This window comes from Aquila chrysaetos, chromosome 16, assembly GCF_900496995.4.
Source record: "Aquila chrysaetos chrysaetos chromosome 16, bAquChr1.4, whole genome shotgun sequence".
Classification (NCBI taxonomy): Eukaryota; Metazoa; Chordata; class Aves; order Accipitriformes; family Accipitridae; genus Aquila; species Aquila chrysaetos.
Window position 1 is genome coordinate 29,069,874 of NC_044019.1, and position 257,838 is coordinate 29,327,711.

Below are 257,838 nucleotides of genomic sequence, written 5' to 3' on the forward strand. Positions count from 1 at the left end.
GGGGACTCTTGGGTCCGGAGGGGGGGCAACTGGCGGGCCTTACCACTGCGCCGAGCTGCTCGATCCGTCTGTCCTCAGCACCAGCCCCTGCGTCCCCCGGGGTCACCGGGGCCGCTCTCCCAGCTGCCAAATCTCCTGCCTAATGCGCGTATGTGTGTCAGCCCCGGCTCTTCGCACGCCCCGTCGCCTCCGCGCCTCCCCCCGCGCCTTTCACAGCCGCGTGTGCACCCAAGGGGACATATTCGTGTGCACCCAAGGGTGTCTTTGATGTTATAGAGCGTTTGCTACCAGCTGCGTCGGACGCGCGGCTTGTGGGAATAATTTGCTGGGTGCCCCCTCTGATTTTGGTGCGGTTTTCCCCTTTTTTCCTGCTTGAGGGGGGCTCCCACCCGCCCGCGTCCCCTCGCCGAGCGCTGCAGGGTGACGAGCGCCGTTCCCCCCCGCAGACACCATCGACATCGTGCGTGACCCCATCTCCCCCGGGGAATACAAGCCCGAGGAGGACCCCAAGCTCTACCACTCGGCCAAGACGGGCCGGGGCCCGCTGGGGGACGACTGGCTGGAGGCGGCCGCCGGCGGGCCCCTGATGTGCGCCTACAAGCTCTGCAAGGTGGAGTTTCGCTACTGGGGGATGCAGTCTAAAATCGAGCAGTTCATCCACGACGTGGGTGAGTGCGGGGCAGCAACAGCGAGCCCTCGACCACCGGCACCTTGGCATTGCTGGAGGGGGGCAGGTTTGGGGAGCCCCGGGGCCATGCCGGGCTCGCTCCCCCCCGCACCCTCCCCGTCGCAGGTTTGCGGAAGGTGATGCTGCGCGCCCACCGCCAGGCTTGGTGCTGGCAGGACGAGTGGACGGACCTGACGATGGAGGATATCCGGCAGCTGGAGGAGGAGACGGCGCGGATGCTGGCGCAGAAGATGGCCAAGTGCGGGGAGGTCGAGGAGCCCCCCATCGCCGGGCCCAGCCCCGAGGGGCGGCCGGAGCCGGGGGGTCCCAGCGGGCAGGAGGGGGCCGAGGTGCAGGGGGTGGCCGATGCCTCCCCTGACGATACCTTTGCCAAGCAGTGGTCCACCTCTTCTCGGTCCTCCTACTCTTCCCAGCATGGAGGTGAGAGACCAGGTCCTGCGCGGGTGGGATGGGGACCCCCAGCCCCCCAGCTCCTGCTGTTCTCTATAGATGTGGGGGGGGGACCCTTTCTTCCCTGGCCTGGGGGGGGGTCTGGGTGAAGGAACGAGGGGGAACTGTGGAGCAGGAGTGGGGTCTCGCTGCGGGGGGGGGGGGTCTGGGTGCTGACCCCGTGCTGGTGGCAGGGGGGGGTGTCTCCTCAGAGCCTGTCCGAGTGGCGGATGCAGAACATTGCCCGTGACTCCGAGAACAGCTCCGAAGAGGAGTTTTTTGATGCTCACGGTACGTCGGGGCAGCCCCGCGGCCACGGCACAGCATTTCAGTGGCAGGGACCAGGCACCAGCTTGGGGAGGGCTGGGTGTGCCTGGCAGGGGGGCCTTTGTGGGCTCCCCCCCCATGGCCCCCTCCCTGCCGCCGCAGAGGACCTGTCCGACAGCGATGAGGTCTTTGCGAAGGAGATGACAAAGTGGAGCTCCAACGACTTCTTGGACACGCTGGAGCGGCCGGCGGAGCTGGACGAGGCGCTGGGTGAGTGGCAGGGGGGGGGCCCTGGCCCCAAACCCCAGCATGGGTGTCCTGGGAGGGGGCCAATCTCCGCCTGGACACCCCGGCCGGGCTCACCGGGGCCATGCGCTCGCAGGGGACGGAGCCGGCGCCGTCAAGGCTGATGGCGAAGGATTGGGGGCATCCGGCTTCCCCGAGGTGCGTGCCCTGCCTCGTCCCTTCCCTCGGTCCGTGCCCCCCCCCCCCGCCCCGGCACGGGTGCCGACTGCAGCGCTCTCCTTCCCGCAGGGGGGCTCGGCGGAGAGCGCGGGGCAAGCGTGCCGGATCCACGCCCTCTTCCTCATCCTCCACAGCGGTAACATCCTGGACCAGGGATCGGGCGAGCCGGGCTCCAAGCAGGCGGACGTGCAGACGCTGGCGGCCACCTTCGACGCCGTCACCCGCGTCCACTTCCCCGAGGCGCTGGGGCACGTGGCGCTGCGCCTGGTGCCCTGTCCGCCCATCTGCGCCGCTGCCTACGCCCTCGTCTCCAAGTATGGATGGCGGGGCCGTGTTCCCCGGGGCCGTGTAGCGTGCCGCGGGGGCGAGGAGGGGGGCTGTTCTCCTGGAAAACCACCCTAGAGCTGTGGGAGGGGACCGGGGAGGTGGTGGCCTCAGAGATGGGACTTTCCTTCTCTCGGTGTGGCATCCAGGGCAAGCGATGGGATGGGGATAACTCCCGGTGCAGCATCCCGGGGCAAGCGTCGTGCGGTGGGATGGGGATATTGGGGCAGCCCTCTTCATCCTCTCCCCTGTTTCCATCTCAGGCTCAGCCCCTACAGCCATGACAGGGACAGCCTGTCCAGCAGCCAGGACCACATCCCGCTGGCGGCCCTCCCGCTGCTGGCCACCTCCTCGGGGAGTTACCAACACGCCGTCGGTGCCGTCATCGCCCGCGCCAACCAGGCGTACAGCACCTTCCTGCACTCCGGGGAAGGGGCCGGCTTCTGCGGCCAGGTGAGAGGGGAATTTGGGGGATTCGGGGCAAGCTTTGCTCTGGGTTCCAGCTGGGGCTCGCCTCCGCTGGGAACCGCTTTGCCCCTGTGCGGTAGGGCTTGGGGGCTCTGTCCTTCGTCGCCCTCGGCACGGGTGCGTGCCGTCCGCAGGTGGTGTTGCTGGGGGACTGTGTGGGCGGCATCCTGGGCTTCGACGCGCTCTGCCAGAGCCGGACGGGATCAGGGGGCAGCCGCAGCAGCAGCCGCCGCGGCAGCCTGGTGAGTGCCGGCACCCTGCCACCGTCCGGGATCGGGGAGGGTGGGAAGGCGGTTTGCCCCCCTGGGTGCTGGGGTGCAGGGTCGGCAGGGGTGCCGGTGGCGGCTAAGCCGGGCACTCGCTGCCTCTCCCCCCGCAGAGCACGGAGCCCATCTCCCCCGAGCTGTGTGGCGGCAGGGACCCGCTGGCCGATGGGGCGGACGGAGCAACAGGATTGGGCCAGGCCAGTCCTGAACTGGGGGCACAGCCGCCCTGCCGGGAGCAGGGGGACAGCCACCATCACAGCTCCTCGTGCAGGTGAGAGCAAGGGGGACGGTCGGCTGTGCCGTGGCCCATCCCCACGGGAGCTCTGCTGATCTCCCAATTAATTTTGTGCTTTATGGAAAGCGTGAATTTCCCACCTGCACCAGCCTGGGAAGGAGCATTGCATGGGGGCAGCCTGCCCTGGGGGTGTCTTGCTGGAGTTCCCCTGCTTCCAGCAGCTCTTCCAGGCTAACGGGGCCATGCCAGGCACAGCTTTGCCTCCGGGCTGGTGGGAGCGGGATGGCACTGTCCCTCCCCATGCCCACCGGCCCCACTGTCCCAGCCTGCAGGCCAGCGAGGCCCCGCTGGAGGCAGAGGCACCGCGGAGCGGCACCGCGGCGCTGGACGGGACGGAGGGCACCGGCACTCGCCTCGACTTTAAGGTATCCGGCTTCTTCCTCTTTGGCTCCCCGCTGGGGCTGGTGCTCGCGCTGCGCAAGACCGTCATGCCCGCTCTGGATGGTGAGGACCCCCGCCAGCCGTGGTGCCAGCCCCCGACCCTCCCTGCGGGGCTCGAGCCCTCATCCCCGAGTCGTGCTCCCCCTGCCCCCTGCAAGCCTGAGCCCCCCCAGGACCTCCCCAATGAGCCCTGCTTGGGTTTGAGCCCCTTGCGCACCCAGCCCTGGCTGCCTGGGTGTTGGCGTTGGTGTGTGCCCGAGCATCCCCTTCCCCGCTCTGTGCCTGGGGCCCTGGGTTTGCGTCCCCAGCCTTTCCTCTCACTGGGTCTTGCTTCCTCCCCTCTGGGTGTTGAGCTCCTGGCTGTGCTGCCCCGTGCCCGCCAGCCCTCGGGCTCCTTGCCGTGCAGGCTGGGCAGCCCTGAAACCCCCCCCCCCATCTCCGCCCCAGTGGCCCAGCTGCGTCCTGCTTGCGAGCAGATCTACAACCTCTTCCACGCGGCCGACCCCTGCGCTTCTCGCCTGGAGCCCCTCTTGGCCAAAGCCTTCCACGCCGTCCCGCCGCTCAGCGTGCCCCGCTACCAGAAGTACCCCCTGGGTGACGGCACCTCCTCCCTGCTGGGTGAGCAGCCCCCGTGCCGGGCTGGTCCCTGGCACCCCGGGGCACGTTGCGGGCTCCGGTGTCGTGCCGGGGTGCCCAGAGCACTCACAGCGCTGCAGGACCCCAGCTGGGTTGGGGGGAAGGTGATGTGCAAGCCCTGTCCATCCCTTTGGGGCTGTGCTGGAGGGGGGGGTCCCAGGGTGGTTGGTGTCCTCAGGGGGCTCTGGGTGTCCTCACTCGTGTCTTTCCACAGCGGAGGCCTTGCAGATGCACTCTGCCCTGTTCCTGCCCGAGGTGGATGTGGCCGCCCCCCCTACCCCCACCGGCAGTTTCGGGGGCTTCTGGAGGGGCAGCGAGCCGGGAGACCCCCCCCACTCCCGCCAGCACCAGCGAAGTCGTCAAGAGTAAGTGCCGTCCCTGCCCATCCCATCCCATCCCATCCCATCCCGTGCCAGTACCACGGGATGCGTGATGCAGAATAAGGTCCGGGGACGGATTCATTCCAGCTCTCCCCGCAGTCCTGGAGCGCTGGTGGGGCCCGAAGCGCATCGACTACTCGCTGTACTGCCCCGATGCCCTGACCGCCTTCCCCACCATCACCCTGCCTCACCTCTTCCACGCCAGCTACTGGGAGTCCTCCGACGTGGTGGCCTTCATCCTGCGCCAGGTACGGCGGGACGGGCGGCACGGCTTGCCGGGGCTGGCGGAGGCTGAGCCGGGGTTGTGTCGCTCGGCAGGTGATGGAGAAGGAGGGGCCGCAGCCGGCAGAGAGCGAGGAGACCTCTATCTACAGCCCCGCTATACCCCGGGAGAAGTGGCAGCGCAAGCGCACCCAAGTGAAAATCAGGGTATGTGCTCCATGGCCATCAGAGGCCCGACCCTTTGCCGGGGCAGTGCCGGGCTCCGTCCATCCCCAGTTGCCCGGGCAGACCCTGGCCGTGGGCCGACGCAGCCGGGAGGGTTTGTTCCCATCTGCCAGAAGGATGCTGGGATGGTCCTACAGCACGGTGGGGCCCGTGAGCCCCCGTGGGGGCTTCCTCGGGTGCCACCCACGGCCCCGGCGTAAGCTGCTGAACCCCTGGTGTCCCTGCAGAACGTGACAGCCAACCACCGGGCCAGCGACGTGATCGTGTGTGAGGGCAAAGCGCAGGTCCTCAGCGGGCGCTTCATGTACGGACCCCTGGACGTGGTGACGCTGACCGGGGAGAAGGTACTGCTGGGATGACGGGTGCTGCCAGGACCCCATCGAACAGGGTGGGGATGCCCAGGAGGGGGCACGGGGCTGGTGTCACCAGCGGCAGGGGAAGGGATGCGGACCCTACATGGTATGGTAGGAGAGGGTCTTAAGGACTTGTAGGTTGGGGACGCGGCAGGATCTGGAGGTTCAGTCCATGCTCAGCCCTTTTTCCTCTCCCAGGTGGACATCTACATCATGACACAGCCGCTCTCGGGGAAGTGGCTGTACTATGGCACTGAGGTGACGAGCGGCAGCGGGCGCCTGACCTTCACCATCCCTCCGGACAAGGCTCTGGCCATCGGCATCTACCCCGTGCGCATGGTGGTCAGGTGAGATGTGGGGGTGCGGTGCCATCTCGGTTCCTCCTCCAGCCCTTTCGGCAGAGCTAGACCTGCCCGCTCTGTGGCAGAGCCTCCTCTGAGCCTCCCCGCTCTCCCGCCCCAGGGGGGACCACAGCTACGCCGAGGCGTACCTGACGGTGGTGGCCCGGGGCACCGAGTCAGTCGTGTTCAGCATCGACGGCTCCTTCACCGCCAGCGTATCCATCATGGGCAGCGACCCCAAAGTACGGGCAGGGGCTGTTGATGTCGTACGGTAGGTGCCCTTAAAGTAAGGGGGACAATCTCCTCCTCCTTTCACGGTGCGGCCACAACCCAACCGGGGTAGTGGGGTCATGGGAGCAGGCTGCCTTCCCGTGGATGAGCTGGGGGATCTCCTGCCACCCCCTCACCCAGAGAGTTTTCACAGCATTTCTGTGCTGGTGCCTTCTCATGGGGGAAATACTCTACTGCTGAAGCCTGCCGTGATACCCCTATAGCTCTGCTGTGCCTTCAGCCTTGATAAAATCTCTGGGAGGAGGAAGGTTTTGGAGGCAGCACCCATGCGTGATGTGTTGGGAGATGCTTGGCGGCTTCCTGCCGGCAGGATTGTCCCCGCACGGGCTCCTGGCAGCAACCCGTGTCCCCTCCTAGGCACTGGCAGGACTCGGGCTACATGATCATCTACGTGACGGGACGCCCCGACATGCAGAAGCATCGCGTGGTGGCCTGGCTCTCCCAGCACAACTTCCCCCACGGCGCTGTCTCCTTCTGCGACGGGCTCACCCACGACCCCCTGCGCCAGAAAGCCGCCTTCCTGCAGAGCCTGCGCACCGAGGTGGGGACGGGGACGCCGGCAAGGTGGGGGGACGGGGCTGATGGTGGTGGAGGGATAGCGTGAGCTGTGCCCCTCTCCACCCCAGGGGTCGGGGGAGCCATGTGCAGAGACGTTTGGAGCTGGACCACGCTGTGCTGGTGGAGCTGGCACCCTCTCCCACGACTGTGTTCAGGGCACAGAGGGGCAGCTCCCAGCCCGTGGCGTTGCAACCATCCCTCGTAAAACGAGGGTGTCCGTGTCCCCTGGGGGTAGCTGTCCCTGCGGGAAGGGTCGCTCCCTGCCCTAACGCTCCTGTCCACGGGCAGGCGGAGATCACCATCGTCGCCGGCTACGGCTCCACCAAGGACGTCTCCGTCTACAGCTCGCTGGGGCTCGCGCCGGCGCACATCTACATCGTCGGCCGGGCCGTCAAGAAGTTCCACAACCAGTGCCAGGTAACGGTGGCGGGGCTGGGGACACGTTGGGGCTGCAGGGGACAATTGCTGACCCCACCAGGGCGCAGGGAACATGCGATGGCCGAGGCTGCCGGCTCAGGCTGTCCGTGCGTCCCCACAGTTCCTGTCCGAGGGCTACGTAGCCCACCTGGCCCAACTGGAGGCAGCGGCCCTGGCCCACTCCCCCAAGGGACCCCCGCGGCCCGTGCTGGGCAAAGGCACCTACGGCTGCCCGGCGCCCGTCGACTTCCTACGCAAGCAGAGCCAGCTCCTGCGGTCTCGGGGCTCCAGCCAGGCAGAGCGGGATGGGGGACCCCCACCGGCACCCCCAGGGCTGCCCCGGGCCAAACCCCGCAGCGTCAGCCTCAAGCTGGAGGGTGAGGAGTGAGGGTGGCACGGTTACCGTCCCGCCGCTGCAGCCTTCGTTTCTGAGCCAGGAGCACCTGGGGCCAGAGCCTGCGATGGACCCTGAGCCGATAGGAAGGAGATGAGTTGCTGGGTCCTCTGAGACTGAGGGGCCCTGGGAGATGGCACTCCAAGACCCCCCCCCCGAGGGCCAGAGCTAGCCCCTTGGAGCTGAGCCACCCCGGGTTCCCCCTGATGCCCCCCAACTCTGCCTCCTCCCTTGCTGCCCCGTCCCCCTGGTCCTTTGGGGCTGCAGAGCTGCTGCTGGGCAGTGCCCGGTGGGGTTTGCCCCCTGGGAACTGGTGTGTTCCCCCCCCGGGGTCATCTGTCCCTGGGCAGCGTTGGGGGGGCTACACCCCAGGGCAAGCAGCACCTCACTGCTCCCCACCTATTTATTTCCGTTCGGTGTTGCCAGCCGTGGGGCAGGGGAAGGGCCGGGATTCAAAAGCGGTTCCTCTGTTCTCTTCGTTTCGGTGTGAAATAAAGCGATGTAAAGACGAGGTGCCGGGGCCCGCGTGTCTGCTCTATACGCGCTCGGCCACAGATGCCAGCGGCTTCCCCTGCCAGCAAAGCCCTGGCGAGCCTCGGACCCAGGGCCACGGTGTCACGCAGGGAGGCGGCCTTGGGGGACAGCGGTTGGGTCACGAGCAATTTAGGACACATCGTGGGGCGGGTAAAGCTAAGAAATACAGCCTGGGGTGGCTCTGGGCTGCACCGCGGCTCTCGAGTACGCGTTGATGCCGACATCAAGCTGTATGTTGTGTGAGCGGCTAAACCTCTTCCACAAGGGAACAGCCGTGGTGTTAGGGCAGGGATGGAGGGACCACGGAGGCTGGAGGAGGAAAGCTGCTGGCTTCAGCGAGCAGAGCAGGGCTGGGGCGGCTCAGCCACCCTGCTGTCACCTCCGGGCTGGGCATGGGGCGAGGGTCGTGGATTTTGGGGGGCTGCAGCGGCACGGGCTCAGCTTTGAGCTCCTGCAGCGCAGGGCCATGAGGGGCATGCACTGACACAGCCTGTGTGTGCATTAGAGCTGCTTTCACACGCTGAGCCCAGCTGGAGAGTTTTCTTGGCTCTGCACCTTACAACAGTCACTTAGCTGCTGTAACACATCCATGACAGGGGGAGCGCTTACCACAGCAAGTAGGGGCTCAGTTTTGCAGTGAGTTTGCAAGGCCTCAGGGCCAGGGCTTGCCATGCTCCCTCCCCCTGACCTGTTCCTGGCCTGCCTGCAACTTTGCTTTACCTCATGTATCCGTAACAGCAGTTTTTCTAAGTCACCAAGTGCCTGTGACTATTTTTACTTCTGTTTATCTTGGCATAGCACGACCAGAGTTTTATATAGATAGTAGTTACAAGCAGTTATTCTATATAAAATATTTACGACGCTGACATGACAATGTAGTATAGAGGAAACACCGGCTTGGGATGATAGCAGCAGCCTTGAGACGTGACGATGCAGGACGTGGTGTGGCATACAGGGGTAAGAGCTGGGGCTGAGGCTTGGCATGGGAGCCCCTGTGGCCGTAAACAGCTTGGCCAGGCCCAGGGGCTCAGCCCAACATAAAGTATAAAAACATCAAACAATGAATAAAAGAACTCGGCAGAGAGCAGCAGGCTTGAGCTTGTGTCACCTCACGCGTCCCTTCCCGGCGTGACGATGAGCATAGTCTAAAGCCCAGCAAGGAGCTTTGCCTTTAGATTGCGCTTCAACTGTGCGCTGCGATTGCTATATGCTGCTTAATACTGCGACTTCAGTGCACTGCTGTGTCACCGGGCCGTGGCGAGCTCCCGGGCCACTTCAAATGACTTCAAATAAGTAAAATTTGTATTAAACATTAATAAACATCAATGAACATTCCACATGTGGAATATCTAAAAGAACCTGTTCAGAGAGCGTTGGGCTCTCCACTGCGGCCATGGACTCTACTGCGAGAAGATGCCCTTGAAGCGAATCTTGTCCTCGGCGTCCTTCTCGCGCAGGCGGGCTTCCAGGCTCCGCAGCTCCTTGGAGACGACGGGGCGCAGCGAGGGGTCGAGGGCCAGCACTTTGGCAAAGTCAGCCTGCGCCTCCGCCACGTTCCACACCGCCGCGTGGGCCTTCCCCCGCTTGAAGTAGGCCTTGACGTTGTCTGCGGGGAGAGAGCTGGTGGGCCGGGGGAGCGCGGCGGGGGCCTCCCCGGTAGCCGCTCACCCCACCAGCACCCACCGCGGCCGGCCGGGCCGGCCCGCGGCTCCTTACCCTCATATTTGTTGAGAATGGAGGAGCAGTGATCCAGCACCTCGTAGTATTCCTCGCACTGCAGCTTGCACTGGCAGTAATTTAACAGCAGGGGTGTGATCTTCTGGTCGAGCTCGATCCAGTCTGGAGAGCCGGGCTGCTCCTGCAGGATCAGACGGAGGGAAGAGCGTGAGGGGAAGCTCCCAAGCCCTGCACTCCAGGAGGGATGCGGGGAGACCTACGTGCACCCCAGAGAGGGGCCAGGGAGCCCCACCTTCATCTGCAGGTTCTTGAGACAGGCAATGGCATCGTAGTATTTGGCAGCTGCCTCCTGCACCTTGCCCTGCCGGTACAGCTCGTTGCCCTCCTTGTGAATCAGGGGTACGGCCTGCAGCTTCTCCTCATCCGTCATGGCCCACGGGTCCTGCTGGTAGGAGCCGGGTGCTTCCACCTGCCGGCACCCCGTCATGAGGGCAGAGCCTTCTTCCAGGCGGGGGCAGAGCCCCAGCCCCCTCCTGCCCGCAGCCTCCACCCAGAGTGGGTGCTTGCAGCCCCCAGCTGCCCCTCCCCGCGCCGGCACGAGCAGGTGCCTCACCTTGAGCACCTCGATGTCGAAGATGAGGGGCTGGGGGTTCTTCTGGAGCTCGTCGAGGTCGGGGTAGCCCAGGGAGTAGTGCTCGTGCAGCTGGGCGATGCTGCAGCAGTGCCGCTGCCCCTCCAGCGGGTCCTTCCCCGCCGCGATGTTGCGCAGGCTCTTGGACACCAGTGGGTAGAGCACCACGTGCTGTGGGGTGGAGATGGCGGTGATGGGCCGGGACCGCACCGGGGGGACCGGGACGCTGCCGGCCTCGCACCCCGGTGAGGGGCTGCGCCACGTGTGGGTGCGGCGCAGGCCCCGCCCCCTGAACCAACACGCCACGCCCCCTAGGAGCAGACCCCGCCCCTGGAACCCACACACCACGCCCCCCGGCGCAGACCACGCCTCCCGAGCGCGCACACCACGCCCCCGGGCGCAAACCACGCCTCCCGAACCCGCACGCCACGCCCCCGGAGTAGCAAAACCCCGCCCCACTCTGGCCCGGCCCCGCCCCACCTTGGCGTCGCAGCGGAAGCGGGCGCGCTCCCCCGGCCTCATGGTCCGCAGCGCCGCTTCCCACACCGGCAACTTGAACTTCTTGCCGGCGATCAGCTCCATGGGCTTCCCCCGCGCCCGGCTGTCATCCAGCGGCGTCTCCTCATCCCCGCACCGCAGCGTCCGGTAGTGGAAAGTGGCCTGAGGGGGAGAAGTAGGCCGCGGCGTCACCATAGCGACCGGGGGGGGGGGGAGGACGACATGGCGCATGCGCGCCTCACTCGTCTCTCCCTCCCCCCCCCCCAAGCCCCCCCCCCCCTCCAAGCCCCGGAGGCGGCGGTGCGTCCCTGACCTTGGTGCCGTCGCGGAAGTCGGGCAGCGGCCCGGTGCCCTCCCGCAGCACCTCCTTGTACACGCCGTCCGCCCGCAGCTGCTCGACCTGCTGCGCCATCGTCGCCCCGCCGCTCCCCGCCCCGCCCCGCCTCGTCTCTCCTCGGCCGCCTCCGCCGCCGTTCGGCTCTTTCCGGAGAGGAGGCGGCCGCGCGGCGGCGCCCCCTACCGGCGGGGAGTGGGACTCGGCGCTAGGGCGGGGACTACGGGGAGGAGTGGGCGGTGACTACGGGGGAGTGGGCGGGGCCAGGCCCGGCGGCGGCGGGAAACGGTTCCCGCCCTGCCCCGACCCCCCCAGTTCAGGAGACCGGGGCGGGGGGGGGGGATTCCGGGATTAAAACCGGCCCTGAGGCTCGACCACGTCCATGGAAGGGCCGCGGGGTGGGGTGGGGGACGCCCCCGGTGTCCCCGGCGAAGGTCACCTCCTGCTCGGGGGGGGGGGCACTGAAGCCGTGTCGTCCCCCAGCTCTTGCCAGTCGCGGCGGGGTTTGCATCCCCAACAGCTCCCCGGGGAGGGCCACGAGGGTCAGGCAGCCGTGGCGGGTCCATGCTACACCATCCCGGATAACGCCGGCGTTGGGGGTCGGCCCCACGCGCCGTCCCGGGGCGAAATGGGGGGACGTTTGCAGGTAGAGGGTCCCCGGTCCCACACGGAGGCCGGTGGCACGTGCCGGTGGCACGTGGCGGTGCCGCCCGTGCTGCCTGCAGGTGTGCCCCCGCGGGGAGACGGCGGTTCCCACCAACGGCCGTCACCGTGTGCCTGCGGCCCCTCGGCCACCTGCGTTTCCTGGCTGCCGCCGCGCCGCCCTCCCGCAGGTCGCTGGGCCCTTGCACCGCCATCACGATTTGGGGCTGTTATCGTGCTTTTGGTGGTTTTGCCTGGGCTCGCGCAGCTGCAGCCGTCCAATGCGAACCCGCTTGCCGCATCGCCGCCTTCTCCTCTGTGTCTCGCCGGCCAGGCCATGGTCACCGGCACCGCTCGGCACCGATGGAGCCTGCCAGGTCCCGCGGCCGTGAGTGGCTTAGCCCAGTCCTTGTCCTCACACGCAACCGAGACCTCGAGGGATCTCCTATTCCCTTCCACCTCCTGTGCCCATCGGTCTTTGCTGGTGCTCGATCCCGGCTTAACCAGGCGGTTGTCACCCCCCCGTGGCACCGGGTTGGTTCCATGCCCCCCCCCCAAGCAGCGTCACCGCGGGCAGATGCCGGTGTGCAGAAGCACGGCGTTATCGGTAACGCTGCAGGTGGCCGGGGAGCCGCATGCGGTCGATGCCGACGCCGCGTCCCCGCCTGGGGGGAAAACGGTCTCCTTCCTGCCCGCGCTGCGAAGGCGAGCGCGGGCGCACACCTGCAGGCAGCACCGCCATGTGCTGCCGGCCTCCGCGAGGGGCCGGGGATGTGCCAACTGCAAACACCGCGGTGAGCCTGGGGGTTGCTGTCACCTTGGTGCCCCCCCCGGGGTCTCCAGGTACCCCGGGGAGCGGAGCACCCCGAGGATGGGTGCCGACGTGCTGGGGTCTCCGGGCTTTGCACCGCGCCGGTGCTGAGGGAGGTCCTTTAGAGGCTTTGGTAGGTTTTGGGGTGAATCCTGTCACTATCAGGACTGGGCTCTTGCCAAGCTCGGGCTGCAGGGTCGGCCCCACCAGGCGACACGGGTGGGAAGGGTCCACGCGCCCCGTGCCGGCCGCAGGTGCCCTGAGAGGGGGCTGGCTCCCCCCCAGGGACATCCGGGTGCCGACCCACCGTGGTGAGGTGTGTGACGCCAGAAGCGGAGCCGAGCCTCATATTTGGGCACGGAGCAGGTTATTGGAGGCCGGGCCCCCGTCAGCCGGGAGATAACCCACCTGATAACGGCTCTAAAGGTGCTGCCGTCTCCATTGGCTCCCGGCTGCGGCACTGCCTTATATATCACCCACCCCGCACCGGGGTGGGGGGGGTCCGGGACGGTAGGATGGTGCCCATCGGGGTGCTGGGGCTGCTCCTGTGTGTGCAGCTCTGCGGGGGTGAGCGCCGGGGCAAAGGGCAGCCACGGGGCAGGGACCCCCCCCCCCCGAGTGCCGGGCCGGGCTCAGCACCTTCTTTGCCGCAGGCACCGGGGAGCTGCGGCTGGTGGACGGCGGCGGGCGCTGCGCCGGTCGGGTGGAGGTGAAGCACGATGGCGAGTGGGGCTCCGTCTGCAACTACGACTACGACTGGGATGCCGTTTGGGCCACCGTGGTGTGCCGGCAGCTGGGCTGTGGTCTGGTGGCCAGGGCGTCCGTCTACGCCCCGTTCGGGCAGGGCACCGGCAGGATCTGGCTCCAGCCCTCCTTCTGCGGGGGTGACGAGATGATGTTGCAGAACTGTCCCCACTTCGGCTGGGGACAGCACTTCTGCGGCCACGATCGGGACGTGGGGGTGACCTGCACAGGTGAGGGTGGGGGTGGCTGTGCCGGGACACCCGCCGTGTGCCGGGACATCCCTGGGCAGGGCTGAGGCCGTGCCGGTGCCCCGGTGCAGACGCGGTGGAGCTGAGGCTGGCGGCCGGCGGGGGTCCCTGCGCCGGGAGGGTGGAGGTGAAGCTGCAGGGCCGCTGGGGCTCGGTGGCGGATGGCAACTGGGACATGGAGGACGCCGAGGTGGTGTGCCAGCAGCTGGGCTGCGGCTCGGCCACCGGCGCCTACACCGCCAGCAGACCCTTCGGCAAAGGGGACGGCCCCATCAGCCTGATTGCGATCAACTGCCGTGGGGACGAGGCCGCCCTCTGGAACTGCGAGGTCCGTGGCTGGGGACCCTACGTGGGCGCTCACGACTTCGACACCTCCGTCGTCTGCCAAGGTAGGAGCCGGCCGGCAGCCGGGGGGGACGACACACGCACCGGTCCCGGCACATCCCTCACCACCGACCCCCGTGTTTCTCCCGGCAGGGTTCGCCCGGCTGGTCGGCGGTGACAGCTCCTGCGCTGGGCGGCTGGAGGTGCGGCGGGGCCGAGCCTGGACCAGCGTCTGCGAGGACCACGTGGACATCAACGCCGCCCGGGTGGTCTGCCGGGAGCTGGGCTGCGGCGCGGTGCTGGCCATCCCCGGCTCCGGACAGTTTGAGGCGGGAAAGGGGCCGCTCTGGGACGAGGGGTTTAATTGCACCGGCACCGAGCGCCTCCTCGCCGCCTGTGCCCGTCGGCCAGCCCACGGCCGGGGCTGCACCGGCCACGCCAGCATCATCTGCTCCTGTAAGCGCTGGGGGTGCCAGGGAGGGGGGTCCCCGCGCTGTCGTGTGTCCCCCCCCGTCCCAACACCGTTCCTGCCGCAGCCTACACAGGTTTCCGGCTGGCGGGCAACAACTCGAGCTGCGCCGGGAGAGTGGAGGCAGAGGTGGGGGGGACGTGGGGGTCCCTCTGTGCCGCCGGCTGGGACCTGCCTGACGCCCACGTCCTCTGCCACCACCTCGGCTGCGGTCCCGCCGCTGCCGTGCCCCCGGGAGGCTTCTTCGGCGGGGGGGACGGGCCGCTGCGGCGGGACACCTTCGACTGCGCCGGGAGCGAGCGGCACCCGGGTGAGTGCCCCGTGGTGGTGCTGGGGGAGCCCGCCTGCCCCCCCGGCCACGCCGCCGCCGTCAACTGCTCAGGTCTGTATGGCACCCGCTGGGAAAAGCCTTAAGGGGCTTTCGGGACACCCCAAAAATAGGGAGCGAAGGATGCGGGGCCATCTTGGGGCAAGGGGAGGGCTGAGTCGGGGCCCCGCCGTCCGCTCGGGAGCCGTACGCTGCTGGTGCCGCAGCCACACGGCACCGCCGGGGATTTTGCAGGCGTTGCCGAGCCCCTGCGGCTGGCGGAGGGCGAGAGCCGGTGCGACGGGCGGCTGGAGGTTGCGGCAAGCCCCGGGGCCTGGGCCCGCGTGCCGACGGGGCTGTGGGACGCCCGGGGTGCCGGCGTGGTGTGCCGGCAGCTGGGCTGTGGCGTGCCGGAGAAGGTCTACGGCGTGCCAGGCTCGGGCACCGCGGGGCTGCGGGGGCTGCGGTGTGCTGGCACCGAGGAGAACCTGGCCCAGTGCAACGTCTCGGGGACGGCCGCCATGCCGACCGGCAGCCCCGAGGAGGTGGCCGTCGTCTGCTCGGGTGAGTATCCCGGGAAGGGCTGGGGGGTGCCGGCACACCGATCGGCCGCCCCAGCCCGGTCCCCTCCGTGCCCCGCAGGCAGCCGGCGGGTGAGGTTGGCGGATGGCCCCGGTCGCTGTGCCGGGCGAGTGGAGGTCCACATCAACGGCACCTGGGGCAGCGTCTGCCGGGAAACCTGGGGCATGTCGGATGCCGCCGTCGTCTGCCGCCAGCTGGGCTGCGGAACGGCGCTGGCGGCAACCGGCTCGGCTCGCTTCGGTCCCGGCACGGGGCCGCTGTGGCCAGGTACCGGTGGCTGCGCCGGGACCGAGGCGTCTCTCTGGGACTGCCCGGCCTCGGCACGGCACGGCTGCCGGCGCGGCGGCGGGGCGGCTGCCGCCGTCTGCTCAGGTCGGTGCCGTGCGCCCCGGGATCGGGGGGGTGTGGGGGGGGGGTGTGTGCCTGGCCGTGCCGTGCCGTGACCCCCCCCCCCCATCCCCGCGCCCCCCCCCCTTGCAGAGCAGCTCTCGCTGCGGCTGGCGGGCGGCAGCGGCCGCTGCAGCGGGCACCTGGAGGTGTTCTACAACGGCACCTGGGGCCGCGTGTGCGCCAACGGCACCGGCCCCGCCACGGCCGCCGCCGCCTGCCGGCAGCTGGGCTGCGGGGACGGGGGGAAGCTGGTGGTCAAGCCCACCCAGGATCCGGTCCCTGCCTGGTTGGCCTGGGTGGGCTGCGAGGAGGGGGCACGTTCGCTCTGGCGCTGCCCCTCGGCACCCTGGCACCTGCAGCCCTGCAGCTCCGGCGGGGACGCCTACGTCGCTTGCGATAAGGACAGCGACGGCACGAGCGGGACGCCCACCCCGTCCCCGGGCAGCCGCTGCCCGGACGGTGCCGCTTGCGCAGGTAGTTTTGCCCGTCCCGGCAGCCCCCCCCGCGCCGGGTTGGCCGGGGTCCCCCTCCTCATGCCGCCTGGCGATGTCCCCGCAGTTGTCCCCACCGGCAGCGCGGCGGCGGCGAGGGCCGTGACGGTGCCGACGATCCTGTGCGTGGTCCTGGGGTCGCTGCTGTGCGCGGCCCTGGGCGCCCTGGCCGTGCAGGCGTACCGCGGCTGGGTTCGGCGCAGAGGTGGGTCCCCGGTGGGTGGGTGCCGGGGCAGAGCCGCTTTGGGGGGGGGGGGGGGGGTCCCGGGGTTCCTCTGCCGTGGGGTGGGTCAGGGGGTGGGCAGCGGGTGACCCCACGGCCCCGGGTGAGCGCTGCCTGTGGTTTCAGGTCGCGGCAGAGCCGCGGACACCGTCTCTGACGCCATCTACGAGGAGCTAGACTATCCCCTGACGCCGGAGTACCAGGAGGTGCCCAGTCGCTCAGGTCGGTGCAGCCCCCCCCCCCCCAGTGCCTGGCAGCTCTCCCCAAAGCGGGGGGGGGGGGGGGCTCTGCCCCACCGCAGCACCAGGTCCCGGTGGTGCAGCACAGGCTCACGCCTGCGGCATGGGGGTGTCCCCCGGTCCCACCGCGGCCCCGCTCTGCGGCGAGGGGCCGTGCTGCCCACGGTGCCGGATCCAGCCACCCCTGTCCTCCCCCCCCCACCAGGCTCCCTGTTGGAGGGGTCGGGGACGAAGCTGCCGTATTACACCGAGGACAGCATGGAGGAGGGTGACCTCAAGGCGGCCCCAGGTAGGGGCACGGGGGCAGGAACCCGGTGGGGACCCCCAGGGAGAGGGGACGTAGCCAGGCTGGGGAGCCAAGGGGACACGGCCCCCCCGCCATTGCATGGCAAGCCCAGCTCAACTCATTAGCGTGCAGCAAAGAGCACCTTTCCATGATGATTAATCCTTGCCGTGGCTCTGGCTGAGGGCTGGCAGCCCCAGTGCCACCAGGACATCCCCGGTGCCATGGCCGGAGTGGGGGGGTGGCACAGCCAGGCTCCTGCCACGGCCTCCAGCTCACTCCCGTCCACCCCCGTGCCTGCCCCAGACACCCCTGCCCTGCCCAAGCACGGCCCCCCAGATGGCTACGACGATGCCGTGGCCGTGACGGAAGAGTCCCCTGCTCCCGACACTGGGGACATCTCCGAGGGGGTGGCACAGGGGAGCTGGAACTGTGACCAACCCACAGGTAAGAGGGGCCACAGCTGCCCTGTCCCCTGGAGACCCACCTCCGGGGGGGGGGCTCGGCTGCGGTGGCGGGCAGGGAGCAGGCAGCAAATCCATGGGGGCTGCGGCAAGACCCCAGCCAGGGTCTGGCAGGAGGGACACGAAGCAGACCACCCCCCCCCCAAAGGCACTGGCCTTTGCTGTCCCCTAAGGTGGGAGTTACCCCCCGCCAAGTCCCCCAGGAGCCACAGGGGACTCCCCGACACAGCCCCCGGGGAGCACAGACTATGACGATGCTGGCGTCAGCACGCTGGGGACATCGCTGTGAGGATGCCTGGGTCTCACCGCGGGAGTCCCTGGGGACACGCGTGCAGGGTGGTGGAGCTCTGTCCCCAAGAAAGGGTGGCCATGGCCATGGAGGTCACCTCTCCCTGCCCAGGACCGCAGCAAAGCAGCAAAACAGCTCCTGCGTCCCTCCCACGAGCAGCACTGCAGGGATTTCTTTTTTTTATTTCACTGTGAATTTATCTTTTTTTTTTTTTTTTTTTTCTATTAAAACCCATAACTGGCTGGAGACTCGCTTCCAGGGCTGGCATCTTGCTCCCAGGTACATCAGCCATCCCTCGGGGGTGTGGGGCAGGAGCTGGACGTGTCCCCGGGCATGGTGGGGACAAGACGGGGGAGGACGAGGAAGAGCACGGCGGGGGGGGGGACACACGTGGATTCCTGGGACTGGCCCCAGGGCCTTTATTTGGCATCAGCAAACACCCACACAACAATTTCCACTGACACATGTGGGGAAACGGGAGAGGGAAGAACCTGGACCAGCTCTGCCCCGACCCCCAGCAGATGCAGGCAGGACCTCTTCCCTGTGCCCCCACTCACGGGACAGGCTCAAACCCAGGGAGGCTTCCCCCCGCCCCGGCGTCAGCAGCACCAAGAACTGGGCTAGAAACGGCTCCGGTTGTTGCAAGGACCTCTCCTACAAGAGGGGAGCGCCTTCCTGCCCCCCGGCCCCCCCGTGCCCGGCAGGACCCCACGGTTGAAGGGCAGCCGGGCCATGGCCCCCGGTTGCGGCGCGTCCTGCTCGAGGAGGTACCCGATCTTCAGGTCAGGCTTCAGTGCCCGCAGGGCGGCCAGCTCCTGCAGCACATCTTCGTTTAACCCGGAGGTGCTCAGTCTTTAAATGGAGGAGGAAAAGGAGAAGAGCTGTTGAAAGCCACCCTCGGCTCTCCTGGGTACCAGAGCATCCCCTCCCTGTCCCAGAGCATCCGACCCTGGGATGCCGGGGATGGAAGGGGGACGTGCCAGGCACCTTACCCCAGGGCCTGCAGCGGGCAGGCGGGATGCCGGAGCTGCTGGCAGAGCTGCAGGACGCCGTCGGCTCCCAGCTCGTTGTCGCTCAGGTCCAGGCAGGTGAGACGAGGGCTCTCCACCAGCCGAGCGGCCAGGGTTCGGCAGCAGGCACCGGTCAGCCGGCAGCTCCCCAGCCTGCGGGACCAAGGCAAACATGGACGTGGGGTTCGACCGGCTGGTTGGTGACCTGCTTTGGGTGGGAAGGAGGGAGCGCCGGCCGGCCCCCCCGCCCCCGGCACCTTACCGCAGCGTCTGCAGCCGGCAGGCGCGGTTCTGGAGCCCCTCGCACAGCAGCTGCACGCCGGCATCGCGCAGCCCCTCGCTGAAGGACAAATCCAGCTCCTCCAGGCGCGGGCTGGCGCCCAGCATGCCGGCGAGATCCTCGCAGCAGGCGCTGGTGAGGCGGGAGTACCGCAGCCTGCCGGGGACCCGCGGGAAAGACCCTCAGAACCGGCCCGAGGGCCCCCCCCTGGTGCCACCCCACCTCGGTGACGATCCCCACGCCCGTGCTCCTGCTTTCGACCTCCTCGCCCTGGGAGAGTGGGACGATGCCACCCCAGAGGGTGTCTTTTGGGGTACCTCCCCGTGGGTTTGGCCGCCTGGGAGATGCCCGCGGGGTGCTGGGGAGGGGGGGGATGCCCGGGGGTACCGAGGCCGCTCACCGCAGGACGCGCAGGCGGCAGCCGGGCTGCCGCAGCCCCTCGCAGAGCAGCCGCACGCCGCCGTCGCCCAGCGTGCCGTCGCCCAGCTCCAGCCGGTCGAGGCTGGGGTGTTCGGCCAGCAGCGCCGACAGCTCCGCGCAGCAGCGCTCCGACAGCCCGCACCACTGCAGCCTGGGAGCAGGGGGGAGAGACGCAGAGAACGGACCAGCTCGTCACACCTGCCCCGCCTGCCCACCCCTCTGCCACCCAGCCAATCAGCATGGAGGGACCACACCCACCCACCACATGGCCAATCAGCGTGGAGGGACCACACCTACCCTTAGCATGGCCAATCAGCATGGAGGGACCACACCCCCACCCACCACGCAGCCAATCAGCATGGAGGGACCACACCCACCCCACTGCCAATCAGCATGGAGGGACCACACCAACCTACCCCATAGCCAATCAGCATGGAGGGACCACACCTAACCAGGGCCAATCAGCATGGAGGGACCACACCCACCCACCCCATAGCCAATCAGCATGGAGGGACCACACCTAACCAGGGCCAATCAGCATGGAGGGACCACACCCCCACCCACCATGCAGCCAATTAGCATGGAAGGACCACACCCACCCACCCCATAGCCAGTCAGCATGGGGGGATGACACCCAACCAGGGCCAATTAGCATGGAAGGACCACACCCACCCACCCCATAGCCAATCAGCATGGGGGGACCACACCCAACCAGGGCCAATTAGCATGGAAGGACCACACCCACCCCATAGCCAATCAGCATGGGGGGACCACACCCAACCAGGGCCAATCAGCATGGGGGGACCACACCCACCCACCCACCCATTGGAGGGCCAATCAGCATGGGGGGACCACACCCACCCACGGCAGATGGGGTCCCGCCCTCGACCCCCAGCCGGGTGCCGGTGGTCCCCAGGGAGCAGCAGGACACGGCAGGGAGGTGACCGTGTCCCCCCCCCCCCACCGCGCCCGGGGCAGCACCCGCCCACCCCCCTCCGGTTCGGGTGCCCCCCACCCGCACCCCAGAGCCAGCCGGGGCGGCCAGGCCCCGGCCAGCGCACCCACCCCGTGCCGGCGGCAGCACCGCGGCCGCGGTTTCGGCTCAGCGCCGGGCGCGGGTCTCTTACCGCAGAACCCGCAGGTCGCTGCCCGGGTCCCGCAGCGCCCGGCAGAGCGGGTGGATGGGGGAGTCCGGTTCCTCCTCGGCGAGGGGACGGGGACGTCCTCCGGCTCCCGAGGCACCGGAGCTGCAGGGGGACAGAGCCCCGGGGGGGGCACGGGCAGCCCTCACCGGCACCGGGAGCTCCCGGCTTCGGCGCCGGCACACCCTCACCACCCCCCCCCCCCCCAAGCAGAGCTCGCCGCCAGCTCACGGGCGGTCTCCTCTGGACGGACCCCCGTGGCTTTGGAGAGGCAAAGGATCACGAGCGTTACTGCTGGCGTCACCTCCTCCCAAGCAAAGCTCGGGGCGCACTTAAAATTTCGGCACGGGGGATGTCCCCTCCCTCCGCAAGCGGGAAGGAGGACGCGAAGCCAGACCGAGAGCCCGGCACAGATGGGGCTGTTCAGGCCGGGGAAGTTGAGCCGAGGAGATGGAAGGACTCCATCTCCATCAGTCCCACCGCACGCTGCAGACAGAGGAGCCTGCACGATCCTTAATCTCCCACAGTTCTCCCCAAGAATAAGTAAAATCCTTCGCTGAGGAACTAAACCCCCAGGGAAAGGACAAGCTGGTGTTTGGGTGGAAGGACCTGAAATGCCCTTAAAACCATCCTTTGGGGTGGAGAAGGAGAAACCTTTGTGATTTTGGGTCGCTAGAGGAGAGAGGGACAGTCCTTACCAAGGCACCGACGTGGCCAGCTCTTCCCCGGGATCCTGCTGGTCGAAGGAGCATCCCCGGAGGGTGACGCAGCCCAGCCCAACCCACTGCCTGATGCAGAAGGAGAGCGCCATTTGGTCGTACAGGGTCAACTTGATGTCCTGCAAGTCTATCTCAGTGAAATGACCCAACGCGCTTTGCACGAAGCTTTTCTCGTTCATCTCAAACAAAAAGTGGAAAGTGTCCAACTCTGAAACCTTCAGCGCTTGGCCGGGATGGGAGATGCCTCTGGGCCTCCCCTGAAGCCACCTCAGCATATCTTCCCTGGCTCGTGGTGATATTCTGCACCCAATGATTTCGTTTGCGTACTCTATCGATTTTTGACTTACCAGACCAAACAGGAACCGCACCGTTAAGTTCAAATCCTTCCTGGACTTGCTATAGCTTTCTAATAACATATTTACATCCTTCGCGAGAGCCCCCGCGTCGTCGACCATTTCCTTATCATCCTCCAGAACATAAAACATTGCCGCAAAAAACTCCTGGAGGTGCAGGTGGGTGAAGCTGTAGACGTTCCCATGGTCTACGCCTTTCTTTGAGATCTTCTCGTTGAGGAAGAGGGGGAGAAGGTCTGGCTGGTCCAAGCTATGGTCCTTGATTTCCTTCTCCTCAAAGAGGACCTTGTGCTTCCAGATGCCGTCGGCAGCCAAGGAGCAAAGCTTGCGTAGGAACTGCTCGAGGTCCTGTGGGTTGTCCCTGTCTCTGCACTTCATTAACCGGGAAAGGTAAAACACACTCATCTGTGTGGTGGCTTTAGAGCACTCAATGAGGTTTTTCTTCTTGTTAAGCTCTTGTTCAAGGATGGTGCAGATGGTCCAGCTCATGACAGGGATGACGCACAAGCTGTAGAGGATCTTGTTGCCTCTGGCAAAGCTGAAGGCCACATTGGCTTTATTGTCATTCTCAAAATACCTGTGGAAATATTCCTCTCTCATGCCTGCTGAAAATCCTAGTATTTCCGCGTAATACTCACCCTCCAGGCACTGCCCCAGGCTTTGAAGAGCCGTCGGCCTCGTGGTGATGAGCAAGGAGGACTGGGGGAGAACAGTCTTCTTCAACAAGCTCATCAGGGTGGTTTCCAGAGGCTTCACTTCCCTGGGGTCAGAGCTCAGCTCATCTTCGGGCTGAACCAAGGAAAATCCCAGGGCCTCAAAGCCATCAAAAATGAACAGGATCTTCTTCTGGTCATCCAGGATCTTCCCAGCCGGTGTTTGCCTGTGAGGGCAGCACTTTGAAACCAGGTCTGCCACACTCGCTTCCTTGGTAAAGGCAATGTCTTTACAGTCTATGCAGAAGATGTAGTCAAACTGCGCGTAGGCGGTCCCTTCCACCCACTCCACCATCACCTTCCTGACCGTCATCGTCTTCCCCATCCCCGGGGCCCCCACCAGCACCACGACCTGTGGCATTTGCCCACCTTCGTCGGCTTTAAACAGCGTCTGTGCGGTGACGGTGATGGTGGCTGGTCCGTTGCTGGCGTCGGCACATCCATGGCTGGTGCCCACAGCTTCATGCTCGCCTCCGTGCTTGCTCCGAGGCTTCCTGGCGATGGTCAGGGCAGTGTAGCGGCTCTTGACGGACAGGTTCTTCCCGAGACAGGAGTTCACTTCTTTGTATCGGAGGAACTCCCGGACCACGTGCTCTCTGTATTTCCGCTTGTACTCTGCACCGGAAAGAAGCAGAATTAGTCCCAAGTACAGCTGGATTCCCGAGGAGCTCCTAACCCATCGTGCTCCTGACACACCGACAGGACACTTCTTTCAATGCTCAGGGCTTTCCTAAGCCTGGCAGAGACAATAAGGACACCGTCTGTGAGAAATTAGGGCCTCTGGTCAGTTGGGGGGGGGGGGTCCTTCTCCTCTCCCGGGTCCGCCCATCCTCCTGATCCATCAACCCCTGTTTTAACCACCCTGCAATCCTCATCCACCCTGGGAGCAAATGCAATTGCCTGGACCCACCTGCAGCCTCCGTCCCCCTCTGCTTGTACCCCTGGGGCCAAAGGCACCGTCCCTGGGCTCCCGGGATGCCTCCGGCTCCAAAGCATTGCCAAATGTGAGCTCTGCAGAGATGTCCTTAATCCCCATCCCAGGAGGAAAGGATCTGCCCAGCTGCCTGCCAGGAGGTGCTGAGAGCTGAAGGCTCTTCTCCAGGAGAAGAGGGAGCCCGGCAGAAAGTGGGGACGGCAAGAGGATTGTTCACTACAGCCCCCCACACTAATAAGATCACAGCGGGACATCTTCGTGTTTGCAGCCTCCCTGGGGAGCCGAAACCTGCTCTTACTGACTCTGCCTGTCTCTGGGGTCACTCAAGGGAAAAAGAGACAAAAAGAAAAGCAAAATGCACGCTGGCTTCCTACCTTTCACCTTCCCATCCAGGAGTTTCTCCGCAAGGTCTCTCTGGTTCATCTCTTCGAACAATCCAATCGCTATGTCCATCGCAGCATCTTCGCTGTAGTTCTTGCCCACGCAGCTGACAAGTGCGGAAGGGTGGGCAGCCTTTGCCAGCGAATCCTTGGGGATCTTCCATCCTCCTTCCACGTGAACCTCCGATAACTTTGTCTTAAACTCCTGAAAGTCTTTAGGTGTGAGATCTTGCAGTGCTTGTAAGAGGACAGCTAACGCACGCTCTTCCCCTGCCATCGCAGGATGTCGCCTGCGAATACCAACAGTCAGAAATCACGGCTGCACCGTGGCAAGAGCTTTTGGAGCTGGGCACCGAGTTTGTCCCATACAGCCCGGTTCTTCCTGCGCCGAAAAGGCTGGGGACAGTCAGCCCAGCGTGACAAGGTCACCAGGGCTGTGGGTGCTGCAGGATCCGGCACCCTGGGGATGCCCCCCCCAGGGTGGGGCACAGGAGAGAGAAAAACACCCGAAAAACCATCCTGGGGGTTTGTAACCCGACCGGGAGCCGCAGCCCCTCCGGGCAGAGTCCCCCTGGCCGCGGGGACAGCCGGGTCCCCTCGGCGCAGCGTGGCCGGCCGTGCCGCGATGCCCTCACCGCGACGTCCGCGCGGCGGGATGGCGAGGCCCTGCCGGAAGGGCTCAGGCGCTGCCTGAAATCCCCGTCCCGCGTACAACAGGCAGGGTTTTTGCTTTTCGACAGCAGCCAGACATCCGGCACACCCTTTCCTCTTTCCCTGCCACGGGGCGACTCGCCAGCCGGCCTCCATAAAACCACCCGGATAGGCAATTTAATACCCGAAGGATTCCTGGCAATAAGCCCCACGAGGAAGATGCTGTTTTGGGGGGAGAAAAGGCAGCTTTAGGAAAGCGCACCGATGCTCGCAGGCGCCACAGCCCCTCTCCTGCCTCTCGCCTCCCCGCTGATGGCAGCTCACCCTCCTCCTAACAACTTGTTGTGGGTTCGACTGAAAAGCCACGGAGCTGCTGAATTTCTAACCCTTCCGGAGTAACCGCGCTTTGCTCGGGGTCCCCGAGCCTTTTACTAGGCTTGTCTTGGTAAGAAAAGTCACGGCACCTTCTCCTCCTCCCTCTTTGGGACTCCTTATTTCTGGTATCGCTCTTCTCCTCCCCATTTCCAGCCTCCCGTGTCTTTAGGACACAAGTAGCATCCCGCAGCTCTCCGGGAGCAGATGCGACTGGAATTAGTTTCCTGTAAATTCAGGAAATCGGAGGGAAGCTGCGGTTTCCTGCAGGGATTACTGCCTGCTGCAGCTTTCACCCGGGAGCAAAGTGGGACCTCCAAGGGAGCCTGTCACAGGCAGCGTGAAGCTAAATTTAGATGCTTGCAAAAGCAGAGTAGGATAGAGAAATTAAAAATAGCTGCGGGAAACAGAGAATTAGACTGGGAGCTGTCAGAGGAAGAGGATTATCGAGGTGTTATGTATGAAAGGGAAAGGAAAAAGGAGCTGGGAACAACAGTTGCTGTCCCAGTGTAACAGCTATCCCGGGGCTGCACAAATAAAGTACAGTTGTGGATTGGAGCGTGGCACTTCTAGAAAGGTCTTCAAGCTTTGGATCGAATGGAAATGAAATAGCTCAATGCTTAGAGCTTGTGCTACACCAACCTTCGCTCTGACATGCACTAAGGGACCCGTAAATGCCCTTCTTGCTGAGAGAGTTAAGTCAGATTGCCCAGCAGACAGGTAAGAAACCAGCAGCACAAAGATGGATCCAGAAACTGGGAGAAGATAGAGAAGATTTTTCTGAACCAGTGCAGAATTGCTAAGATGCCAGCGGGATGTGATATCCTATCTCACCAGCCCTTTGCTGGCGAGGCACAGGTGGCTCTGGCGACGAGTCGCTGGAACTCACTGCCCAAGTTCAAGGAAGCCTCAGCGGAGGGGTGCTAGGAATGATGGCCTGGATTCAGGAGAAAAGGGGAAAATTTAACATGGGCTGAGCAGGACCTGTGGCTTTCAGTAATGGGGGGGGGGGGGTGGGGTGGACACCAAAGCACAGGAGTATGGGATGTTTGGGAAATGGTGGTGGCAGGCATAGTACATCAGGAAAAAAATGGATCAAAGACGTTAAGGGCTCTGGAGAGCATTAAAGGATTTAAGAGAAGATATGACAAAATGGGATGGGAAGGAAAGATGGGATTTGCTGGAAGGAGTGATACCGCAGCTGAAAGGAGCAGTAGCAGGACACCGTGATGCTCCGGCATCTCTGCCAACTCCCAGCTGGCCAAAGTCATCCGTAAGGAGGTCGGCTTCGACCCGGCACTGCCCACACAGATGGGTGCCTGTGTGCCAAACGCACCGGGACCCCGGGGGGCTGCCCTGAGGTTGTACCCAGGAGATCTGAAGGTACCAGCGGGCTTTTGATGCAGTACTGAAGATCCCTTTATTTTAGAAAGTGATCGGAAGATGGAGCATGGACTCTTATTGGATTTTTATGGTGGGATTTTTGTCGGCAATACAAAAACCAGGTGAAGGTTGTTATAAAGGGTGAAAGGAGAGATACAAGCTTTAATGGAGACAGATAAAGAATGATGGAAAGAGCCACCCAGGAGGATGGCAGAAAACCCCGCTGGGTAAAACCCACTGCCCAAGCTGACCTGGTGGGACCTTCCAGTTCCCTGTGCAAATACTCATACTCTAAGGAAGCTGAGATTTCTCCGAGTGAAATCATTAAGGATTACTTTAAACAAAGCATTTCTTCAGAAATTACAAGCCCATATAATTTCCACTGCGGCCCATTAGAAAGGCTGATGGAAAACCCTTGGCAAATGCTGGTGGAGTACTGCCAAAGAAATGCATTACCCATGAGAACAGCTCCTACTTTAGCAAACATGGCAGTGATTACTGTTAAGTTACCAGAAAACAAGAAGTGGGTTTCAGTTATAGATCCAACTATTTCGTCGCCATCCTACTTACTGAAGAATCAATTTTCAGATTTGCTTTTGCATTTGGAGAGAGGGAATAAACCCTTGCAGGGGTACCACCAGGGCTTCACAACACATCAGGCTCATGTCAGAAACCTGTTCAAACTATTGTCTCCAGAGGATAAAGAAAAAACATCTTATGTGGATGATATTCCAGTGACTGGAGCTACTGAAGAGGTGAGAGGTACCAGAGTTTTAAAATTAGTAGACCAAACAGAATTTGAAGTCAATTTGAAGCAGGCACCATTAGTGCGAGCTGAGGTTAACTACTGGGAGTTACAACCGGCAAGCCAACAGCTACAAGAGTGGTTAAAGCTTTGCATGAAATACAGGCTTCTCCTGGTCGAGCCCAACTGAGAACACCACTAGGAGGATTTAATTTCTGACAGCAGCACATCCATAGCTTTGCTGGTATCTGCAGACCATTGTGGGAATCACTAATTGAGACTCTGGAGTGGAAGTGGAGCTCAGGACACAATGATGCCCTAACTCAGGTGGAAAGAAACTGCTCTAAAAACCCCTGCACTAAAACGCCCAGCACTGGGAAAGCACTTTTCAACAGGAATTTCCCAATCTGCTGATTCTAGGGGAGCAGAAAAATAGTTACAGCGGGTACCAGCAGCACGTGAACTGTGCCTGCTTCAGGGTCTGGACCCAAAACTCCCCAGCAGCCTGGGCTGCTGCTCTCACCCTCGCAGTCCCATCTACTCCTACCCCTCCCAGGTTTTAGGGAAATTCGGCAGCAGAGTGCCGGCTACGTGCATGCCAGCAGGCATCGATATGAATGGGTAGGAGAGATACGGTACAGACCTTACAAGGACCAGATCGTCTCACTCCTGCCCTAAATGAACAAGGTGCAGACTGCAGTGGTGAGAACAAATCCAATTGCAGGTACCAGGTATGGATGCAAGTGTCCTTTTTAAAGAACCCAGCAATAAACCAAATGTATGCTTCGTCAATGAGAGCCAGATATGAGCAACCTAAAAATAGTCCTCTATGCTGCTATTAATAGAGCAGGAGAGCAAGTAGCAGGGAAACTATTTAAAAAAATACAGTACAGGCTATTTTAGACATTATTAAGAGACAAACTCTCTAAGCAGAAGCCATTGCATGTCTTTGTGGACAGTGATTATGTCAATAAAGAAATAAAATACTGGAGGTATGGCTGGAGAAGGGGATAGAAAACACGATGGGAGATGAAGAAACTGAGATTTCTCTTACAAGCTCAGAAAGACAATGGGAAGAAAATATATGTAATGCACGGCAAAGTACATGGGAAGCCTGAAAAACATACTGAGAAACAGTGTAATAAGCCAGGAGATCAGCTGACTCAGTTTAGCTGTTGCAGTCTTGAGCCACGGGAAGGTCTGCAGCATCCTTGCTGGACTCATGAAGATGACCTGCTGTTTGTGGATGACCAACAGAGATGGGGAACAGCTATCTGCAGGGCAGAAGCTGTGTATTAAGGCAACTCCCCAGGCCTTGGCTGTTAGATTTTTGCCCATCTGGAGCTTTATTTTCTTTCAGTGTAACCAGAGTAGCCAGTTATTCCTGCAATAGGATTTTTCATGATTAAATATCTAACCTGAGCTCTGTTGTGGTCTTGCTTAGCTTGGTCTAACAACTTAAAGCCATAATAATAACTTGGGATCCAAGAATAAAAACTGTTACAGCTCTCGAGGGTTACAGCTCTGGAGAGTTACAGCTCTTGAGATCTGGATCCACCCAGGCTGGGGACTCACAGTTAAAGCATTGCAAAAATGCTCCAAAATTATAATAACCTAATGACCTTGGTGGGTTTATTGGCTTACAGGATCAGCCTTGCGGGACAACAATTTGCAGAGAAGCAGCTAGACCTAGTGAGAGATACTGAATCCTTTAACAGTCCCTTAAGCAAGCATGTAAATAGAGGAGAATATTGCAAAGGGGGTAGGGGAGGAAATGAAACAAGAAAGTAACAACGTGTTTGAAACAGATGGAAAATTAAGCACTAGCGGTACTTGATTAGTTAAAGGCTGAAAGAAGCATGTGTTAAGCGTATAAAGAAGGTATATAAATAGAGTAAGTATAATCTTGCTTATGCTAAAGGCAAATGTATTGGCTAACTGGAAATTATATTGGGAGGGGAAAATATCCCATCAGTGTCAGATTATGGGGAGGTACTTGGGAACTTTCAAAGGACAGAGGCTTGTAGAAATACTGCACCCTGCTGTACAGTTCATTGCATTTACATTTTTGCAAAATTGTATTGGTTATGATAATTGCAATATACTATAGATCTAGAATGCTTGTAAGTAAACATTATTATTGCAGACCTAGCTAATTATTATGTGAACTATGAATGAAAGTTAACAATACCATAAATAAACTCAGCACCGCCAGGAGGAGAGCATCAGAAAAGCCTGGGCTGGGTGAGGCGGTGGGATCAGGCCGTGCAGGTGGGGATGGAGGGCTGAGCCTCGCGGGGGCTGCGCTGGGTGGGCACTGCTGGCACAGGGTGGGGGGGATTCACCGGACCTGGGGAGCTGAGTCAGGAGATGGAGCCAGAGACAGGACTAGGAACAAAGCCACAGCAAGGTTGCAAGGTCCATGGAGGAGACAGGACCGGAATCAAGGCTACGATACAGACCTAAGGTCCTTCCTAGGGTCCAGACCAGAGAAGGGCTACCTACAGCGTGGGTGCAAGGTCCATCCCAGGGACAGGCTGAAGGCAAGCTAAAATGTACCTCTGAGGGACTCGATGAAAAGATGAGCTGCCTCCAGCACTGAGCTGAAGCCCACGCAGGAGACAGACTCCCCCCCCGCCCCAGCACTGCTCAAACAGGGGGGGAATGCGCAGGGCTGAGCTTAGAGCCCAGGGGCCCGCGGCAGTGGGTGGGGAGGGGGTCCAGGTGAGGCTGGTCAGGGCTTTGAGGCTATTTAAAGCCCCTCGGGGGCAGGCAGGCTTGTATTTTTACCGTGAGGACTTTCTGTGCAGGGTGCCAGCAAACACTTTAGCTGCTGCAATGACTGCAAACCCACGTTGGCTGCTGCAGCGAGCTGCTCCACCATGAGAAACGTCCTTCATCCTGCTTCCCTGGGAGTGCAGAGGTAAGGAGAAATGGCTGCTGCCCAAATGGCTGCAGGTTTTTGCTGCTGTGTAGCCTTTTCCTCCCTCTCCAGCCATGGGTGGGCTGCGACTGGGGCTCTAGGAAAGGAGAGAGGCTGCCTTGGGGGTTTCTGATGCCCAGGGATGAAACAAGTCTAAGTCCGTTCTGTGACCTGCTGTCCTGCTTTTCATGCTCTAGTTTATGAGCAGGGTACCTGTGCCTTCGTTAGGAGGGGTAAACCCATCCTGTGGAGGAGACAGGGACTGAGGAACTGGGGATTTTGCAGCTGAAGCTGTTGACTGCCTGCAGCTTGCATGGGGCTGGCCTTTCAACCAGGTGTGATGGAAAGGAAAATGCTTCAGGGGGATGCGTTTAGCACAGCTGGCTCAGAGGGATGCTGGGAAAGGGAGAAAGGATGTTTTAAGGCCCATTGGGAGTTTAAGGAGGTGGGAAAAATAGACTCTTTATTGACAACATCTTGGCAGCCAATTGCAAATGGTGCAGCTACTGTGGCAAGGCTTTGGGGGATCCCTGCTGGGTGGCTCCTGCGGCAAATGAATAGGACATGGAGCCCAGCAGGCTTTGCCAGGGCAGGGCATTGCTAACGGGGAGATGGTTCAACCCAAACCATGTCCATTCAGGGTTTCACAGATCCCAAAATGAGCCTGGCTCTGTGGCACCATGGGCTGAGCTGTATCCATCTAGCTCAGTTTCCCTGCTCAGAGCCTGAGCAGCATCACCCTGTCCCTCCTGCTTACAGGATGTCGAGTAAGTCTGGGGACAACTGTGTCTCTCTGAAAGTGCAGGGCATGCCATGCTCCTTCCCAAGGATGCTGCTGCCACAAAGGCCCCCCCAGCAGGGCTTGCAGGGGAGCTTCCCAGGAGCCAGGGCTGTTCTTATTCCTGCTAACTCATCCTGGGGTATGCTGTGAGCCGAGGGGGAGGAGGCAAAAACAGCAGCACAGTTTCTAAAGGTTTCCCTCTCCACCTGACCTTGAAGAAGCTGTTTTCACCTTGCTGTGTCTTGATCTGAATTGCTGCTTGCTGTGCCGGTGCCGGTGCTCGGCTCTCTCCCATGCTGCGTTAGGGGTGATGTGACCCACTTGCCGCAGGGGACCCTTCCCGTGCTTGGTGCCAGGGGATTTCTGAGTGCTGCCTAGCTCTGGAGCTCTGCTCCTTTCCTTTGCTTCCCTTTTTTCTGCATCGGTAAAAATATCTTTTAAATTCAAAAGTTTAAGGCATACGAATGCATCGCGTGGGGCTCTTTATCTCCTAAGGCAGAGGCAGCATGCGTGAATGCAAGGAAATCGCAGCTGGAACCCCCAGGACTCAGCTCATCCAAGCTCTGGGGACTGGAGCCGGCAATTTCCATTTGCAGGAGGCTCCCTCCTTCCTCCTGCTGTGTTGAGGGGAGGCACAGAGGCCAAGGATATTTCTGCCTGATGTAGAAGTGGCAAGAAGGTTTTATGAGTCCTGTGCCCAGCTCCTAGGAGCAGCAATTTGGGTGTTTCTCCTGCATTAAATCACAGATTTTCACAAGTTTTGCAGAAACTTAGCCCCTCTCTGCTGCTGTCAATAGATCAGCAGATTTGGGAGGTGTCAGAAAGGGGAAGCAGCTGTTTGCAGCCACTGAATGGTCTTGGCTGTGCCTGGCACAAGTCCCTAAAAGAGTGGGGAGGGCTGGCACTGCTAAGCGTGGGACCAGACAGGCAGCAGAGGGGACATCAGCATCAGCCACAGCTAATCCTGTCTGTGCCAGCTTGTCTGAGCCAAGCAGGCTCTGAAGCCAAGGACTACATCAAGATAACCTTGCTCATCCCTGTTCCAAGGGAGTGTTGTTAGCTGCATCCAAAACCAGCCCCTCAAAGCACAGCCTTTCCTGGGAGATTGGGGTTCCCGCATCCAGCTCCTGTGTCTTCTGCAGTCACCTTCAAACATGGGCAGATTTTTTTTCTTTACAGTGGACTTTAAGCAGCCTACGTATTTTTAAGCATGTTTACATAGGTGAGACACACTGCCTTAGCTCTTGTGGGCAGTTTGGCAGAGCCAGAGAGGGTCAGGGAAGAAAATACTGATTTTTCTCTGGAGTTTCTGCCCTATTGCACTGACGATGTTTGTGGCTGAGCTGTTGCTTGGCTGCTGTTTATGGGAGGGAGAAAAACACAGTGGCCACAGAAGTAAAGTGAGTTATTCTGTGAGTGGCTGAGCTGACAAAGTTGTTTCTCATGGATTTCTGAACATAATCTCTGTAGTGTGTCTATACTACACAGTGTACACTGCACTACAAAGATTCTACAAAATCACATGAGGCTGGTCAATGGGTGCCAAGTAACTGTATGGAGGAAGGTGGGCAAGCATCACATAGCCCTTATTTCCTGAGAAAACTGGGCTAAAAGAGCCCTAGACAGTCCCAGGACCTGGCCGCGCTTTGGGGTACAAGCAAGATTTGACCTGAGTGGTGTGAATTTGAGACCTGTGCCTGGCCGGAGGAGGTGAGGCTGGGACAGGGAGGGCTGTTTGCTTTTAACCAAGGTGCTGCAAAGCACCGGTGTGGCTAAAGAGGAGGCTGTGTGTCTGGCACAGCCTGGCTGGATGTCTGACAGCGCTCCGCAGCGGGACCTGGGCTGTGTGCCCAGCTCTGAGCCGGCCTTGGGCTGCCTGCAGCCCCTCACGGACCTTGCAGGACTTTTGTAAGGGGGGTCAGACCCCGGCCTGCTGGGACAAGGGAGGGTCTGGGGAGAAGGGAAGCAGAGCTGGCACAAAACTACCTGAAGGCGCATCACTTTAGCTTCTTCCCTCTGCTGTGCAGAGCTTCTCCTTGGCAAGACAGGTTGCCGCTCCTTAACTCACTGCTGGGGGATTGTCATGCTCAGAAATCCCTTATCCTGGGGTGGGGGGGCATACTCCTTTTTTCCTCTTGTCTACACACAAGCATCCCAATTTATCAGGCTGGCCCCCCTCCCATTTTCCCCAGTGTGTTTCCCCCCACCTCCTTTGTGGCTATATTCACTATAATTGCTGCAAACCTGGGCAGGGTTTGGAGGAGCAGGCAGAGGGCTCAGTGCTGCAGGGACAGCCCCGAATCGCAGAGCCAGCAAGCCATGGCTCAACCCCAAATAACAGGGGATATGGAGATGCAGCTGGCCTGCCTTAACCACCCTGCTGGCCCCCCCGGGCATCCTGTGCAACCCCCCCCCCCCCCCCCAAAGTCCCAGCCCTTCCCTCCGGATTGGAGCGCTGTCAGCCCCCCCTTCCCCTGCTCTCCATCTTCATGCGGTCTGCAGAGGTGCATTGTGGGAAACTCCCAAGTTCCCCCCCCCCCGCCGCCTCCCTCCCTCCTCTCTGCGCAAGAGCCAGCTCCCAAGGTGTAACTCGTTCAGCCGGCCGGAGGACAGAAGGTAAGGGCTGCTGCTTTCCTCCGTGCATGCCGGGGGGACGAGGGGGCAGAGCTGCCGGGGGTCCCTAGCTATCGGCGGAGAGACGTGCAGCGTTCCTGCTCAAGGTGACATGGCGAAATAGAGACGCAGATCTACCTGGTCAAGGTGAGTGTCTGCCTCCTCACAGCTGCCTGGGATGGAGACCGGGGGCTGCCACGCCGGCCGGCTCGGGAGCACGTACCCACGCAGCTCTCCCTGTTAATAGGCGACAGTGCTTTTTCTTTAACCCAAAACAACGAGCGCAGTGAGGATGGCTGGCCCTGAGCAGCTCCCTTCCCACCCCAGATCCCCTCTTCTGCTCCCTGAAGGTCAGGCAGCCAGAGAAGGCATTTTCGCAAATGCAAGTGCGTGGGAGTCTGCCTGCCTGCCCACTGCCTCCCCGTACCTGCGATCTCCTCTGCTGCCTTTGCGGGATGCGCTGTGCTTGCCTGATCCGAGCTGGGCTGGCCACTGCCAACTGCTACTGGGCTTCAGCGAGGGGGAAGCAGCAGCCCTGGGATCGAGAGCTGGGTTTGATATTTTTTTTTTTTTTTTTTTTTTTTTTTTTTTAGAAGGGCTCTGGAGGCAAAACGTCTCTGAGCATGGAGAAGCGGAGCCGGCCATGTGCCGGAAACGGGGCGGCCGGGAGGGCGGAGGGGAAGCAGCATTCCCAGCTGAAACCTTCCAGCCTCGGCAGGAAAGCCTGTACACCTCCCTGAAAGGTTTTGATCAGGTTTCCAGCTGCGTTTCCTCTCCCGTCTGCACGAGCGGTGGTATTTGTTTACCCTTCGCTCTGGATGGGTTTAATGCCTCTGTTTAATTGCTGTCAATCCTGAGGCGGGAGGCAAGCACAGCTAGGAACAGCCAGCAGCCCTGGCTATGAGCCTTCACCAAGGAAGGAGCTGGGGGTTGTTCTGTGAAGCAGGGGGGGCTTTGATATCAAAGGGATATCCTTTGATATGACCCCTGCCTTGTGCTGGAAAGGAGCTCGCAAAGGGAAATCTGCCTCCAAAAAATTCAAAATGGAGAGAGATGACAGAGGCAATAGTGCCTATTTTAAGCTATAGGGAGAAGATAGCACCAAATAAATGGGAGGGAGGAGGACACCAAACCAGGGCTCTTCTTTCAAGATGTGTGCTCCCAGGGATGAAATGCATGGGGGGGGATGTCTTGGGCTTTTCAGTCTGATGTCCCTGCCTCTCTGCACATCTATGTTCATCCGTGCCCTGTATGTTTGCAGAGACCTGTTGATTTGGTCCCTGCTCCTGCTTAGTTCTCTGACCATCTGGTAGCTTCTGATGGGCTTGGGTGGGGGAGGAATAGGATTTTTATTCCTGAATCGAGGTCAGCCTGGCAAAACTTTGGCATTGGGGCAAGAGGAGGAAGCCCTCCGTGTTGCAGCCCCGTTTTCCTGGGTGGGGCTTGGGCAGGATGCTGTCGGGAGAGGGAGGATGGACTATGCTGGATTGAGTTTCCTGCTCCATCTCGGGACTGACCTCCAAAAGTCTGACCTTCACGGGTTTGACCTTCAGCGTTTTCCATCTTTCCTTTCTCAGCCACGGTGCCCAACACCAGCCTCTAACCCTGTGATATTGTGGCAGGACAGGGGAAGAAAATCTAGAATTCCCCTAAATGCGGATATTCATCCCTCTGCATCCGTCCCCTCCGCTGGCAGGCTGCCAGGACTGGGGGCTGGTGAAAACCCTGGCACACTCTCCCCATCCTTGGTCGGGCACGGGGGCAGGCAGATGGGAGGGATGGAGCTCTGAGCAAGCATTTCTGTGCTGGAGGTGCGTTGGCCATCCTTCCCCCAGATCCTCTCCAGCTTTCTGCAGGGAGGGGGAACAAGCACCCTGGTTTTGCTGTACAAAGTAAGTGAGGGGCTTTACCCCAGAGCATGCCAGGAGCCTCCCTGGAAGGTCACCGCCTTGTGCTGAATTGGTCCCTTGTCTGCCTGCAGTGGCTTCTTACATTTCAGCTGCAAAGCAACAGTTTTCAGGCGGGTGCCTGCAGATCTGTGGGCTGTCAGATTCGGGACCTGGCTCTGCACATGCAGAATTGCCTCTGTAATCTTTTTGCCAGCCACAGCTGAGCCACGAGGGAGGGTGATGCCACGAGAGCCTGGTGCAGTCCTGCATCGGTCGGAAGGGATGGATTAGTCGGGCTGCCCATAAGCTGAAGAGGGCTGTTAAATCTGCTGCTGCTTACTGCAGTGGTTGGGGCTATTTTACTGTGTCAGAGATGATCCTCCCTCATCTTTTTTGCTTGTGGCTATTGCATTTGAGAGATACAGAACTCGCTGACTGTCAGGAAGGGGCCCTAAAAGCATTGATCTGTTAGAAAGGAAATCAACCTTCTGCATCTGGGTACTAGCTCCTAGCTTCCTGGGGAGCAGCACCCCAAATTGGAAGCATCTGCCTTCTTGGCTAAGGCAGTTTCCCAAGTGCTGGCAGGCTCAGTGTAAAGAGTAAGGCTTTGTGGTGGAAAGGAATGAGTTGTATACCCTTCTCTAAGAGGCAGAAAGGAGGCATGAAACGCTTTCTGACCCTGCCACAACATTATTCCTGAGATGGCATTGCAGACCCGATGCTGAGCAGAGAACTGAGACCTGCTCTGTGGCCCCAGCCTGGGTGTTAGGCTGGGTGTTGTGGGGAATGATTTATCTGTTCCCTGGGGAGACCTGAGCATTTTGGGGTGGCAGTAACCTCGCTCCTGGAGCAAGCAGCTCCCTGGGAGAATGGCTGAGCAGAGCCGAAAGTGGTGCAGACCTCCACGTGATGGAGGAGGGGGTGTCGTGGATGCTGAGCTATGAAGCTGTGGTTGGAAGGGTGATAATTACCTTTTCAGTAGCAGGGCTGCAACAGGAGGCTGCTGGGCCAGCTTCTGCTGGGGCTTTTGGGCTCTGGTGCCCTGCTTTCTGATCTCACAGGAGGTGCCAGCCTGTCCCCAGGAAGGGATGTGCCACCTTTCGGTGCAGCAACTTGTCCCCAGTGCCACAGAGCTGCTGGTATTGAATCACTGGCTCTGGGAGGGCTGGAAAAGCATTATAAAGAAATAAAATGAGTGTGTTTGCAAAATGCTGAGTGTAGCAAAAGCCAAGAAGTGAGGAGGTGTCCAGGGTAGGATGCAGTGGTGGCACAGCAGTCTGGGACGCAGGGTACACCAGATATCTGCCCATGCCTGCCTGTGAGTGTCACGCTTGTGGGTTAAGGCTCTGTGGTTCATATTGCTGCCTGTGCACACCTTCCGCTGCATCTCCTGAATCACCCCCCGTTGAAACTACTCCAGTGCTTCAGTCTGGTGTCCGGCCAAATAGCTGCCATGGAAAAAAGTCATCCTGGTTGAAAACCCTTTCCTTTGTTCCCATAAATTTCTGTCTTGGGGTGAGTGATGCTCAGTCCTGTCAGGGAGAGGCTTAAGATCTAACACCTCATGATTCTTGAAGGGTAAAAGCTACAGTCTTGTTCCACTACAAAAAATGGAACTATCAAGTGGAAAAAAGAGTATTTGATTCTGTGTCTGAGGGGGGGCTCAAACCCAGGATTAAAGCTAGGACAGCACAGCAAAGTGAGGTGCTCTGAAATTGTTTTAGTTATGACAGCCCCCCTTTGGGGGACCCTGCACTGTGTTACGATCCTGAGAAGCCAGGCTTTGCAGCAGAAAGATACTTCCAACCTAATTTCAGCACAGTATTTTCAGATTCTTTTTAATTCTAGAAACGGTTTTGCTGTAAACTGTGGCTGAGAGCGCAGCTGGTCCAGCTGCATGGCGAGGGCTGGTGGCACCTGAGCAGGTGACCAGGCAGGTTGTACAGCCTTGCCAGGCGTGACTTCTCTTGCTGATGGGTCCATGCTGGTGTAACTCAGTGCCCACCCCTACGGACGTCAGTCAGGGCATGTGATTGGCACCACTAGAGAGTTTGAGATAAAATCTTCTATTTCCCCAGGCTGTTGTGGTAACGCTTTGCTGATTTCTGCTATGTTTTGGGGCAGCAGTAAGCCAAGGCATGAGAAGAAGGTTTGTGTTGGTTTTGTGTCCGTACGTACTAGCGCAGGGTGCCAGGCAACGCTGAGTTTGGGTGATGAGTTGCCCCTTTGGGACTGCCTGTGGTGAGCACTCTGATGCAGGAGGGAAGGAGTGGGCTTGGCTGGGGTTTTTTGGCAGCAGCCTGTCTATTTTTAATAGAGCTGTGGGCAGGAAGCTGAAGTGAACTGCAAGTGCTTTTCAGCCTGTGTTGCTGCAGAGGTGGCCGGGTTTGTGCCCGTGAGGTGCCCTGGAAGGAGCTTTTGGGGACAGTGCAGCAGGAAACGTGCAACGGGAGCTCACTGTGGGTCTGCTGAAGGGCAGGGTGAAATAGCAGCAAGCTGTCCTTCCTTCGATGCTGCGGGCTTAAGGGCAGAGTCAGTCAGGTTTACCTTTTCGCATGGTTCTTATTGCTTTATTTTCACACAGGGTGAGAGAAGATAACAGAACAAAAATGTGGAGTATGTTCTTGCTATGTACATGGCTGTGTACAGGCAGAGTGCTTGAACAGTGTAGGTTAGAGCTGTGTTTTGGGGCTAAAAAAAGAAAAGAACAAAAGTAAAGCCCCTGGCAGGAGTATGGCGTGTGTCTCTGCAATGTCGCCTCCATCTCTCTGAGAATAAAATGTCTGCCACGTCCATCCCAGCGAGATCTTTGGGGTCAGGACAGGCGTGGCTCGCAGATGTGACACTTGGCTCAGATGTCATCTTCTGCAGAAGTCATGATGTAGAAAAAGGCTATTTAGCCTTTTTCTGGGCTTGTGCTGGTGGGGGGTGTATTGGGGCTGGCTGCGGGGCTCCGAAATGCTGTGTCACCTGTATGGGGAGCGTGGCTGGGCTGTGGCAGGGCAGCCTCTGGAGAGGACACTGGCACCTGTGTTGCAAGCTGGGACTTTGCCCCATCTCTGTGCAGTTGGTGGCCCACCAGGGTGCCCAGGGTCTGCATCCCACAGCCGTTCCCTTTGCATATGCAAGACAAAGCCTATTTTGCTGGGCTACAGCAGCCTGTCCTGTTCCCACACCTTGCCTTGGTGCCAGGTATAACCCAACTTCTGAACACTGATGCATCACCCAGGCTAGGAGAGAGGTGACCTGTCTCGGTGGCACAGAGAATGAGGGGTAGGGTCCCGCAAGGCTGGCCACATTCTGGGGGCTGTGTGGGGGGCACTTCTGGTCCTTGGCAGCACCAGCTGGACAGGCAATGAGAGCGTTGGGTCTCGGTGCAGCCGCAGGACTGACGCAACCGTGGAGCGGAGGCTTTGCTGGCAAATGTCCCCCTGTGGCAGCAATCTGAAGCTGCTGCTGCTGCCTGTTAAAATACTTTCAGCATCTGACTCTCTCCACGTCAAGATTCAAAGGGCTTGTTTGAGAGGGAAATGTTTAATCCAGGGCCGGGGGGAGGGATGTGGGAAGTAGCAAACAACAGATTGGGAAAAGGATTCATAAATATCTCATCAGAGTGAAGTGGGTCAACAGTGGTTGCTGTAACTTGGTGCTGCTGTCTCCAAGGCTTGGCTTTGGGAGGGCTGGCAAACACAGCAGTCTCCCTGCACAGCCTGATCCTGGTGCACAGCCTGATCCTGGTGCACTGAGGCTGTTTAAAGGCATCTACCACAAGCAACTCCTGCTTGCGTTGTGTTTTATCACATTTACTGGGCGTTGCGTGGGGGGGGGGGGGGCAAAATAGACTGTAAGGGAGCTAAAATCCTCCTTGGGGAGCTGCCCACAGCAGCTGAACGAACACAAGCTCCTTATGTAAAGCTGTTTTAATATTTATGGTAATACTGAGAGGCACTGCATTACCTCATCTGTCTTCACAGCACTTCTTGGAGATGGGGGGGGAAAAGGCTTAGTCACGCTACTCTGCTGTCACTTACCTTAGGTGCTTGCCTGGCATCTCACTGCCTTTAACATGTTTATTCCCCCAGCAGCTCAGAAAGGGGGAGAACTGCTATTTGTCCCCATTGGAAATGGGGAGTTGAAGCACTGGGAAACAAAATACGCTGCTCAGTTGCAGAAGGAGACTGGGTTGGGGCAGGGTACTGAACACAAATCCTTACAGCCGTGATGGAACATTCGCCATACGGCAGAGGAAACAGGCACAGACCTCTGAGGACACTTTCCAAAGGACAGTGTCTGGTCCTCCAAGCTGCATTACTTAGGGGTTAGACAGAAGGTCGAGAGCCCAAGCATTGACCCCCTTGGAGCCATCAGCAGCTCCCCACTTCGGGGGGGGGGGGGGGGGGGGGGCGGGGCGGAAATTAGGCTTTGCCTACCATTGATCTCTTTTCACTAATGCCATATGCAAGAGGCCTCTCCAGCATGAATAGCCTGACCAGCTGTAATGACCACTGTTGGCCGGCACCCGTGGGATGGGCAGAGTGCAGGGGAAGGATCTCCCTCTGCTGTGCCAGAGAAAAACAGTTCAGCCACCTTTGGCACAGACCGGTATTTCTTTATGGAGAGCAAAGGTCTATTTGTTGCGTGCACAAGTTAATAAGCAAGGTGGAAAATGAGGCCTCGTCATTTCCCACTGAGCACAGCTGCTGCATGAGCTCAGCCTCCCACAAATCAGTCGCTGTTTATTCCTTCCCTATGCTGCACCAGCCATCCGGCTTGGTTGCAGGCTAAGGATGAGCTGTCTGCATGGAAGAGGTGAATGGGATCCTAGGATCTCGGGCAAGGTGTTTCCAGAAGAGATAGGGGGATGTTCAATCTAAACTGTTGGGTCTGAGTCTGGCCAGGCACTTGAAGAGTTCAGCCTGGAGCAGGGGGCAAGGCTGTAGGAGCAACTGCAGAAATGGAAGAGTGCATCTCAGGAGATCAGACTGGTGAAACTGGGCTTCTGTGGCCAAATGGAAGGAAGGCAGAGACAGAAGATACCGAACACCTTGGGTGAACAGATACTAAAAGGAAGCAGAGCTACATAAATGAAAAGACATGACTGACTGATGATTCTCCTTGGGTTTCCAGAAGTGGTGGGATGCCCTGGTGACTGATACAAACTCTTTGATGGGCAGGTCTCCTCAAAGGACAGTGGAGGTGCTCCATTTGAGCCACTGACTTTTTTTTTAAGGTGAATCCCATAGGGGAAAAGTAGGGCTAGCCTGGCTGTGAGTCAGCAAGTTGATTCTCATTTCCACCCTAAAATAACTCAGAAGTGTGATTCCAGCCCTGCCTTCAGCTAGCAGCTGTGGAGGGACAAATCCTGATTTTTTTTTTTTTTTTTTTTATGGGTTTTTATGGTTTCTTACATGATGTTCAGTTCAGCTAGCCAGGACTTGCACTCCCTCCTGCAGTCTGCTCATTTCAGCCCATGCTCACAGTCCCTCCTTTTCTTATCTCTCTTCCAAGCCACTTTGGTGCATGGAGAGATTTGCTAATCTTTGGGAGAAGAAAGGGAGGCGAGAATGGTCTTAAGCATCAGGATCTTAGGAGGGACACCCCAAACCCTATGCCCGCGGCTCTCTGAAATTATCAATTCTCCAGGGCAATGTGCTTGATTGCAGCCTATTTCTTCTTTTGCCATAAAATGACAAGTCTCAATGAACTGGCATTGCCCTGTGGCCAGTAACCTCAGGCCTCTTTGGAGAAGCCTAAATCTGTCAGAACAAGCTACCTTTTACTTGGCACTTTCCTCAGCACATCATGAACTCACCTTAGCCATGTGCTCCAGCTGATTTTCCTCTGACCACTTCAGTTAAGACTTATCTGGTGATGGTAATACTCCATATGACCATGCTGTCTTGCATCTGAGGGTCTCGCATTGGCGAGTTCAGCCCCCTGTATCGTACTGATTTCCACTCAAGGGGAGAGTTTTTGACATGCAAAGGTCATGTAGGAAGCCTGTGGCAGCACTCGATACCCCCAGTAACACCCCCAGTTTCTAACAGCCTGGTCCCAGTCACTTCAGCTCATAGCTGGCTTACCTTTTGTAGTCAGAACACTGCTTCTTTTTTGTTTTTTCTTTTTCCCTTTTTCAGGAAGTTATTATTTTCAGGTGCCTCTCTGAAGTGGCCAAATTCTAATTTTCTGTTTGTGTGCACAGACTGCCACAGGAACAAAATCTGCAGACTTAAGTCTAAAATTACCTGCTCTTCACCTACCAGCTGGTGCCAGCGCCTGAATCTGTGATGGTAATTCAATCCTGTGAGCCAGTTTTGGCAGGTGCAAATTGCATTCACCAAAGGGAAGCTGTCTGAGAAGAGGGCCATTTTCTGTCCCTTAGAAAGCTAGTTTGGTCTTAAATGACCAAATGCAAGTGTGCCAGCTGAGACAGAACCTGCTGAAGGGACCTGAAATTAATTGGTATTCAGTGTATGTTCTTCCTCCGTGACACTGAAAACCTTTCACTGTGGTGGTGTAAGAGCAATTGACTGAAGAATATGAGGATGACTCTGTTGGGTGTTGTGTTGTCAGGTTCAAAGTCCTCCCTTAGCTTCAGGAAGGAGGGGCCTGGTCCTGAGAGGCACAAGCCATCTCCTCCAGCACCTCTGAGTGCTTTCAACTCTCACTGACTTCCAGCTATGTCCTTTCAAAGGGAATTGAGAGCAGGCTTTGTCGTGTACCTTGTCTCCTTGCAGATGACCTCTGTCCCCAACCCGTGGGAATTAAGCAGACTGCTACCATGCCTGGCTCAAGCAGTGTGGAGTTGTGGGATGGTCTTTGCCATGGTTCAGCTGCTTCAGTCTAAGGGGTTTGGGGGCTGATAGTGGAGTTGAGACAGGAAGAAGCATTAATGCTTGCCTAGTAATAGGGACCCATTTAATTCTTTGCCCAAAAGCCAACATAGGCCATGCTACTGAAGTGAATGGGGCTTTGGTGCTTATAACTCTCCTCTTTGCCTCCAAAAGGAAAACCTTCATGCCTTTTTTTCCAGACAGGTGGGAATGACAAAGAAGTGAAGGGGAGATTAGGGGGTAAGGAAGATGATTTGAGGATATACAAGGTCTTTTCTGCCATCTCTGGCTCTTTCTGCATGGCATTGCTATAGGTCAGACATGGTCAGTAGCTATTCTGGAGACTGCTGTTTTCAGCTGGAGGACACCTGGAGTGTATGGATGGACCTTTGTTGCAAGTATAAATTCAGATACATAACCCCGCTGTGTTGGTTGAATTCTTTCTTGCTATCAGTGTGGCAGTTGAGGACCCAATGGAAATGGTCTGCTTTTCATGAAGGAGGGGAAAACCCTACGTATGAGCCCCGTGCTCAGCACTGCTGTGACCCTACGCACATCTGTGGGGTGCAGCTTCTTGCTGCACCCCAGACCCCAAAATGCTGTAGCAGCTGCTCAGTTTAGCAAAGCTGCTGGCTTTTCCTTCCAACTTGAAACAGTGAGGAGGAGATTATAGGGCTGGGGGATGGGGCTGGTCTCTGCAGAAGGAAGAGGACCTTCTAACAGTGATATGTTACGATAAAGCAATGACTCATCTGCTCCATTCAGCACAGGATTGATGCAGCTTTCATCTGCGCACACAGGAGACAGATGAATAGATGTATTTGCTAATTTGCTGGGGGGGTGAGGCAGAAAAGGTGCCCTTCAAGGAGCCAAGGAAAGCTGTTCCTTACGTCCGTCCTGTTGCTTTGGCTGGGGCCAGCTTGTTGCACTGGTGAGTCTGCACTGACCTTGAGAGCTGCAACAACCAGAAGCATCCCAGGAGGGCTGTGGTGCTTGTGTGCCGCTTTTTGCAGCAGCAGGAATTTGGAGGGCTTTTCTTTTCCTTTTTCTCTTTGATCACTGGTTTCATGATCTCTGCTCCCTCTTCCCAGCCTGGGAGAGAGCTGGTTAGCTGCTGGCAAGTGAAAACCTCCCTGAAAAGGCACAGATTGTTAAACAAAGAAAATAGCATGGGGGGGGAAGGAGGGAGGGAAGGAAGCCTTTTTCTCGCAAAACCTTATTCTCAAGTGCTGCCGTCTGTGTGGGAGGCAGAGAGGGAGCTGGAAGGGGGAGGAATGGGTAGACAGGCAGAGACAGCAGCTGAGGAGGAAAGAGAAGGGAGGAATAAATAGATGTGAGGACCTATAAAGAAGAAAGCAAAGGTGGAGAAACAGGCCATTAGAAAAAAAACTTTGTGTGATGGAATGAGGGAAGAGGAGGAGACAAAGGGCTGGGGAAAAAACCATCACATCTGTATGTGCAGGCTTAGTTTTTGAAAATGAGGAAAGCATCTTTCTTTGCAGTCTGTGGGACACAGGGGTGCTTAAAGATGAGCACATGCTCATGCCCTTGAAAGCACAGGACTGGAAAGGGGAAGGAGAGCAAAAGGAAAGAGGGGATGATACCCAAGGTAGGGAGTCTGACTGGGATGTAGCTAATAACATACAGAAGAAGGTTAAGTACTATGATGGAAGAGGATGCTGCTAAGAGTACCCTGGGTCAAGAGGAGGAGGAAGAGGGCAGCACAGATGGGTGCAAGCCAGCATGATGCAAACCCAGCCAGTGTCTCTGGTAGCTGTGCTGCAGCCGTTGGGGGCAGAAAGGGTGCTTGAGCTTCTCGGATGCAGTGTTTGACAGCATCAGCTCAACCAAGCCAAAGGGCCTGGAGAGATGCTGGGCAATTCTGTGGCTAGTTCCAGTGATGGAAAGCCACTGACAGAAAGCCCTTTCATGTGGATGCTTAAGAACTGCTGATACTGATTTTTGGCTTAGCTTGGTTTCTACATCTTTTAAAACCTTCTCTAATCTGCATGAGGGGCTTGCATTGCTTTTAGTGGAAACACACTTAGAAATCAAGAAATTCTTTAATGAGCTGTTTGTAGCAGTGCAGGGCATGGATGTGGGACAAGGCTCAAAGGCACAGTGTAGGCTCTGAGCAAAAACAGCTTTCCTGCTTCCAGGAATCTGGAAACCAGATCTGATCAATGAGGGGTGTGGATAATCTGTGAGGTACTTGAGCTGCACAGAGTCCCCATTTCTCAGCAAAGGGGCCAGTTTGCTCCCTCTGTGATTTACCCCTACCATCTCCGTAGGCTGCACATAGCTTTCCTAGGGAAAGCAGCAGCAGTTTAATGCTTGGTTCATACAGTAAAACTGCACAAATACTAGAGAGTGTGTGAGTAGCCCAGCTAATTGATATCAAAGTGACTAAGCAGGTAATTTAATATTTATGACATGATGAATCTGACTCTTCCTGCTTTAACCTCTAAGCCTGTTTCAGTCTTGGGCTCCACTTACTATTTCTTTGTCGTCATTGCGCCAGATGTAAAATGAGGATAAATTGCTCCCAAGCCAGAAGAGCAGAGTCCTGTGAGTGACTGTGTGCAGCCTCCACCCTGGATCTACATAGGATTTCTACTGAGCAGAGCAGTACGAATATTCTTTGGAGGCAGTAGGAAGGAAAAGGTGAGGCAGGTGGTATCTACAGAAATATTACAAAATGAGCAAGGAGAGGAAAATATTCTTGCACTAGGCCAGGACCTTATGTTTATCTACCAAGTCCCAAGCCACAGAGAAGGTCTGAAGCTTGGTGAGTATCTGGGACTGTGTGGTACTAGATGCCCAAGTGTATGATACATCCTCAGTGAAGCATGAGGGGACAGTGGTGGTGGTTTGGGTTTCCAAAATGGTTTAATATCACAAACTCAGAAATGTAAGTATTGTTTAGCTGCAGTCAAAGAGAGTATGCTTTTTTTACACCCAAAGTAGTTCTGTCCCACATAGAGCTGCTAGGGAAATTTGATTGCTGTTTTTTAAACAAGTGAAGGGCTGGTTTGATTTTTTTTTTTTTTTTTTTTTTTTTTTTTTCCCCTCCATGGGAAGAGCTTGGAGTTAGGCTGAATTGAAAATCTAAGGGAAGATTAGCAACTATTCTGCTTAACACTGGCTATGAAACCCTGGGGGCAGATTATCTGCCTCTCGCCTTTCAATGTTTTATTTCAAAACTGGCCAACTTGGATCATCTTTTGGAGACTTCAGGCTCTATCTCAGCAAATACTACCCAGCTAAAATTTATCCTCTCTAAGGGAGGTGTGTAAGGTAGGTCCTGTGAAAAGCCTTCTGGAAGTGCTTGTCCCATCTCCATGCTACAGGAAAAGCTGAGACTATTCTCCTAGGATAACTGCCAACCTTTCAGACAGCCTTTTCAGTATATGGCATATCACGGTCACCATGCCTGGTGAGCATAGCATGAGAGCTATGGACTTCCATGATTTTGGTGCTGCAGTTCCCTCAGTCAACTCCAGTTGACTTGCATTGGAGAAGATGGTGGCCATCAAACAACGGCTTACAAGGGAGAGCAGGAGCAGGGGCAGTTTCTATCTTATACCAAGCTGTAATATGTTGGCCAGCTTTGCTCTGGACCCAAAACTGGCATTTCTGTGAGTAGGTTTCCTCCAGGCCAGCGTTTCCTCCTAGATGGAGGTTAAACCACCACATTTGTTAGCCTGTTTCCCAGAAGAGTCAGCAGCACAGACCATTGCTGCAACCCTGGGACCTTCTTCCTGTCTGTCATTAAAGGAGTGATCTGCACTCTGAGCCAGTTTGGAAGAAACATCTATCTGTAGAGGTTTTTGAGGAGCCTCTTTATTTCTAAATCCAGACAGCTAATAAGCTCATATTTCACTTAGCAGGCAGAAAGCTCTCGGCAGGCTCCTGGCAGTGCTGAAGGTCAGCAGGGAGGTAATAAAGCAGGCGACTCGGATCTGACTGCCGCCTCCTGTTTACTCATTATTTCCCAAGCTCAAAGTTGACATGGTACTGCGCCATTGGAGGCCTGATGGCAAGCTGCCCAGCAGCTGTCTCCTCTCCTCCCATTGTGCAGAGGTGTAGCCATGGGAGCCCCATCTCCCGGCTCACCCTGCCTAGATTGCTGCCTAGCGAGGCTTGCTGGGGTGATGGTTTTGGTTTTTTTTTTATACCCCTTTGAAGCCCACTTTGTCTATTTGCTGAATTCTCTGGGTGTGGCTATGCTGTTCACTGCTTTCATCAGTTCCCTGGGGAAAATGGCTCCAGCTAATCACCTGCAGTACATCTGACATCCTGCTCAGCTCTGTAGGCAAGCCCAGCTAATGTACTGCAAAGAGACAGGAGTGAGATCTCTCAATCGCTGTGAGATCCAGCTTTACAGTAAATTCATGCAGTTGCACTGGAGTCAATACGTTGGTTCACACCAGCTGAGGATCTGGCACTTGCCTTATTTTGCTGTAGCTCCACCAGAAATGCTGACAGCAATAATCCTTGTAGCTCTGATACCTGTGATAACTGAGGAACTAATCCTGTTTTTTCTGCAATGCCTGTCTGGATGGGGAGTATCACACAAGATCACATATTAACCGCTTCCTAAACTTAACTTGGGATAATGCTGCAAAAAGATGGGTAGAGAGTGAGATACAAGCAGGGAGGAGCTATTGATCTGCTTTCCCATTGATCAAAATGTTCTCTCCTTACCCAGGAGGAAAGGAGCTGTGGTGAGCAATTTATTTGCTCGGACATGAGTATATCTTGTCACTGACAAATGGCTTCACATACATGGCCAGGATGGACTTGTCTTCATTACACGCAGAGCCTAGATGTGGCAGCCATAGATGGTAGTCAGTCTGACTTGTTTGATGTTTTTGCAGGTACAGGCACTGTAGTAGATGCTTTGAATACAACTCACGGTTTCTAAAGAGCCAACAGTTTTCCAGTTTTGTCTTCTGTCCTCCTCTATTGCCTCCAGGTAGTATGGCACTGGCTTGCTCTGTCCTTTCACTGACCTCTCATTGCTCTGCTTCCTCTTCCAGGTGCTATATCATGTCCAGATAGGACACCACCAGTGTGAGAATCATCCCAAGACAACTGCTCCAAGGGGTTGAGCTCAGGTGGCTCCTCTGCTTTCTCCAGCAGCCGGGCAAAGGAGAAGAGCTGGGATAGCCCCACGCGCGTGGCGTCCAGTCGCTACCTGCAGCACTCGTAGGGATGGATTCCAAAGGCAACGTCCGAAGTGCAAACAAACCTGATGCCAAGGCCCCCAGCTCTGGAAAGCCAGAAAAGCCCAACCCTGGGCCTGCCACGAATGCAGACAAGAAGGAGATCCCCAAAGAGCAGCCTGCTCCTGCCACTGCCACCAAGAAGGCAGGTGGTGATGCTGCCGTCGTGAACAACCACAGCAACCTGAAACCCAGCCCCGCCGCCACGGAGACACAAGAGGCCACCGGCCAGTCCCCTGACTCTGACCACAAGGGAAACAGCTCTGAGGAGTCACCAGGCAGCATCTTCGACAACATGAAGCCCTTGATCATCGTTGGAGGAGTGGCAGTGGCTGCGCTTGCTGTGATTGTGGGAGTGGCGTTCCTAGCCCGGAAAAAATGAAGACCGAGATAGGGTGGGGATGAGAAACCCAACCCAGCTGTACAGCTCCTTTTGAGACAAATGCATGCAGAAAAATTCTATACATATCTATATATATATAAAGCGAGCTAGATAGGTCAACAACAAACACCAACTGCAACTCCAAGAGTCTTGTTCAAGACAACTGTGCCAGTTTGACCCAGTGTGGGTAACTCCATGCACTCAGTGTGTTCTTTCATGTAATATATCTTGGCTTATACCACTGTGTATAGATTACTGCTTCTCCTGATCGGTGTAAATGACGGTGTCCCCTCCCCTCCCCTGCTGTCCTCCCTGGGAGACACCCCCACCTCTCTTGCAGTCCCCTGTTTTCAAGTCCAAAGTGTTCTGCATCCCATCCAGAGTCCCTGCTTTGTGTTTTGGTTTCTGCTTGGTTTGTTTTTAAGTTGGGTTGTGGTAAAGAAGATGTAAAGGGAGATGGAGCCTAGTGCTAAGACCCAGTTTGCCTGTCACTGTGTGTTGGGCTGGTGTTTATCCAGCACCCCTGGGGCAGGGGAAGCACTGGGCAATTGCAGGCAAAAGGCAGCTCCTTGACCCAAACAGCAAAGAGTGATCTCTAATAGGCGTCTTTTGTACCTGCTGCTCATCAACCCACTTTTAAAAACCCAACTCGAAAGTGCCCCAGAGAAAACAGGTTGGCTGCAGGTGGAGGCTGAGACTGCAGCATGGTAGAGCTGAGTATGCAACTTGGGATGTTGCATCAAGTCATTTCTCTGGCTGAGCTGTCAGCGGGGGAGTGAGCAGAGGGGCTGTACTGTGACCAACAGTGCAGTTAGCGCATGGAGATACCTGGCGAAGTCCCATGCCAACCTTGGGCAGGCAGCAGCTGCCATCTGCTTGGTTTCTTGCATGTTGGCAGGCAGCCTTCAGGATCCCATGGCTCACCAAGGTCATATGGGCAGCGTTTGGGGATAGAGAGACTTTGTTTTGGATCTAGTATTTCCTAAAGTTAGGCTGGGCTTTGCAGGATTCTATGGCCTCAGTCCAAACTCTCTCGAGGTCAGCTGGACTCTTTCTGTTCATTTCTTTGGGCTTTGGATCAGGCCTTTCACCTGATTTTTTTCCCACTGAAGGCTATGGTCTTTCAGTACATGAGAAAGTAGAAAAAAGGGAGACATCAGCTGGTTTTAGGGGCAGAGAGGACCTGGGACCCCATGAGAATAACACTGACCTGCTTTATACCAGGGAAACCCTGTTCAAGGGCACTGGAAGTCCGTCTGTCCTAGGGGGATTTGTTACCTCTCTCCTATGTCGGCAGCAGGGATTTGTGACTCCTTCACACTTTGGAAATGGAAACAAATTCCCAGCCCTCAGGAACAGCCTGGTTTCGTTGGTGAGTACCTTGGCTTTAAAGCCAGACCTTGTGAGGGGGAGAAGGAAGGTAGGCAACAAGAGATGGTGTTTAGTGCATTGGCTGATGCCCTTCCCCTAACACCGAGGGGTGGGCAGATCTTATTCTGAAAGTTTCCATTAGATTACTCTTGGCCGCTGCCCTGCTGCAAAAAAGAGTCTTACAAAAAAGACCTTGCATTTTCTTTTTAAATTGGGTCAGGGATTAGATGGGGTCAGAACTGCAGAGCCTGGAGCTCAGCAGCAGTTGCAGCCAATGGGCAGGATTTTGGAGCGACAATTAGCAAGAGGTTGTGACAAAGTGGAGTGAGTTCAGTTAAAGAGCCTTAGTCATACATCTTTAACTAACCTCGATGTATAAATTCAGTGGGTACAGGGCCAAAGAAGGGTGTACGTTCCTCAGGTACTGCCTTTGCAGTATCTGCTTCTGGCAAGATTACTGCATAAGATGGTGGGTGTGTATAACCTGATCTGGCAATTCTTCTCTTGGCTCATGTCTGTCTTATTTACCTCTAAATTTGGTCTGCTGAATGCACGTGGCTTCCCCAAAGAAAAGGTCTTTTGATGCAGCCTGGCCATTCCTATGGTGAGCTTTGTCATCCTCTTTTCCCCAAGGCTCATAAAATATTCCCAAAGGTGCACAGACTTTGGGAATATCAGATGCTGTCTTCTGATGAACAACAGGCTGCATGCAGCTGAAGTTTAATGTCTACCTCTAACTTTACCAGTACAGAGACAGGGGGTGGGCATGCTGGGTTCACAGTGGTTTTTGGAACGAGTGCTACAGCCCCAGGTGAAATCCTGGTAGCTTAAAGCACTCTTTGCATATATTGTGGATGTGTCTCCTAGTAGCAGTATGTCACTTGCAGCCTGGAGAATTTATTTGGTTTGAAGCAGAAGGGGCCATGGTGGGGTGTTTCTGTAATGCCATTTTTGTCTAGAGAACTGATTTCCCCTCATCCTGTTTTGCAAATGTTCAGAGGTTATTTTTGGGGGGGCAGACGGAAGGGCAAACAATAGCAAAGGAATATGAAAGGTATTTGGAAAGCAGAGATGTGAGAGAGAATACAGCTCAGAAGCAGTCCCAGCACAGCTCCCTTGCAGCGACTGTGGCAGGGCTTTGCAAGAGGACGCGGTGAGGCTGCTGCATCTACACTAAGAATCTGGGAGTGCTGCAAAGTCCCCAGACCCTGACAGTGCCCTGGGCACATCCTTTTGCCACACTGGGGAGAGATCCCATTGCATACCAGCTCCCCCTGCTCTTGCTTGCACCCTGAACCATGCATTCTGGTTCCCTACAAGAGAAATCTGGGTGCATAAGCCAGAAGCAAACTGCAGTGCGGTCCTGCCAGGAACCTGATGTCCGTGACTGGGAGACCTGTGCCCACTGGGTACAGAGTAACGTATCCAAAGTACTGGGGTTTGGATGTGGGGACGGCTATTGCTGAGCTCCTCTTCCCTCAGATCTCTGAAGCACAAAGCTCTTGGCTGTAGAGAAATTTTGCTTATGTTGCTCATGAGGAAGGAAAATTGGTCACTCCTGCTCTGATTCATGTTTTGGCAAAGTAGGGTGGTGATTTTCAGACAGTGACTTTGGTTTTCAAGTGGGAGGACTGTCTTCAAGAGATGCTTCTACCTGTCTTGTCTGTTCCCTCCCTCTCAGCCCTGGCATATGATTATTTTTTTTTTAGCAGTGTGTGACAACATTACAGATATAGCGTCTATCTATTCTGCCCTGACCAGGATAGATACAGGGGGAGGAAAAAGAAACACCTGCTTCATTTGAATCTCCTATTTTACTCTCTAAAGTGTTTTTATTTCTGTGACTTAACCTTTGTCAACAAAAGAGGGGAAAAACAGTTCTCAGCCAACATGGGCCTTAACCATTTCTGTCCCCCTTCAACCCCCCCTGCCCTTAGAGCACTCAAATCCAAGGCCAGTAATTTCATCCAGAAACACACCACAGAGGTGGTGATGGGACTGCAGCTCATCATCTGGGTATGTAACCACATGCGAATCCTCCCTAGGCAGTGAATGTGCTATGTCCTGTTCATAAGGGTTTTTCTACTTGCTGTGATCACTTAACATTGCCATCTGCTGTCCAGATTCACTACCTGGATCCCACCTCTTTGGCAGTTTGGTTTGGAAAACACCTGAGTGTGTGTGTATGTGTATATACACCACCCTGCCTTGAAGAATATTCTGCATATGTATGTATACATACATATATGTTTATATTACTGCAGTCTGGGGAGGGAAAAAACAAGCCGACCTGGAGATGACCCTTCATTTGTTCCCCTGCATTCACACAAAGTGTCCGTGATGTCTCTTTTGTGCCATTTGCATCATGCCATGCAGCACCTGAATTCCTTTTCGGTCCTTGTTTCTTCTCAGTGCAAAGAATGTATGGCTAGTGAACTGCTGAATGTACGATGTGCCCGTTTGTGCTAGAAGCTCAAAATTACTGTTCCCCTCCCTGGATAGTCGTGTGGGCTACTTGCTTTAAAATAAGGCACTTTTAAACTATACTGGATTGTGTTGTAGCGCTTTTCAAAGTGTGGGTCTAGTGTTGATTTGAGTCAGGTAGACCAAGCATAGATGCCATACAAGCTCCTAAGCACGCAGCTGGGGCAACGCACTTCAGTCCTGACTTGCAAATGACATCCTCTTAGCAAACACCTCCTGTTCTGCCTTAATGTGCCAGGCTGTGCAGTGGTTTCATTTTGAGGAAAAAAAAAAAAAAAAAAAATGTCCAGCGAGAACTAGGCTGAGAAGGGCAAATTCACCTCTCAGAATTGAAGCGAGATTGAAACCAAATTTGTCAAAGGAGAAGGCTTAAATGACTGAACTCGCTGTGCTAAATAAATAGTTGTCTTTTCTTGTACTGAGCACATGCCGTTATTTGCTTGATGTTATTCTTTGTGTGGTGTTTGTGATATGAAGTCCTTCTAGTGATATCTCCATGGGGAGAATGAACTAATGCTTAAAACTAATCAGATTCTGTGCTTGGGATTTGAAGAGATCTAGATTGCTAGTTTACTCTTTTGATAAGGTCTACAACTTACAAATTTGCAAAACTGACTTCAGACATGGTAGCTTATCACTAAAACTATAGATTCAATTACTACACCTGATCTCAGTCTGTTTTTAAGGAGCCATAAGTTTTAGTTGAATATAAAGATGTCATTATGCTCTCTTGGACAACTTAGTAGAAGGTTTTTGAAGCTTCTAGCTTTAAGAAAGATGAAATGGATTACACTTCTGCTTCTTCTTTCTACTGATTTAATATGCTATGGATAAGTCCCTTTATTCCTAAGAGTTCTGCAGTAGGATGCAAACAAATCTGGAAGCCAAAGGATAATGCAGCAGCATTTTCAGGAGGGTAAGAATGCATTCTTGCAGGTGCTGTTCACCTCTTGGGCTCACGCTTAAAGCGGTTGAACAGTCGCGTGCCCTGAAGCACTTCTTAGTTCCCTTAGGTTGTGTGATAAATTAAAAATGGGTTTATGTCTCTGCTGAATCAAAGTTTAGGGGTTGATCCATAGGCTACTGAAAACAAGGGAGATTTTTCCATTGGCTTTACCATGCTCTGCTCAGGCCTTTGAGATCTTATTGGCACCAGGGATACGATTGCAGGTCATCATAAAATGTAAAATCATTTCAATGGCATGTTTTTTTAAAACTGACATAAACATTCCTTAGCCCTTCTGCTGGGTATAAGGGAAGTCTCTGGTATTAACTGAGGCAGCCATGCTCACAACCGTGCTTATAGCTACATCAGTATTTGCATATAAACGACAACAGTGTAACTAAAAAAAATAGAGTTGGTGAGATGACTTCTGCCTTAAAAATTCCCTTCCTTTTCTGGAAATGCCAGTGCGCTTTAGAAATCAGCTTCCTTCTAACTGTTCTTAGAATTGGTTGAAACTAACAGTCCTGAAGATTTGAGAGAAAAAACTGTTCTTCAGGAAACAAACCAAAAAAGGAAGGCAACGAAAAAATGTATTTGAAATGTGAAATTCTTGGAATTTCAATCAGCTCTACAGAAAGCTTCAGGTCAGTGATTCTGAGGGGGTACAAGAAACAGTATAGAGAAATGCAGAGAGAAAAAGCACGATTTCATTATCTTGACAGTTTTGGTAAAGACACGTTACTTTTTATATCTTATCTACTTCTGTTTGTTTTGGTTTTTTTTTTCTTGGACAAAAGCAAAGATGACCAACTCTGCCATGAAAATTAACTTTTGCTAACAGACTTTTCCAAATTAATTTTTGCTGGCTCTGTTCAATGTTAAAGGGTTAGTGAAGCGAGAAGACGACCTGAAGTTTTCTACAACCAACTTTGTGTGATTAAGGGAAATGGCAAGTTTACAATTTCGGCATTTTGAAAGGCTGTGTTCTCTTTTTGCATGCTTTGCTATGAAAAGGACTGAAAATCCAACATACTTGCACTTCAGTCCTCTTAGTCTGTGACTTCATGCTAAGCAGGGATGCTGGTTTCCTTCTCAAGCCGTGTAGCATCTTACTGTGGTCTCATTCCCTTCACCACAGAGACAGGAGAAATCTCCCAAGCCAGGAAGAGCTGTCTTCTGTAGGGGTAAGCAACTGCATCATGTAGTCTTTTTCATAAACTGACTGCAGCTTTGCTTTACAGGTTGGGCACCTCCCTTCATGAAGAGAATTGGCTTTGACCTGGATAATAAAAATTCTATATCTAAGTTAGTTAAATTTTCAGCACAGGAGGCTGGAATCAGGATGTTTCCTGTTATTTACACCAGAGGTAATTGGTCCTTTACTCTTTCCGGGAGAAATCAGCTCATGCTGAAGATCTGACCTGGGCTGCCTCCACATTTTAGGTGTTATGAGGGGTACTCGATTGACAACTCCACCGTTGAAAGCAATGAAGCCTGCGCAGCGATCTGGGCCAAAAGATGGGGTACCACCCAGGTACTTCAGGATTTACACTCTGAGGGTTACGAAGAAGCCAGGAGAGGGCGATGTGAGCAGTGCCTGCCTCGTACTGTGGATTAAATATTGCTGCTGTTTTCAGCCCATCATCGCTCTGTAAATGCTTCTCCTGCAGTGACTGTTTTTGGCCTATTGTTCTTTTTAAAACCTCTCCTGTCCTCATTCAATTGGAGATTAGTTCCCTCCTGAAGTTCATCTATTTGAAGTATTACTTAACCACTAACAAGAAGTTATTTTTTTAAGTGGCATTAAGGGCAAAGACCACAGAATAAGATGTCTTGGCTGTCATGGTGAATATGTGGCAAAAATGAGAGGCTACTTAATCTAAAGGCAAACTAAAGGCAGCGATACAGAAAGCTGATCTCTTTGAGCTAGATTATCTTGAATTCAGCAGCCCAGATGATGATGCAAGGTGCTCTTGAGGGTACTGCAATGTAACTGAGACATTGGCTTGGAACATGCCCCATGTGCCATTCAGCTGGACTTGGCTGGGTGTGTTCATCACCATTTTTCTTAGTCTTTTATTGCATCTTGCTGTGGTTAGCTCAGATCACATTACCTTGATTGACTGGCCCTGGGGAGTTTAATCTGTTGAGCAAAGGGGGTTTATGGTGGCTTTTTCTTCTTTTTCAGATCATCAGTCCAGCCCTGCGACCTGTTTTCTTTTTTAATGCCCAGATTCCTAGGCTATATGTTCATGCCAGATCTTCAACTGCTACACACTATGTGGCTCTGTTGGTTTCTGGAGATCTGATTCATTGCTTGCACTTTACTGGTTCTTTGGCTATTGCATGCATTCCTGTTCCTTTTCCTTACTTTCTTCTCAGGCAACTCTGCAGATGTGGCCTTTCCACAGCTAGGTAGAAACCCTGCCCCAAGGCAGAGGCAGATTTTGGGTAGCCCCACTCAAAAGATACAGCCAACGCTCAGCCACCGAGCACCTAAGGGCAATGCAGGGACTGTGTGGCACAGCAGGGAATGTACGAAGTTTTCAACTGCCCTAATTGCTAAGGCTTGAGGGTCTGAGTCTGCAAGAGGCTGAGTGCTCTTGTCTGCCACAGGAGTTCAGCAGATGAGAAAACCACAGCCGGAAGGTCCCTTTCTTGTCCTTGCTCTTCCATGTCAGTAAGTCACTGCGTGGCCACAAGCTCTGCTCAGGATTGAAGCCTGCCTGCCAGTCAGGTGTGAGGTATTCTAGATGCTCAAGAGATGATGACACGACGTGACCATACACTACACTTGGCTAAAGCTAGTGCTTCTGCAGTCCTCTGGTTACCGGGGCACCAAAAATACAGGCAGAGAAGAGGTTCTCAAGCACTCAAGAGCTGGCTCTCGGCTGAAGTCAATGACCTGCATTTCTGCTGGCCTTGAGGAATCAGCTCATGTGCCAGGGGTATCCTGCCGCGCTCGCTCTCCCTCATCCTCCATTAGCTGCAGGATTGAGGACACCGAAGACTGCAAGGATTCTTCCATTTGAATGGGCTGCTTGGGTGTTACCATTTGAAACAGTAGTGCAAGACTGCTGGGCCTTGAAAATTCACATCTCATTCCACTAACCATGCTAATAAGCTGATACTCGAAGCCTGCAAGTTGTGTGACAGATCATAGCTGTTGGCTTTCTAAATGCAGGGGTTTGGCTCTACCCTGAGCTATAGTTCCGCTCACTGCTTTGGACAGTGTGTGCTCTGTTCGGATGCTCTGACATGCGGTACTTGGGGACTCATGTTCTCTGCTCTTTGATGCTATGCTCTTCAAATTAAATAGATTTTTTGTTGTTGTTTTTTCCTGAAAAATGTAACTTGCCTTAAATAGGATTTGGACCAACATGTTACTCCTGCTCCTGTTTCTCTTTCAGTTGCTCACAGCTTGAAATTCACAGACAATTCCATTATTTTTTTCATTTCTCATAATGCAAAGCCCCAGTGCAGCATACCAAGACTAAAGTTACAGGTTCTTTCTGTCTGGGCATGATGGTGCTACAGTACCAAAACTCCTGGCAGGAAGAGAGGAATCTTTAATCATCTTTGCAATGGTAAAGACCTGCATTGTATCCCTGGTTTTGCCACAGCAGCTTCAAGCAGTCAAGTTTCTGGGGCAATTTGATAAGAACAAGGGTGCTATACAATTTTAAGAAACATGTTAAGAAAACAAAACAAAACCAACAAACAAACCAACAAGTGAATAATTTGGCTTTACTAAGTTTTGAGCAGCCCTTCTTAAGCCTGGTGCCTTTTCCTGAGTCACTGGTTAGGACCGTTTCAGTTGAAATCTTTAAAAGGTGCAATCTCAACTCCCCAGTGAAAACCAACTCTCTTCTAGTGGTAGGTGCAGGTTGTTTACAAATTTGTGGAGAAAATAAAATTGCAGAAAGGGAACTCGAAGGTCAGATTACAGGGGATTTTTTTTTCTTTAGGTTTGCTTGGATTCTGTTACTTTTCCAGGGACTGATCCAAAGCCCTCAGAAGTCAGATGGAAAGCTCAAAATGGTAGTGGGGAAATGCCTGCTGCTACCTTGGAAGCCACAGGCATCTTTCCAGCGACATCGGTGGGTTTTGAGTCAGCCCCTGAACATGTTTTCCAAATGACAGTAATTTTCAGAGTGACACCTTGATTTCTTCCCTGTATAAACGGACCTGCTTGTCACTTACACATATTTACCTGTGTTCAACATACAGGTTTGGTTTTTTTGCTTTCAGAAACAATATGCTGCTAGACACGTTTCCTGGAGGGAAATGGACACCTACCTACACACAAAGCTATACAGCTAATTTATACCTTGTTGAATTTATAATCTTGTCTATGCTTCTATGGACACTTTGTATGGGCTGCAGCTCAAATCCTAAAATAGTCAAGAATTTTTCCTTTCCCATATAGTATTCTATTTACTTTGACTTAAAAAAAAAAAAGCGTATAAATGCAATAATGCAGGTAGACTAGAAATACTAGATTGAAAATTAAAGTAGTTTAGCTTGTCCCATTGTGACTGACAGTGTTGTACAACACCCAACGCTGTACCCTAACATTTTCCAGGCTTTCTACGTAGCTGAATCTAGTATTAGCTTTGAAAACCCATTGTATGAGTGGTGGGTGGATGGGTTGGAAATGTGTGCTCTCTACACACTGTATGTTACTCACATCAGAAGCTGTATGGCCACTCCATATGCTGTGAAACTGTAAATGATTCCCAATACACCTGTAACTCTTACCAGGATTGTGAGAAATAAACTATATATAGAGATATATATACACACATAGATATATTGTATAATTCCTCATGTGAGCATCTTTGTGTATGTGGGGGTGTGAGTGAAAATGGTTGTTCTCCCTCTCACTCCTTATTCATGACTGTTTCCTGCAGGCTCAATATTTGCTAGGATTAACAATCCCGGTGAGAACTGTAAGAAAAGGCAGTCCCTGCCCCCAGTAAACTCCTGCCTGCCCAAGGAAAGCAGGCAAAGGAGGATTATTGTTATTCCCACATAGGGACTAAGGTGTAGAACAATTAAAGACTTATCCAGAGCTCCAGAGGAAACCCTTTCTGATGATCCCCTGCCCTGCAGGCTGGTCTCCAGACTTTGCTGCACCATTGTTTGCTGTGACCTCTCCCCTGCCAAATTACTGTGCTCTAATTTGCTTGGTTTTTAAGTTGGCCTGGGAGCATCCGTCCTCACAAGTAAACCATCCCCTGAGCACCTGGCTGATGTGCGTGGAGGTCCCTGCACATCAGTGTGAGCCAGGGATTCCCTCCAATCTGTCAGAAGGGAGGAGGGTTTTGGCAGTACATGTCACTACAAATAGTTGCTGTCGCCTTACACCAGCTCCAAACAGGGTCTCTGCAGAAGTCTGCAGGCTTTTGGAAATGAATCTCTTAAGAACTGGGAAGACAAATATTCTAAACTCCTTGGGGTCAGGAAAAAGGAGCAGTCTTTAGTTGTTTCAAAGGAGTTGAGGCTTTTCTTCAGTTCCTAGACTGAGGGAAATGCACCCTCTTCCAGTGAGAGCCTGGCCCATCTCTTCTTAACAGAGGAGGGTGTGCAGCCGTGACTGGGAAAGTGGCAGGGGTGGTACGGCAGCAGGCGATGCTGCAACTTGGAAGGTTTCCCCATAATCTGGAATCAGTGGAGGTACCTGCACAAACTGTCCTCCTCGGTCTGAGATGAAACAGTGCTGCTCGCTCAATAGAGAGGAGGGGGAATGGGCTGGAGAATCTTCCTCATGTCTCCTTCAAACAAAAAAAGTGTCTCGTTTCTCACTGCCAAGGAAGTCAGCAGCACAGACGCATCAGTGCAGTTGTGGTCTCAACTGAGAGAGCAAAGCTAGCGTCAGCTCGGTGCTTTCAAACGCTGGTTTGGTTGTCTTCCACCCATCCATTCTGTGTTTCGTCTACTTCTTTGTCTCCACATATTTATAGAAATTTTAAAAGTATGAAAAGCAGAGGCTATGTTTACAATTATCTTAAACTATGCATTGCTTTTCCCTGCTCCCTTCTACTCCAGCCATCCTTTAGCCACAGAAACTGACACAGTGCCAAATCAGCATTTTAAGTGAGAAACGCAGCAGTTATGTTTTACCAGACCAGATTTGAAGAGGAAGCACTCAGCTGACTTAACATAACAGTAATGTCCAGGTTCTATCAAAAAGAACAGTCTGCATGAAGTAGCAATTTATATTTTCCTCGTGATCTTGTCACAGCAGTAGTTACTACTCACGTTTGTTAATCTCCCCAGTTAAGCAGAGAGGGGCTGCAAAGTGTATCTAGTGCTTTCTGGAAGAGAATTCAACAGAAGACCATTTGCAAAATGGTGCTTTGGTAAAACTGAGGCATTGGCACGTACTGAGCAGTGGAAGATCAAGTATTAAGACATTGCTGTACAGTTTAATCTCCCAGCAACTGGGGTGCTCTCACATGCATTTCTTCTATGTCTTCACCTTAAATCATTGTCAAGTCCTCTAATGCTTTGTATTTTGGGCAGTCTAGGGAGGATGGGAAGAGCTGATGGAGCAGCATTTGAGACTGCAGTTTTCCTTCTGCTCTTGGATTTAGAAAAAAGCGGTGGATTCACAAACAAGGAATAAGGAGCATAAATGCGAGGCTCTGTGCCATAAAGGCTTAGGCTGCTGGACTGGCACTGAGTCCCCTGCACAGTAGCTAAACTGAATAGTGAAAGATATGCTTTGGGTTTGTTTGGTTTTTTTAAATCATTTCTGGCAGCTAAGCTGGAGCAAAGAGAGAGAAACATCCAGGTAACTCCATGGTTAACCAGCCTACTGTTTCAGAACACACTTTTGGAGAGAAAAGGAGACTGACGGACAGATGATTGAAGAGACAGACAACCAGACAGCCTGATGGCATAAGCTACATTTCCTTTAGGAAACCAGGCTAGAAATTAGGTCCTTTCAAATAAATAAACAAAAATAATGGCAGAATTGTATTGTCTTCATTTTATATCCATCATTTTATAATGGCATTGTCTTTTTTGTAATACACTAGCAACCATCAGGAGATAAACCTATTAAATTAACACAGAGATGAAAAATGCAAAATCCAGAAACTGAACAAGGTTTACAAAAGTTACTTTTCCTCCGGTGAGCCACAGAACCGAAAGCAATGACACCTGCAATAAGCAGGTCAAGCACGCGCTTGACTATGAAGGGGAAATAAAGCACGGCGGCGGCCGCCGCACGGTAGCAGGGCGGGAGGCAGGTGGGACGTACCACCAGGTGATCCGCATCATCCGCCGTGGTGATTCCCCCCACCCCGAGGGGTTAAAAAAGCACCGCGACCCCACGGGCCGCTCATCGCCGCCATTCCGCCTTCCCGCCGCTCCCCTCAGCGCTCCCCTCTCCTCAGGCGCCGCCGCGCGCTTCGCCCAACGGCCGGCGCGCGCCCGCGTCCCCCCTTCTCCCCGCACTGCGCATGCGCGGCGCGTCCGAATGAGGAGACGGCCCCCTCCGCCGCCGCCGGGCTTCGCCGCGCCCCGCGCCATGTCGGACCGGCTCGGCAAGCCCACCTGCCTTATCGTCGCCAGCGCCGCTGCCGCGGGTGAGACGCTGTCGGTGGGAGCAAACCCCCGATCCCACCGGGCCCCGCTTCTCCCTTCAGCGCACCGGTCTCGCCCGGACGTGTGGGCTTCTCCGGCCTGCGGGTCCCCGGCGGCCGCCGTCCCCCCGCCATCCCCTCCGTCCCCCGGGGTGCAACGGCCGCGCTGTGTGGCCGTTCCCCTACCCGCGGGGCCCCTTTGCCCGCTCCTCGGTGGTGTGCCCCGCGTTTTGCACGTTTTTTTTTGCACGCGTGTGCCCGCGCCACAGCTTGCACGGCCGTGCCGTGCGTTTGCAGGCGTGGATCTCGGCTGCGTGTGTGCGTGACGAGTCGCTGCAGCTGAGGCCTGGGGGCAGGCGTGCGCGCTCTCCCCTCGGCCTCGCTCTGCGCGGGTGGTTACACACGCTGCCCCTGCTTGTGCAGCTGTGTTGTGCACAGATGCGCTTGCTTTCCACAGCTGCTCCTCTGCGATGCACACCTGCCTGCGCGTCCCTCTGTGCACAGCTGTGCTGCTGAATACCTCCTGGTTTTGCCCCTCTGCGCCTACCTGGTTCGGAGCACGCATGCTGCTGAGCTGCGCTTGCGTGTATACCTGGAGGAAGCCAAATTCCCTTCCCTTCTGCCCTCCCTGTAACCTTCCCAACCCGGACAAGCAGAATACCTTCATCATGTATTTCTCAATACGTAGCTCCCCTATAGTGAAGGCTGTGCGTTTCTTGCGTCTTAAAATAACCCTCTGAAATTATTGAGAGCTTTTAAGATGAGCAAAAAACCAAGCTCGTGTGCTTTTCTAGATACAATGAGCTAGTGTGGCTGGGATTAAAATATAACTGTTGTTTGCTTAAGTTGCTGGACTCTGTTTTTCAGGTGTGTCAGCCCAGTCCTTCCTTCACTGCTTTACACTGACTAGCTCTGCTTTTAATCTGCAAGTTGCGACTCCTGGGGTAAGTAAAAAAGGGCAGTTACTGTGATTTCAGTCTGAAACCAATTAACATCTCAATTGATGAGAGAGAATTGTCCTAAATATTTTTGAGAAGTGTTTTGTTGTTCTTTACAGATTAAGGGACTTTTTTTTTTAAATTCTGTTTTCTTAATCTTGAAGTGAATGCATGCTTCCTATACTATGGTTCTGAAATTCTCTGTCCAATATCTGCTACCCACGAAGAGTGGAGGGAGAACTATTAGAAGAACTAATTCAGTGGGAAAAATGGCAGACTTCAGGTTTTTGAGAGCTGAAGTATCTCAAAATCCCACATGGTTATGCTTCAAGAAATGTAGTGGATGTTTGTGTGGTGATACTAACCACAGTCTTTGAACCATGTTTCCCCTAGGGGAAGTCAATTGATTTTGTGGATGTGAACGAGAGCAACATGCGCTGGATACAGGATTTTCGTATGAAATCGTATGCAAACCCTGCTAAGTTGGAGTCGATTGATGGTAAGGGTTTTACTGTTGGCCAGTGTGTCATCTCCATTTATCAGGAAAACAGATGCTTCTTAGAGTTAGGTCTTTAGGGAAGAATGACACAAAAAAGGCATAAAACTTGTGTTTTAAGAGGAAGCCCTGGCAACTACAGTTGTTATTTTCTTATTTATCTTGGGTTGGTAATTCTCTTTTATTATATAGATATACACACTATATATATTCTCTCTTGTGTCTGTATATATATATATATATACATGTGCTATATATATTGTGGTTTTTTTTTAAATAAATATTTTGCTAAAGTAGAAGCTAGCAGACATAGTGGTTTTAAGCTTTGCCTGGGTAAGAAGGTCTCACTAAAAAATGTATGTTCTTTGTCCTAAAAAGGACTTTTTTCTCTACTCCAGATAGATCTGTTAATTTCTTTAGTTCATTCAGTTTATACAGTTTTTGACTGACTTATGTGGTATTAATTTTGTCAAATCTGAAATGGATTTATTATGTATGGTTAAGCTGTTTTGTTTGTTGCTCGTATTAAAATTAGTTCATCTTTTTCTCCTTACTAGGTGCTAGATACCATGCGTTGCTGATTCCAAACTGTCCCGGGGCTATGACTGACCTTGCAAACAGTGGGTACCTGGCTAAGATATTGCAGCACTTCAGCACTGAGAACAGTAGGTGAACATCGTTAGATATTTTGTTAAATAAAATAGTACTACTGTACTGGTCATGTAAGACTGTTACCTTCCAAGGACTTAAAAATGTTTACATAGTTGAAGAGCATTCTGTACTGGAAAGAGCTGCTTTAGAGAAATGTATCTTCTCTTAAAAGTATCCTCTTTATGTAAATGTATATAAAAATATGGAAGTAGCTTTTCAATGCTTTTGTCAGAAGAGGGTTCTCTGCCTTACAGTGGTACAGAAATTGTTCTCTCCAAGTCAGTAGGATTCAAGGTTCAGAGCCAAATGTGGAATGTACCAGGATCATTATTAAGGCTGTAGTTAATCACGACTTGTGTGTGTGCTTCTCATTTACCATTCCAGTATGTGTTTTTGACTGGTGCTGTCTCTGGACTTGGAGTTAACAGCTAGTAACTCTTTGCAAGACTGGGGCAATTCTTACTGTAGTGTGCAGGAAAAACCTTACAGCCTAAGAGAGTATAAACAGTGCAGTATAATTTTATTGCAGGAAGGCAACATGCTTTAACATGAAGAATCTCATGAACGCTCATCTGTGTTTTGGCTGTTTGAAGATTCTCTCAACTTCTCAAATATGCTTTGGTTTTTCTCTAGAGCCTATCTGTGCGATTGGACATGGAGTTGCAGCTTTGTGTTGTGCCACCAATGAGGATAAATCCTGGGTATTTCAGGGATACAGCCTGACGGGGGTAGGTTGAGCTTTCACCGGGCTTTTGCTGTTTGGGGGATTTTTTTGGTGTGTGGGGGCCTGTGATTTCAGGTGCTGGCATTTCTGGCCTTATCCTAGAAATTCCTACAAATATAAGTCATCAGTTTGGTACCCTTGGTTTATGTGCGAGATGTGGAGAGTTGTCATTGGCAAGGGGGCCCAACACTGAGTGCATGAAGGGATTGTCTCACTTAGCTGTCATGTGGATGCTGTTTTCCTTCCAATTGTTCAGTGCACTTTAAACTGAACCAATAAAATGCTGGAAATGACTGCTGCAGCTCTTCAGATTCATAGTTGAGGGCTTTTAAGAATTACTTTTTTTGGTTTCATGAATGCTTGGGGGTAAGTTATATTTCTCCAGGTGCCCTTTCATTTTAAAAGGTAGAGGAAGTTTTAGGAAAAAAGGCTATTTGAACAAACTGGCTTGTAATTCAAAAAGTAGCCAGATACTGTTGATGCTTTATTTAATGTACAACCATATCTCTGACCTCACAGACCATTTATATGGCAGTTGTACCTGTGTGCCAAGATGCTGCAAACCTCTATAGTACGACTTCTAGGGTTGAAAATTTACATGCACGGTTAAGAAATTAAGTTTATGGGACTCACAAAAGCTATCAATGTCCTGATGTGCTTGTATTTGGTGTTACAATCCATGATAAAGTATTTTAAATAAGGCATGATGTGGCCTAGTTATAGTTGCTATGGAAACCATAAAATTCAGTTTCCTCCTGTGCATATAAAAACTGAACTAAGTACTCTTAATTTTTCTCTTCTTCATTTAAGCTGTTTCCCATATTCATTCCAAAGCAGAGTACTGTTATTTGGACTCTGCAAGTGGCACAGCACTTGTGTCCAAATGTTTGTGTCCAACAGCCAAACAGGTCTGTGCTTTCATGAAGCTAATCGCATGCACGCTGTTCAGTGTCCAGCTGATGTGTAGAAATTGCTTGGTGTCATTCTTTCTTTGTCTCACTTAAGAATTTTCAGTTTGCTCCCTACAGAAAATCCGTAGAAGCTGCTTGTGGTCATTTGGTTTTATGGTTCATTTCTGTTTCATTTCCTGTTGGGAGAATCGTAGGGGGAACAGAAAAACAAATTGCAGGGGGAAGTACGTGTTGGTGTTGCTTGCCTTTTTTTTTTGTTTTTTTTATAAGAAGCAAGACAGACTTATTTCCTTTTGATCTTTTTCAGCCCTCTGTGTACGAACTAGTAAGGCAGCCTAATTTTGCCAGTTTGTCCATTATTGTGGAAGATTTTGTGAAAGATTCTGGAGCTACGTTTAGTGGTATGTCACTCTCTTGTTGTCCAGGACTTCATGTTTCGTGGCTGTGTTTTGAAAATGAATGTTTGTGTGCCAATTTTATACAGATGAACAGGACTCTGACAGGATATCTCATCTTGCATTCCCATTTTGTGGATATAAACAAATATCTTAGTGGATTAGAAACTGAGTGTTTTAAGAGTAAGTGCCACAAAATACTGTGTGTGGAGAAGTAGGGCAGTACAGCATAGCACTCTGATCTCCGTCGTTGTCCATGCATACTCTTTGACCCCATGGTAAACATGAGGTTGCTTGTCCTGCTGTGAAGGAAGAACAGGTACTGCAGGGAAGGGTGTGTGCAGGAGAGTTGCTGTCCATGGGCAGATGCACAGTCCATACCTGCAGGGGAATGTCTGTACATAAGTAGTATGCTGCAGCTGCTTCCTTGCTGCATGGCAGGGAGCATGTGCTCTGCTGGGTTTTGGGGTTGTTTTTTATTCAAGCGAATGCTTCATTATTTAAAGCTGGAGGTACTATACTGAATGCTTTTTGGTTGCTGTGACTAGTGGTCTTTTACCATCAAGTATTTCACTCGTAGCTAGATCTGGTTTTGTACTATTTCTTGTTTCGTTACTAGTAATTTCATTAGTTATTATTAGTCAAAATGTAGAAGTTTGACTTTGAACTGCAAAATCTGAAGTTTTGTCCTGTGAGAGATTAAATCCATTAAAGTGTGGAAATGTCACTTTTTTCCTAGTCTATTTCTGAATGTGCAGGGAAAAGTGTTGTTTTTCTTTGTGCTGCATTCTTGCAATACTGAAGAGCTACAGGGAGAATTAAATAATGAGCTGTAAATGGCCCAGTTCTTCAGTTGCAGCTGTTGTTCAGTCTCCTATTTTGTTAGGTAATTTTTTAGAATCTGTCCTTAAAGAGAATGAGATGCCTGTGGTATTTAAGTCATCTTTTATTTAACAGAATAGTGTCACCCATTGAATTGACACAATTTGAAGTGTCTAGATTAGAGACTATGCACATGGCATGGATAGGAAACAGAACCAGGCTCCTAATGCCATGCATCTCTTTTTTTACTAAGAAGAAATGCCACTGTCTTATCAAATTGCTGTATATTCTTTGCTTAATCCTCTTCCATCCATGCTGCTGTCAGCCTGTTTGTGTGTTTGAATGGCATCTTTATGCTTTTCAAATGAGCTGCTGCCACCACCTTCTGTATAGTGGCTTCAGTACTGACAATTTAAAAGCTGGTGTCTCAGTGGTACCTGTTATGTTAACATATGCTTGGTTGCAGTGGTACTGACAAATTAAGCAAGAGGAAAAGCATGTGGGGTTTGAAGGCACTTAGCCTGTGTTTAGACAGTCACTGGCTGGGAGAAGGAGAAGAAAATAGGAGTTGTTCATTACTGACAAAATAATGGTTCTATCTGGAATGAGGTAACTTAAAAATACTAGTTGGAGTACTGAACAATTGCTGGTAGATAATAACACATTGGGGTATTATAATTGGCCAGAAAATAAGTATCTTCCTGCAGGCTCTTTGTAGCATGGTGATTACAACTTTGATGTCTTACATAAGAAGAGTTCATATTGTATTGCAGGGTAATTACAACTTTAAAATACATACTTTGAGGTTTTTATTACCAAAATCTCTTGATATATGCACTTTACCCATCTGGTGTTAATTGAATCAAGGGACCAGTCCTGCTGTCCTTTCAGAGAAGGACTTTCTAGTGAAATTGTTTCAGAATTAGGGGCTCGAGATTGTCCCTGTCTGTTGGGATTATAGATTAGCATGTCAGTCACCCAGCAAATCTATCTGGTCAAAATAGTTATCTTTTGTGTTAGTTCTATCAGAGATGTGATATTGACACTGAAGCAGTGTCCACTAACACAATGTGTGTTGCTTTTTCTCCTGTATTTAGCCAGCAGTCCAGATGCTGTACATGTCGTGCTGGACAGGCACCTGGTGACTGGACAGAATGAGAATTCCACTCTTCCTGCGGTCCAGAATCTTCTTATTCTTTGCAATGTCAGGTGAGGCAATATGGGAAATAAGAACTAGGAGCAGACAGTGGTGAGCATCTTTTAGTTTCAGGAATATTGTCCCCCAAAAGAATTTTTTTGCCTAGGTTAACGGCTGAAGTGTGTGTTGTCTTTGTTTGACCTAGTTATTCAGTTGGTTATCTTTTTAGTAAAAAGCATTTGTGATTATTAAAAAAAAAAAAAAAAGGTAAAATGGGTTGGGAAATGCACATCTATCTATCAGGACTGGTAAAGTAAAATGCAGAATAGGCCTAACAACATTTCTGTTAAGAGAACCATCTCTTGTGTGGTGTTCTTTGTGCTTTGGCAAAAAGCTAACTAATCCAGTAACTAGTGTTGGCAAGTTAGCATTTAGTCAGCTATGTTTTAGGATTCTGGGAATGAATGGATTTAATTTCTTTGGTAATGTCTTGGCTGTTTGACTGTCTTTCATCTTGTCAGATAGAAGAACACATATAAATAACCACAAAAATCTTCTTTTGTTCAGGTGAATGTGTGTTAGAAGTCCTTTCCTGGCCGTGGACTAACAGGTCGTGTCATGTTTGGATGTGTTTCAGCAGGAAATGAAGGAGCAGGTCTCTTTGCAAATAGGATGGATGAAGAGCCAGCAGGCTAAGGATTTTCTTGTCTGTTCACTGGATAAAACATCCCTCTTAATTTCTGTCCTGGACTATGAAGCAACTGTGACAGTGAAGTGGCAATGTCAGGTTTTGCATATATAGAATGCATGAAGGTTGTGAATAAGAAAACTTTGAAGTGCATCACACTTCAGAAGCAATTATGAAACCACCTTGCATTTTTGTTGCTACATCTTTTTTCACTGCTTCTCTCTAGACCCTTAATTTACAGATGTAGGAACTGTGTCTTGTTCAAAAAAAAGAAGTTGGTGCTGTGAATACAAATTGCTGAAGCTGAAGACCCTGCTCTAGGCTGACATTATACTGATTGTTAATGACTATGCCCCAAAGAGTACTTGGAACTCTGTGAACCATCTGGTGTTTGTGTTTCAAATATCAAAATCTACACCTAGAGCTTCAACGAAATGCAATTTCAGATGTGTTCTCACTCTTTTTTTTGGTAGGTCACAAAGTTATTGTCTGAACTCTGATTGTGTCTGGGACACTTGGATATACTTGGAATAGGATGGAAAATGTTTAGCTAAACTGAATAAAGCAGAACCAGTTGTTTGAAGGCAGCTCACTGTGGTGATACTGTTGGCATAATGTGCCCTTGTTTTCTTCCTTGCCTGTTCATGTTATTGGGCTTCTGTTTAAAAAGTTTGCTCAGCTGTTTTTAAATGGTCTTCTAACTGGTTATCTGTTCTCCTTTGTGGTGCTTATGTTATGAGTTTTGTTCTCTTTGAAATGTTTGAAATATTTCTCTCTGGCAAGTACATTGTGGTTGTCTCTTGCTGCAATTTTATGGACAAAGGAAGAAAAAAATGTAGGCAGCTAGTGTGGATCACATCTTTTGAGGAACCAACTGTAAGATGAAATCTGGCCTTGTCTTTCCTTTTGAGCAGCAGATGTGGCTAAAGTTGAGCATGGAAAGGAGTAATCAGACCAAGAATATTTTTTAGTGTTGCAGGCTCAAAGATACTAAATCTATGGGAAAGTAGACAGATTAACATTTTTCTTTCACTCTTGGAACTGAGGGCAACATTTCTGCAGTGATCTGTGAGGGAAAGGACCTTTGTGGTTGGCTGTTTTTTCTTAACAGGATAATATTATATATTGGTTATAACCAGTCATCAAGCAGGGTAATTTTATGCCTTTTCTGTAGAAATTCAATTTTTTAGTTCTGTATCAAGAATTTGGTGTAATTTTAAAAGACAAATCTGCTATGAGATTTGTTGAGTCTTCTACTGTTATTTTGGAGCCCAGCTTACAGATTTTTGGCTTTGATAGAAATTAGAATTGGCATTTGAAATTAAAATTGGGCTTTGATAGAAATTAAACTACCAAATAGCTTTGATAGCTTAAATCCTCATTCCTGACAAGTCGTCTTAGAGATTTGTTGACCTCTGTCACCATCATGGCATACTTTCTGTCTGGATTTCTGGTAGGCTGTCTACTGAAATGATGTGGAAAGTTTCTGTATTTGTACTGCAGTAGTATTTGGAGTTGGGATCATTTTGTCTTGAACACTGTACCTACAGCAAGGAGACACTCTGCCACCAAAAACTTTATTTAAATAGAAGAGGTGAAGCTTCATGTCCTAGACTCCAGTGATTGCCTGAGCAAGGAACTTATTGATAAAACAACCCTCTCATGTAGATGGTGGGCTAGCATTGTGTTATCTTTAGAAATTATGCTGACAAATTATGAGCAATTAGTGATGATAGCTCTTCTAAGTTCTCATATAGTATGACCAATTTTAGCTAAGGATTGGAAAAAATTATTCTAAAACTGTGGGAAAAGGAGGTAAAATTAAAGTAGAAAACATGTGAAGCTGTTTAATGTCATGCCAGATACATTCAGAAAAGTTTTATTGTGTTTATTTTGGAGGAGGTGTTATGTCAGTGGATTAAAATGTGAAGGCTGTATCCATAATATTTGCTTATTATCATTTGACTACTTTTCTTTACTGTATGCATACAGAATTAATTGCACTCTTAGGAATGATACATAGAGTTGATGGCCTTTCATAAGTTTTCATTTATTTCGTCATTTTGGAAGATCTTTCAATGCAGCAGTAAGTCTCGTGACTCCACAAAAATTTTCAACAGTGCATCAGGCTATTTCTGTAACTCGTATTTATTTTGAAACTAAAAGTAGCAGGGTTGAAGTACAGGCTTTGAAGGCAACAGCATGTCTATAGCTTGGGTTATTGTAGCATACTTCCCTGCTTTAGTTCCATGTTAATTTTGTTCTACAAATGTAACACTTGATATTTTGTTATTTTCTACCTTTTGCTTAAAAGGTATTTACATCAACTAAAATCATGAAGTGACATTACAGAAAGGGTAATGACTTTTGGATAAGTCTTGAATTTTAAACTTCCTGTGTGAAGAATTTAAATACCTCATTTTGTATCTTCTCTACCATGTGTGCTGTGCTTCCTTCCTGGTCACATGGAGAAGCAGGCCAGTGAAATATCACATCCCAGGCATCTGAGCAGCGGTATTTATCCTGAGTTTGTCTTCTAGCACTTGACTAAAACTTCATGCCTTAAATTGACATGTATTCTCCTTTCCCTAGCTGTAAGAATACAGTGTGCTCAAACTGCTCAGCGGCCCAATTTTAAATGCTTTTCTTACCCAATTATGCATAGCAAGGCTGTGACAAATAACAGCATCTGGGTTTTGGGAGGGGGGGCATTAGCATAGATGAGATGCTGCTGCTTCTTACTGCCTTGTGCCTGTTGACCTTTATCAATGTCTTAGCTTGTGGTGTAGTTAGTGTTGTCTCTGCTTCACTACCATGTGCTAATCTTTACCTTAAAATTAATTCAAATGTAAAAATACGTGTTCATGATCCATCCAGTGATTTGGCTTAGAAATCATGTGTAACTGACTTGAACTGGTGAGAAATCAGCTAGAGGCAGAATCAGGAGATGTCCAAATGTGCCAGCTCTTGACATACTCATTTAGCAGGTGTTCTGCAGTGTGATGGTTTTCCCTTCTACCTGGTTTGAGTGTTGCAGTTGGAACACTGCAGGGAGGATGAGCTTTTGGCAATGTTTGCAAATGTTTGGTGTTTCACTGTGTTTGGGATCAGTTGTTTATAGAGGATTCTGGCATTTAAACCACATGATGGGCCCTTTTGTCCCGAAGCCAGAAACTGCTTCTCAAACAGATTGAAAGCTTCAAATTCCTGAGATTTTCAACCCACACAAATCCTGATTTGTTTCAGTGTTGTGCTCTGGAGTGCTTGGTGCTTTGGTCCTAGGGATGTTAACAGCCAGGCTTATTTCCTTAGAAATCTGTCTGTTCCTGGTAACATCCAACTGCTGATTTTTTTTTTTATTTAGGGAACCACATATGTGAAGAGTGTTACATCTTGTTTGGGCTTAATGCATGGGAGCATATTTTATGTTTTCCTCTGATGTTCTTATGGGCAGACATTGATGCTTCTAGCAGATACTTCAGAGTGCCTCTGCAATACATGGAGCAGAAACATTTGTTGGATGAATCCAAAGGGACAAGGGGCTTTCTCAGATGATTTAACCCTAGGATAATCTTTACAGCAGCTGGCTCGCAGCTGTAAAGAAACATTCCTGTATTGCACCCCCACAAAAGATTTCTTCGCCAACAAGAAGACAACACATATCACTGTGCATGCCAGCATCACACTCACCACTAAAGCTGTGTATTGGTCCCTGCAGGGAATAAAGGAAAGTTAGAGAACACCTTTAAGGTAATAGGAGCCTTTACTGGCAGTTTTACACATAAGTTGTGATGAGGGATGCTCAAAACAGTTGAACACAAAATATTTGCAAACTGATTTGCAGCAGTTGGAGTGAGCCCCGAGCCCTGCTTGTGGGTGTGATCTCTGTTTTGATACTTTTTACATTTTAATTCAATTTAAGTTTTGGCTGTAACAATAATGGAAAGGTCGTCTTTCTAGTTTGACTAACCTAATGTTTACAGGGCAAAAGAGATTGAGTGACACAAAAGCTGATGAGGAATGGCCAAATCCCCAGCAACTTGGGCTTTGATGTTGAGTCCTCTGTGCTACCATACCTCTCCTATAGCTTGATACCGTAGCTGCAGTCAGTGGAGGTAGCTTAGATCCTCTGAAGCTGGAGAAGGTGTCAGAGACAACTTAGGCAGATTCAGCTTTTCTGATGAGGGGAAGTGTTGTCTCTTCAGAACACTTAAAGCATTTGCTTGCTTTAAGGGATCCCTTACAGGATGTTTGAACTCAGTCCTTGTTGCCATCTGCAGCTAATAGTTTTTAGTCATACTAGCATTCCATTAGTGTATTAAAATGTTTAAATAAGATTCTTTTCCTGGAGCTTCCACAGTATAATTTTTTAAAAAATAAAAAAAAAATTGAACCTTCTGCTTTATTTGTCTTAGGTCCTGTGTGATAAGCTCTGCCATTTGATTCTGGGTATCAGAGTGCTTTTCTGTTTAAACTGACTTCTGTTCCATTGCTGATGGAACAGCCCTTTTGGCTTTGTACAGGGTTGTCCACTTTCCTTAGTGTGGACTACTGTCACCTTTGAGTTCCCATGTAGGCTGTTGCTGCCACAGCAGTGACAATTAACTGAGAATCATTGGGCTTTGCTTGTGTGCTTGCCCTAAACAACAGCAGTGAGCCAAATGGGGTAACATAGTAGGACTGAGTCCCACAACTCTGTAAGAAATTATCTGGCTGCTGTACCTGTCACACCACTGTCCTAAAAGGCTACACCTGGTGTCTTGTGTCCTCTGTAGTGCTAGAGTGTTTAATACTAGCGAGAGATAAAAGGAGCCTTTTGTCAAATGCAGACTTCTAGGTCTTTAGAGCATTTCATTTCAGCTCGAGGGTCAGTGTTCTCCCTCAGTTCCCCTGTCTGGGATCTCCATGTTGTCCCCTAGGATGCAGAAGACTGTCAAAAGCTGACCTGTCATCCTGCTGGGACTAGGCAGCTGGGAACACTGGGGCACTAATTTCTCCTCTGTAATGCCAATGCATCAAAACAAGTACCAGAATAAATGGAAATGACTCTTTGATCCTGATTTGCTTTAAAATTTCAAATGGTACATATCAGATACTGTCTGGCTTGTTTAATGTAGTCTGTAATAGCCTATGATGGCTGTATTTGATGGTCCTTATAAATTAATTTCTAAGGACTAATTTTAAAGTGAAATTCTGCATTGGGAGGCTGAAAATAAATGAATGTACTTACTATGTCAGTGCTGTGGACCCTAGTGGCTGTTCTTCCCAACAGCTCTGCTCTCTTGTACCTCTCCCCTCACACCCTCGTTTCAGGAATACAGAAGGTACTGAGAGCAACTATTGGGAGCAGCAGCATGTCTCCCTTAGCACATTGCATCACAGAATGCAAGAGGGAGCTGAAAGAGGAAGGAAAAGCTTTTCTAACCTCCCTGCCCCAAGCTTTGCCTGTTTGCATAGAGCTGGATGTTGAAATTAGAGAGCTGCCACGACAAGGGAAGGTTGATAATTTTGTATTTGTGCTCATCGGTTAGTTGCTGCTCTGTGACTCTTGGAAAGGCAGAGGTGCCGTGGGATGTTGCAGCCTCCCCACGAGGTGGTGGTACTGCTCTATACAGACCTTTGCGTTCCTCCTCGGCCACCAGCAAACTCCATCCCCAAACACCAAGTGTGAAGATGTTGCTTTCCTCTTGTGAATTCTTGAGGAAGGGCCTGCCATTTCTCTGTACCTGTGCTGGGCAGGTGAGCTGCAGCTGAAAGAGGGAAAAATTTGGGACACCACCCAGGGCTGCAGTAGCTCAAAATGCATATTAACACAAGGTTATATACACTAAGCTGTGCTGTAAGCAACAAGCTACTCCTGGGGCTTCCCAGTAATCTGTGACCATGGGGTCTGCTCTCCCATGCTCCTCCTTTTCTTAGGAGGATGAGGGCAGCATAGTTAGAAATCTTGTCATGAAAGCCTCAATCCTTTGTCATCTCCTAAAACATCATGTGCTAATGCTACCCTGCATGCTTCCCTTAGAAATTATCCCTTCTCAGCATCACCTATTACTAAACCCTCTTTCTCCCCAAAGTTCTCCACTTTGCAGTTTTTCTTTGTGTAAAGCCAAGGCCAACCCTGAATTGTAGCAGATTGTTTTAAGTTGTTCATTTCTAATCTTGAACAACTGAGTGAAATGTAAATAGGTGTGCTACCATTGAAAATGAGTTTGAGCCCATGGAGTTGCTCTGGTCTCTTCATCTCCGAGATCAAACACCAGCAATATAAACTGGACTCACATATCCCTGGAATAAGAAATGGAACTTGTACTGCTCAGGTGCTGCAGAGGTGAAGCCAAATTCCTAGCTTAGGCATGACGTCCCTAGCCATTAATGCAATGTAATGCCAGTCTAAGTATCAGAGTGCATCTGAGTGATGTGGACTGTAGCAAGGTAAGAATCTCTCTGCTTTCTAGAAATGCTACATTTCCTTAGACACAACTGTGCCTGGAGGGTGCTGTGATTGTGTGGATTTCACAGGACGAATGGGAGAACCCTTTGCAAATACTTACTTTGCATGAGCCAAATAAATCTGAGCACAGATTGTAACCTAGATCCCAGTGGAAAAGCAAAAACAAAGTAAAAAAAACCCAAAGGTCAAATTGTAAGCTTCCTTCAGTTTTACTGAAATCAAAATTAAGCAGCAGAGCCCACAGTGGCCTCTAACAATCCTCACCCTAACAGCATAGGGGCCATTAAACACACAGAAGCCCAACAGGGCCTCCTGCTGTTGCTGTTTTCCCAGATGTTCACAGATGCTGTGCAGACATCCTCTGTGAGGCCCATGTGTGCAACCCTGAGGGACTCAGGACCTGCAAGTCACCCTGCAGGAGGGCAAGAAAAGAGTGTTGGATGCTGAGGGTCACGGTGTGCTCACATCAGAGCTGGACCCCTACATGGACCACAAAAGCAAACCAGCCCTGCTGTTGGGTTAGAGTCATGAATTGCTTGCCCTTTCTTTGCTTTCTGGATGGTGGAGGGGTTTTACTTATTCTCCCAGCAGAAGAGAAATTTTCTCTTCAAATACAAATGTTGGATCATACAATTTCTGTATAAAGTTTCCAAGACTTCCAAGCTAAAGCCATGAAGCCCAGCAGCCCTGTAGAGAGCAGCTAGAAAAGAGGGAGCCTGGCCCTGCCTCCTTTCCAGGCAGCAGACATGACTGTTGTCACCTCAGCCCTGTCTGGATGAGCCATCAAGTCCCCAGGGTGGGAAACACAATCAAACTTAAACCTGGTGATCATTACTGATGATGTGTTTGAAAGAACAAAAGAGGAGACCAAGCAGCAGTTGCCAACCAGATGAAGGGTTGACAGCATGGCTAACGCGCAATATAATAGCAGTTACAGGCTGTTAGGCCAATGGATATTTGGGGAGACTCCTATTGCTTTTTGAAGACATTTGGTGCTGATTCCTGCGTTTTATGATAGCTGTTTCGTGGTATTATTGCAGCTTAGGTCCTGACACTATGCAGGTGGTGAGTGGTGCATGCTTAGTGCCTTTCTGGGCTTAGTCCAAGCCTGCTGGGGGAGCTGGTTTGGTCGCCCTTCTCTTGTGTTGGCTGATACCACCGTAAAGGAAGACTTTTCATATGGCAGGATGCTGATCCTTTCCCCGTTGTCTGGGGCTGGGCTGAGAAATGCAGGTCTTCTGATCCCCAAAAAGCAGTTCTCCACTGGCTTTTCCACTGGAAAGTAAACCAGAAAGGGTGTTTTCTTAGGGCTGTTTCCTTTGCTCTGTGGAGATCCTCCTTAACAGCTGCTGGCCATGGTTGGAGGTAGGATGCTATGCTAAATGGATCTACAGTCTGACCGGTTTGGCTGTTCTTAAGAAGGAGCAAAAGAGATGTGTATCGCTTAGGCTATATTGAAGCCTGAGCTGTTATTCATAGTTATTAACGATAATAACAAGGAGATTTGTATTTCAGCTATTTTAGTAAGTAACTTTCTCAGGATCCTGTAGTTGACCTAGCAGAGGCCGATTTCTGCCCCTCCCCACCCCAAGCCATGGCCCTGTTTTCTTATACAAAAGCAGACTTTTGTGATTTTGCTCCATTTTGTTCCTGGAGTATTGTATGGATGGATGTCCAGCATCCAAGACTCAGCTGTCAGGGTCACTGTTTGCCTTGGGAAATCCTCAGCTGTTAGTTCCATGGGATATGTCCCTTCCAAGCCCATCCCATTGTATGTCAGAGCACAGCCTTCCTGAACCAGAAGGGAGACAGAGCTGAAGCACAGCCTCGGCCTCTGGACATCAGCTGGGAAATCGTGAGAGTCTAAGCACCCTGCCTGAAAGAGACTTAGCTTTCACAATAACAGATGAAAAGGATTTTACTTGCCAACGAAGGTGTGCAATATGGAAAACAAACAATAATGCAGTACAGATACAGCAAATTCATGAGCTATGTGAAATTAAATTTATGCAAAATGTACAAACAGAGAATGATAAGAAAAACAAAAATAAAAATGAGAGTATTAGTGTTCTTTCAGACAAGCGTTAGTGTTGATCTAAGGAGAAATTATCCAAGACAAAACCTATCTGGTATGCCTCAGTTTCAAGATGGGTTTGGGTATCCTTGGGGAAAACCTCTACATGTATGTTGATTCAAGGAAAGGAATGGCTGTGCTGCCAAATCTCTGTTCTGTTTTCCAGTATAAAAGTAGTTAAATCCATATAAAATAATTGGGCAGAATCATAAGGTAAAAATTACATTCCATGGCTTCTCAAAGCTCAGCGGTTTCTTTACGCCTTTTGCTCTTGGACTGGCTGCTTTACTTGGCTTGTCCCTCCAAAACTTCCTGATCCTTTTACTTCTACATAAGCTACAGTAAAGCTAAGTTGATCTGAGCTGTCAATGAATTAATACTTAGTTGTATAGAATTTAAGTACTAATTGTATTCTAATCCTATTCTAACTGTTATCACATGCTATTTCCTATATTATTTCATAGTAAATATTATTTATAGGTCTATTCAGACTGCATGGTAGATCTGAAACTGTGAACCATGTGCTTTGATTTTAATTCCTGATGCCTCAAGCCATGCCATAGGCTGGAGCAGTGGTTCATGGGGCTCAGCCTCATTGCAGAGGCATGAGAGCAGGAGACCCCAGGCCTGGCCAGTTCGTGGCAAGGGACAGCCCCAACATAGTGCTGAAGTGTTGGGTGCCTGTAGTTGGGTGTCTCTTCAGTGCAAGGACTGTATTTTTTTTATACATCTGTGTGTCAGGAGCCCGTACAACGAGGATCTTACCTATGTACCCTAAGGAATGAATAATAAAATAGAAGACTAAAGCTGAGCTTGGGATTATCTATCTTCTATTTTTTTTTAATTAAATTGCTACAAATTGTACTTTTGTGTTGAACACATTTTCTACAATTTTGTACTGACTATGACAAACTTTTTTTAGCCAAGAAGCAGCAAAATCACTGATAGTGGTTATTTCACATTTTCTCTTTGAAATATACCTAATATATATTTTTAAGGCTGCAGAAAAAGCCCAGAGACAAAATGTTGCATTTTACCCCAAGTAAAAGGTATTTCAGCTTTTTACTTCCATTTATCCTGCTTCTTGTAAGTCCCAAATGTATTTGTTTCATGATTTGCATGTTTGTGCGGGGTTTTTTCAATTCTGTGAGCAAACCAGAAATCATTTACTTGCTAGCTGTATTCTGTGCTCCCAAGCTAAACCGTCTGCACAGTCTATTAAACAAAATTTGCTTTCTCCTGGGGGTTTTTCTTAATATTTCTGCCACTTATTTCCCTGCCTGAGAATTATAATGAAAATAAGGGTTGAAAATGTCCATTCAGATCACTTGCTGAGCTTTGAATACAGTCTGCTGTTGTTGGAGACTCTAATATTTTAATGAATGTTTTTCTCTTGCAGGAATACTCCAGGACTCTGATATGTGCCAAGATCTCTGGTGGCAGGCACTACTTGCACCGAAACTTACTGGATCCTGCTGCATAGGCAAGACCCACACATACGGGGAGATACAGCACTGTTTCCTCTTGGAATTTTGGAATGGAGGATAGAACGAACGTCCTTTTCCAGCCTGGTATGCCAGCAGACTCGTGGGGTATATTTGCATTTTCCCTGCAGTGGCAGCAGGTGTCCATGAGCTCAGATGTGGGCTTGCCCAAGGGTGGCCTCCCCACCGTTGCTTGCCCGTGCTTTATTGGCATGGTTGCTCAGCCAGTCCCCCCTCAATTCACACCTGGCCCTGCTCAGCCCAACCCACAGAAATTCCTGCTTTGTTCAAAGTGTGGCGTCTCTCTCTCTGACCACCTCAGAGGGCAAACTACAACCTTACACGTACGCGCAGTTTGTAGCACTCTGTGGCCTTAACCTAGGCTCTGGTGCTTAGACTACCAACACCTGAAGGAAGCACACTGCAGAAGTTTGCCTGGTGAGAAAGGGGGTTGATGGCAGCCCTCTGTGCTGGCTCTTGTCCTGGTGTGGGTCTGGGGAAGCCCAGGTGAAGCCCGTCTCATGGGGAGGGCCAGGTAATTGGGCTCAGGTGTAGATCAGGTAGTAAAGGGAGACTTCCTGGCCGAAGAGGCTGGAAAGGTTTAGCGTTTGAGGTGGGGAAGTATTATTGGCTCTGGGGGTGTTTAATAAAGGGCAAGGGCATTATTAAACCAAGCTTTAAAGTGTATGTATTGGTTCTTTGGGATTTCTCCATATACATGTATTTTATTTCCCCCTACTTGCTGAGTCTAAGCTTGTCCTTGTGGCCGTGATAGCTAAAAACCTTTCTGGGAGACAGCAGACATCTCCTGCTCCTGATTTCTTAATCTGAGGTGGTATGGAGATCTGGGAAGCCACTATAAGCTGGGCTCAGACAGGATCCTGGGAGAGATCTCTTCATCTCCTGAAGAGAGATGAAGTTGAGGAAGAGTTATGGAGTAAAGGTGCTTTGTGAGATTGGATAAACAGATATATAGGCTGAAGGTTTATGTGGTTGTTGGGGTTTTGCTCCATTTCATAATGAATGTGGACTTTGTGACTTAGCCACGTACATCAGTCACCTCACAACATATAGACTGTGCTGAAGAGAAAAAGCCCCAGTGCTGAAGTGGGAAACTGCAGCTGCTACCAGAGCAGGTAAGCGATCCTGTGACAGTGAACATTTTAAGCATAACTTGTGCATCTCCTGCCCCCTCAGCTCTTGAGGGGACCATGTGTCTGTAGGTATGCGGAGTAAGGTTTGACTGTTACTGAGGCACCCTTTCGGGCCTCCTCTTCCCCTTTCACTGCAGTATTTTGTTGTCTCTTGAGCTACTTCTGGATTTGACCCTTTGTTAGTAGCAGCTAAAGCCTGGGCGTGAGATGCAGAGAAATGATTGTACATCAGATGCAGATGCATAGCTGAGTTGTTTCAAGAAACTGGCATGTAGCTCTCCATGTTCTTCTGCAGAAAAGATGTGCTGGTGCCCCAGGGCTACCTGATAGCACTGCATTGCCTTGGAATGTTTGTTGTTTTTTTTTTTTCTTTAATGCCAAATAGGTACAAATCTCAGGAGAATGACTCAGCTAAAGAAATCAACAAAAAGATTCCTGTTGACACCAGTGGACTGGTAAATGCAAAGTTCAGACAGATAGTCCTTCAGTGTTGCATCACGAATGAAGCTGGTCTGAGGACTGATCAGCTGGGGTCAGTGCTAACTCAGGTAGCTTGGCTTCATGCAGCTTCTCTGCAGTATAATCGTGCCTGAACCCTTCCACCTGTAAGAATGCAGTAGTGGCCTAAAATACCTCCTAATTCCTTTGCTAAGAAGTCAGGCATTAGGACATGCTTGCCTTGGTGTAAGACAAGCTATGGCAGGCTGAGAATCATCCAGCTATCCAGGTGAAGTTATAGCCTGTAGAGAGGCTTATCACCTGTCAGTGAATGTGAGTAAGAAAGATCCATTTTTCAAGGAGACCAGCAACAACAGCAACAGGTCTCTCTATACAGCAGTTTTGTATTTGTCACTTCTACAGCCCCAGATCTTCCTCTTCAGAATATGAGAAATACTTGGGCTCTTCATCACTGACATTGTGTTTAATGTGCACAGTTTGCTAGATTAAGTAGGCTTGTTGTTGTGGGGAAATATTTTTGTCTGGCTGAGGATCCCCATCCTATCCTGTCATTTGTTCTGATTATGGTAATAGCAGTTTTTGGAAAACATGTTGAAGTGCCTGCTCATGAGTTGTTACCTTTCAGAAGTCATCTCTGGTTGCTCTGGCTTGCCATGGGTCTCACTGGTCTATCATCTCTGCAGCTCTCACAATGGTGCTGTGCAGCTTTATTAAAGCTATCCCAGGGAATTGTAATTCTGGACTGGCTGCAAGTCTCATTCTCTTGCCTGAGGAAGTCATGACTTCATACTTCTGTAACTGTTAACAGTTGGAGCTAAACTTTTTTGCCTGTTTTGAAAATTGTTGTCTGCTGAGAAGCTACACCTCCCCTCATCTCATATTCTGGAGCAGAATACAGATGTTGAGAAAGCTAGAGCCAAAGCAGAGAGCCTACAGACTTGTACTTGGCACCTCTGCTGTACTTGAAGTTGTTTCCTTTTCAGCAGGGTACAAATACTCTGTTAACAGTTTGTAATGAGTATAGCGATCTAAATCGCAGTGGTAGGTCAGATGGCTGTGTGGCACAGTGTAGGGAGGTGGGGGCAGGGTAAAGCTTTTAATGCTAGCTTGACCTTTGAAAGGAAGGGAGAAAGGTCACCTCCCTCTGGACAGCTTGCTTTCTACTGTTGCCTGCTTCTCACCGTTACCTACACCTGTAGAGCAGAGGGGTCTAGATCAGTCCCCTGAGGCAGATTCATCTCCCTCTGGTAGACTGGCACTATTCCCAACCCTGTGTGGGGCAGGTCCAGGGCAAGGCTGAGAGGATGCAACACCACGTAGATGTCTGATATGGTTCTGTTATCAGACCTGCATCTGGTTTGTGAGCATACAGCCAGCTGTCACTGTGGCTGAAACAACAGTTCCCAGGTTGTTATGGCAATGTCCTGACAATAGTGCTGTTGTGTCACACTGATGCTACTGATCCAGTTGTTCCCTTGGCTTGTTTTTATTGTATTATTCAAGCTGGATATTGCATGTGTATATAAGTATTGTAGCTTCAGTATTGCCTTTTTTTCTTTTAAGAGGTTAAGTTCAGGCAGCTTTATCAGGAAACAGTTAATATAAACAAGGAACCTGTTAGAATCATAGAATCATTTAGGTTGGAAAGGAGCTTTAAGATCATTGAGTCCAACTGTAAGCCTGGCACTGCCAAGTCCACCACTAAACCATGTCCTTAACCATGTCCTTAAGTGCCACATCTACACATCCTTTAAATACCTCCAAGGATGATGACTCCACCACTTCCCTGGGCATCCTGTTCCAATGCTCAATAACCCTTTCAGTGAAAAAAAAATTCCTAATATCCAATCTAAACCTCCCCTGGCACAACTTGAGGCCATTTCCTCTTGTCCTATCACTTGTTCTTGTCTACTCTTGATGGAACTGGACCAGTATGAACTAATAAGATATATTTAATTAGTCTTAAGGAAATACACAGCATAAAATGTAATCACATGCATCCCAATTTAATAGAAAGCCCTGTAATTGGTAAGTGCTGCATTAGGATTAGGTCATTCCTGAGGAAGGCTGCCACATGGCTCTTCCTCTTTGTCCGTAAGCCACTGCTTTTGCAAATGAGGAAAGGAGGGGTGTGCTAGAACTTAAAAAAAAAAAAAACCCAAACCAAACAAAACCACAAAAAACCCAAACACAACCCCCCCTCATTTTTGGGGTACGGTTGGCAGCAATTCCATGACTATTGCATAAAGAAAAGCAGTAACTCCTCCAAAGACAATATACAAAGCTCTAACAGACAGTCTTCAGTTGTATCCACATGTTCACTCTGTCAGTTCAGATTAACCAATTATCAAGTTATTTATTAACTGCTTGAGACACGTTATTGAAGGCTACACTTTCAAAATTAACTGCATCAGGGTACTTGTAGTTTATGCCTGTGTTGTAATCGCAGTGGCATTTTCAGCTTCAATCAATTCCATCTTCTTGCTGTTACCTTGCTTTGGATTCTTAGGCAAGTCACAAACAAAACTGGTATTTGACAAAACTCCTAAAAATTGCTTATGATACAGCTTCCCCCCTCCCCGCCCTGTTAAAAAGCCTTGAAATATTAATTATGATGGCTTTCACCAGGTTTGCCAACCAGTAAGTCACTACTGGTGCTACCTTGGCTGCAGAATGAAGAAAGGAAGGGACTAAACTATATTGATTTAGTGTGTATACATACATACATACATGTCTTATAAGAGTGCTTGTGGGTTTTGTACCAAGGAGGGCTTTTGAAACCTGTGTCTTGTCTTTAATCACAGTAAAACAGCATGAAAGACAAAACTGCTTTCTTAATGTATTAGGACTGTAGACTTAATTAGGAATTTAATACAAAAAGTTAAAAAATTAAAATACTATGTCAGGTGTTTCCTGCAGCAGTGAAATGAACACATTACAAGGGAAGTCTCTGTTAATTTGCATGTATTGACAAAAGTGCCACAAAAATTTGAAATTCTATTTGTCCCTTTGCAAATTGATAAAAAAGCATGATACAGAAATCTATCCATACATAGCATAAGACTTTTACAGGTAAGACATTTGTACATCCATTTAACCTCAGGTGATCCACTCATTCAGCCTTGACCACTCAGGAAGATTCTGATTTTTCTACTTTCCATTTTCAGCACTGAACATTCGCTCCTAGAAAGAGAGAAGTAAACAAACAGCAGCTGAGTAAGTTTAGGAATTGTGCTTTAGCAGTGCAGGCTTAAGTCACTACTAAATAGTTGTTAGTCAACAAGAGTAAGTGCCTAGATCAGCTATACGTGGTGTGTATTTCTGCCCTCTCCCCCGCAAACCACACAGTTCAATTAATCCCAGTTGAAAGACTCTCCACAAACTGACAGAAGACTTTCATATGGCCTGGCTATACTCAGCATACCTGTTCTTGGTGCTTCCTAGTGCCAAGTACAAGCATGATTTATTTCCAGCTCACTATCTGAAGATTATGTGTCTTGTACCACTGCTGACAGCTAACAAGTTTAGAATTAGACTTAAGGGACTTTTCACTTTGACAGTAGTGTTATCTTGATTAGCTGCCAGTCTAAACACTGCCTTGGGCCTCAAACAGCAGGTGTGGCTGTAGACATCTGGCATGATTCTTTCATGAGATGCAGTGAAGTTTACCAATTTCACTTAATTTAGGTGGCCAGTTTGCTAGCTGCCTGTCCTACATAACATGTACTGCCTGTATAAATACCTGATCAGACTTGCTTACAGGCTCCTAATCCTTAGCCATACCACAAGGAACTGCGGGTTAGCTGCAGTACTTGGGAGGAACATGAGAGATGGCAAGAGGCAGCATGATAAAACATCTACCTTTAACATCCTCTCCAGCTTAATTGCATCTGCAGCAAATTTTCTGATCCCATCAGATAATTTCTCCACAGCCATTTGGTCTTCGTTATGGTGCCAGCGGAATGCCTTCTCATCCAGGTGGATCTTCTCAAGCTCACATGCCTGAGCTGTGCAAGGAGAATTGAAAAAGAGACAAACCATATTATCAGATTATTATCAAATACCACAGGCTTCCTAAAACAGTCTCAAGATTCTGACCATCTCTATCTGTTGAAAAATTTCAAACACCACTTTCAACATGACTTGCTAAAGAAGCATGCTTTGGGTTGCAAGATTGAAAATGCTCCTGATCTGGTTTTTTTGGGGGAAAAAAAATGTAGCCTAGATTATCAGTTTTTCTTAAAATACAATGTTTGTGTATGCTGTTATCTTGTATCTGCTTCTGAATGGTACGCTACTTTCAGGCCCATTAGAAAGAATTATGCAACAGTCCTACCACAGCGAGACATTCTAAGCAAATATGCTGAACAATTAGGTCTTTGATTATTTGGCACTACCTAACAAAAGCTGAATTGATAACAGGCCTACAAGCCAGCTAGCAGCCTGTGAGCAGCAACCCATGACTACAGCTGTGCACAAATCTCATCTTTTGAGTTGTAAAATAGCATTTTAATAAGTCTACACAAAAGGAAGAGTAGTGCTATGGGAACATACATTCAAAGCCATTGTGGCACAGTATCACTAGATCAATGCATATGATTCATTTCTAGAGTTTCTGGAGGGAAAACACACCTTTTGGCATGTCTAGAGCTAATTGCATCACCGATGTAATATTAACATAAGATTAAACGAGGTTTGGCATCTTTGCTAATATTCAGTATTTTTTCCCAAGTATATGAAGTATAAAGTACCTTCTCCTACTCTCCCTGTCCTCTCAGGAGAGGGTGCACAGTATTTAGGCACACTCAAAACCCATCATAATTCCAGTTAGTGTGCTCAGTGGGACCCAAGACCCTAAAGAAGCAACTATGTGCGTCAGCAACTGTAGCACTACTGTTGTAGTGAGGCTACAGTATTTCCTTTAGAGAGGGGTCAAGACTTACCCTTAAAGCAGAGTGGAAGCAAGCACCACAAAGCCGAATGAAAACACAGACTTGAAACAGTCGAGAAGAAAGGGAGACTGAGCAAGTCCATGTTACATAGAAGTGGACTTACCCTCTTTTACACTGAGTGTGGGAGTTAACTTGACATACTCTTTGCTGAGCTCTGCCAAAAGCTTGGGTGAAATAGTGAGATAGTCACAGCCTGTAAGCGCTTTTATTTCTCCCGTATTTCGAAATGAAGCACCCATCACAATAGTTTTGTAGCCAAACTTTTTGTAGTAGTTGTAGATCTTAGTGACACTCTTCACTCCTAAAGAGGAGAAATCAGCAACTTTCAGAAATACTCATTTGAAGTATAAATGATTATTTAGAGCATCAAAAGCTCAAACCCAACACTTTTTCATAAGAGGATTTGTATGAGTAAACTGCAGTTTGAATGAGTATTTTTAACAACATGTCAAAAGGAAAGCTTACCTGGGTCCTCTGAAGGCTCATAGGTTTTTTTATCTCCATTTGCAACATACCAATCCAGGATACGTCCTACGAATGGGGAAATCAGAGTAACTCCAGCTTCAGCACAGGCAACTGCCTGAGCAAAGGAGAACAGCAAGGTCATGTTGCAGTGAATCCCATACTCTGCTTCCAGAACCCTGCAGACACAGGCTGGCTTAAAACAGCTACTGAATTTATATTCTAGTACCAAGCTAGTGGATTAAAACTACTGAATTTCTTGAGTTAAATTAGGAATGTGGTACAGTTTATAAGCTTTAAAGTTTTAAGCTAACAGCAAATGTTTTGCGCTGCCAGACTCTGCTTTATTTAATGCTGTTTCTTGAACCAAATGCAGACAACTTAGCATGATATTTCAGGAAACTCTGTGGCCTGGCCCTTGTATGAACAAACTTTTCCTATCTCAACAGAAAGCTGTACCAGAGCACCTTGCTTGCTAGCTGTAGCCCTAGTAACAGATTTCCTGGTGCCGTGCTTTCAAAACAATTCCTTAAGTGCAGAATGCGTTTGTCAGGTGCCTGTGAACAGGCAGAAGCATGCTATGAATCAGCATACCAAGTACAGAAATACTTACTTGCCAGCCTGGATTCCTTCCCATGTTGAAGAGAGCTTTATGAGAATACGATCTTTACCAATTCCTGCTTCCTTATAAAGGTCAATGAGGCGCCTGGCCCTTTGAATCATTCCTTCCTTATCAAAGGACAACCTTTGAAACAAGAGCAGGACTGCTTAAAACTATTTTTTTTTTAAAATGCTGTCCCCTGCAAACCCCACTGAAAAACATTGTCCGTTTTATCAGCATTTATATGCCAATAGCAGGTTTTTGTTTTCAGAGATACTTCTTGGATTGTGACCCAATCAAGTAGGTATATGCCAGCACTGATACTCTTTGATTCAGAGGATCCAGAGCTCAAGATAGCTTTCCTTGAGAAAGTTATAGACTCAAGTTTTCCTCAAGTTTTTCACAATGAATGCAGAAGCTGAGCATTAGAAGTGAATTGGCAAGGAGCAGGTTAACAGAAAAATCCGGTTTGAAAAAAACCATTAAAACAGATCTCTTGGTAAATTGAGAAGACTTTATCACACAGAAGAGAATAAGCAAAACTAAGTGTACTGGAAGCATGAGGTTTCCCTTGCTTAAGAACCAACAGGAAGATTACAAAAATCCAAGCTCAGCATTACTTGTTTTCATAAAGTTTTGTCACAGAGTTATAATCCAGCAAACTAAGGTAAATCCATGCTCTAATTAAACAAATATTAGCAATATAAAGTCTTGCTAGTCTTATAACAGTGAGCTGTCTAGTGAAGAACATCTTTCTCCAACTCACATCATGTCTCTTTTTGCATGTACAAATATCCAGGATAACCCAGAGGAAAAAGAGCCAACCTTGCATCTACTTCTGTGGACACACGGCCAGGTATCCTCTTCAATATTTCAGCTCCAAATAATACAAAGAGTTTGTCACAAGCATTTTTGATCTGTTCCTCTTCTGACCTGAAAACCACAAAGAGCAAAATCATTTCTATGGGGGGGAAGAGGGGGAAAAAAGTGCATTCACACCTTGCCACAGATTTGAAGATCAAATTTCACAGCCCATTTAACATTAAATTCCAGAATTCAAATAGCCACTTCTGCTCTGCTCCATGTTTATGTTCTGCCCTCTGTGCACCACCAGCAGTATTAGCCTTTGGACATTATTTCCTATAATGCTGTCAACTCACTCAAGAGTGTTTTCCTGAGCGGTCCTAGAAGGCCATGTGTGAACTGGTAAATGGAGATGCACTTCTTCAAAGCACATCTGAAACCTGCATAAGAAATTTTTCTTTAAGGGTTGAGGCTTTTTAGGGCAGGAGATATGCCCATGAGTACATGACAGGAAAACCCCAGTACACTGCTAACAGTACTAAACGCTATTTGTATAAATAAGGTATCTTAAATATAGACCTACAGAGATAAAAAAAATATCTCTACTTACCCGCCAAGTTTTTTCCCATAGGCAACAGCATCATCCACAAGTTCCTGGTAGGCTGGCATCTGAGCAGCAGCTAGTATCAGAGATGGGTTTGTGGTGGCATCCAGGGGCTTGTACTCATCAATTGCTAGGGAAATAAAACCAGCCTGTTTAAAACAATCAGCAAGCCCGAGCAATTAAAAGGATTTTGCTCAAATGTGTGAGAATGTAAACACAGCTGTAGGATAGTAGCGTTCCTAATAGAGCAGACTAGTGCACAGTGATGTTTAAACACCACTGCCTGAAAGCTGGCTTGTGCCAGAAGTACCAGAACAAGGTTAACAGAGCTACAGTAGTAAGATACAGCAAAGTTTACTCACTACTATAGACATTGCCCAAAAGAAATAAACTTGTAGAAGTGACAGATGAAGTGGTACTAATTTTCAGTTTCTCACATCTGTCCATATCATATTCACCAGCATGGCTGTGTTCCAGGAATCACTGTGGGGAAGTAAAGATGAGAGGATCTTTCTTCCCTTCTAGCAGTTAGGCTTTTGGGTTTTTGTTTGTCTACAACTGTTAGAACCAGAACAGGAGCAAAACTCATCTTTTTGAAGTTGCTAGAGTCTTAGTGCATTTTAAAACTTTTTCAAATAGTTGCAGACAGTTTCTTAGTGTCTGTTCTTGTAATTTCCCTGTACTGCCAGGCTTCCTTCCTTACAGAAGTATTTGACCCTTTGGCTTACCTTAACCCCTGGACTACACCTATTTCAGGTGATACCCGTTGTTTACCAGAGTAGGCTGTGACCATGCATTGTCTGGCCCTAAGCTGCCTGGCATGCAGAGCCTGACTCAGCAAATGGGGGAGAGCCTCTGCAGGCCCTTCAGTGATTTCTGCTTACAAGCTCCCTTGTTAACACAGCTAAATGTCAAAAATAACAAAATATTTATTACTAGCTCATTTTCCTCAGCGTTTTTGCACAGGGATGGAAACCCAAGTTAGAGAGTGCAACTTTATTTTTTCAGTCATAGAAGAAAAGAAGAACTGTTTTTCCATAGCTCCCTCCTAGGCAATGATCATGATCCTGGAGCAAGTCCACTCCATACAAACAGGTCCTTCAAAACACACTTCAATTCACATGGATACTGCTTAAAATAAAGCCGTACACCAACAAAACTCAGTTCTGAAGCATACACACAATTTTAGAGAACTCAGTTTTGACAGAGCATATTACTCCTCTCCAGCCTTGCAGCATTTGAAGACTCTGGCAATGTGCATAAATTAATCTCATTAAGTCTGTCACCCAGTTTTCCTTTAGGTCTTTCGGAAAGCAGTTAGCAGCCTGTGTTTTAGCTGTTCAGTAGAAGCTTTCAGCAGGCAATCCGTGACCATTGTGCCACCTTTCCTCATTGTGAGCACAAAGAAAGCTGAGCAAAAGAGTAAGCGTATATTGGTCCTGCTTAGTTAAAAAGCCAAACTAGTGCAGCTACTAAAGAGGCCACCACCACTTACTGCAGGTGCTTGCTTCAGGAGCCATTCAAACCGGCATCCTTTCCTACACAGCACTGTACCAACACGTTTATCTATAAACAAAACTGGGAACCAGTATTAGCAACAATGGCACTTTAACCAGCATCAGTGTGTAACTTTTACAGGGAGGGAGTCAGATGTTGACTGTAGCCTTCTTTGGACTGTAGGACAGACCCACAGGTGACAACAGGCAGCCAGAGATCAACAGCAAAACTGTTTCAAGAAGCTTGTTAAAACTTCCCAGTGGACAGCACTCGGCCTCCTTACTGCTGCCCGTACGCAAACACCCCCTCGGCCACCGCAAGGATTTTTTCTTTTTATTATGCTTTTCTGAAACCAGGGTAGACAGCATAATGTTTTGAATTCACACCATTTCAGCACACACTGGGCTTTAGCCAGGTTTGTTGCTACTCGAAGGTACACAAACCTGACAAGGCTAAAGTTATCTCATCACTTAGTGTTTCCAACTCTTTTGATGCAATGTTTGATAAAGCTGCATCAATACTCCGAACCTTTCATGGTACTGTGGTTGTCTCTCATGTCAGATGGACTCTTAAATGCAAGTAACAGTTTTTCCGTACTGTTTCATTCAGCCTGACACTTGAAATCAAGCAATCTGAAGTATTTAACAGATGTGTGTTACCTAGAGCCAGTGCAAGTATGTAAATACACACACACAGCATTACGAGGCAGGTGTCCGAGCTGTTGCTACCCCTGTGCACTCTTCATCTTAGGTTTACTGATATAAGACATTTGACGGTTGCCATTTAGGATCGTTTATTCATCACCTATAGGATTAGGTAAGCAGCAGATGGGATTACTGCAGGCCTCAGTGACGGCAGAACGGGATTTGAGAAGCATTGCTCCACGCAACCCAGAGACGTTCAGGGGAGGGATTTTTCAGTTCTGATGTACCGAGAAAGTTGCGTGCCTGTGCGGGCGCTTAGGCAGCGACAGCTTCGGAACAAGCGGCTTTATCATCGGACACCGCCACCTCCCTTCCTCGGAAAGGGGAGTGCTTGCTCATTCTCATGAGATACGGAGAACAAAAGCACTCTCGCATTATTTTCTTTGCTTCCGCCATTTGAAAACAAAAACAAACCCCAGATCTACGCTGGTTATTGGAAAAAACCAACTGTGTTAGCCCCACGGGGCTTATCTTGTCGAGCCTGGCACTTATTAGTGACAGCAGGTGGAGCTGACCGTCGGGGTTTGCGCACACCGTTAAGTCAAACTGGGGGAAAAAAAAAAAAAAATATAATGATAATCACTGGAGGGTCTGACAGCGGTCCTGCACGGACTGGGCCAAGCCTACAAGCTGCCAAGGCCGGGGCTCCCGCGAAGCGTGTGGCAGAAGGGGAAGCGGTAACGGGCAGGCTCGGCTGGCCGGGGCTCGCCTGGGGCTCGGTGGAGCGGGACCCCCTCAGGCTGCAGCCGCCGCGGGGGCGTTAATTAGCGGGCGGTCCGGACCCACGGAAGCCGCTGAAGGACACCGGCTGGGCTCGACGCTTCCCGCCGGGACTCCGCAACCCGGACAGCGGATCCCGGGAGAAGCCATCGGCACCGGGCAGTAACCGGAGACCTCCCTCCGGGCTGCCCTTCCCGACCCCCCCCCCCGCCCCGCGTTAGGTAACGGCGCGTTTCCCAACGCCGGCCTTGCGCAACGAGCCGCGACCGGCAACCGAGCGGCCGCGGCTCCGCCACCTCCCGGGCGCACGGCGACACTTCCCCCCCCCCCCCCCGCGCCGCCAGGGTGGTTCGCTCCCCTTCGGGCGCTCGCCTATTCAGCCGGGCGCGCCCACTCTTCACGGAGGGGGTGGGGGGGTGCGATGACGGGGGGGGCCCCCCCCGCCGCCTCTCACCGTTGAAGTCGCCGGTGTCGGCCACCACGGTGGTGTGGTGCTTGAGCTGGTCCAGCACCGACTCCATCTTCTGCCGCTTCACGGGGGACACCGACATAATCCACGGGGTGGGAGGGGGGCTCGCGCCTCCTATAAGGAATCCTGCCTGCCCGGAGGGGAGCCGGCCTGCGCGCGCACCCGCCCTTCGCTCGCTCCCGCCGCCCGCCGCCCGCGGGGAGGGGGCGCACCGCCCGCCCGCAGCCAATCCCATCCCAGAAAGGAGGAGGCGAACCAATCAAAAGAGCGGGGGGCATGACGGACGCGGCCGGGAGGAGCTGGGGTAGGGCGGGAGGAGGAAAAGAAAGTTTCTGATTGGGTGGTTTGGCGGCTCGTGAGGGCCGGAGGGGTGGTGGTTACCTTGGCGACGGGAGATGCGGCTGCCCCTGCCCGCCATGGCCCCGAGCGGGGCGAGGGCTGCCCGGCCCTCGGGGGAGCCGCTGTCCGTGTGGGCTGGGGGCGAGGGGAGGTCCCCAGGGAGGCCTCCTCACGGCCGGGCACGGCGCCCGAGCCGCCCCTCAGACGTCCGTCCCTCTTGGGCCCGCGGGGCCTCTCCGGGACAGGGCTCCGCCGGTGACACAAGATGGCGGCGGGAGGGTTGGTGAGGGTGAGGCGTTCGCCCCGTTTAGCAGCCTTGAGGGAAGACTCGCAGCCATGCCACGCCTGTGTTAACCCGTTGCAGGAGCCGAACGGTGCGTTTCCTCCCTCGCTGTCGGGGCGAGGCTCAACAGAGCTGGTCAGCCAGGGCTGCAGCCTGCACCGCCATGCCAGAGAGAGCCCCATAACCCAGCAAGGCACACGTTCTTGGGCACCTACGGATGTTCATTTGCCTCAGCTTCATTTAAACTCTGGAGAAGGCGATCCTGTTAACGTGGTTGCCCTTCTGAAATAGGGAATGGGACTTGGCTGGAAATGTTGCAGAATCTGCCCCTTGGCCTTTAAACAGAGGCTCTTTGGATCGTGCTGTTCCCCTCATTTTGTCTTGTATTGTTCCAATTGTGGAAGCTGCCACAGTGATTTCCCTTCCTGATACACAAGGATATGCTTTTGTACAACCTTCTCATGCTTTGTCCAGCCCAAAGAGAGGATAATGGAAAAAGGAGTTAGGTTTAAGTCCTGTTTGAATTCTGTGACTGTGTAGGAAACATGTTCTCATTGTCACCAGAGTCCTTTGCCAAGGAATAAGGGAGCCTCCTTGTATATCCCTTCCCGGCCAGCATTAGCTGGCATTGACCAGGGTTAGGTGTTTTTAGCTTGCCAGTGCACAATGTAGTCTTGGACAGTATCTGTGTGTGTAAACACTGGCGTGTTGTCTCAGTTGCATGTTGCAGAGGTAAGAGAAATTTGTTCTTCAAGACGATGCGCAAGGGGATGTTTGGGATTCAGCTGGTAGCTTTCCCGGCATTTGATTGCTATTGTATGTGGGATTTTCACTTACCCCTGTTTCTAGACGTGAATGATTATCAAGGCCATGACATCCTTCCTTTTGAACGGCAGTCCCCCAGAAACAAAAGGAAACGCGCGGTTTCAGATACTCTGCTGTGCATCTTAGAGCGACAAGTCGTTATGAAAAGCAGCCCTTATCGACTGTTTTTGTGTCCTGTTGCTTTCATTTACATCCAAGTGAGACAGAGATGGAGTTATAAGTATAACTTAACTATTTTAATAAATCTTATACAGTGCATGGTTATATCATTTTATCCTTCGTTCAATTACATTAATGTACAGTACATTATAGCATTATCTGCAGGCAGTACAAATATAACAGATGCACAGCTCAGTCATATGGAAATTTTTAAAAGTGACTTCTGCAATAAGGTCTACTGATATATTTATTTTACGAAATGCTCCCATGGCTCCCAGCTTTACAGAACTGTTGTGTACGCTTCTATTATAATCCCAAGTAACTATAATTCTGTGTGATTTGTTTTCCTTTATACCTGAAGACAAGAATGGTGTGTTTCCTAGCTCATCATTTGTTTTTATTTTCATTTTAGAAATTATTTAGCCTCCTGTGCTTCTAACACCAATGGTTTACCAGTGTTCACACCTGCTTCCCATCTCCACCCTAATCCAGAGCCTGGGCTTCTTGGGAGCATTGTTGTCTTCATCCTTCCCTGACAAGGTGAGTGCCCTTTCCAAATTCCAGCCACTGTGGCAAGCCAGCAGGGTTGCGACTAAAAACATGATCCTCCTCTGTAAGTTCCCTGCCTGCACCCTAATACTGCTGGTCCTATTTCAACATTTAAGAAAATACATCATCCAGTAGAAACATTTTTGGATGAACAAAGCCAAAATTGAGAGGTGCATCAGTATTCTCAGATTTAGACACGGGTTCCCCAGCCACTGCTTTAGAGCTGTACAGCTTTTTCCATTAAATGTGCAAGGACAGGCTCAAACTGTGCTAAGACTTAGGCACGTGCTTAACCTTTAAAGAAGGTGGGACCATTCACAGCACGTAAAGGAAAGCATATGTGTAAGTCTTTGTGGAGTCTGGGCCTGAATTCCCATTCAACCAAAGTTAGGGTGTGTGAATGGGAGAGAAAGACAAAGTCTTCCTAGTCTGTGAGCAGTTCCTGTAGATGTGTGTGCTTTACTGCAATCTTATCAAGTTGGTCTGTAAGTAAAATGTAGCTACAAATACAGTGTGTGCCAAACTTGCTGTGGACAGGAAATCTACTATATGCTTGCTTCAGCTTTTAAAACTTTGGCTGAATTATTGATGCATAATCACTTAATTATGTCTCTAGGGAAAGGGATTTTTTCCTCCTCCCCATTTATAGATTGTAAGAGTGAGGGGGTATTTCACTAGAGATATATATATGTATACATATGCACATAGAATTATTAGGAAAAACAGGAATTGAAGAACAACAGCCTCTACTAAATTAGATATTGGGTTTTTTTTTTCTTGTGGCCATTTGTTTTGTGTTAAAACAACCTTTCCAAGTGCGTTTTTGTTTCTTAGGTATTTAGGAAGCATTTCAGATTACTCTTTGCAATGAAAATGTGAAGGTGGGGATGAGTGATGAACACCCTGGGAACGGCTTTGGGTGTGACTGGGTTGGGAGCAAACGTTATGGGCTTATTGTCTCCTTGTTTGAGGCCTGGCTTTGGCAATACTGCAACTTTCCGATACAGGATCAGTGCCAAGGTGAAGGGCTGCACAGCTGCCCTGAGCCTCAGCCTTTGCGTAAGCAGGCGTGATCAGGCTGAGCTCACCTATTTGCAGATTCAAATCTCGGATCCTGCTCGTTATTACGCAGTGAAAGCCCATTTCCACTGTTCAAAGACAGCACTAACTGGTACAGGTATTTAAGGAAGCAGCCAGTCTTGGGTCATGTGTGTTGCAATTCCAGCCTCGTCCAACGAGGGGGCATGGAGGGGACAGGAGGAGGACTGTGAATTGTCACAGGGCCTTTGCTAGGGGGCTGCGGGGGATATCTGCCACAGAGAAGGAAATGAAAAGTGGGGGAAAAGACGTATTTCTGTGGTCTAGACTCTAAACATTCAGGCTGGCTTGTTCTGCGCTCTGTGCCATGCCCTCTCTTCCTGAGCCACGCAGGCAAGGAGGGTGGGAGCAGGTACAGCCCTATGAGAAAAGCTTTGCGAGGTCTTTTTTGCTTGAATCCAGCCATTGTCATACATTCAGACACGTGTGAATTCTGATCTGCTCTGATCGCATGCACATAAAATTTCAGTATAAAATATATAGTTATAAAAAAAAAATACTTCATGCAATATTAAAACACCTTTCCCAATGGGACATGGTCTTATTGTCTACCCTTATCAACAGTGTTCAAGAAATTGTCACTTTGATGGCTATTACGTCTCTAAGTGGAGCACTGCTGTCTCTTGTCTGGACTGGGGGTCATTGCTTTCGTTCCCTTTTTCTGCACTACTATGACTAATAGCTGAAATAAAGCAGATAGATTTTAATTAGCAGAATCAATCCTTTCCTGGCGACGCTTCATGATTTCTTGGAGCTCTGACTCCCCTCTGCTTTTCTAGAATGGAAACAAAAGAGGCAGTTTGAATTTTAACGTCAAGCTATGGTTAAATTATAGTATTTAACTAATGCTTTAAGAGTAGAGCTAGTTTCAAAGGGATGAGTGATACCGGTAAGGAGGCAGATTCATTAGTGGAGACAGGGTGATCTGCCTTACAGATTTGGGGCATTTTTCCTTAAAAGACTTCTCATGATTTTTAGGTGGTGTGGTTTTTTGGTTGTGTGGGTTTTGGTTGGGGGTTTTGGGTTTTTTTTTTAAATTAAGTTTCTTAACATGTCTGTTTAAGGGGATATCTGACACTGCTGGTACAGGCACCCATTCAGGTAGGAGTTGTCCAGAAAGCTACTTACCTCCAGCTGGTTTTTCTCCACTGTGATTTTACTGTATACTCTGTTTCCCTCATCACCACACACTTTCTTCAGCTCCTCTCTGTTGAGGGAGAAGAGCTGAGCTCCAGTAAGGATACCAAGGTGTTCCACTGTCCTGGGAAGACACAAAGCGAGGAGATGATAATTGTGCTACACGTGGCCTCTTGCTGAAGGTGAGGGGAGTCAGAGATAAAAGGGCTAGGAGCAGCTGATGTGCAGCCCCTGCACCAGGATCATATCACATGCAAGGCCCTGGGGCTGTGCCGAGGTGGCAGCTGTTGGGTAACCCAAGCTCTTGGTGGGAATGACAGCAAGCCATGAGAAGCGGGTGAAGCCAGAGTCACCCTGGCGTCCACTGTATACCCAGCCCCACGGGTATTGCAGTGGTTTCACTCTGGTTGCATCGCATTTGGGGAGCAATCCTGGAGCTCCTCTTAGCTCGCTGTGCAGAGTGTGAGTTGTAACTTGTAATCCTTGACCACGTGCAGCTTTTTGGTCCTTCCCTAGCGGCTGGGAAGATTTGCTAGTCCCGGCTGAGGGTCTGGCTCTTACTCAGAGATACTTTAGGACAGCTTCTCCAGAGACAGGCAGTCATCTGGAATTTTCCCACAGGCCATGTGTTTAGTTAGTTAATTAGTTATTTTTCTCTAAGTTCAGCACTCTGAACTGGCTAACTGGGGCCAGACAAGCACCAGCGCTAGGAGGTGGTGCAGTATTTGGCTGTGAGTTGTGGGAGTAAGCAAGACCATTCGTTTATTTGCAGCTACTCATTAGGTCTTTTGCTGCGCTGTAAGACAAGGTTTATTTGATAGTGTATAAGAAAGAAAAGGAGTAAGTTTGGGCTCTGAATATACTGGTTATATAGCCTGGTTTTAATATGATTGAAATCTAATTTGCAACACAGGCTCTGTAAGTAAATACAAGTGACTTGTAATCCAGTTGAAAAGTTGCAAGCTGCCTCCCCCACTCCTTTTTAAATGAAGGAGCAGCATTTCATATGGTAGTAAAGCAGATCTTACTCTTTGCTGAATGACTTTGCCTCCAGCCAAGCTTTGACTTCTTCAGTGCTGGATTCAAAGGTGAGGGGCACAAAAACTTGCTGAGGCTTTTCCACTTTGAAATTCCTCTGGGGAGGCTGAATTTTATTGTTTGTGATCTTCTTTAGCAACTCATCATTCAGCTCGTCCATTTGATGAATAAGTTCTGGGGAAACAAGGCACAAGGTAGAGAGCAGGGAATGAAATTAAGTCTTCAGTCACAAATCCTATTAAATTAATGCGTTTGCAGGGAAAGTGTAAGGAGGATCAAAATGTGGCTCAGCATTTTTATTGTCTGTAAATACACCAAAGTGCTTACTTTTGTTGTTTAGTTTTAAAGAACAACCTTAAGTGCTTTTAGAGCGAGAGGTTGAGCAACAACATTTTGACCTTCAAACTTCCATCAGGAACAAACGTGTAAAGGGAGACCGCCACAGTTTTGGAGGCTGGTAGACTGCTGGAGCAGACTTTGGGAATCTCCCCTTTTCTCCCAACCAAATACTCTGAACTTCCTTCAGCTTTTGAAACCTTGCTTGTTGTTTGGGAGAAACCTAGATTTCTGCAGTTCTTCTCCAGAATGATGGAGAGGAGGAATCACAAAGTAACAGCCAAATACTCATCGTCCACAGTGATCACTGAACCTAAAAAGCTGCTTAAAGGTTTCTTGCAGTGTGACTGTCCCCCAGGACAAGGGCAAGGTTTGGGACAGGCACTACGTGTCTGAGATTTTGGCCTCATTGCTTCATGTCCTGGTTTCGGCTGGGATAGAGTTAATTTTCTTTCTAGTAGCTTGGTCCTGGTAAAGACCTATATTTTCCCCTATTTTATATATAAATTTATACTGGGATCAATCTTGTTTCTCATGTTACTAACCTATCCTGTTCATCACACCTCATTCAAAGGACATAAAACCCTGCAACACCAACAAGCAGAAGCTTGCTGAAGGGTGTAAAACCTGATCTGGCAGTGTCTTTGCTCCCACCAATGCTGTCAAGCAGCGTCAAGGGACAGGGTCCTTTTTCCCTGATGTCTGGTGTTACTGTTGTGTTTTTGCCTTAGTTTGTCATCTTCCTGTTTTTGAGTTACTTAGTTCCCTTCAGGCTATTGAAATAAGGAAATTGCCCTGCAAACTTAGCAGCAGGGAGGGGAAAAAACCCAGACCACATGAGACAGCAGAGGTCAGGGAGACTGACCTCTGACTATCTGTTTCTGAGAACGAGGTTCCCATTTTTCTGTGCCTCTGTGTTACCATTTATTTTCTTCCCATTGCCCTTTTGCTGTTGCCTGATGTGGAAGGCCAGTTCTGTGAGTACCTAAAACTAGAGTCTTGTTTTTGAGCTGTAGCCCTGCTCCCTCTACTTTTCAGTCCTCGTTTTGCTGTGCAGCTAAATAGAAGTGGCAGGAAGCATGAACTGGGAGTGAGCAGCACACTCATAAAACTCCAGCGACACATCATCTAGTATCACTTTTTCCATGAAACTCCTGAAGACTGTGGAGAATAACTCGGTGTTATTAATAGATACATGTCCATGATGCTCGTATTATGAGGCTTTCCGTCGTCCCAAAAGGGCTCCTGCTTCCAGGAGTCCACAGTAGCTGAACAGGGGATGAACACTGGTTGTGGCCTTTGGGAGACAGCTTGCTACAGGTGTATGCAGGGTGTGATAAGGGGGTGAGGTGAGCAGGGCTCCTGGTCTTTCTCATGCTCTGTGACCCCGCATAGCACACGCAGGGTGAGGGAGTGATGTGAATCTCATATTGGCAGATCTGCTGGCTGGAATTCTCTGAAACCACATGAAGGAACAGGCCAGGCAGGCACTGCATGTGTGGCAGGAGACAGGAGCAAAGGAAGCGAGCGAAAGGGATTGACCTGAATGTGTGTGATTGCTTAGACACACTTAAATGTTTTGGTGGGGAAAGGAAACTCTCTCCTTGGGAGTAGGAGGAGGGTCAAGCTGGAAGGAGGGTTAAGGTGATCACCTTTTTGCCCCGCTTGTCCCAGGCTGCCTGAGAGTCCTGACGTGAGTCAGCGAGCTCCTCAGGGCTGCTCTGTTGGTTGTTGCACTACCTGGAACCTCCTCCAAAACCACTGCTGGTCTATTGCTTATCACTAACAGGTGCAGTCACTCCTTGTGCAGAGCCTTATGAGAGGGAAAGCCCTTGGGTAGGTCTGGTTACATGCACACAACAACCAAAAACAGTGGACAGACCATTATGGTAAAAGTAAAGAAAGAAAGAAAACCACCAGGACAGAGAGTGAGCAAAAACATGTGTTCACAGAAACTTTTCAATTAAGTCCTGAAATGCAAAGCCGCGGTGCCAAGCTCTCTGGCTGCCTGAGGCTGCTATGTGTGGTGTAAAAGGTGTCTGCACGCTGGGAGCTTGGTTTGGGACACATACGTTCTTTGGCGTCCTGGGGAGAGTTGCGCGATAACATTTCACTTCCCCATTTATCCCCAGCATAGCTGGCAGGTAGCTTGTGAGTTGGGCTGGATGGTCCATAGCCCCTGGGGCTCAGGTCTCCTTTGTACCTCTGGTTAGACTAGATGATAAGAAAGAAAAAAAAAAAAAGTGTAAGAATTTTTTTTGCCATTTTTCATTTTCTTAAACTTTTTGCTTCCCACCCATGATAGCAAATTGAGGGACAAATTGCCATGTTCTCTCTGTGCTGATCTGGGGCCACTCAGCCGAGGCTGACGAGACCTCAGTTGGAGCTGCATGGAAGAACTTAATTTCTGGGGTCTTATGGGAAAGAACAGAACCCAAACCAAAGGCTGAAGACTGCGTGAAGGCATTTACATGGCATTTACACACCTGGAAAATATGTCACACTCACCACACAGTGAGGAGTGCTATTGTATGCTTGCTTACTACTGCTGTGGATGACTGCTCTCACATGCATGACTCGGCCCTTTAGCCTTTTGCTATGCAGAAATTACTGCTCATAGGGCTTCCTTGGAGATGGAGAGCAAGGGAAGCAAAAGGATTTTTATATGAAGAGAAAACGAACAGAAATCCCATTTGAAGCTAAAGCATCACTGCTCTAGTAATGGGATGTTAAGTGGGACCACTGCCAAGTGCCTGGAGCAGTCTGGAAAGAGTTTTTTGACATTTTGATTAAACTAACAGGGCTTTTATCCAGAAGCCTGCTGGGGCACCTTATGCTTTGCCCAAGCTGTGAAATACCAAAGCGGGTAACCAATTCCATGCTTCCTTAGGGCATTTAGAGCTCTCCAGCTCCACATTTTTGCAATGCAAGGTGCTTGAGAGCAATATTCACTTAGTACTCACTTAGATGGTATTTCCATCTGCAACCACTCCAGTAACTTATTCCTGCTGCTGAACTAAACTAGATGAGGGAACTGTCTGTGTTTAATTTAACCCCCAACAAAAATCTCAGCATTTTCATTGCTTTTATGGGTGCATTAGCTCTTTCATCCTGTTCACAGCACAGCCCTGAAAGCAGCAGGGTTTTGCAACAGAGGAGGTGGTAAACCATAGGCTGAGAAGCATGTGGGTTTGGGGGGTAAGGCACTGGCAAAGGGTGGAACTCTTTCAAGCCAATGTAGCCAGCAGCTGTTTGGTGACACCTCAACGCAAGACCTTTTCTGTTGGGATGAACAAGTCATGCTGCTAGGCTCAGGGTGGGCATCCCTTCAAGCTAGGGACTCACTTCATAGCAGGCTGCTGCCTACAGCACAGGACTCAGCCTTCGCCTGTCCCATAACCCTGCCTGCCAGGCACCGTTGGCAGCAGGCAATGTGCTTGGCATCTCAGAGTGGGAGGAAAGCATGAGGCTGCTGCACAGATGGCAAGGACAGGCATTGTTTGGGGAGGGGAAAGGTAACGGTGGCAAAATGTGAGAATTTTATCATAGGAGACTCAGGAATCCCCAGGATCCTTGTTCGTCTGCATGTGAGGGTTCATCCCGACTTGTGCACAGCATCCTAAGAAATCCGGGGAGGTCTAATTACAATATTATTCTCAGAGGCTAATTATGCCCTGCAGCTGGCTACCAGTTAAGTATCACCTGACTACAGACCTGTTCGAGCTCTTCCAGTTTCACCACATCCAGGATATTATAAGGGACGTAACCAGCCTGCCCACTCCGGTTGAGCAACTTCCACCACTGCTTGTTATCTTCCAACACCTGAGAGAGGGAAAAAAATAAATTTGCTAGTGAGAACATCAGATTTCTGGCAAACATAAATGGCATATAGTGGAAATAAACCACGCAGTAACATGAAGTTGTCAGAATAACATCCTTGAGGCCAGGAGCTCGCAAACAGATCTGTTGTGCACATTTGCAATTCAGGACTGAAGCCTTTCCTGAAAAGCATCAGAACTTATCCTAATGATGAACAGGAGAGCATCTCTGGGGGAAAACGGAACTGGAGTGCTGAAGAACTCATAGTTCCTACTTAATTTGCCTGTTTCTCCTTTTTTTTTTTTTCCAGTGACTGAATTTGTGTTGTCTTTTTGCATTAAAAAAAAATAAATCAAGAGTGACTCCTGCCAAAAATGCCAGTGTTCTCATATAACTTGATCATGTGTTACATCATAGTACATAACACCATCACATCATAACCATGATGTGGCAAGGAGATTGCCCATTGCTGAGATATCTCCTATTGTACCTGTCCCCTTGGTCCTTTCAGCAGGCTTGTTTTAACACAGAACTGTGATTTTTTTTATTTAGTTTTTTTTAAAGTAATCTTTCCAGAATGGATGAGCTTTGCCGGCAAGGCCCACACACATTTCTCATTCTAGCTACATTTTTGAACAGAAGTGTTTCTTTCAAGTCATAGTTCTGTTACAGTTAACGTGTAGACCAAGTCGTGTCCTACATTCTCCAGCTGCCAACAGTATTGCAGTAAGAGAAAGGTTATGAAAAAGGATGTTTTCACAGAAAATAATTCCTTTGGGGGGGACTAGTAATAATGAACATAGGCCCAGCAAGGGGGTGAGCAGTGTAATACAGTGACTTGTTTTCCTTCCTCATCATTGCTAATTAAGATGTGACTGATGTGTTTCAGCTGAGCAAATGACCCAATGCATACAGTCAGCCTCCTCCAGCTCAGAGGTAGAGCTTTAGGTTTGAGCAAAGCTTTGTGTTACTGCTCAGAAAACACCAAGCAAAAATGAGTTGGCACTTGCCAGTGTCTCTAGATCTCTCTGCTGTTCCTGGAAAGGGGAGGAGGGCACACCTCCCCGAGCATGTTCACGTACCTCCAGGATTTCATCCTTAAGCACTGAGAGTTCATTGGCATTTCGCGCAGTGAAATCGTAGCGGATTTTGGCATATCTCTTCGGCAGAGCCATTCCCTGTGCCTCAAAATTCCTGCAGGAGGTAAAAAAAAAAAAGCAGTTTTAACGGAGTCCTATCTAATAACTAGGGCAATATAGGTTCACTGGCAAAAGAAGAGTGGTGAAGACTGTGCTGGTGCAGGTAGAGAGACAACTGTGTTTGTATTAGGAGGGGCAGTACCTCTTTGCTACTCTTTTTTTGAGGAAGATTTTCACCCCTCATTCTAGTGAAAGACCCTATGTTTGGAAGAAAAAAAAAAAAGGCTGTAGGGCTGTTTGGTTAGCGGCCTTATTGGGGGACTGTGAGGCTGCTGCTTTCAGGGTGGAAGAAAAGACTTCTTCCCCTGTCTGTTGCTGCTTTGCTGCCGCAAGGACTGGGGAGACTGACAAAGCACAAACAAAATGCTCTGATTGCACCTCCTGTGAAAAATAAGTGTGAAACTCTCATGTCCTGATAAGTGGAAACAACTGCCCCATATGCCACAGTAGGGGAGAAGCAGGCACTAGTGAGTGTAGGTAGAAGTGACTGGAAATCTATGTTTTTTTCATCAGGCGACAAATGCTGATCTACTGAATCAGGATTCTGCAGGTTCCCAGGAAAAGTGAGTTTGAGCGTTTCTATTCTAAGATATGTTTGGGGGGAAAAGGAATGTGTTTAAGTATTTTGCTTGGGAATTTCTGATACAAGAATGTACAGCTTTCAATGTTGAATGACTTATCATTTGGAGAGAGAGAGAAAATAAATGTGGTAGATTGTAAAAAATGGAAAATGGTGGAAAAAGTGCAATGAAAGATTTCCTTTGACCCAAACTGAAATGGCTTATTTTTTCATAGGTTTTTTTTTGCCTAGCTTAGGGAAATTTCGCAGATCTAATCTTTTTCTTCTCTGGTTGGGATGGGTGTAGTGTTATTTTTTAATTCCAAAATTGTTTGCAGTATGGAAAAACTGTCTTGCCTTGTTGTGTCAGGGCAGGTGGAAACTACTTTAATGCACCTTCTTTGGATCTTTCTGCTTATGACTTGCAACCTGCACAGCTACCCAATGCAGAAGACTCCCAGGTGCCATATTCACAGTGGGCATGCCAGCAGGGGGTCAGGTTCTCCAGTTTATGTCAGGTTCTGTGTAGCTGAGTGAAGCCAGTGCTTCCAGCACTGCTAGCAACTGTAGTTTTTAGCCTGATGTATTTCCACTGCTAAGTTCTTGGGTTTGGTCAGTGATTTTAAATCTATGATCTGTGGAAACTTGGCTCTTTGTGGACTGCTTCTGAGGCATCTGTAAAACCTGTCTTTGAAAAGCAAGCCCATTATGCTTAGTTTCAGTTCGGTTTACTGTCTTCATTAGGTAGCTTTTGATGGCCTGAAAAAGGTTGAAACCACTGGTTTAGTGGTTTGATATCATGCCTGTGGCTGTAGTGTTGTCTTTAGCTTGCTTGATTTGGGACAACTCCTGGTGTAGTTCTGGCCGTGTGCAATACAGAAGTTGTAAGTCTGTAGTCGGGGAGAGCTTGGAGCAGGCTTTCAGACAGATTGAATCCACCAGTCAAGAAAGGGAGTGGTGGCCTTATCCAGCAGTACCCTGAAGGCAGGGAGGGGGAGGAAAGCCCAAGTTAGGGAGTTAGGTAGAATTTACTTCTTTTGTAGCATTCCAGAAGGTAAATGAGTCATGAGGAAAGAGGTGATGGCTGGAGGAGTTTGAAGCTAATGTGTAATTTGCATGCAACTAGGTTTTACACAAGTGACCTTCACTGATTATTGTAATGCTGCGTGGGGCTTCCATGACACTTCTCTGCAGCCAAAAGCCCTGGTGTAAATAATAATACTGATGCATGGGTATATTTGTTAATATGGGGTCTCTTGGTTAGAAAACTAGTTCAAACTACCCTGAAAAAAGCATGAGTACAGCAGGAAATATGTCTGTGCCAGGACTGTGATCTTGGCAAACATCCGGGCAGGCTTGGCTGAGGTCTGCTCTGGACTGAAGAAGACATCTAAGCACATTCTCAAATTTAGCATCTGCTTCAGTGCTGTTAACTTTGATTTTCTTTTTTTCTTAAATGTTATGCATAAGGAAAACTTGCTGTTGACAGTCTGAAAGGTAGGTAAAAAGATGCAACACCTACCCCAGGAGAACAGAGATCCTCATCTATGCTCACACTGTAGTTAAAACGGGTGGTGTCTCAGGGAAATAGTCACCTTGGTAAAAAGGCACGCTGTTAATTTGTATTCCAGGGCTCGACACTACTATTTATAGTTTGTCTGCTGACACTAACAGACGAAAATGTTTCCTTACGTGCATTGTCTACTAGTCACTAAAGATAGACTTAAATGTTCTCATGTAAACTAAGCTCTCCTTACTTTTCATAACCTCACTGAGAAATATGGAATTGGAGAAGAGAATTTGTTATCATAATTCTTTCTGTACTCAACACTGCATCTGTACCATTTTACGGTCCCACCAGGACCTCTGATGGGGTGAATGAGAGGAATAAGTTATTTTGCTGATCTAATTGGATTTAATGTATTTTGCTGTGAATTTGAACTTCTATTGTAGTAGTAGAGCTTATAAATCTTCTAGATTAGAACATAAAACCATGAAAAAACAGTCTGGCTTGAAGGTTTTTTTCCAGCCTAGAGCTGGCTACAGAAAAGTGCATGGTTAAGTGCTTTGCTGGGTCTGGACTTCCAGTCTTTGAAGATCTGAAGTTGATAACTTCATGTCAAATCACCACAAAGCAGACTATGGCAGAGAATTTGTTTGCAATTTGGGAAGAGTTTGTTGAAACTCGGAGACCTTGTGAAAATTTCAAAGGCGTAAGCCTGTGTAAACAAGCAAGCAGATGAAAAGCCTCTAAACTTTGAACCAAAAGTTCTTTCATAAAGATTTTATACCACTGAGTTACTGGTAATAGAAAACTAGCAGTGGGGCAGAGTGTTTGGTTAAATTGTGAGAGCCATCTTTCCCTTGGAAAAAAGCCTGAGGCAAAGGGGTGGCCTTGTTGGTTCTGGGTTGGGAACTGAACTTTCCAAGACTTCCAAAGAAAGGGGAGTGTTTTTCCCCATTTTCTGGATTTATCTCATTAAGAAGAGTTGTCTGAAATCAATGCCCTGTCAATTCCTGATGGAGAGATGGGCAAGACTGAAAACACATTCTCATTTTATTCAGCCTCTAATAAATCTTATTCCCTTTGGTTGTGACTGAAAGCAAAAGGAGGAGCTGCTGCCTCCAGTGAAATAAATGGCACTGCCTTAGTTAAAATGTTTTCCATGCGGTCCTGCTGAGGTTAGGCTGCTCTTTCCCAGCACTGCATTTTTCAGCAGCAGAAAGCTTGCATGCGCTTATACCTTCATACAGATTCCTCCTATAAGAAGGTTCTTTCTATGCAACGTGTTGTGGCTTTAGGATGAATGGAGAGATGCTAGCTTCTCTAAACGTACGGAGAACAAAAATGCAGCGCAGTATCTTTGGCACGGGATCCTTAATATCACTTTGGTGGGCTGATGTTATGAAACAAGACCTACTGATTGACTAATGAAGTCAGTATTTTTGCCTCTTGTGGTGGAAAACACATGTAACCCATTTCCTTGTAGACCTGATGGTGATTAAAAAGCAGACAGTGTTTACATGAATAATCCCTCATCTGATCTTTGAGTTCTCTTGATCTTGTTACCAAGTCTGAATTAATAATGGCAGAGAGTTATCTACTAAGATGCCAAAACATCCTGGTGTCATGATCTGTTGCAGTGGGTGTTTATGAGGTTACAAGGTGGGAGCTGAGGTGCCGTTGTCCAGCGTGGTGCTGATACATTACCTATTTACATGCTGAGTGACGTTCTGTTTAAAGGCATCCACAGCTTGTGTCTGATCAGAGGTCTGGCCACGCTTGAGTGAGGAGTTACGGTAAGGATATCCATTGGCTGATGATAGCTGGAAAGGGAAAAATGGAGTCAGTGTTACCAGGAAAGGGGAAAGCTGTATCAGAGGAAAGGAGAGTGATAGTGGTAGATGAATCATGGCGTGAAAGCTTTTGGTCACGATGAGGTGCACATCAGAGAAATGTTCTTCAGGCAAACCTGTATCCGTGGGGCTCAGCTACAGTATAGTATCCTATTTCCTGTTGATCAGGAGGTGAGGCTGATTATCGCTGCCCTTTTCTGGCCTTATTTTCTTTCCATATTTAACTGGAATGACCAGATCCATCTGAGTTTTGAGCCGACTGCTTGTTACACACCACTGCAAACTCCACAGATCCATCTCTCACTCTGAAAAAGGGGGAGGAAGGGGAAAAGAAGAGAGGGTGGCTAGGGACACAAGACTAACCTCTTCTTGCAAGTGTCCAATGTCTATTTCCCAGGGAGCTCCACGGAAGATTTCCACGGGCGGTTCCCAGCCATTGCGGAATTTGGGGATGTAGGTGGGGATGTTTGCTTCTCGGGGCCATTCAGCTCTAGGATATGAAGCGGGGAATATGCAGTGAGATTCACAAGGAACATGTCTCTGAAAGCGTGTCAGGGAGAAGCAGGGGCATCGGGGCATCCTTGACCCTCTGACATGGCTATACAATCAAGCATCCCCTCTGCCTTTCTCAAGAGCTCGGGGAACCTGGTGAGGTGGCAGCTCTGTCCTCACCTGGATCTGGTCCATGTCTCTCCGAGGGAGTCCCAGAGGTTTATCTCTTTTGGTGTCAGGTGTCCTCTAAGGAAATCTGTGGCGTCTTTAGAAAGAAGTGGGCTGACGACAGACTTGGCAAGCTCAGGGCCACCACAGCTACTGATGATCTGGATTACACACAAATATAAGAGATTTTCCAGGAAATGTTCAGAATATCAAACCAGCACACACACAGAGGAACAGAAATCGAAGAGAAAAATCAGTGGCTCTGATCCTTTGGAGTCTCTATGACTGCCCACTCCAAAGGAAGCCAATGTACCCTTCATGGTGAGTACCTCTAAAACCAGGCTAATTCACATTAGGCTTGCACTTCCAAAGTTCTCGTCTATGCCTTCATAGGTAAGGGTGAGGTTTCACAACACAGATGAACTAAATTAATGATTTGCTGCTACCTAAAAGGGGTCCTGTATTCCCTCAGCATCCCCTTAGTATCCTTGGACTGCACTGATAGTACTTGATTGGCAGATTTTATTAAGAAAAAGCAAATAGACAAATAAGGCAAATAGTTCCTAAGTTCTCCAAGGTATAAAATGAAAGCCAGAGGGCAAGCCTTCATGCCAAGGGATGGCCTGACTCCTGTTGGCAGCAGCTAATCCTTAGGTCAGCTCAGTTGTCTCAAGAAACATCAACCTAAATCTTTGAAGAAGAATGGACAGTTCAGAGGAACACAAGAATTTTTCTATTGGAGTCAAAGCAAGGTCTGATCTAAAAATTAGCCATTGTTAGAGACAGGCTACACTGCAAGCTGGCACTTTAAAAAATGCAAAATCACTTAGTATTTGCGTCCCTTCTGACTTCTTTTTCAAACTGGGATTTCTGCTTCCTACTTTCAGTGCAAATACTGAGCCATGTTTGCTTGAAGGTGAGATCAGTCAGATTCCCAATGGGAACCAGAGCTGGCTTGCACTTTTTTTCACAATAAGTCTTTATTAGTGGGGTGGAAAGATTCATATTTGCTAGGGTTTGTGTATTTACTTCAAGCTGGAAATCGGATCAGAGGCCAGAAACACTGGCATTGTTGCTTCTAGGCTTTACTGAGAAAGCTTTAGCCATTTGTGAGCAGCCTTCTAACTCTTCTGCAAAATCTAGCTGCCTGTAAGTCCAAAAGCAACATTAGAAATAAAAAGTATGTTCACAGTGAAACCTGTGAATAAGGTTTACCAGTTCCAGTGGCCCAAATAGGAAATGCACCAACTCTGAAGCGCTGGGGTTCTGGATGTGCTTTCTCAGTTTGGCCTGAAAAGAGAAAGGAAACCCAGTTTAACCCTAACCTGATTTTGCCTTCTCTTTTCTGTCACATGGAGGGATTGTTGCTGACTGATATTTGCTACAGTTAATAACACCGCCTAAAAAGTAAGGAGATTCTCAACAGTGCACCTGAAATTGGGGAAGAAGATAGGGCAGTAGGAATCATTCAGTTTTATATCATTTCTATTTTCTATCCATTCCTAAGGGTGTTGAATTTCAGGAGGGGTGGAGTACCTATTCTGTTAAAATCAGTCCCTTCGAAGCTATTTTGAACAGCAGCAGAAAACCTTAGCTTATTTTGAAAGTCTTATGAGGAAGGGCCAGGCCTATTGCTTCCGACTTTTGCAAAGTTGAAAATCCCACTAGTTCCTATGAATGAAAACAACAGAGCAAGTGTTTTGCAGGGTCCCTTGGAAAATTGCTGACAAGCAAAAATCTCCACCAAGGTCTTGCCTGCAGCACCTAGAGCTGCCCTGGCCACCGAAATGGTTGGTATTTGGAGTAGATGGTGATGGAATGGAGGACCAAATGTTTAGGATTACTATAAGAATTGCATTTCATTAACAGCAATCAGCTAGGCTGTGGTGAGAAACCACTTCAGTTTGTGCCTCCTTTCAGCTCTTTCTTGTGTCCTGTGCTACTGGCATTGCTGCAATGGAAAAGAGACTCCCTCCTCCCTACTGAAATGCAAGGCATTTTAAATGCTGGTGATTAAACATTAATGTAGAGTGGGAAGTGTGAAACAACGGATGGCAACAAGGTGACTAAATGAAATGGCACTTCACAAGGACTTCGCAGCCATGTGGCATGTGACAGCAGTGCTGGGGCAGACATGGCAGTGCTCCACCACTGATTCCCCACTCTCCTTAGTTGCCCCCCCGCCTCTCGCCAGGAGATCAGCTGCTCTTTGTGGGTTTGTGAATACGTGGGCAGCAAAGTTCAGGGCCTGAGTGGAGGGAGAACTTGGGTACATGAATGAATTTCCTGTATGTTAGCTCCCACGCTGCTGACAGGGGAGCAGCAGTGGAGCTGAGCTCGGGGGCTGTGTGCCAGAGCATTTGCATAGATCCACACTTGCAGGACTGGCAGTGTCCAGGGAAGGACACTGACTCCAGTGCAGGCTGTGCTGTGACTAAGGGCTTGGCTGACCGCACTGACTCCACTGTATTTATCACAGCTGCGTCAGTGGTCAGAAAGGGCTGGGATGCAACAGGCCAGCTGGGATTTCTTTACGCTTGGAGAATCCTCAGCTGCTTCTTCAGGGAAGCTAACATCCCGCTATGGATGGGTGGCATAGCCTTAGCAGGGCGCTTGATCGGTTTGTGCGAGCAGTGATTGCTGGTCCAGAGCTGCCACTTCCAAGACTCAGTTCTGGTCCTGAGCAGGCAAAAATGTATGCATATTTGCTTCTAAAAGAAGCAGCTGGAGCTTGGTGTCCTGCATTAAGGTTGTTTACAATCTCTGTGGTTTCCTTACTGATAACTTCGCAGGAAGGATCTTGTTTGGCTGTGTTCAGTGGACAAGTTTGGTCAGAACTGGCAGAATTTCCTTCTGGCTCGTTATCCTCCTGGTCTCTCACACTTCACTAAGCGGAGCTGGCAGCACTGGGAACATCTTTATGCTCCTGCATCCCCTTCTTAACGCAGCAGGTCCTCCAGGGGAGAAAGAGAGGAGGAGCCAGGAATCTCAGGGCAATGGGGGACATCAGTTATTGTTAACAAGAGACTTTCCAGGCCTCTGGCTGAGGCAGCTTTACAGCTGCCCTGTAGACAGACTCGGATAGAACAATTGAAAGTAGATAAGACTTTTTTTTTTTCCTATTTTAATATTTACAGTCCTCTGTTTTATGCTTGTAAGGGTAGCAAGGATTAAAGCTGTCACAAAACTACCCAGATATTTAAAGGCCACAAGCAGAAGCAATTATCTAGAATGGGGATGTCTGTATAAGCCTTTGCACAGCTATCAGCAAGGTGGGCATGGCAGTTCTTGGCTCTCTAAGCTCACAGCTTCACAAGTGCTTTAAGTCAGGACTGTATCTGAAGAGAGATCCAGGCATTGCAAGGCCCCTGGCTGCTCAGTTCCATCCTGGACTTTATACTTCTAGTTTCGGTTTTACAACTTGCCCCAAGAAACCTGTGCGAGCCTGACACAATGTTTGTTCTGGATTATGAAGAATCTGGAATTCACACCTTTGTTCCTTGATAATGTTTTCAGTTCAAATTTCACTTTAAATGCTTACTACTGTGATATATGGGAAAAAGCCCTGTCACTGCATGGGACGAAAACACCCTCAGTGTCTTACCAAGAGGTTAAAAGCCAGTTTGGTTTTCTGGAAGCAGTCGATGAACTCGGCCTCACTTGGGGGTCTTGCTCGAAGAGTCAGCATGCCCTCTTTCATGAGAAGGTGGAGAGAAAGACACTTTAATTAAAGCATCCCTTTTCAGGCAAGTTTCATCTTGCTGGCATGCAGAAGACACAGCAATAATGGGTGCTGAGACTAGAACTAGTAAAAATCAAGGGTTCAAGAAAAGCCAAAAGTCTTTCGCTGTGTTGGAGGCTTCACTAGGCTCTCTGTGCTCTACAAGAGGTCCCCACAGACCAGCAGCACCTTCCAAACTGGTGTAGCTGCTGTCGGGTCCATAGCCGTGCTGCTGCATCAATCTGGCCTTGCTAGGATGTGAGTTGAGGTCTCCTCCCAACCTTCATCCATGCCCCCGTGTTCCCTTTTTGTTTTCAGTGCTGCACTGTACCTGCTGGCCCTTTCTTCTTGTTCTTCTTCCCTTTCTTCCTTTGATTGAGCTGTCTGAACGCCTCTGCAGCCTTCTGAAGCCTGGCGACAAACACTTCAATGTCATCCAGAGTGCAGTTCAGGATTTGCTGTGAGGAGAGAAATGCAACAAACCAAGGTGAAAGAGAGCCCAAACTGCACGCAGCTGGGAAGCCTGAATCCCAGAGCGTGCCGCTCTGCCTGTTTCATTTCCTGAAGAATGCACAGAAATGGGGAATCCAGGCATGAAATTAAGCTGAATTCATCACTTTCCAAACACAAAGCTGTGCCTGGTTGTGTGTTGTACTTACTGATGTGACAAGTGACCCCTGCTAATGGATGTCTGGAAAATAACCCCAAGGCTGGACTGTGGGCTGGGGAGGAGCAGACCTTCTGAAATCAGCAGAGCTACCTCAGGTCAAAGGAGATTGTAACTGACCCAGTGATGGAGCTTTGCTTTTGTTCACTGTATCTTTATGCACAGTAGGTATCAGTTTAACCATGACTAGATTATGCATAAAATGTCTGCTTGTGGAGGAGCCCTTGCTTCCTTCCTCTCTTCTCCCTCTCCTTCTGCCTATTGACTGTGCACTGTTCTTGTTACCAACCGTTTCTTTTTCAATCTTCTGTGCCAAGATGGCTCGGGACTCTTCGTGGTCATGAGAGCTGGAGCCTCGTCGTTCATAGTCTGCAAACAAGGGAGGGAGAGAAAAATATGTTTACTATCAGAGGATGAAAACAGGCTGCATTAAATGCAAGGACCCATGTGTTACGGCTGCACCATGGGATGGTAACTCCCAACTTAGTTGTTTATTCTGGGTTATGAGAGCACCTCAGGAGATTACAAAGAGCAGGAGGTGATCAAAGTTGCTGATTAAATCTTCCAAGGTCACAGCACCTGCCCACCAGCCCTCTGTGTCGATACGCTGTCAGTTTTCAAGTATAAGCAGTGAATGAATCATGAAGAGTGGCCAACTATGGGTAGAGACCTGCAAGTGCTGGTCTCCAGCTGCTGTGAGTCACTAACTCCTCTGCCTTTGATGCATCTAAGCTGACTTAACACCTGCAGAGGAGCTGAAGAGCCACCACTTGCATGGTGGAGCACTCTGCATCTATGTAAAGTGCAATTAGAGCAGCTCCCACCCTCTCTTCTAACCCCCGGCTTTCTGCAGGAGCCTTCCTTGTCCCAGAGGTACCAGTTTAACTAAGTAGTAGTTGAGAAGGAAGAAATAAGACCGGGAAGTGAATGCAACTGTCGCTTGCTAGAAAGCAGCATGCCAGGAATTCTGCATGACTGATATTTAGGCAGGCCTATGCACAAATCAGCATTTTTGTACAAATGCATGTGCAGTCTCTCAAGTGTGTTTAATGTGTATTAAAAAATCTTCTTGCAATAAAAAACCAGGCACCTCCCAGCTTCCAGAAGACAGACACTCAGTGAGGGGGTGATATTTCAGTGTGAACAATTGCTCGGGTGGCCTCTTGTGAAAAGAATAATGTGTCAGCTCAGTGAAATGGAGTTTGAAAGGACCAGCACACCAGGTGTTTGGACAGCAGGATATATAAAGTGGGAGAACAGGGGAGGCAGTTTTGGCAAAGGACCATGAAAAATGTGCGTCATCTTTAAGTGTTAAGATGAAGTGATTAGTTTTGACAGGTTTTGTAGAAAAAGTAATAAGGCATGTTTCAAAGGAGAAGCGATCTCAGCAAACAGGCATCATTCAAGGCTTTCTTCTGTCACCTGCTTTTGTGCCAGGCTCTGTGTTCTCAGATCCAGAAATCCTGCCTGGGTAAATGCCCAGCTCTGCTGATGTAAGCAACGGACTTAAAGCTTTATGCTAAGCATCCTGGGAAGGGCAGAGTTAAGGGTGGCCATTTCATTAAAAACTGCTGTGCATCAGAATATAGATGTTTCTACACGGTCCAGCTCTGAAGTACAGATCTTATTTTCATTATGCAAAGCTGGACCTGAAACAGGCTGCCAGATCAGCTGCTTGGCTTCAGATCCCATCCCAGGGAAATGAGTGTTTTCTCTCTTCAGCTGATGTTTGGAGTTTCTTATAGTATCCTGATTACGTGTTTTCCTTGAACCTAGAAATTAATCCTAATAAGATTTTAGATTAGCACATGGGCAAGGTGAGGTCAGATCTGCATTTCTACACTCAACTCTAGGAGAATTCATGCAAACCACTTGATTTCTGAGAGTGAAATCTTGGCTTCTGTGAAGTCAGTACAGCTAGGAATTTGCCTTTCTGACCAGGTCTGTCTTGTCTGTACGTTTTGAGATCACCAGTGCCTGGTCCAAGCTTCACATCATTGCTCAGTTTTATGAGGGGCTTTCACCTCTTTTGGGAATTTCAGTATCCCCAAAATACAGGTGTCATCACAAGGAGTTTCTAGGTGCTTTGATTTATTGAGCTGCCATTGAGAAGATGCGGCCCAATTTTTAGGCATTTATAAAGCACAGCCAGAGATCCAACAAAATGTTATGCCTTTGGTATGTGTCTGTGTTAACTTTATAACACAGTGAAAAGACACTGGGCTTCCCTGTGCTCCAGCAACACAGGGCCTGAAATGACCACAGGCCATTTCAGGAGGGCCGGCTGTCCAGGCTAACGAGTTCCTTGTCCCCAGGACAGACTCACTGAGTGCTGCCAGTACCTGCATTGTGCTGGGAGGGAGGTGCCACCCGGTTCCTGTTCATCCCTGAGCCTCGCATGTCGTGCTGGATCGGGATGGGAGCCGGCCCTTGCGGCGGTGGGAGGATGGATTGTCTCTGCCTGATCTTTTCTTGGTTTGCTCTGCAAGGGAAACAACGCAGAACAACCCTCTCAGTGGCTGCCGATCCTGTTTCTGAGAGACTGGTGTGTGAATGCACCATTGTAAATGGGGCTGCTTCTTTCTTTATTTTTTTTTTTGTTTATTTTTACTCCTAGCTATACCCTGTAGTACTTACTTGAGTGTCTGTGGCCGTATCTTCTTCCCATGCTTGTGGTCTGCCAGGGCACTTTCTATGTCCTCGTGAACCATCTCCGCCTCAAAGATAAAATGGGGATGTTTTTAAGGGCTTTGCTTTGGAAAGGATTGAGGCCTCTAAGTAGGCAAAGAAAGAAGGGGATGGCAGACAGCTAGGAGCATATTTTGTTCTCTGTTTCACACCAGCAAGGAGGGCTCTGCTCACCTCCACCTCGTCGCAGTTGAAGAAGTGGATGTCAGGTTTGTGCTGCTCTGAATCCTGACACACCAGGAGGAGGATGGAGGAATAGCGCATCTGATTCAGCACTGTTTGGCAGTGCTGGACTGTTGGCAGGGGAAAGTCCTCCAGCTCCTCCTGGAAGAGAAAGAGGAAGGGGTGAGACAATGGGGAACTATCGAACTGATGGGGAATGGTCCTGTGTATGAACTCCTGGGATCCCTGTTTGAGGAGAGAGACCTAGCAGAGTTTGTGCTTCTCAGCAGTGTTTTGCTGGGCTCTTTGAAGATACGTGTTAAGGTTTGCAGAGGGGCAGTGGCTTGGGACTGAGCAATAGGAGAGAAGTGGATGGCAAACAGAAGTGGCCTCTTCTTCTCCTCAGAGTCCTGAATATGGGGCCCAGCGTGAGAGCTCAATAACTTGAGCTTTGTTGCTCACCATCATCATGTTGCTGTGCTCTACCTGCACCAGTACACTTGTCATGCATCCCAGCAGAGCACTGGGAGAAAAGATGCTTTCTGTGAGGGGCTTACCCTCCCACTGTCTCCTTGGATGATCTTGGGCTAATATTCTTTGGTTTCTCATTGCTAAAATCAGGGCAGCACCATCCCTCTCCCACTATGTGGCTGCTCTTTCCCCTCAGATTAAGTGTCCTGTGTGTATGTATGTGTGTCACCTGTCAAAATGGGGCACTGTTCTCAGGCAGGTGATACTGCGTGTTATTTTAATGCAAGTAATATGTTCTTCCCTCTCTGCTTATGCTTTATGCAGCTCTCTGTGGACCTGTAAGTCTGCATCACTCCCACAGAAAGCAGTTTTACTGTTGGCCTGGAGCACAGCTCAAGGTATCTTTCACCTGGAGTATGTGTGCTCTGGAGCCGTGAATAAATCATCCCACACCTACCTGCCCTTTGAATTAGAGTCAGCCAACCCCTGCACACCCAGGAGTGGATTTTGGTAGTGATTTGCCCTTCTTTGGGTTCTTTAGAAATGGCCCTGTCCTGCAGAACGGGAAGGGCACACACTGCACCCCGTGCATCAGTCTGTGGGTAGCTCTCGCAGAGTGCTGGGTACCTGCGACTCGCAGTCCAGCAGGCGGATGGACTTGTCATTCACTTGTAGCAGCATCTCCTGTGTCCAGATCTTCTCTTTTGAGTTGAGCAAGATGAGTTTTCGGATAGCATCATCCACCGTCACAATGGACTCGCTCTTGTCCATGATGAAGGTGGCCAAGTGCTGAAGTTGGAGGGAAAGGAGGAAAAAGGTGAAAAAGATTTGATGGTGTGTGTACTGTAAATCAATGCTGAAAACATCTCCAAAGGCTTGAACTACTGTTTGTCTGCTCTTCTGAGCACAGGCATGAAAGAGTAGCTGCAGAAAGTGCACATTCTGGTTGTTAGTACCAGCCTGGCCACAGTGGTGAAAGATCAGGGTTTCGTAACGCAGCAAGGGTTTTCATAACGAGTTTTACCACTTGCATATTTATCTCATCATATGTCAATTCTAGCAGCTCTGGCCTCCGTCCAGCAGTGCAAATGCTTTGTACGCACAGCTTAGTCCCCTGGCTTTTCTGAAACTGGCTTGGAAGTTTAAATATGGTAGTTAAGCTTCACTTATCAAGCACTTGCATTTTGCTCATCTTGCATAGCAGATTTCCCTGTGTGGAATCTGTCCCAGGCAAAGAGCTCACGCAAGCCATGGGCAAATGTTAGTCCTCTGTGCCAAGGTGGGATCCACATGATGCTTGGGCTTTGGCCAGGTCCCCTGCTCCGGGTAATTTGACAGGCAGCACAGCTGCACCAGAGAGCTTCTGAGCTGCGCTGCAAAACTACCTGGTCTGCAAGACAGCTTCAAACCCGACAGCTCACTCTGTACAAGCCCTTCAATCCCCTCATGTTACCTTCCCCCCAAAAAGTACCTAAATCAGCCCTCATGGTAGTGAAAATAGGCGTCACTGACTGTAAGAAGGAATTTTTTGCTACTTGCCTCTGTCCTGCAGTGTGGCTTTGCTAGATTACCCTGGTTTTCCTCCCTCCCTCCCTCCCTCCCCCTGTCCTGTAAACCCAGCCTAGTGCTCTGCCCGCTGCCAGCCTGGTTTCCATGCTGTCCTCCCCTCTTGCGCTGCCTTGTGTGTGCACTTGGGCCAGGAGCAGCTCAGGTAAGGTGGTAACATCCCAGACGTGACTGCACTCGCGTGCTTTTCCATCCCTGCTCTACCTGTGTCCTGAAGCGCGCGGTGATCCAAGCCTGGCGCTTGGTGCTTGTATTTACAAAGAATTTGTGTAATCGAGCTGCACCTGCAGGCTTTGGACTGCTTCTGGGGCTCTGCGTGAGGGGAATGCTGGACAGGGCAGGGAGGCGGCTGCAGAAAGGAGAAGCGTGTTGCATCCAAATGGTGCGTATGATCCCCCCCAGCAGTGGTTGAAGGCCACTCCAGAAATCCAGGTAACTTATTTATCTCTACTCTGATCAGCAGCCAGTGAGAGCAAGCGCTGCTCTCTGTGGATGGGGAGAACTCGAGTCTGCCAGCAGAGGGGACTGCAAGGCAGGAGAAGCTGGGAGCCTTGCCTGCTCAAAGCAGCCAGGCTGTTTTCTGTGCAGTTGTCCCTGCGCGAGTGACAGCACAGCCAGGCCATGTGTTCGGGTGACAACAGGGGAAGGGAAAAAAATCGGGAAGGAAAAGGAAATGGTCCTGTTTCACCTTGTTCGCTCTGCTGCCCTGCTTGTGTTCCTGGTGAGGAGAAGGGAAGGAGAATGTGCCTGACTGGGAAAGCAGCTGAAGCCTTTCCCTGTTGTAACCAACTTTCTCCAGGAGAGAAAAGCAGGAGTTTTTTTGATGGGCGAGCTATAGGCCTAACCAAGGTGTCTGTGCCACAGCTGGTCCTAGGGCCTGTTGCCAGGAGGTGGATCAGGCTAGGTCCCAGCTCTTTCTTCCGTGGAATATTGATGGCCCATCCACCACCATGACCCTCTCGCCCCGCTTCCCCTACTCAATAGCATTAGGGTAAATACCATGTTGCTGCTGAATCAGCTGCGGGTCAGCTGAAGAGCCGTGGAACAGATCAACCCTTCTGGCAGGGAGACCCAGGTACTGCAGGTAGAGCAGATGCTTTGCATGCGTTTGCTATGGGGCTGGGGGCAACAGCGCGGCAATGCCAGAAACAGTCCTGCTGGGCATTTAGCATTTGTGTGGATGGTGGCAGTGGGAACTCCTGCTTGTCTTTTGTGCACAAATCCTGCAGCCTGGCTTCAAAGCAAGAGCTGAAAAAATGGGGTGCGTCTAAAGCAAGCCACAAATTGGGATGTGAAATTTGGAAAGGCTCTTTGTTTTCTCTTGTACAGGGATGAGTTTTGCCTGGCTTTTTCTCCCTCTGATCCCTTGTCTTTTTGCCTTCTCCCCGTGATCAGGCATAACCTTTGTAGGGTTCAGGCAGTTTCTTTCTGGTGCTGACTGCTACAGTGGTGCCATTTGGGGGTCAGGATCCAGCATGGCACAAAAAGACAGTCTTTGTTCCAGAAGACTAGCAAGTAAGAGCTGCAAAATGCAAGAAGAGAAGGAGAAAGGGCTGGGCAAAAATCTCTGTTACCAGTAGCAGTCTCAGCTCATGACCTGATTAAATAACCCAATGGGTAGTGTCCACAATCAGCATAGCCTCAGAGAGCAATGGAGGAGAGTGAGAGAGTTGCTTGGGAAGTCCTTTTTACCTGTAAAAGCCCAGGGAAATTTGAAGCAGGCTAAGCAGCAGCAAAAGCTGACCCTGCTCCAGCACCAGGGAGGGAACCAGTGCTGTCCTGCAGTGGAAATAGGCTATGAAGGGTCCTCAGAGAGGCTGTGAAGGTTGGGGTCTGATACAGACCTGATGGACCCGAGGGGTATGTGTGTACTTAGACCATGGAGCCTTGGACAGTTGTGTTGAAGCACAGGCAAGAATTGTTGTTGCGATCGGCTCCAGTCAAGGTGGATGCAGCGGGAAAGGCTCAGATTTAAAGCACTGGTAGCCCTGACAGGCAGAAAGGGCTGAGTCTTTAAACATGATGGTCAATGGTAGGAATTAGGGGTGGAGAGGATTTGTGGTGACCAATTTGTTGTTAAGGTGGTTGTTGGATTATTCACAAAGACTGGAAAGAGCAGGGACGAGGATAAACACTGCAGAGTGTAAGACCCAGTCCTGTGTTCATAAAGCAAAGGTATTGGGCGAGGCACTGTCTAAATAAAACTCCTGGCAGGTATTTGAGCTGAAAGCTGAGATTAGCCGTGCAATCAGATATGAAAAATATGCTGAGTTATACATTACTGTAATTGTAAAATAGTGCACGAAAAGGTATTCGCAAAGTCAATATTATCTGTGCAGAGGTGACAAACCCTCTGCTTTCTGAGCAGTGAAGAGAACTGGTTTATACCTGATGACGGACATTCTTATCTCTTCTATTATTTTAACTGCCAGGTTTACAATCTTCATAAATTCCTTTGTTGTTTACTGTTAAGTAAGTTAATTTTCATGGAGGGGAAAGCTACTTGTCTAAATCAGACTCATTAGAATATTTTTTCTTTAAATACTGGTAGAGGGAGAGAAGCTTGCTACTGTCTTTGATTTATCTCATTAAAAACCCTTTTCATCCAGATGGATATTCAAATATAATAGCTTTTGTAAGACTGGGCAATGACTCTGTCCACTATTAAACTTCGATCAGCTTATAGATTACTTCAAACGGTATAAAATGCCTCTTGTGAGGAAACCTCTTCCTACCTTGCTGCCTGCCACTGAAATCCTGTTTGCCTTGGTCAAAGTTCAAGGCAGAGACTCTCAAATGGGTGGCATATGGCATAATTAATGAAGAATTCATGTACGTGTCACTGTTTAAAGTCCCTTATCTGCTTCCATGAGTGACTTTATTTGGTAGGAGTCACTGATGGGGATGACTGGCAGGGCCCCACTGATGGGGCAGCTGGCCATCGAGTTAGTTTCTCTGATGGAAACCAGGGCCTCTTTCCAAACAAGTATTTTTAAAAGTCTGAATTTCATTTTAAGCAACTGAACAGGCTCCTTTATTTCTAACCGTGTACTTAAGCTCTCTCCTGGACTGGGATCTTAAACCAGAGAAGAGAGGGCCCCATCTACTAAATAGAAACCTCATAAAGTGTTTTCCTTTCTTGCCTTGCCCGGTTTTCAGTGTTGAATTGTCCAGCTGGCCTCAGATGGGCACCTCTGTTCCCATGCTGGCCTGCACCGGAGTGTCGCATTACCGGAGTCACCGGGCCCAGGGTGGCCAGGCAGGCTCCTCTTTTTTTGTGTGGATGTCTGTGACACTGAAAGAGTAATTTGGCTTAATGCCTGTCATGGTTGAAGGGTTTTGAATTACTTGAGTGGACACAGTAGCTGAGGGAGAGCTGAAAGATGATAGTTGATGTGGTCTCTGTTGTTTGGGCAGATGAGTTCCTGTAACCACCACGGGAACCCTGCTTTTAACCTGTCTGTCCATGCTGATTGAGAAGGGTTTGAAGCACAGGGTGACAAGAGGGACAACAGCTTCCACTACTCTCCTTCAAATGCAGAGGAGGGAGAGATGACAGCAGCTTCTCCATTTCCTGTTTCCTAGTACAGAATTTACCTTGTCTTTTTAATATCTTTTTTTCCCCATTCTGCTCTCCCCAGTTACTCAACACTTTAATTTGCTGAATCTTGATGATTCAGAAAGGAAGTATATTTTTGATAAATGATGGTTTCGTATGCCATTTTCAATTTAAATTTAAAGTAGAAAAGAGGACCATATGTAATTAAACCAATTTCACATTCTTTAATGATCATTTTTGTCCTCCCTTCTTGTCTACCATTTCCCATCTGCAGGCTGTAATGACAGAAAGTGTCCAGCTGAATGACTGATTAGTGCTGGCTCTACAGCAAGTCCCCGAGACAGTGACCTCCCAAGCACATGTCACACCTCATAGCAAGAGGACAGGGTTGCTGACCTCAAAATGTCCCCAGACACCGGTCCTAGGTGTAGCCCAGCAAGGGAAAGGGGACAAGCCAGTAACTTCTGAGCCTTCGGTACAGGTCAACACACTGGACATGCAGTAGCAGTGACCAGTCTCTGTTTCCCTCCCCATCCCCAAAGCAGTCTGTGTAATGTGGGTGTCTCTCCCACTCTTCAGTTCAAAGAAACGTGTGGGATCCAAGGGAGGGACAGTTAAATGGTCAGGGATGACCTGTGTTATACAATGAGGGAGGAGCCATCGAAGTCTGGACCTGGCTTTATTATAGGATTTGAGCATGATTCAGAGTTGTGCTGTGGAAAGCTGTTTGTAGCCTTGTGGGAGGATCTGTGAGCTATACCGGAGTCTATTTGCTTGGACTTTCAAATAATGCCATACCATAATGGAACAACTGCTGCTCTCCAAATCAAGGAGTTGGAGAGGAGCAGCAGAAAAATAAAAGATGGCAGGAGAGCTGGTATTGATTTTAGACAGAGCAGGCAATGTGTAAGAGGAGAGAAAAGAAAGGAGAGGGATCTGGTCCAGCCTGAAACCTCTGACTCGTAAGGAGTGGGGTCAGTCTTGGGAGAGGAATTGTCTCAGGACTTGTGCTGCTCTCACAGCCCTTTAGTTTATCTCCTCCACGTGTCTGTGGTGGAGAAATTCCTGTGCTCCACCTACACGTGCTCTTTACTTTCCTACCCTTTTGTGCTCAAAGGAATCAGATGAGAAGCCCAGATGACCCCAGCTTCAGTGGCGTGTTACATGTGATTGAGAGGACTTGTGTGGCCTCAGCCCTGGGGTCCAGGCTGGCAGGACCATGGTGACCTACAGCTCAAGGAGTGAAACTACAGTGGACGGCTAAGGCTGAAAGTGTGTCCTACAGTCCCGGAGATAGAAATAAAGGACCCAACTGGGTGGGAAGCTCAGGAGGCAAGTTTATCTGCAGGCATCAGGGAGCCAGGAACTGTGGCAAAGAAACAGGGGGCTTCAAGCAGCTTTGCTGTTTGCCTTTCTCAGGGTGTGAAGAGAGACACTTGTTTATTTTAAGAAGGTTCCCAACTCTTCTCTGGCCTAATGAAGGTCCAGGACAAACGAACCACATTGCGTTACCAGCATCTATTGCTGATGTTGGCCTTTCAACCCTTAACATTTCATTGCATACTCACCTGTACGTGGTACTGTGAAGTCTCATGCATAATGACATTGGAGTTGGAATACTTTTTCCTTTGTTCTGCAAAAAAAAGAAGAAAACTTCATTGTAGTGGCTGTTTATCAGTATATTAAGGTCTGAGAATTACAGCTCTCATGATGGGTTGCTACAGTCTTTCTCATATTCTCTGAGCTTCCAGCTTCAATCAGAGTATTGGGAATAATGAGACATATTAATGACATTAACTTTTGTAACAAGATTGGCAAGTTGGGTGTGTAGGGTACACATTCAAGTTGTATCCCTTAATGCTGCTGATACATTCATTCCTGGAGGTCAGCACAATTTGTGGAGGAAATGAAACCTAGTGTCAAGGAAAGCCCCAGGCAACGAATGATTAGGGAAGCTCTTGGAAGAGGGCTGGGGAAGTGAGGAGTGGCTTGAGAAGGCTGGCAGAAGGCTATGACATGCACATGCAAGAAGAAAAAAATCCAACCACAACCCACCAGTTTGGACATAACAGCCCTTTGAATCATCCTCCAGAAGAAACCCTCAGCACTACTGTGACGCTTTTAGTTTGCTTTCTTGTGTTTCCTGGCAAGCTGCAGTAAAGGGCTGTAGGTGCAGATAGGAAGGGCTGTAGGGATCAAGGCCAGCCAGTCAGAACCTGGCTTTCTTGTACAATAGTTTTTATGAGGCAACAAATCTTCATTACCTCCCACATTTCTTACTGGAAGGTGGCAGTAAAGAGCAATTGGGGAAAAAATTGCTTGGAATTTCATGAGGCTATTGAATATAATCCTATAAGAATTTACCCTGTCAGCTCTTACTGTGAATTGGTACTTGCCCAGGGATTCCTTATAAATACTCTGCTTGAATAGCAGAGGAGTAACTGTCCAGGCCCAGAGTGAACTGGGAACATCCAAATGGAAAACATCTTCCTCACCAGCAGAGGACATCCTCTGATCTCTGGTTCACTTAGAAAATGCAATGGCAGTTTTATATGTTTTCACCCTTCTTAAAGCTTGTGTTAGAATATCCTGTCCTCTGTAGCAATGGTCACAACCAAGGGGATTTCATAATGCAGCAAGCGTTAGGGCTCCTTGTGTTTTAAAGATGTATATATTAATCTTAGTTTATTTGTGGTTTACTTCAAAGCGCTCTCTAATGCCTTCTCAGAGATGTCAGCGTCTCTCTTGTTTTCCCCTTTTCTTTGAACACAGAGCATGTGGTCTCATTTAACAAATTTCACATTAAAGAGGCTGGCACCTAGAAAATGAATATCCTTACAGGAACTCATTCAGTCAGTTTCCAAATTTACAAAAATAAAAAAGGATCTTTTGGCGAAGTAGTGCAAGACCTAGGTAAAACTTTCCAAAATGTTCCCTTAGTTTATATTTTTAGTAGCATGTCACTCTTTAGTTGACAAACACTCCCCAAAGACTTACGAGAAACACTGGTAGTATTTTTGATTGCTAAAAATTGAAGCTTTCCTTGTAATCAAAAGACTGTGACTATTTATTTTTTTTTAAATAAAATGATGGAAAACTGAAGATAAGTCTATTTCAAAGCGCAGAGAGTGAAATGAAGATAAAGCAGAGCAGGGGCAGGGCACTAACTGGAAGAGGCTGGAGGTAGTAAGGAGCTCTGGGAAGGAGCAGGGTCTGCTGGAGTAGTGACCATCCTGTGATGCCCCCAGAAGGCCTCTGCCTGCGTGAATGGGCTACGGGCAACCAGGGGTCTGTCTTGGCCACTCCTTTAGGTGATAATTTGAGAAAGAGGATAGCAGCCTAACAAAGGTGCTGGTGATGTAGCTCCTCCCTAGGGACACCACGGTTTGTTTGACTTTTCCTTTTGCTGTCCTCTGAAACTGCAAGTGTTTTGCATCCTTTTAGTTTGTTCAGCAGGACAAATACTTGCCTATGCACTAAGTTCTTCCCTGGTTTGCTTCTGTGCAAATCTTTTTCCTTCTGGGTAAATGAGCACAGCTCAAGGGGTTGAAGGAGCTCAAGTGGTAGTTCTGGCTTTACCACTGCTCGTGTCTTGCCTTTTTTTTTTTTTTTTTTTTTTTTTTTTTTTTCTCTGCCCCTTGTATAAAACAGAGAAGTGACTGTTTCCTATCTGCTGCTGCTACTACTGTACTACTGAAGTTACTATCCCATTTGTTTCCCCCCATGAAGTAGCCTCTCAGTGCCCAATATGGCCAGACGTGGTCTCCCTCAGCATTGCCTTCCCGCTCTTGGTTGTGCGGCACAAGTGGCTTTGCAGAGAAGCTGCCAAGCCCCAGCCCCAAAGAAGGAGCAATGTGGGCTCACTTAGAGAAATCAACCAGGTTCTCCCTGCACCCTGGCCACCTTCAGCAGGGACAGGAGCAGGCTGTGGCCTGACAGGTGTGTATTGCCACGAAAGAAGGAAGAGTGATGAGTGTGGGTGATAGGAGCAGGGACAAAGGGAAGGGAACAGCACCTGGTCTCTAGTATGCTTTTGTGTTCTTTGCACATTTGTTAACAGAATCCTTAACAAACTCTTTACAAGCATATCTTATTGTGGTAGCTGTGGGAGTGACAGTGGGGGGACTCCCAAGCTGCTGATCAGGGAGAGGAGCCAGAGTGTGTGCAGAGGAAGAGGGAAGGGTGCATGGTGCACACATCTGCCCACCCTGTGAGTCTCCTGCCTTGGATCTCTGCATGGGAAGAGGTCCAGCAAGTGGGACAGAGGGGTAAAGGGCACAACAGGGCACCCACAGAAGGGAAAGCTGTCATGGTCAACACAAGTAGTGACTGAAGCAGTGCTGCTCTGACAGCATTTTCCTTCTCTTCTGAGTACATCCCAGTAAGAATGGTCTCTGACTATTTTACCCCAAGAAAGTGCAGTCCCCTGGTTGCTCCCAAACCATGGAGCTGTTTTCTACAAGATTTACCAAGCCTGTCCTTTACATCTTCTCCAAAGCTACCAGGAATCACTGAGAGTTCTGCAAATGGACATCTCCAGCAGCTGCCTGTTGCTGCTGCTCGTGTTGCTGCTCATACTAGTTCAGATCATGCATCCCGTCTGTCCCTTTCCCTGACCTCACTTGAGTGAACTTGTCCCATAAACAGCTGAGGACAAGCAGAGGGGTCAGGGGACTGTAGCAATGGGACAGAGAAATGAGGGCCAGGTTTGGAAAGGATGGCAGTTCCTGAAGCTGGTGATAGTGATGGAGAAGCTGTGACACTAAATTACAGCCTGAGTGTTGGCTGGGGGGTAATTTGCCAACTCTAATGTGTGTTCTCCTTTAAGCCTTGCATGCAAGAGAGTGCTAGCAAGGAGAAAATGCAGCAAACAGAGCATCCTGCTGTGACAAGAGCAGAAAACAAACCCCAAAGCACCAGTTTGGAGCTTTAGCTTAGTCCTGGGGTCCTCCTTGTATTCACTTCTCACCTGAATAGCTGTTATTTAAACCTCCTGCCAGCAGATCCTGTGCAAAGGAAGGAGAAGCTGGCCTGAATCTGCTGCTTTCCCAGAGAGTTGACAGGAGTTAAAATATCTTATAGGCACGTGCCTCCTTGGCACTGATTGTCAGGATTTCTGCAAATCCTGACAAATCTCCTTCCTCAGGAGTGTGTGTGCCCCTGCATGTAACATGCAGCCTCACACCTAGATTTTTTCCTGCCTAGAATGGGATAGGATTTCCAGCCAGCCCATCTAGCCCCTGGAATGCTCCTGTTTCTGCTTAATTTGATTTAGCTCACACTTAGTGGGACTTTGGGGTTTCTTTGGCTGTCCTAAAATCAGAGTGCTGGAGGGGAGGGTGGTTAAAAACTGGTTATGGTTGAACAAGCTCAAACCTCTCGGGTATGTTAGACTGCGGGTCTTTCATGCTGTTTTCTTGCTAAGTGTCTGTCAGGTGCTTTCACTCCTGTGACCTGCCATGGTTTGGGGCAGCGAAATGCTGGTCAGGCACAAGGGGTGATGGAGTTGGGATCAGAGCTTGGAACAAGTGCAGGTTTGCAGCGTGCTTTTGCTTTGGGTTCCACTTCTTTAGTGTGAACCTCTTCCCCAGACCTCCCCTTGCATCTCCGTTATGCTTTTATTTCTACTTGGCTTCCATGGAAGGAGGATGAGCGTGTCCCCGAGTGTAGCTTGGGCTGGGTGGGCATTGCCAGCAGGTGTCTCTCCAGAGCAAGCACTGTCCCGAAGGGCTGCTTTCCTTGAGATTTAGCTTGGGGTAGTCACCTTTCTCCTTGGGCAGCAGAGAAGAGCTTTTAAATTGAGCTCCTCTTGGTACTTCTTCGAAGACACAGGGCCGAGCACTGGTAGCAAACCTGTTTGTGGCTGCAGGAGCATGCTAAACGTACAAAGATAGCCTAGAGACAACGAACACGAAAAGAGATGCTGCTGCTTTTGTTCAGAGCCTGGCAAGAGTTGATAGAAGCTGATTTCAAGCTGATTTCTAATGCTTTTTAACACTTTTCTAACACTCTTTAAGCCTGAGGTGTGCCACCAGCTTGGCAGGACACCCGAGTACTTTGGACCTTGTGTCTCTGTGCCTGTGTCTGAAAACACAGCAGTATGCTTTGCCTCTGCAGCTAATTCCTGGTAGCCCTGAAGTGGCTGCTGTTCGCAAGTAGAAATGATGTATTGGTGGGCATGCTGGCAGGGGCGTTAACGGAGACTGCAGTTCTCTGAGCCGGTGCCTTTTACACCGCCAGTGCTGACTCAGGTGGAACGAGGATAGTTTGGGGGGAAAGACCTCAGACACCCAGCACGGCTCCCTGCTCAGCCATTAGCTTCCAGAGTGACCTTGAGTAAATTAATTAATATTTCAGCACAGCCACTTCCCACCTTAGCCTCACATTGAAGGGTCAATGGCATTTTCTGTTTGCTGTGTGTTTTAATTTCAGTCTGCCCTACTTCAAATGTGGGGCAAGGTCTGGAAGAGGGCACACGGCAACACACACCGGAGGGATTCGTGTCTGATGTGAGTAACTTTTTTTTCTGTCAGTAACCTCAATTTCCTCACCAAGAATTTCTCATGTAAATAGATGACACTAATGGAAATGAGAACACTGCGTCTGTGTGGGATGGAGACAAATTTGGATTTTAAGACATCCCATCCCCTCCTTTTTAAAAGGGAGTGGAAAAGGCTGAAGTGGTTGGTCTGGAAACAAAGGGTTTTTACATTGGGACAGGCAAATGTCTCCAGCCCTGAAAGAAAGGGTGTACAGCTGTGTCAAGAGCTGGTAGTCCTCAAGGAAGGGAAGGTATACCAGGGGGACACGGTTTCCAGGGGGAGGCTAGTATAGGACTGCGTTTCTGGTAGAACAGCCTACCAGACTGTAGGCTGGCTTTCTGGTAGGAGAACCAGACTGGCTTTCTGGTAGGAGAACAGCCCATGGAGTTGTAGCAATGGTCAGGGCTGCAGCTGGTTGCCTATAGACTTTCTGGGGTCCCCTCCGATACCTTTGCCCTTCAAGCTCAGAGAAGCTGCACGTGTCATGGTCAGGGCAGATCTCAGCATGCACCTCTGAGAGAATGTTTAGAGAAGCCCTTGGAAATCTTGGGGACCTGTAGAAACCTCAGAGCTCTGCATAGCCCAACTTCCCATCACCTGCACTCAGAGGTAAGCTGACTCAGAGGGACAAAGGCCCCTTTCACCATTTGCAACCTTTTCCTGGGGGAATTTCTGCATTACCTTTAAAAGCTGCAGAACTAGAACAAAGTGCCTCTATTTTGTCTCAGGATGCCATTCAAATGACGTCCCAGAAGCTGCCCAGGGTGAGAAAGGGGGTGTTTCTGCATATTCTCTTTCCTGTCCCTTTCTTTAAGATGTCTGCTTGTTCCTTCTCCTGAAATCCCTTCTGTCTTGTTGGCTTCTACCTGGCCCCCACACCCATGGAAACTTTTATTTTTGTGTTTCCTCCTGGCATCCACAAATATAACCACAAGGCCTGAAAACAGCCAGGCTTTCCGGGGACAGCAGAGTGCCAAAACACTGAAATCTCCTTTCCTAGTGCTTAGTTTTGATTTAAACACAGGAAGAGTTAAAGATCCAGGCTGCAGATCACAAAATAGTCAGTCTTAGGCCACATCTATCTGAGAAGCATGGGTGCTTTAAAAAAAAAAAGAGGGTTTTTTGGTTTGTTTACTTCAAAGCAATGTGGTGAAATATTGCAGACCCTTCCGTGGATGCATCATTATTTGCCTTAGCTTAAATCTAGCTCTGATTGTGCTGGGCTGATCCGAATATGCCACACACAGAACGATGCCTTCAGGGAGATCTGTGGCCATTTGACTCTATGGATCAAGGGGGATCCTTTACATTGAACAGGTGAACTCCCTTGGCCAGAAAAGACTTCAGAAGACAGGTTGCTTGTCCTGGGTGGCTTTCACACTGCCCTTCTGCACAGCCCTGTCCTCTGTCTGCTTAATTTTGTATGAATGAATGCACGCTGGCACATTAGCAGCCATAGCTAATTTCCTCCTGGTTTATCTGACACCTCTCCTACTAGGACACTTTGCATTTCTACAACGTCTTGCAATGGAGAAGACCCGAGCACCACAACTGGTTATCCAACCCATATCCTGGCCCCAGGAGGCAGAGAATTTGCATAATCCCCATGCGATAAATAAGCATTACAGGAATATAGTGATGATTTTCCCAAAATTAGGTGGCAGCTGCTGTCAAAGCTTAGACACCAATCTGCACCTCTGTTTAAATGAATTATCTTCTGCTGTGACATTTAGAAGCTGTAGCAGTGGAGGACTCTGGATATAACACAGGCTGGGCTGCAAAGGGCAAGGAGAGCTCCAGGGCCATGGCACTAGTACAGCAAACATCTGCAGGTGATAAAAGCTGGCATGAGCCCACAGTGACCGCCACTGTACTGTTTCCCTTCTGTCTGCCAAAAGAGCCAGAGTTGGGAAAACAATACACCTTTGTCCCTTGCTTTTGGTGTCTGGCAACAAAAAAAACCAAACTCATAGCATGGGGATGCTGTCTCATCTGGAGGAAGGTGGCTGGTGTGATCCGCTAAAAAGCAATGATGGGTAATTCAGTCGCGCTGTTTCTGAGCCCAAACACTTGTTGTATGAATGGCTTAGGTCATCCAGTAAGTTTTGAATTACTTGAGTGCAGATGCCATGTGGGACATGTACATTCTGGTAAATTGTCTCATTTCTTGCCTCTAAGGATTTGGCCCAGTGAGCCCTAAGACACCCCTTTCAGGGAAAAAAAAAAACCCTATAAATGGTTCTTTAGCTGAATTCAGTTCAGTTGTTCAGTCCTTTTGTAATCAGCTAGCTTTAATCTTGCCACTTACCCAGAGGTGTGGGGAAAACTGTAAAGCCATTCTCTGAAGAATGTTATCTATCACCAATATCTTACGGATAAACAGTGCTGTGGGAATGATGTTTCCCACTGGCACCAGTGGCCATGTGAGGAAATGGAAAAAGCTCAGACCACTGCAGAGGTAGCAAGGTGCATTTTACTCGAGGTCTCAAAACTGGGTGCTGGGCTGAAATCCCAGTGATGAGGCTAAAATCTTGGCTGGAAGGGAGAGCGTCCTGTTTGGCTTTATGTTAAGGAGTAGAAGGGATGAAAGAGTAATAAATGAGGAAAAAAAAGCAGGATCGATGTACACCCTGGAGGGATGGGGTTATCAGCTTGGTCCAGGAAGCCAAACTGCATCTTTTGTGCCAAGTTCCCTCCCCATTTCCATGCAACACCCTTTTTCGCAGGGAGCTGGGACATGGCTGTGCACACTCCCTTCAGCCTGGCGGATTGTGTGCACAAGAAATCAGCTAGCAGGATAAATTCTGCCTGCTGGGACCAGCTTAGAGCTGAAATAACTTGGTTAAAGTCTCTAGGGATGTAGAGTAGAGCAAAGGAGGGCAGAAGTGGGCTTGTCTCTCTTTGTGCATGTCCCCTGCCAAGCCAGCAGGGCAGAGCATCCCCAGTACAACATACCAGTGGTACCAAGGGTGGGAGAAAGGGTGGTCGTAGGGGTAGGACACCCAACAGGGCACCTGGGCTTGGGCCCTGCCTCTGCTGCCAGCTTCTGAAATGGCCTGTGAATATTCACAGGGGGGAACATCAGCCTAGGGAGGAGGGAAACAACCTCCTCTGGTGTTCAGCTTGTCTGACCCTGAAGCAGATAGCCAAAAGACGTTAGCTGAGCAGTGTGCCAAAAGCACCTATGGCTGCTGACTGCTGGGGTACAGCTGTACAACCGTACAGCTCTGCACAGAAGATGCTTGTGCCTCTGCATGTGGGGTAAACAGGCTGAATGAGTTGTGTTCCCACCACGCTCTGCTTTCCCCAGATTCCTAGTGTGTTATAGCAGGTTTTTTCTGCTCTTTTTGCATTTTCTTAAGTGTCTGCGAGAGGGCAGAATGGCCTCAGGATTGCCATGACGCTACCTGTTCCCAGTGTGTTTCAGGGGAGTTTGAGCCCTTCTTTCCTGCTGCTGACTGGGGGAGCGCCTGTGGTGGTACACTGAGCTGCACAGGGGTTACAGTCTTCTACAGGCAGGATCCCAAAGCTCAGTCCCAAGATACCATCTCTTTCCATCCCTTTACATTCTAAACTGCTCTAAACAAACCCTGTATGCCAGGCCAGTCAGTTGTGGTGTAAACGGGTGCCTCTGTAACAAATGCAGCCAGCTACACCAGAGCTGCAAAGGCCCCAGCCTCCCTTCCATGCACATCCTTCTCTGATTAATTACCAAGTTTTATCACACAGGATCCTCCCTGATCCTCCCCATCTCTCCCCGTATTTGTTTTCAGCCGTTGCTGGGCAGAAGACACAGCAGAAAACGTGGGGGATGGACAAGTCATATGTGAAGCAGTCTGTAAGGAACCAAAGGTGTATTGGATTAGGTTTGTTTTCCTTGGCAGTACTAGACCAAGGACCTCTCCTTGATTGCCTGCATCACACTAGCGATGTCCCGGGCCTCCACATCCATTAGAACAGCCTAAGGAAAGTCCTGGCTATTGCCTTCTGGAGCTTGCCAATTCTTTATATTATCTATATGTTATCTAGCAGTGCACACGCTGTTTATAGTAACTTGCCAGTGTAGCATGAGCTAGTCTTTGTGCCAAACCAACAGGTCAGGACACAGCCCTCCAGAGGAGAAACAGAGCAGCAAATGCCTCTGTATGCTAATGGCAATGATGCAAACTTGCCGGGCCTGTGTTATAAAGCAGCCTTATGAAATAGCATCCATTCTCAGGATCTGAGCATGGGACCAGATCTGATCTGGCAGTCTGGCTGCGCATCTGCGGTAGTGCAGCTCTGCTGATCCAACAGGTTCCTGCTTCCTTGCTGAGTGGGAGGATGCTCCAGGTTCTGCAGGGTTAGTCAAGGATCTGGGTTTGTGCACTGCACAGACCTGCTGCGTCTGAGCTTCCGACAGGGAGGCATCTGCAGGTCCGTACCATGCTTCTGCTGTTGCACAGGCTTCCCTGCTTGGGTGTCCCCATGGCCGGCTGGCACGGGAAGAGCTCCATTCTGGAAGGATCTTTGCAGCTTCTTATGAAGCATCAAGCTGCCTGGTTTTACTGTTAGCACCATGGTACTTTCTGAACTGCCAGAGCTTGTCTGTATTGGTGGCTGTGATGCTGGGAATCTTTGCATGGGGCAATTATCACTCATGGCTGGCACGTTAGTACATGATCTGGAAGCTCTTGAAGTGAATGAAAATGCTCTCATTGAGGTTGGGGGCAGCCAGAAGTATGAATGGTCTGTGGCAGCAGGGAGCCGCTTTCCTGATAGCGTGTCGGCAGCTGCTAGTAGGTGTCACGAGGCTGAATTCCTCTTTGGCACGCTTAATATTTGCCACTAGCTCAGACCCAAGTGCTCACATTCCTGTTTTATTAGCTGAAGACACAACCCACTCTAGAATAGCAAATAAAAACCTGAACCACCTCCCAGATTGTGCAAGGACTGAGTACATCAAGAAACACTACATGTTTGTGTCTGGCATGCTGGGGAGTGCAAGGCAGTATGTACAGTAGCATACTGTCTGCTGGGCAGGCACCCAGGGGCTGCTGAGCAGAAGATAATTGGGGTATTGAGGAGCTGCAGGGGAAGCTCCTGGGTAGAGGTGTTCCTTTTTTCCTTTACAACCAGAACTGGAAGAAATCTACCAAATTATTTTTCACCAAACAATCCAAAGTATTGTTTTCTGAACTTCCCATAGCTGGTAATGACATTTTTTGAATGTCAGAATACATTTAGTGAGATTGGGGGAACCTTGATTTAATTAAACAAACTGATGAATTTGCTTTACTTGAGGGCCAAAAAAAAAATTGTAATGAAAAGCTTCTCTTTTTTTGTTGTTATTAATTAAGGTACTTAGGCATATCCACCAACCCATTTCCATTTAAGAAAATGTTCTTCTGAATAAGCTCTGAGCAGTTACTCCATGCAAGGAGAGAACTTGTGCTCAGCAGTCTTGAAGTGGCAAAGAAAAAGGGTCACCGCAGATGCCGAGCGGGCACTGCAGCGTTGGTGGCAGATCCCTCTCTGCAGCCCCCTGCCACTAAGTGCCGTCCCAAAGGCCCTGCGAGGCAGGCACGAGGGCTGCCTGTGGCAGGTCAGAGCGGTTTCAAAGCAGCTCTGCAGCCAGGGCTGAGCCCAGCCAACTCAGATTTCCAGCCAGGAGCACCCAGAGCAGAGCCTGCTCTTTCCAGTAGCTCCAGTCAGGGCTGACCTGAGCCTACATGTTGCCCATCTTACCCATCACTGGGTTTTGATCTGCAGGAACTAACAGGAATGTTGGCTTTCCATTTTATTGCCAGCCCTGTTTCCAGTTGGAGTGTTAAATGTCCAAGGCTTTGAATAAAAGGGTCACTCATAAGGCAGCATCAGAGGGGACCTGGGGTAATCTGAAGCTGGAACCTCGGGTTGGAAAGGGGGTGTGAAGAAAGAAGCTGAAATGGCACTGAGGGAGCAGTGGGGGAGGACAAGGGAGTTATTCAAGGCTGGCAGCAGAGGAGATGGGGAATTAATGTCTTGAGCACTGCTCTGACTTGGACCTGTGATCAGCACTGCCCAGAGCTGTGGTGGGCTGGGGAAGCAAACAGCAACAGCACGTGGGAAAACTGCGCTGCCTTTCACTCCACCTACTGCAGGAGCACTGTGGCTCCCTGTTACTGTCCCATTGCACTGGGCAAATGCATCCACAGACGCTCCCTCCTCTGAGCAGCTTTCAGTCTGTCCTGGCAAATGGCAGGAGCAGGGGAAAGCAATGCCCAAGGGTGAAATGTGTTGGCTATGGTTGTGCAGCTGGTTGGAGACAGACACACGTGTGTGTCTGTCTGCCCTGTCCGGTGCTCTGGAGGTCTTGGGCAAGCAGAGCAGGTCCCTTGGGAGGAGTGGTATGTACAGGAAACACTAGACCTGGAAAATCCTTGTTAGGTTGGTACTGCTGTGGTCAGCACCAGTTCTCTCCATGCCCCTGTCATTTCCCAAATAGGAAACTGCAGGGCAGTCTGAGGGAAGTGGTTCCTCCTCTCTGCAGCAAGGAGTCTTGATCTTTGCTGGATCTCAGGCTTTACTCTCCCTGTGGGACGATAGCTTTAAAGGAAATGGCTGCTCAGTCAGTCAGGTGTGAAGTTGCTTTATCCAGAATTGCAGCTTTACTGCTTTACTGATGGCAAAGCAGACCTGCTTCAGAGCACGGGCTGATGCCTCATCTGAGTCAGATGTGCCTAAAACCAAACTCCTGGCCTTCCCGCTGAGCTGTCGAACCTCAGAAGTCATCTTGGTGAATGCCAGTGCTTTCCGTTTTTAGCTTTTGCTAAAAGACACAGAGGATACAGGTGCATCTGAGGGGGGAGTGGCACAGTGGTGCTAAATGTGAGCTTATGCCAGCGTGGCACTGTTCAGATGCTGCCCAGATCCCCTTGGGTTTAGGCATGTGCATGGTCCTCTCAACCCAACGGTGTAGCTGAGCAAATTCAGGTTTCTAGCCACCACTCCTGCCAGGGTTGTATCCTGCAGACAATACCAGTGTGTGTTAAATCTGCGCACAAACCCTCTTCTGGAGCCTCAGTGCTCCCATTGATAACTGTGTGACTGCCACATGGCCTCCAGCTGAAATAATTAACAAGCTCATGGTTTGGGCAGGCAATAACTAATAGTAAATAATGACTCTTTTGTTGGTCATTGTGCCGAGCCATCAATAGTAAAAGCAGATTTACAATGCAGCTTTAAGGAAAGCAAGACTGTCTTGAATCAATGTTTCTGTCTTCCATTTTTGGGGTCATTCTTGAGTTGGCATAACTCTTGTCTGTGACAGGTATCTCACAGCAGCGACCCCAAGGCCCTGCTTCACGCTGTGCTTACCCAGGGTGCGAGTGAGGGTGCAGGAGAGCCGGCAGCAAGGAATGACAGTCTGGGGGCTATGCTGGGGGCTGGCAAGTCTCATTTCAGAGACCTCCGCACATGGCTGGGGGCTGGAGGCCCCGTTGGGAGACAAGCGAGGTCTGTGGAGACTCCCAGGAGTTGGTCTGTGACCATTAAAGATAATTTATGCCTTCGCCATTAGTGTATTCTGCCTAGCCAGGGCCAGCATCCTCCACCAAGCCTCTGCCGGTGGCTCCTGGGTGCAGCCGCTGCCCACGGAGTCTCCTCTCCCCACGGCTCCCCAGGCAGATGATACCTGTCCAGGGCCATGTCAGGCAGGCAGGAATGGCTCTTCTCTTTGTGTTAGTGCCCCGTGTCCTGTTACAGCACCGAAGCCTTTCTTGGGTTACGGGGGGCGTGCAGTGTCAAGTGATCGCGCCTTGCAGGCTGCTGCTGTTCAGCACCATGTTTCTCCAGCCTAACTCATGCTACAGGCAGTTTCTCTTGCTCCAAAATCCCTTTTCCAGCCCTGTACCCTGACAAGTTTTGGTCTTTTCCAGAAATGAGTGTATCAAGGATATGGCAGGCAGGTTGGAGCCAGCTGGCTGGGTCTCACAGGTTTGGATGCGAGACAAGCGCTGTTCTCCTGCCAGGCTGGCATCTTGCACCTCTGTGGTGCTCCTCCACATCCCATCCCTCCGCTCTGTGGCCCTGCTGGGGGCCCAGCCTGGTTTCGGATCTGCTGGGCACTTCTGTGCCACAGCACTTGAAGTGAGAGGCAAAGACACCTGAGGGGTTGGCCAGGGGTGCTGGAAAGCAGCTGAGCACTGCAGGGACAGACACGGTAGCCAAACAAAAATGGGCTGCTCTGAACACTGCTGCAGAGCCATTTCCTTCCTACAGCCCTGTGAGAAATCCACCATAATCGTTAAACTGCCCTCGACTCTATGCCGCTTCTCATGGTTACACTGCCTAATCCGTCACGAGAGACGGTGCTGTCTGATCAACCATGAAAGCAGCTTAGATGAACGCCTCCTGAAGTCCACCTGGGTGTCACCACAGAAAGGGGTGGCAGAAGCCTGCTGTGGGAAGCACTATGCAGAAGCACTTCCTCCCAGCCCTTCCCTTGGCTTCTGCTGGAGCCACACTGGTTTCCTCCCCCCCCCGCCCCAGGCTTTCATCTAGGCTCAGAACAGATGCCAGTAAGGGGAGAAGCAGCTTAATTTATTTATGGTATGCATTAACATTTATTCAGCTGGTTGCTGTGCATTGAGTAAGGTGGCAACTTGATAGGTGCCAGCCATTCCCCCTGCTGCCAGTGGAGCCGGGGCTCGCTCTGTGCAGGCAGCCACAGACTGTTCCAGAATGTGGAGCTGAGCAAATGTGATGCTGGTTTGCTAAGGGGGGGAGGAAAGGATGAGTATCCTGCTCTCATGACAGCCGGGAAACTCCACCGAGGACAGCTGAGCACCTAGAAAGCGTATCCAACTGATCAAAACTCTGGTAGGGATAGAGCTGGGATAAGATAGCTCAGGGCTTTAAGCTCATTTCTTTGCAGAATTCCCTGGTGACTTTGCATATCTCTCTGCATCCCACTGTGCTTGCCACAGTGAAGAAGGCACAGTGGGATGCCACGTACTTGATGATCAAGGCAATTACAGCAGGCAGAGGGTCACACCAGGGCAGCCACCTTTCTGACCCCACAGGCTGTGTCCTGTGTGGCCCTGTGAGTTTCACACTATGTCCATGAACCCCCCAGAACAGATACCCCCCCAGTATAAACCTCTGTCATCCAGCTGACTTTCTGTACGCAGCCTGGAGCTGCTGCTCTGCTTCAGCCTCACCATGATGCTTTTAAATATCACTCTCCAGGGTCTCACCTGAGGTGGCTTTAATACTGCCAGTAAGTCCCTGTTGATACTGGGGTCACCTTAGCCCTCAGATAGCAGTTGTGTCCCTGCAGTTGGCACTCCTGTCATGTTAGGCCAGTAATGAAGGCTCAGGCTGGGTTAGCATTTAGAGCCCAAGTACCTGAACTAATGGTTCAGTACGTGCCATCCTTCCTCCCATACCTGCTGTGTGGTGAGAGGCACTCTATTGTAGAAAAAACATCTTAAGAAAGCTAAAACCAAGGCCTCGTTCACCTAGGAATAATATTTAGACATCTGTGCATTGGAGCATCTGTGTACATTACCCAGTAAGCTTTAAATGCAGATGTCTGTGTGCTGTGAATTTGGGAGTCATTGCACTAATTTCTTTGGAAGCCTGGCAGTGTACACAGGCTGAGGGTCCAGCCTGATTACACTGGAGAAAAATGGAAATACGAAGAGTCTTGTAAGCTCTGAACGTCCCTTAGCAGCATTGTAATCACATAATCAAGGCCAGCTCAGCTTGATGTGATTTGTTTCATTACGAAACATAATTCTCCCCGGAATTTTAGTTCTTGCCTGCCCTCCATCCCCAAATATGCCAGCTCACAGCAGAAATTAATGTTGGGGGAGGGAGGATCCAAGTGCGAAGAGGACCCAGACATTTAAATATTGGTTTAACACATGCTGAGTGTCCTTTGATAATGACATGCTGAATTAGTGGGGCGGGTTTCAAGTTCCACCAAGAAAAAACCCTGTGGATGTACTGGTGCAGTGCTGGGCTGAGCCATCCAACAGCCACTGATTTATGCAGTAAATGACTGCAGACCTCATACTGTGCTTCAGAGGTGGCAGGGAAATAACAGGCAGCTGATTTACTCCTCTTGAGGATTTGGCCCATGGACTTATGGTCTTCGTTTAAGGTTTGATGGAATTTGGTCAGAGAGGTCCCATCTCCAGTGAAATTTGCTTTTGGGGTGTGTCCATACAAAAAAATTTAAAAGATATAACTCATTGTTGAAAATGACTTATTTGAAAAACTGTGTTTGTTTTAAAGGCAGTTTGCCAGCCTTTCCCTTTGCTAGCTTTTGCGGTGGAGGCATTGTGAGGTGGTCCCCGCTTGCCGTCCTTGCGCTCACAATTAGATCCCACCCTGAAACCCTGACAATTCAGAGCTCTGGGCTGCCTCTGCCCGTGGGTGCTAACCTTGATTATGTGATTACAGTGCTGCTAAGGGATGGGTCCAACACAGTTGTCAGCTCTTGGTTTCATTTTTACATGTCTCTGTAGGGTTCTCTGTTTACCTTGCAGTGACTCTTTATTTACCTTGCAACTATAATCTTTCTGCCTCTGATCAGATCTGCAGGAGCGTTCAGTGCACAGCAAAAGAAATTATGCTGTTAGAGGTAGGAGGAGCTCATCTGAACTAGCAGTCCTGTGTGCAAAGTGGAGCAGCACCCAAACTTTTCCATGCCTCATCCGCTTGCTTCTTTCTAGGCTTATCATGTGTCATTTCATCTCCAGACAAGTGACTGACACAGTTCAAACCCCCACTTGGCACCTGCCCATCATGCAGCATCCACGCCACAAATAGCCCCAGCCAGTAGCACCAAATTTCTGTTCCACCTTTATTCCCATGTTTCCCTTCTTTCCAGCTAATCGAAGTTAACAATGACTTTAACACTTCATCCATTAAGTACAGTCCCTGCCTTCCCACCAGCAACCACTTCTCTCCAGGCAAGATAGGTCACTTGCAGGACACTGCCCAGGCCACTCCACACTGATAAACCTCCAGCCAAAACTGTTCAGCAACCAAAGTCACTTCCCAGGGACTAATAAACCACCCTCACCTCCTAGCTGCAAAGGGAGATTTCTTATCAAATACAAGCTCTCCAACAAGGGTCACACATAGCCTGTTCGTACCCAATGAAAGCATCAACCAAGCAAATCGACAGCTCTCAGGTGTGAGAGTTTGCAGGCTCGAACTCCTCAAAAGCTGCTAGTGTTCCCCCAGACAAACCCCCATCTTCTTATCCAGAGAGTGACTGAGGGAGGTGACTTCTCACACAACTTTCTGCTTGTTCTGCCTACCCCACAGGCCAAGTCTTCACCTGGGGTACGTTAAGAGAGCTGCTAAGATCAGGAATCACTGTTATTGGTACCTAAATGTTCTCTATGGCTCTTCACCCAGGGACTCACTGGCTCCTCTGGAGCTGGGGTGGTTTATAACCAAGCTGCATATCAGGCTTTGCACAAGCACCCATCCTACCAATTCCATCTACTTCCAAAGAGCCAAAGGGCAGTGGAGTTTTCATGGTTCACTGAATAGTTAAAAAGATGATAATCATTAACCTGCTGAGGACAGTCTTTCTTTTGTTAGGCCCTTTATCAGGTTATCTTGCTAACATAACTGGAGAGGATCTGGGTGATGGGTGGGGGTGAGGGGAAGCAATGTTCTGCATAGCTTGTCTGTTCTCAAAAAATCATAGCTGTCCCCAGCACGGGAGGCAGTGGCACAGAGGCAAGATGCCTTTTTGCTGCCATGTCAGGCCAGCCTGTTGCGTATGCAGGTCTGGATTCACGTGGCTTTGATTGAGTTCCAGCCTAAAACTCCCCAAGAGCTGTGTCCAGATCTCCAGAGGTGCTTTTGCTATAGGAAACCTTAGATGTGTTTGTAGGCACAACTTACCATACAGGTCCTTTGCGCTCAGCTTGGCGGCTCCATCTGCTCTGCCCATGCTGCCACTGTAAAAGAAAGAAGGTACAAATAAACCATCAGCTCCCAGATCTTTTTAACATCTGCTTTCACACTGCAGCTCATGCGATAATCAGTACAGCAGCTCTGCAGCTGTCCTGAGAGGGACCAGCCCTGCCCTCCTCATCATGTCCATCAGATGTGGTGCGACTCCAAATTACCAGGCAAAACATTTGCTTGTCTGACCGTGCTGGTGGCTCCCTCTGCAACCCTAGCTGTCATCCACACCACAGGCACATGTCACTAAACCCAGAAGCTGGAAACAGGAGACAGAGGAGCCCATCTAGGCCTGTCCCCACTAGAGTTACTTTCACGCGCAGTGTCCCCTGGAAGGACATCGCTTCTGGAGGGGCTGGACAGTGGCTCCCAGTGAGCGATAAGTGCGTTTGTGACTGGAAGCAGTGCAGGTAAATGGAGACCCCTCCATGTGATACCTGAGTCCACCTGAACCTGAGGCAGTGTAAGTGCCGAGATTAAGATCCCTTATTAGTGGACTCTTTTGAGATCATGGAATCATAGAATAGTTGGAGTTCGAAGGGACCTTTAAAGGTCATCTAGTCCAACCCCCCCTGCAATGAGATGGGACATCTTCAACTAGATCAGGTTGTTCAGAGCCCTTGAAGGCAGGTGCTTAGATGTAGAACGTGTCCCATGTAAAAATGTGGAAGGACGTAATTGCGTGTAAACACTTGACTTTTGGGGTGTCAGGTCTCTAAGCGTGGGTTACATCCCCTGTGGGCCCCCCCACCCCCATGCCTGGGTTGTGCATAGGAGTGTGCAGCCAGGAGATAAGAGTGTTTTCTCCAGCTCAGGCCTGGCAGAGGAGGATCAAAGCAGGATCTCAGGGTTTCAGGCACTGTGGTCTGGCAGTCCTGCATGGTGCAGTGAGCCAGTTGGTGCCCAGCGGCTACTTTCTGCTCTGTCACCATGTCCCCCTGAGGGCAGGCAGTAGTTCACAGTGCTCATACACCTACACCCTGCTCTCCAGAGACCAGGAGCGTGCAGGAAGGAGGGAGAGAGCTGGTGGCTCTGGCTCCACTGGGAAGCTGCCATGGGCTGCCATAGCCCCCAAGCCACAGGCAGAGAGGCTCCTGTGTCCCTCTCCTCTCTCCGCACCTAATGCAGCATTACCAAGCCACAGCACACAGAGCACATGAGGTGTGAGGCAGTGATGCTGGCTATGGCCACAGCTTGTGAGGTGCCCAGGAAAGGTGAAACAAAGACCAGGGATTTGGGGGACAAGTGGGACTGCTAGGAGCATCCCTGCGGCTGGTAGGAAGGAGTGGTGGTGCTCAGCCATGAGATGGAGGAAGACCACCATAGAGATCCTTACTTTGATGAGCCAGGATTGCTGCTGAGGGATCCCTTGAGACTCATGTCGCTTCACAGGACAGGCAACTGCAGCAGAAGCAGAAGAGACAGGGTTAGTGACTAAAAAACACGCTATCAGATGATTTATCTGTGTGCACGCTGCCCTCCCTGCCTCTGATTTGGGGTCTCCAAGCAGCAGCGGGGGCAGATGAGAGCGGTCAGGCAAGGACAATGGGGTTTTCTTGCCACTCTGCCCCGTGGCTCAGACACTTCTCACAGCTCTGACCTGGGCTGAAGATGACACATCCCAAGATGCCTTTCCAAAACCTATTTCCACCTCTCCCCTCTTGCCCGTCCCTTCCAGGAACACCCCGACTTTGTGGTATTTCAGCACATCTTTTTCTAGCAAAGCAACCCTGCTTACAGTATAGCAGGGACTGATGCGGCCTTTGCCTTTACAGTGTGTCAGAGGCCATTAACAACCATATGGATCCCTGTGGCCATGTGCTCATGACTGTAAGTATCCTGAGTTATTTTTCATGCCTAGAGTGCCATTATCTTTTGTTATGTGGTAATTTTAAGCTCTATACCAGCTATTAAAGTATCCTTACCAGGGTATTGCCTGCATAGAGAAAAGTGAGATAATTGTGAATGCTGCTCCAGTGGCAGCATAAGGATAGAGAAAAATTTAGTGTGATGGCTGAGTGTTTGGTGAGAGGCAGACAGGCTCAGTTCACAGATATTTTTTTCCTCCTCTTTCAGATGAGAATTATGAATAATGTGAGAGAAGATGTGAGAGAGATCCAGGCACTGCACTGAGAGCAGAACTGCAAGGGAGGGAAGAAGGGGGGGGGGGGGGGGGGGGGGAACGAGGTATAATAAAACCTCAGGGGATGCTTTGTATTGGCATCCAAGATATTCACCTCTGCTCCAGTGCATGAGTTGAAGGAAAGCCAAGAAAAAAGTCTTCAAGGTTTTTTTTATTCACTTTTGAAAAGTTCAGGGGGTGCCTGTCTGTGGGCTGGGCACTCAGCGCCTCTTTTTTGCTTTGCCTGGGTCGGACCCTGCTCACCTCATTATATGATTGTCAGAATTCAAAGGTATAGCTTTAAAATACTCATCGTTGGCTTGAAGGAAGAAATTAATCAGTGTCTTCAGTGGAATTTCCTGCGAGGGGACCTTTGAACGTGCTTGGCGTGTGCCGTGGGGCTGCTGTGACAGCCATCCCTGGCAAGCGGTGGAGCTGCCTCGCAAAGGTTTTTCTTACCTGAGTTTAGGCTAAAGTATGTGTTAATCCCCAGGGAATTTGGAGTCAACCCTGGCACCTGGGATTTCCCCTCTGGAGGCTGACTGTCTCTGCTGCAGGGCTCGTTGTATCGTCAGCAGAGCTGCCCTAGATTCCTTACCTATCCGTGTTTATTCCTTGTGTTGGAAACACTCATTTGTGGTATTTTGCTCTATGTGTTTCACCCTGAGGTGAGGGCAGATACAGAGTTTTCTCATTCATCTTAACAAAACTGCATGTCTGTCAGAGGGATATATTTTGTGAAGATCCAGCACTCTAGGTGAAGCACACGGCTTGTGTGTGTGCTGCATGGTTGCATACTGCTAACAGCATTGCACAGCCACAAAACACGCATGTGTATGCACAGACTGTATGGTGGACCCCGGCATGTTTTGGGCTCAGCCTTATGGCTTTCAGCCTGCTTTGTGTCACAGTAATACTCCTCAGCACTGAGACACTGTTAGAAATTACTTTGAAGTGCATTTTGTAGCTAGTATATTAAATTCTCCCTTTTTCACCTCTCTTGTGGTTGATACTAAAGTCCATGCACACACACACACATATTCAGATATAAATTCATATACACGTTAGAATAGAAACTTGGTGTTCTGCCAACCCCTCTGAGTGTAATAAAACCCATCCCTGTGCCCAAGCTTGGGTACCTGTGAATTTTTCCTCTGTTAATAGCTGTCTGCTGGTTTCCTTTTACAGTCCTCAAACTGTTCCTATCTCCCAGATCTCTGTGTGCATTAGCATAAGATACCTAGAAAAGGGAACGCGCTCTAATAAACCCAGCTTTGGTCTGTTTACACAATCCAATCACATTAGTCCCATGGCTGATGATCGTAACTGGGAATGTTTCTCCATATTAATGTAATATTTCTGGATCCCTTTCACTTACTGCCCCAGGGCTGTGTCCTTAACGGACTGAAATCCAGGTTGCTCCAGCAGATAAGTGGCACCAAGTTTGGCCCATGGAGGTCAGAGCTTGCTCCCAGGCCCCAGCCGTGAAACAACAGGAGGAACCAGGGATGCAGCCAAGATCACCCTAGCTTTTGTTTCTCCTTCATCAGCTCTGCCCCAAAGACAAACTCTGGGGATCTGCTCCTGCTTTTAGAGTGACCCATCTGGTCAAACCCTATGTGGCTGTCAGAGGAGCAGACCCCGTGGCGATGGTTGCTGGTCAGCTTCGTGGGTGAAGCAAGACCAGCCGTAAAATGAGCCAATTCTTTATCTCATGGTAGTTAATGAGAAAGTATGACAGGATAAGCTGGGCTCCCTAGAGGAAGGCAGGATGAGCTAATGTACCTTGGCTAGTGCAAACGCCAGTGGACCCTGCAGGTGTCAGAATGACTTGCCAACATGCTGCTTGAAGTGTGTGGTGGGAACACCCACCACCCATGAAACAGCAGAATGGTTTTGTGCCCCTTGCAGTCCCATTTATACCCTGACGCTCCAAAAGTCTTCCACCTGGCCAAGCAGAAGCTGTAACGCATTAGCACCACTGACATTTCAGCGAGGGGCTGATTATAAATTGCTCCTTCTGACATGTCCGATTGAGTGATCCCTGGTCCATCTCAGCATTTGTAATGCAGTAAACCCCCATGTCCCCCCTCCCTTCACCCAGCATTGTTGGAAGATTGTCCTCGCTTCCAGGGTGCCTGTGTTCAAAAGAGGGCATGAAACTGGAAGCAATGTGAGTGCCTGCCAAGTCAGCAGGTCCTTATCCTGCTGGGCTCCCTTCTTTTTATTTATTCATGCTATTTTCATTATTTAACCTTTGCCTAGTTCTTACAGCTGCTTTAAGGGCCATGTCTGTGTTCAAACTTGGGTTAATCGAAATGAGGGTGTGGTGTGATGCTGGCCAAGTTAAACCAGGACAGAGCCTCACGCCAGAACTTTTAATTCAGTTTAAATTGCCTGATATTAATTGAATCCTAGCTGGCAGACTGGGGGGGGGGGGGGGGGGGGGGGCGAGTGTGCACATTTCTGAGGGGTTGGAGACTTTATAATGATTTTGCCAAATCAAGAGACAACCAAACTTGAATAAGATGAAGAAAGGGCTGAGAGTACTTCACGTCCAAATGTGGACACAGCCAAAGATAAGACGTGAGAGACAAGATGAGGCTGTGGCCGAGTGGCTGGCTTTCTCTAGATTTCCCCCTCCCTGTGGGGGCATCCCTAAGAGCTCTGACAGTCTGCAACCTCTGACACACAGGTTCTCTTCTCCCTGCTGTCATTTCAGCTGTGGCTTACGCTTCCCTGAGTAGAGGGTTTCTTATCTCCCTGCAGGGTGCGGCTGCTTTCTCCTCCTTCCCCAGCGGGGTGAGCACGCATAGGAAGGGAAGTGAGAGCCAAATTTAGCCGTGCATGTATGGCTGTGCAGGGCTTGCCTTTGACTCAGACGTATCAAATCCAGTTTCGACACCATCACCCACTCTTTTGATGGTGCAGGGCAGTGTTTCTCCATGGGTCACCAAGCAAGCCAACTAAGCCTTGCCACGTGAGCGTGATGTTTAATGGGATAGGGGCTCCAGCAGCTAAGCCAGGCTCAAATTCTGGCCACGGGGACAGACGGCAGCACTACGCTTCTGCTGGGGGGACTTACAGGGGAAGCTTAACTGCCTGGTTAAAGCCTGGCACTGTGACCCATCCCAAGCCCAGAGATCTCATGTGCTGAAACAGAGGGCCTTAGGGAGGTCAGCAGAAGTCAATGCTAAAGGACATCAAGGTGGGTGAAGTCGTATTGTACTTTAAAGCAAAGGAAATCTCACTCCCTGACTTTCCGGTCGGTCTTATCCTTGGAGGTCAAATATCCTCCTGAAGACACACAGAGTTGTGATAGGAGCCTGGCATTGTTGTCTGTGCTACATTTCTGTACTTTTATAGCAAATGGAAGCAGGCCATACATTGTTTTGACTTTCTTTGAGTCTCTTTGAAGAGGGAGCTGCAATGTTACAAGGGTGGAGAAGGTCTGTGGGAGGGGAAAGGATAATAGCTCTCTCTTCTCTTTGGGCCGATCGCTGCTATTGTCGTACATTATTTTTATTAGGTATACTTCTCCCTTGTCTGCTGTGGTCATACATTTTTGTTCTCACAGCACACAGAAAGGGACTGTGAAAAATTCTGGACTTTGGGTGAAGATTGGACAACCTGAAAATGAAATACTAGTGTCTTTTTTAGGGCTATTATTATCATCACTGTTAATAACAATGGCAGCATCTAGTGTCTGTGACTGTTTTTCATTATGGGTCCAAGAGTACCTTTAAGACTGCGATCAGGTAGAGCGTGCTGGAGAAGGTTTGTTGGTATCAGAGGCCGTTAGAATATATGATTTTAGTGATGGGGAAATGCTGGTCAAAATGCAACACCTTTTGCTGGAACAACAGTAGAAAAATATGGCAAAATCCCCAAAATCTTAAAAACTGCTAAGCTACCTAGGAGTAATAGTAACTTTTTTCTAGCATGCTCTAACTCATTTCTGACAGACCTTGTCTTTGTTTCCATCAGTCATCCCACTGAAATCTGCCCAGTGTGACAGGACTTCCGAATTGCCCACCAGCTAGTATTGAAACATATTTTCGTACCTGAAGCCATGGTACTGATACTGATGGTTTAACCGATGTGTCACAAAAAGGGGTCAAATAAGGTTTGATGTCTATAGCCTAAAGCATTTCTTGACCAAGTTGGACCACCTGGAATGATGCCAACGTGCAAAGTATGTTATGCCCTGTCAAGTCAACCCAAAGGTGGTGGTGGGGAATTGCTTCATTCTGCAGCACACATGAAGTGCTTGAGGACGCAGTGAGGGAAGTCACTGCACCAAGCAGATTATGGGGCTTGGGCACTGGTGAAATATATGTGATGGAAATGCTGCCTGGGGGTCCTGCCTGGGGTGGGAGGGGGCAGGTATAATGAGGGTGCTGCTGTCTCTGCATGTTGCCTGTGCCAACTGGATGGGTCAGGCAGAAATGCTAGATTAGAAAAAGCCTCGGCAAGTAACATAAAGCGTCAGTTAGAAACATTAGCTGGCGACCACATGATGTTATCTTTTAAACTTCCCAGGACAACAAAGCGCCGTCTGTTAGGGTTGCTGGGTGTTTTCATAAGGGAATATCATGCTAGTGAAAGCTGTTTGATGGACTGTCCTGCAAAGCTAAGTCTGCTTGTACCCACACAAGAGCAAAGGGAGCACAGGCACTGCGATATATGTCCTGCACTGTCCATGCTCCAGACAGCCCCCTCTAGCCCCTGAGAGTATCCTGCTGACTCCCGTGATCTGTCCTGCCCACTGTGATTGTATTAAAGGACCTGCAGATCGGCAAGGCTGCAATCCCACATCAATCCACTAACAAAACAGCTTTTGGGTATTGGTGAGGCACTGAGATTTGTGTGCTCAGTGCTCCTCATGTGGCACCAAGAGATCTAAATTCACGTGATCTCGTTTAGATCTCTAAAATGCTTGTGAGATGGACCCTGGGAGCCTATGGCAGACTGGAGAACTTAACCTGGGTCTATGGTGTCCTGCTCCAGTGCCCTAATGATGAAACCATCCTTCTCCTGCTTTAAGTTGCTTTTCTGAACCTGCCAGTAAGGATGCCTGCCTGGGCTCACCAAAACAAAGTCAGACGTGCTTGGTAGGGTCTCTACCAAGAGCATGCACTCAAAGAAAACCATCTTTGGGTTAGTCAGAAAGCATCAGGGGAAACCCAAATCCAGACCAGAGAGACTGATAGCCAAACAAATGAACATGTTGTTGCTGCTGCTCCTTTGTAAAAGCAAGCAAGCAAGGTTCTTGTCCCATCTTAAGACTGAAATTTCCAAACCCTGTCTTTGCAAATCAGGCCTTGCAAATCATGGTGGTTCAGTGGGACCAAGTCAGAGCTTCATGACTGTTTTAACCTGTTGCTGGTGATTCCTGCTTTGAAAAGGGAAACACAGCCAACTGATATTTCTCAGAGAGTCTGGTGACCCTAGGAGTCCCTCTTCTTATCTTTGATGATGTCTTTACAGTGCCCCAAGTTTTGGGAAGTGGTGAGTCCTGTTGTCCTCCCACCCTGTGGGAGGCACTGTTTCAAGTTATCTTTACAGTGATGGAGCCACTCAAGATCACAGGCCCCTATGGAAGAGGTGAGAATGAATGTATGTGTAGTTTCAGGGTGTGCATGGCGTGTAGCATGTTACACTAGTTAGAATCATACGCGGTGCATACAACCTGCTAGGTTTCTGGAAGAAACACTCCCTGTTCTGTACATTGGATTTTTCACATTGCGGAGATTCTCCAGGAGACAAGCACCTGGATAAATATAACCCAGCCCAACAGGTCAGCACAGGTCAGAGCAGAGAAGAACCAAGCATTCTTCAGTCTCCATGGGAGAAGAGGCAGCAGCTCTTTTAGACTGAGGCACCTCAGATCTACGGCCACCCCTCTGCCAGCTTTGACGGACCCTGATTACCACTTGTTGTTTGAGTCCCCCCTCCTTATGCGCTGTGCCCTGCCATGCTGTGCCCAAATATTGCAGAACATCAGGACAAGATTTATATTCATTGCTGAGGATCACACCCAAGTAGGCTGTGCCTTGTTCACTCACTGCCTCAGAAACAATAATTTGTGCTTAAAAAGTATTTCCTGGGAAAATGTTTAGGCGGACTTCCCAGCATGAAGAGGGGAACACCCACACGCTTTTCTGGCAGCTGGGCTTGGTAGGAGCAGTCCCTGGGAGACCACAGAGCCCTGCTAGATTGCACTAGAGATTTGGAGGCAATGCATCTGCTGGCTTTACCATTGATCCCCCAATGGGCTGAAATGGAGGCTTGGGAGTTAATGCTCAGAAACACAAACTGATACCACGGAGCAAAAGTGCCAATATTTACAAATTCCTGATGCAAGATTCACAAGCTACCTAGAGAAAGCATGGGAATTTACCCCCCATAACCCCCCCCCCCCCCCAAACACACACATACACACACACTTGTGCATGGCTCTTTCCAGTCTGTATGTGATATGTGAACAGACCTTAATTTAGGTCCAGGTTAGGAGTCCAGGCAGTGCTGGAGGCTGTCGGTGCCCATAGAGGTTGGTGTGGGAGACGAAGGCTCTGCAGACTAGCTGAACCAAAATAGGAACTTTTATATTCCTGCCAGAAGGGAAAACCTTCTTTCAAGAAACACAACCAAAAGCAAGTCTAGACACTGCCTTGCTCTATAAATACCTGGGGAAAATGCACAAATAGCCACAATCTCCAAGATCTTGGGAAAAAAACTGGAAGCTGACTCCACTACCCCTCTGCAAGACTTGTTTGCAGAGTCCCCGTGCTGAGTCACAGCTCCTGAATTTACACTTTTCCTCTCTGTTGGAGGAATCCCGCAGAAGCCAGGTGGAGGGAAAACACGGAGCAGGTTGGGGCTTGCTGTGTGTCTGCCGAGCCTGTTTCTTGCCAGGGGTACCAAGCTGAACATTATCTACGCTTGGGCTGCAGGTTAGCAAGCTTGAGAACCAGGCCCAGAAATAGTGTGCCAAATATTAATAGGTGCTTTTGGAAAGATGGAAGGAGACAGATGAGTGTATCTTGTATAAAAGCTCATTAAATGGTTTAGACTAAAAGACCACAGCTCAAAACTACCCGAATGTGAGAAGGTGTAATGTGAGTCACTTGTACTCCCCCAGGAAGGAAAAACAACGTGACGTGTTCCCTAGGCTTCCTGGGAAGAGAAGAGTGTTGTGGGGAATTCTGTACCTTTTTCCTCTGTCCTGTTTTTATTTGTGCCCACACCTTCTGTGAGCAAAGCCTGTCCCCTCGCCTTGAGACTGGCACCACCCAGCTCCTGGCAGATGGGAGCAGGGGAGAAAGGAGCCGTAGGAGGCTGGTGCTGGCCATGGGACTGTCTGGGCAGGACACGAGGGGAAGGCTGGAGGGCTCCAGCCATCATACGCCGGTGCTGGCAGGACCCATGGGCATAGCATGCCTGGTACCCAGAAAATTTGCTGAAGAAATGGACTGGTAGTTGTCACGCTGAAGGTTTCTCTGCCCTGCGTCCTTATTCTCCCCCCCCCCCCCCCCCCCAAATGATCCCTTTTTCCTAGCCTGGTGCAAGACTCTGGGAGCTGGATCACTGGCAGCAAGGGGGTTATAGCTATGATTTTTAGAAGGGGGGAAGGATTTGACACTGACTCAGTTGATAAAAAGGATCCTTTTTATTTTCTCTGTGTAGAAATCAGGACTCGGACATCAGGCCAGTAAAAATAGCGAGTGACTCTGCATGTGTGTGTCATATTCCAGAGCAGGATGGATAACAGCCCAAGGGACTGCCCTGTTCTGCTCCAGCCCAGCCTGAAGGAGGGTATTGAATGGCCTCTGTGTTCAGGCAACACACCAAAACCCTGTGCGTAACTGGCAGCATGTCTCCTGGCCGCAAGCGCCATCTCCCAGAGCTGTTCCTCACGTGCACCTTGCTGTATAGCGAGAATATCTCTCATTTCTCTTATGGCTTTTCCAGGCTTGAAGGCATTTGTGACAGAGCTGGGAGACTCACCAAAAGGCTGGCACCAGTGGGGCAGGATGGGCTAGCAGCTGGGGATGGAGAAGGTGTAAGGATTCCTGCTGTCCCTGCTGCTTCACGCAGTGATGTTAAAGCTCTGATTTGAGGGCACAGCAAAGTGTTCTTTATGGTGGGACTTCAAGGAAAAAAAGCTGATTGGCTCAGGGCTGTCACATCCACGCTTGAAAGGTGGTGGTGTGTTTATGCAGAGCACCCCTAGCAAAACTGCTTCTTCCAGCAGCTTTAAAGCTATCTGGTCCAATCATCAGCTGCCATGTTTACACTGACAACACACTAATAATACCTGGGTGGTCCTTGTTAGACCCCAACGGGTATCAGTCATTTATTGCCAGCTGTGGCCATATAGATAGGTAAGAGATCAGCCTTTGCTGTCATGACTGCTTTGAGCTAATCACTCAGGTGCCTTAATTGTTCATTAAACAATTGCTTTAATGTGTAATTACACTGTGACCCCACCTCATATTAATACTGTGCAGTCCTTACAAGCTAGCCTCAGCAGTCCTAGTTTGTTACTGCTTTTACAGGAGACCTGTAAAGCCTAACAGATAAATTTGGCAAGCCGATTCATTTTCCACATTACTTCTCAGCAAAGCCCTTTAGCCCTGGGAGGACTGTGATACTTAAACCTGAATAGCACTTGCCTGGCTACTGCAGGCCCAAATGGAGTTGAAATGCTTCCAGGAAAGATGACTGGGTGGTATGGCTGGTCCCTCACCAACCCTCAGGAGGGGCAGAAGGAGTTTTGTTTGTAAATGGACTCTGCCATGTTGACTGGTTCATGAGCAAGGCAGAGGTGTTGAGATCGATGGGACGTTTCCACCACCTCCTCCTAAAGGAAGGGCATTTTTGGTCACTCCCTGAAATGCTGATTCATTTGCCTGGCAGAAATTCAGGCATGTAGCAGGACAGTCAGTGTGCCAAGAGCTTTTCCTCCATCAGAGGAAAGCTTGTTATTAGGCTGAGAGCCACTTCGGGGGCCATGGTTAGCTTCAGTTTTTCTCCAGCATGGTCATCTTGAAGTCTCTGGGGTTGCAAGATGTAGAATACGACTGGTAAATCAGAACCAAGAAATACTTATCTCCTTGCATAGGAAGGTCACACCATTCTATCTTTCCCCAAAGAAAGGGTGAGGGCTGCAGCCTGTCTCCCTCTGCCTATACCAGTGAGTAGCTATTTCACTCTGCTCCCTACTCCCTTTCCAAATGTCTGCCTACAGCAGTTGGGGCTTGGGGAAGCTAACGCATCAATAATTTTCATTTCCTGCTGTAAATCTTGCCCTGGGGTTTTTGCTGGGAGGGTGGGGCAGAAGATTTGAGGGAGGAGATTCATCTGTTGAAAATCATGTTTGATGTTTAAGGCTTTTCCAGCCTTCTTAGGCTAATCACAACATTCGTTGCCATCACTTCCCACCCCATTTTGTGCTTCCTACTCATATCCTGTCTGTATATTTTTGGCCACTTGCTAACAATTCATTTGAGCTCAGACTTGGCACATGGGAGCTCGGCTCTGAGTGTCACTGCAGGAAAATAAACTGACATCAGTTTAACCAGCTCAGTGTCCTGGTGGTAGCCATGGTCCCAGAGACGTGGCAGGGTTCAGGTCAGCTTTTGGTGCAGCAGGGGATGGGTGTGTTTCTTATAGGGTGTATTCAGCCCCTCAAAATGCACCTGGGGCTCTGACCAGGCATCTTTCCTTTGATGCAGGCAACAGCCACATCTCCTAAGCACTGCGAGCACAGAGGGTGAGCGGGGTCTTGTTCAGGGGCTGCTGCTGGGTTCCTCAACCTTCTTATCCCAGATTGCCCTGAGATGCCAGCTCGTGTGATGGGAACTGGAGCAGGAGCACAGGCAGCCAGAACTGGGCCCAGCACACGCGACATAAGTAAATGCCCATCCTGGCAGACCATGGCTTGCTGCTGGAGAGACTTTGCTGATGTATCGCTGGGCTCCTGTCTCAGGGCACTGGCACTGGCTGTGGATGCAGCTTGGATCAACAAGGGTATATTATCCACCTGGCTTAGGGGAGTGGGCTGTGCTGCTGAGAGTGGGAATAAGCAAAAAATGTCCATGCAGCAGCACTTGGACATTTTTTAGTAGTAGTCTAATCTAGCTTTTTTCTTTCTGTTGTTGGTATTTTCATATATATGTTATGGTAGATAAAATTCTGTATGGAAGATTGTGATTTATCACTTCCCAGTCATCTCTGAAGGGCAGAAATGGGAGTTCATCAAAATGTGCTTTTGCTGCCAGTCATTTATTTGTTTTACCTGCAAAACGCTTAGATTTTTGGATTCCCAGAGAGTCCCCATAGGAATCGTAATGCTGATTGCTGATGCAAAGCATGTTCTGTTGCAAAATATTTAACGCAACTTTCACGCCCAGCTGAGGATAGCCCTGCCCTGCCTTTGGATTCAGAAGACAAGATACACAGTCACAGAAAACAGCGAGGGCAGGAGAACCAGGTGTTAACTCTCAAAAACTCTATGCAGGAAACTTGCTCCTTTTTTAAGACATAAACTGCATATCAGAGATGAGATTTCAGCTCACCAGTCTGACCTGTGTCTCCTTCAGCACATCCTTTAGACTCTGCAGGGCTCTGCTCCCATCAGTGAAAGAGCACTAGAAAAACTTACAACTTCACAAAGAGGAATACACGAACGACTACAAGGGGATGAGCTACTGTGGCTTGGAGGAGAGGTGCAATGGAGGTGCCTAAGCTGGAAAGAGGAGCAGACTGTCCATCAAGGGAAGCACAGCAGTCAGTGCCTGGCATTCCCACGGGGAGTGGACCCAAGTGCAGCTGATCCAAATGGGCTCATTCATTGCCCACTCACTTTAACTTCTTTTTAAGCAACTCATCTTGCTGTCCTGTGTGTGGCTCTTGACTGAGCTGTAGCATTTGGAGCCTTCTGTCAGCAAAGTCTGCTAGAGAGATTCCTTATATTAACCCTTAGGGATGCTGTTAGATACAGCAATCTTATGCTGGTAGTTCCCCCCTCCTGCTTTTAAACTCCTGCTTGATTTTCACTCTGAAACCTGGTCTAAAGATGAGTGAATGGTCCTGATTCTCTCCTAGCAACTTGCACTGTACTGCGACAAGTTACAGTCTTGGTTCCAGGAGCAGCTTCAAGCTTCAGCACTTCCCACCTTCCTGCTGTCCCTGGCCACCACCTCATCCCCAGCAACTGTGTGTGGGAGCACTGCAACCCAGAGCAGGAACCAATGGGGCTTGAACCCCATTCCCCCCACCTACATTTTTTTAACTTGCTGGTTTATTTTCCAGCCAGATCAGCTCCAGAATCTGACTCACAGTCCAGCCCCACAAGCCCTTCTGCTGACGAAGGAGCATCACAGGAGTGCAAGTGGCTGGGAATGGCTCAAGCCGGCATCGCTGCCAACTGTGGAGCCTCCCCCTGCATGCACGCAGGTAAACCCTGGGCTTTTACAGGGTGATCATCTGTCATCTGGATTGATATCCAATGTTTGGGCTTTCAGTAAAGCTACCAAGCTCTGTGGATGAGGCCAGCAGGAGGGATTTTTGCAGCATGAACAGCCAGTTACACAGTAACAAGAACAGTCCCATGAGACATGTTCCAAAAACAAAAAAATATGTTCCCTTTGCCCTTTGTTTCATTTAGAATAGAAGGATGTGTGAGGCTGGGTTTATCAAAAGAATTTAAATGGCAGTTTCTAATCTTACGGTGCAGAAATGTTTTAACAATCTTGCTGCAAAAAAATTAATCTCCTGCAAGAGCAAGGAGGAAAAAGCACAACTGGTGCCTGCAGCAGAGGCCTGGGACAGGAGTCTGTGAGGGCAGCCTGTTAGCTGGGCTAGGAGAAACCAGGAGTGATTACAGGGCTCGGGAGGGGAGAGAAGAGTTTCCTGCAATGTCTTAAAGAGGAAAGGTTTCACTAGCCATTCCTGCATGCCCACAGGGGCTTGGCACAGGGATTTCCACTCCCAAAAAGCTAAAGCTCTGCAGGGGGACATGAAGGAGACGCTTTCTGCTGTGGGAACCTCAGCACTGTGGAGCAGGTTGCCCAGAGAGGTTGTGCCATCTCCATTCTTGGAATTTTTCAAGAACAGGCTGAGTAAAGCCCTGTGCAACCTGTTCTGATTTCAGAGCTGACCCTGCTTTGGGTTGGACTAGAGACCTCTTGAGGTCCCTTCTGGCCTGAATGACCCTCTGACCCTCGAAGGGGAGAGGGGGAAGGAGCAAGAAAGCTCTCTTATGCCAGGTGGGCAAGCTGTGCTTGCAAGGGTTGGGGCAGTTGGAGGATGGCACACAGTTGTGCCAAGACAGGCCATGTGGATTCTTCTGCAGCCAAAGGAGGAGGCAGGGGTGGTGTTTACCACAACCTGTGGTTTAAAACCAGTGAGCTCTCCTCACTGGACTGACTATCTTTAGGGTATGCTGATCCTTAAAGGAGCCACAGGTTTATGGGTCACCTCTGGAGCAAGGAAAGGTTTGCAGAAGCAGGGTCATCTCTCAACGTGCACATTGAAGGACCTGGCACATTCTGGGAAGGTCATTTTGAAGGAAGGAGCAGGTGGCCCCCAGAGCACAGGAATACACGTGGTTTTGAGAGGGACAGGGAGCCTCTGACTGAACAGAGAAACCAAAGTCATTTATCCTCCACCTCAGCAAATACCAGCTTTCCTGACAGCAGAGAGACAGCCCTGGTAGCCAGCCCTCCTGCACAGTTTTCCCTCAACTGTAGATAAATATACATACATGTCATTTTTAGCCCTTTCAGTAATTCCCCTTCCTGGCCTGGCTTTGGAGGGGACGCAGCCCTCCTGCCCACAGCTGTCTGTGAGAAGATGTTGCCAACCTTTCATGAAGATGCTCTTTCAGCATATGCAGCCCTGGTGCATCTTGGCTGGTGGGGCTCACTTGGGCTACAACAAAGTGCTATTCCTGGTGCTCCCCAGCCAGGTCCTCCTCAGTCCTGCCCTGTGGGACTAACTGTTGGCAAGAGATTAGCGTGAGCCTACTGCTAAGCTGGATGTCATGAGCTAACCAAGTCCCCTTTTAGCTCAGGTTGTCGGGGGACAGGATTCTGAGACAAGAGGACCTGAGTGCCAGTCACCCATGTGGCACTGAAGCGGAGCGTGGCCTCTGTGAGCAGCATCTTGGCAGCTACATGCACTTGTCTTGGCAAGGACCGATCATGTTGGAATTAGCATCACACACCGCGCTCTAGGGAAAATGCCAGGGACTGCCGAGGGTGGTGACGGCCCAGATCTCTCTTGCAGTCTTCTCCACTGCTTTAGATCATTCTTCTAACCTTTGACCGTTTGCTTACAAGGTCTTGGCAGGCAGGGAGCAGAGAGCAGGAGTGTCTCTGGGCTTGTGCCAGGTGTGGAGCAGATGTTCTGGGGACCTGTCTGGTCTAGTTTGCATGTGACTGTGGCTTGTTTCTTCCAGCCACCCTCAGTCCTCACTTCCTAGGCTGTGATTAAACTTGCACAATGTTTCCTTCCACTGAGCAGTCACTGGGGCTGGAGAAGATCTCTTCTCTTCCCTTCCACCCTCCCTTTTGGCTCAGAGGAGCCAGAGACAGTTACCTGGTCATGGGATAGTCTATCACCTCTCCCATCACTCGTGCTCAGTTCCTGCTCAGGTGGCAGGTTAGGAGCACAGACATGGCTGTAGCACATGTGGATGCCCAGAGGAGAGGACAAGAACAGGACAGGCACACAGGGAGCTTCTCTGGAAAGTTTCCTAGCCTCCAGCAGTGGGATTTAAGAGCTCTTGGTACCCTTCTTCATCCCTGAATTTGTCCAACTGCATTTGGCCAACCTGCATAAACTTTTGACATCCTGAATGGCCTGTGGCAAGACGCTCTGCAGCTCAGCTCTGCATGGTGTGCTCAGCCATCTCCTTTTGTTTATGCCGCACTTGCCAGCTGCCAGTTTCATGGGATGCCCCCCAGCTCTGTTATCAGTAAACAACTGCTCTCTTATTCACTGTCTCCATGCCATGGGCAGTATCACAGATCTTGAGGAGAGCAGCACCTCAGCTGTCTCTCTTCCAAGCTGAAGAGTATTAGAAGTTTCGTAACTTAAGTCACAAATACGGGAGCCCTTCCTTCTTTATTTTTAAGCTCAGAGCAGACGCAACAGCGCAGAGGAGCAGTGGGAAAAGGGTGCTTCCATGTCAAGAGGATTGCTCAGGCAGCTGATGGCCCGACCACACCTAGGGTGTTACCTGCTAATACTGGCAAAGACCAACAATGAGCAGAACTCTGGTACATTTACTCTCAATTTATCCTGTGGAACCTGCTCCTGCCTAGTTTAGCGCAGCAGCTCATTTGACTGAGCTGCAGCTTTTCTGGCATTTTTTTTTTTTTTTTTTTTCAGCTGGTGAAACTTTATCAACTTTTTCTTCAAGCAGTAGCAGCTCACAGCAACAAACCTGACGGTCCTACAGATCTACAGTTAACCCTGAGAACCTTTCACGTCACACTTACTCTCCCGCCCTGCCCCTTCTATTGCAAAAAAGGGGGGAAAAAATCCAACCCAACATTTTCTGCATGTTATTCACATGCAGCCTACTCTGGCTTCATTTGAATACCTGGTTGGAGTGCGCATGCGTCTGGATGCTGGACTGGACCCACCCTTCACCAGCTTGGGTTCTCTGCTATTGAAACTCTGTAGGGCCACCTGGAGAATGCTGACTTACACTGTTTGGGCATCAGCCCTTTGACTTCAGTGGGGCAAATTGCTCTCTCTGTAGCTCAGATGTACTACTCTCCTCCTGCAACTTAGAAGGGTTTGTGTTCTCAGTTGTTGGAAAAACAGAGGTGAATCGGCAATGCACCTGCCTGCGTGGTCAGGTACCAAGCCCATCTGGAGATCATCTAGAGATGGTAGCATTCAAGTGCCTGGTGGTACAAGACTCCTTCCCCCACCAGCCTGAGGGACCTGACTCTTCTCATGCGGATCTGAGCATGGATCAAGCCTGCTGAAGTCCATCTAATTCCAATCAGAGGGTTTGCTTGGGTGCAGTCTGGGGGACACTGCATCACAGAAGTCCTGCCTGTGTCAGATATTAAGGGCTGGAGTCTCAGCAAGGGACAATTTGCAAAACTCTGTTGTGATCAGTGTACATCGACTGAGGAGCCATCCCCTACTACCTAACCTTACACCAGGCAAGCGACATCCACACCTGCACAGGCTACTCGGATACATGTTATTCCTCTTCCTTCTTCAAGGGGTTTTGAAAGTCCCATATCTCAACCTAGAAGCAATGCCAAGAGCATCAGGCACTGAAAACAAGATGAACTGCCTTGCTGTGTGAAAGTCAGTGTTACAGATTAACCTGTGGGAATGGCCAGAGACAAGTCCATTCACTTCTTCCCCAGAGGAAAGCATGAATATCTTTCTAGGGAACAGAAAGGTTTTAATTAGTGCTCCCTTCTGCATAAAGCCTGGCTCTCCTACTCTGTCTCCTTAGATGAACACAGCTATAATTAAGAGGCAGCAGTGTCAGGAATGAGAGCAGGCTCCAGCCTGTGATTTATTAAGGGATGTCGTGGGTGCAATTACCTTTCTCTCTCCTCCTTTCCCCAGTGTTTTTATAAAGTGAATTTACTGATGAAAGGAGTGTCTCAGGCTCAGGCAAATGGACGCCTATGTGTTTATCTGCAGCACAGTCAGCAAAGGCAGAGACACTGCTTTTTCCTCCATACAGTTACCACTGAAAGCCCCAAACCTGACTTGGAGGATTTTGTGTCCACAAGTCGCAATCCTGGCCTAAGCCCCAACCCTCTGTGACCGCCTGTGAGCAATGTCTGGACCAAGGGCAGCACCCACCAGTGCCTTCCTTATTGCCAACCATCTCCTGCCAGCCATGGTAGGATGAGGAGTTGACCCCAAAGGAGTCCTGTTGGTGGTAATGAGGAGTGAGCGGCAGACTAGGACAATCCACTTGCATTGTCCACAACAATAAGGTGGGTTAGGGTTTGTGTTTTGCTTTGTATTTGCTGGTGTGGGAATCTGATGGAGCTCACGGCTTTGGGTGGCAGCTCTAGTTCTGCTGGCAGACAACACCTCTAACACATGAAGAGGTTAGAACTATCTTGGGTCCCAGATAGTTCCTACTTCTGGTCATCTTCAGCAAGAGGAAAGTTACGTGTAAATAGTCTGGGGGAGGGTGATGTTGACTCGGACTGCGCCTGTTCACTTGATCTTAATCGCCGTCCTGCCAGCGGCAGTATTTCCCTTTCTGAATTACTCAGCGATGGTGAGCATTACTGCTGGGTCGCTGAACTTTGGTTTATTGCCATTCAGATGGTCTGCACTTTACCTTTGTAGGATATAAATCTGGACAGGTTGAGACTGATAAGACAGGGGAAAAAAAAAAAAAAAAGAAAAAGGAAGCAGGAAGAACAAAATTCAAACAAGTTCAAATTATGAAAAGCTTTTGGGGGCCAGTACCCCAACTGGAAACCAAAAAAAAGGAAAGCATTCACTTGCCCTTTCTAAGCTGGTGTTGAAAGACCTCAGCCCACCAAATGTAGAGTATTACTACTCCACCAGCCATCGGAAGAGCTGCCTTCACCTAGGGCAAGGCTAGGTTGGAGGCCTGTGAGCCATGAGGGCTCATTTGTGGCCCACCACGACGGCCAGGGCTGTTGCAAAATCTTATCTGCTGCCCCTTCCTGCCCTGGGTCTTGGTGCCCATTGCCCTGGCGGTGCTCAGCTCTTCCATCCCAGCTGAAATGCCTGAGAGAAGCCGTGGCAGTGTATTGGGGAGTGGGAAAGGAGGTGAATAGGTGGGCTAATGCCTCAGCAGGTGAAGACCCAACTGTGGTCTGGATGTAGGAATGTGCCCCTGGCACCTGAGATGAGGATTTCTGGCACATGAGATATGTTTGCCCATCTCAACAGGGTAAGGAAAACCTTTGTGGGAGATGCTTGTGAGCAGGGTTGATTTGTGACCCTCCTCTGTAGGCAGTGATGGATGGAAAGGGCATGGAGCATTCCAAGCAGCCCCTAGCTGCCACACCAGTCGGGGGCTGCACCTTGCCCCCTGATCTGACGTGGAGCAGCCCAGCCTCTGCTATCAGCCTCTTGCCTTGTGCAGATGTGAAGGTCCCCCTGATTCAACTGTGCCTGCAGGAAAAGTCACCTTCGGGCTTTGCTTGGTGCTTCAAACCAAATCAGGGCCAAAGTAGCTTGTCTGGCCACTTCAGTCACTGTTCCAGGGCAGCTGAGCAGGCAGAGCCTGTGACTCCCCACCTTTGGCTTCCTCTTCCCATGGGTTGGGAAGCTTTTGGTCTTCTCCCTCAGCAGAACCTCAGTGGCAGTGAGCACATTGCAGTAATGCCCTTGGGAGCATTTGTGGAATGGAAACAAGGGCTGGGCTCTCCTGGGGAATTGCAGTGCAGGTGAATGGGGAAGATCTCCAAACCGGTCCAGCACTCAGCTACACACCCTTCCCTCCCTTCTTAATTGCAATTCTTCCCGATTTATCTGGATTACCAGGAAATAAAAGTACCAGGGCTTTTTTTGGTTACCCCCCCACCCCGGCATTATGCGTTTCAAGTTTGCAGGCCGCGCCGTCCCCAGCCCAGGAGAAAGGAAGCCTCTTGCAGCCTTGGGAAAGGACGAGCTCTCGCGTTATGTGCAGAGGTGGCCTAGTTCATGCGGGAGCAGCGCAACGACACCAATGCGTGGGATCGGCTCTCTCCGGGATCCCCTTCAACTCCCTCTTGACAGTGATTTGATGCAGGGGAACTAAATATTGTAGGGATGGGTGACAGCATGCTTTTTCCCCGAGCTTGCCATTTCAAACCCGCTGCAAGCAGACAGAGTTGCTGTTCGCAGCCTCCCGGCTACATGAAAATCCTTAATGCTCCTCTCTGCTGTAACCCTGACAGATGAAAAGCTGTGTGGTCTTGTGGGCAGGTGGAGATCTGGGAGCCAAATTGTGACCTTGGGCCTCCTGGCCTCCTTGGATCCCATCTCCTGTGTCACTTAAGCATTGTACAGTGCCTGGCACCATTTCTGATGGTGCAAGGACTCTTCTATAACACAGCTGGATGAGCAGGGAGGGTTTCTGAAGGTACCACCCTTCCCCTCCCTTCAAGTGGGAGGCTTGAATACCTCCTGGGCAGGCAGGTGAGTATTCTTCTGGGCACCTGCTGAACCTTGGCCAAAGCAGGGTGGTTCAGGAGGCCATGCTGCTAGATCTGCGCGGTCCTGCATGCGTGCTGCTGTTCCAGGCGGACACCCTGCTGCTGATAAAGCTTTACCGCAGTGCAGGAAACCATCTCTGTCACTCTGGGAAGTCTGTGGGCTTTCCCTGGCCGTTCTGCTTGGGGGGCACTAGGGAAGGCTTGTAAGGCTTGAGTATTTTTAGAGGGTGATTATTTTATTGCCAATCACATCAAACTCGTAGGCTAAAGGCCGTGCGCTAACATCTGCCCTGGAGTTAAGAGAAGTACTGCTGACTGCTGTTACGTAAAGTAGATATGAGGCTAGACTTCAGCCCTGCACAAGGAGAAAACCTCTGAGTCTTCATTAAAACCACAAACCTGCCCTGACCTAGCACTTTGAGGGAGACCATGGCATGGAAGAGAGAAAGCAAGCAGAGAGTTTGATGGAGACATGGCTCCAAAGCAGCACCCTGGGATCCAGCCGTCTGGGAATAATACGCTGAGGCTCCATCACGCGCTCAGGCTTTGTACCTGGACTTATTTCATACAGATGTTTCTCAAGCCCACATAAGCCAACGTGTATATTCTCCCTGTTTCACTCCTTTGTCTACCACAAAGACTGAAATCTCCTGAGTCCTTTAGTGCATTAGGATCTCTTCTGAATCTCTTTCACTTCCAGCCTGAATTATCCCATGATCCTACAAAAAGCGCTCTGTTTTCCAGCACATTCAAAGCCATCTTATCAGGGGTCAGATGCTAACAAACATCTGGCAGATTTGGCCCCGAGGCCATCCCCCAGCAGGGTCTCCTCCCCTGGATGTACAGTCCAGTTACTCTACCGGAGCGGAGCTAGCTGGCCTGGGTTCCTCCTGCACAATCCTTCCCTGGCTCTTCATGCCCTTGGCTGAAGCTGGGCAGGCAGGCACAGCGGGACAGCCTGACAAAATGGTGGCTGCTGTTAATGTTACCGCAGACAGCGTCTTCTCCGCGATGCACCTGCATGCACACAAGCAAGCTGCTACCTGACTTGGCAAGCTGGTCCGTACAGACCGGGTGCCTGCATCCATGGGAGTCGGGCAGACGGAGCCCCAGAAGCAACAATCTGTAGGACCTATTTCACCAGGCTCAGGGCTGGGTTTTGTCACTCCGACTGATGGTGAGTTGTTTGCAGTCAAATGTGGACACTGAAGGAGAGAGTCTGTCTGCCTCCACGATACGGAGCCCATGGCCCAGAAAACATCTCCTCCTCATGTTGTGCAGCAGCCGGGCTGTTCGCCTCTGTCTTGGTGCCCACCCTCATGTTGGGTGGTGACTGGCAGAGGGGCAGAAAGCCAAGGACTGAAAACTTGTCTTGGCAAACTGCTTTATCACGCCAAGCAAATGGGTGTGCATGCATGGACACAGCAGCCATGCTTCACTGTCTTTCACAGCTGTTCCCTTCCCCGGGACTTCACCAACATCCAGTTCAATGATGCCAGTGCTCAACTTTTTCTCAGGTGCCTGAAAACAGCCCTTGTCTGTCTAAGCTCTATCATTGTATGACAAACCCACCCTGCCCTGCTGAGTACCGCAGAGTGGATCCTGTACTGGACTGCCTGCAGGTGCCTGCACGCGATGGAGGGCTGAAAGAGCACCAGGTCCTCGGCCAGCCTGGCTTCCTAAAGCTTCGGTGGCAGAAACCAGCAGCAGGTATGACCCAGGCCCAACCACAGCAGGGATCAAGCTGTTAGTGTTATCCCAAACCCCAGTTTAAGCCTTGGTTTTAAACAGGGCAAAGCAATGACCTTTGCCACTCGCAGACACGTTACCACAGTGGATCCCAAGTCCCTCTTCACAGTCCTGTTTTAAAGGGCTCCTTGATTCAATACCACTGCCTGCCCTTTGTGTGTGAAGCACTAATTTTCCTCCCTGATCAACTGAAAACTCACTCACTCAACTAAACGGAGCTAAGAATGTGCTACTGCGTGTGGCAGTCGTGGATGAAATCCTGCGTGGGTCTCTGCCTCAGCTACCCAGGCTGTTGTGTGTCAGCTGGGGGCTGAGCCTCTTGCTGTCATTTCTTTAACTCAGAAAAAGTCCTTTTTAGGAGCAGATCCCACCAAAGCAGCCCAGTGCTGGAGCTCTCAGACAAGCAACCACCGACAGATCTGATCCCTGTTACAGCACTCATTTTGTGCAGCATTTCAGAGCAGCCCAGCAACACAAGTGTTACTCCCCGTTGCCCTAATTACAGCAGGGCAATTGCTGTATTTTACTACTGTGTTGTCTCACAGTTATTTCCAGTATTTAAAAATAACATCAGTCAAATCATTTGTCCCTGAGCCTTGTCCTCGGTGGAGTTTGCACTGGCATTTTCCAGGCAAATAAGTGAAAAGGGACAGGAGAGCTGCGCTCCAACTCGTTAATGCAGAGCCAAAAGCTCATGGGGGGCCAGAGCTGTCACACGAGGCAACAGGGCATCTCCGAGCAAGCCTTCCCTCCGTTTTGAAATAGGGTGATGAATCTTGCCAAGGTCACAAGCAGGGAGAGCTCACCCACTGAGAGCAGCAGCTTGCTGAGGTACCTGGTGGGGAACAGCAAAAATTCTCTCCGCAAACGTCCCGAAAGGAGGAAACCCCGAGGTTTGCAAACAAACAGCTGCTCAAAACTACCGTCTCCAGGCTTCATTAGGAACAAAAAAAAAAAAAGCCCTGTTCTGTGCCAGACGGACATTTTGCTGCCAAGAAAAGTGCCACCTACTGGGTCTGACCCAGTGGGGAAATGCAAGAATGGGAAACAAACCCTGAAAACATAACACTGGAAAAATCAAGTTTTTTCACCCTTTTAAAAAACCCCCATAAAACTATGCAGCAACAGTTATCCCAGCCGCAGCCCCCTCTCCAGTCACACTCCTTCCACAGCTGAATCAACCAGACCTTTGAAGTAGACAAATGTTGGGGGGGGAGGAACGTGAAGTTTTAGGGTTTGCAAGGAGGGACTTACCGGTGCTGAGAAGCCGCTGTTGTCTCCCGCAGTTCCCTCGGCTCCCGTGCGTCCTCTCCCAGTTAGCCGTGCCCTCCTAGTTAAATCCTGCTGCCATTCTCCGGCAGCCAAGCTCCCTCTGCCTCCCTGCGCAGCGCTTCGCCTGCGAGCCTAGTGCCCCAGCCCAAACGATGGAGGAGAGAGCGAGGCAGAGCCCACCCGGTGCCCCAGCCTGGGGGTCCCCGTGTTGCTGGCTTCCCTCTGCCCTTTCGTCCCGGTGCCGCTCGCCCCAGTTGTCTGAGAGCAGGTGACAGAGGTTTCTTGGCAGAGGAGAGAGGAGGGGAGGGATGTGGAGGCAGCGAGAGGTGGAGCTGGGACCCGGAGCAACAGGTTACTGTATAACTAGGAGCCGGTGGCCTCGGCGAGCCGGCTGCATCCCCGCAAGGCGCCGGAGGGAGCTGGGGCCTTCGCCCACTCCTGGTGCAAGGGGACCAAAAGCTGAGCCGAGGTGCTGCCCGGGTGGGACGTGTTAAACTTCAGGTTTCTTTCGCCTGAGAACATTTTGTACCCAAGGGGGAGGTTGAAGGCGGCGAGGGGGGGCAAAGGAGCGCTTGTAGCTGGGTTTTCCATCGACGGTGAGGGAGGGGACGCGCTGCCCGACCGCCTCATGGGGGGAACAAGGCACCTTTTGTGCAGCCTGGTGCTCTCCTCCGCAGCTCCGCGCTGGCTCGCCGGTTGTTTTCTTCCAGCTCTGCTCCTGCCTGCTCTCTGTGCCCTGATGTCTGCAGCAGGGAAAGGTGCCTTGAGATGGAGGGAGAGGGCAAAATGTCCTCCCTCTCCAGGTCCCCGAAGCAGTTGGGGGTGAGGGCAGAGCCCCCTTTGGGGTACCCCACACCATGGCACTGTGCTCCTTAGGGTTACACTGCCGTAAAGCCCCTCATCTTGCCTCAGCTCTACCAGGAGCTGGCAGGAGGTAGGGGGCCTGGCCATGCCACAGGTCTCTGCCCCACACTTAAGCCCCTGGTACCGGGCAAAGGTAAAACATAGCTTTGGCAGAGCTGTGCCAGGGTTATGGTGGGGAGAGGGGAGTGATTGCTAAACCCACCTTTGGGAGGACCGCGGAGTGATTGCTAAACCCACCTTTGGGAGGACCGCGGTGAAGCAATTGCTGTGGCACAGGAGGGGAGTAAAGGGCTCACTGGCCTTGGGCATCAGGCAAAGTTTTTGGCATCAGCATGGTGCAGCCTGAGCAAGGCTTGCTCCTGCGCAGGAGATGGTCCTTGTCGGCTCTGCTTGGACGACCACCATATGCAGGACCCTGTTGTTATTCATGCGTGTGTGCCTGTGTGCCAGAGAGAAACTGTACAGGACCTTTTTGGCCATTGCAGGGACTATTCCTGTGCCACTGCAGTACTGCATCAGCCTTCCCTTGCGGGTGTCCAAGCTCTATTATCGGTGTTGTCAGGAGCAAGACCACTGTCCCCTCTTCACCAGGGCCCCAGGTGGGGCACGGAGAAAGCAGGAGCCACTTTTTGCTGGAGTAGCAGAGGTAGGACTTGAGCTTCAGCCCTTGTGTTGTGGTGAGCATCGTCCCCGTGTTCTCTGAGAAGGATTTCTTTAGAAACCCCAGTCTCATCACATAATCTCTTGTCGCTTCTCTCTTGCTCTTCAAAAGCTAGAGGGAAATTTTAAAAGATGGCAAGGCTGCTTCTGAGTTTTTGTTGCCAGACTGTGGAGAGGATGTTTGAGTTGTGCTTGGGATCTGCTGTGCTGCCAGCTCAGCCCTACAGACCGTGTGTTTGGGGGCCTAGAGGGACCCTGAACTCTGGAAAATGGTCTCTTGTGTGGGCAGACTTACTACTTTCAAAGAAAACCTAGTTTCATTTGTCTCAAGATTTAACATTTTTTAAAATGATGGGATCAGGTCATGAGCTGATCATTAAGCTGGAAAATATCAGCTGAATGTATTGGTCTCACAGACGTGTCTGTGGCAGTGTGGGATCCATCTGGTTAGCCAGTCCTCTCCAAAAAAATAGGGCTTTTAAGAGCATTTTATTATCGTGCATATGCATCACAGGCCTCCCCCCCCATCCCTACGATGTGTGCTGAACCTCTGGCATGTACATGCTAGAGACACCCCTTGCCACTGGCCCCAGGGAAGAAATAGCTGCAACTCTGACACTAGAGAAAGAAATAAGAAAACGCTTCCACCGTGGGACACAGGTCTGGAGGAAGCCTGGCTTCCTTAACTCGGTGCTTGTTGAGTTCCCTGCTGCCGTGGTGTTCTTTGGTGCCTGCCACGCTATGGGGGCTAACACTCAGGTTGCTGCCTGGCCCGTGTCCAGATGCTGCATGGGGGAACCGCCCCGGGTGAGTTATTGCAGGAGGAATGCCGCCGGGTGAGCTGGACGGGCAGGGGGAGAGCCAGTTCCCTGCATGACAGTTATGATTTTGGCAGCTTGGTTTTGACAGGAGAATGACCTCTTCCGCTGTAGGAGAACGTAAACTGATAGTTGGTGTGATGCACCCACCCAGTGCCCCGTCATCCTCCTCGCCGCGATGTTGGTGAGATCTCAGGGCGATCTCGGTACAGGATGCACTGTGAAAACATGGCCAGCCCTAGGAGAAACAGCATTTAGAGAATGCCAGCCACACCACCAGGCAGGGGAAGCGATACCGGTTTAACAGAAGGGAAACGTGGTGGGAATGTCAGCTGTGCCGGAGGCCGGCGAGCCTTGCCAGCTGAAAGGTTTTGTGCAGGAGATCCCTACCCCCTGAAATGTGTCATCTGCCACATCTGCCACTGAAATGCCCCAGTGGCACCGCTGGGCTGGGCTGGCTTTCCTGGGGTGCAAACTGGGATTTGGAAGGATTCTGTTGGAGAAGCTATTTAATGTTTAAGGCACTGACTGCTTGCTATCTGGCTGCCTCGGCTCCGCATTCATGACGAAGATAGGCACAGCGGGCTACCGTGAAGTGCTGTGCCCTGTAGGAAATCTTTAACTGCTGAGCAGAGGAGGCAACTTTTCCTCTGGGCAGGGAAGAAAACCACAATGGAGCTTATTACATCTTCCCTGCAACAGCTGATGCTGGTCTAAGCAGGCCAGAGGCAATCGGCAAGAAGGGAATTACCCTGCTGCACAGTGGCAGCTCCTGAATGCCCGCTCTGCTGACTTGGCTCCCAGATGTGGAACCAAACGAGCGCGCGTCCTCAGCCTTGCTCCTTCACTGGACTGTACCACTTCTGCTGGGTTTTGGTCTGTACGCTGTTTCTGCCTACTGAGGAACACAAAAAAGCCGTGGACCAATAAAGCCCTATCTCACAGAGTATCTCCGAGTTTGAAATCCCAGGAGGTTAACTTGCCTCTCGGGATCAGCCTTTTAAATCAGGTTGGCGGCAGACACCCCTGTGATGGCTTGAGAACAAAGACTTCTTCCTTGCAGAGTAAACAACACCCAAACCGAGCTCCTCAAAATATGTGTTCCTCTAAATTTTTAATACCATTTTCATCCAACTTGCTCGTCCTGTTTCAGAAGGGCTGGGCCTCATAATTAAAAGCTCCAGCAATCTTATGTCTGGCAAATGTCATCAATGGCTTCACTATGCCATGCCCTGCTTCTCTGAACAGTGGGAATGGTTTGGAAAGAAGCTCCTGATTAGAGAAACTCTCTGAGGCCAGGGCCCCATTCACTTTGGGTATTTCTACCAGCTCAGCATGGAGAGAAGCTGTCATGAAATCAGAGTCACCAGCATAAATGACAATTCCCATTCAAAGGCTGGCAATACCTGAGACTAAGGAGTTGTCTGAAGCTTGCAGACTTCTTCATCCTTCCCCTACATTCATCACAGAGTGGGGGGCCGTCAGCAGCAGAAGTACCCCAGTATCTGCTCATCTAATCAGAAAAAAGGTCATGCACAATTTTGTCTTAAACTGGAAAATTGAAACAGAGCTATCCTGCCCTTTTGAGGGTACAAATCTAGGTTGGTACCAGCTGACCCCCAGCAAGCACTGACAGCCGTCCAGGACTCTGTGCAAGCCATCAGGCGGTGCTCTGAAATGAGCTAAAAAATTCATGTTTATTATCATTATGTTCATTTATGAACATTATGTTCATATCATTACATTTTATGTTCATTATTATGTGTATATTTACCCTATTGCTGACTATCAGCAAGCATTGTCACTCTCTGCTGATTCTTGTTTTTCATCTAGGTGATGGTTAGGGAGCAAAGAATTGACTATGTTTGATAACGTGTGTATATATATGTATGTAACACTGTTTTATAAAGCTTGAGGAGGAGGCTGCTTTACTCTGTGTGGCCCAGCAGACTGTCCCAAACTTGTACTGTGCTGTGGGGATAGGCAGCCGTCACCTAATTAACACCTTCATCAGAACCATTTTTGAGGCTATTTTCTGCATGGTTCAGGCCAGGGATCCAGTTTTATGGCACAGCATCACAAATGGTTGTAGGGCGGTAGCTGAGGGGGTGGTGATCTGTGGTGGGGTCCAACATCTTGGGTTAGGAACACCTTCCACTAGCTTTACTAGTGTCTCCTGCCTCTGCACCCTGGGTCTCTGCTACCTCCAGTTGTGCTAATATTTTGTATTTATTTTGTTTGTAGTGAGCACCATGAGAAGGAAGGAAGGTAAAGCACAGAGGCTGCAACTTGAAGTTGACGTGTGTGACCCCATCTGCTGTACCACCTACATTCAGGTAAAAAAAATTCACTTTGCAGTATTTCCTTTAAAACCTGTCAGATGTTCTATTGCCAGATCTTTGTATAAGGCAGGTGTAAATACCAGGGAAAAAAAATGTGCTTTGATTTGTATGCACACAGAAAGGGGTTTTGCTTGGTATGCATTCATCATTAATGTGGTAGATACAGCTTGGTATGTTTGTTGCTCCTCCTAACAAGTATGTGATGAGCACATTCCATTATGCCAAACAAATCGGGAAGGACAAATGGGTGGGTGTTTGATTCATACAGATTAAGCACAAAAACATTTGGTCATTCAATTTCCTGGCTGCTCCTTAGCACCCAGTTCTGCTGCTTTTATGTTGTCTTCATGGATGCAGCCTTGCGCCTGCTGGTCAACAAAGGGTTGGTTGTGCCACTGACTTAACAGGATCTGGCCCAAGGGGATTGGTGCCAATGTGTGTGTTTTGATTTTGACTGCTGGGCCCTGTAACGTGGACAGAAGCTGGTGTTACCTGGCCTTGGAAGGGGCTCCCGTGGGTATGACCAAGGGATGAAACTGGGCCCTTCCGCAGGAACTTTGCATCTTTTGTTCCCTTCTACCACCACTGGAAAGAAAACAGCAGTGTGGCTGAGGCAATACAGGGCCTGCACCACTGTATTTTCAGCTCAGGGCTAGTGCAAATTAGCGCAGACCTCAGGCACTCCTTCCCAGTACATGAGAATGGCCTACATATAGCAGCATCAGGATCAGAAGAGTCTTTTACACACACGCAGTCTTGCCCAAGTCTTCCTTTGTGTAGCTTAGCTGTAGCCTAGGATCTGAACAAGATCCTCTGCACTTCAAACGCTTCTTGGATCTCATACATTATTTATTTGAATAAATAAATACAAAAATAGGAAATTCTGAATATAAAACCTGCTTGTACAAAACCCCCACCAAATCCCCAAGCTTTACATTAATACATACGTATTTTTGATACAGTAAAAAAATCCGAAATTGCACAGAGTTCTTCATTTAAAAGACAAGGCTTATGTTGTAATTTTTTGCAGAATCATGCAAATAAACACATTTAACACCAAATAGAAATACATCTGACAACATTCTGTTGGACTTTTCAATAGGACAGAAGGGTGAGTGAATGGTGAATGTTTATGCTCATCTTAAGGCCATCCTATTTAAACAAACATACCCTCACACTACTGCCTTTGGCCTCTGTGTCAGTAAGAACCAGCTGCCCAAACCCTGTAGCTCTGGCTCTCCGGGTATGCGCAAAACTCAATTCAACTCTCTCCCACTGGGATAAATCAGGCACTGCCCTACTAAAGTCAGGGAAATTACCACTGGGGTCTGAAAACACAAATGAGAGCAGAAGAGAAACTGTGCCCTCAAACACGAACGTGTGTGTGGTAAGGCAGAAATGAGTCCATACTATATTGGCCTGATTCATTTCTGTGTCACTTTGGTTGTACGTTGCTGCTATGCCATGGAAACTCACATCATCTCAACAGCACATAGCTAGATGATGCACTGGCTACTATTCTGTGTTGGGAATGAATATTTAGTGTCGATCCCTGATGAATACCAGAGCATTAAGTGTCTTTGCTGAATCATCTCTTGCCGTTGCCCATAAATAAGCTATGATGAGATAGTGTAACACAGCTGCTGGACAGCATATTTTACCTACTATTCAGGGAGATCTCTGTCCCTCAAAAATTTGTACTTTAAACAGGGGAAAGTTTTACAGGCTTTTTTATATGCAAAAGAATTAAATATTTGAAATATAAACCCACTCTTTTATAGAAGAAATGTGTTGAGAACATGTTGAAAACTGCTAGGCTTTAGCTGACAAAAGCAGCAATGGCTATGACCTTTAGTACTGACTCAAGCCCATATGTAAAGAGAAGAACAGCGTTGATAATGACGTCTGCTTTCAGCACGTAAGTTTGCCACACCAGGAAATACACAGACAGAATCACACTTCCGACTGTGATCACAAGACTGAGCCCTAATGGAGCCTCTTCTTCTGTCAGGTTACCCTTTGAACCTTGAAGGAAACAAAAAGCTGATGTGAGTCTTTGATTTCTTCTGACAATATCACAAGCCATAAGTCTAGAGTATTCCTGTTCAAAAAAGGCTCTACTTCTCAAGCTCAGAGTACACTGAAATACTGACCTGAATCAAGGCTCTGTCAGTAAATGTAAGAACCAACCCAAACACCAATGGACAATCCATTTCTTGCTGACTGAAGTTACTCTAAAGAGCAATCAGTTGCTACTCAAAGTCACAATGCCTACCTTTTCTTACCACAGATAATCAGTTCTGAAGCTGCAACCATTTTGGTCACTCAGCTTCTTAGTCAAACATCAAACTTTCCCGCGGTCACCCCCCGTCCCGCACTTAGCATGACAGCTTGGTGACTGCAGTGCACATCTAAGAGCATCCCATCCTGATTTTAAAATCTTCTAGAATTAGAAGATTAATTAATTAGATTCTAGAATAGAATCTTCTGTATTCCCTGCTAATCTCCTATTTCAAATTACTGTCATTGTGGAGAAGCTGCACTCTTCCTTGCATCTTATTTCCAAGCTAGTCTTAGTAGTTTTTGCTGTTTAACTACATCAGACTTGAAACTTGCTTCTTTATTCATCCACCAGGCTCCAAGCAAACATATGCAGAGACCTTTAAGGCAGCAGGCTACATTCACCCCTACAGCAAGTCAGCTGAATTCAACAGAGACCCACCTTCCATAAATGTCTTAGGAATATTGAGCACAGATTTTAATAGTAACTTGTTTTTTTTAAAAAGAGGACTTTTTTAGCAAGCTCTGGACAGGGGTCAGGAGGCCCTTTACGCTGATCTGTCTTAGTGAAATGAAGATGTTGGAACTGGCATGTGTCTTCAGAAGGAGTGAAAGGAAAAGGTGTAGTCACAGTGGCAGCCGTACACTGCTCGGGATGTCCTTAGCATTACCTGTTCCACAAGGCTCTGGCCATGTGGCTACTTGTGTACATTGCTGGAGCAGTTGAAAGGAGCTGTATCGTCTCAGTGAATGGAAATCTCTGTGTTTCAACATGTTCATTCTCAGAAGTCATGCTCAATTATAAACAGCGTAATAGCATTCCAGCTGTCCCAGTTATATTGCTTTCTGACAACCCGGCTATCGTTTTTTAATGGCATTACAGATTATATTTCATATGAGATCAAATTCTATTTGACCCTCTGGCCAAATCTATTGATCAGTCAGATAAAGTTTAATTGCTTAACTGAACAACAGTCTCCAAATATCTGCTAGTCTGCTAAACTGGCATGTTTTGACACACATTTAATTTCAGAATGATTAATGTTTAAAGATTATATTCCACTGAAAAGGAACAGTGATAACATGACATACCGAAGTATAATCGGAGCACTTCAAGAATGGCCATAATGAAAAGCAATGCAAGATCAGGAGCTAAAAAATCATCTGGGTAACTGAAAACTTGACCTGTAGAATAACACAGTGTGAATAAGCCAGGAAAATACAGTAGGCATACTGACAAACCACAACCATGTCATAAGCACACAGCCTACTTCTGTGTTAGAATACGTGCAACTTACTTTTATAAACAATCATTGCAAGAGTCACCAAGAAGTAAAAGGTGTAATAAATCCCATTTACATAAAATAGAATCTGTAAAGGAACAGATGACAGCTGATAACTGTTATTAAGGATTTGTCATAGCAATGAGGTGGGATCCATTTCATAAAGTCACTATTTCCCAGTAACCTCAAAATATCCTGCTGTGCCTTTTTATACTAAATGGTTCAACTATGACTGGCCTACTGGTAGGGTTCAGAAAGTAACTTGAGATTGCAAATACCAAGAGTTAGGATAAAAGCTTGCTGTTTCAGGTTTGGCTTTAGTTACTTTTTAAAAAAATTTTATTTGGTATGTAGTGGGGTATTCGTTAGCCTAAGGAAATGAGAGGGGGGTGTGTGCATGTGTACATTTCCCCAAACAACTTCTATACCTATTGGTCAGCCTTAAGCAAGTTGACAGAGGGTTGGCAGACTCCAATACATCAAATTCCTGCAAGTTTTTGAAAATAGGTGGCTCTGTGAAGCAGACAGGCCCTATTACTTTGTTACGTGTCTGAGAAAGGCCATGGGCTCAGCTTTGAGATGTAAATTCATAAGAAACAGACTCCCTTAATTCACTGCTTACAAAACTAACTGTTGTATACTGTGAGATAATATTTAGCTCTAGTTATTTGTCTGTGTATGTGGATCCACTGCCAAGGTATTTGAGAGCTCCACAATCCTTAATACATCCTCAAAATGCCCCTGAAGGACAGGGAATATGGCACGTACTGTTGTACAAATAGGGAGAAATTACTTGCAGGCTCAGGACAGATTCATCTCACCTGTAGCCATCCCAAGATGACAGCCACCCTAAAGTTATGCCTCGAGTCTGAATTAGTCGCCTGGGCTCCCTGTGGAGTCAGCGGAGATGAGCACCTTCCTAGCCAAGCAGCTCCTGAGCAGGGTGGGATGAACTACTGTCCGGTGTTAAACCGTGCCAGCTCCCTCTCGGACTGCAACAGGAGTTGAAATGCCTAGCTTACAGGAGGTACCTCAGAGTTAGATGTCTTCAAGAGCCCACCCACCCCCACGGATAGGCACAATTCCTATATAGCAGGTACATACACACTGAAGGAATGATCTTCTCTTGAGGCACAGCAGCATGTTATTAATGCAATATAGGAGACACACATGGGACATTCTGGGGCTCACCACCACATGGAGAAGTTGGAATGTGGGTCCAAGAATGCAGAAAGTTTGGCCATTCATATGTATTTTTGATAACCATATGATACCAAATGCCTTTCTTAGCCTTAAATAATACAACGTAATTTATATAAGGAAGTTATCAGTGCAGATTTCATTATTTCCACATCTGTCTTTCTATACTCAAAATATTCTTTATCCTCCCCTCTCTCCCCTAGCCCTTCTGAAATCTTCTGAGTATCTCCAAGCAGAGACTTCATCCCAGGCATCTTGTACAGGATCTGCCCATCCAGTTTCTGAACAGAGCACCCACCCACACGATATATTCCAGTTCCCAGAGAAGCTCATTTTATTAAAACAGAACCAGGTTTTTGTGTTTTTCCAGTTGAAGGAAGGTGGAGCAAAAAATTACTAGATAGGTTCTAAGCATGGAAATCTCTGAAGCCAAGGGTGTCTCCTCTTAGGAGCTTACTTAGATCTTGGCAGGAGTAAAGGTAGGGTGAATTAACATGAGAGAAGAGGAAGTACTACTGAAAGCTGCTTTTACTACCTCTTGTCGGCTGTGTCAGCTGTCTGTGAGGTGTGCTATGTGGGGTTTGTGTCCATCAGTCCACAAATCCAATTTTTAGCCTTGCTTCCTAAGGAAATGAAAGTTATGTGATCATAAAAGCGGCTGCCAGCCCTCTGTCAAGACTGCAGGGTGGGTTAAAGGGGTTTCTGCATAAGTGGAAGCCAATCAGGGCAAAATCTCAGCTAAACCCCAGCTAATGCTGCAAAAAACATCTTCCCTTGGAAGAAATGTTTTACCAGTTTTACTTCATATGGATGGTACTGATGATGGAAAACTCAGAAACACAAAAATAGCCTTGTGCAGATTTATTAGGCAGGAAGATGTGAATGCATTTCAGCCAGTCTTTCTGAAGATTCCCGCATGTGAGGGATGAAAGGTACAAAAAAGGATACAACTGATGAAGTTCTTCCTTTCCGTTGAGAAGGAAAAAATAAAGAGAAGAAAATAAATATTTACTGAAAGTGCTGCAGAAACATTCAAACAACTGATGTTACTACAGAGGTCAAGCATGCTTGTAGAAATTTTTGTCTCAGTTCACTGGAAGACTTACTATTTTCTCACATCATGCAGTTCAGGTTCCAAAAATAACTTTTTCAAATACATGAATTCTAAAGTAATCTAGGGGAAATCCCTGTTGTGAAGTGTCACTTTCACTGAGGAACCCATCTCTTTCAAAACATAAAGAAGTACACAGGCATTACCTAGAACTTGTTTATCCTGTCCTTTCACAGCAGATGACACTTCATCCCCTCTAACTATGCAGGAACAAGGGAAACATGCAAGGGAACCAGAATGTACCATTTGTTTTTAAATTGTGAGAAAGCATTCATGTAGAGCACAGGGCTCCCTGGTTCCTGTAAATAACATCCTTCCAAACCGGTTCCCTTCAAAAGCAAAGTCATTCTATGTAAAACCTTAGTATGTTCTGATCACCCACAGAAATCATACCAAATATTTTCTATAAGCTAACCAATACATTTTACTTTTTTTTTTTTTTCTGCAAAAACACAGATAAAATTCCCTTGCAACATGATGGCACTGACCTACTAAAGTACCTCTTAAGTAACTCATTAATATTCTTAGCCTCTTTCAGACACATGAGGAATTAAAAAGTTACGATCTCTGTTTCACAGAGAGTAAAACTGTCTGTGAAAGGCTGTTTCATCCATCTTCTCAAAGACAGCTCATTATCATCAAATCAGTGGGACATACTCACCTCACCATCTTCGTCTCTGGGCTTCTTGAGGTTAATGTCCTCATCACCTAATAGTCTTATGCAGTTGGGCCCAAATTAATCCCCACTAACTTTAGGCACCTAATTAAGGTGTCCAATTTGGGAATGCAGTGGAAATAGGCAAGCAATTTTAGAAGGTGATTCATACTGTCTATGATCTGAAATGCCTCCTGGACGTGCTTCATCTCCTCTCCACCTTCTGTAAAGGGACTATAGGCTCCTAACAGACTCGTCCCTTCACTTAGCCAAAATGCGTTTTGATGAATGCTTGCTTTCTTTTTGCAGAATGGGAGTTAAAGGTTTCATTACACATCGTGTTCTGCAGTGACTAATGGTTAAAGATGTGTTTGTATTTATACGCTGGTATAAACCGTCATGCAAAAGTAACGCCTTGTGTCAAGATGATGTGCTTCCTTTCTTGCACAGTAGTAAGGAGATGTCTCCATTTTAAAGTTATTTTAGACTGTGAAGCAGGATGTTAATTTGAAATACCACAACTGCATGTGCAGACGTGTTATTATTCCGCAAGAAGCGTCTGGATATGAACTCTTTCTGTATAACCACACGCTAAGCTATACCGGTGTAGCCTCATCCACCCTGGGTAGCTACACTGCCGTGATGCCAGTGGTGTAATTAGAGTAGTATGATTTTACCGTACAGGCAACCCCTAGTGAATTCCCTAATAGCAGTTCCCCAACTTTATTTTTAAACTTTTTTTTTTAAATAATTTCCACAAGAGGGCACTGACCACATTCCTGCATCTGTTCCAAGGCGGGGTTTGATAGCCACTATTATTTAGAACATGCTGCCTCCCCCTGAGCAACAGGAGACATTTCACACAGGTTAAACATTTAAACCCCACAACACACCTGTGAAAGGGATACTGCAGTTAAGTAGTAATTATTATGCCATCTGAATATATAATTTCAGGTGTAACAGTAGGCTGCTAATCCCAACACCCTGAGATCATCTCACTGCTAGGATTAATGAAGTCTGCATTGCTGCTGGGGGAATTTTTAAATTGAAAGTAAGCATTCTGGCACAGGAAAAAAAAAAGCACAGTAACAATTTTAAAGCATTTATATGAAGCACACGAACTTGCAGCAGCAAGAACTGCATTCTGCTAAGGGGGGCATTTGCATTAGTGAGACCTGGCGTAGTGACTTTCCACTGCGTGCAGGTTGGCACGTGATTTCTGCCTATTGGAAAGCTTGTACAGTCCAGAAGAAAACAAAGTGTAACGCCACTTGTTTCCTGTTGTATAAATTCTTTCATGTAGGAGGGTAACTCCCAGGCAACAAGGTAGTTGTGCTTGGGGTGAGTATGGATTGTGAGCGTGAGTCTTTCCAAGCGGCTCACATACCCAACCTGGTTTTTAGGAGGGCGGCAGCTATCCACCGCGCGGGCTGGAGTCCGTCTGCATGTACACATGCCTCCACTACCAGTCCTGCTCTCAGACAGCCCTTGAACCAAATCCTGCTGACTTTCCTGGACAGTTTTGTAGAGAACAGCTACAGACCATGCTCCAGTGAAGTGTTTTATACAACAAAAGCCTGACTACTTATCCAGGCTGCTCCTGATTTTAGAAATGACTGTGAGTGATGCTGTGCATGCTTACTTGAGGTAGAACACAGCCCATTTTCTAAAAAACTGGATTTTTTTAATGCCAAAACTGTATTAAAAGCATGTAGCAGCTATAGTTAACATTACCCAGTGCACCTCATTACACAAACTTGTTTTTAGGACTTCGGCAAACACTAATTGTTCAAGCCAAAGCTTTCAAAACCGGCTTTGTCTACCTAGGGCTGAAATTTACATTTTGCTGGGGGAAACCCTTGACCTCTTTGAAAGAAGTGGAAATTAATCATTTTGACCACACTAATGAAGAGCTCCCCCCCCCCCCCCCCGAATCCCAGTGGTTCATAATTTGAAGTAAAGACTTGAATTTTCAAGGGGCGTCACTCGGCCTCAGGAAAGCGATTTGCCTGCGGGTAAAGGTGCTCCTCGGCCCGCACAAGCGCCAAGCCCCTGCTCACGCTGACACAGGGCCCGCAGCTGCCGGGATTCACCTCAGCGTGTCGGGGCTGTCGCGATATGGCTATCGGGCCGGACTCGGCGCCGAGGCCTAGCTCGACCTCGGCCCCCGCCTGGGGAGGCGAGAGCTAACCTCTAACACGGTGGGAAACAGCCACTCCCGGTCACCCTCCGCCCCGCCGGGACATCCGCGGGGAAAAGACCTGTCGGTATCGATGGCAACGCGCCGCTCACCTCGCCTCACAACGGCCATCTTGGCGCCCCTCCCCCGCCGCCCGCCAGTCCTCCACCGTCCCGGCAGCCTGCGCGCCGCGACCGTTCGTCCGCGCGCGCCTGGGAGGAGCTCGCTGCCCCCCCCACCTCCCCCACCCCGCCCCCTCTGCCTTCGGGTGAGATCGGAGCGCTCGGCCCGGTTCGGTCGCTTTCGGGCGGATTCGGGCTCTGCCCGTTCGGGCGTCTCCGTTCGGGCCGGCGAAGGGGAATTCGGACGCGATCGGAGAGGACTCGGAACAGATCGGCTTTCCTCGCGCCCGCCTCACCCACCTTCGGGCAGGATCGGAAAAGACTCGGGCGAGCTCGGGATTCTTCGACCCTCTGGGCCGGACCGCTCGGGGACTCGGCCCTGTTCGGGCGCGCTCGGCTTCCCCAGCCGATCTGTCAGGTATCGCTTCGGGCCGCGCTTCCACGGACTCGGCCGGGCTCGGCTGCGTCCTGCCTTGGGATTGGCCAGCCGGCAGGAAACGCGGGCCCCGCTCGTCGGGAACCATCGATCACCTTCGGACGAGGCCTGGAAACACTCGGGACACTTCGGGCACCATCGGAAGCGGTTCGGAAACGCTCGATTCTGCCCGGGGAACACCTTCGGAAGCGCTCGGGCGAGCTCGGCACCCCTCGGCCGCCCGCCGAAAAGCGCTCCAGTGACCTCGGAGGACCGGACCACCCCACCACCACCCCGGGGCCCCCTCCCTCCCCCTCCCGCGGGACCCTCCTCAGCGGCGGCGTTCGGGGCGGGGGGGGGGGGGGGGGAGCGGCGGGCATTGGGGCCCGCTCGGGCGGGCTCGGCTCCCCCCCGCCCGCCGGCCGCCTCGGATGGAGGACGCCGACTCGGCGGCGAAACAGCTGGGCTTAGCGGAGGCGGCGGCAGCGGCGGCGGCGGCAGCCGCAGTGGCGGCTGCGGAAAGACCCGAACAGCAGCAGCAACAGCAGCAGCCGTCGCCGCAGCGAGCGGCGGCCTCGGACTCAGACTCGGAGGCGGAGCCGGAGCCCGAGGAGGAGGAGGAGGAGGAGGAGGAGGAGGAGGCGGCGGCGGCGGCGCAGGTGACTGCGGTGACGGTGATGGCGGCAGATGCCGAGCACATCGAGATGGGAACCGAACCCTTGCCGAGCGCCGACGAGGCCGCTGCTGCCGCCGCCTTCGCAGGTCAGGGCGGGCGGAGTGCGCATGCGCAGCTCCCCTCAGCCCCCCCCCCCCCCCCCCCCCTCCCCCCCGTCGCCTCAGCGCCGGCGGCAGCGTTTTCCCGCCCCGGCCGCTCTGCCCGGGGCTGACGGGGAAGCTCCTGCCGCGCAGGGAGTGCTCCCTGCCCCTCGGCCCCCACAGACGCCTCTGGAGGTCGGGTCTGCCGGGGTTGGAGCCGGCAGCCCCGGCCGATGGTTCCCCCTCCCTCTCCCTGCAGCGCTGCCGCCTGTCTGGCCTACACATGCAGTCATTAACCTCAGGGGGTGAGGTGAAGAAATGGCGGGTTCGAGCTGAGGCTTGAGTCACCCCCGCGCTCTTAGGAAATTACACACTCCTCGCTTCCACACTACATAACGTAAAGTAAAATGAGCAAGAGATGCTTTTGTGCATCCAAAATTACTTCGACCCTCTGTCCCGTGAAAAAGTGCCCTGAAACGTGAAGAATTTTGAAGGCGAGCCCCGATAGGCAGAGAATTTCAGAGCCCTTCGTACCTAGATGGGTATCTCCATGTGAGGTTCAGTGTTGTTTTTTCACTCTTACCCCGTGTGTGGTACTGCAAAACCTCTGATTTTAGCTACGCAATCAGATACGCTACACATCATAGAAATATTTGGCCGTAAGTTTGGACGGTTTTTGACCAGACCAAGCGTACAGGTAATGGCTCCCTAGAAATTAATATATGGCAGAGAGAGAGAGAGAATTGTCCTCTTTATCTTGATGTTTGCCAGTCACCCCTCTTTTAATAAAAAGCATCACCGTTTGAGTTTTTTTTTTAGTACAGATGCAATATTCATTTTTCCCTTAGTTCATCCCATGCTGATAACTACTGTTATGGTCACAAGGAGGTTAAAGCACATTCAGCCCAAAGCTTAATAAAAATCAGTATGGTTGTGTTTATAACAACTTAAAGTTGTCATGTAAGATAAAATTAATTTTGAATAGGAAGAAGGAAATGCAATTATATTTTTTGACATTTAGCTGTCTTACCAGGCTCTCTGGATACAGCAGAGTGTTAACTCCATGTCTGGTTTACATTTCAGAAGTCACCACAGTGACAGTAGCCAACGTTGGTGCCTCCGCAGACAATGTTTTCACTACATCAGTGGCAAATGCAGCTTCAATTTCAGGACATGTGCTGGTAAGTCTGTCCTTTCATTTGAGGGCCTTAGCAAAGTCCCATGTACTTTCTTAGTGTAAATGAAGAGCTCAGTTTGTGTTCAAGCTGTAGTAAGGTCAAAGATATGTTTTCGTTGCAGTATACAGGCTTTAAGCCACAAAATCATTAGCTGGGGGACATACAGTTTTTTCTTTATCAGTTCGAGAGGTTTTTTTACCTTTCCAGCCTCATATACTCATTCTGTAATGGAACAGATGACCTGGAACATGTAACCTTTGAATTTGGTTGGCTGAAACCTCAAAAACTAACCTAATAACTGCCATAGTGATTGGTGTTTTAGGGTGCCTTTGAGAAGATTTGGGGGAACACTAAAATACAGTGGTATTTTAACTCAATCAATTCAAACTCTTTATTTCTTCTATAGTCTGGGAGAACGGCCCTCCAAATTGGGGACAGCTTGAATACTGAAAAAGCCACTCTCATTGTGGTTCACACAGACGGCAGCATTGTAGAAACCACAGGGTTGAAGGGGCCATCAGCACCTCTCACACCAGGTATAAGGCAATCTGTTTTTGAAGTGTCATTCTCCCAAGGGGTTGCTTTTTCTCCATTTTAATTGTGTTGCTAGGATTAAAAAACACTATGTGCATAATATTATGCAGTTTCCTTATAAAGATCATTTGTCCCCTCTTCACATGGTACTTCTTGTATTTCTTGGGAGTAGAAGAATACTTGCTTTTTCGGGTTTTTTTTGTCAGAAATATATTTCATTTTCTAATTCTTTGCCCTAACCCTTGCAAATAAGCTTCCTGAAAAATCTTGCCCTGCAGCTGGGCTGTCGCATGCCTTTCTACACCCATCCCACACCCAAAGGCAGATGGATCATTTTAATATTGATAATAAAAATATGAGTCTTCTATTTCTGCATGTGGGTTCTTTTTAAAGGGTCCTTGAATATAGTTTTATCTCCATTCAGGCCGCTTGCCGATATTTAAGCATCACAATAGCTGGTGTCTTTATTGCTAAGGTTTTGTTCACGGCTGCTTGGCAGTTTCCTTTCTGCCCACAAGATGGCATGGCAAATCTTCAGCGGTCCAAAACGCCTTACAGGATCGGCCTCAGGGAAGGGAAGATCCAGCCAGCTGCTTACACCACTGCAGGTTACAACCTCAGCGCTTAATGCGCTCTTAGATCGTGTTGCCTAAGATGCGGTTTGCTTTATTTTCAGTCGTTTTCAGAACCTTCAAGTTGAATTTTTTGTGGTGCATCGTGTAACTCACGTTGCTGTGGAGAGGTGTCAGCTGCTTCAGTTAACCACTTGACGCTGTTGCCCTAGCCGAGCTGAGCGTGTGAAGGTATAGCCAGTGTGCTTTTTAGTTGCTGTCACCTTTCTTCTCTTTTTTTCAAAGGACCGCAATCTCCTCCTACCCCTTTAACATCCGTCCAAGAAAAAACTGGAACCAAGTATAACTGGGACCCGTCTGTGTATGAGAACGAGCTCCCGGTGAGATGCCGGAATATCAGTGGCATTCTCTATAAAAACAGACTTGGCTCAGGTAACAACAACCTTCTTGGGTGAGGAAGTGTGACGGCTCCTTCTTCACTTGGTGCACTCTTCTTTTAATCAGGCTACGTTTAAGGGCCGATCGTGAGGAAAAAAAAGACAGTTTCCTAGCCAGCCTAGTCTCTTTTGATATTATTGTTCTCTTCTGTTTTGCTCTTTCTTCAGAGGCTTTTAAACTTTTTTTTTCTTAAATCTGTGAAGATACAGGCTACTGTGCAGTGAGTCTCCCTGGTAATAGGTGGACCTCTCTAACGTTCTTTTTGTCTCAGAAGTAGACCGGTGTTTCTATGAAGCTCTACAGAATACCTGCTGGAACAGAAAATAGAGCGCTTGTCTCCTAATGGGACTCCTTAGCTGCCTTAGCCCCTCCTCTTCTCTTTTATCTCTGTGGGAAAACTGAAGAAGCAGCAGCAGAAATTGTCCGTCAGCAAGCCTGACTGCACAGCACAGTGGTTGCTTCATGGATAGACTGTTTTCTTCATGACCAGAAAGATTAGAAGTTTAAATGCAAATTAAGGAAGGGCTTAAATTCATGTTTATCCAAGAAAGACTTATCCTTCTTGTGGATGAGTAATTTTTTCTAGCCTTTTGATGCACTGGTGAGGCCCAAAGTTGGAGCTCTCCAAACGTGCACCGTCATTGTCACAGCCAAAATAATAAATGGGCATGGTTATCCTAGGGTGATGAGAAGTAGCAGATGAGCATATCTGGTGATTGCTATAGATTAACTGCTATTTTGTCCAGCAATTTCAGTATTTACTTCTTTGGGAAAGTGGCAAGATGATTCTTAACCTTTGCTAACAATGTCTGTCTTCTCTTTTATTTCAGGAGGCCGTGGTAGGTGCATTAAGCAAGGGGACAACTGGTACAGCCCCACTGAATTTGAAGCTATGGCGGGACGAGCCAGCAGCAAAGACTGGAAGAGGAGCATCCGCTATGCTGGGAGGCCACTGCAGTGCCTTATTCACGTAAGGTTAAGTTTGCTTCCTCCTTTCTGCTGGAAGGGACAGGTAGAGTCTGGACAGAGTCTGCCCAGCGCTGCAGTCCAAGCCATGCGTGCTGCCTCTGCAGAGTGATGTGTGATGGTGCCGTGGGGCAACTCGGAAGCAACATTTTGATTTGGTTGAGAATCAGTGATGTGAGAGGAATTTTTCTAGATGTGTTTTCAAATAGCACGATACAAATCTTGTTTATACTTGAAAAGGGGTTACAGTTTATGCAGGATGAAGTCCAGCCTTGAGCTGTATCGCAGAAATTGAGACGTGAGCTCTCACCCATGATACTGTAATCCAATATCCCAATCTGCTTAATTCTGTTTGCCTGACAAACATATTCTTCACTTGCACCATTTACTGAGGATTGCTTTGGGTCCTTTACTTTCTGCAGGGTCCAGGAATCTCATGGAGAATTTGGCATTGCCATTATGGTTGATTTCTGCTTGGACAGAAAGTTTACAAAGTCTCAAATTCACATATTCTTGCCTTTTGTTTTGAAAATTGTTTGTTCTTCCTTCACTGTCTTCTCATCTGCTCACCCCATCACCATGATGTAGAGGAGCTGGCCTCTCTGTTATTGCATAGGGTCCCTAGGAGGGAATGGGTGCGTCTCTTGGGAGCTGTCTGAATCTTTTAGCAGAATACAGTCGGGCTCTTGGTGGTTTTGGTGACTAATGCTGAACTAGTAATCTTCTAATTTCAGGATGGGATTTTAAATCCTCATGCTGCCTCTTGTACTTGTGCTGCCTGCTGTGATGACATGACTCTGGTGAGTTGTAGGTTTTGTATCCGTTAGTTTACAACCAATTAATCAGCCAAGCTCCCACAGCCATTTGCGAGCAGGTCTTGAGTGTCCTAGAAATGTTCACAAGTACTGTAGTTGCAGCGTACTTTGTCCATGCTTCATAAAGAAAGGAGATAAGGAACGGCTAGCACTATTGCACAGCAGCCTCAGTAAAACTGTGTGGTAGTTAATGCTTTTTTTCTTTTTTTTTTCTTTTCTAAAGAATGTATTTCTGTAAAATGCCTTTTGGAGATGTCAAAGCTGTTTGTGATTTTTTTACTCAAATTTCACAATTTTTTGAGCTGGAAAAATGTTTTTGTAAGGAAGTAATGTAGTACTCTGTGTTGGATCCATATTTTCATATTAAACTGCTTGGGTTTTTTGGTTGGTTGGTTGGTTTGGGGTTTGGTTTGTTGTTTGTTTGTTTCCACAATGAGGTTAAAGTCCTGAAAGCAGAAGTCTTTAGCTTGACTTGAAGTCATGTTTTGCATTTCTTTTCTGCTATGAACTGGATGATTTGCTTGTTTCCTAGACCTGAAAGTAACCGTTTCCTGTCTTCTCCTCACTGTTGTTCTATTTTCTTCTGCCACTTTGGCTGGCAGTCAATTATTTGACCAGTTCTGCTCCTTAAATAATAGTGGGAAGATGCTGAATCTGTACCTCTTCAGCTGGAGGGAGCTGAGCGTAACTTTTTTTTCACAGAGCTCTTTTGGTCTGGAGGAGTAGAAGCTTTTTGGTCAATTGTTGCAAACACACATCTTGTGTGGGAATACATGCTGCTTGACATTAGCTGCATCTGGAAAGATGAGAAGTAAACCCAAAGTCCCCAAAGAGATGCCTCAGCTAATGCCTTTTCCTTTTTTCTTTCTCTTTTTTTTTGTATGTGTTTTGCCTAGAGTGGTCCTGTACGACTCTTTGTACCATATAAAAGGCGGAAAAAAGAAAATGAAATGCCTGCAACTCCAGTGAAGAAGGATTGCCCCAAAAACATCACTCTGCTTCCTGCCACAGCTGCTACTACATGTAGGTTCTTTGGTAAAAATTGCTTCCATTTTTTGATGAAGAATTGCCACACTAGATGTTTTATGTCTATCAGTGGCCCCTTGGAACTAGCCAACTGAGGAAAATGTCTTATTTTTTTGCCACTTCCTTTTCATTGGATAGTTTTATTGGCTCAGCATCTTTAGGTGTTTTCACTTCCTGTTTTGTGGAAACTAGCACAGTGTTGCGACATTGCAACTGCAAGCTGAGTAGGAAAAAGTGCAACTCAAGACCTCCAGGAGACTCAGTTTTAAGCATCTTAACATCCTTTTGCAGTGAGCAGTAGGGTTCATATTTTGTTCTGAGAGAGGTCTGGATTATATTTCCCTCCTCTACCTGCTCTCTCAGCCTGGCATCGCAGGGGAAGTTGTGGAGTCCTGGCATTGATCTGTAGTGGGTTTCAAGTCGGTTTTTCACAAGTGACAATTGGGAAATTGCCTGCTGTTAAAATTAGGTTGAGGGGAAGGCTGGCCCTTCTCTGCTCTGCCGGAAATCTCCATGCCATCCCCTGAGCTTGGTTTTTGTCCTTTAGCAGCTGGTGGGGGCTGTGGAGTAACATTTGTGCTATTTCTTGAAGTACATAGAAAAGTAGGCTCTAAGCAGCTGGAATGAAATCCAGAGTCTGAAAGTTGTTAATGAAAGAGGCAGAAGGTGACGCTTTCATCTGCAAATTCCTCTCTAACATTCAGGACACGCTTTGTTACTTACTGTTTTTGATCGTCAAACCATCTGTGTGAGAACAGAAATTAATTTGCAAGCTCATCCAGCTCACACATTCCCATCACATTCATGTGTCCTCCTGCTCTCATCACACTAGCATCATCTGGATGGTAACATTACAAAGCGAATTGAGGAGGAAGCAACAGAAATCCAAAAAAGAACAGCCAAAAGTAAGATTAGATTACCAGCAGCAGCAGCAGGAAGAGAAACGCAAGGATTCTATAGAGTTCTGGGGGTTTTTTATCCCTCAAAGAGGTTTAATCTTCATTGGTTAGTTAATGTGAGGTACTGTGAGGTGGTATGTTTGCTCATGCTGGCATCAGGAGAGAGGAGGACTGCTTGTTTTGGTAGTAGCCACATATTTCACCAGACATGAATCTGTAGCCTCAATGTCTTAAAATTGAATTATTGTTTGCAAAAAGATCCTTCTGGCTGAGCAATGTGCCACAGAATCAGCCCATTACCAGTTAATGGTGCCAAATTAATAAATCCTATTTAAAAAAGGGTTTTAAATATTTTGGAGCCAGTCAAGTATATTAATCCAAAAGGATTTTGTGACTTGTTCCTTGCATTGGCCAATCAATCTATCACTCTGTGTAGATAGACAGCTAAAATTGTCCAGCTAACCAAACTGTCATAGAATTAGTTGCAATCCACAGGTTAAGTTATTGCTCATATAATAATTGAAAAGGTGGTGATTTGGGAGGCAGTATGTTGTAAGTGAACATTCTGGCCTCGTACACCCAGAGAATAAACAGAGGCCTGCAGGAGGGCAGCAGTGCCTTTGGAAGCCAAATGGGACTTTTATTCCCATTTCCAATTGTGTTGGTCATAGGCATGATCCAAACTTGGATTATCAAAGGCCATTTACTGATCTGTGAGTTCTCTGACGTCAGATGATTCAGAACAGGGGTATCAACAGCTAAACAACCAAGGCCTCCGCGCTGAGTGTTAATTATGAAAGTACTTCTAATATTTCCAGTCACCGTGACTCCTTCTGGACAGATCACTACCTCCGGTGCTCTGACATTTGACCGTACATCGACAGTGGAAGCCACAGCAATTATCTCGGAAAGTCCGTCCCAGGGTGATGTTTTCACTGGAGCCACTGGTAAGAGTTCAGGTGTATGTCTGCTAGACACCTGTGAGAAGGAAGAAAAAAGGTTTGGACACCCATTGCTATAGAAAGAAGCATTTTGAATGCTGCATGAAGGATTTCTTTCTCAAGAGCTTACAGAGAGGCTATGCATAACCTGCTGTCCTTCTTTTGAAATTATTTCAGCAGCTTGAAATCTTACCAGTTGCACAAAAGAAGTTAGAAGTTTTGTCCAGATGTTGCAGCTGCTAATGTACACCTCTGCTGATTCCTAGGGTTTTATGGTCATCTCTGCCATTTTTTTCACTCCTCCTTTGTCCTAGAATACTACAAAAAAAAAAGAAAACTAGCCAAGTGTTGAAACTAAGTGAAAAGTGCTGAATAAATGCTGAAAAATGCCAGAATAAATCAAACAAAATATAAATGCATGACATATTTTTCAGTTCTTTCCGTTTAATTCATACATGGGGTTGTGAGCTCTGCTGAGGGAACTGTCCTGCTCTGAGAGCCATAGTCTGGAGTCTTATGATTGTTGTAAATATATAGGTATGCAGGAGGGAAGCCAGCAGTAACCTTTGCCTTCAAAAGTTAAAGCAGAGAGAGATGAAATCAGTACAAGGTTGCCTTGCTTGCTAACTGTGTAAGATCATGCTACTGTTTCTCATTTGCAACCCCTGGAATTATCATAGCCTGTAGGACCTTGTATAAAAAGTAAAAAAAATATGGGTGAAAGAAGGATAAGAAATGCCTGACAGCTGTGTTATACAGTGATTCGTAATGCTGTTGTTCTTCTGCAGTTCAAGATACCAATGTCCAGCAGCCTTGCCGGGTGAATCACCCAGAACCTCACTATCCAAGTTACCAGGACAACTGTCAGATTTCACCTTTTCCTGAAGCTGCACTGCCAACATCTCATCCCAAAATTGGTATGTTTTATGTCCGTCATGTGAGGCACAGCTAGCAGTGCTTGAATTTACTCTCTAATCTTCTTTGTCAGCAAAGGTAAAGATTGAGGCAGAAAAATAAACTTCGCACTGTTTTGCTTACAAGTTTTGTGGTCATTAAGATTTGGGCAAGCAGATTTTCCACTCTGCAGAAAGTTTTTCACTCTGTTATTGAGAATTTTGATTTCTACCAGAGGAGGCTGTTGTGATCCTGCTTCCTAAATCATCTTGCAGTCCCCTGCCTTTCCTAACGCTTTTGCTTCAAGGCTTTTGTCACCTCTTGGGCACTGTGGCTAAACGTTTATTTAGTTTTTGATCTGAGGAGACCATCCCCTTTAAAATTATGTCACAGAAGGTTTTCTAAAAATTCCCACATCTCTTTGTGAATCCACTGATACATGCTGCAAGCAGTTTTGGGCAGGTTTGGTGTGCTGCTCTTGCATCCAATGTCAGTTTTCCATCCCTTAACACCGACATTTGTGCTGGAATGATAGGTGCTGGTTAAGAAGTGGCAGTGAGAGCCTGCCCTGCGGTGGTCAAATAGACTGGAGTAAAAAAAAAAAAGATGGTATGACAAATACAAATCAGCCCTTTAGTGTTTCATAGGACAGGTTAAACTGATTATCAAATATCTCTTCAAATGTAATTATATTACATAAACTTAATGACTTTTCATTTGTAGAGCTGACTGATAAATTAAGTGAACTACAATGCTATTTGAGTGTTGCTGGTACTGCTAGAAACGGGAAGTGTGGAAGAAACTGGAATTGCAGACTTGGAGTGTTGCTCTTGCTTTATGTGTTTTTATCCAGCCTGGACAAGAGATACAGCAGGGAATAGTCTGCCACTGGCTGGCTGATGGATTAGGCGATTTATAGGCCTTTTACTTCTCCAGTTTCTATGATTCTGTGAAGTTACTCTGATACTTACTGATCTCGCTGACGCAGAACAGCTATAAGACGGGCAAGTTGTGATCCCTGTTACTGTTCTCTCAGACATCAAGAAAAGAGCATGTAAACATGTTGTATTCCTTTGTGCAGTCTGAAGTCTTTCTTTTTTAAAGCCTGTGTTCTCCCCTCTGTATGACCTTTTATTTACTTACTCAGAGCAGCACAGTGCGTTCCTGCTCTGTCCAGAATGAAATCTTGTTGTTGGTTTTAAGCCTTAGTCAGATCCTGATGTTACTAATTAAACATTGATTTTTTTTTTTCACCAGTGAATACTTTCTCTTGACTGATATACCTATGCTAAAATGAGGAATTGGAAGTAATTCCCATTAGATAAGTTATCAAATGCCATGCTGGGATAAATATTGTGCTGGAAATGTAGCAGTGGGAAAGGCTTTTCTGCAAACAGCTACTGATAAGAGACTGGTTTATCTCTTACCCATATCTAAGTGCAAATAGTTCTACACCAGTCATGTGCAATTGATTGAAATTACTATTTTAATTAAGGGCTGTTGAGTGTAAAATGTCCATTTACCTGTATGGTGAACTTGCAATGCTGTCAGAAAAGGTCACACATCTAACACACAGGGATCTGCAGTGCCGTGGGTTTTGAGCCTTGATCTCTCTCTCCAAATCTGTGCTGGATTCTTTTAGCTTTTGCTGCTTGCATGAAAAACTACCAGATATGACTTGAAAAGGGTTAAGGTGTTAATACACTTAAGTTAGTTGCTGTCTTGGAAGATACTCAGTATTCAGTGCAGTCTTGCAAAAGTCTTGTTTATCTGCTGGTGCTTTACTAAGGAGAGGTTCACTGTGGGTGGAACTGCTGGAATTGCAGCCTGATACAGGAAAGTGTGTTGGCCTGGTGCTGTTCAGGACAATATTTACAGCTGATTTTTTTCAGAACAGTATTTACAGTTGAATTTGAACTACCATTTGAAGTGTAGTCAAGAAGAATTTTTTCCTGAATGGGGTGTCTGCTGTTCTATGTCTTTAACTAGGCTTTGCAGTTTGCTATTCTGTGTCCTCATCCTTCAGTGAGAGAGGGTTGAGGCTTGTTTCTGCCTTGCATTTTGGAGCCACCTTAGACAGACCAGCATGCCAATATCTGTAATGACATCCAAAACGGATTGCGATGGGAGACTGATAATAAAGTAAACTAGAATAAAGTGCCTCTGAGACCTGTATGTTTTGGTTTGTTTTGTTCAAGAACTTCCCGCTTAGTAAATTTCTTAACTCTGGTTTCAAGCAAAAGAATCTGGCTCCAATAATGGCCCATTTTAATGAAAACAATGGTCAGTACCCAGCAGTGGCAGCTGTTTGCAGGGCACTCTCTCGTAATGCTGCAGATGCTCAAGGACAGTGTTAGTGCATTATTTTCGGTAGCATCAGCAGTGAGGGAGCTGGAGGACAAGCCGCCTGGCAGAGGCGTTAAGAGTAATGCTTCTAAAAGGAAAGCACACACCGGCCGGATGTGAACGGGATTTAAATGGCTCAGCGCTTCTGAAGTTACATTCCCCAACGCTTCTCTGAGGGCCATAGCATCCATCAGTTGGGATGGTCCTGCGTTTTTTAAATGAACCTGTCACTATTTAAAAATCAAGGAAGCTAATTGGCTTTTGGTGCCTGGAATACTAACAGCTCTTCCTCTGATAATGCAGAACTATGCAGGAAGGAAGCGGTTTCTCAGCCTGCAGTACTTACTGCTTTTTTTATGTGATGAATCATTCTGAAACTCCTACCTAAAGATGTGAGGAAAAATCCTGAAATAGACTATTAATAGATCTTGGGATGATAAGACTGCACAGCCCCAAAATTGGTGGTGCCCTCTTTTTTTCTAGTAAACAATTTAGTGAGGAATTTAGAGGTCAGCTGTTGGTAGATATGAATGACTTGGACTTAATTCTATGGCAGATGGCGAGTATTTATTGCTAGAGTTAGAGTTAAATTTTGGAAAAGTAAGGCCAGTAAAGCCAGATAACATTTGTTCCTGGAAATGTTGCCTGTGGTGAGCTTATACTGTGTATTGTTAAGTTCCTGGATCGAGATTTAATTTCCTCACATTGTGGTCTCACAGTGTATATGCAAGCCTAGTGTGAAAAGTAGATGTTTTAGTGACACAATAACTATTGGTTTTTTTAAATGTTTGCAAATGTAAGGCTCAGACAGACGTTGGTTTTCTAGGACTTCAATTTTCTAACACAGGTTTTGGGAAAGGGAGGACTGCAGAGCCCCGATAATTGAGGGGGCTGGAGGTAAGTTCAAGAGGAGTGTGATTAGATTACCAGAATAGGAGTTTAGCTGTGTTCTGGTGGCTTCCTACAAACTGCAGTTACTGTTAAGGTTATGGTTAGGATATGAAAAAGTAAAGGCTGCAAAACCTCAGTAATTGGAGATTTTTTTCTTCTTTTAATGGCCCTTGGAGTATGTTTAGAAGTTTTACTGAGCTTCCGTGTTGTATTTTGTTTCATACCTGTTGCACTCTAGTTTATGGAAGAGTGAAGAGTTGTAGTTAGGATTCTGGACGAAAGGGCCGTAGACAAGAAATTTCTTTCTTGAAAACGGTCCAACACAGTCGATGTAGAGCAAATGTCAGGAGATGTAGTGTCTGAAGCTAAAGCTTCCATCTGGACTGCATACATTCACTCTCACCTTTGGGATTAGGCAAGGCAAGGTTTCAGAACTGCAATGAGCATTGCTGTTCAGACTACCCAGGATATTTGAAACAGATACATATAGCTGTGAATACCTTTTGTTAAAATTTTTGGTGTTTCAGTGTGGTATGTATGTGTTTTATGGCCACAGTTCATTTTATGGGTAGGATCCAGGATGAAGGGGTCCGAAGAAATTACAATTACTGAGGGGGGTTTTAAAGGGCTACCCAGCTGGAAAGTGCCTGTTTGTAATACATGTAATTTTGAGGTGATGATAAATGTCTTGGTTTTATTCAAGTCTTGGGCCAGGGTTATGGTTAAGATCAGAATTCAGGAAGTGCAGGGGAGCGTGGTGTGGATCGGTGCCTGTTTTTTGTAGTTTTGCAGCCTGAGAATTGACACCTGTATAGTGACATCAGGGTATTTCAGAAAAGTATTGGGTCACTGAATGACTTCTTATAACCTTACTTAGCCATAGTTAAGGGAAAACATTAAGTGGAACTTTGTAATGATAGTGGAGTACCTGGGAATGCTGCTTTCACTGCTTAATTGTGCCTATCTGCAGAAGTGCTAGGAGGTGTTAATTCCTTCCCGGAGTAAACAATAGGGTCAGGAGTACATGTTCTTCTGTCCTCTGGGTTTGAGAGTGCCCCAAGGGCTTGTTCTGCACCGGCCGATTCTGTGCACTTCGGGTCACAGAAGGTAGGTCTGTTTAGCAAAAACTTAGCTGGATTGGAAACATTTGCAGACACTATTTTAAAAAAAAGCAACCAAACAACACAACAAAAAAAAAACCCAAACCCCCACTTTATGGAAATGAAATGCCCTAATTCTATACATTTTCTTTTTCTTTCTTTATATTCAGTGTTAACCTCACTCCCTGCCCTGGCGGTGCCCCCCACGACCCCTACCAAAGCCATATCCCCTTCGGTGGTGAATGGGCTGGAAGTGACGGAGCAGCGGAGCTGGCTGTACTTGGAAGAGATGGTCAATTCATTGCTCAACACCGCCCAGCAGCTGAAGACTCTCATTGAACAGGCCAAACAGGCCAGCTCCTCCTTCCGTGAGGCTGCTGTCACACAAGCAAAAATTCAAGCTGATGTGGAGAGGAAAGAGGTAATTATGCCAGAGGAGGTGAGAAGACTCAGCCAAAGGCATCTTTTTGGCTGAGTGATGAACAGAGTAGTACCTCACTGGTTGTTACTGGCTGTAACAGTGGTAGCCCTTAGAAATTGTTTCTCAATGTCTTGAGAGCAGTATTGCCAAGAGAAATCTTTCCGAGTTACTCGTATCATGGGGAAAGGAATAGAGTGCTCTGGGATTCCAAGAGCTGTGGGTAGCAGGCTAGTAATACAAACTGTTTGGTGTTATGAGTCCTGAGCTGTCCCATCAGCCATCCTTAAATTTCTGAGACGTGGGCACTGAATCCTGGTGTAGGAAAGATGGTGAGTGTTCGGCTGTACGGTGGCTGCTTTCTTTATGTCAAGTGAGCGGGGTTATCAAAGAGGCTTTCGATGGCCCGAAGAGGCAGAGGGATAAAAAGAACAGCAAGCCATAGAGTTTATGGGGGAGATAAGCAGTAAAATTTAGAGGTGTCTTGCTGGGCATTGTGCAAGCAAAGCTGATCTCGCATGAGTCCTGTGGTAAGGCTGCAAGGCCGGCTGGCTTTACAGGAGTATTGGCTTGTACCCAGTGGCCCTTCTCTCCTCTGTAAGGGATTATCTACAAGGACTGCCCTGTTCTCCCTGCTTTTCTTCTCTTTAATTGATGCATGGTAGGGACCCTGGATTCTTCTTAACACCAGCTCATGCATGCACCCTGAATCTGGCTCCATGCACTGCTGAATGCATTCCCCTTCTCCCCCAGATCCACAGCTGCTGGTGTGGACTTGAGGGAGAGAGGTGGGGGGCAATGTTCCGTGAAACTGGTGTCATTGTCGTTAGCTGATGAACTCCCTTCCTGTACACCACACTATCTGCTGTTGCCATCGGCGTTATTGCTAACGTCAGCTTTCCACTGAATTCATAGGCACGAGTGTGCAGCAAGAGACCTTGAAGAAATGTGTGTGGGAAGACTTTGCTGAGAACTGAGAACCCCTATGACAGTCCTTGCAGCGTCTTTGATATTCTTTGCCACGTTGTCTCTGCTAAACTCTTCTGTACGCTGCATCCTTGATGTGCAGGTGTGTGATATGTTGAGAGTCTAATTCTTCCCTGCCTTCCGCCTGGGCAGAATGGGTATTCATGCTGCTGTCCAGGTTTGGGCCATCTGCTGCTAAAGAGCTGTGTAGAGCATGGGATACCGAAAAATTGGAAGCTTTGACACAGTTAGATGAACATCTGACTTTGTTTAACTTCGCTCTCTGCTCTTTTTCCAGTTTATGTGCTGTCTTCCCTTCTGTTTATCCTTACAGTGGTTTCTGGAATGGTTGTTCAGAGTCCATTCCCCTCACGCTCTGATCCACATCCAGCTCACTTCAGTGTAATTCTAGTTTCTTCTTGCCCCAGGAATGGGGGTTAAATTCACTCCTGTGTATTGATTAAAGTGCTGACTTTACAAGGCAAGGATGAGCACGTGTTTGTTTCCAGAGGATGTCCCTTTCCCACTAACTACCAAATCCCCAGTTACACAACTCGTGTGTCTTACCATTCTTACTGTGTAATGGGTACCTCAACAGTTTTTGTATTTTGATGAAAACACTTGCTTATGGTGCTATTTTTTTAATATCCAAATAACAATTCTCAAGCTTGCTGCTGTGTGCTAGCTTCTGGAACCATCTGGATGATACTGCGGATAGCTATTTCTGAATTCCTTCTAGTGAATTCCATTTTTGGAAAAAACTCTGGGTTTCTGGGTACAGGGCTGGCATTGGGAGCAATTACAATAAATGTCAAATAATTGGCTGTCTGCTTTTGTGTTGGTCAAAGGTGCTTTTCTGATTTCATGAATGTTTTCCTGATTTGTAATGCAAGTCTCTTTCCCACTCTGAGTATGCGTGTGGTCAAACTGCTTTTTTTGACAGTTAAGGTATGTGAGAGGGAGAAAGAGGTGTCTTCCTACCTTGGTGGTTGTTGATTTTTGCTGGATGAATTTAATACAAAGGAAATAGGTGCTTCATCACTACTTTGTGTTTGTTACACTGACAGAACTTCCAAGGGCTAACAAACTGGGGGAACCTTCTTGCCACCTCCTCCGTTTGCACGAGTGGAGACAGTGAATGCAGCAGTGTGGATGCTTCTCTGTAGGAGAGCCACCAATTTGCAGAATTTCTGTGCAGCAGTATGTTCCTAGGTATTTAGAAGTGAAAGGTTGTGTCACTGTATCAGAGCTGCAGAGCAAAGGCTGTACAATAGATTAAATTATAATAGAGCTGTAAACTCAGCAATTCCTGGAAGAGTGACTTAATACATAGCAGGATTAAAGAAATCTCTTGGGAGCAGGCTGGTTCCCAACTGGATACACAAACTTCATTGCCATGACTGTAACTAATACATATCTTTAGTTTTCACAGTGGTGCAGAGCTATTCCCACAGTTCAGTGTCCCAGCTCTTGAGGATGTTGAGTTCAAGCACTTTTGATCTTGTAACTGTTTGTGTCCCTGACCATATCCCTCTGTCACCCCTGTGAAAGAGGGAGATGGCCTCTGCCTTCCGACAGAAGAGCAAGACAGGGCACTTGGGACAGCACCGTCTTTACCTGCCCTTCAGAGGAAGGCTGAAGTGGCCCCAAGATTAAGCAGAGTAGAGAAGTGGCAAGAACAGCAAACACATAAGAAAACTTACTTGTATGCTAGTTTTGTTTCAGTCTTCCTAAACAGCAATAAATTAAGCATGAAGAATTTTTAAGCACAGCTTACATGCTTTGTTGTATACTGCAAATCATTTACTATACTGTGTTTCACTTATTATAATTATTTAATGAGCTTTGGAATTCATTAAATATCACAGAAGAGCCAGTCTGCTCCCATATAGCAGCAGTTTGGTTCACTTGGCTTTAAATACCAGAAGTTGTACTCTATACTGAGCAGTGGTAAGTGCTTGTGGGACTTGCAGAGCTCTGAACTGTGAAAGGCAGGCTTTTGCTCTGAGTTTTCTTTCAGCAGGGGAGGCATTTGTGCTGCCTGTACGCTTATGTTCTTATCTGTGAAATCAAAGAGCGGACATCACTGTTCATTTTGGTCACGCTTGCTAATGGTATTATCCAGGACTATTCAAAGGAGTCTTAGGATTACTTTATTCCCCTCGTTTATATGGTTTTGAAGGTGGAAATGTCAACATCAGAGAGGAACTGTGGCAGGAGGGGCATCTGCTAAATGTAGCAAGGGAGAACCGTAAAAAATTATAAGTGCAGCATAAATTAGAAGCATCTACAGTCATGTTTCTTCCTTAAGATGGCATGTCTAATCTGAATTTTGCAGGAGGATTGGATCCCTAATTGCAGTTCCAAACACATGGCGATACCTAGATACAGAGTCCTCAAAAGCAACTGGGGGGCTGAATTGGGAAGTGCTGAGCGTTTAGGCGTCAGGCCGTACAGTAGCGGAATATCAATGCCTGTCTTCATAGGCCATTAGAGAAAATATGGAAAAATACACTTGTCTTCCACTCTGTCACTCCTCTGACATAGGGGTTTTTTTCACTCCGCCTCCCTACTAGTACGGTTACAGCCATGTAACGCCCTGTGTCAGGGTCTGGTGACATCCTTAGCTGTTCTGAAGAAACTGTAGGTCAGATTCGAAGTGCTGGAGCTAAAGGCTTCACCAACAGAGCTTTTCTTGCACATAATTTTGTAATTTGGAAGTCCTCACATGCACTCTGTTGCTATCTTTGTCCTTTTTAATTTCTGTACATTTGTTTAAGGATCGTGGTTTGCTAGGCAAATTTCAAGACTGAGGATCTCTTCTAAATTTTGTTTCCGTCTTTGCCACAAGTTATTTAGATGCCCCTGGGTAAGTCCTTGGCCTCTCTGGGCCTCAGAGCCTGCTCTTTAAAACAAGGAAAACACTTCCTTCGCAGAGGGCTTGCATACCAGTTTGCAAAGGGGTAGGATCGCTGGGTAAAAAGCTGTGTAAAAAAAGCATTAACCTTGTAAGTCCTGGAAATAAGGGCAATTTGTAAACCCAAAATCTACAATTCCAGCATTTATGAAAATGTCTCTTTTGCAATAATTTCTTTTGAAACAAAATTGTTCTAGAGTGTAAGAAAGTGGTTAAAAATACTTTTCCTGTTGCATATGCTGTCTGCAGTATATACATGTGCCTGTTGATGATGAGAACTCCTCGATTAATAAGCAGAGCTGTCACAGAGTTAGTTCCAGACACGAAGCTGACTGTTTAAGAAATGATGATGGCCATAAGCCTTGTGCTTTCTGTGTGTAAACAATAGGCACATATGCACCTGGTGCTCAGCCTGCGCATGGCTTTATATTGGCAAACACCAAATGTAAGTTACATTTATGTTACTTAGAAGTCTTGTGGAATGACATTCTGAAAGAAAAGCAAACCATAAACCCTCCAGCTCAGTGTTTATTTTAACTTCTAGAATGCATCATGCTTATTGCAAAAAATGAAAATATCGAAATATTTGTAAGCTTTTTCTGAATGGCAGCATTTTGCATGGGGATTCATTATATACAACTGCTCTGTCAGAACTTCATGCAGCTGTTAAGAAAAAGTTCTCCACCATCGTTATTAATTAGCTTGTGACTGTATCTGATCCTTTGGTTACTATCTGAACGTTGGGTTTACTGCATTTTTTGATTTAGGGAAAAACATTTAGGAAGAGAGTGAGTGGGGCAACAAAGGCTCAGTGTCTCTTGCAAGAGATATTTGACAATTTGCAGGACTGGTCCAAAAGGAATGGATTAAAGAAAGTGCTTTACACAGAGTTCTGTGTGCTTTGGCAATGTAATTTTTTTGAGTGTGCGTTAAGCCATCGTTTATATCAGCTAAACTTTAGGAGGGGGACAATACATGAACTCACCAAATTCTGTGCCAGAAGACATTGCTGGAAGATAATAAAGATATTCAGGAAATGTGTTAAACAGTTTTTCTGTATAAATTTAAAAGAATCAAGTGTCAAAATCTGACGTGTTTTAATTGAAATAGCCCTCTGTGTAATGCAGTGATGCCTTCAGAGCCCAGCCTGTTTTAAAACAAGGTGGAAGATTAAATCAGCTAACAGCTGGACCATCTGAATTCTTTTTTAGAAAGATTAAAACAATTCAGGGCTGGAGAGTATGAAATTAACCTAAAAAGGGTCAGCATATAAGAAATGTAGCTCTAGTAAGCAAATAATGGCTTGTGTACTCCAAAGTAGCAGTGAAAACAGTTGAGAATTGGAGGTTACCAGTCTTCTGCAGCTGTTTTTGTGAGAGATCTGGATGTGTCTGGCTTGATCCTCTCTCTTATCACACCTTTTCCTTCTCCATAGTTTCTGCATGGCTTGAATTCTTCACACCATGGTCTGTGCAGAACCAGAGGACTCTCGCTATGGGGATAGATAAAAAGGAGGCAGGAGGGGGTTTAAATGCGTGGTTTCCATCAGCAGGTTTCGGGGTCTGAGAGCAGAGGTGGAGGAGCTGCTGTGGCTTGGACAAGGACGGTGGTGGCTGGACTTCCTCTTGATGTCTTTCTCATTGGCAATCTCCCTGGGGAACAGGAGAAGCCACACTTGCAGAGGATGAAGTGGAGTCTGGTGGTGGGAAGGGTTTTAATTCTGGAGCTGCAGCACTTTCTCAGAACTGAAATTCAGCGTGTTCAGCCCTGGCACTGTCTCTGTACAGGCTGTTGCAGAGGGAACGGTGCTAGCAGGGATTTTGTATGCAGAGGTTTTCAAGCTGGCTTGAAATGCCAGCTCACCGCATGTTTTGGCATCTGTATTTCCACTTTCTTCACTAAAAAGAAGTTCAGAAACATTATGCAGTCTTCCTAGGCCAGTACTCTTAATGTGGGTCATTTGTCTTTCACTTAACAGTGGAAACCTTGTTTTAACCTTTCCTGAAGAATCTGCAGTTTCCTGCCAGCCCAGTTCCCTGCCTGTGTGTGGGGTGGCACAGGGCAGAGGCTGCGGCACAAGGCGTGGAGTCCCAGCTTCTCCGGGGCCGGTGCTCACTTTCTTCCTGAGACAGAGCAGGACTGATTCTTAGGCCAGAGGCCACATCTCAAGCTTGCCAGTATATTCCCTGTCTTCACAAGAATGCTTATGGCTTGGACACAATTTTGGTTTTCAAAGCAGTAATTTTGAAATTTCCATACACGTGATGCACACTTTGCCTGTGCAGTACTGGAAGCACTGGGGATGCTGTGCATGTGTCCTGTCTTGCTAATTAGCCCAGTCTTGCCTATTTGTCAAATAATGGCAGAACCCAATCACATCCCTTGCAGTCTACAGCAAGAGGTTTCCCTGCCGCCTCCTCCATCTCCCTAGAGTTTTTAATTTGAATTTGTGTCATGGTAATATAAAGGTTTTGAAGGTTGTGATTTCACAGGAGAATAAATACTGTGATGTCAGGTCATAGAGACACTTATAAATTAAGCCTTTAATCTCCTTATATGTTGGGTCGTACTCACTCCTGGATAAACCTGCTTTGCCTGAAGGTGGGGCTTCGGCTTTTTTCTTACTTTTTAACTGTTCCTAATAAATTTAAATCAGGGTTAGCACATAATCAAATTGGGATTGGTTTTGAATTCCTTTGGTTTAGGACTCTGGTCTCAGCAGCATTGGCTGCTGAGCGTGGCAAGGCAATAGGTGGAGCAGCACCTGGTTGGACTTGAACTGGTTTGAAGTAAATCTGCAACACACCCCAAGTGTGCTTTAAAAGTCACCTCCAGAGGACTGATTAATTAAAAAACTGTTTGAAAGCCCTTTTATGCTTCTATTAAAAGCAGGAATAATGGTTATGTTTGATGCTGTTTCTAAAGTCTTGCATGTGTTAATTTTGTCTGGTTTTTTTTCCTCATCCATTCTGTTGGACTAAGCCCATCCCTATAGACTCTTTTGTCTGTTAGTGGATTAGGATCACTGGATTCTACCCAAAATTTGGCCCAAGAAGATGAGACTTGGCCCCATTACCTTGGCATTTTCCTCATGTTTCCTGTGCTAACTTCTTAGGCTCTCATGTGTGTGGGGTAGAGTTCCCTTGTGGCAATTAAGCCACCTGTTTTAAGAAGGAGTGCTTGGCTGGATGGAGTGGGGAAAGTGGGGTTTGAGTAAATGCTGTGCTTAACTGGCAGTTTGTCACCTCAGGCTGTTTTCTCACAGACTTCTTCATCTGTCTCCACATAAGGGCATAGTATGCCTCTCTTGTAAGGGCAGAGTGAGGTTCCTCTTCAACTGCAGTTTTGGGCTTGCCAGAAGCAAGCTCAGTGTCAGGACCCTCCATACAGAGCACCCTTTTCAACCCCTCACGTCATACTCTGGCTGTGAAATGACAAGTCTGGTGTATTTTTCCTTGCAGCAATATCAGAACCAGTTATTTCAACAAACAGAAGATGTGGATGGGAAAACAGAAATCATCATCAAGGTAAGCTGGGGATGTCTCATATTTTATGAGGAGTCCTGTGTTCTTTGTCTTGTTCCATTTAAAGATGCAAAGTTTTTTATCATTGCTACAGAAGTCATGTATTCTGTATCTGGCCTTGCCTTCTGGCAGAGATCTGAGCTTTCCCTAGCAGGACTAATGCTCTGTTTGAGCGGAATGTGTCCCTTTCCCAAGCCTTCCAGGTTTTCACAATCCTTTATCGTCATCTGGCCAGGTTAATCAATCATCTCACTCACCTCTGAGTAATGGTATTGCAGCTGTAATGGATGGCTGTCATTGAGGTGTGATAGGAAGGAAACTCTCCTCCTTTTTGTCCTGTGAGCTGGTTTTCAAAACTGCATGGTTCCCTCTGGCTTTCAGAATAGGAGCATGAGCTGAGTTAGTTCAGGAGCCATGATATAAGCCCTTACAGGTGTATGTGTTATTCAGTAGTCTTTCTATGATCTCCAGGTACAAGTGCACACACTGTGTATTTTCAACATTTTCCAATACCATACAGGTTATGAACAGCCTCAATCAAGTATCCCTTTGGGACAGGCTTTGCAAGTCCCAAAGAGCAGCTTTAAGCCCCTTTTTGTGGCCTGAATCCCTGGCTGCACATCAGGAATACAAATATAGGTCAGTCACACCAATTGTTAATAGTAGGTACATTGGTAAGATGTGAGCAGATGGTGTGATGAACTCGGTGTTAAGCAGGGTGCTGATTGTTAGGTTGGTTGTGCTCAAAAGAGAGAAGGAGCTGGTGGAACTAAAAACACCTGCGATACTTTCACAGCCGAGAAACGCTTCCTGTCACGGCCTCACACTGCTGCTCTGACGTGCTAATGATTTGTCAGTAATTTAATGAGTTGGAAACAGAATGCTCTGTGAAGTGCTTATTTTTGTGGTAGTTCAATGATATTTCCACCTAAATATACAGGTTACGTTAATTGATGTCACTGATACAAGATTAAAGCGGCAGACACAAAAACATCCTTTAAAATCAGGTGTGATTTTTCATCTGTGTATCCTATCTCGCCTTACTTCTAGGTTTAAGTCCTTGCTCCTGTTACAGCCTTCTTAATTTTACTCCTCTGTCTTCTGTTTCCCTGTTGGGACACCACTTATGTAGTTGTGCTGTCGACTGGCAAAGGAACCAGCCTGCTCAGCCCACAGGAGCAGATCCCTTTTTCCTCTCAAAGAACAGGGGAAGATTAAACTGAAGGGTCCCATCCTTATGCCTACTCCTGTTGTCCTTCCTCAGACCCTCTCTCAGAGATACGCAGGATTATAAACCAAACAAAACCACCAACTAAATCTGCCTTTAAAACTTTCAATTTGAGCGAAACTCAGATCTTGGGTGTCAATGGCCTGTGCATAGCCTGTACACGGCTTTTTGGAACACACCTGCCCTTGGTTAAGACTGACTCCTGCTGAAGCCTGCAGTAACCTGGCTGTGGCTGATGAGATACGTGGAGGGAGGCATCTCTCTGGTATTGTGGACAGATTTCCACGACCACTCGGTCTCACCCACGGTTTTGAAGGGCTTCCTGCCCACCAGAAAGGAAAACAGAGGTGCATTTCATTTTCCAGAGTGATCCCTGCTAACATGGTGAGGAGAGTGGGTCTCTGAAAGCATGTCCAGAAGCCACGGGGCCTGTTTGTTTTGTGTTTGTGTGTTGAGGATATATTGGGAAGTGGGGGCTCTACCACTGCTCCTGCATCACGTTGTATTACAGCACCTGTATTACATTTCAGTGATCTCCCTGTTGTTATCTCTGACGTGGTCACTTTGCCATCCATTTTCACAGCAGTCCTGTGTCAACTGTGGTCGTGAGGCAACGAACGAGTGCACAGGATGCCACAAAGTCAACTACTGCTCCACTTTCTGCCAGCGCAAGGTATAAGCTTGTTTGTGAGTTGCAGATTCAGTTGTCTGGAGAGGGTTGTGTGACCCTGGGGAGAGCCAGACGGCTCTGCCAGCTACCTGAAGGGTGTAAGCACGGCGAGAGGAACGGGTGGCAGAACTTGCCGTGTCATACAGGCAGGCAGAGCACAAGCCTTGCACGGGTCAGCAGCCCCAGCACCCCCCAGCTCACCCTGCCCATTGGATCTCCAAGCAAGACTGCAGTGATGGGCAGGTCTGCAGGTCAGGGTCTGGATCAAATGGGTAGGGAAGGCCCCAAGATTTGCACGCACCTTCTCAAAGGTGATCTAAAAATCAGAGTAATGCCAGAAATGAGGGTGTAGACACCTCGTTGTGTGAGCTGTGGGGACCAGCTAGCTGGGAGCACTTTCACAACCCTTCCCTGCCACTTCCTGGTAAGCTGAACGCTCCTCAGTACCTGTGCTCCTGCTGTGTCACTGAGGACACCGTTCTCTTACTCTTTACATTATCTGTGATGCTACAGATGATACAGTGGGACAAACTGTAAGATTTTGAACATGGGAGGTGGAAACAGGTATGAGGAAGTACGGTGGAGGAAGCTGCTGTGCTTCATGTTTTGCACAGGTTCCTTACAAAGACCCCTGGCACCCCGCTTTAGAGGAAAGGATAATGTAGTTTAGCCAGGGTTACAGTTCTACAGGCTGTCCAAGTTCAGTCTGAATCAGCTGAGGCTGGGTGTACTGAGTAGCTGAAGAATTTTGACTGTTTCCTTTTGCCTGTAACGAAGTGTAACGGTGGCCAAGTTCCCTGTCTGCATAGCAGAAAGATTAAAAATCCAAAGAAGGAAGAAATGCTCCTTGCCGAAAACTTACATAGTCTACCTGCCCCCTCCCCGGGCGTCTCATGGACAGTAATGCCACCCTGTTGTCCTCAGTACAAAGTGCATTGGGAAATGGCACCAAGTGGTCACCTTTTGTCCTCCTCCTAGACAGCTTGTCACTTCCGAGGGGACATCTGCCATGCCTGTAGTTGGTGCTCCACACTGTAATAGGGTGGGAGAGTTTGAAGTGCTTGTCAGTAACAGATTCCCTGAGATTCCTCCTGTATTTGTGAGCTGTGATGTGCGACCTCTGGGTCGAGGAAGCTAGAGGAGTATTTTGTTAGTTCAGACTGGAAGTTAAAGTCAGTCAGTCTTGGGAGGAATTGTATTCCTCTCCTCTGCCATTGCTGAACTAAGACCCCTTGTATGGCGCTGTCCTTCAGGAGTGCTAGCTTGTAGTGAGCTTTCAGGAGAGGGTTTAAGTCAAGGTTTTGACTCTGTTTTAGTAACATTTCCGCAACCTAACTGACATTGATGTCCTGTTTTGGTTTTTGGGTTGAGAAGCCAGCATTCTGCTTAGTGTGATTCCACCTCTAATATTGACCCAGTGTGTGGTTCCTTTCCTGTCTGTCATTAGTCTTGTTTGGCCGAGCAGTAGAGCCCTGCTGTGCTGGAGAAAGCGCTTCTCAAATAGGGCTTCTGTTGGGGCCCAGTGTTCTTTTGCAGGCTGCGCACTTTCCAAGGGCTCTTTTCTCTTCATGGCCTTTCCATCTGCTCTTCCCTCGCAGGACTGGAAGGACCACCAGCATATCTGCGGCCAGTCGGCCACAGTGACGGTGCAAGCCGACGAGGTGCACGTCGCGGACAGCGTAATGGAGAAGGTCACCGTCTGAGCACACCTACCTCTTGAACCGTTCATGAACAAGGTGGTGCGGCCGGCTGGATCGGCAACCTGACATGAATGGTCTGTCCTTTACAAACCACACCCTTCTCACTAGCAAACTCATTTTTGAAAGACTTTTTGATACTGTGACAGCATTTGCCTACTCCCGGTCCTCTTCCAAAACTTTGAATAATACAGAGACTGTGAAAAAACAAACCCCACCTAACTGCAGCCTAGCAGCTGGGAGCCACCTTTGGCGTAAGGAAGCTTTGACTCTGCCAGACTGGAACCTCCACCGTGTGGATTGCAGCAATCTCATCATCTCTCTTGAGATGGATCTAATGCCATGAGATTTGCCAGCGTTTCCTTCTCCCCGTGCCTCCCTACCTCTTGTTTGAAAACAGGAACGAACCTTCATTTGGTTTATTTAATTGCCTTGAAAAGGTTAGTACAAGTTCTTAGTTTGCCATTGGAAGGACTTTTTTTTTTTTTCCTGTGTTCCCTCTGTGCTGGGCAAATTTGGAACACATTGGAGCTTATGCACTTGAATATAAGTGAAAAATAACATGTTGTTAAATAAAATGCAGTGAAAGCATGAGCGTGCCTGGCTGTACTGTTTAATTCCCATGGCAGCACTTTAATGTACTGATAAATGCAGCAAGTGGCTGCGGTGCGGCTGTCGGGAGTTGGTGCAGCTACAACGCAGCTGCGGTTACACACGCGTGTCTTTACGCTCCGTCTCCACGGGAGGCTGGCTGGGACGCGTTTGTTCAGTAGGGGAAGCGCGGTCTCATCACGTGGCGTGCCTCGGCTGTAGCTCGTAGTGCCCATCTGGCCAAAATCAGATCTGATCAAACCCAAAGTGAAAGCATTTTAATAGAGTGCTGTCCTGTCATTGCCTTTTAGTACCTACTAATTAAAGCAGTGGTGAGCATGAGGAAGTTAGCTGCTTCGTTCACTGCAACAAAATCATTTAACTATTAATGTACTTCTTTAATAATTTAGGTTAATCAGCGCCTTTATTTGCGTTTGAAGATTAATGCCCCAGGCTGGAAGAGTCTCAGTAGACACGTGCACCTCTGGTTGGTTTGGGGTTTTTTTAGCCATGGGCATAACAACTGTGAGGGGTCACTTGTCCTGTCTGGTTATTCGCTCCAATCTTGTATTGGTGGGCAAGGAGGATTACTGTTTAGCTTACACTCTAAGGGGAGTCCCCTTGGAATCAGAGTGACCCAATCCAGCATCATAAATGCTGTCAAAAGGAGAAAATTCTATCCAGAGTTACAGGAAAGTAGCAATAGAGAAAAATGCGATGGAAAATACTTAAAAGTCTTACACTAGCGGTTTCTGACAAGTCCATTCCTTCCTTCGTGAATCTTAAAGGTCTTGTTATGTTACACTCCTCGTGTTACAAGGGGGTGGAAGCTGGTTTATCATCTCTTACAGCATTTGCCGCACTGCTGAGATCGCTCTTCCGAAGCGCCCGTCGGTGGGGTTTGCCCGTAGCACCAGCTGCCGAGTGGCAGCAGACGGGACCGTTTCGTGGAGGGCGGGTGACAGGTCTGCAGCACAGGTCTCTGGCAGTTGATGAATGTCGCTTTTTGGCTGTTTACTGGAAAAGTTACTCCTCCTGATGCGGAGCTTAGTGGGCAAGGCAGGCCGTGCCGCTGACAGGAGGGACTGCCACCCGCTGAGGGTGCGGAATTGGTGTCAGCAGGGGGAAGGCAGCAGCGTGCCAGCCTCCCCCAAAGGAAACTGTTCTCTGATGGAAAGCCAAGCACGAAGCGAAGCTGGATGAGCACAGAAATTACACGCGTAAAACTCCCGGGAAGGCAAGAACAGGCAACTCCTTAGATTCCCATAGCAAAATGTTCACTCCTTCTGCTTCCCAGAGTAGTACTTCAGTATTTGTAATAGTTTTTTCTCACGCTGTTAAATTGTGATCGCCTCTTTTCTAAAGCTTAAAGACAATTAGTTAATTGAAAAGACAGTCTTAATGGAGCCCATGGTAATGCAGCTAATTTACAGGGCTTCTTGCCTCCATCTTATTGCCCATTAAGTTTCTGACTAAATGGAACAGCGCAAATGTCGAACACCTCACACTGCTGTTGGGCTATGCCGCGTGTTTGTTTTCAGCGACCTGCCTCAGCACAAAGCTCGCGGCACGGCGGCGCTGCAGCCGAGGTCTGTGTCCGCACCAGATCCATGAGCTGGTCGTTCAGCTGCCGGCGGCTGCGGCCAGGCCAGCGTGGGGAAAGGCAGGCAGCAAGCAGTGCGGCTGCTGCTGCTTCAGTCCGAACCTCCCTTAGCGCGGGTGGCTTGGAGCAGAGGTGCTGTTCTCGGAGAAGGCTGCCAAGTCGCAGGGTAGTGAATCTGTGGATGGAGTCGCTCCTCAAATAAATGAGGGTGAGAGGGCAGCCTCTCGCATTAGAATGTGGCGAAGGTTGGCTCTGAAGCGGCACCTGTGGCGTGCTGAAGCTGCCCTTTCAATCATCTCAGACACGGCTTTCCATTGGAAAATATTTCTGTTGCTTCACCCCTTTGGCTCACCCGGCGTTCTCCACGGAGAACCGGCCCTGTATGGTACTGCTGGTTTGAGAAGCAGAGCGCTGCGTGGATTCAAGGACAAGTACAGCTACATCATGAGGTGAGCTGAGATACCAGGTCCTCAGGCTTGCTGGGGCCCCTGCTTGTGTGGGTGACTGGGCAGCAACTTACACATATGCAGAGGAAGTCCTCCACTAGCCTTGCTACATACTTTGTGGCCGAGTACCTTGGTTACTGTCTGAATTTTGGCTTTACTGCACTTTTTTAAGGGGAAAAAAAAAAAAATTTGTAAGAGAGTGGGGCAACTTCCCTAAAAGAAAAAATGGTAGGTATGAGACATCTGTAACTAAAGCTCTCGGGGAGCTTCCCATCAGAGCCCTGCTATCTGGGGCTGCTGTGCCCCAACACAGTGGCAAACTACAGAACTCAGAAATCTACAATATAATTACTGGGAATTTACTATGTTTATTTGCTGATGATAAATTGAGGAGCAATTGTTATTCTTAAAGAAAAGCTTCACACCTCCCTGCAGAACTTTTTTCCTTTTGTTTCTAAGCAAACAAATTACCCCTTGGAAAGCAACAAACCTACACAAAAATCATTACTTAGACTGCTGTTCTGTGCAATAATAATTTTCTTCCCTCCTGAGCCTCAGAGAACAGCATTAGCCGCTCCCTCTGGCCACCCCTGGTGTCACTGCGCTCAAGTTTACCTCAAGGTATAAAGGATTTTTTTTCCTGCCGGCTGGAAATGGTTCCTGGCAGGTCTTGTATGGCTCGATAAGGAATTCTGGAGAACTAGCAATAACATCATTGTGCCTGTGGATGGGTAAATCTAAAATTACTACTCGGCAGCCGCATGCACTCTTACAAGGACCTTACAACTCTCATCCTCGCCAGCTTCGTGTGTTCTGTGTCCCAGCGGCCTCAGTGCGACCCGTCACCATTCCCAAGGAGGGAAAAATACAACATTTAGCAAGGCAAGAACGCTGTTTTGTGAGCTGGTAACGAGTGAGGCAGCTGCGAGCAGTCAGTTGTGCTTGGGTCTCCTCATCAGCCAGACGTTGCTGTGTGGGATGAGCAATACTCGTCCTTCTAGTGCGCTGGGAAAGGCCACTGCACTCCAAGCTGTGGGATTGCAGAGCAGTGCTGCCCCACAGCAGTCACTTTAGATTTCTCTAGGTCTTGGTCCAGTTTTGGCATTTCTCAGCCCAGTTTTGGCATTTCTCAGCCAGGGCCAGCCTTCCTGCCCTGTGGGGGTTGGGAATACCGGACAGGGCCATTTTGTTTTGGTTTTTTTTTTTTTGTAGGACTTTAATGTCCCCTTGTCAAACATCAGTAAAATCAGTCTTTGGCTTTAAAATTATCACGGGTAAGGGGAAAGGAGATCGCACAGGTAGACAGACCCTCATCGGGCATGTGAACATCTGGGAAACAGGTTTAACAGCCTTTTCCCCTGCCAGACTCCTGTCCCTGTTACCTCACAGCCCTGTTAATGCCACCCCAGCAGCCAGGGAGGCCCAGAGCCAGCTGCAGTCATGCTCAAGTGGCATGTGGGGCCCCGCTGCAGGACAGCCAGGCTTGCGAGTAAAATGATGCAAAATAAGAATATAATTCATGATCCTCATCAATCTGTGGCAGGCTAAAGCTCTGCCCAGAGCCACCTCTGAACTGAAGTGGGCTGAAGAGGGATGAATTCAGCACTTGACCTTTTCTGTACCCCAGGGGGCTTCTTTGCTGGGGCAAAGGAGGCAGTCCAGCTCTGGGGGACACGGCCTGTCCTCACATGCATCAGCGGCACTCGATTTTGCTCCGCACTCACATGCTTCGTTTGTCCTCATGGTTTAAATCACACGGACCTGGTGGAGATGGGCTGTTGCCAGGCTGGGCTGCAGTAAGGGAGGGCTGTGCATCGGCCACCTCCTTCAGTAACGCTGCTTGAGATGGAGCGGGGAGGATTCCCCCCAGCCTGTGCAGGCAGGGAGAGCAGGGAATTTGTCTGCAACTCTCAGGGCCAGAGCAGCTGGAGGCTTCCAAGCTCTCCTGCCTCCCTGGATCGTGGCGGGCAGGAGGGGTGTTTTAACTTTGCTTACTGACAGCTCAGAGAAGCCCAAACCAGACCAAACCTAAATCCAAAGCAAGAGCTGTTCTGAGAACTGTCCCGTGGCACCTCTTCCCACTTTTGTCAAGCACCAACTTTTAAAAAAGTGGCTACGCCTGCAGTTTCCAGTGGGGAGGGTATCTGAGCTGTATCCACTGGTACTCACCTGTGACTCCTTATTACAAAGAGCTGGGAACAAGCATCCTCTAGCTGCTGTCTCTCCTCCTTCCCTCCTCCCCAACAAAGACAGCAGACCTTAGGCAGAAAAAGATCTTTAATGAACTATACAAAAAACAGCCTGGTTGTTCCTTCTCCCCGCCAGTTCCAGTGGGCTCAGCAGAAGAGGTGCAAGACTTTGCGGAAGAAGTTCCTGAACTCCGCGTTGAAAACAGTATAAATGATGGGATTGAGAGCACTGTTGACGTAACCCAGCCAAGTGACAGTGCTGGTGACTTGAGTGGGAATGGCGCAGGACTTGCAGAGAGCCCTGGTAATGTGGACCACAAAAAAAGGTGTCCAGCAGAAGAGGAAAGCACCTGCCAGAAGGATATTAAAGAGAGAAAGTGATGTGAATGTTAAAAAGGGTTTAATTTAACAAATGCAGCTTGGGCCAAACAAGAATGGGGACAGCTCGGAGTGCTTAGGGAAAAAGGAGCAGATGTGCTGACACGTAGAGCTGGGCTTATGCCCAGACAAAAAATTTAGGACGTCTTTCTCATCCTAAACGTTGATGAAAAGTCTAAGTTATGTATTGTTTTGGCTTCACATTTAAGGTATTAGGAGTCACAGGTTTCCCTTGAAGAAAAGGCTGCATTAGAAACACCGTACATACGTTCTTTCCCAAGGGTGGTGTTTGTTGGCGCTACTCTGGCTCAAAGACATACTGAGATGTTCAATGGATAAATGTCCTCTCACAACGAGAGATGGGTACGGCAGGTCTTAAGCCAGAACCAGGCTGTTCCACAGGAACAAGGGGAGGGTGGGTGTTAAAACGAGTCCACACGTGACGGAGAGGGAGGAGGACCAGTGACATGGCACTGGGGAGGTGGCACAAGAGGGAGGTGGCTTTTATCTCACCCTCACCTCCTCCAGCAAGGAGGAAGCACGGTTCTCAGCACAACAGCTCTCATCGCTGCCCAAGCACCCGTGCCTGGGCTGTGTGGCTCCTGGCAGGGGAGTCGGCGAAGCGTGTGTTCGCTTCGCCAGGTTCAAATGAGTCCTGCCAGACTGAACCCTGCTGTAGGACAACGCAGCACGTTTCCCACCCTTCCCCAACCATCACCGAGCACTACTCACCGACAACGACAGGCAGCACCCGCATGGCCTTCCGCTCCCGGCCGTTGATCTTGGCCCGCTTCCGACTGTGTCCCGGGTGTGGGTACTTGAGGTGTGGGTAGGAGACAGTCTGGATCCCATTGTTCATCACATAGTCCCCAGGGTGGTCAGAGCGGGCGTAAGGGTTGCACCCCTCTGGTTCCAGTCCGGTCTGCTCTCTCTCAATAAAGGTTGAGGGGTGATACAGCTTCCTGTTGGCCCCGTAGATGCTGCCCCTTAGCTTGGCCTTCCTGGCTTCTTCCCAACGCTTGAGTCCTTGGAACATGGCGCAGTACAGCACCAGCATGACGGGGCAAGGGATGAAGAAGGAGCAGATGGAGGAGTACACGATGTAGTTGTCATCCTCCAGCTGACACAAGTTGGGGTCCCGGTTTGGGACGTTGTTGAGGCCAAATATGACTGGGGATGCTACAGCAAAGGCGAATATCCAGGTGGTGGATATAAGGATCAACTGCCGCAGGTCGATTTGTCGCCGGTTGTAGTTCAGTGGGATTGAAACAGCGATAAACCTGCCAATACAGGCCCCAGGTGAGTCAGTCCTAGTATGGTGGTGTCACCACTGGTAACATAAGCAAGTGGTCCCAAAGCTGCTTGCCACTGTCATCCCCCCCATTAATTTACTTCCATAGCCAAGGCCTGGACTACAACCAGTCTCCCCCGAAGAGCACCCAAAGGCACAGCTCTGGCCTCGCCACACAACTGTGCTTTCAGCTTGGCCACCACAGGGGTGCTGATGGGACAGAAAGCTGGTGATGGGGGAGGAAGGTAGGGCAGAATGCCCTCCTTAGGGGAGACCAGGATCCGGCCTCCCTGCAGGGGATCCTTGCAAGGGCGTGTATGGAAGCAGCTTGATGCCAGGACACAGCGCTCCCTCCTCTGGCGTGAGGAGGAGGAAGGCACTTACCGATCCACGCTGATAGCACAGAGGTTGAAGATTGAGGCTGTGCACAGCATCACGTCCATGGTCATCAGGGCATCGCACAGCACCGTGCTGAGGGACCACACACCTCCCTGGAACTGAAAAGATCCCCGGGGTCAGCAGATGCCACGTCCTTTAAAATGACACAAAACAACTCTGTGCCTGCATACCTCAGCCACTCATGTTTTCCTCCAAACGAGCAGCCTGAAGTCGAGCAGCCTGCCCGTGGCACGATACTCCCCTTCCAGCAAAGCAGTGGCACACGGAATTATCCCCACGCGAGAGCTCACAGCTTGCTTAGGGCTTCGCGGCTCTGGCCTGGCTGGAGAAGTGAGCCCACAGACCATTAGCACTGCCAAGCAAGTTGTGCTGGGCAGAATAATGGATGCAGGGCAGCCCGCTGCCTTGGGTTAGTGCAGAGTGACAGCCAGCAGGCTCAGAACCCCCAAACTCATCAAACTCACCACTCCAAAAATCTCCCCAGTAATGCAGGGCTAAGCATTCACTGCGCAGCATCACTAGCTGCCGGTCACTGAGGGAACAGGGAGAGGCTCTTCAACAAGTGACAGAGCACAAAGCTCCTCTTCCATTTTTCATGTCCAAACTGCTCCAACATCCTGTTTGCAGACAATGTCAATAGTTTCTGTGTGTTACACAACTGTTTCATTCTGTCACACTAAGCACAAGGCCAGCTTCTTGAGACTACGTTCAAGCTAGTCAGACATAATCTCTTGTTCATTCTCTCTCTACAGTTGCAGGCACCCAGGGCAAAGCAGAAGTGCTGCCAGTGAGAGGATGTGACCAGATGTGTGTCATTGGTTTGTATTACTTGGAAGTGTTGACTCTGCTATACAAAAGATACCAGTCAACAAAAAATCTATGCTACTGCATCCCAAATAATCCCCAGGAAAAAAACATCAAAGCCAGAAAATGCCCATGGGTTTGCGGTTTATCAATACCAGCCTGTGGAACAGGAACGTTTGCTCAGCAGTGTGCTGTGAACCCGGCTGTTGGAAAATGGGAATGGAAGGAAAAGCTCAAGGAGCACAGAAATAAGTCAGGATTCATTAAACCCTTCTTCAGCACACGGCACCAACTGCTTGTCCAGACTCTCTTGAATCCAAAACTGATGAACTGAATGTCAGCTTCCTTTCCTTGTACCATGACACCTGCCCCTAGGATGAGACCATAAACAGAATTTTTCTATCTAATTTTAGTACAATAAAAGAGGGCGCTTTTTTGTTTTTCCCTGACACCAAAAGAGGGGCTCAAAACCCCGCACAGCTCAAGCTGAACCCCTCCATCCTAGTTTAGCAGTTGAGAGAAAGAAAGACTCCCTCGTTCCCCCATATCAAACTCATAAAGCTCTGTCATTCCACACGACTCAGAAGGCTACACCACTGTGTGTGATCTGTAAGCACTGACGCCAAATTGAATTCTTGTAAAAAACCACTCAGTTCCAGGCACAACAAACCAAGCCTCTTGTATCTGTTGTAATCACGTCTTGGGCCTGTGTGCCATTTCTGTGAGGAGCAGGGCACAAAGCGGTAGTGCTGGCAGGGCACAGAGAGAGGTAATCTGGCAAGAAATAAGACAAGCTCAGCAAGAAATGCGCAAGCTCTCCTGAGGGACTGGGCTGAGCTGTCTGAGGGTCCTTTTTTGGAACGGAGCATGTATTTCACATGCCAGCAAAGAATCCTCCTCCCTGGAGGTTCAGAGAAATTGTATTTTGAGATGGTGCTGTTCCTACTAAGCACCAGCCATGTTATGGCTGAAACAGGAGCTAAAGGTACTTCCAGATCTAAAGCTGTCCTCACATCGTGGCTGGCACATCTGCTCCCAGAGCGGTGCAGCACCTTAGAGCAGGGGCTGGGAGTCAGGGGGTTCACAAAAGGCTACTTACACCTTCTCTACAGGTACCCTGAGAGTCTGGTTTTCAGCTGAGTCATTTCTCAGCTGGCGGCATACTCCTTTCATACTCACATTAACACAGAAGCTTGTGGTCACCCTCTGAACAGGCCTATGGCAGAATTTAAGGAGCTGAAGCTGTTGCAAAAACCACCACTGGCTCTCGGGACTGCCTCTGCCTGGGGCCAGAAGCCCCTCAGCTCATGGCTGCTGTGTCCTGTCCCCTCCCTGCAGCACTGTTTGCACCAGCCTCACCCAACACCCCAGCACTGCTTCGTGGAGATTTAATGTCCATGCTGATGTGACCTAATTACTGCCAGGTAGGGTCAGAGCACATCCGGATAGTTCAGTCCCTTTGCAAAAAGCCCCATATATACAGAATATATATATATACACACATACATATATATATATTCTTTATATCTATATATAGTATATAGAATATATTATATAGAATACACACATGTATAAAATTATATATAGTATACAGATATTATACTAATAAGCTATATATTATATTTTGCTGTAATAGAAGATGTATAATATACTAAACATGTTTATACATATTGTGCATATATAGAGGCTTTTAAATATTTTATATATTATATTATATATAATGCAATAGACATAATTTTATACATTATATATAATTTATCCATATATTTCTATATAACACATGCTATATATGTAATATATGTATATTTCTAAAATATATTTTAAATTATATTTGTTATTCGATTATATACAAATAAACATAAATATAAAATGCCTCTGGGACTTTGCAAAATATCAAACACTATATATACTCTCTATATACTATTTACTATTGTATAAAATATATATTATATATAATAAATACTACTATAACATGTGTATCACATATAACATATATAATTTACTATATATTTTTATCTCTATATAATGTGCTATATAAAAATTGTTTTTAATAAATATATGTGAGTCCCAGGGACTTTTTTCTATTTTATATGTGTAATACATTTCTATACATAGCATTTATCAATATAGTAATAGTATGTCTTAGTGCATTAATAGATAACAATATAATATAGAACATCTATAAATAATGTCTATACTATCTATCCTATATTATGGCAATATGTAGTAAAATACATAAACCATACATAATCTATCGTTAAATTTACAAACCAGATACCATACATATATATGAAACTGCTCACTGGCAGAGAGAAGTGGCTGAGCTGCTCAGCCCAGCCCAGGAATCCCTCAGCCTGCCGAGCAGTCGGGGGGGGGGCTGCACTTGTCCCCCCAACAGACACACGGCTGCCAAACTGAGGACCCTGACCCCCCCCACTGCCTTCCTGCATTGGGTCCATAACAAGTGCTTTGGTACCAGGAAGATATTGACCCACCTGGGGAGGCAGTTGTTAAGAAATGAGGGTGGGGAGCCAAAAAAAGCAGTTCAGCATCTTAGGAGAGGGAGCAAAATGCCTGGCACCTGGCTTGGGGACAGCAGAGGAGGTGCCAAGGGTGGGGAGAGGAGCTCAACCTGTGTGCCAGTGCAAAGTGAGGAGTGATGGGGTGAAGCCAAGAAGAGAAATAATTAGACTGTCGCTGTATTTGGTTCTAAAACAGGAGGAGTAGGGAAAAGGGCTTTAGTTTACTCAAAAATAACACAAAAGCAAGCCACCCATGGAAACAGGTGTCACCTCCCAACACTTGCACACAGGTAAGACGACTGAGGCTGGAGAACAAACTGGAGGCACATCTTTCCAGGAGATGCCTGCGCTGCGGGAGCGGTGCAGCCGTGCCTGGCCGGCCCTGAGCAGCACTGCTCACTGAGGCACACAGCCAGGGTACTTCAGGGGTGAGCCAGGCAGTTCCACTTCTGCTCCACAGCTGCTCTCCCATCTCTCTCCAAAGCAAACCTATAGCAAGCATCAGCCCATGCTCATACAGTCTAGCTTTGCTGACCTTGTGCACAGTTCAGGAAATGGGTATAGATTTGTTCATGTATAAATGCTAAACAATAGGGTTTGGTTTTATTCATCCCAGCACACAAAATGGAGCCACATGGGTAACGCTCTCCATGTAACGCTGGGCAGGTGCAGAAACCCCTGCCAGGAACGGGGCAGGCAGCTCTGCAAGGATTAATATCGGGCAGTAATGATGTCATGCACAGGATTATGATTAGTGGAGCTGTAAAGCCAAAGTAGACTCTGAAGAAACTGTTTGGCTATTTTTATATAGCCATCTCCTTGAGAGGTAGCCCCAACCTCCAGGGGAGGGCTGGATTCAGACCTGAATGCTTCATTCAGCCTTTTCTCTAGCACAGATCAACCACCACAAACTGAATTTGGGAGCTGAATCAGAAAAAACAAACCTCAAATTTTTGCCAAGCTCACTGGGATCCTGACAAGTTCAGTTCAGATTATGAGAGAGAAAATTTGATTCTGGGCTACAGTTTTCAAAACCTGTTTGTGATTTTGGGGCACTAATTGATTCTGAAAAGGACAAGAGCTCTCAGGCTGCAGCACCTTCAGAGGACACAGCCTTTGCCATGAAATTCAAGTTGGGCACTCAAAAAATGTTACAAACCCTCCCCTTTCCCCACAAACCCCCAAGACTCTGACTTTGGGGAAAGTGATGCCTGGAGGGTTTGAGTGTGGTGGTTAATATGGCCATCCTCACGCATTTAAGGCTCAGACTATATTCTTGCCAGAGCTGTGCAGAGCATGTCACCAGCCTTAAAAAAGTCGTAGCAGGTAGGCTGGCTTGTGGGGTTATATTTGCAGCTTTGTTTTATTTTGTTAAGGGACACAGCTTGCCTATAGAGCATCTGTTTTGCTGCACAACTAGCTGTCTGTGTCTCCTCAGCTGCAACACAACTGATAGCGCGTCGCTGGAGAAAAACAAGGGGCCTCGCACTGAAAAAGCACAGAACGCAAAAAAGCTGATGAAAGTGGAGTTGCTCTGGAGCACTTCTTAAAGGCGGCTTGAGCTGTTTATGATCCCTAAAGCTTTACACCGTGTACCTTGATGGGCTAATCTTCTGCAACCTCCTGTAATTAGGTACCACTTAATCACATGACCCAGCAAAACCAGCTATGCCTCTAATCCAAAGTCACTCACCCATCAGGGAGGTTCTTGGCACATTTTGCTAAGGTGGGCAGGCAAGAAACATGGTACAACGGGAAGTCCTATCCCAGCATGTCTTGGAGGAAGATGGAAAACTATATGGGCAAGAAGGGTCATGCTCTGCCCTTAGCTCAACGCTTCATGGCAGACAAGGAATGTTTATAGGAAGGTGATAATGATCGCTGCTCTGGACACAAGTCAAACCCCTTTCAAAGTGGTATTCCAGGTGCAGACTGGCTGCTTTGTTTAACTGACCAAGGTTGGCAATGCCAGTAAATTCACATGCAGCCACTGTGGTCTCTTACAAGATACCAGTATCTATCTCACTACAAACGGCACTTAGGTTCTGGATCAACCACCATGTGCAGAGGAGGAACAAATCCAGCTGCTTCTTAGAAAGAATACAAAGAGGTTTTGGAAAAGATTTTATAGGATGGTCAATGGCAGGAGATGGACTTGACTTCCCAAACACCCTTACAGGCTGCCTTCCTAGCTAGGGTCATTTTGATGTCCCTATTCCTAAGCACAGCCCATTTATAAGAAAAAATCTGCCTTTTTGCAAGCAAGCTTGATGCCAGAAGACCTCTTACACCGCCAGTGCTTCTGAGGGCATGAGGCAGGACAGGGCCAAAGGTTTTAGTCTTATTTCCTATAACAGCTCCTGTCTCAGTCCTGCAACATGCTTCTGCATGGCACTACATGGCAGCTTCATACCTGCCGCTCTTGCCAGCCCTGCAAAAAGGCTCACTAAAAAGCAGAGCGCACAAAGCGATCCTTCGGTTTTTGGTGGTGATGGCATCTGAAGTAAGATCCCCAGGCAACAGCAGTGTGCAACTGCATGAGGAGATGCCCAGCTGAATTTCCGAACAAGTGCCTGCCTGCCCTCAGTGAAGCCATGGCTCAAGCACATAGCATGGAGACTGGAAGTGCTAATCCTAAGAGGCCAGGCCTGCCGAGAAGGCTATGGCACCAATCAGAAGAATAATAATCCTTGCAAGTGGGCAAAGTCCAGCATCAGAGTCAAAGAATTGTCCAAATGCCCACAAGAAGCTGACCCTGGGCCTTTTTTTATGAGCCTTGACAACTGCTACATTCTCCAGAAGACACAACGCAACCTGCAAGGGGAGAGGAAGGAGAGGGAGTGGGACACAAGACAAAGGTGGCCTCACAACCACTCTAATGTCCTTTCTCGACTTAAATCATTGAGGTCAAGGTTTTTCAAAAATGACAAGCAAGTCTGGTCATCCACCTGAAACATTATGAGGGCCCAAAATTCAAAGACACCTCCCCCCCATTTTTGGTCACTGAAAATAAAATTGTTAGCACTGGTTTATAATTGCTGGCCTGTAGCACCTCCCCAGTGTTCTGTGCAGAGACTGTGTGGCTCAGACATCAGTCAGGCCTAGAAGAACATTTATTTCCACGAAAGCTGTAAGATTCCCGGAAAGACTAATCTCAAATGCTTCTGCAAAAAGGATGACATGCATTCACAGAGAACCATAGAAAATTTGGAGGGTAGAGGTCTGGTCTCTCATCAGAAGAGCTGCATCACAGGCACATGACATGCTGCAAAAAAGAGATCTTTCTGTACCAGTGGTGCACTGACACCCTGAAAGTTTATCCAGAACAGCATCATCCCCACCAAGAAAACAGCTTGTGTAATTAGTACTGGCTGCTCTATCACTCTGAGGATCTGCAAGGCAGAGTGCCTGCTTGGAAAGACTCATCTTCCCTGATCTGTAGAAGGAGCCGGGTAAACATGCAGATCTGCTAAAACTGTTTCTTCTTTTTCGTAATCAATTACACAGATCTTAGTGGCAAAGATGTTTACATAACCATGCTTTACATGGCTCCTGCCAACAGCTTCCTGGATCAGACCCCTTTCACAGCTCAGGCACTCAGCACGGATTAAGGAGAGAGCTGATCAGAGGAACGGTTTGCGGAGCGAGGCAGGTAAGTGGTATGCTCTACAGCGGAGTGTAAGAGTGGAAGTTGCTCAGCCTGGCACCTGCCCTAATTGCTGGGAATGCCTCCAGTTAATGAGGACTATATAAACTGCTGCTGTGGCTCCTGCCATTGTCACAGAGCCTTTGGGCAGAGGAAGCAGTTAAACACTGCTTTTGCAGTTAAACAAGCCTTTGTAGCCATGCAGCCCCCTCCCTGCAGATTTCTAGTGGGCAAAGCCACTCAGAGCCTGATGATATTCTGCAGTACCTCCACAGTACCTTGTAGCTCTGCTTTCTTTTGTGTCCTCACTGTCTCAGGGGATAACTCCAGGCAGACTGGTATCTTCTCCTGGCCTCTCTTCACACAAAAGCAGGGCTTTGCCTCTGCAGAATTACCGTGGACCCCTGGGAGTGCCCCAGGCCACCTTCTTCCCCCTTGCTTCCCATTATCCTTGCCTTACTGGCACTGGGTTGCTAGGAAAGCGCTTCACACTCATCAGAAAGACAAGGCCACTGCAGAAGAGCAGTCTACCTTCCCCGTGGATTTTTACCTTTCCATGTCATAGTGCTAATACCTGAGATTCCTGAGCAAGTTGGAAGATAAGTGCCTTCTGCATATCGGGGCAGCCTGCTGTGTGGTAATTAACAACTGGCAAACACTAGAACATATCTTTGTTCTGTGTTTGAATAAGTTCAGTGGAAAGCACTGGGCACATCTGCATCACCACACTGATTTGGCATGTGATTGCCTGCGTACATACTGATACCTGCACATTGGCTCAGTCACCCCTGTGTAGTAGCTAACAAGAAAAATGGCAAACAGCACTAATCCACCTCCATCCAAACCAGCACTCCAAACAGAATGAGGAATTATCAGGATATGGAAGTTCACCTGGTTTTCTTTAAAGATGGTATATTTCTGCAAAAGAGAAACTGGCTGTAAACACTGCCCTGTCAGGAATTCACTTCACATCCACAGTCTCAGGAGCTGTTCAGTTTGGAAACAGATGCTTTAAGCCAGTGCAAAGCTGATGTTTCTTCCCTTCCCATTCATAGGGTGCTTCTTGGTTACATCAGGTTGTGGAGAATCAGAACTGACACATGACAGCAACATTTGGATTTATGGAAGACCAGCTTCATAAGATCGGTTTTAACGCTCTTTCTCATTAAGGCCCCAAGCGTTAACTTGAGCTACTAAGGTAGGTAAATTTGACAGGACAAATTAATGAGGAAAGAAATAGAGCCTGAAGAACTCCCAACAATGCACAGTGAACACAAGAGACAAAGATTTAGGACAGGGCAGGAATTGAGGGAAAACGTTCATCTCACAGAGAGAAGGCTGGTCTGTGGGGAGAAGAGGTCTACAGGCTTTCCTGCACGCCTGGAGAAAGCCACACAGCTTCAGTTCAGTGGGAGATACTGATTTCCTACACCACTGGCCTCTTTCCGAAAAAAGTTCTCTCAGCCACAGACAGTGCATTTTTATATGTGTTGAGGGAGCCTAATGCAACAGGACCACAACTGGCCAGGAGTAATAGACACCACTCCTGCTCACCATCAGAAAGCCACCACACCACCGTGGTGCTTCTCCCATAAGCTGCACGTGTGAGGACAGGACTGGAGAAGGTTTGCATTAGATGGCCCCATTTCCCTGCCCTTCTGCCAAGCTCCAATTCCAGTTCCAGTCAAGACTGCAGTGATTATGAAATGGTACAGAAATTAAACATTTGTGACCGCACACGCCAATTTCTCCCTTGTCTAGAACCTGCTTTCAGCAATCCTCCAAGCCTGCAGGTACAAACAAGGGACATCCAGAGAGAACTAACACACAATTTGGCTTCTTACAGCCAAGACCTCTGAATCCTCACCACAGATTGAGTTTAGCTGTGACAAAAAATTATGCTGGCTCTTTCAGAAGTACAAAAGGAGAGTATGTGTCAACAGATGCTGCTAACACATCAGAATAAACTTTCTTAACAACTAGAAATAACAGTCAAGATCAAGGCCTCTCCCACTGTGCTCAGGTTTCTGTAAACAGCAGCAAAGGATAATCCACATCTCACAGGAAGGAATCCCATCCCCACTGAAGCTTGTGGGAGATCTATTGTTTTTTGGGGATGTCAGATGTCACCTCAAAAGTTTAAATCCCTCCACCTGTCTTCTAAAGCCCTGACTGGCAGGGATGTTTCAAAAAACCTAACACAAGAGGCCATCTCACAGGAAAAAAGCACAAGCTTCTACTGCTGAACTGAGGAAGTGGTCAGAGTTTATTGTTCTGTTCCTGCTAAACAAGAAGCAAAAAACCACCCTCTCAGACAGTTTTCAAGTTTTCCAATAAGCCCTCAAAGTCCACCTTTACTCTGTCAGGAGCTGTACTAAAGTTAAAAAAACCCAACCAAACAAAAAAACCCACACCAAGAATAAAGGTTGAACTGAACACTCAGGACTGTCCATGCCACGTTTTCATTGGCTAAATGAAATGGTACAGAGTGCCAAGCTGAAATCAAGCTAGTTTTAAACATCAGCAATCACTATACTCTGCACCCCCTGTCCAAGTGTCTGATTCTGATCTACTGTTTTCACTTTTGCCTCCAAGAAAAAAAAAAACAACAAACCAACACAAAAATTCTGTCCCCTGGCACTGACTCAATGGCTACTCACACTTTTCCTTAGCATATTTCAGAACAAAATGAGCTGCAAATCCAGCACCAACATATAGGAGATTATTAAAAATGAACATGAGCACTATGAGCTCTGAGCCCACAGAGAAACTTCCAGGCATGAAATGGGTACTGCTTCAACACAGACAACAGCCTAAGCTGCCCGACATTTCAAAATCCCATTGCCTGCTCAAGGAGGCTGTGATTGCTGCACAGAGCTGCCTTTCTCTCCATACCTGTACAGTACTTCCCACACCCACTGTGCATGACCACTGAGTGGGAGAAGTGCAGATCCTGGTGCGTGCTCTTTTTACAGGGTCTCTTATGCCTCTGAAAGCCTGCCTTGTTGCAGGAGCTGCAGAAGTTGGAGGGAAAGACAATTCTGTCATACGCCACCTTCATTCCCTGTTGTTTAACATCCTGAGTGCAGAGACATGGAAGAATTACACCACATAACTGATGTTTATGAACAGCTATGGAAGTGAACACACAAAGTATCGTCATAGCCAAGGCACAGGCTGGACATCCCAGGTTTTTAAAGCTCACACAGGGCTGAACACCCGTTGCCTGAGCATCCAGAATTTGTGGGATGTCTATGGTACCCAAGGAAAGCCCCACAATATTCATGCCCAATTGGAAGCATTTTCAGAGGTTCCCCAGACTATGTTAACCCGCATTTTACATATACCAGCAAAACACAAGCCTGCAGGCTAGAGGAAACCACACTGGTGATGTGTGTGTCTGCTCACAGAATCAGGAACTGGAGGCATGGAGAGACGACAGAAAGAGCAAGGAAAAAAAGGGAATCCCAACTAGCAAAAAGTAGTTGAGAAGAATGATGAAGACAGAGGCTTTCTAACCACCAAAAGTGAGTTAACGAGGGGAAAGCAAAACCACCAAACCCAAACAGCACGGGGGTGGGAGGGCTCCTGTCAGTGCAGTGGAAAGAAAGAGGGAAATCTAATGCCTCTGTTCTTCACTGGTTCTTCTATGGGTCCCCAGATGAACCTGTCCCTCCAGAATACCTCTCTCTCCAGAGAGGTCACAATGTCCTGCAAAATCCTAGGATGAGGTAGAGAGGCTAAAAGCATCCTAAGCCCTAATCTGCAGCCTGCCTTGCTTAAGAAAGTATAGGCCCATCCCAGTCAGGTGCTGAGCAGCAGCCCTGGCATGGGAAAGAAGGGGAGATGCTATGGCCTGAACACTGCTGGTATGCTCTTGTGTTAGCCTTCAAGGATGGGAACACCATTCGGTCTCATGGGGACAACCCCTTTCGCTCCCTGAGGAGGCACTTAAGCCGCCATGTTACAAATCATGTGGCTACCAGAAAACGCAAGGTTCGTCTGACACACCCCCCCTCCCCCACCCCCAGTCCCCAGACTACAGTTTGCTGGGGCTACTCACTGTGCACAAGGTTCCGTGCTGGCTCTCCCCACATCTGGAAAGAAGAGGCCTCCTCTTTCTTCCACACCACCAGCTATCGCAAGGACAGGTGCAAAACAACTGTGGGTGCTTTCACCCACTTGAGCAGGGAAAGAGCCAGTGGCTGGTACTAACGGGCAGGCTCTAGTGAGCCTCCTCACCCCACTCCAACAAATCCCCCCCGCAATCACAAAGCATTATCAATCCTCTGGCAGTAGACATTTATCTCCCTGTTACAGACAGGCAGAGCGAGAGATGCAAAACCACTCAACCTCAGGATCTCCTGTTTTTCTTTCCCTCCGCTGTCACAGTCTATTGGAGGTGAACAGGTTTTGGAGGTGAACAGAAAACCTGACCCAAAGCCCCCCAAGGTGGCTGTCCATGACCACCATTGCACACAGGGTCAGCTCTATATGAACCAGAGAACCTGCCAGGAGGAGTCCTGAAGAAAGCCGACCAAAGCCACCTTGATGTAGGGTGACCAAATCCCATCTAGCTCCCTAACAAGACAACTTCTTGTACTCAACTCGACACGGAAACCCGTTTCCTGGCTAAAGATCTCCCTTATCACCAAAACCTGCTCCCCTTATGCCAGACAGAGCACAGCACAGGAGCTCTCTATCCCCTCCTATGACCACTTGCTGGTGACAACCTGGGAAGCGTACAACGCAAGGGCTGCCCAGAGCTGCTGGCCCGGCCAGGGGCTCACACCCCACTGCATCTCCACTCGGTGCCTTTGCAGCTCGGTAATTGCCCGGTAGGACAATGCGTGAGCCCATGAACTTGCCCTAAACCGGCTGCCGCTACCATCACTCGTGGTCCTGCAGCGGTTTTGCGCTGCAGGCAGCCAGCGATGCCACGGGAGACGCGGAAGGAAAAGCCGCCGTGGTTCGAAAGCGGCACAAGCATCCAGGGGCTGTCTCCGGGGGCTGGGCAGCGGCGGTGGCCCTCCCGAACCGGAGAGATGGAGGTGGGGAACAAAGGCGGAGAGCGGCTTTATCCCTCCGTACCTGGTCTCCTGCCGATTCCACCCCGCAGCCCTGTAACTTTCGGGATCCCCGGGCACAAAAGCCACAACCCCCAGTCCCACCGGTGCCCCCGCAGCCCCCCCCTCCCACCCCGGGCAGCCTCACCTCGGAGTAGACGTAGAGGGGCAGGACGAGGAGGGCGAGCAGCAGGTCGGCGATGGCGAGGCTGACGATGAAGTAGTTGGTGGTGGTCTTCAGCGCCCGCTCCGTGCAGACGCTGAGACACACCAGCCCGTTGCCGCCCACGATGAGCAGGATGAGGACGATGCCCAGCACCAGGGCGGCGATGTTGTGGCCGCCCGCCGGCGCCGGTGGCGGCGGTGGCGGCGGTGACAGGGCGGTGCCGTTGCAGGGAGCGGCCCCGGTGCTGCCGTTCCCCATGGCGCCGCGCCGCTGCCCGGGCAGCCCGGCTCATGGGAGCTCCCTCGCCGCGGGTGCCCGGTTCGGTTCCCGCCGCCGCCGCCAGCTGCGCTCAGCCCCCGCGGCGAGCCTCCGGCGGCGGGCCGACCGACCCCAAACTTTCCGCGAGGCGGGGAGGAGTCTCCGCCGCCCGCCCGCCGTGAGGCAGCCCCCACCCGGCTCCGGCCCCCGCCGCTCCAACTGGGTCACCAAGCGGCTTACGGGGGGGGCGGCGGCGGCGGCGGCGGGGGGGGACAGGCTCCCGGTGTCCCGTCGCCGTCCCCCCTCACCCCCCCCACGATGAGCCCCCGGGGAGCTGCCGCCGCGGGGGACCCTCAGCCGCTCCCGGTCCGGAGGTGAGGAGGGTCGCGTCGTGGAGGGTCGTCCAGCCCTGGAGGAGCGCCCCCCCCCGCCCCCGGCTCCGCCTTGGGGGATGCTCTTCGTGGGACCAAGCCCTGCTTGTCTTCCCGTGGCCGAGGCGAGTGCTGTCCGCCCGGGGCTTTACCGAAAAGAAGCCGGGGATTAACGCCTTGCCCTTCACTGCCTGATGTACCCCAGCCTCCACCTCCGGCGGAGGAGTCTCCTTCTCCCAGGATTAGGCTTCACGTTGCCTCTTGAGCAGGAGGAAGAGAACAAGTGTGCACTGACACAGCTAACATTTCTTCTTTGAGGAACCACCCTCTTCCAGGTACAGCAGCCGTCGGTTGGTATTCCGTGTTCGGTGCTTCCCGCCCCAAAGCAGCGGTCAGTCGCTCTGTGAGTGGTAAAGAAACAGCACAACATTTATTTCAAAGCTGAAACTGACCATAAAACCAAAAGACTCTGCAGTGGAATGTTTTAGGGTTGGCTTGTTTGAGGTTTTTTTTTCCTTTGGTTTTATGTTTTGTTCTTTTATTTGGGCTTATGATTTGCTTGACTTTTTTGCATGGCACATGCTGGGCCATTGAGTGACTCCTATTGCAAAAGTGGCATAGGAGGAAGATAAAAACCAAGAACTGGGTCTCCTACAGTGAGATTTCTATACGTTGAACATAATGTCTTCCTTGGCATGAGCCTGACCACACGTACCTGACTTGGAAACAGCAGAGGCACTGGCCCCACAAGCACTGTATTGCAAATGTTGTGGTAGACCAAAGGACTCTTGGGTCTTGGCTGGACCCTCACTAATAGGGAAAAAACCCAACAGATCAGCAAGTGTTTAGAGTAAAAGGTTGTTTTAAGTCAGCTTGACCTAAGGTATATTCCCCAGGAGACTCAAAGCAGTAACATGAACAGTAATTAGAGAAATCGGTGTCGTTATCTTTGATCTCCAAGAGCATCTGAAGGACTATGAAGTCTCCGGAAGTCCAGAAAATGGCAAACACTGCCTATTTTTAAATGGAGAGAGACAAAAAATCAGGGCACTAAAGAGCAACCTGAGTTGCTCCAATCCCTAGAAAGCAACAGAGCGTGTTCGTTTCCGTGCTAGACCTAGGAGCACTTGTAGATATGGGGCTAAATAGTAAATATCACGTATCTCGACTTTAGCTCTGGCTGCAGTCTCACATGGCATTCTCTTAAGCAATGTAAAAGGAAAGACTAGGTGAAAATATTACAGTTTGGGTGAATAACTGGAAAATTGTATTCCAAGAGCTGTGCAGAATCTGGTAATATTTAGTGTTTACATAATTGACCTGAGTGAAGGTCCAGAGAGTCCACTAATTAAATTTGAAGATACCACCAGGACAGGAAAGGCTGTGAGCATCTTGGAGCACAGAGTAAGAATTCAAAATGGTCACTGCATTCACCTCTGCACAGATGGAAATGAGCTCGGTGCAGTCTAGCAGAGATGGAGCCTGAGGCTCGGGAAGGACAGGGGAGCTGTGACCCCCCTATTTCTAGCCCAGATGGCTTGGAAGATGTGGGACCTGATCCAGACTCAGTGAGCATCTTTCCAGCTGTGCTACCAAAGCTCAGATCAGATGTTAAAGGCCACCTAACCATTCAGATCAGCCTGGCGTTTATGGAAGGCAGGGGGAAGATAAGGCATAGCAGGAAAGGGTGGTTTACACTACAGGGAGGGGGAAAATTACATTATTGGCAGCTTTTTATAAGACGAGAAGCTTCTCAGAGCTGTTTATAGGCTTCAGCTATCAGAATTTCATCTAATCTATTAAGAGACTTCTGGAAGAAATCCTCTCTCCAACCCCCTGCTGCTGTTCCCCCCAATTCCCTTACTCTTTTTTGAAAAAGGACGTGATTAACTCTCAGCATGTGCAGCATGGAAAAGCCAGAGCCCTGTTTTCAGCCATGGGGACATAGTCAGATGTAGGTACCGTCCTTTCCCTGGAGTGGATTAACAGCAGTTGATCCACACAGTCTCTTTTACCCAGCTGCTTCAGGCTCCACAATTTCATACATGAGTAAGAGAAAATTGCTTTGGTTTAAGCACTTTGCTGGCAATCCAGCTTGCCAAAAACTGCCTCCAGAGGTGTGGCTTCCAAGTCTTTTCTAAAGCCAGCAAGAATGCCATCCCTTTAGTAGCTGCTGAGTTGTATTACCCCTCTCTCCCATCCCCAGTGTAGGTTTGCCATCCTCACATTGATTCCAATACCCATGGATTTGTCTAGTCATCTCCCTCTTCCAGCTGACCCAGCTTTGACATGCACTTAAATCACTATGCAAAGACCAAGCTCAGTCCTACATAGCACAGGAGAGACACTTCCATCTGCCCTGAATGGGACCAGATCTTTCTCCAAATCTGGCTTTCTCAGCCACCAGCACTGGAGCGGGTACTCACATGCCTTCTGCTCTGCCTGTATTTCTGCATTTCTTCGGGAACAGTTTGTGTTGGACTCAGGTGGGCCGAAGCATGGCTGCACATCTGTCAGGTTAAGAGCTCCTCATCTGCTGTGAAGTTCAAACAAGGAAGATATATGTTATCCAGTGCAGTAAACTGGCACAAAACTACCCCACCACTGTTTTTTAAGCCCGTATGTCTTGACAGTATGAGTTTAGTCAGTGGTTTCTATCACCTGGTCACAGCCTTTCTGGTCTGGTGGTTGGTCCCTAAAACCTAACTGCTGGCACACTTGCTGCTGTCACAGTCTTCACTCAGTGAGGAGCTGATACAGCGGAACCATTTTTACTAGAGCCCTTTTACTCCAAGAAATCAACTCAAATTAGCCAAAGGAGTCCCTGAAGTGCATTAATGAAACTGCACTGAAACCCTGTGTGGACAGAATACCCTTAATTTATTTATGTTTAAACTACCTGAGCAGCAAAAAGAGCAGGATCGAATTGTGACTACAGGCTTTCTGCCTTCCCACAGGGATTAATGCCATTTTTCTAATCCACTTTAACAGTTAATTTATATTAATTATCTTGATTTTCCCTGTGGGTTAGTGCAGAATGACTCTTAATTGTCAGTGTGGAAGCCCTTATTCCAGACTAACAGTGCCTTAATCCTAAACTAGTTTAATCCTGGCGTGGATTAAACTAATGTGAAATAAGGTTTTTGACTTCCAAAAAAGAGCAGCCATGCAAAGCACTAATTAGGACAACTCTTCCATTGCAAACTCACAGGCTACAGTAATCCTTGCTTACTGGCGCCGAGTCCCATGGTTCCTCTGTGTCTGCCTGCTGCCGCTCTGCCCGTAGTGCATCCCTTGGCAGATACAGCGGTTGTAAACCACATCCTGCTAGGCCAGCTCCTAGCTGGCCAACTAGCCTGAGCCAACTGATTTGCCTTTGCTGTGCGGCAGTGTCTCCAGGGGAGCAGTGAATCCTGGAGAGCAAAGGCTAGCAGAAAAGCACCCTTTTTTTCTGCTGGCAGGTATAAGCATTAGACACAATCCCTTTCTTGGATAAGAGGAACTGTCCTACTTGCAGAGGAGAAGGAAGGTCTGTAATACATCAATATAGCCAAAGAAGTCATCTCATGTCACTGCAAGACAAAAAAGATGACAAAGGACAGAGTCATTGGTGACCCTCATGGAAAGCAAGAAGAGTTATATGTCAAAGTGACAGACAGTAAATGCTTAAGAGCACCTTTGGAAAGTGTCTGTCAGTGCTTTTGAACAACCCTTTTTTGCTTGGGTGCGCAGCTTGCAGAGTGTCCTGGTTCCCTTGTCACACTGTGACAGCCTGCTGACTCAGGGCAGGTGGGAGGAGAGGCTGTGAAAGCCACCCGTAGCTGCTCTTTTTGTCAGAAAAAAAATGTTTTATTCTGTCCTAAGTAGGTGCTATGAAGGAGACAAGGTATGAACAGCAGCACCTTCTGCCAGCATGGACACCCCAGCCTCATGTAAGACCACGCCTCAGTTTCCCCCTTATAGACTGGCAGACTGGTCCCCAGCCACTCCATCAAAGAAATGTCTGTCCATACACGAGGGATGGAGTCTCTATATAAACCCGTATCAGTGCTTGTCAAATACGGGGAAATGAGACTCTGGTACCCAGTACCTCTTAGGACCTCCGCCTTTCCTTCTGTGCCATGCATCTGCAACCGCAGCCTGTGGCATAGAAAGACTTTGCTAGCGAGCGCAATGTCACTGTCACTGCCCTCCAGCCACCTACAAACTCAGCTGTCACTGCCCTCCAGCCACCTACAAACTCAGCTGCCAGAGACCAGCTCATGGCAGCACCGGGAAAGCACCCGTTTCTTATGCAAACCAACAAAACAGTGGGAGATCTGCCTTTTCAGTGTGTTTTGGGGTGTGTTTTTAAAAGAAACTCAGGAAAAGGAGCAGTGCGGTTGGTTTTCAGCAAGGCTTTGCTTGCTGAAAGTGGCTGCAGTGGAGCTGGTGCAGAACAGCCAGCCAAGGAGCCTGGAGAAGTCCCCCAGAGACTCCCCCAGGATGAGTTAATAGAGGATTTGATTGAGAGCCAGTTCAAAGGATCAGGAAGGTCGCAAAGTGAGATATCTGTCAGAGTGTCCCAAAAGGCAAGGAACTTTTATCACCGTAATTCTTCACACTTGAGGCACTGAATTTTTAAATAGAGAAGGAGAGCAAAACTACCTGCCAAAGTTTCAGCACAGATACACCTGAACTCAACTGTTGAATAGTACCCTGATAGCTGGGCAACAGATCACGGGCTATCTTCAGGTTCAGAACAAAGGGAGGAAAATAAAGAGCTTTTAAGGCCAATCCTGTTCCTTTTATTTGACATATTTAGCTGAGCAATTCTCTGTGAAAGTATCACCTGAGCAGCAAAGCCGTCCTGCTTTACAATCTGCCTGTAATGCATTTCCAAGAAAAGAGGCAGACGCAGCATCCTGCCTTTCAGGTTAACCTTTGCAAGAGAGGGGCAAGGATGGCACATGTCTCTTGGCTTTCCAGACTCTCGGAGTCCCCCTCCAAGAAGCTGCAGGGGTTTATGTCACACTGAATAGATCTTTTGACATTTAACATTCTGGCAAGTTATGATAAATCCACGTAAGATGTAAAAACTCATGCATTTTTAATGGTGATTAGCTGTGGGGATAAAACTACAGAGAAGATGGCTGGATTTTCCGTCTCTGTTATCTTAGAGTCAAAACTAGATGTTTTTGTGGATGCCAGGTTTCAGACTAAGCCGCATAATTGATCTCACGCAGGGGTAACCTGGTGAAATAAAAGGGTTTGTGTCATAGGGCAGATCAAATTAGTATACTTCAAGAGCCCCTACTGGCTTTAAAACACCAGTGAGCTTATTAGAGCCACTTGTTGAGAAAAACCTCCTGGGGAGGAGGAGAAGTGCAAGGCAACACAGGCAGGGAAAGGCATGCCTGTGAGCAGCAAGCACCTGTAAGTGCACGTCCTTCCACCCTCATCTTCGCAAAGCCTGTTGTTGTTCACCTGGAAGGGATGTCCTTTCAGGTCCCTGACAAAGTCCAAAAAGGGATGCAGCTGAAATGAAGCCCAAGCAGCTGTGTAGCTGTCAGGAGTTGCTGTGCTCATTGCTGGCACTGCACACCTGGAACAGCTGGCCAAGCCTGCCTGCAAGCCAGGACACAGACCATGTTGTCCTTATAATTAAAACTAATTCCCTGAAGTGCTTTCTCCTCTTCCTCAGACACAGCAAACAGCTGGAGGCTGGGATTATGGATGCTGATGCCAATTAGAGCTGTGATAAGGCCAGATGCATGGGGAGCATTAGCACACAGCTCTGCTGTGGAGAGACGGCACTCGGAGCTCCTCTGTGTCAAGGTACAAGGTAGCTTCCAGCTGGGCAGAGAGCAATGCCGGGCTGCGAGGGCAAGGATGGCCAGTCCTGTACTGTCATGTCTGTGCAGTGGTACGCGTTGTCTCATCCATGCATCCCACACTGTGGAGGCTACCTGGAGACAGGCAGAGTGCACCCATTTTGGCAGTCCTCAAAGGAGATTTGGAGGAAGGCCCATAGGGTGTAAAAGAACAGCAAGTGATTGATGGGGGCAGCAGCTTGTCTTTGCAGGTCTTTAAAAAGCTCTTTGTTCTTCCTTGGTGACAGGGAGACATCCATGATACACACATAGGTTGGGAAAACAGAGTTCCCCCCTTCCTGTAAAAACTAGACTGCCCTGAGTCTGGCTTTTGCTTTTCTGGGTCACAGTGCCAGCCATGGTAAAAACAACCCTTTTTTCTCTCTACCATGTCCATTCCCTAGCAGGGAGGAAGATTTGCTTGCAGGAGGGAAGTGCCTCACAGCAGCCCTTCCAAATTCAAGGCTATCTCCTGCTTGCTGCAGGTGTGCTTGCTCAGGGGAGTAGTGTCTGCAGGATGAGCCTGGCTCAGCCCCAGCATCCCCAGGCAGAGCTTCTCTAGGAAGGTGAACTTGTACCCTTAGGGGACCCTCTGCCTTAGCACCCATCCCTGCTCTAGAGCAGGGGGTTAAGGGATGTTCTGGCTTGCTTCCAAAGCATCTCTCATCCCATACCATGGAGAGCCAAGGCACTCTGCCAGCACCCAAGGTACCACTCACACACCAGTGGGGTACTTTTCCCTTTTCTTTCCCAATTCTTAGCAAAATGTTTTAAGATTTTTGTTTTTTCCAGTGTGAGCCAAACACCTAATATTTTTCTTAATCTCTTCTTTCAAAAGAGCTGGGTTTTACTGCAGATTTTGCCCAAGGGTTTGGCTGGAAGCAGATAAAACTTTGATCAAAATGACTAAGGTCTGCTCTAGCACAGCCCAGAGCTCCTAACACAAAGGTTTTGCTGTCCTTGCCCCCGGGTAGTGCTGCCAACCATGGAGATAACTAGCATGTCCAGCATCATCCCTCCAGGTTTCAGAGCAAATGGGCACCCTTTCAGGAATCTGGCATTTTATGCTTTTGGCCCCCGTATCTTAACTTTCTTTTTAAACTGGTGCAAATCCAGAAAGGTGCCAAATGTTGCAGCAAAGCACAACACATCTCCCACGTGCCTTGTTGGACTCAGCTGCCCAGCCAAACAAAGCAGAGGAGAGCATAGGCAATCTAAGAAAACCCCAGAGCAGCTCAGGAGCTGAGCACTATATAGGCCGATAGAGAGACAGACAGCCACGCACATCCTAAATCCAGACACTTCCTTTGCTTAGAGTAATTTGCCCCTTGCTGAATCACATGCTGCCTTCGAGGGATGTGTAGCCTCAAGGATAGGGCTCTCCCATTCCAAGGCTGGGACTTGAATGAAACCCAGATATCTTGTCATATTGGGCATGGAGAGGTGCATACTCCCTGCTCCCAGAGTGAGCCTTATAGAGAGTGATATAGCCCATTTGCACACACAGAGGCACTGGGAGGCCAGCAAAAGAGAGTAAACATGGCTTTTCCCTCTGTTTCATGCATTGCTTTAAGCACAAACCTCTAAAACGGACTATGAGGGGCTGGCATGCTTCTGTGACACTGGGTTTATTCAAAGACAAGGATTGCTTCCTACCCTGTTCAGGGTTTGGGAATAACAACTGAGTCCACTGTGGGGCTTGGGAATGGGGTAGGTGTTTTTCTGAGGTCCCATGACCATATGGGACTCTGATTTTCCTTCTCCTTTCCTCTCCCAAGCCCACCTCCTGCTCATCCCTTCCTCTCGTCCCACTCTTCCCTTTTGCAGCCAAAATTATGGAATCAGGTGGTAAAGATTAAAACCACTCCTGAAACCATCCTGTGCAAGAAAGGAGCATTTAGAAGGCTAAATCCTCCAATCCCCTTATTCCAATTAGGATCCTTTCTGTTACAGACCTGGAAGTGGTACAAGAAAATTACTCCAGTCTGCTCTCAGTAGATAGCAGCGTCACGGTCAGCTCCTTGGCATGGGAAAGGCTCACCTGCAAACATACAAGAGAAAATCCCCACTACACACATGGACTCATACACATACATATTAAGAAAGAAAAAAAAGAATGGGGGAGGTAGAAGTTCCTGAACACCCCATAAGCTGATTAAAGGGTATTTTACTTTTACGTAGGAAGGATTTAGCCATGCAGTTCCTAGTACCATCTGACCTCAGTAAACTGCCATGCGATCGGCAGGTGCCGCCATTGGAGGGGGTCACAGCCTGTGCCTGGGCTCCTCGAAGGCCAGCTGCACCTAGACAGCTTCATCAGGACTTGTAACACCATTGACTGACAGGTGTGGTGGATGAAATGGTCCTTCCCCAACCTTCTCAGCCTGTCTTGACCCTTGTGCACTTAACCATCTCAAAGCCACGGACCTCAAAGAGGGCAGTGCAGAGGCTGTAGGAGCATTTTGGAATGTGCGTTTTGGCCAGCCAAGGTGTCTCCATGAAGAAGAGCAGCCCCAGCAGATCCTGCATTGCTGCAGTAATATAGCTGGGGTCTGGACTGTGGACAAGCTGGCAAGGGATGCTACCTTGTAAGGGTTGTCCTGGACAAACAGCAACCCCAAGGGCTGGATGGGCTTTCCTGGTCCAAGGCAGGAGCAACAATGTCCCCATGACACTGTAGCAGCATTTATCCAGCCTGTTCTTAAAGCTCTCTGGAGGTGCAGTCGGAATGCATCCACACTGCTCCTCCAGCCAGAAAATCTTTTATGATCTCCTGTATCAATTTCTTTGAAGTGTGAATGGGAATTTCTCCCCTTCAAAACTCAGAATGACCCCCCCAAGCTCTGTGTGCTGATTTTTGAGAGTCTGCCTGCACCCTTCTTGGGGTGTGGGGCCAGGATACCTAGCTATATGATGAAAACCTCTTTTTCAAAATGCAGTTTCTTCTGTCTTTTCCTCCAACATAGAAAAAGGTCAGGCTCATGTGCTCTCCTTAAATATTGCCAATCTGGGGGCTAATACATTTAACATAGTTTTAAGATGCCCCATTTCACACTGCAGGTTTGGTGACCCCTCCCTCCCACTGTAAAGAGGGGAAAAAAACACCTTCCTCTATGCCACTCTCAGCTTTGATGCCATTGGGATGGGTCACCTTGTGTGCACTAGCACTTAGGTACCTTTTAATGCAGAGCCTCGGTGTCGAAGTGGGGATGGCCCCTCTGTTTCGTAACCTTTGCTCACTGCCACGCATGAGGGTGTCCCCAGCCAACAGCGTGGCTGCTGTGAATAGCCCTTGCACCCGTGGCAACTGGATTTACTTAATGCAGCTCACCACATGTCTCTCCACGCTATGCATGTCAGTTGGTGTCAAGCCTAAGCACAAGTGACTGCACAAAGATCATGGTGGCTTTACACCCGTCAAAGTCCTCAGGGCAGCTCACCTCCTGCTCAGGGATGGCCCCGAGGCTCAGAGACCTCATCTCCCTCCTGACCTGGCACATCTCTCCCTGCCCTCTTCAAGGAGTGTTGATGCACAGCCTCAGCGCTCCTTAGTGTTACCTGTTTGTGGCACTTTGCTATTCATCCTGTAAACATTGTGTTGTGTCCCATAAACAGGTAAGTCACTGGCAGCTGGTGGCAAGGATCAGTTCAGCCCTGACTTCTTGCAGCTTTGGGTACAACAGCTGTGCAAAGAGCAGGGATCAGATGAGGGCAATAATTTCCTTTGTCATTCTCAGAGTCAATTACAGGGAGCTTTTCTCTGCAACGATGCTGCACGGAGATGATGGGTTAGATTACAGTGATTAATGGATGATTTAAACACGCTTTGTGCCTGCTGGATGCAGGCAAGGGGAATCTCCACTCCCACTTTGAATGCTCACACAAATGGAGAATGGGAAAAGCAAGGCGCAAATTCACAAAGCTCCATTCAGCTAATATTGCCAAGCAGTATTGTTTATTGCTCCTGTTTCCATAATGTCTCCTGATGAGAATTTAATGTTAATTCTGGTTAAAGGAGAATCAGATGTTGTTTAAGGACTGGGGATTTGGTTTGGACTCCAGTTTATTCAGGTATAAATTTCAGCTTGCAAAAGCTTTTGAGTTTCCTTGCATGGTCCTGAATTTCCTCATCAGTGGCCTCAGGAGCTGCATTTAAGCTCAAGCCCGTGGTTGTCACCTGCATTATGTTGCAGCAGTGCTGGGCATGGCCACACGCTTTTCTACCCCTTCACCTTTTCACTCTCTGCCACTGTTGCTGCAAGGCAAAACCCATTTTTTGTTCATGTTCTTCCAGTCTCCAGAAGCTTTTACTCTCCTGTTATTCACCCTCTGCTGCCATCACGGGGCCATTTCGTCATTGCAACCTCTTCTGTGTGCCTCTTATCTAGACCCGTTTAGATTCTCACAGCAAACTGAGTTTCCCTAAGAGCTTGTGGGCATTTCATACCCACTGAGGTTATTTCCAAAGGAAAGGAAATCACATCAGTCATTTTTAGCTCCTTATATGTTGTTTAGCCTTTTTTTTATGAACTTCTTTTCTTTTCTTCCTTGCATTGTTCCTACATGGTCTTTCTCAGTTGTAGATGTTTGGCAATACCATGAGCCCAAGCTGAAGCTGACCACCACCGACACAGATATAAAATATGAATACAGAAAATATTAAGATTTAAATGCAAAGAACAAAAATACAAGAACCGCAGATGTCACTAATGTCACTGGGGGCTCCCAAAGGAGGGCTGGGTGGCCAGAAGAGATTTCAGCTGCAATGGGAGAAGGATGTGACTCACAACTCATCTGTACCTAGGTATATAGAGAGGAAGTGCATTGAATGAGGCCATAACACTACAGAAAGTGTATCAGAGTGGTGGTGGGAGGGCGGCAGGAGGAATGCCAGCACTAACACAGCTGAAGAAAGCAGTCGTTACAGAAAGGAGAGGAAAATGTTTGGGAAATGCCTGGACGTGTACAGGACTGACCTGCACTGTCTCAAAGGAGGAAGTGGGCTCCCCTGTCCAAGCAGTGGCCATGGCATCTCTCGGTCCTCCTGTCCTGGAATGGGACATGGAATATCCCTGCTGTTTCTTCCCCTCCCTTTTGCAGGGGTCTGGCTGCAGCCTACAGTCACATGCAGTAGTGCTGAGGCTTGCTGCTCATCAGTGCGTGGGTTATTCTTCCAAGGGAAAGATGATGGGGAAAATCAGGTCCCTCCCAGCCCTCTGGTCATGGAGATGCCCTCTCCTTTTCCAAAGAAAAAAAGATAAGTAGACAAGAAAAAGTGTTATATAGCTCGTATTTCTCTAGTTGGAAGATAAGAAGATTTATTTATAACAATTAATCCTTCCAAGCTACTTTATATAACATAAAGAAGGAGAGAAAGGGCATAATCCTATTTTGTCCCTCCATTTCCATGTCACTTTTAGCAGCAGTATTTGAAAGCAACCAGCTCCAAACCCCAGCAAAGGCAGGGAATATATTCAGGATGTTTTCTATGCATGTACAAGTATGCTTCTTTCTTTGAAGTTGTGATAGTGTCCGTTCTCAGCAGACCTTTCCCAGACATGGCTGTGAAACCACAGCTTGAAAGGTATTGTCTCCTCATGCAAAAGTCAGCCCTCATCCTACTGATCAGACAATGTTTGTCACTTGTAAAAAAGTGACACATTGTTTAGCCAAATCGCAGGTACACACATACAGTCACTGACAGTTCCTGGCAATTGCAAACAAAATACTAGCCAGGATTAAAAAAGAACAGAAGATTAAGCTCCTATCAAGAGGTGATTAAAGCCAGGAGGAGAGATAATGATGACAATCATAATGAATCAATTGGTACAGGGATGTTTGCCCAACAAATTACTGTCATTATAGACAGAAGCAGGAATTACTACCCGTCAGCAGAAATACAGTCCATTGAACTGCTGTGAATGACCTGATCAGGTTTAGAGAGTAATTAAAAGGACATTCCAGCCTGGATGCATTATTTGCTGTTAATCATGATTACTCATATTCATGTCTTTACCCAAATAATTGCTTCTGATAAGGGCTGCAGATTTATAGGGGGCCATGGAGAGGAGTGGGCCAGTGGTGCATCATAGCCGTGAGACAGCTGAGAGCCTGGAGTGACCACAGTTTGGTGAGTACCGCTGTGCTGACATGGTCAGGCTGGACGGGCTGCCTTCTCCCCTCTTCCATTTTTTTGGGTGGTGGATTTCAGGCCTCCATGATGCTTTGCTGAGCCATTGCCATGAGGCCATCCATCTCCTGAACAGCAAAGCTGGTAATATGTGGGGTGTTCCTCCTCTGGAGCAACCAGTGGAAAGAACAGAGCCCAAACAGCAGCTGGGCCAGATGGCTTCCAGAAATACATGGTCTTTAGTTTTAGGTAGAGCACAACGGATGGGCAGGAATAAGAAGGTGTGCAATCTGGCTGTGTACCAGCCTTTTTGGAAGCTCTCCTAGAGGTAGTGCTCCTGCAGGGTGATAGGAGCCTTGATTCAGCAAAGCCTTTGGGTGCAATCTGGCATTTGAGCAGTAGGATTTGTCTGCTGGAAAGGTCTGAGATGCTCCTGGGTCCAGGGCTGGCCTGGTGCACACTTCTTTCAGCTAAAGATCCCAGCTAGCTGAGGAGTTTGCATTTATTGAAAGCCAGCATCACTGGGGAGGGCAATAAAAAACTCATAAGTATCTTAAGAAGGTTAATCAGCTCTACTGTGATGACACTGAAGATCTATCTCCTCCCTGGGGTCTGACTGATGAAAAAAACCAATGCAATACATCATTATTGATACACAGGAGAAGTTCCCCAACAGCCATTACTGTTCCTAGCAACTTCAGCAAGCAAATATGGTCTGCGTAGGGAAGACAAAATTATGTCCAGAAAGGGAAAAGACGAGTTGATCCACTTGATTAGCAGCTAGAAAGCTTATGAAGAGAGGGGAAACTCTGGAGCTAGAGATGGGGTTTAAAATGGGCTCTTAAATGTGGTGCTCCAAGACAAATGCCGGCCCAGGATTGGCACAAGGAAGGCCAAAATGCTGTGGTGAGATCCTGGCTGGGGATCAAGGCATTGCATGGCAGGTATCGTACAGATTTAAGGACACACTCAGGATCCAGGTTTCCCTACCCTGAAGGGTGGTGTGCTCTGGTTTTGGTGGCTGTTTTCAGCTCTTTCATGTCCCTCGGCTGGGAAGCAATACTGTGGAATCTGTTTTGTTTGGATTCCAATAAGAAACTGATCTTTGAAATGTCCTTCTTGTTTTAATTATTCCACCCCCCTCAAAGCCAAATCAGGCAGGAAAACACAACACTAAAGCATCAGAAGTACGTGCGATGTGAAGCTTATGGCTCCTTAATCATGTAAAACCTCTCACCTGTCCACTCTGCAACCCCCATTAAATATTTGTGCTGTGGCTTACAACAAATAAAATTCTGTATAAATCCCCCACTCTTGTCCTTCCTCGTCTTGCCTCTTCTCATCTTGCAGTATCTCTAGAGTAGCAAACAGTCCCAGAAGGGTGGCTAGAAAGTGTTTGGGAAACTCTGTCAGTCCTTTAATGCTCTTTGTACTGTCTAGTTTCTGACTAAAATAAAATCAAAGTGGGAGGACTTTGATTTTGGGTTAGCAGGTACTATCGGAGTTTCCAGGACAGTGACTAAGAAAGCAAGGTTTGCTTCTTAGCAGGAGGAGGGCAGGTATATTATAAATTACAGATATGGCTCCTGTGTAATCCTTGGGGAAATGTGAGCACCCTCTTATAAAGGCATATACACATCTCTGCAGGCATAGGGCTGCAAAAAGAGCCTAGAAATAAAAGGGAAAAACATGCAATGGCTTGTGATAAACAAAATGTACTTCTCTTTTTATTTCAGTAAGAAAACAAAATGCAAGGTTCTGCTGCTACTGAAAATGTGTTATTTCTTTTTTCCTTCTTGAAAGTTTTGAACATAGGCAGATATTGGCACACACAAGAGCCCTTCCCTTCCCATGTGTGTACCTGAATTTTATTTGGTACATGCCATTTTTTTGGTCTGAAAAAACCCAAACAGACTTCTCCTGGGCATCCTCTAGTATACCATAACTGTCCATGTGGGATGTTTTCATGGGTGCTTTAAATCCTCTCCCTGAAGGCTCAGCTCTCAGACACTTATAGGAGAACGGGGTTTATTCCATGGTGTTGTGCCACTGATGGATTAACTCACATGATACCTCTCTGTGTATTCAAGGCATATTATACTGGCTCACAGCAAAACTCCAGCACAAACATCATCTCACACAGTCAGCCTCAGACCTGTGCTCCGGGACTGTGTGGTGGTGGGATAACAGCTACAAACAACTTCCAACTATCTGACAACATGAATGATTTGAAATGTTTGTCTTTTGTATTTTAAAGAAATACTATCTTTGCTGGCAGGAATTCCTGCCTAATTTAGTTATAGTGGTGTTATTTATATAGCCATGTCTTCTGTGTGGCATGTGAACTGTACCAAACAAAGGCCAAGGTAATTTGTTCTGCTGCTCATAAAACCTTGTGCTTTAATTCAGGAGAGAACATGGTTTCCCTGCTGACTGGTCTGTGGCAACTAGTTATTCCCATGATTGTCCTATCACACTTCTCAGCATCTCTTCCATCCCAGGAGAGGTAAGTATTTCTTGTGCCTCTGCTTCCTTTTTCTCCATGGCTTTTTGTTCAAAGAGCCTGCTAGCTATAAAGTCAGCCTTTTATCTTCCTTCCAGAACTTGCATCTGCTTCGCTGTTGGATTTTTTTTTCCCTAAATTGATTCAGTTAAATGAGTGCAAATGTTGTAAACATTTTTTCTTGCTTAAGAATAGAAACATTGATTTGAGCTTATTCAGGAGAAAAATCAGGACCCCAAACAGATCAAACTATAGTAAAAAAGAGACTCTTGAGTCTGTTTTCCTGCTAGGTATTTATGCAGGCTCATAGAGGTGGAAGTTTCTGTTTCAAATAGCCTAGTCCCATGAAAACATAACCAAAATACTCAATCTTGTAAGTTCACCAGTTCACAATCTTGTGTGTAAGACTGGCAGGGTTGTCTCTCCTCCCACTTGTGCAGGGACAATTAAAGCACAGAGAGACTAAAGGAGGTAAGGTGGAAGAGGGCAGAGCTGAGACTCCCTTGCAGCCCTTCCATGGCCACAACCAGTGCCTGGCCCGGCTTCCCTAGCCCTAGCACTGTACTGGAATAGACACAGACAGACACACAGACACATACACGGGGTCTCTCCAGAAGCTGGACCCCACACCTTTTATCCTACCCACTCTCTAGTCTGGTTTGAAGTTTAATAGCTCTGGTTGAACCTCACTGAGGCTTTGAGCACTTCTTTTAATGGCTTCTCAATCAGTCACCTGCAACTGCTGGTCTTTGGTACCATCACTGTTATCTACCTGTTCCTCAAGGTTTGTGTATCTGGGTGTTTAATTTATTACTTCTCCAGTCTCTTGTCCTACTCTTTTGTGCTGAATCAGTGTTAACCTCACATTCCCATATCCTTATGGTAAGGTGATTACATTAGTAAGAAGCACGTGCAGGTAGTTCTTCTGTGTGGTGGTTAACAAAGATATGTCTTTTAAACACCAATAAGATTTGCCTTTTTTTTGGTGAAACTTTGCCAAATTAGCACAAATTCTTGCCCGTCTTTCTTTGGGACCCTCTTTCCTTGAGGGAGCAGTTTTAAATGGTTGTTGTTTCTCTGGTCTTAAAACGATGCCTTTTCACCTCTTTTTTCTCTTCTGACCTCCCAGGACTGAGAGACATGCTGATGGGATCTTCCACAGTGAGCTCAGCAAGATGAATGGCAATGCCTATGTGCAGCAGCTAGTCAAACACCTGATGGGCCTCAAGGAGAGGTAAGGACCAGCCAAAGCCACCCTTCTGGGGCATGGAAGTCTCCAGCAGGAGATGGCATCCCAGCAATGAGGGGCATGCCCATGGGGCTGAGTTGTCTCCAGCTCCAGAGCCAGCCTGAGCACTGGTCTCATCCAGAAGATGCCCAAGATGAAAGGAGACAGAAGAGGAGAAGGGGAGGGATAAAGGGCTCCTTGATAGTGGGAAAAGAGAAATTTCTGTGTCTTGTGATAAGTCCCACATCACATGGCTGGGAGGAGCAGCCTTTGTACTGTATTTTCCCTGACGCAGGTCCCAGAGGCATTCAGATGGACTGTTCACCAGTGAATACAGCAAGATGAGAGGAAACGCTCAGGTTCAGAAATTCATTCAAAATCTCATGGGCCGCAAGCGCAGGTAAGAGCTCTGCTTCCTGGGGAATGGGAAGGCAGCTTGGGCCATGCAGGCTGCAGGGAGACAGGTCTCAGCTCCAGGGAAAGTGGGGTGGCATGACCAGTGGTTTGGAAAACTTGAGACAAGGGCAAGTGGGCTGGGGCTTGGTCTCCTCCCACTAGGCTGTGCCTGAAGCTGCTGTGCAATAGTAGAGATATCCCATCAGCCTGACCTGCCTGTCCCAGCAGGCAGAGCAGTTCACAAACCTTCTCACTGGGGCCATTTCTAAGCATAAAACAACATTATCTATTGCATATGCATTTCGAGCTTAATCCATAGGACACAAAACTTTACATCAGATTACAGCCTGGGATTTTTTGTTTGCATTTTGATTCAGCCTTTTGGGGAAAGTTGTAGATGATTTACCTACTTCAAATAAAGCACCTGAGAAACTGTAGATAAATGGGCTCTGTAACAGAATGAGGAAGACCTTTGGGTTTCATAGTCCCCACCCATGGCTCTGACTGCCAAACTGGCCGGGCTTTAGACATAATCATATATATGGCCAATCTGGGGTCGCTCATCCAGCCAAAATATGGGGCCACTAGCTCCCACTGAAGCCAGGTATATGAGCACATCATCAGTTACAATATGTGGTGCACTGTGATACAACTCACAACTGCTGCTAGTATGTTATAAAGGGACAACATTGCCTGGAGAGGTTTCTTTCAAGCTTGGTCCGTTCTTCAAGGCAGAGACATAGCACATTGATTCCTTCCCATCTGTTCAGGGTGATTTGATATTTTCTGGGGCATGCACCACTAACAAAATCCTGGCAGATGCAGTGGGTTTTTAATTTCCAAATGCTGGAAAAAGGTATATATCCATGGGCAGAAGGACGTGCTGGTACTGGGTAATGAGGCAGAGTGCAAGTGCATATTAGAGCCTGTCCCTTTGCCAGCCAGGAAGCATCTGAGCCTGATTTGAAGAGGATACTTGTTTTTCTTTCTGCACAGCTATGGTGACAGTCGGCAGGTTAACAGAGCACGGACCATGGGGCAGGTCGGTGGTGGGGTGAACCTGCCTTCCAGACAGCAGTGCTGCTTTACAGCTGTGGTGGTTACACTACTTGTTGTTTTTTTTTTTTTTTAAATTATCATTAATTTTCTTTTTCTTAATCAGCTCTTCAGGACCAGTCTACACAGATGTGCAGGGGAGTGAGGAAGAAAACAGCCATGAGGAACTTTGCTTTATGTGGTTGTACCAGAGCTTTCTAAACACCAGGTAGGTGGGACAGATTTGTTACCTCTATGGCCCTGATCACCACAGTGTTGAAGCCAAAAGAGGACTTTTAATAACTTGTAAATTCCCAGTTTTTGCCACAAGCACAGAAGTCTGATGTAATGTAGCAGATCAGAAGGGCTCAGCTAATATCCTCAAAAATATCCTTAAAAAGGGGAAGGGTGGAAGATTTATTAAATTGACCATATTTTAAAATCACTTCTGCCTCATTCCCCACCAGCTTGTGAGGTATTGTCTCAGGGGCTGTCGTTGCTGAATTGCAGCCCTCCATCACACAGTTTTGTACCTCCTGTCACTCTGCCAGCACTCCCAGGGGTGGTTTGCAGAGCTAGAAAAGCAAATGCTTTAGTCTAACTGCAAGGTGCAATGTGGCTGTGTGCAATCTCAATTGATTTCCGTGCCTACATTCATGGTAATCTCTATTTCTATGTGCCAAGCCCACCTGGCACTCAGTTTTTGCCTTACCTAAAGCAAAGCTGGCACTGAGATTTACAGCTAAGAAGTGCCATATCAAAGCCAGTTATTAAAAATAATAAACCCCAGGGAAATGAAAGAATATATTTTTCTAATCAAAGAGTTGTTATCCTGGACTGAAACAATTGTTCATCCCATTAAGAAACCTGATCTAACAGTTAAAATAGAAAGCCTTTGCTACCCTGTCTTGATTCAGTTATTGATTCAAACACACACCTCAGGATGGGCTGTCCTAGCATCTGGACTTTGTCTCTTCCTAGTGACCAGCCACTTTCAATTAGACATCTCACTGTTAAATCACTAAAATTAGGAGGAATAAGCTGACCTTTAGTACCTCTTGTCCACATTGGCTAGAATAAATGGGGATGATAACACTAACAGGCTTGCCTGTGCATTTGTGGGGTGCCTGGCTGCAGGCAGCCATGATCTGGGTCTGTCTATCATGATCTGCTCCTTGGAGTTATCTTTTTGATGAATTTTACAAGGTAGCCTTGTCACACTTAACTGCAGTCTGTGCCCCCAGGAATAACAAACTATCACTCATTTTTTCCCTTCCAACAGCCACTCAGAGAGTGATGCCAGGGAAGCAGCTGCAATTACCAGCCAGTATGTTTGCCCCATCTCTAAGCAGCTGGTTACAGACATGAAGGAAGATACAGACAGTTTCGACTGAAGTTGAAGGGAAAGAAACAGCCAAGGAGACAGCTTTGCATGTATATAGCCTTGAAAATAAACAGGGAAGCTATTGGATTTGCTGAGGAAAAGCTCTTGAGATCACCAAATAAAAAAAATTCTGGAAAGCAGCCAAAACCCAATAAAAGCTCTTAGATTATCAAGAGTGAAATATATGTCAGTGTGAACTGCTGTCAGTAGATGGAGCCTGAACGAAGCACATCACTTCCACTTTGTGTTAGCATCTGGCTGCCTGCTTCTGAAGTCAAATAAAGATTTGTTAGCTACGCCTGTGCTTTGGCTGCTCTTTGGGAAACAGTAGTAAGAGTGGTACCATTACTAGGTGTTGGACCATTAGAAATGCAGGGTTGGGGGAAGAAGTATTTTGCCAGGCTTCCCCCACACGAGGCATGTTGGGACTAGCTGGATTCCCTGGCTGCATCTTCTGTGGTTGGGACTCGGCACTGCTCACAATCCACAAATCCAATCGTACAAAGACGCCAGCATCAAGGCCTCCATTTAGTAGAAACTTAGCCAGGTGCTAGATTTTATTGCAAAGAAATGTACTTAGAGCTATGCAACATAGATACACACATAAATATTGTTTTCACTCCATTCTGCCCCTGTATTTATGGGCCCAGCTTTCTCATAGCACCTAAAGACAAACCTTCAAAAGGAGGAATTTGTTCCCACCATTTAATGAGGTTTACATGTTATCCCTGCACCATGTTGCCTGGCAGATTCCCTCCTCTGATAGAACAGCAACTCCATCTTTCCTGTAAAAGCAACAGATTTTGAAAAGCAGCTCTAAAATAAGGTATCTTCATCTGCAATCGTGTGTGCCTACCACAGAACTGCTCAGTCCATCCTGCATCATCAGTTTTCACCATTTATGATGTACCTGACAGCCGCAAAGAAGCTAGTCACTCTCAAATGTTCATCTAAGTACCCATTCCCATACTGTGATGCTGAAATGCTGAATGAATGAAAGGGTTCTGACAGACCTTAGCATTTGTTTATTTTGGTCCATAGGAAATCGCTGCTAGGAAAGAGACCTCTTGGAGGACTTTCGGAAGGAGTGTTCACAGCCTGTATTTTGTTAAGCCACTAACAGCCATCTGGCTAAAATGCAGCATCTGGGAACTTTCTGAAATCAAATGGAATTTTAAAAGGAGCAGTGAGAGCAACTGTCCCCTTTTTCCTCCTTCCTACACAATGAGCAAGTTGAAAAAAAAGGTGTTTCTTTGCACAAGTGGCCAAATGCCTTGCCACATGATATTTGGCTTGGAAAAATTTACTCAGAAAAAGACAGGACAAGACAGCAGAATAGCATGCTATTGAGGCTTCAGGAAGCTGCTGAGATGTAAATAATTGGAGCCTGGATGGAGATGCTGGGGACCATCCCTACAAAGAGCTACTGCAGGCCACTGGTAGAAGGAGACATGTGTTGTCCCTTCTGGGCAATCACTGGGCTGCAGCTGAGCCCAGTTGCTGTCTCTGGATCCACTCTGCTCACCTTGCGAGGGTACTGTAGGGGGGCTGGGAATAACAAGACTGTCTCAGAAACATAACTGATTAACTTAGCCCAAGGACTTACACAGGGCCTAGCTCCTTCTTTTACCATCCAAACAAAAGAGCAGCCAAGATGGCTTTGTCTTCACTGAAACCTTTGCCTTTTCCAGAAATAAAGATAAGACATTTGAGAGCTGGCTTTTTAATTTTTTTTTTTTTTTAAATCTGTTTTTCAGGAACAACATGACAGATGGCAATTAGAGGAGAGAAACCATAAGTCATGGGCCAGAGAAGAAAACGCGTTACAAAAGGGAAAGTGGGCCATGCAGAAAAAGCCTGGCTAAAATAAATAAGATGTAGGGGATATAGTAGCATCATTATGCCTTTTTCCAGGAAATGATCTGACCGAACCAGACCCTATCTCTGGCCTATCAGAAACATAAACTTGCCCACTTCCTCCCCACTGGGAGTATACAAACAGCTTCCCAAGTGTCAGCCCTTGTCCTCCTTCATGCTCATGCTCATCTCAGGGGCCTTGGCTCTGAATTCTGAAATGCTTCAAATATATCCTTGTTGCTACAGAGAGTTTAGGATAGGAAAGACCCAGGAACAAAGGAGAAACAGGAATTTATGCATTATCATGTTCCGTGACTGGTAAATATCTTTCAATAAGTCATCCAATGAGGCAAAGAGGCAAAGGTTGAACTGCAGCAATCCACTCCAGCCAGCCAATGCTTTTTGCGTTCATGAAACAGTGAACGCAGAAGACGGTACCGGGAGAAACAGGGAAAGAAGAGTATCAGCTTAATCAGAAACGGATTTTTTCAACAACTCACAGCTCACCATGGCTCGCTCTCACTGGCTCCTCACTTCTGTGGTCTTTCTTCTGTCCTTCATAACATGTGTTTCAGCACAGCAACAAGGTAAGCTCTTGCAGGAGGTCCATGACCACAGAGGAGTAACCCCTGTGGCAGCAGGTTGCACTGTTATAGGCAGGAGATTTTTACACTCCTACTCTGAGACAGCTTTGTCCAACAACCTTCTCTCCAATGGTAACCAGAGGCATCTCAGGTCTCACCCAACTCTGTCACAATGTGAATCCCTGGGCAATTTTGTGTCTCATTTGTGTGTTTTTCCAGGATGTTCTGTCAATAATACACAACCAAGAGTTTATGAAAATAACCCTCCTGGCTACGTGGTGACCACAATCCATGTAGAACCAGACTTCATTGTAATGATTGATCCTAATTCCCCCGATGCCAGTTTTTTCACTATACGGGGGTCTGAGCTGCAGCTGAACCGAAGCGTGGACTATGAGGTAAGCCTTCAGCTAGCAGGCTGTAAGGATGAGATGGATAATGCTGGGATGCAATGAGTTTCAGCCTGGGGTCTTGGGCTTCCAGGGATTTGTAACCTGTTTCTAAAGGATCTAGGAAATAACTTTGAAAAATAAACCTATTTCAGTTGGGTTTGAGTTCACTGCTTGGGAGGTTTGGGTTCAGTGTTTGGGAGGTCAGCCCTTCCACAAGCAGAGTATAGGGAGGAGAGGGATGCATGGTATGCCTACTGTCACCTTCCTTCAATGAGTCTGTATCAATTAAAGCAAGGGCAAGTTTTAAAACCAAAAATGTAACAACTGTAGTGTTCAGAGCTCTCCAGGACTCATGTAAAATGATCCCCATTTGCCTGTAGACAACACAGTTCTGAGCAGTGAGGTGATCTTGTGTGAGGCATAAAGGCAGTGTAAAAGGTCAGTGTGTTCGTTCAGTTACGTTGCTGCTAAATTATTTTACCCTACTGGAGTGCTCTGTACACAGCCACAAACATCCTTAAGCTGCCTTTCCCCTAATGTAAAAAGCCACACTTATCTGAGCGAAGAACAGCAGATAGTTAACACCCTGCAGGCAACACTGTACTTGCTGTGTGGTACATTTCTGTTTCATTCAGTTTAAAAAGAAATCTCTGTGTGAATTTACCTAAAGTGTGAGAAAATGGCCGATGAGCTCCGCCAACATGTTACAGGAATCACAGGGAGAGAAGCTGGAAGATCGGTCTGCTTTGACTCCCCCACAAACAAGATCCCAGCGCTGATGGATGGCTGTAAAGGAAAGAAAGGAAAAGTTAGATATGCCTGAAAACAAGCTAAAGCCCAGCAGCATTTCTGATTCAGCAATGCGTGTATTTGTCTCATTTACTTTAAAAGAGTTAGTACATTTTGGCTTGTTTCTACAATGGCTGGGTTTTTGTTTTTGCATACAGAAAGACACCTTGTTGCTGGTGGACCTGATTTGTCAGAACACTGCTGGGCAGGTGAGTGCTCTTCCAAACACTCAGCCCTGTTACAAGGTACTGCAGGGCAGCACATACTTCCCTCTGCTCTTCCTAGTCCACGGACTGGGATGAGGAGATGTCCTTTTCTTTATGGACATACATACTCTTCTCACAGTCAAGGAGAGAGTACCCAAGGCCCTGAGAATGGGGAGGGGGTGGGAACAAACCCACAACACCCCTTCCACACTGTGGGCTGCCTGCAAACCTCAGCCCCATCCAGCCCCCATCCAGCTGTGCTCCTTGCACCATCCCCTCTGGTCACTCTGCAAATCAGGATCAGCCCCTAATATCTTACTTTGTCTTTGATTCTCTTGCTTTACCTTTTCTGCAGAGAGATTCTTTGGAAATTCTTGTGACCATTCTCAACATGAACGATAACAGCCCAGTTTTTAAGCAAATGAATCTCACTGAAGTTGTTCCTGAGGTAAGCATTTTATGGAAGTGAAGAGGGCACTGGGTCACCCAGTGCTGTGGGACTAAGGAATGGTTAGCAAGGAGAAGACTTCAGCCCATTTCACAGAGACAGTAACCACAACAACTTTGTTTCAGGATACAAAAGTGAATGCAACCATTGTAGCCCGTGAAGATTTAAGCGCTACTGATGCTGACCTGGACACCATCTCTTACGAACTCACAACAATAGTGCCGGTGAGAATCTTTGATCTTTGGGGAAAAAATGGTAGCTCTGGAGAAATCTTTGTGTTTAATTCAGAAGAGCCCCAACTTTGAGGCTAAGGTCACTGTATTGCATTTAGTTCTCTGACAGCTTCTGGAAGAGGTACATCTTTTGCAAAAACCAAACGTTGGTTTGGTTAGCAGAACAGAGCAATCAACATTGCAGGTATTGAATTCTTTTACTGCTCACACTTTTATTACACTGTACAGATTAAACTTTCATCTGGGATATTCTGAGCTGTATGATCCAGGGGAGTCTTGTTGGGATGGTCAGTAAACATATCAGGAGAGACCTTTGTACCTCACAGAGTTCAGAATTGCGCTGAGTTGGATAGGGAACGAAGGAGTTATTGTCCTGTTTGCCAACAGTGTGCACGCAGAGTGGAGGTAACATGAGCTGCCCAAGATCACACAAAAAGTCTTTGGCAAAGCCAAAGGCAGACTCCACTTTCCCCAGGTCCCAGTTTAGTGCCTTTAGTGCCCAGTTTGTTTGCTCTTAAGGGGTTTGCTTGATAACATGGGAAATGAATTGTATGCACAGTTAAATTGATACCAGCCTAGAGTGCAAGGGCCTGCTAGAAACTAAACAAAAAAACCAAAAAACTTCAAGAGAAAAACAAAATGTATATTTACATTTTTAAAAGGCATTGTGCAGTAAGCAGGCAGTGTCTGACATTCTGCCTCCATTACCTCCATAACCCCAGGGATTTTAAGGGTTGTGAACAGAAACCACAAGTTTTTGAATTTCACCTCTGGGACCAGACTTTGCACTCACATTGGTGTAAATCCAGAGGAATTTAGAAATTCAGAGGAATTCTAGTCAAGACATAAGATTAAAGGAGAACCAAAGCAAGTGCCAAAGGTTATAGCGTAAAATGCAATGTATATTGTTTCAATTTGGCTTTACAGTTGCTTCCAAAGTTCAGCTGTGCTAGGCTAAGGCAAGTGATCTTGCCGGCTCTCAGAGGCTGAGCCATCTTTGAGCTGTTTTGTGCATGCACATAAGATTGCTTGGCTGTCATGGACCCAGAATCAAGGATTGTTGGCAACCTGTTGAGTGTAGGAAATAAACAAGGTAAAAGATTTCATTCAGTACCTGCTGAGCAGGTAGACAGGCAAAGCAGGGGATCTTGGAGAAGGAAACTCACGGGAACATGAACAAACCTTTCTGACAAGCTAGGCAACTCCAGTGTGCAATACCAAAGATTAAACAGAGCTGGCATTCTTACACTGCCCCCCGTGCCCCCTCTGCCCCCACCCTGACCAGGTCCCCAGGATTAAAGGTCTGATTGTGATGACAAACACAGCAATGAGCAGTATTTTGAACATGTCTGTGATTGAGTCTGCTAATAGAGTTTTTCCTTTTCCCCCTGCCAGGGCACAGATGGTTATTTTGCCATAAAAGGAGTTAATAGCCCAGAAATTTATTTACAAAAAGCTTTGGACTATGAGAAATTTAAATTTACGACATTGGTCTTGTATGCAAGGGTAAGTTCTTTAGAAGGAATAAAATGCCTTATTTGCCCCAGTCTTTCTTAACTGAAGGGTAAGTCTGAATGGGAGATCTCTGAGATGGCAGGAGGGAGGGTGGATACTGGGGTTGGTGAATTTGGAGCAGCCTTCCACCCTCCGTAATTACACAGTGACAGACTTGCATTCAGTCCACCTTTGTCAGCAGAGTGAGATAATTCACTGCTTTAGCTAATCTCACATAAAATGCTAAGCCTTAGACAGAATGGAGTTGCAACAGGTAAAAGACCCTGGGCCACTGGCTTTTGCAGATGGGTTCTTCTTTTGGTAATAAAACTTGCATCTCATGAATATGCTTTGCCTTTGGGTACAGGACAGGCCTGTGGGCAGCATCGACACCACCAACACAGCTACCATAACAATAAACATATTTATTGAACAAGCTGACACCAAATCACCCTGGTTCCTACCCTGTACCTTCATTAACATGGAAAATAACATTTGCATCAGCAGCCCCTATACTGGGAGGATCAATATCTCTGAGATGTCGGTAAGAAGGCGTGATCAAACAGTATCCTTGGTGCTATTTTCAAACAATATCCAGATGCTATTCCCAGTACGTAGTGCCTAATAACTTCCATGAGCTCATGCTGATCTCCAGTCATAAATGCAGATGATTCAGCATGACAGGGAGCCTTCATCATCCTGAAAAGTGGAGGTTCCCCCACCCCAAGCATCACTGCTTGTCCTTGTTCCTTCAGCACATCACAGGACAGGTGAGACCTGGAAAACCCTTTGCTCTAGGCTGTCTCACCTCTGCCCTGTCACAACCATCTACCAGCAATAAATGCCATTCTGCACAGACAAAACCACCAGAGCCATGCTGGGATGGGAGAATGCTGCAAATGCTAATTTGGTGCTATAGTCTGGTATGTAATGCTTTGCCTTGTTACTGCAGACAGAACCACTCATCCTAGAGCCGGGGCCTATCTATGCTATTGATCCTGACTACACTTTAAATGAAAAAATCATGTACAGTATTGTTGGTGGTGAGTAGAAGTTTTCACCTTCCACAAAATGCATTGCTCATATGTCCCCTACATTATCTGCCAAGAGGAGATACCCTCCATGGCACTTGAGAGTTGAGGGCCTGGGGATTTGCCCGTCTTATTTCTACCACAGAAACATAACTAGATCCACAGAACACTGTGGATTAAGTAGAAGGAACAGACGGTACAGAGAGGAAGAAAAAGAGAATTACAGTCCCACAAACCAATCTCAATGAAATCTGTTTCAGAAGGACTTTGATTTTTTGGGAGGTGCGACATCTTTTATCTTTAAGCTTTTAGACTTGATTTTGCCAGTCTGGTCACACCACTTTCATTCAGTCTTTGAGCTGAACCAGAAATTCCCACATCATCAGCATAATTTTCATTCATTGCCAAGAATTATGTTTTTATTCCCCAGCACATTGCCACTATCTAATCTGCCCTGTTTTAGTCTTGATTTCAAAAAGATGACTTGAACACAGTCAACTGATTGCCCAATCATTGACTGGGCCATTTATTTGATTCAAAGGATTTTTTTTTCTTTTTTTTTAAACAATAGTGGGGTTTTGAATAACTATCAAGGCAAAGGTAGATCATATTGGTCAGGTGGAGTGATCAATTGTTCATCTCCCTTCACCTATGCCACGTGGCACCACATCTGTGAATATCCTCCTGATAATAAATACATTAAAGAACCTTAAGATCCACTGGCATTTTGGATGTAGTGTTGCCTCCCTACTCCACAGTCAGTAGGGAACCTCAGACTAGGGGGTCCTTGTCTAAATACAGCCCACAGTGTCTCAGACTGTGGAAGAGAATTAAAATTTTGCTTATATTTTAACATATATCCAACACAGATGTTTTTATGATTTAAACACAGATTAGAGATGTAGGAAGCTGATTTCTACCCCTACATCAATACAAGAAGGTGTCTGTGTCTAGGCTCCTTTTGTAGTCAGTAGAGAGAAATAAGCATTTCCAGAGCAGAATGCAGCTCACGTTGAGGCCAATGTTCACAGTAAGTTGAATAAATCATGCATTGAGATGCCATTTTCTCTTCACAATATAGGTAGCAAGGTCAGGTAGAGATGTCTTCCCTTTAGATGCCTAGAGCTATTCTAGACAATTCCCCACGCAACTATTCTTTGTAGATTGGTTTCTTGCCTTTAAAATAGGAATAATCTTTGCCTTATCTCTCCTGAAGTGCAGTTTGGGTTCAGTTAGGGTTTGGGTTCAGGTTAGGGTTAGAGAATTGGAGACCTTCAGGCCTCAAATTGCACCAGGGTCTCTAGGCTCTAGGCATTTAGCAGAATTTAAGCTCGCTATACCTGGGCCTAGGCACTGGAAAGGCAAACCTTTGCTGTCCTACCTCATCTGGTTGGGTTCACACACATCTCGATGCTTTTTGTCTGTTGGGTCCTTCTGAATCCCTGGCCAGCACTTCCAGCCCTTGGAGCCGCCAGGCAGGCAAGGAAAACAAGCAGTATTATGCCCTGGGTGTATTGTCACTAAGATGTGAAAAAATGAGTCAACAAACTCTGGGTCACTTTATGAAGGTATCTGATGATTGACTGGTCTTTCCATTTTCTTTAGGGAATACAGACAATGTCTTCTCAGTGGATGCAGACACAGGGAATCTAACTATGAACAAAGTAGCAACTTCCCCAGACTCATACCTACTGCAAGTCATGGTAAGTCTGATGACATTGCCGACAACAAGCCAGGAAGCAGCAGTCTTGATGTGACAGGAATCAATTAAATGAGTAATTAAAGCTAACTCAGTTACACCCTTTCTTTCGGAAGGGCCTAGTATTTGACCAGTGTCTTATACAAACTTACATGCAAAGCTCTTGCAGAAGTTAAGAGGCATTTTCCCTCATCTGTGGGTTGCAACATCAAAGCAAATTAACTGAATGGGGACATCCTTCTGAGTTGGAAGTATGGAGGAGCATAACCTGAAAGCTTTTTTTAGGCATGACTGGAGCTTGTGTTACAGTAGTTAATCAACCCTAGAGAAGAGCTCTTCTTTTGGCTACAGCTCAAGGGGAAAGGAAGGAGTTGAAAAGCGCTCCCAGCACATACATAGCCAGGAAGATCGGACTCTCGGGCATTAACTGAACTGATCCAAACACCCACAAAGATGAGTAGACTCTGCCTGCTGGTGCTGGAATCTCACTGCTTTGTATTGGAGCATGGCATTTTGTCCAGATGTGGGCCTTATGGAGGTTCGTATCTAGGCTTTGGGGCTAGACCAAGACTGTGTGGAGGGCCAAGAGCAGAAGCAAGCTAAAACACAAGGACTCCAAACCATAAGGCCCCCTGTGACAGGCCTGGCTCAAAGGTCACTGAAAGTGATGGAAAGAACCCCATGGGTTGCAATGGGCTTCAGACCAAGCCTATCCTTTTATGTTTCATCATTAATAGGAAAAGGCTAGCAACTCTCTCCCTCTCTCTCTCTCTTTCTCTCCAGGCCACCCAGGTCAACAACATACAGAAATACTCCATAGTCAGTGTAGAGATTAAGGTCATCAATAAAAGTGATTATCCACCATTCTTTGAGAGCAGGATCTACTACGGGACTGTATTTGTTGGTCTGGCCCCGAGAAGCTTTGTCTTCCACACTGGTGATACTTCAAGCCCCCTGATGATAACAGCAGCGGATGATGATTTCCCTAATGTAAGAAACTGCAAATGCACTGCATTCTTTCTTACTGCTTCAGGCTTAAAGCAGGATCAGAAAACGTGAGGAAGGCGAGGTGGGGAGAGGAAAACATGTCTTCCTCTAGTTTTCCGTATTATATTTCCCTGGAAATTCCACATACATCAGAACCGCTTATAGTGTAATGTAATGCAGAGAAGCTGCCGGACTCCTCTCTTCCAAAAACCAGTCCCACCCAGATCTATGTAGATGAGCTGATCCACTGCAAAACAGCATCCTCAGTAAAGCCCAGGGTTAGCAAATACTGTGAATGGGTCCTGATCTGAATTAGGGCTGGGTGAAGAGTTTCCTTGAAGAGTTTGGGGTGGCAGGATCCCAGGCAGAGGTGTCCTCTCTCCGCCAGGTCGAGGAAAGCTATTTGTGGACAGGCCTGGGAAGAGGAGCCAGTCCAAAGACAGCAGACTAGCAAGGACCTGCAGTCCCGGGCTGGAAATTTTTAACCTTCTCCCTGTAAGGACTCATTTTGAGAGAGCCATTCTTGAACAATGTACCGGGAGAAGGAAAGGGGAAGAGATTTACTGACCAGCCATTCCCATCCCACCCTATTAAGAAAAAAGTGCTAGTTTTATTGATGCCAAGGCTTCCATAACAAGACTGGGGCCTAGTAGAGGAATAACAGCCTAGACAGAAAGGAAAAAAATTGTGCAGACTTCAGCACAAGTATTATCCTCTATGTACATTCCCCTTTGGCACTGTATTAAAGGCAGAACTGATCAATTTACAAGGTCCCTTGCATAGATGTGTTTTGCTTCGGCAAATACTAAAGATACCAACACAAGCTGGGTAAGACTTGGGATTTTTTTGGAGGCAACACTTTTAGGATACATTCTTGAACTCCGAGCAACAGGGTGAACACACTTGAGTTCAACCTTTCTCACCTCCTCAGTCCAGATTTATTTATTGCACTATACACCTGCTCATACTTCAGATGTATTTGACAAGTCCTGCCAATGTGTTGTTATCAAGATGCATGCAAAGCACAAATGGTGTGGTTTAATCATTCACTTTTCTGGCTTTTCAGAAAGTCAACCCAAACATTGAGTACTACATAAAAAACAGCACCGATTTCATTGCAACCAAAGATGGACTCATCCTGACAAATGTGATGCTGCAGTCACCAGGAACTGTAACCATCGAGGTAGGGCAACTTTCTCCATTATCTTGCCAGGGTCGTGGAAGGAAGGGGTAGTCTCTAGTAGAGAAGCACCAAGGGTGGAATTCCATTAGGTAAGGGATATAGTGAAAGGACAGTCCTCGTCCCAACCATTTGCATCATAAATGTATAGGGATGAAAGGAGAAGTGATAGCAAATTTACTCTGTGCGATACAGGCTATATCTGGTGCTAGCTGTAAAATTGTTTCTCCAGTCCTGTGGAAAATATCATTGGAGACAAGCAAAAAGTCAACTGGGGAGATTTTAGGAGGCTCTCTCCCACATTCTGATTCTGACTAAAAAACAAAAGGAGGGTGAGCGAGTGGGTAGGACATTGATGTGTATGTGTGGGTAGGGTATGATTGCTGGCATATACCCCAGCTCTCAAGGCTACAGCCCCAAACTTGGAAATTCTTTGGTAAATCAAGATTTTTTTGCAGGTTGAAGGAAGCAGTTAATAACTTTAGATTTTCTAAGAAGCTAGATGTTCACTTTGTCCATCTTCCTGCCAGTGACAACTGGCTCCCTAAGACTTGCCTAGCACAATGCCATGCCCTGTGGCTCTATCTGAACCAGCTTGACTCCAGCATTGTTTTAGCTACCCGGGCAGGGCAGAGAGGTGCCAACACATGCTGCTGCGCTGCCTGCCCCACACTACCTCATTATCTGTGTACAGCTCTGTGCTGCAAAGATGCACAAAAATGATCTGTACACAAATGATGCACCTGGTTCTGGCCCAGGACAGGGAATCTTCAGAGCTCCTCTTCCTCTGTGATCAGAATGTCCAGCTACAATGCAGGGCTATTGTGAGGATGTGGTGAGGATATGGACAGGGTACTTTGTCCACAAAGGGCTCACCACATAGCTTGAGAGTGAGCTGGAGATCTAGGAAGTTCCTAAGCTATCTCTTTCCCATGTTCACATAGGCTGTTGGAAAAGATATGGTGAGCCTGCAGGAGGCGAGCACAGTAATCGTGGTGGAGGTCATCCTTGCTGCAGGTAGGCTGGGTGTCTTTTTTCTGCTTTGTGGAGATGACTGGGGAGACTTTTGTACTTCTGTGGGCAAACTGGCAATGACAGGTCACCCACTGAAGTCTGTGGACCTTGGCTGAGGCCAACACCATACCTATAGGAGGTTCTATGGTGTCTATAAGGGAGAAAACACTCAAACAACATCCTTATGATGTGGTCACCACATGCCACAAACAGCCTCCTGAGACTTTAAGTAGCGCTGTGTATTATAGTGTCTTTTCTTGTTATTCCAAAGCTAAATCTGGGGTTTCTTCCTGTTGTTTTGTGGGTCAGATATAACCCAGGATGTCTTACCATGGCAAAGGAGGGTTGCCCTGACAGCTCCGTACATCATTGCTCCTTTTTAGCCAAAAATAGAGAAAACTGCAACATTATTTCCTGTCTTATGCAGAGCAGGCAGAAGTTGGCACACCACCACAAAACCAGGCTTCCTCATGAGCCAAGGAATTTTCTAGTCAGGTTGGGTCAAGTCCTTATACTCCAAGATATTAAGGTCTTACCAGGAGAAAAGACCCATGAGAAATAAGATAGACATGAGGCTACATACATAACCCTCCAGTTACCATTTGGCTTTGTTGATGTAAAAATAGCTTACACTTCCATACTTCTTAGAAATGGCTCTTAAATAGGTCTTATAAAATTAGTTAGATTTGAAGCTTATGAAAGTTCTTATGCTTTGGATTAAGATGAACCAATATCATGCATTTTCACATCAGGATAGGCAGATAACGCCCAGACTCCCTTGGTTTCTACATGATGATGTATGCTTGAAGTTCCCAGCTGGGCTCTTCCATTATTTCACCCTCTTATCACCACCATCATGGGGATGTCTGGAGGAAAAAAAAGTGGACTCTTGGATGTAAATTTGGATTCCCTAAAGGTAGTGTCACTTCACAGCTAAAAACATTGGCTGCATAAAACCCACCTAAACCCAATTTAAGGGCACAGTCCAGCTCAGCAGAAAGCTAGTTCAGATGTCAGTACACAGAGCTGCAAACACTCCAAACAGATGTATCAACACTGCTATGCAACTTTTAAATGTTGCCCTTGGTATTTAAACCACACAAAATAATGTTGCTGGTGACTATGCAAAAAAAGTAGATTGAAATTACACTGAATGGCTCAGAGCCTATGAGGGGAATTGTGCTTTATTCTATACTATAGCCAGCATCCAGGAATGGCCTAAGCAGAGGTGAGATTACCATTTGCCTGGCAAATCTGTAGGATATTTAACCCTCAACTTTAAGAGGTGGTGTTAAGGAATGTGCATGCAACGGGTTGGAGAGTGCTTTACTGAGCGTTCCAATATCCAGGGAGAAACTAGCATCATTTTTAATACACTCTCCTGGGAAGTGGTAGTTGTACATTGGCCTCTGGTTTCTGAGACACCAGTGCCAGAGCCAGCTCACACAGATCTCAAGGTGAGTCATTCCACCAAGCTGAGCTAGCTTTCGCAGAGGCACTGCATGCTGCACAGCACAGGAGTTAAGGGTGGTGGAGTTTCACATCAGCTCTGTGGCCTGTGGCTCCCTAGGAGACATGGTTAAAAGAAGCAAAAATTCACTGACACCCTAAACACTCACCAACGTATTAATGATAAACTGAGGGCACAATCAAATGTGGAGGGAATACTAAAGTCCGTTCTCATAAACAGGTCAGCAGGAGAACAAAACTATTTCATTAATCATTAAACTTCAAAAAGACTAATTTACACTACAGAATAAAGCTGGAAAACTTAAGTATAAAGAATCCCAACAACAACAAGCAAAGCTGATTAACCCTGAGGAAGTTACTGTCTTTCTACTATAATGTTGATTTCTATACAAATATGCTTACACTGACCAGTGGTTGAAAGCATAAACTGCTCCTGAGAAGGCTGGTGTATATTACTACAGCTACAAAAGGGCAGGAAAGAGTTTCCTGTCCTGGGGACCTTCTAAAGTTTTCCCTATTTCCTATTATGCTTTTTTATTTCTTATTTTAATGTGCTCATCAGTATCAGAGGTGATGTTCCAGATTAAAGGAACCTTTGCATTTTCACACACATATGTACAAACATACGTCATTTTTTGCATTCTGGTGTAAATGGGTGAAGTGTGAAAGTAAAAGACCTATCTTGCTTTTACCCCATGTAACACCTGCTTGCCTAATACAGTCATGTATATATTAGCTTAGTTAAATCATGGGGTAAAAGTCATTGTCCTGTAAATGGATGCTATTTCCACTTCATGTAACTTATTGGAAGTTATGACATTCTGTGAGTGGTCACCTTAAAAAAAAACAACTCTGCTTTTAGGACAGCAAACAAATGGCCTTCTGTGACATTAAATATATCACCGTCACATTCTGCAGCACAGGATGCTTCTTTGCCTTTCAAAAATTGGTTGGAGCTTCTTCCACAATGAAGTGTTGTGTTAAAAAAGCTACCTGCCATTTTTAGTCTTTGTAACACTGGTTTGTTTTTCTTGTAGCTGTAACCTCCTCTGATAAGATACACAGTGCTCAGGATATGGCTATCTTAGGTGGTACATTAGCAGCACTGCTATTAATTGCCTTAGTCTTCCTTGGAGTGATGATATATAAACAGTATGGAAAACAAGTCAAATACATGATAAGGAAAAACGTAAGTGCCTTGTTTTGTACCTGAATTTCTTAGAGTTAGAAAGTGGGATCTGAGGAGGTTTTAAAGTGTGGATGGGCTGTCCAAATACTACACATGTTTGTGTGAGGGTGATAAATCACTCCTGAGACCATGTTTGCAAAGGTAGCATCGCTTTGGTGGTGTTTGCTGCTGTTCTTTTCTGCCCCCTGAGACTGGAGCTGTATGGTGGATGACGAGCAGACAAGGTAAGGAGACAACCACAGCTCCATGGAGCACAAAATCTAGGATGAACATGACACATATCAGAGGTAGCCTCTGAAAAACATGTGTCTGTGGCATAAACGACTGTTCATCCTCCTCCTATAGTCAAAGGAGAGAAAGGCCCCTTCATATCCTATACTAAAGCCTGGGCTTAGACAGTTGTCTGCACCTGAGCTATTTACTTTTGGCTCTCTCAAGTCCCTGGCAGACTGGTTACTTTGAAGTTTAGGGTGTAATTCGTCTGACCAGATGTTGGTCTCTGCCTTAGGATGGGACCGTCAGAAGCCTTGACTCCACTGACTACAACATGAGTCCAGAGCACACAGCTCAAGTGAGTAACAACAGTCCTTCACCCTGAGTGGGGTAAATCCCATTCCAGAGTAATACCTCAAATGGATGGGTACAAATCAATATACATTGCTGGTGCTCAGCCCTCCTGGAAAACATGCCCATGCTTATCTGAAAAAAATCCAGAAATGGAGTCAATAAAAATAGCTGTTCTAGGGAGCTGTATCTTTCCCAGGCTTCAGATAGGTCTAACTGCAAAACAAGCTGAAGCTTTCCTGAGCAGCAGCTCCATCGCTTCAGCCGCCTCTTCCCGCGCCTCCCCTCCCCCTGCCCCATTTCTTTCCCTTTCACTACAATCACAAGGTGTCTCTCCTGTAGTTCTCCAGGGAAATCTCTGGGGGTTACCACAACGAATCTTACAAGCCAGATGAACACCCAGATGTGAGCACCAAACAGCATGAGACTTCAGAAAACAGCAGTGTCCAGTCAACAACACATGTGCTAGAGCAGCCAGCACTTCCCTTGCCCTCTTCCAAAGCAGAAGAAATTGATAGCCTCCCAAAGGCTTCTATAGCTTCCACCATCATCTTTGACCAGGAAGAGAAAGAGGAAGAAGTGGAAGAAGAGACTGAGCATGAGAAAGTGAAGTCTATCCTCAAGACAGACAGGCATGTGGCAGATGATGGTTACAAAGCTGTGTGGTTTAAGACCGATGTGGATCCAGATGCTGGAGAGAGGGTTGCAGTGATTGAGGACAATGCAGCAGATGGTGATGATGACAGTGACCAAGATCTGCAGAACGATGAGGAGGAGCAGGAAGAAGATTATGACAAGGACTATCACCACAGAGGTCTGGGAGTGTCCTTTGCCTCAGAGAGCTCATCACTCCCAGCTGCAGAAGTGATAGTCAACACATCTCGCACAGATGCAGTGACAGAAGATGACAGTGACATATAATGGAAATAGACCTGCACTCCCCTCCCCAAAAATGGGGGAATCTCAGCTGCTTTGCTGACATGAAGCCCATCTTTCTGCTCAGGGGGGAAACTGGAATGCAGGAGGACAAGGTTGCCTGTCCTGCTTGTCTGAATGCAGCAATTAAATCTGGAAGAGATTACAGCTAATTCAACATTTTAGTGAGACCTTGAAATACCACTTAGGATTTGGGGGGGCGGGAAACACATATCTCATCTCTCCACCTTCCTGCCTGTTCCCCCTGGGGCCCCTTACATCACATTTCCCAAACTGGCTGCAGGTAGAGCAGAGATGTAGCTGAACTGACTTTGAAGCAGTTAGCCCAGCTCACGGTAGCAATTTAGTTACAAGACCCAGTGTTCATCTTCTCTTGGTGGGTAAATAAGTCAGCACTGACTGCTTGGCTGTTCCCTTTAGGGTGTTACAGTTTGATACCAGCTGCAGGGTGTAACCCAGCGCAAGTCACCCTGGCCGTGCAGTTGCTCATATGACTGTATCCAGGAGCTCACTTCAGGGCTTGGCTCTGCTCTCTGCTGTGCCAGACTCTGTGCTCCCAGCACAAGCAGCTGGCATGTGCCAACATGGTCCTCGTCCTGCCAGCAGCCGAGTGTTTACATGCTCAGGAGCTGCTGTTTCCTCTATCACTGGTAAGCAAGGACTGATCACATGTTCTTTACTGAAGGACTTTGTCATCAATTTTTCTATGTCATAAAACCACTAATCGTGCAGTACTTCTTTGGCTGTCTGTCTCCTATCTGACAGGGAAAAGAAGAGCTCCTGCCAGGACCTGCCTACAAAATGCCAGGGGTATTTCTATCTCTCTGGGTTTTTGGCAGCAATGGGTGTCATTCTAGAGGTGTTGGATGTGGGGTCAGCACGTTGTTTCCCATTATTTCCCTTGTCCAATAAGGCTCAAGGTGTCCCTTTTATCATTGCTGCTGAAGGTGACAGTCAGCACTGCCTCCAAGTGCCAGATGACACCGTCATTTTTCTGCTCCTCTCTTGTCTCAGATGCCAACCCCCTGGTATACCATCTTTCTCCATTCATGAGGAGCCCAGCAGGCTCTTTTGCTGGTAAAATAGCATCTTTTAAGCTTCACCTAGAGCCAAGGTGCAGCCTGAGAGCAGAGGTGGTTCACTGAGAGCAAGTCAGCTCTGCTGTGCTTGGCTTATGCGTTCAGGCTTGAGCTGGAAAGCCTGCTGACATCTGGATTTACTTCATGGGGTGACAGCACCATAGAATGTTGGACCCCTCCTCCCTCAATCCTCCCTCATCTTTCAGCAACATTGTCTTCAATTTTGGTCCTGCCATAAAACCCCAGTTCAGCAAAGTGAGCACACCATTTCCAGGCAGCATGAGGAGTAAAGTGTTTGATGCTCTGGTCTAGATTTACACCTCCCATCAACCAACCTCTTCCCCCACCTGGCAACCAAAAGCTGGGCTGATTTCCACTGTCTGAGAATATGGCTTGTGCATTTGCACACAAAATTTGTGCTGCTCCTGGTTTTCTCATCTTGGGGCTAGCTACAGAGCAGACATGGACTGTTGCCCCAGTTGCTTCCAGTAAAAAGCTTGGGAGTGTCCAAGGCAGGGATGCAGCAGAAGGAGCTTGGGTCACTAATGTTTATCTCACTTTCTCAGCTTAGCACAACAGCACAGGATTGCAACAAGATAAGTGTCATGATAGAGAAATGAAACCAATAAATAATCCTGCCTTTTCCCTATAAGCCAATCTCCACATTGCTGCCGTTACTCCAAATAAACCCTTGAGAGAGAAACCAAAATATGGCTATTGGAATCCACATGTACATCAGAGCACAAATTATTTCCAAGGAGGCTTCTATCCTCTTGGTCCCTACCTTATTTCCATACATCTCCCTGTCCCAGTGTTGCTAATGCTCAGTTCTGCTCTCCTTTCTTTGAGGAGTGCTGCCCTTGCTGTGTGGACTTCAGGAGCTGCACTTTTGCTGAAGGTGGAGATTGAGATGTGGAAAGCTTTCCTCCTTACTGCAATAAAGCTATTTGCCCAGAAATTACAAGTACGGTTTGTCTGATAACAGAGGGTGGGGAGTGCGCCCTGTGTTTGCCATGTAAGCATGGTTCCTCCAGTAGCGTTATCTCCAGCAAACATTTCCCATGGGGCTGTGAGAACTCTCCAGTAGTTGCTAATTGCTAGCCCAACACCTTCAGCCACCAGCAGGGGTGAGGGTAGAGCCCAGCCTGCCCTCCAAGCTGATGCTACTCATAGGAGGATTCCTGATGGGTGGGCAAAGCCGGAGTGTTTCTGCTCTGACCTCTTTTTCCACTTCTGGCTAAAGGTCTGAAAATGTGCCACCAGCTTGCTGTGCACCAAGAATCAGCATTTATGATGTTTCAGTGGTGCTAAGTGCCCAGCTGATTATGGATCATTTTGGCAATGCAGGATTGTGCCTCAGGTCAGTGGCTGACATAACCCATAGAACTTACATAAAACAAGGGATGAACTCTGTGGAAGCAAAGCAGAAAGCTGAACTAAGCAGCAGATGTTGCACTAATGCAGCAGTGAGTGCTCCCCATCAGATGAGCAAAGGGAACACACACAGCACTGTGCTTTCTAACCCATGTGGGTATGGGAAGAGACTGGAAAGGACAGAGGAAGTTTAAGAGAAGGAGCAAAGTGCAGATAAAAGCAATCTGATGTTCACCAGCCCCCCTGCCCCAGTTTTCTGCAATTGAGACCAGTGCTTATCAGAACCCAGTTATTGTTATCCACAGCTATGTTACATGGGTTGCAATTGGCCATTCCAGCCTCAATGCATTAATAAGGAGCTTTGAATTATTTTAAAGTGTAATGACCTGAAAAGTGACCGACTGGCATTGGGAAGGAGAACTGCTGATTGTCAGATCCCGTATGCCTTTAATGAACTAGGAAGAACATTTCTGAGAGAAATGCTGACACAGACAGACCTGTTTACTGAAAGCAAGGGACAGGGGATAGGCTCACATCAGTCCTGGTGCAGCTGGATACGTGCAGTCAGGTAGTGCTGGTCTGGTATCTATAGCAGCACAGTGAATTTGGCCCCACCAGCTGTTGCCAAAGATGATACCACCCCAGTGATGAAGGGACATAGACTTATGCACACACAACTCCCCTAGACCAGCTGTCCCCCTAGACCAGCTGTCCCCTAAGTGTGCTAGAGCAGAAATACCTCCTCATTTCCTGCAGCATTTTGCTAGCCTTGGAATTATTTGAGGCACAACTTCCTCTCACTTTTACATTTGGAGACTGTTTTTCTGTGGACTATCCTTCTCTAAATCTTCTTTCTACACCCCCACAGAAAGGAAAAAATCCTTTTCTGCTTATCCAGAAGACTTTCTTGATACCTGTGGCCAATGACTGAACTGAATGGTTTCCAGCAGAAGGCAGTTCATGTGGGCTGACACAGTGTAGCTCCTCCATTTCCCTCATTGCTGTGCCTATGCAGTCTATTGGTGCCCGTTGGCACACTATTGTCAGACTGTCTTCCCTCTGCTGCTGTATTGTCTGGGCTTCTGGGCACATGCATTGGCACACTGATTTATGAGCTCCCTCGATTTGCAATCTGTACTCATCTGTTGGTGCTTTACCTTCTCCTCATTGGTATGCTTGTCATGCTTTTGGTCTTTTGTGTTGGCATGCTGTTTGAATCGAGGCACCCTCAGTTTGCATTCCTTGGCTGTTGGTGCTCTGGCTTCCCTCCGCTGGTGTGCAATTGAAATCTCGTCAGTGTGCCACCCACCTGCCAGGCTCCCTGTTGGCAGTTTGTTCCTCTGCAGCCCCAGCTGCTCAGCCTGTCCCCCTGCAAGCTTTTATGTTCTTGTTCTTTTATCCTGCAAAATTCGTACTGGAAATACCCAGAAGTTTGTGCTTGTTAAGACAAAAGTTAAACCGCAGCACTCAGAAGGGCAAAAGTGTGTTCAAATAGTGCCATCACATGGACAGAAAAGGCATCTGTCTTTTATTCTACACAGCTTGAACGAGAAAGCAGAAAGTGAAGGTGCTTCTGCCAACTCCTTCCTGCACTTGACCCTTCCTTCAGAGCCTTGTGGTGAATTGGGGTATCCTGTCAGCGGGAAGGTTTCACTGACCTTTCCTCTCTTCGGATAACAGCCCCGCACAAAGACAGCATGCAGGACATAATTATGACTTGTACAGTGAGCATATGAATTACAGGACTGGCTGCAGCCCTGGAATGAGGGTGATGAGATGCTAACAGTGCCATGACTTCATCGATTTGCCATATCAGAAGTTCTCACTGGGCATGGCAGGGAGAGGGAAGTGTGGCTGCTGGTCCTCTTTATGCCATTTTTGAGGTACTGAAGCCAGGACTGCCAGGTCTAGGATGGTGCTGAGAGAGTGGGACAGTGGGAGGCTGGGGGCTGTCTTCCTTTGCCTGTACCTGGATGGGCAGTAGAGACCAAGAGAAAGTGTTCTTGAGCCATCACTTACGGTGCTGATCCTCACCACCACTTCCCTGACCCCACATCCTGTTTCCAAACTTGGGTCTCGAAAGAGGTTTTGGGTACCTCTTTCTTTTGTTCTCTCTGTTGTAGCGGTGTTCAAGGACCTCTATTTCATTCTGCAGCCTCTTCCATGCAGGTGCATTATGAGCCATCAGTGCCATGCTCAGCTTGAGAGCCATCCCCACACCCTGCCACACGGTTTCTGTTGTCCTATCCCTCCAGGAGACCCTGGGAGTCCCTGCTGTTTGGTTGGGGTGCAGGCAGGGAATTAGAGTCCTGTTCCCTCTTATGGAGGCCCTTCCAGGTTCTCTCACTCTGCTTTCCTGACTGGGGACACTTAGAGCAGTGAGCAGGAGTCCTCTGAATACCAGGTCAGAAAGCGCACTGCATGTGACTAGCTGCGCATCAGGACCAATGACCTCTCCTGCCTCTTCCTGGATACCAGCAGCCTGGATGGAGCCTGCAACATGTATGTGGGGGCCACAGCACACCATGAGGGTTCAGAGACATGTACTTCACCTTTCCAAGTATGTTGCAAAAGACCGTGGCCTCACAGATGATAAAGTATATGTTCCTGGTAAGAAGGCAAAAGAAAACCTCTCCTTTCCCTTGCACCATAGTAAGCCTGGGAGCTGTGTGTGGTGGGTTGACCCTGGCTGGGTGCCAGGTGCCCATCAAAGCCGCTCTATCATTCCCACCCCCCCAGCTGGACAGGGGAGAGACAATATAACAAAGGGCTCGTGGGTTGAGATAAGGACAGGGAGAGATCGCTCAACCAATTACCGTCACAGGCAAAACAGACTTAGGGAAAATTAACTTAATTTATTGCCAATCAACCAGAGCATGGTAATAAGAAATAAAACCAAATCTTAAAACACCTTCCCCCCCACTTCCCTTCTTCCCAGGCACACCTCCACTCCCGGATTCTCTACCTACCCCACCCCCAGCGGCACAGGGGGACAGGGAATGGGGGTTATGATCAGTTCATCACACATTGTCTCTGCCACTCCTTCCTCCTCAGGGGAAGGATTCCTCACTCTTCCCCTGCTCCAGCATGGGGTCCCTCCCATGGGAGACAGTTCTCCATGAACTTCTCCAATGTGGGTCCTTCCCACGGGCTGCAGTTCTTCACAAACTTCTCCAGCATGGGTCCCTTCCACAGTCTCCAGTCCTTCAGGAGCACACTGCTCCAGCGTGGGTCCCCCACGGGGTCACAAGTCCTGCCAGAAAACCTGCTCCAGTGTGGGCTTCCCACGGGGTCACAGCCTCCTTTGGGCATCCGCCTGCTCTGGCGTGGGCTCCTCCATGGGCTGCAGGTGGATATTTGCTCCACCGTGGACCTCCCTGGGCTGCAGGGGGACAGCCTGCCTC

At 48.5% G+C, this 257,838-nt stretch overlaps 12 protein-coding genes across 26 annotated transcripts in view; 6 read left to right on the plus strand and 6 right to left on the minus strand.

Annotated features, from left to right (window-relative positions):
- The window catches only part of PITPNM1 (phosphatidylinositol transfer protein membrane associated 1), an 11,606-nt gene extending 3,695 nt beyond the window's left edge, over positions 1-7,911 (plus strand). The window contains 21 exon segments of the mRNA XM_030038387.2: positions 447-668; positions 794-1,108; positions 1,313-1,408; positions 1,547-1,654; positions 1,767-1,828; positions 1,919-2,163; positions 2,437-2,626; positions 2,776-2,883; positions 3,021-3,178; positions 3,468-3,646; positions 4,031-4,201; positions 4,434-4,551; positions 4,553-4,584; positions 4,699-4,847; positions 4,918-5,028; positions 5,274-5,390; positions 5,598-5,746; positions 5,862-6,011; positions 6,389-6,572; positions 6,878-7,006; positions 7,128-7,911. Of these exon segments, the coding sequence (XP_029894247.1) occupies positions 447-668; positions 794-1,108; positions 1,313-1,408; positions 1,547-1,654; positions 1,767-1,828; positions 1,919-2,163; positions 2,437-2,626; positions 2,776-2,883; positions 3,021-3,178; positions 3,468-3,646; positions 4,031-4,201; positions 4,434-4,551; positions 4,553-4,584; positions 4,699-4,847; positions 4,918-5,028; positions 5,274-5,390; positions 5,598-5,746; positions 5,862-6,011; positions 6,389-6,572; positions 6,878-7,006; positions 7,128-7,394 (3,260 nt within the window). The 3' untranslated portion in view covers positions 7,395-7,911.
- A 792-nt stretch (positions 7,912-8,703) lies between these two features.
- LOC115351582 (aryl hydrocarbon receptor interacting protein) lies at positions 8,704-11,220 on the minus strand. 2 transcript variants are annotated; one of them, XM_030038466.2, is made up of 6 exons: positions 11,054-11,218; positions 10,723-10,902; positions 10,225-10,413; positions 9,904-10,080; positions 9,651-9,792; positions 8,704-9,540 (listed from the first exon to the last, which is right to left on the minus strand). In XM_030038466.2, exons 1-6 carry the CDS (start codon positions 11,150-11,152, stop codon positions 9,335-9,337), a joined length of 993 nt encoding a protein of 330 aa, XP_029894326.1. In that variant the 5' UTR covers positions 11,153-11,218; the 3' UTR covers positions 8,704-9,334. The 2 variants fall into 2 exon arrangements, with proteins under 2 accessions (XP_029894326.1, XP_029894327.1); XM_030038467.2 differs by having other exon boundaries at positions 9,468-9,540; positions 9,659-9,792; positions 11,054-11,220.
- A 1,248-nt stretch (positions 11,221-12,468) lies between these two features.
- LOC115351563 (scavenger receptor cysteine-rich type 1 protein M130-like) lies at positions 12,469-17,927 on the plus strand. The gene is made up of 13 exons (XM_030038413.2): positions 12,469-13,094; positions 13,181-13,501; positions 13,591-13,908; positions 13,997-14,299; positions 14,380-14,694; positions 14,875-15,183; positions 15,262-15,573; positions 15,682-16,065; positions 16,150-16,287; positions 16,432-16,527; positions 16,750-16,833; positions 17,134-17,274; positions 17,465-17,927. The coding sequence occupies exons 1-13, from the start codon at positions 13,043-13,045 to the stop codon at positions 17,578-17,580; spliced, it is 2,889 nt and encodes a 962-aa protein (XP_029894273.1). The 5' UTR covers positions 12,469-13,042; the 3' UTR covers positions 17,581-17,927.
- A 41-nt stretch (positions 17,928-17,968) lies between these two features.
- On the minus strand, positions 17,969-33,533 carry LOC115351564 (NACHT, LRR and PYD domains-containing protein 3-like). 4 transcript variants are annotated; one of them, XM_030038417.1, is made up of 9 exons: positions 33,427-33,533; positions 33,138-33,236; positions 23,526-23,821; positions 21,131-22,832; positions 20,418-20,537; positions 19,271-19,441; positions 18,853-19,026; positions 18,573-18,743; positions 17,969-18,432 (listed from the first exon to the last, which is right to left on the minus strand). In XM_030038417.1, exons 3-9 carry the CDS (start codon positions 23,806-23,808, stop codon positions 18,201-18,203), a joined length of 2,853 nt encoding a protein of 950 aa, XP_029894277.1. In that variant the 5' UTR covers positions 23,809-23,821; positions 33,138-33,236; positions 33,427-33,533; the 3' UTR covers positions 17,969-18,200. The 4 variants fall into 4 exon arrangements, with proteins under 4 accessions (XP_029894277.1, XP_029894276.1, XP_029894274.1 ...); XM_030038416.1 differs by lacking the exons at positions 33,138-33,236; positions 33,427-33,533 and adding an exon at positions 24,445-24,484; XM_030038414.1 differs by lacking the exons at positions 33,138-33,236; positions 33,427-33,533 and adding an exon at positions 24,367-24,470.
- CEND1 (cell cycle exit and neuronal differentiation 1) lies at positions 25,075-56,929 on the plus strand. 3 transcript variants are annotated; one of them, XM_030038487.2, is made up of 3 exons: positions 25,075-25,274; positions 29,493-29,605; positions 46,764-56,929. In XM_030038487.2, exon 3 carries the CDS (start codon positions 46,939-46,941, stop codon positions 47,329-47,331), a length of 393 nt encoding a protein of 130 aa, XP_029894347.1. In that variant the 5' UTR covers positions 25,075-25,274; positions 29,493-29,605; positions 46,764-46,938; the 3' UTR covers positions 47,332-56,929. The 3 variants fall into 3 exon arrangements, with proteins under 3 accessions (XP_029894347.1, XP_029894345.1, XP_029894346.1); XM_030038485.2 differs by lacking the exons at positions 25,075-25,274; positions 29,493-29,605 and adding an exon at positions 32,872-33,002; XM_030038486.2 differs by lacking the exons at positions 25,075-25,274; positions 29,493-29,605 and adding an exon at positions 33,009-33,146.
- A 2,670-nt stretch (positions 56,930-59,599) lies between these two features.
- On the plus strand, positions 59,600-68,434 carry GATD1 (glutamine amidotransferase class 1 domain containing 1). 3 transcript variants are annotated; one of them, XM_030039604.2, is made up of 8 exons: positions 59,600-59,730; positions 60,595-60,671; positions 61,059-61,164; positions 61,719-61,826; positions 62,446-62,540; positions 63,755-63,848; positions 65,762-65,873; positions 66,370-68,434. In XM_030039604.2, the coding sequence occupies exons 1-8, from the start codon at positions 59,622-59,624 to the stop codon at positions 66,371-66,373; spliced, it is 705 nt and encodes a 234-aa protein (XP_029895464.1). In that variant the 5' UTR covers positions 59,600-59,621; the 3' UTR covers positions 66,374-68,434. The 3 variants fall into 3 exon arrangements, with proteins under 3 accessions (XP_029895464.1, XP_029895462.1, XP_029895463.1); XM_030039602.2 differs by having other exon boundaries at positions 66,440-68,434; XM_030039603.2 differs by having other exon boundaries at positions 66,443-68,434.
- Positions 68,435-80,442: 12,008 nt separating this feature from the next.
- Positions 80,443-89,135, minus strand: TALDO1 (transaldolase 1). Its single transcript, XM_030039522.2, has 8 exons — positions 88,911-89,135; positions 85,542-85,665; positions 84,953-85,060; positions 84,140-84,271; positions 83,530-83,705; positions 83,168-83,365; positions 81,974-82,119; positions 80,443-81,295 (listed from the first exon to the last, which is right to left on the minus strand). The coding sequence occupies exons 1-8, from the start codon at positions 89,005-89,007 to the stop codon at positions 81,263-81,265; spliced, it is 1,014 nt and encodes a 337-aa protein (XP_029895382.1). The 5' UTR covers positions 89,008-89,135; the 3' UTR covers positions 80,443-81,262.
- A 1,458-nt stretch (positions 89,136-90,593) lies between these two features.
- On the minus strand, positions 90,594-159,422 carry EPS8L2 (EPS8 like 2). The gene is made up of 21 exons (XM_030039587.2): positions 158,928-159,422; positions 136,954-137,018; positions 135,555-135,610; positions 118,686-118,750; positions 112,620-112,781; positions 111,534-111,683; positions 111,309-111,388; positions 111,014-111,153; positions 108,961-109,040; positions 108,336-108,462; positions 107,888-107,976; positions 105,499-105,573; positions 104,296-104,444; positions 103,987-104,113; positions 103,478-103,593; positions 99,591-99,702; positions 98,404-98,511; positions 96,762-96,903; positions 94,344-94,527; positions 93,307-93,439; positions 90,594-92,953 (listed from the first exon to the last, which is right to left on the minus strand). Exons 2-21 carry the CDS (start codon positions 136,995-136,997, stop codon positions 92,882-92,884), a joined length of 2,211 nt encoding a protein of 736 aa, XP_029895447.1. The 5' UTR covers positions 136,998-137,018; positions 158,928-159,422; the 3' UTR covers positions 90,594-92,881.
- Positions 159,423-164,460: 5,038 nt separating this feature from the next.
- TMEM80 (transmembrane protein 80) lies at positions 164,461-172,562 on the minus strand. Of its 3 annotated transcripts, none has more exons than XM_030039599.2 (5): positions 172,451-172,562; positions 169,341-169,357; positions 167,208-167,301; positions 167,002-167,094; positions 164,461-165,654 (listed from the first exon to the last, which is right to left on the minus strand). In XM_030039599.2, the coding sequence occupies exons 1-5, from the start codon at positions 172,467-172,469 to the stop codon at positions 165,449-165,451; spliced, it is 429 nt and encodes a 142-aa protein (XP_029895459.1). In that variant the 5' UTR covers positions 172,470-172,562; the 3' UTR covers positions 164,461-165,448. The 3 variants fall into 3 exon arrangements, with proteins under 3 accessions (XP_029895459.1, XP_029895458.1, XP_040985046.1); XM_030039598.2 differs by having other exon boundaries at positions 169,341-169,353; positions 170,165-172,505; XM_041129112.1 differs by having other exon boundaries at positions 169,341-169,353; positions 169,992-172,505.
- A 627-nt stretch (positions 172,563-173,189) lies between these two features.
- On the plus strand, positions 173,190-198,244 carry DEAF1 (DEAF1 transcription factor). Of its 3 annotated transcripts, none has more exons than XR_003926985.2 (13): positions 173,190-173,636; positions 174,714-174,811; positions 175,215-175,344; positions 176,200-176,346; positions 177,183-177,322; positions 178,053-178,118; positions 179,030-179,156; positions 180,877-181,005; positions 181,788-181,916; positions 186,401-186,651; positions 187,564-187,717; positions 193,993-194,058; positions 195,867-195,910. XR_003926985.2 is itself a non-coding variant. In XM_030039591.2 (13 exons), the coding sequence occupies exons 1-13, from the start codon at positions 173,306-173,308 to the stop codon at positions 197,654-197,656; spliced, it is 1,809 nt and encodes a 602-aa protein (XP_029895451.1). In that variant the 5' UTR covers positions 173,191-173,305; the 3' UTR covers positions 197,657-198,244. The 3 variants fall into 3 exon arrangements, 2 of the variants coding, with proteins under 2 accessions (XP_029895451.1, XP_029895452.1); XM_030039591.2 differs by lacking the exon at positions 187,564-187,717 and adding an exon at positions 197,552-198,244 and having other exon boundaries at positions 173,191-173,636; positions 195,867-195,956; XM_030039592.2 differs by lacking the exon at positions 187,564-187,717 and adding an exon at positions 197,552-198,244 and having other exon boundaries at positions 173,191-173,636; positions 195,870-195,956.
- A 4,305-nt stretch (positions 198,245-202,549) lies between these two features.
- On the minus strand, positions 202,550-217,169 carry DRD4 (dopamine receptor D4). Its single transcript, XM_030039596.2, has 4 exons — positions 216,734-217,169; positions 204,533-204,645; positions 203,590-204,137; positions 202,550-202,829 (listed from the first exon to the last, which is right to left on the minus strand). The coding sequence occupies exons 1-4, from the start codon at positions 217,007-217,009 to the stop codon at positions 202,627-202,629; spliced, it is 1,140 nt and encodes a 379-aa protein (XP_029895456.1). The 5' UTR covers positions 217,010-217,169; the 3' UTR covers positions 202,550-202,626.
- Positions 217,170-236,295: 19,126 nt separating this feature from the next.
- CDHR5 (cadherin related family member 5) lies at positions 236,296-252,715 on the plus strand. 3 transcript variants are annotated; one of them, XM_030039588.1, is made up of 14 exons: positions 236,296-238,352; positions 238,569-238,747; positions 239,689-239,739; positions 240,092-240,184; positions 240,310-240,408; positions 241,813-241,923; positions 242,279-242,455; positions 242,864-242,954; positions 244,548-244,645; positions 245,425-245,631; positions 246,695-246,811; positions 247,753-247,825; positions 250,330-250,481; positions 251,388-252,715. In XM_030039588.1, the coding sequence occupies exons 1-14, from the start codon at positions 238,274-238,276 to the stop codon at positions 251,964-251,966; spliced, it is 2,106 nt and encodes a 701-aa protein (XP_029895448.1). In that variant the 5' UTR covers positions 236,296-238,273; the 3' UTR covers positions 251,967-252,715. The 3 variants fall into 3 exon arrangements, with proteins under 3 accessions (XP_029895448.1, XP_040985043.1, XP_040985044.1); XM_041129109.1 differs by having other exon boundaries at positions 236,296-238,747; XM_041129110.1 differs by lacking the exon at positions 241,813-241,923 and having other exon boundaries at positions 236,296-238,747.
- Positions 252,716-257,838: the final 5,123 nt, after the last annotated feature.

Coding starts and splice junctions, on each gene's coding strand:
- TMEM80 (XM_041129112.1), bottom strand. CDS start 170,047: ATGTGTCTGAAAGAGGCTAAGAATATTAATGAGTTACTTAAGAGGTAC. Junction 167,095..167,207: donor TGCAATGATTGTTTATAAAA/GTAAGTTGCACG, acceptor GTTATTCTACAG/GTCAAGTTTTCAGTTACCCA. Junction 165,655..167,001: donor AGTGCTCCGATTATACTTCG/GTATGTCATGTT, acceptor GTTTCCTTCAAG/GTTCAAAGGGTAACCTGACA.
- EPS8L2 (XM_030039587.2), bottom strand. CDS start 136,997: ATGAGTCTCAAGGGATCCCTCAGCAGCAATCCTGGCTCATCAAA. Junction 111,684..112,619: donor TGCTGGACTGCGAGTCGCAG/GTACCCAGCACT, acceptor TTTCTCTTCCAG/GAGGAGCTGGAGGACTTTCC. Junction 109,041..111,013: donor TCCCTCCCAGCACAATGCAG/GTACTGGCAGCA, acceptor CCTTGTTTGCAG/ACTATGAACGACGAGGCTCC.
- CEND1 (XM_030038487.2), top strand. CDS start 46,939: ATGGATTCCAAAGGCAACGTCCGAAGTGCAAACAAACCTGATGCCAAG.
- LOC115351563 (XM_030038413.2), top strand. CDS start 13,043: ATGGTGCCCATCGGGGTGCTGGGGCTGCTCCTGTGTGTGCAGCTCTGC. Junction 16,834..17,133: donor TGACCTCAAGGCGGCCCCAG/GTAGGGGCACGG, acceptor TGCCTGCCCCAG/ACACCCCTGCCCTGCCCAAG. Junction 17,275..17,464: donor GAACTGTGACCAACCCACAG/GTAAGAGGGGCC, acceptor CTGTCCCCTAAG/GTGGGAGTTACCCCCCGCCA.
- LOC115351564 (XM_030038417.1), bottom strand. CDS start 23,808: ATGGCAGGGGAAGAGCGTGCGTTAGCTGTCCTCTTACAAGCACTGCAA. Junction 22,833..23,525: donor CCTGGATGGGAAGGTGAAAG/GTAGGAAGCCAG, acceptor TTTCCGGTGCAG/AGTACAAGCGGAAATACAGA. Junction 19,442..20,417: donor AGCGACCTGCGGGTTCTGCG/GTAAGAGACCCG, acceptor CCCTGCTCCCAG/GCTGCAGTGGTGCGGGCTGT.
- TALDO1 (XM_030039522.2), bottom strand. CDS start 89,007: ATGTCGGTGTCCCCCGTGAAGCGGCAGAAGATGGAGTCGGTGCTGGAC. Junction 85,666..88,910: donor CGACACCGGCGACTTCAACG/GTGAGAGGCGGC, acceptor TTATTTCCCTAG/CAATTGATGAGTACAAGCCC. Junction 85,061..85,541: donor TATGGGAAAAAACTTGGCGG/GTAAGTAGAGAT, acceptor TGTGGTTTTCAG/GTCAGAAGAGGAACAGATCA.
- DEAF1 (XM_030039591.2), top strand. CDS start 173,306: ATGGAGGACGCCGACTCGGCGGCGAAACAGCTGGGCTTAGCGGAGGCG. Junction 179,157..180,876: donor TGCCACAGCTGCTACTACAT/GTAGGTTCTTTG, acceptor TAATATTTCCAG/TCACCGTGACTCCTTCTGGA. Junction 181,917..186,400: donor AACATCTCATCCCAAAATTG/GTATGTTTTATG, acceptor CTTTATATTCAG/TGTTAACCTCACTCCCTGCC.
- LOC115351582 (XM_030038466.2), bottom strand. CDS start 11,152: ATGGCGCAGCAGGTCGAGCAGCTGCGGGCGGACGGCGTGTACAAGGAG. Junction 10,903..11,053: donor ACTTCCGCGACGGCACCAAG/GTCAGGGACGCA, acceptor TCTCCCCCTCAG/GCCACTTTCCACTACCGGAC. Junction 9,541..9,650: donor CATTCTCAACAAATATGAGG/GTAAGGAGCCGC, acceptor CTCTCCCCGCAG/ACAACGTCAAGGCCTACTTC.
- DRD4 (XM_030039596.2), bottom strand. CDS start 217,009: ATGGGGAACGGCAGCACCGGGGCCGCTCCCTGCAACGGCACCGCCCTG. Junction 204,646..216,733: donor CCCTCTACGTCTACTCCGAG/GTGAGGCTGCCC, acceptor GGATCTTTTCAG/TTCCAGGGAGGTGTGTGGTC. Junction 202,830..203,589: donor GGTGCTGCCTGTCGTTGTCG/GTGAGTAGTGCT, acceptor TCCTTCTGGCAG/GTGCTTTCCTCTTCTGCTGG.
- CDHR5 (XM_041129109.1), top strand. CDS start 238,274: ATGGCTCGCTCTCACTGGCTCCTCACTTCTGTGGTCTTTCTTCTGTCC. Junction 240,185..240,309: donor TCACTGAAGTTGTTCCTGAG/GTAAGCATTTTA, acceptor ACTTTGTTTCAG/GATACAAAAGTGAATGCAAC. Junction 240,409..241,812: donor AACTCACAACAATAGTGCCG/GTGAGAATCTTT, acceptor TCCCCCTGCCAG/GGCACAGATGGTTATTTTGC.
- GATD1 (XM_030039602.2), top strand. CDS start 59,622: ATGAGGAGACGGCCCCCTCCGCCGCCGCCGGGCTTCGCCGCGCCCCGC. Junction 59,731..60,594: donor CGCCAGCGCCGCTGCCGCGG/GTGAGACGCTGT, acceptor TCTGTTTTTCAG/GTGTGTCAGCCCAGTCCTTC. Junction 62,541..63,754: donor AGGGATACAGCCTGACGGGG/GTAGGTTGAGCT, acceptor GATCTTTTTCAG/CCCTCTGTGTACGAACTAGT.